At 39.7% G+C, this 249,017-nt stretch overlaps 4 protein-coding genes across 34 annotated transcripts; 3 read left to right on the top strand and 1 right to left on the bottom strand.

Annotated features, from left to right (window-relative positions):
* Positions 1-14,401: 14,401 nt before the first annotated feature.
* MGAT4A (alpha-1,3-mannosyl-glycoprotein 4-beta-N-acetylglucosaminyltransferase A) lies at positions 14,402-94,670 on the top strand. 2 transcript variants are annotated; one of them, XM_075737960.1, is made up of 17 exons: positions 14,408-14,527; positions 15,295-15,437; positions 18,625-18,939; positions 44,502-44,669; positions 47,177-47,317; positions 49,381-49,514; positions 59,863-59,909; positions 60,510-60,623; positions 61,272-61,347; positions 62,798-62,912; positions 71,469-71,599; positions 72,235-72,342; positions 72,745-72,938; positions 85,240-85,318; positions 87,526-87,592; positions 88,622-88,734; positions 88,906-94,670. In XM_075737960.1, the coding sequence occupies exons 3-17, from the start codon at positions 18,846-18,848 to the stop codon at positions 88,930-88,932; spliced, it is 1,608 nt and encodes a 535-aa protein (XP_075594075.1). In that variant the 5' UTR covers positions 14,408-14,527; positions 15,295-15,437; positions 18,625-18,845; the 3' UTR covers positions 88,933-94,670. The 2 variants fall into 2 exon arrangements, with proteins under 2 accessions (XP_075594064.1, XP_075594075.1); XM_075737949.1 differs by lacking the exon at positions 15,295-15,437 and having other exon boundaries at positions 14,402-14,527.
* UNC50 (unc-50 inner nuclear membrane RNA binding protein) lies at positions 91,808-99,196 on the bottom strand. Its single transcript, XM_075737975.1, has 6 exons — positions 99,124-99,196; positions 98,215-98,498; positions 97,193-97,313; positions 95,599-95,738; positions 95,421-95,522; positions 91,808-94,880 (listed from the first exon to the last, which is right to left on the bottom strand). Exons 2-6 carry the CDS (start codon positions 98,492-98,494, stop codon positions 94,744-94,746), a joined length of 780 nt encoding a protein of 259 aa, XP_075594090.1. The 5' UTR covers positions 98,495-98,498; positions 99,124-99,196; the 3' UTR covers positions 91,808-94,743.
* Positions 99,197-99,329: 133 nt separating this feature from the next.
* COA5 (cytochrome c oxidase assembly factor 5) lies at positions 99,330-102,842 on the top strand. The gene is made up of 3 exons (XM_075737983.1): positions 99,330-99,460; positions 99,944-100,027; positions 102,116-102,842. Exons 1-3 carry the CDS (start codon positions 99,359-99,361, stop codon positions 102,155-102,157), a joined length of 228 nt encoding a protein of 75 aa, XP_075594098.1. The 5' UTR covers positions 99,330-99,358; the 3' UTR covers positions 102,158-102,842.
* Positions 99,941-241,706, top strand: INPP4A (inositol polyphosphate-4-phosphatase type I A). Of its 30 annotated transcripts, XM_075737760.1 has the most exons (29): positions 110,435-110,548; positions 117,264-117,401; positions 162,425-162,484; positions 168,796-168,842; positions 186,813-186,875; positions 189,351-189,569; positions 190,385-190,429; positions 191,917-192,035; positions 192,149-192,265; positions 193,963-194,042; positions 196,639-196,792; positions 197,765-197,855; positions 198,507-198,654; positions 202,343-202,473; positions 202,823-202,927; positions 203,742-203,850; positions 205,502-205,519; positions 208,120-208,303; positions 210,166-210,384; positions 211,545-211,818; positions 215,135-215,167; positions 219,450-219,622; positions 221,114-221,237; positions 221,967-222,093; positions 224,414-224,554; positions 225,905-226,002; positions 228,915-229,027; positions 229,383-229,537; positions 238,671-241,706. In XM_075737760.1, the coding sequence occupies exons 6-29, from the start codon at positions 189,464-189,466 to the stop codon at positions 238,801-238,803; spliced, it is 2,997 nt and encodes a 998-aa protein (XP_075593875.1). In that variant the 5' UTR covers positions 110,435-110,548; positions 117,264-117,401; positions 162,425-162,484; positions 168,796-168,842; positions 186,813-186,875; positions 189,351-189,463; the 3' UTR covers positions 238,804-241,706. The 30 variants fall into 30 exon arrangements, with proteins under 30 accessions (XP_075593817.1, XP_075593857.1, XP_075593902.1 ...); XM_075737742.1 differs by lacking the exon at positions 117,264-117,401 and having other exon boundaries at positions 110,411-110,548; XM_075737787.1 differs by lacking the exon at positions 117,264-117,401 and having other exon boundaries at positions 110,411-110,548; positions 186,813-186,890.
* Positions 241,707-249,017: the final 7,311 nt, after the last annotated feature.

Here is a 249,017-nt window from a genome sequence, read left to right as displayed (position 1 = left end):
AGCGCGGGGCAGACATCAACCTGCACATTGCCATTGACTGTGACGTGGTCCGGGTACTGCTGCGTTAGGGTTTCCGCTGTCTCAGCTCACTTTTGGTTTTTAGCATGGTCTGGGTATGAATGAGTGCCTTGAGTGGTGGCAGCCTGCTTCATGGAACCCTACAAGCCCATGAGCAACCTTCACCTGACCTCCAAGGGAATGAGGCTGCGGCTCCGTAGGCTACTCAGGCCTCAGGTTCTTGACCGATTCTGCCATAATTATGGAGGAATCTAAGTATCACAAAATCTGCTTCAGAGGAGCAGTAACATTATGTTCTCGTTTTCTTGCAATGCATAATTACACTGGAACCGATTGCCACAGGAGGCTGTAGACGCCAAAGGTTTAGATGACTTCAAAAAGCAACTAGACCAATCAGTGGAAGACAAAATCCATCAAGTGTTCCACTCAACACTAAAGACAGGGCCTTGGCCTGGGAGATTATGAAAGGCTTTGGGAGGCAGTGTGAATGGCAGACTGGTCATCTTCATATTCTCCTACCACTGCTAATGGCCCTGGCCTTTGTGCAAGAGAAGACACTTGGCTACCTGGACCTCTGATGCGACGGCTAGGGGAATTGTTATTTTCTCACAGGGTCAGTCTGTATCCAGATTATTTCATTCTAAGTCAAAGGGTCAGGCAAGTAGGTCTTGCTACAGCTGTCTTGGCAACAAGTAGGCAGAAAATAGTTTTAGAGCACATGCATTCTTCTTTGGTCAGGTGGCTCATTTGTGGCTATGGAAAGATGCAAATACAAATGTATTTTACTTCTCTGTATGAACAGTGATTTACGTCTAATTGCGGCTTACCAGTTTCTGAAGGGAACCTACAGGAAAGATGGAGAGGGACTGTTTATGAGGGAGTGTAGTGACAGGACAAGGGGTAATGGGTTTAAGCTGAAGGAGGGTCGATTTAGATGAGATGTTAGAAAGAAATTCTTTACTGTTGGAGTGGTGAGGCACTGGCACAGGTTGCCCAGAGAAGCTGTGGATGCCCCATCCCTGGAAGTGTTCAAGGCCAGGTTGGATGGGGCTTTGGGCAACATGGTCTAGTGGAGGGTGTCCCTGCCCATGGCAGGGGGGTTGGAACTAGATGATCTTTGAGGTCCCTTCCAACCTAACCATTCTATGATTCTATGTTTCACACTCGATACCACCAGAAAAGCCTTTCAGATCTGATCAGCTTTCCTAAGGACGTCATTGTACTTTTCCAGCTGAGAAGCCGTATGACTGACTCAAGCTGATCCATTTTGCTCAGGCAGCAGCAATATGTATCGTTGGCATATAACATCTAACGGAAATAAAATGTAAAAATTCACCCTTTGTTCGTGACTCATGCACATAAACTAACAGAGTTTGAATTACAGGCAAACAACAACAACATGGACTTGAAAAATGAGAAGAGTTTGCTCTCCCAGAAGCACTGCATGAAACATCTTTCGCTTTCCGTTTATCGAGGAAGGGACAGTCTGGAAGCAGGTGTCCTTTCCAGCGGTGAAGTACCACACACAATGCAAATGAAATTGTGTACCAGGCGTCTTTCAGCGCAAAACCTCTACATTTGGTGACTTACACAATTTACTAGTTAGATTTGCCTAATTAGTTACCTCCTAATATTTAGTAATTTTAAGTAAAAATTACAAATAAATTATTTTTAATGTACAGCAATAAAATGTTAAGGCCAAAATATCCCTCTGGCCTTTACTTTGATATAGTGTTTTGCACCATGTTGCTTTTGATAGTAAAACCATTTACTAAATCTCTTGCTTTTTTTTTTTCAAGATGAAGAGGAATATAAAATCTCATTGCCGGTGAAAATATCCAGCAGCAGCATAGCAAGCAGCTTGCTGTAATTTTGCAATGCCGTTAATTCCCTCTTAGTCTCGAGGAGCATAATAAACTTGCCAAAATGTTTGCTTTGTTTCCATGATGAGCATTCTGCTGTGGGTAACAAAGGTTTAATTACAGGATTTTGTGTTTGCGGTTAGACGGTAACTTTTGTACTGTTATAGAGTCCAAAAAACCAAAAAAAAACAACAAAAAAAAGCAATTTGTGAACACTGGGCAGTGCTGCATGTCTCAGAAAGCCCCGGGGGGAGAATGTAACCCTGTGTGATCCAGTACGGAGTGGCAGCACAGGATTAACTCTTGAAGGAGAAGGCATTTCGGTTCCAAGTGGGGACAGGTCTCAGGCTCACATATTCCTGATGTTCACCAAGCCGCTCAACAAGCGACAGGAACCGTCAAGTTTTTATAGAATGGGATCTTTTATTGTCTGATTTCACAAAATAAAACACCGTGTGAAGATTTTTAATGGATTATTACTCCCAGATAGTTCCCTGCATCACGTTACACTTTGAAGCTGGAGACTGATGGGGCATGTTTTCACATAGTCCATCCGGATCTTCTTCCTTTGCAGTATCTTGCAGTGCCTTTGCTGCAGATTCTAATTCTCTATGTACACTGGCTGAATTCGCAGAAGGAAAAAAATCTCTCTAGCTCACCTAAGGCAGCTTAAATGGAGGTCATTCAGGAAAATGTTGAACTATCTCACTCTCCGGGATCCCAAATCACTCTCTTAAGAACTGTTAGGAATGCACCTAAGAGTGTGTAAGATTTTACTGAAGCAAAGTGATAGAGGACTCACACACCTTCACATTGAGTAGTTCCGTTGTTGATTGCTTTTTGCTTTGTTTATTTACTTATTAGCATATGAAATGGTATGTGTTGCAGGTTCATAATTCCACTGAAGCCTGTTCAAGGATGCTGAGCCAGGTACCGTGGTATCTGAGGGCCTCTTAACTCACTGGAGCAAGTAGTCTCCATTTTTCCCCAAATACGGTTTGATTTCTAAAGTTTAGAATTGACATGTAATTTATTACCTTGCCTTTGAAAGTCAACTCTGCCTGAGAAACTTTTTAATTTAAAAAAAAGGAAAAAGAAAGAAATCTCTGTTCACTGACTACTAGGAAAAGGACCAATGGGTCCTGCAATGTCCACGCTGTCACTTGTCACCCACATCAGCAGCTACAGGATGACAGGGCAACTGGGCCACCCGTGCTGCTCTTGGGCCAGACCATGGAAAACATGGCCCCATCAGAGAGAGCGAGGAGGCAGGGGAATCCAGCAAGGCTCTCCTATTGCCGACCAGCACCCGTGCTGCCCTCCCCAGCCAGCAGCTGGTGTCAGACCACGTCGAGGTGAGGCAATGGTATTACATACCTCTGGGCTCCAGCTCCAGTCACGGGACTGTTTGTGCGAGTGACAGCCCAAGGTGCTGTAAAGATTTCAACACCGTATCAGAAACTGGAAGTCTCTGAACTGGAGAGTCAGGTTTTCCCCACATCATGCTCTGGTGATCATGTCTCCCAAAGAAATCCTAATCCCATGTTATTTTTATCCGGAGTTTAATGAGACTATCAGCACACCCCTCCAAACTATTGGCTACATCGAAGAACCAAGGAGAACTGTCTGGAAAGAGCAGAGGAAAACATCCAGAGTTATGACAAGAGGAGAATTTAGTTACTAACCCTTCAGGAAAATAAAAGCCACCTTTCTCAGCAGAAATAACAGAGACTCCTTAATAAGCCGTTGGCTCGTCCTCGCTGCGCTCGGCACAGGAGATAATTCTGATGGGCAGGCTGCCTGCAGACAAGGCAGAAGAATAAGGCCCTGAGCCTGTCCAGGCAAAACAGACATCATCTTCCCCATCTGGCCACTCCTTTAAACAAGGGTTGACTTCTTTTAACTCCTTTGCCTCTTCCTGCAGCACTCGCCTCAAGTATGTAAATGGGATTGCTTTTTGCTTAATGAAGCCTTTTGTTTGGTTCATGCTTTCTTTTGAACCACAAAAGAAAAAGACTCCCCAAATAAGAGGGGCCATGGCGCGATTCACTCCCCCCCGCACCCCGGCCTCGTGGCATTGCAAAGCGCGCCCGTACGCTCTTTCGAACCCCCAGGCTATGTGGTGGTTCAACTGCCCAGCGAATCCAGCTCCAGTGCTGCTGGAGGACCTGCTCAGAAACGCAAGGGCCAACCGAGCCAAGGCCCTGCCGGCACGCTGCAAACCGTACACCACACGCTGCCGCGTGAACCCCGGCGGGCAGGCGTCACGCTGCACCTCATGTTATCAGACCTCCCGCGGCCAGCAGAAAGCTGGCGTAGAAGTATAAGGCGAACATAAATCCACCTCTACTAATGGGTGCGCGTTCACCGTGGACTAGATGTGCTGCATGTGCATGGGAAGTTGGCGGGCGCAGTCTGCGTGCGGTGGTGTTACAGTCTCGGAAGGAAGAAAAGCAATGCAAAAAAAGAAGTTGCAGCTAGAGGTAACGGAGGCAACCTCTCCTGCTCAGCGGGGAATTCTTACTGCCCGGTTTCTTTGCTGCTTCCTCCTCCTACCCTGTGATTTTCGGTTTGTTGTCCCGGTGCGCTGAAGCAGCCTGCGGTGGGCTGCCTGCCGCCAAAGGCTGACCGTGCTTCTTCAACAGCAGATCCAGCCGCTGAGCTCAGTCCGTCAGCGGAGAGCAGGGCACGAGGTGCCTGGGGTTGGACGGCACTTCTGATGGTGGGTCAGGCCGTCAGCTGCTCTCCAGAGAGACAATGAGCTTTTGAATTGCCTTTTCATGCCACGATCTCCCCCATTAATGTAAGGATATAATTTATCTTACCTTGTGATCATGGGCAGGAGATCAGGGGAGGCAGATTTGACTGTGACCTACTTCCCTAAAGCAGGACAGGAAGGAGGGTTTTGCTTTGGCTTAGGAAAACAGCAGCATTCCTCGTCAGAGTCTGTTTGTGTGGGCTTACATTTCATGCGGGGAAAGCAGAGGGTGGTTATTTGAACCGGTAGACTTGTGCTGGTTTTCCCATTTCTTTTACCCCGTTGCACAAACAAGCTCCTCAAATCTACCAACCAAAGTAAGCAGAACCCTCACCAGCTCCTGTTCGACATGACCCCCCCCGGCACAGTGCTGCAAAATAGTGACACTCAGATTGAGTCCGAGAAGTTACGCCAAGGATATGGGAGGAGAAGAGGTGGCTTCCTTGGCTGCTTTTATGCAATTGATGGACAAAAAGGGAGCCTCTTAACTATACGTGCGTCTCAGAAATTGGCTCGAGTAATTTGGAATCCTTGTTAGCCAGTGACAGATGAGTGTCGGAGAGGGCAGAAGGATATAAGCTTAATTTCTCGTGTAACATTATCGAAATACAACTGAAGTATAAAGTTGAATTTAAAAGGGAGAATAAAAACCTCCATCTTGCTTAAATAAAATAACCTTTGAATTTTATTCTTCTCTTATATGTAAGGTAATAAGTTCAAATTATTAAAATATTTTATTTTAAAGGCAAATCCTTGCTCCCAGGACGCAAGACATTCTTCCTCCTAATTTAGTGGGTGATTGTTCCAATTTCTGGTCCTGAACTCTGCCTTCCCTTCAAGCAACTTAGGACAATTTGGAGCTTTTGAACTTGGGAATATAAACTGTTTTGATCAAACTGGAGTCCGACGTGTGACGACGAGTGTCCGTCTCTTCCTCTGCAGCCTGTCAGTTTTACTTGCTTAAAAGAACCTCCGGGTCTTGCCTGGCGCTGGGGACATCCCCAGCACATTCAGCAACTTCAGCCCAGACTCTGACCATTCATTTTAGGGGAGTTTTTCTATTTACACACCAAAATAACTGAGTGTTGTGCTACTGGGAAGAAAATTAACTCTGTCGCAGCTGAAGCCAGGACACTGAGGTCAGGGCTAGCTCCTCTTCCCTATCAGCAAGCGATGGTGCAGAAATGCTGCAGGAGGAACCTCTTTCCTACATTGTCAAGGCAGATGCTTTTATTACGTGCCTCTGGCTACTTTTCTAGATCCTGTTTTACTTCTTTTCAGCCTTGTTAGGAATTGCATAGAGGAACCCCTTCTGCTCCCAGGTCCCACACAAAGGGTGCAAACGTGGGCCCGTCCCCTGGCGCGTGGGTCTCGCCGCCTTCCAACGGGCAGCGTGCCGGAGCAGGAGCCTGCAGACGCCTTCCCCAGGCTGTGGCACCAGGCACGGGCCTCCAGCTGACCCCAAATGTTACCTTTCGTAGACACGGGGCTCACTTCAGCTGACTCAGTATAATTGAACCGGTCTTCTCAAAATTATATATATTGATTAATGAGTGAATTAAGCTATCGAATTCTGGCTCCCTGACCCCTCCGAGGTACAGCCACTGAACTGTTATGCTTTTAATCATATTCCGCTCCGTTGCACATGGGGGTTCATGCTGGTGTTTGCCATGCTTGGGGACCCGCTTCAGAGCGGCGTATTTTGATTACTCTAGTGAGACGTAGTTACTTGCTTGTTTCTGACTAATACATTTTATGAATCTTCCCTGCTGTTAATAAACATAGTGGTGTTTAATTATTGAGACATTTCATAAAAATGTTTTTGAGAGGAAGACAAATTTTATGTTCTGGCTAAATAATTAAACATTATGCAAATGTTCACAACCCCAGCACTCTGGTTATGCAAAACAATAGTTGGATGATGGCCTTGTTTGCACACTGCATTAGTATTGTTGGGCTGTAATTAGCAGCAGATATGGTATTATTGAGATTTAAAAACCTAACCAAGTTCTGATGAAACAAGACGAGCGCCAGAGTAAGGCTAAGGACTGCAGCCACCCTCTGTAAAGGAGAAGGTGGGACCTTTTCCCCCAGGAACCACCTGCCATCCCACTTGTGCTCCCTGGGGAGCAAGACCAGCCCTGGGCTCACCCTCCTGCAGCTGGCAACTTCACCTAAATGCAGAAGGAAGAAGTTGGGCTGTGGGCTGTGACACAGCCCGTAGCATGGGAGAGACAGGGAGGAAAGCCATTGATTCCACACAAGCCCACTTCACCCGACGTGATGCTCTCCACCCTACGTGGTGCTATCCACCTTGTCCTTGCATTTTCCCCTGCGACGCTCAGGGACAAAACCCAGCCCTTGATGGTTTTAGGGTTTAATTATCCATAAACACGCTCGCCTTGAGACGAGTCGTCTCGAGGCCTGACTTTGAAGACATAAGTACACATGTGCTGTAACTCTGTAACCTAGGGTTAAGGTGTAATCACCTTAACAACCAAAGGGCTCTGCGTGTGTCAGCCTTGTAATTTGTTACAGCTCTGTTCCTCTCTGGATAGGAATAACAGTATGCATGCCTGCAGTCTGCTAGTGATAGAGCTAGGGTACTTCTCAAACTCATCATCGCTGACCTGTTACAAACTTCAGAAAGTTTATTAATTGCTCGGTGTGCTTCGGCTGTCAGCCATACCTACGGCTCCGATTGGTGTCTGCTCCTGACCCCCGTCCCATTCACTCTCATTACTTGCACGTTTGGTGGGTGGAATTAGCATTTGCCCACACAGTTGCACAGCACGTGGGATCCCACTGGGAGCTGTCATTCTGAAAAGTACTTTTGAGGAATAAAATACAATATCAACATATTGCTCTTAAACTGCTGGTTTCCCTTTCTGTGCCAGGAGAGTAATCTGCATGCGATTGAGAGGAGGCTGAACACCTAGTTTGCATGTGGAGATGGGAATCTAAAGTTTCTTTTGAATCTGTGCAGAAAAGAATGCACTGCTCCATTTAGAAATGTGTGTCCTCGGTGTCCTTCCTGGGGGATGGAGCTGTCTGATAGTCCCAAAGCTCTTTTATGTTATTACTGTCATTTTTGTTGCCTGTTGGAGCTGCAGCAGCATCTAGCTTGTTGCTATTTACACATTATTTCAGATATACGGGTAGGACTCCTGTCTGACTAGGGAAACCTGAAACCTTGGTCTAAAAAGTCCTAAGATGCAGGAAATTGCACTCGTTATTTCTAAATACCGTGAAGAATGCTCCTGTCCTATCTATGTTTTCCTTGCCATCTACCATCCTCCCACTGCTGCTTGGATAACTATAGGTTTGCTTTGTGGGGAGGAGATGGGATTCTAAATTGGCAGAAAGATAACGCTCAAATGAAAGAAACATCACTAAAGCCTTTAAGGCCGGTCAGGATGACTTACAGCCAGGATCCCTGCTGCGAAAGGGCAAAGCATGAGATCTTTTCATTACAGCAGAGCTACAGCTCTGCCAGTTTAAATGGAGAGCGGCTTTAATAATTATTTTAAGTGCTGTGGAGTTTGCATGCTCACAGGGATTGCCTTGACACTTGCCGTGCCTTGGAGGGATACAAGTTAAGGTTAATGATACGTACTATAGGTAAGTCGAGCAAGGGAGGCTAAAGATATCATTTGCTTATTCCTTTCTCCCCCCCTGCTCCAAATCAGCTGCTGACAGAATTACTTCGGCACATACCTTGGGTTCAAATGACAGCTCTCATCTTCCCTGGGCTGGATTTGAGCCCACTCGTCCGTGGCCCTGCTGTGGTGTGGAATGACATGCACAATGAATATGCTGCTCAGGGTAAAGTTTAGAAATGGCAGGTTGATGGGGAGACCAAAAACCCCTTACCAGTGATTAGGGGTACATCTAGGATTTGAACTTTTTACCCGTATCTGATGTGATGGGGCTGGACATGATTAGGAGGACACAAGTTGGAAGGTCATGCTTTTTCAAGGCACTCATGAATCCACCTCTTCTTCCCTTCATCCCAGTGTGAGCTGGTTTAACAATTTCTGGTTGTCTTTCACAATTTTAGTACATGATAATGAAGGTAAAGCAGTCAGGGAAGACAGAAGGGTGGCACAGGATCAGAGCAGGAGGTGTTGGGGTAGGGAAGGTACAGGAGCCAGGGCTATCCCTCTTTGTCTGTTGAAGCAATGCTGACTTGAGCCTTGGTAGGCCACAGCCGACGACTGCAGTTAGTGCAATTTCCCACTCAACCATCATCTCGAGCATCAGGTTCCACATCATACACAGCTTTGGCTGGGAATGAGGTCGCTAAGAATGAATGTAGAGGGTCATACAGCTAGTACTGTTCGTGGAGAGGCAGCCTGTCTGTCCTTGCAAATAACCCCATCTCTTGAGTTATTGCTACCACCCCCCCTGTTCATCTTTTGCTGGGAGAAGGAATTTTCATTTCCCGGTGCTGTCTCTACTGGCAGAAAACACACACAGAGTTCATCCTTCACCTAGTGCTCCCCCTCCATGAAGAAAGAGGTCAGGTTGGTGCAAGAAAGCACAGGAAGCTTTCCCTCCCCACTCCTCCACCTGCAGAGCTCTCGCCGTAACATGGCTCTTCACAGGCTATTGACTGCCATCAGAGACTGAGCATGAAGTGAAGGGACGGGGCGGCGATCGTTTTATTCTGGTTTGCTCTGCGTGAGGTGTCCAGATCTGCCCTTCAGTGGAAGAAAGAGACACCCACTGACCAAACATCTCCTGGGTGATGGGGCAAGGGCAGATACTTGCCCCAGAGCTGAATTTTAGCCAATGGTCTGGTGTCTGATTTTGACTCTTAACGTCTAGTCCCTAATGAAGTGGATTGAACCATGTCCCGCACCTGTGGGAAGGAGGATTGGCGATGAAGAGCCGGGCTGGAGTAGACAAAAAAAGAGGTGAGACAACGAAAATGACACAAAGACTAACGTGTGGCCAGCCCACTCTTTGGCAGGGGAGCCTGTGCCAGAAGTCTGGAGTATAAAGTTTTAGTCTGTGTTTCTTGGCAGTCAGAAATTTAGATTTACATTGTTTTTGCAGATTTTAGCTCAGGTTTTACAAACCTCCATGTCTTTGGAGAATATGCTAGAGTCTTAACTGCACATTACTCAAGTGGGTATTTGGGCATTTGTAGTGGGTGGAGCTAGAAAATCTTTATCATTTGTAACAATTCTGCACAAAATAAATGAAGAGTCCTTCAGGAGTCACCGTCTCTCTCAAAGCTTCATCTACCAATGAGACACTGAGATAATTGAGACACCCTTCCTTCTAAAATATCTTAGCTTTTGCTATGTAAGTTGACTTGGATTTTTTCCCCGTGCTGTCTGGACCTATTATTTATTTTTGCTAGAAAAGAGTACCTTCAGAAACCTACACTCGCTGAGAGCCTGACTCAGACTTCCCTTTAACTGCAGCTTCCCTGCTGCCAGTAGACCTGGTTACCCCGAGGTAAGCGAAAGGAGACGTCTTCTCAGCGCGTTTTGCTTACAATGATGGTATCTAATGCACAAAGTCTAGTTCTCAAAATTTCCCTGAAAAAATTTCTGTCTTTTAAAATTAGGAGAGAGAGTACCATGAAGCAGGCACGTGGAAAATGAGCTGGCAATCAAAATCCTTAATTCTTACAAGATTTCCTTTCGCTTGGACTATCTCTTCAACAGTAAATGTATCTGGCTGTTCTTTACCCAGGCATTGGACCTCAGCTACCGCCAGCAATATTGGCACAACATGAACTTCATGGTTTCCAGGTTTATGTTTATGTAAGAGCAGGAATGCGTCTAAAAGCCTCTGCCTTCAGAAAGAGATGAATAAATGTAAATGTTCATCACCTCTGAGCATATGGCAGAGGCACTTGCGGCTCAGACAGAACCTCCACAGCGAGTGAAATGACGGTGATGTGGGGGTGAGGGTAGAGAAACAGGAGTTTGGAGATGGAGCTCTGTACCCACCTCCCTGAGAGACTTCTTGGACAGATTAGGTGCTCCCTCCCACCTCAGTTTTTATCTTGTTAAAGTGGAACAACAATTTACCTACCGAAGGGATGGCACCATCCCACCTGACTTCTGAGCGAGACACAGCTGTGTGAGAAGTGGCATCGCAACATATAACTGAAGATTATTTCATAATGTAGTTACAGAAAAGGCAGAATAAAGTTTACCTAAATGTGGCATTTTTTGGCTAAGCATATACATCTACAATCATATTTTAACATAATTTTCTACATCTATTTGTTGAGTATTAGCACTACAATAGGTGCTACACAAGGCACACATTAATACATGAATTGTACATCTAGCAGCTTCGTGTATAAAATAAGTTTACAGTACTACGAAACAAAAACCGTCTTTTGCAAACTAGCCCAGCCACTGAAGCATTCATTTGTTTCCATTTGTGCCTATAAAGCTGTAATGAGATCTGAATTTATATGAGCATCAAACCTGTCTGTGAGACGGGAAAACCTTCAGTATTATGCACACACCAGTTTACCCAGTCATAGGGAGGGAATGGGAAAGGCTTTTGGTTGAAAAAGGCAAAACTGGGGTGAAATGGAGTTAGAAGCACTGACAGTCCCAAAGTGTTTGCTCTGTTACAAAACAAGGTTAGTGGCAGGCTGAGACTAAATCCTGTCTCTGAGACAGGATTCAATTGTCAGTCAGGAGACATATAGACAATTTTCAGACAGACGTTTTTCAGCTGAGCAACTGTTAAGACTTCCGCTGCCACTGCCAAGCACTTGTACCTTTTCTGCATCTTTCCTAGTTCCTGAGAAAGCCAGAACATGAGCATGGTGAAACACAAGAACAACAATGCTGTCATGCTTCTGAATGAATCAGGAAAAGTGCCTGGATAAAACGAGCTTCAAATCTGATGAACGGCAAGAACTGCACAGCCCTATAGAAGCCGGCAGCTCAGGTATGTCAGAAACAGTGCCGCATACGTGAAATTACGGCAGGCCTGGAGCGTCTTTTGCCACTTTGTCTTTACTCTGACATTTAGGTAATACCTTAGCAAAAATTTCCCAGCATGAAATCTTCCCTCTGTCAAAATATGATTATGCATTTCTCTCTTGTGGTTTGGGTTTTGTTTTGTTTTGTTTTGTTTTCCCTGCTAGTAGAGAATAGCAAGCTCCTTGGTCTTTTTTTTTTTTCAATAACCAAAGCTGGAACACTAAGGATTTAAACTTCCCATATTTTTAAAACAATTTCTTCCCCCAAATCTCCCCCATTACGGTTATTATAGCATTTGTACCTTAACTCTTACATTTAAGCACAAAGTGTTTGGAAGTGCTTAATCTTCTCCAATTTCAAACTGATACTCCAGTTGAACAGCAGTGGCTGTAGGATGAATGAAAAACTCGGCAGGAAGAAAGAATTCAGAAATTTGCCAGCATTAAATATTGTTCAGGCCTAAAAGGGAGCTGCCACCCTCACCAGAAGTCAGGGACATTTTAGCATGCCGGCCAAACAACCCCAACTCCTTTTCTCCGGCAGCTGCAGCATTTTCCTTCACCATGCACTTTTTCCACGCATCAAGCAGCGGAATATGCCAAGAGGCATTTGATTATTGCTGTAGTAGGTCAGTTGAGGGCAATGTTGAATTTGTTTGGGGTTTTTTTTTTCTGTCTTGAACTTTGCCTTCCTTCTCAGGAAACTAACTTCAGGGAAAGATGTCAGAGGAACTGAGAAACAACCACATTACACTTACTCTATTGTTTGGGGAAGTTAATAGTTAATTAGTTACTGTCAAGGTCCAGTTGGTAAACCTTCCTAATGCAAACGTTCAATCAGTGGAAGAACAAAAAGTAGGAAGGCTCAGACAGTCCTCATGAAACAACTGTCATTAACCTCATCTTGTAACAGTCTTTTCTTCAGCAGACTAAGCTCTCCTGACAAAAGGACTTTTATGTGAAAATGTCTCCACCCGTTGTTTTTCTTTTCTGGCACAGAAATGCAAAAATTCATATCCCTAAGCAACACTAATCTATTAGAGGCAAACAATGGTCGCTCTAATGTTTTTTAGCTTGCTGGGATCGCTACAAAAAATTTTGCCATAGATGTGTGTGTGTGTGTGTGTGCATGAGGATGTGCATGCACTAATTTTTGTTTGAAAGTTATTGTGCTGAATTTGTTTTTTAATTAAAAAATCCACTTCATTCCACTTCTTTACAAAAGGGAGGATTGAAGTGCCCATTTACATAATAAATTCTCACCACTCAATGAATAAATCACAGAACAGGCTGGATGTCAAGACCTTGCAAACTTCTCCTGAGCTTCTTTTTTGCGCTCTGCCTGAGTTGCCACCAGCCCCTCTTTCCAAACTTTGAGCAAGTCAGCAAAATCACTGAGGGCTATTGTGCTGGTACCCGAATGTGTAAAAATACTGCAATGTGTTTAAGCGTTGGTTAAAAAAAAAAAAAAAAAAAAAAGAAGAGTAATCTATGGAGACTTGTTAAATGTCACTCTTTGGACAGAATAACTAGCAAGATTTTTCCACAGTTTCTAAAGTTCTAGTGGAGAACTATCCCACTGTATCTAGCATAAAAGCCTTAACTGAGAGCAAAAATGCGTGCTATAGACTTTGACTAAATTAGGTGGAAGACAAGAGAAAAAAGGGGAAGCAACTGAGTCAATCAAAAAGGTTGAACAGTGCCAACCAGTTAGCACCACACGCTAAGAGCATGGCTCTTGTGAGGTAGATTGGATCCTACCCTGAGGGTGCTTTTTTTTTTTAATAGGAGCTTTCACATCCCAAAACACACACAAAATCCCTGGAACACATGAAACGAACCACTGAAGATAGGGGAATGCTTACAGACAGAAACACCACAACCCTAAATAATGAACCCATAGAGTAAAGCTGCCACTGACTTTCTTTCACCGGCTGCACAACGCAGCGGTAACAACCCTCTAGAGGAAAGCGAGCTCATTTTCACACCTCCAAAGCTGTGCCTGTTTCACAGCCTCTTGGGCAGCACACATGCCACTGCAAAATGAATGCCCTCCCCAGAGTCACACTGGTGAACAGTACAAAGGACAGAGGGTTCATTTAACCGGCGTGAAGCAGCAAGCCGCTCTTTAATTCAAACAGTTCTTCATACAAACTCTAGGAGATGATTAGCGTAGTAGGAACTCAATGGTAAAATTCATGACTGTGACTTCTTGTCACTTGTGAACATCATGCAGGGCACCAATACATATTAATTTTTTGGCATTGACAGGCAGTGAGAGAAATCTGCTGAGCTCAACTTCCTCTCAGGAGCACAGACGCACCCTCAGACAGCAGGCCAGGGGCTCAATCCTGAAATGACCAGAGAGAGCCAAGTACACAATGGACCTCCTGCAGCTGACCACAGGGCAACAAATAACCAAGCGCTGTGGCAGCTAAACCCTTCTCGGGACTCTTTCAGAACAATTCACCCCCAAAAACACCGTCTAAAAGGGGGAACACACTGCCGAAACAGAAAGAGCAGTGCTCCCACATGCGCCACACCGCAGCTCCCGCCGTAGCTACTGTAGAAGTCCTCGCGAGACAGAGCTATTTATAGCCGCGGCCAAAGAGAGCGACAGGCCACCCAGCCAATGAACAGCGCTCCTCGACGCGGCGTCCATTGGCTGCCAGCGAGGCCGGCGCCTGGCCAGTGGGTGGAGTTTCCGCGCCGGTGGGCGGGGCGGGGCGGAGGTCCGTGCGGTTCCATGGCGCTCGGGGTGGGGGCGGTTGTGCGATTCGGTTGCGTCGCAGACGAGGGAAGGGTGGGGGGGAGGCGGGCGGGCGACGGGAGTGAGAGCCTCGGCGCGAGCCGGCACAGTTGCTCGCCGCCGTGCCCGCCGCCCGCGTCCCGCGGCTCCCCCTGCCGGAGCGCAGCGCACAGGTGAGGATGGCAGCGGCGGTCAGCGGGTCCCGCTACCCCTGCGCACCCCGGGCCCCTGCTGCCGCCTCCGGACCCGGCTTGGAGCCGGCAGTGGGGTGGCAGCAGCAGCTACAGCCGACTCGGCTTTTTGGGAGGTTTGGGCCGGACGTCCCTCCTCTCCGCACCCTCTGGAGTGGGTGGGCAGCGGAGGCGCTTCCCCTCCCGGGGCCACGGGTCTCTGCGGTGTCGCTGGAGAGAGGGCAGGCAGGAGGCTGGGGGCCGTCCTGCTCTCCCATCTGCCTGCATGCTCCCTTCTGCGCTCACATGCACCTGCGTGGTGGTGGTGGTGGTGGTGGTGGTGGTGCGGGGAGCGCTTGCGGCTCCCTTCGCAGGACTTGCTGCCACCCCCACCCCCTTCGTCCCTGTGCTTAGGGGTGCCCGCGGGGTGTGTGGAGGGCGGCGCTGGGGTCCGGGGCAGAACGGCGCTGCTCCCCCTCCTTCTCGGGCTAGGACGCCCTGGGGACCGCTGCTACCCCTTCTCTCTCTGTCCACCCTTCGTCCTCCCTGCGTGCCGGGAGCCCGAGGGGGGTTCGGTAGAGTTTGCAGTTTCCTGTCTCTCTGCCTTCCCCCGAAATCTCGCTTCGATGCACCGGGCGCCGTGCAGCTCCCCGGACCGGCGCTCTCCCTCCCCTCCGTCGCCGTCAGCTCTCGCCCTCTGCCGCCCGGCAGAGCTGGCGGCGGCCGGTGTCGATCTCCCCGCCTGATTTTTCGTTTCCCCGACTAAATAGCCACAACCGAGGCGCAGAGACGCCGGGGAAGGTCCTGACTAACTCGGGGCGGTTTCCACGGAGGCAGCGCGTCCCCGGATCCCCCCTCACCCCGGGCTTGAGGGGAGCCGGCTGCGAAATGGCAGGGCGCCGGCGAGCCTGAGGTAACGGCAGTTAACGGCCGCCGGTGACGGCGCCTAGCCGCGCGCCGCGGGGTTCGCTGAAGCGTTTCGATGGAAATAAGGTGGAAAAGCCCCTGTCTAGCAAATCTCCTCCACCTTTTTCCTTCTTGTTGTCTTTTAATCGTGGACCGTTCTCCTATGCCTTAAAGAACAACCTTTTAAATGCAGCAGCGTGCCGCGGTAGGTGCTTTTGCACCTCCTGGCAGGATGGGGTCTGGTCTCATCCTCCCAGAAGTCTGGCACTCTTCAGGCTTTGATCCTGCACCATCAACTATGTAAAGAGCCTTTGCAGAGGGATCGAAGTGTATCTGTTTTTATGACTTGCAGTTGGAAATATGCATTGTATGTGTTTTGGGAGTGCCTGGATACATACAGAAACTTCTTGGTTTATTTAAGATGTGATTCAGTAGAGTGCTGCTCAGCACTTGAGAGGTGCTAGGTACCCTTCGGTACCCATGGCCTTCAGCATCTAGCAGGGTCATTGCTGTAAGTCTGAAGTGGGAAAGGTTCAGGTCATAACAACGCTGGAAAATTTCATAGGCTTCATCTGTCTAGTTATACCCTGTCATAATGTCTGCTCAAACTGGATTACCCCTCGGTTAAATTTGTTTAGTTTGTGTTGTAAAGTATTGAACAAACCTAAAGTGACCACCTGGGGGTTAAATAATTTATGTGGGTTTCTGCTGGTTTAACTATACGCATTTTTAAAAGCTGGAACGCTTCTGGTTCGTGCATGGCCTTGATGTATGCAGTTTGATATAGTGAAATGCTTGAATAATCGTCTAAGTACTGCTGAGCTGCTGGTGCCTATGCTAAGAGGAGTGGGTGCAACACCAGAAGAGAAGGATAAAAGCAGAACCAGCCAACACAAACCCATGGTAATTATTAATCTGACACAATTTTCTGCATACTCACTGCTAATTGAATCATGTTGGTACTTTTTTCTTTTCTGAATTCTTTCAGGCTGTATTTTTCTGTGGATTCAAATAGCACAGTGAGAAGCCCTGATCACAGCATCTTGATTTTATTGCAGCAAATATAAAAATGATGCCCACATTTTCTGACAAGGCAGGTGGTTCACTTTCCTTGCATTATCAGATGATATTTTTACTCTCCTGGCTGCTCTCTCTTGTTTGCATGTCAGACCAGCTGTCTGATGCCTCCATGGGGATAATCCGTCTAGCTTGCAACCTGGTCCTTCATGCACACCTGAGATGCTCCAGAGATCTGGCTGCTGCTAAAGTAATGGTAAAGGTAGATTACAGTTTAGGTATCCTTGCTTCAGAGCCACTTTAGCTGTGTTAAACTGCTAATGTCATTGACCTTATTGGTTTCCTAGTCACTTCTTCTGGTGGTCTGGGAATCACCTGACCTTCCTAAATTCATGTAGACAGGCCTTACAAAACCTTGGGGTTTTGGGATCTTTGCCTCCCCTTGCTGTTAAAGTTCACCCAGACTTTTATCTTCTCACCTAATTACTATTGCCTACCTTTCTGGCTTTCACGATGTCCATCTCCTATTTAAAGTGCTGGCGCTGATGATATTTCCTGGCATGCTGTGTTAGCTTTCTATAGGTCTCTCAGTTGTCTTTATCTTTCATTGTCTTGAATTCAGGTTTCTTGTATCATAAGGCCTTTCACAGTTCTTTTTATTCCTGCTCATTATTTTGTTTCTCACTGAATTTTAGCATCCAATTTGTCTGCTTCCTGTGTACTTGTATTTGTTCCCTTCCTCATCGGTACTATGTGATTTCTGAGTTAATGTTTAAAGACACAAACCTGTCTGTGCATAAAATTCCTCAAAACAAAGTATGTTTCTAGCATTATATGTGAGGTAATCATAGTCTGAAGGTAAACAATTTCTGTAACCTGGATGTTGTTACCAAGATTTGAATGCAAGAGCGTGTGGTTCTGCAACTTTGTTGTTCTCTTTTGTTCACTTGTTAACCATGCCTGTTGGTTATGTCTTGGTTTGCAAGTTCTTCAATAAAAGGTAGTGTGTGCTGCAGTAACTGCTTGGGAAGAGTAGTTCAGATTTGGCTGGAATCTCTTGGTACTGTAATAACAAAAAAGTATTTTTCCCCCTGTTGTTCTAAATGCATGGAGGCAAGAGTGTGACAGAGATTGCTTCCAAGGAAAATTCAAAGCAAGTTATTTATTACTGGGTAGCATACTTGTATCAGATGTAGTTTATGCTGGGGGAAAAACTGGCAGTGCTTTAGAAGAATGTTGAATGTTAATGTTTGAGCTACTGTAAAGGATGATTTAGTGCTTTGAAAACACTTCTGCCCCCCCCCCCCCCCCCCCAATCTTTTAAAGTTGGTTAATTTATTTCCCCATTATCTTTGTCTTGCTCAGTTAGGACAGTGTGGTTAGATGCTGGCTGTGTTTGGCCAGTTGAGGATTTTCTAATCCCAGGATATGGAACTTTCCTCTGGGATAATACTGAACTGTAGGTAATTTCTGTATTTTGTCCTTGTGTGCCTGTGTGGCAGAGATAGAGGAGTAATATGGTCATATCATGGCATTTTGTGGAGCTTTTGGGTTGTTGCCAGTTGGTATAGATTGAGCAGTCTCTGCGTGTGACTGTAGTCTGTGCTTTAGCTGCAGCTAAGCTAGGGAAAAAAAATGATTGTGGATGGATCAAATACTCTTGCACTGAGCAGAGAAAGATGAATGATGTAGGTTTGTAAATGCTGTTTAAAGCTGTGGTCTCTCTGCTTGCTTGAGGCGGTTCTGCTGCTACAGTTAGATTAGACCTCACTGATTTCAGAGGGGTTTTGTCAAAGTGAGTACTTAAGAGTGGGGCCTTGAGTTGCTGGCTTCCTGAAAACAGCTCTTCTATCAGTTCATCGCTTGCCAGAGCAACATGTGATCTTGCCTTGAGTTTATGATAGAATTGTAATGTTGGTGATGTGTATATTTGTCCTTTAATGATCAAATTCATGTGAAATACAGCTCTTCCAGATACAAGCATTCTTAACAGAAAAAGGAGAAATTAATCTAACAGATTCTATTCCCCAAGCTGAGACTGAGGCAGTGCAAGGGGGGATGCGTGTAAACCGCAGTATTGAGCGTGTAGTAGTATTTCTTTACAGTATTTTGGTACATGGGGGACTCTTGTAAATAGTTTTGGCATAATCTGTTAAAATTTTGTTTCCTTTAAACAGGACTAGAAGAATAAAGAGAAGTTTAATTTATGAGAACTGTAAGAAATCTTACAACAGTTTGGAATGGATTGATTTATCATACCTCTGATATGTGAGAGCTACATTTCGTGTCGCTGTTGGTCAGCTGCTTCTTGTGGACTTCAGCTGACTTCATTGCAGCAAGCCCAACAGATAGGTCTTCATTGCTAATAGAACATAAACAAGTGTGATGCTGAAATGAGATGAGGCTCCGAAATGGAACTGTGGCCACCGTGTTAGTTTTCATCACTACTTTCCTCAGTTTGTCCTGGTATACTGCGTGGCAAAATGGGAAAGGTAAGTAAAAGGCTCCAAAACCAAATTGACCTTCACGTGTCTGTACAGCAGAGGCATATGCACTGCTGCCCTATGTTAGCAATCTATAAATTGCTTGTTTACTAGCTCTGCTCCAGAATATATTGCCTTGGTGAGGAATACACACCTGCTAGTAGATTCAGGAGAATTAACTTAAAGTGATCCTGATGTAAAAAGAAAAAAAAATGCAGCTGAAGAAAAACAAGTGCTGCTGTTGTAGGAGGGAGTTGGTCTAGGCTGAATAGTTATGGTTTGGTTTTTTTCTTCCTGGTTTATAGTTGTTGGAAAAACATATAGTCTCTGGTTGTTTTTCTGTTGTGTGTTGGTTGCTTCCTGCCCCCCAGTGTAACATATGGCCAATGGCCCCGGCTGGAGAATGTTATTTTTGGTGCTGCTTTCTGTCTTCCCTGATGATTCAGTGATGGCAGTGGCAAACTGCCAATCAACATTGTTGAAAGACTTTTCTTGTTGTCTTTGAATGAAATGTAAAATATTTCTTGTCAGAGTATGATATAAGAACTAAAGTAATATGAGCAAATTGACCAGGTCAATTCCCAGGTAATGGGAAATGCATCTATTATAATAACATGAGCAATCTCATGAAATAATCAAGTAACTGTTGTGTTTTACATTTTTATATATCTTTGTTGATCTTATTAGACTCCATGAGAACCTTGGAAAATTCAGTTTTTCTGAGGGTCAGGATGAAAAATAGTAGACTATGTCCTTCAAAGATCAAGTAATTTTAAAGCATGTTTTCTGTCTTAAGTGAGATTGCTACATGGTTTGCTCTGACTGTTCTGCTGAGAATATTCAGTTGTGCCTCAGGTCCAGTAGGAGTTTTCCAGGAATACTATCTCTTGTAGCACAGCCAACTTGTAACCCTTATGTAAGTATAAAAGAAGCAGATGAGTGCTGTGGCATATTGAAATTTTTTTTCCCCCCATTGGGCACTTGTAGGAGAAGCAGATGCTTTGTGGTGTGATCTCTGCTGTAGCAGTTGGTTGGTAGGCTAGCCTTCTGAATGTAAGCAGGAGGAAAAATGTCGGGTTGTCAAGGTTGTGGTAATATATAGATTTTTTTAATTGGACAACAAAAGTGTAGATGTGCCAAAGACTGACAAGAAAAGGATATTTGAATAGCACTGTAAGTTGTATTTTCTTCATTTTGGCTAATACCATGTTCTCTAGTTAGATTTTTACGTTAATGATTCATTTCTTGCTGAAGAACTTCACAAGAATTTTGCTTTCACTTCAGTAAGGATATATATATGTATGAAATTCTTTCTCATTTTTTTTTCTTTCTTACTTGACATGTGATTTACAAGTCTTGTTCTCTTTTGACAAAGCATAACACAACAAAAAGTCTCCATTAAAAGACATTAACAAAAATCTGCTATTTGGAGAGTACTCGTATATATGACACTTAGTGACAACTTAAGTTTTTGTTGGTCAGACTGCTCTATATTTTTATACTTTTTTTCCCATCTGGATGCTTAAAATCAATACTTTCTTAATGTTGGTATAAAAGTTCTGCATTTATCTTCTTCCAAATTTTCCTGTTGAGCATTAAGATGGTAATTTGTTAAATAAAAATCAGTGTAACAAGACATCAGTAATGTGTTAATCATAAATCACAGTTATAAAACTACAGTCTAAATTTCTCTTAAAGCAACACCTTAAGAGCAAATTATGTAGAGAATATTGTTTTTTAAATGTTATTTTACTTTTTAACTTGTATTTAGCATTTTATTAATTTACACAGGTTGTCTAAAATCAAAATGGATTTGAGTTCATCTAGTACCATGTTTTCAATCAGAGACACTTCTGCACCAATGAAAAAACTGATGATGTATATTTAAGATTTTTTTTTTTCCTAGCTTGATATCACTTTATGTTTATTTAGTGAGCCTTGCAGGATGGTATCTTAAGTCATCGATAACATTTTTGTTACAAATTGAGTGGCTCAATTAGAAGCACATATAGTGCTTGCTGTTCCCATTCACTGAAAGGCTATGGGGTGTCACGTACTGTCATCATCATCTTTTGTTATTCGTTACATTTATGTGGCATGCACTGGATTCCTGTAGGTATTTGTCAGTCTTTGGACAGCAAAGTGAGTCTATACTTGGAAGGAAAATACTGTTTGCATTTTTAAAAGAAAAAGCAAAACTCCAAATTGCTAGCTTCTCAGTGATAAAACAAATTTTGCTTTTTAAAAGCAGAAGCATAGTGCTTTGTTTCTAACAACCCTAATCCAGTGTTCAAGTGATTAAATTTAATTGAGGAACTAAGGTCTTGGATAATTGTCACTTAAAATGCAGAACCATTTGTAGAATAGCAATAAGACTGGAATGATGTGATATTTTTGTAGATCATGTCTTCCTCTAGTAAATATACCTAGTCCCAGTCTATGCAGGATAGGATTTAGACACTTCAAAGTGATACAGACTTTAGTACTAGTTTAATGTGCAAAAAATCTCTCTCTGCAGAACAGTGATTTACAAACTTTAAGGATATGCTGAAAAGTTACCAGAAGTTGAAGTCTGTCTGAAGTGCCATCACTGGTAACAGCATGGCTTTAGCTTACTCAGTGGTCTGCTTATGTAAATAACCTTTCATGGGGCAGATACTGCTATTTGGATTAAATGGCCAGTTGCATGGTTTTGCTTTTAAAGTTAACTGTGTTTGAAGAAGGTTGACTGAAATACCTCTGTTCATTGGAGAGAGCCTTCAAAATTAGGCCAAGATCTTTGTCGCTTTCTGGACCCATGCAATGTCTAGAAGCAGTATAAGCCCTAAATACACCTTGGAAGGACCTCTCTCTGGAGATTGATGAACAAGAGTTTAAAGACTGCTTTCTAGGAGTTAAACAAGTGCTATGGTTAGCACAAATGAAGTAGAAATCATATCTTACTAAAATGCTGATTATTTTGGTGCACAGAAGGAGGGCTTTTAAAGGATCTGCAGTCACTTCACATTCACATCTGGTCAATTCAGTATAAGATGTCCTTGAATTCCTCCTAAGACTGAGCCCTTAGGCAAGTGACAACTTTCTACTTAACACCTTCTCTTTTGACTGAAACATGCTTTCTGGTACCACTGACCTGCTCAGGGTCACAGGTCTTCACCACCTCATTTGTAAGCTACTGAAATGCAGTGGAGTTTTTTTATCCTAAAGGCACTGCTTTTAGGAAGATCTAACCAGTACAAAACAGTACTGTGTACCTACTACACCAGTCACAAAAATTACATCAAAGCTATTGTGCGTTATGTAAAGAGTGTGGTCTTTATGCTTTGATCTTTAATGTGACTAGCGGTCTGAATACATAATGATCCAGGAAGACCATTATGCTCTATAATGATTGAGAACTCTTTCTTGGGTCAACAAACTTCCTGGCGCTTGTCACCAGCAGGGAAATTGGGAAGGAAGGTAAATAACATTACTGAATTAGGGCAGGTGTGGTAGGATGAAATTCCTCAGCAAACTGAACCTGCTTCCTATGTTAAAGTCCTACTCTGATCCTGCCACCTTTGATTAAAAAAAACCCAGCAGTTTTTTGTTTAAAGTATGCGTGGTTTATTCTTGGTGATAGACAGTAGTTGGCTGTGTCTTGCGTCACGTTTAGAAGGCATTTGGCAACTTGAAGTGGTGAGGGCATGTATGGAATATGTATTGTGAAAATCTGATGCAACTTAACCCTTCAGGATTGTCTAAACTGTGTAATTTTCAGAGCAATCTGAAATCAGTAGTGCATGTCATCTTTTTCTTATGTAAAACATTTCTTTAATGATGAAGAATTAGTTCAAAAAGCTTCTGGTTTTCAGCTTCTCCAAGGAGGATGTTGTAACTGTAGGATCTCCTCACTGTATGAGGATGGCTTATTTTGGTATGCTGATTTAAATTCACATGGGAAGACCTCCAAGAGGACTTTTGAGATATTTAACTAGCTTGCTAGTTTGCTGAATATTCACTTAAGTAATGATGGTTGGAGCTACTGTTTTATTTTAAGCATGACGTTTTCTCTCATTTGGAGAGAAAATGGCCTGGACTGTGTAATAAAACTGTTGTCATCTTTCTCCTCTAGCTGTTTTAATAAAATTAGAATTACCACACTGTTTTTCAGCCGCAATAATCATAAATGCTTTAAAATATCTAAACTTAACAACAAGCATAAGAAAACCTAACTGAGACTAAACTAAAAAGCCTCAGCAAATGGTGGAAAATTTTGGAGTAAGAACTGGGAATATTAATTCCTGGAGGGAGAAGAGTCCTACAGAACCATGGAGGAAACAGGGCAAGGAGGACAGGAGATATATATATATATATATATATATATATACACGCGCACACACATGTACTCTCTCTCTCTGTATATATATAATTTTTATTTGTTTTATTTGCTTTATTTGCTTTATTTTTATGTGCTTTATTTTTTCCTTTGGCAGTGGTTATGCAAATATTCTCTTTAAAAATAGATCAGAAATCTGAGAGATACATGTTAGTATTTTGCAACCATAACCTACCTTAGTTTATGCTTTGATCTGAAGAGAAGCTGTTGTTTGAGTAAATGCTGATTACAGTCTTCTGGCTGCATGTTCTGATTTTCAGAGTTGTGTGCTGATTTCCCACTGACATGAATTAAGACTGACCAACCAAAAAAGTTAAATGAACTACAAACTGGGAAGAGTGGATGCAGGGGAAAGGAAGGGACGAGATGGGATGCTAGAGTAGAAAGTGCATATAACAAATTGTTCCAGTCAGCTTGTTTGGGGGAGAAGAGAGTTTGTGTGGTTTTTTTTTTTCTTTTCTGTTAAATAGAAAGGAAGTGTTGGTTTCCTTTGGAAATTCTGTAGCAGATCTTCCAGGAGCTGAAATTAAAGGAAATACGAGTTTCCTTTTTTCTTTTTAACACCAGCACATGAACATTACTCCGGTCTTTAGCTAAAATATACTTCAAGCTTGGTTTCCAAAACTGACAAATTGGCATATAGCTTATTGAAATTCAACCCTATTTTTAATATCATTAAGGCCAATCAGGAATGTGGGATTGGAATTGTTACTGAGAGTCCTGTGCAGGTAGCGAATGCGCTGTCCTAGGTGAGTCGAGCAGAAGTAGTATATACCCCAGGTGGGCAGTGTTTAGATCTGCAGTATCTTTGTGTCCATCTTGTGGTGTTGCAGCAGAACAACTCTGACATCAGTGATTTTGGTGAGCTGCAGTGGAAAGAATCACAACCAAAGGGGCTTTTGCAGTACTGCCCTGTCCTTTTGCTTTTTTTGGTAACCTGCTAGCTAGGTTAGCCTGACTGTTTATGGGATTCTGAAACTTGGTTGCTACCAGAGCATTTAATGTGACTAGACTCAGCCAACATCTTGAGGCACTGTTCTTGATTGTGGCCCAGTCCTCAGAGTTGGGAAAAGGCAATACGTTTGCTCTGTGTGGCTTCTCTTAATACTTCTTCAGCCTGGGTCTTCTACGCTTGCGTGACTCCAAAACGCTGGTTGCTGCTCCCATGCAGAGACTATCATATGAGTGATTTTGCTAACCCAGGAAAAAGTTGCACCTGACACAGCTGCTTGTACCCTACTGTTGAGAAATGTATCTACTAAGAAACCTTTGCAATGGATTGTAAACCAGCATGCATTTATCTTGTTGCTAGTAACTGGCTTCCTAGAGTAGTCACAACAGATAGATGGTCACATTTTTAACAGTGAGTGGGAGGGGCTTCACAATGATCTGTCCTGGTTTTGGTGGTGGTTGATATTTTCCTTAGTGAATCAGGGTGATGAGAGAGAGAGATTTCTTACTAAATTTCAAACAGCACCATGCTGGGAGGAGCAGGGAAGGTTGGCAGAGCGTTTCAAGTTTAAAGTAAGTTAGGCACATCGGAGACCTGGTCAGGAAGGGGGGTGAATGGAAGGTTGAAGGCAGGTGATAGTGCCCCAGACAAAACATAGGGTGTAGTAACATGGGGTGTAGTAAAGCAGAAGAAAATCAAATGTATGCATAAAGAATGGGGAAGAAATTCGTTGTTAGGATTCTAGTTAGGAATGGCAGTTTACTGCAAATTGCATTCTAAATGCAAGTCATCACATTATTGCAGAAAACAAAAGAAACTGAACAGAAAAGGGGTGTTAAGGAAGTAAAGTATGACGTTTACTACTCCAGCAAGACACAGAACGTCTTCTTTCTGCTCTACTTGTCATTCTGTCCACTTCTGGATGGTGTATTGCAAAGAAAATACATTCTTTATATGGGGTTTAAAGGAGCAATGAGTGATCAAAGACCTAGAAAATCTAAACTGTAAGGGGAGGGACAGTGTCCTGACATTCCTTAGCTTAAAGTAAATGGTGAGAAGCGAGACAGGAAAATAATTCTCAATTTTTTTTTTTTTTAAAGAACTTTTAAAATAAGGCATAATCTGTTGTTTGTGGCTATAGTGAATAACAGGATATAAGGGAGTGAAATTGAAAGGGAGAGCAAGGTCAGGTAGTGGAAAAAGTTTTTGTAATGGTAAGTACAGTTACATACTTGAGTAGATTGTTGGGAGGGGTGAAGAATTTCCATGAACAAGTTAAACCAGTGATGGCAAGTCAGATATCAACACCATATTTGGTACCAATAGAGATTTGGGCTAGTGCAAAAAGAGTGAGTTACACTGGTTTTTAAACTCAATATGACTCTCCCAAAATAAATCTCAGGTAGGGAAGACCTACAGCTGGCAGGAGTGATTTAACTTTAAGTTAGCTATCTTGCTGAAATTAGTTTTGAGTGAGGAGTTGAACTAGATGACTCCTAGAAGTCCCTTCTAACCTAAGTTACACTAGGTATTCTTGACCTTTGCAAAGTTTCCCTCTTCTTGTGCCAAGACCGACATGCCAGTGCATTTCATTACTAAATAATATTGATATTTGCGTGAGATATGTGAGAGCTGCCCTTTATTATTGTAAAATTTGATCCCTTAAAATATATAAAATGCTTGCTTGAATTTTAGCAGATTCACTTAACCTTTTACTGTTAATCTTCACAGCCCTTTATTGCTAGGAACCGTTAAAATATTGTGTTAGAAAAATTTCAAAAAGTGACATTTTTATTTTCAAGTGAGATTGATTCCCGCCCTCACCCCACTATTTAGAGTAGTATCTTATTCAGTAACCTTATTCCTGCTGTGTAATCATGACTGTATTTGCTGCCTAGATAACAAAAAAGCTTTTTCCATTGTTGATACAATCTTTAGGATTATAATCCTATAAATTGTTTCTTTTTAGGATGAGACATTGATAAGTCTATAATATAGTTTTGTTTCTAATGCACTATGTTTTCTTTTTCTGAACATGGCAGAAAGTGAATAAAAAGTGGTTTCCTTGCTTACAATGTAAGGCTTTATTCCAGCTAGTCTCTGCCTAAAAAGCAATTACTCTAGGCAGTCTTTTAGAGCTGTTCTTCCAGCTGCTTTTCTGGTTGTCTCCTTGGCTTTTACACAACTTTCTGTCTATTCTTGTGGATGCTTCCCACAGACGTGCCACCCATCTATCTAACAGTAAAGAACAGAAACCCTATTTTTGCTTGCGGCAGTATATTATTTTACTATCTTATGCTCAAAAATAATTTAAAAGTTTCTTATGCTTATCATGAGTAAATGTTGCTATTGTAGTCCACAGACACATCCTAGTCTTACATATAAACACCTTGAATGTGTAAGTTTCTTCGGACAGTTAAGAGATGGGGCTGAACTAAATATTTATTTTTTTTCTTTTCATTACAAATCACTAGTAAAGTAGTTTTGCAAATAAAGAGCCCTCACACTTAGTTGCACAGCCCCTGGAGACAAACTGTAGACGTACTGTTGGAGAGAGTTTTGAATAAAACAAATGTGATGGGATCACATTTGACTTACAAGGTTGTTGCAAATTTGCAATGATGTGGGAGCATGGTGAAGCTTTGATCCCGAGTTGTTTGCAAGGAGGATAAGTTAGAAAGAATATGTTCTCAGAAACAGAGCTTGTTCAACACAGTTGTCAAGGCACAAAGAAACAAGGAGCATTGGCAACATAACACCCTAGCACGTGTGGAAAAAATAAACTTCTGCAATGCTTGACTTTTGTGCCCAAGCTAATAAGAACTTCTAGAAGTTTCAGCTCTTAGAACAGTGTTGTTAATTGTGAGGTGGTAGCACTCTTCTGACCAGTTTTCTTTTGATGGATGAATTTTCTTCTAATGTAGTAAAATATTAAACATTTGGCTGTGGATCCACCATTACAAGTCTCACTTTAATTTAGGAAGCTAGGTAGTTCCTGACTTGTATGTGTATGCTTCATTGGTTTCTGAGGGGAGTGAAAGGAACAGTTTAAAGCAGGAACATCTTGATTAACTTGTACAGAAACTCACAGTTATTGACAATTCTGTAGTAGAAATAAATCATGTTAAAGTTTTCAGAAGCTTTCAGGTTGTGAGAACTGAGTGGTTGCTTTTTCTTTCTGCGTCATGGTTCTACTTTCCTGTGCATGTTGTTTCCGTGCTGTGTTAGTCTGTAGCTAAGTTAATCTGTCTGAGAATATACAGCATCTTAATTCTCAAAATCAGAGCCCTGAACATTCAGCAGTGTGTGAGCATATAATATGATGATTCTTGGAGAAAGTTTGGGATACATAGACCTGGGTTTTCCTAGACATGACTTCTTTTTCTTCATGGAAATCTTGCCTGGGCAGAAATCCTTCAGATGCAGAGCCTGTTAGCCCTGGATGGGTGGATGCTGCTGCATAGGCATGCTGTTGCTGACCAGAAATCCCAATTGTGTACATAGAGATTGTTTAAGTATGCACAGTAGGTGAAACCTTTGGGAAGTTTTATGTAACTGCATATTTGTGATAAGTAGTTGCTGAGCAATTGCACAATAGTCCACATGCTTTGGGTTGTCTGAGAGGGATCAACCACTCAGTTACTGCCCAGTTGGTTTGCGCATATGCTGTGAGTCACATTCTGGAGGATGTATAGAGGTGCATGTATTGTTGAGTTTGTTTGCATGGAAGCATCAGGTTTAAACATTTTCTTTTTGCACAAATGTATCTTTTGATCAGGGAGGCTCCAGGTAGAAATAAGGCAGACCTTTCTCAAACTCCCATGTGTAGACACGTGATAGTAGAGTAACTGTTTTCTCTTCTGATGTAAATGGGACACCCGTTCATAGGTAGAGATGACCTTTTTTAGGTCAGGGCTTATTCTTCCTTGTTTCTTCTCCTCCACACTCCTTTACTGAGAAGACAGTAGTATACAATAAATGTGCAATTTTATAGTATACAGAGACACTGAAAAAGAGACTAATTTTTTCCCTATATTTGCAATATATTGCTTTAAATATAACTACCTTAGTTTGATAAAGTCTTTAACTTGGAATGAACAGAAGACTTTTCCTTCTCTTGTATTTTGGGGATCCAGAGATGAGTTGCATTGGGGTTTGTGGTATTTTAGCTATGTGTAGATTGCAGTGATCAAAGATTTGAATTGGGTGAAGTTGAGAGTTTGTCCTCATGCAGGAAAAAGAATTATGCAAAGACATTCACAATATGTTCATATATTCAGTACCAATGACTTTAAGTTGTTCTCCAGTGCAGTCATAACCATAAAGTAATGACTCAGATAATGAACGTAGAATGGCTGTGGTTAACTTTTTGAGAAAAGTTGAAATGTCACTGCACCTTCTTTTGCCTTAAGAAATGTTGCTGTATCCTCTTTTTTTTCCCCGCTGTCACTCTGTAATATTTTTTCAGTCTGTCCTCCTTGCTTGGTTCAAATTTGGTGCTGTCAGTAACGCTGTATTCCTCTAAGTTTGCAGAAAGGGCTGTTAGGACCAGGACAGAGCCTCTACTTGGCCCCATGGAGGGAAGGGCTGGAGCTGAGCAAGAGTGTTGGGCTTTGCTAGCTGGGCAGCCACTGCTCGCTTTCCCACTGACCACACAACGGGTGCAGAGCTCTGCTGCAGCACTGCTGTTCTTTTGCTGGTGGTTCACATGTGGGAGGACGTACATGGGGGACAACATGAGGAGCTGTGTGCAAAGGGCCGAACCCTGGTTCTGCTGGCTGGGGTTATAGTGGCAGAGGAATGGAGGCTCCTGGGGTGTGGATGGGAGTCTTGGGGAATAGCTGAGGCCACTGGGATAGAAGTCCCTGTGAGTGAGAAGGGGTGGAAACAGCAGTAGGAAAACAAATCTGTGAAACTTGTGTGGATGCAGTATCTATGTTCGGGTTTGGGTGTTCCCTCCCCACCCCACAATTTTGGCTCTTGCTAGGCACACAAAATTACCAGAGTGCCAGGTGAGAGCTGTTTTATTTAAAACTCAAGCAGACTTTTACACATAAATTGTATGTATTAGTTTTTGATTGTTCATGATACTGCTGGTTTAATCCTATTTCCAAGTTTAGGACAAACTGCTTGTGATTGTGTTTGCAGGTGTTATTTTTGTACTTGGTCCTCTTTTGAATTAGTGGAGAATAGCCTTCTGGCTCTGGCAAGAATCTCTGCTTAAGCTGTTCGCTTTTATCCGCATCTGGTCTTGTGGTGCCTCTTTTCTTCTGTTTGTATGTGTTTACTGTCATCATTAAATGTGCCATAGTAGAAAAAGGCATTCATGGCTACTTTGCTATGTTGTTTACTTTGCTATGGTTTTTATTGAGATGTTATAGATGCATTTTTCAAATGGAAATTAAATGTAGGACTCTGATTGTTAAGCTAAAGGGGATGTTGCCATTTGTGGTATTTCAGTGAAATGTCAAGTTGGTGGCTGACTCCACCCTTCACTCTCAAAAAAGGCTTAATAGGAGATTGATTTATATACTGCAATAATGGCATACAAGTAATAGGACACTTGTAGAAACTTCTGTGGCTGTATTGATTTGCATCGTTCAAAAGTAAAAACAGAATTTTATATACAATTTTTATAATGCAAAAAGTTTTTTAAACCAATCCTTAGCAAAACCAAAGTCTTTCCTGTCAGAGAGAATCAAAATATACTTTATTTCAATTCATTGTTATTAAGATGTGGTTTATAGCCACATGATACTTCTTGGATCTCTTCTTCTGTGGGAATAATTCCCACACTATGCTACTTCTTCCAAAAACTCTTTGCTTCCTTGTTACAGTGAGGATCGATATGAAAGTTATAATTCTACTTAGAAACCCTAATCCATTTGAAATACAAATGGAACCACATTTCCCCGTGGCATTGTTGCATCACAAACTAATGTTCAATGATATTGATAGTATAGTGGGAAAATAATTAAAATATATAATTAACACAGTGATTTGGGAAAGTTAAACCAAAATATTAATTTTCTGCACTGAGTATTTTGGAGACTCTACTTCTCACCAAAAAAATTTAAAAATTCCAGCTGCTTATAGCATGTGATATATTCCAATGGCCTTAGTCAAGTCTACCTAGAAACCAAGTATTGCCTTCTCTAACCTTGTGAAAAAAATGTTTGCTGCTTCTAGACCATTCTTCTCCTGTTTACAGATTCATTTGCCATGATTGAAATTCTGATCTGTTAAAGTATTTGTTCTAGCATTTGTGTATGACACAGACATGTCCATTCATAGTGTTCCCTCTCCTCCCCCTGAGTTTTTTTAACCTTTTACTCATTTTCTTTTTATTCCTATGAAAGTTGTCTGTGAAATTATAACAAAGCGTATATGATACGTAGAGACCATGTTAGAGTTGAGATTAAACTAGTTTCAGGTGTCTGGCTAGGGTTAAATTTTGAATTGGTGTAATGCCATCGTTATAGGTGTGAGATACACCAGTGCTCACAATTGTGTGTTGATTAGTGTGATTGTCATCTCTAAACCATACGCGATTCTGTGGGGTTTTTTCAGATGCAGACCTATCTGTGTGTCTTATAATGGTTCTCCTAACTAGAATTTAAGCCTGTCATCAATATTCTCTGAATTATGGTTATTACTTAAGACTTTTGGGTGCTTCCAGAGTGAAAAGTACTAAACCTGTGTCTTATTCTCAAATTTTAACGAAGAATATTTATTTTCTCCTTTGAATCAGGACATCCCTCAACACCAGGCATTATGGGAGGCACTAGCTGGCTTTGGTTCCAGCTACATAGTTAACGTTGTGTTATGTTAGCAACACTGTTTACTGGTGTAACAAGAGCAGAAGAAGGGAAAAAGCAAATTGATTCAAGATCAATTAGTTGGGTTTTTTTTAATTTTCTTATGTGTAGTAAACATTATGAATACAAGCAATAATGTGTGTAACATTTGACTAAAACTTTAATCTTAAACTACAGCTATAGTTGTAGTTGTTAAAGCAGGAAGTTGATGTGGGGGCATCAGATATATAAAAGATTTTTGAAAATGTAGAATACAGGTTCAGGTGATGACTGACTATTTGCAAGATGTGAATGACGGGATTAGAGGAAGCTTGAATGATGGCTAAACTGATTTGGAAAATTGGTTTACTATTTGTGCACCCTAGTTGGGTAATAAATATTTTCAATAAAAATGTTTTTACTGTGAGCTTTTGTGGAAACTTGCTTTCTCTTTCAAATCCCTTTTTCAGTTTTAACTTACTAAGTCAATAACAAACAGAATCAAAGACCATACTTTCATGAATTCTGTTAGGGCAGAGAACACTTATTTTGGTAATTTGAATTAGAAATGCAGTAGCTTATAAAAAGGTGGTATGCAGAGAAATATTTTTCATTAAATTAATAAAAAAATCCCTTCAGGAATTTGAGACCACTAGATAGCATGGATATTTTGATTTGATATCTTAATATAGGTATATGTGCTTGCTTGTAGAAAGTAGCTGACAATACTGGCTGATTGAGATCTGAGGAGAAACATGAGATCTCACAGATGACTTGCAGTCAAACTGACTGTAAGGGGTTGAATTACCTAAAGGGTAATTACATTTGTTTACACTGTCAGCAAATCTGGAAGTATTTCAGGTGAAGGGGTTGTCTCTTGTTCTCTTTTAACAGATGTGAAAGAATTGTGTTTTACCAGGGTTAGATTTTGGTATTATTTTTAATGCTGAAATTACAATACCACACAGAGATGCTGATTGTTACATTATAAAGTCACACTCTGCTAGGATCAGCATAAGCGGTTATGGATTCTTTCATATGTCTTGTTAGAAGTGAGCATAATTAGCTATTACGTAGTTTTAAGAAGATATTCTTGTTTACTGGTAGCAATAAAGTGTATTATATACACACACATAAACGAAATGATGGAAACAAACATAATAAATGGATGCAACATGTTTGCTCAATGCATGCATTTCTGCAGAAAAGTACAATAGATTGTTTTATTTTGATATGTTAACAAAAAATGCAGTGGGAATGCTTGCTTTCAGCTAACGTGCTTTAGTCCTTTGGTGTTGCCAAGAATGCAGGCTAGATATCAACCTATCCTGTATCTTAAAAGTAAAATGTGCTTCAGTGCTATGGTTGTAATGCTTATCTAAATTGGAGCTTCATGCTTGCTTGAGCAGTAGATCTTCTGCATAAGGTTTTAGTCATTGTTGTAGTGTGGCTTTTTAATTGGCGGTTAGTTTTTAAAAAATAATAATGACATAATGATCTTTGTAAAAGCTGTTACTGCAAATTGTGTTCCTGTTTTTGAGGTACAGTGATGTTATTGTTGACCATTTCCTAGTTTCTTTTACACCGTACACTTTTTGATATTTCTTGTCTTGCACAAGACTCAAAGTGGAAGGTTTTGGTAAAGGTTGTTTGAAGGTAATTTTGTCTGACACTATAAAGAGTTAATGTCCAAATTACATGAATTCCATGGATTGCATACTCAGCTGGGCTCTTTTCTTAATTTCTTAAACTGAACTCTTTGTGCTATGTACATGTACAACAGAAGTTGCAATAATTTTCTTTGTACAGCTTTGCTTTTTGGGAATAGACTCTGTGAAGCTCTTATTTATTCCCTAGTGTTTCTATTCAGGGCTAGAGATGTGTTAAATGCTGATTGCTTATTGTGGAACTGATTTAGCATATGATTTCAGTGACCTTTTTATATCACTTTCCCTTCAAAGAAGAAATGCTACCAGAGTTGACAGTGCTTCTTAGCACTGGGAATAAAATAAAAACCAAAGAGCTGGAACCTAAAAAGCCCTGAGGATTATATTCATCCATAGTGTCCTGGGCGGTGTTGTTTACTAGGCGAAGAAGTGTGAATGCTAGTTAACAGTCAGACCAGGATGAAGAAATTACAAATGTGAGATTTTTTCCATCACTGTATCTTGCCATTCTTTGTTTTTTTTAAAAAAGATCTTCAGCTTAAATGCTGCCAATAACTCTTCTCAAACAAATCGTGTTTAATTACCCTTATTGTCTGAAGCCAATGCACAGACAGAACACCATATGCTTCTGTTGACTTGACCTCCTTAGTCATGGGTGTCTGGATTTTCTGATATATTATTCTTTTTATTCCTTGTGTCCAAAGGAACATTCAGATCCTCTGTCAGCCTTCATCAGTGGAGATTTGAGAGTCATGTCAAAATAGGTTTTACAACCATATAGGAAATTTTCTAAATTGTGACCTTTCTGTATTGAACAGTTTGTATACAGAGGCAAAGGTGAGCAATTGTATCTGGAGACATTTAAAACTGTTCCTGGATGCTCTATCCAGCTATTAAAATATCCTTTAAGTAAATCATTCATCAGTTGTCACAATTCTAGTTTGGCTTCTTTGCCTTTCTGATTGCTTAGGATTGTTTTTCCTCTAGGAAAATGTTTTATTCTGTAGCTTTTTAGAAAAAAAAACCCCAAACCAACCAAACAAAACCCAAACCTGCCTGATGTACTACTTCATGTTTCCATCTTGATTGCTAAGCTGCAGCATTTTTAGTGTATTTATATTAAAGCTATAAAAAATGTGTTTGTGGGGAGGAGCAGGTTCTCAGTCTAATCTGTTTTGTACTCCCATCTTTCTGCTTTGTTTATATATGTGGAATCTGAGAAAGCAGTTTTTTACTTTTTCAAAAGAATGGTTACAAGTAAATAGATTCTGAAATTTACATTTCAAAATAGGAAGGCTTTACCAGTTGATATTACAAAGGATCATATTCAGATTGCTTTAAAAATTTTAGTGAAAACAACTTCAGCTCCTGCTGCAAAGGAATGTTTAAACAAAAGTATCTGGACTGAGATTGGATCAGGCCCTGAAAGTTTCAAAGCAGACACCTCAGACCTGTGCTAGTGCATTAGAATTGGAGAGAACAAAAAACATTATTTGTTTATACAGGTCCTTGATGTGCAAAATGGGAAAAAGTTGCAATGAAAAATTAAGTAAGTGTAATTCTTGGGTTATTTTTTAAAAAATAAAGTTAGGAAAACTTGCAGAACCTTCATTCAAAAATAAACTATTCTTTACAGTGAAAGCTACTTGAATAAGCATTTTTAAAAAAACTTGTAGTCCTGATAAATACATTTCTGTGTGGAAAACAAGGACCATAAACAGTAATTCTACTGGATTGTTTTAGTAGATTGAAATACTGGATTGCTGAAATGACCTGTCAATTTGAGTAACAAGATTAGGGATGAAAGAATGACTTATCCACTTCTTTTTCTAGATCTTGATACCTTTTTTTTGTTTTTGTTTCATGAATCAGAAAATGTTTTGTCATGATTAGTGGGATGTATTTTTGTATGCATTTTTTCATGTAAATCATCTACCTTACTTTACTGTCTTTATTCCACAGAATAATATAAACCAATCATATTAATCTCTTCAAAATAATAAAATAGCTTTATGAATAGGCATAGCTACAAACTCTGTAACTAAAAACGTCCACAGGATCAAGTGCTCAAAGAGGACTGATAAAATTTGACCTTGAGCAGTTTTCTTAAGAGCTTTTATTTATAGCATGTCTGTTGTTAGCATTTACAGTATACTGCTTTATTCTGTATTTGCATGGTTGATTACTTTTCTGCTTCAGATTTTATAACTCATTATAACTTGCTTATAAAAGGTTTTAATTTTACTTAAGAGCAAAGAAGCTAATTAGCTTATGGGGAGTAGTCATCCATGGTAATATATTGTAACATTTCAAGGACACCATATATCAGCTTTTAGGCAGTTTTGAGACACAACCAGAATCTGATTTGTAAGCACGCTTGAGATTTAAATTTGGGGGGCAGATTGTGTTAAGACCTTCTTTACTCTTCACTGTTTGACATTGCTGGTTATAAATACGATTTGTGCCTATGTACAGGTTTTGACACTTGATAATTACCTCAGCTTGTTACAAAGTTTTGTTGTTTTTATAAACCTGAATGTCACAAGCTGGAGCATCTTTAATATCTCTCTTGTGTGGACAGAGTTTTTGGCCATGCCTGTGTGATTGCTTTGACAGTTCCTGTGCTCACCTCTCCTCAGTCAGATATTTGAGAATGTGATGCCTGACTTGTGCTTCATGAATGTCTTCTGATCTCTGGAGTCACTTTCAAAGGGCAATGGAAGCAATGTTTGTATTTCCTCAGTAAATGCCACTATGTGTTTCTTGCCCGTGCATCTTTATGTGGATGCTGGATGACTGTACAGTGCAGTAAGAGCAGGATTTTGTATCACAGTATCGGGTAATTGTATTTACAGTTATGTTTTGCAAAACCCACACAAAATAGGAAATCTAGCCTTTGTAAAAAAAAAAAAAAAAGTCAGTTTTAAGATGAAATTGAAAATTATTTAAGTGCTAGTGTAGTAAGAATTTCTTTTGATTTACTGGAGGAATTCAGTATTTTTTTTTTTTTTTTACTGACCTTGGAAATCATTTAGTTTGCCCTATAGCGTAGCAGGCTTTTAATTTAAAAGAATGTCTGTTTGTGAGGGACAAAGATGACTATTTGATCAGGTAATACTGCAAATGTGATAGCTTATGGATGAAGCATGGTCTAAAAAATATGTGTCGCGTACATCTCTGTGGGAGTAAAGTGCAGGTCAGTGCAGATACTGTCATAACTTACCAGATTCTGATGTACTTGATACCATGATTTCATGGATCATATAAAGCATCTGAACTGATTTTAGGGGAAGTGCAGAACTTACTTTTTCCTGCCTTATGTAGCTGAAAACAAGAAACATTCCTGTAAAAGCTATGCTAGATTCAATTGGCTGGCAGCTTGACAAATCCTTTATTCCTTGAAGAGTAACCTGCTCTTGCTACACCCACTGACTATGTAGCACTCAGTGTGGCAGCTCTCTGCCCATTAAGACCTCTATTTTGTGTCAACCTATAAATTGATCAATAACCTTGATGCAACTGTAACAAATACATGAAGCTTGTTACTGTTTCTGACCTATGGCATGATGGTAACTACTGTGGGGCTTTTTAAATGGCAGTAAACGAGTTGTGGAATAACAAATCACAAAAGTACCTGAATTAGCACTTACTACAGTGTATTCTCACAGATTCAGACATTTATTTAATGGCATTTTAATAACTCTTCAACAGAGTATACAGAAAAATTAGACATTTGCTGTGGAACCTTTAACTTTTAGCCTGATTTGCTTTAACTGAAGCTTTTTTTTTTCTTTGTTTCGAGAAGGTGCGGGCTGTGTTGGTTTTGAGTGAGGGTCTAAGGAGAGGGAACATTGGGGTTGGAAGAAGAAAACTGAAAGGGTTGCTACTAGGGTGGGCCATAAACTTAACTATTACATTGGTGAATTTAGTACTGTTGCCAATGAGATGCTGTTGATTTGAATAATTATTTGAATATCCCCCTCTTGGATAGAAGAAGGCTTCTGCCACATCAGATATCTGTTCTTGCTCTTACCCTTTTTACTAATTGAATATTTGTGTGCAATACTTTGTTGCCAACCAGAGCCTTTTGTCTGTGTGTCAGATGGCAGCCAATTCTTCCTGTTCCTATTTAATGAACAAATGGGGCGAGAGGTTTCAACAGTTCAGTTGGGTAAGAGCAGGAAATATAAATCAGGCCTACAATGTGGTAAAACTAAGCCCTCTGTACTTGTCTTGCTGTCTTTTATGAGTGCCAAGTCTGTGTCTGGTTACCTTTTTCTCTGTGGCAGATCCATCACTTCAGGTATTTAGCTGATTTGAGGTTTGAAGGAAGACTCAGCTGCCTGCTGTTGATATGGAAAGGTCATAAAGCTTTTTCTGATCTTGTTGTCTGATGCATCTGCCTTTGGAGACAGCCAGCCATAGCACCATAGAGCTCTTGAGTAAATTATAGCCTGCTTTTTTTTTTTTTTTTTTTTTTTTAAATACAGTCAGCTTAGTTCAATATGTTCTATTTCCAGTTGTGGAAATGGCCTGTGATTTAACATATTTGTGAACCTGCTTGATTGATAAGAAAAATAACAGCTTGCAGAGCTTTCATACTGCTTTTTATGTTGTAGATGGTGCTTCTTTTAGCAGACAAAAAAAAAGACTTTTCTTGAGGAAGAATGGCAATACTAACTGAGAATTGCTGAAACATTTTTGGGATTTGTAAGGGTCTTCATGCAATTCAATTTTCTTCTACTCCCCCTGCCGCCTCCCCCCCCCCGCCCCCAACAAAAAAAAGGGGGGGGGGCATATTATACAACAGCCACAGATCTTTTTTTTTTCTTGTAGAGAGTGGCAGGGGTTTCAGTGGAGTCGCAGGGTATCATAGTATGGCTGTTGGAGGCTACATGGAGTTAGAAACTTTGCAGATTGCCAGAAATGCAAATTTCTCTTTTTAGATGGTTTCTTGCCCTTTTTCTTTGTCCACTATTTAGCCCATTTCTTGAGAGAGGAATCTCTAGAGGGCCACAGAATATCTCTGATTCTGTAGTGCCTGTACCTCTCTTCCCTGATGCAACATTACCAAAGATGGATGTGTATGCATATCATCGAAATATGTGCTCCTCTGTGTTCCTTTTCTGCTATTGCCTAGGATATGTAAATAAAATCTTCTCATTTCTTCAAATAGTCAGAGGCAGCAGAATTTTGCTGATTCTACAGATGTCTGTACTCCACTCAGTTTAAAAGTGCACCCAAAGTAGTTTCCTCACATAGTTTTCATATTAGAATAGACTACTTCAGTTGGAAGGGACCTACAACAATCTCTAGTCCAACTGTCTGACCACTTCAGGGCTGACCAAAAGTTAAAGCATGTTATTAAGGGCATTGTCCAAATGCCTCTTAAATGCTGACGAGCTTGGGGCATCAAAAAATTTCACTTTGCTAAAAAGTGACATGAACAGAAAACTAAGAGCTGTTGATGATTTTTTAAATGGCACTGAAGCTGAGTAGCCATAGAATTGCTCTGGTTGTGTTTCCAGGGTATTTTTGGCATTTTGTTGTTCAGTATGTGTTTCATTTGGAATTATGATACAGCGAGCATTCTGCCAGTGCAGGTAATTTACCTACAATTCAGACTACTACTGCTATTTTAGTTGAGCTGAGATAATCTGCAAAATGCTTTTGTAAATTCCAACTACAGCATATTTTCTTGTTCCTTTGCTTTGATCCCCCCTTTTTTTTAATCCCAAGGGAAAGCTCTTTGCTCTTAAAAATCTTGGGTTGAAGTACATAAACAGATTACTCTAGTAGTACAAAGCCCCAAACTAAAAACTAGATGCATGCAAAGATGTTCAGAAGCTCCATGTTGAGCTTAGGAAACTGGCACCTGGTCTAAAATTTTGCTTATGAGCTGTCTAAATTTGGAGCAAAAATCAAATTGTATAATCAAGACTGTGGCTAAGAGAACGGACTGAGTTTTTTAGTCTAATGGTGTCTTTTTGGAAGGATTTTTGTTTTTTTTTTTTTTAACAGTTGTTTAGTAGGAGAAACATAAATAACCCAGAGAAGGAAGAGTAGGCAGAGAGTCTGTCTCTGGTCAAACACTTGCAAACCTTAACCGTTTGATTTGAATTTTTAACTTTCAAAATACTTCATCAACTTTTGAGTGAGCTTGTCTAAATTCTAGGTTCTACATATTTAGAAGAACATCTTGCAACAAGGGAAGAAAAATTGAGAAAACAAACTTCTGAGTGAGTTGATGTAGTGTTAACTTTCCAAGAAGTGCACAGCATCAAGCCAGATAAAATATTTAGGTTTTAGCTTCTGGAGTTTTGCTGAAACTACTAAAGTTTAAGAGAAAATGCTGAAGAATTAATCCTTTCAGTTCTCAAGTAATTTCTTAACAGGATATTTTCATTTGAAGTATAAGGGCTAGTTATTTTTATTTTATCTTTTTAGCTTCCAGAGCAAAGCATGAAAAAGTATCACCTTCTCATTTCAATGTAAAACAGTATATTATTCTTAAATAAAAATATGACTGTATGCTGAAACTGTTGGAGACTAAATGTGTTTGATATTGGCTACAGCTGCTGTTAGAGGGATGTTTTCTTTGCCAGAGAACAGATATGTTTGGGGTTCTTCCATCAGCTTTATAAGGCCAATGTCTTACTGTCTGAATTCCTTCATCTGTTTTCTTAAATCACTCTAGGTTACAACATAAGAAGAAAAACCATTTATAAGATTGTAGAAACAGAGACTTTTTTTCATGATGCTGACCACTGATCTCTGTGCTTGTTTCTGTTATGGTTTTAGGCTCAGTATTTTTCTTTTTACTGTAACAGCAATGAAAAAAAGTGGTTTGATACTTTTTGACAAGAAATCAATTCACTTTCTTTAGGTTTTAGAGAAACCTTTGAACAATAAAACACTAAGTGGTCAAATGTGTTTTGAAAATATTGGCTACACTATTGAATTTTTTGTATATACAATGCTTAGGAGTCATCTTGTCATAGAATAGAATATCTCAGTTGAAAGGGACTTACAGCAATCATCTAGTCCAACTGCCTGACCACTTGAGGGCTGATCAGAAGTTAAAGCATGTTATTAAGGGCATTGTCCAAATGCCTTTTAAACACTGACAGACTTGGGGCATCGACCACCTCTCTGGGAAGCCTGTTCCAGTGTTTGACCACCCTCTCAGTGAAGAAATGCTTTCTAATGCCCAGTCTGAACCTCCCCTGGTGCAACTTTGAGCCGTTCCCACACGTCCTGTCCCTGGATCCCAGGGAGAAGAGCTCAGCACCTCCCGCTGCACTTCCCCTCCTCAGGAAGCTGTAGGGAGCGGTGAGGTTGCCCTCAGCCTCCTTCTCTCCAAACTAGACAAGCCCAAAGTCCTCAGCCGCTCCTAATAGGACAGGCCTTCCAGCCCTTTCACCAGCTTTGTTGCCCTCCTCTGGATGCATAGCTGAGATTCTGTCTCTGGTCAAATACTTGCAAACCTTCACAGTTTGATTTGAATTTTTAATTTTCAAAATACTACATCAACTTTTGAGTGAGCACACTGCTGACTCGTATTGAGGCTGCTGTTGGCCAGCACCCCCAGATCCTTTTCTGTGAGGCTGCTCTCCAGCCACTTCTCTCCCCATTTATACTTGTGCCCAGCATTACTCTGGCCTGGGTGCAGAATCCAGCATTTGTTCTTGTTAAATTTCATGCCATTGATGATTGCCCAATGCTCCAGTCTATCTAGATCTCTCTGCAGGGCCTCTTGTCCCTTGAGAGTTGACAGCACCTCCCAGTTTGGTATCGTCAGCAAACTTGCTAATGGGGCATTCAAGTCCTGCATCCAGCTTGCGGATAAAGGTATTGAACAGAACTGGCCCTGGGACTGAGCCCTGAGGAACAGTGCTGGTGACCGGTCACCAGCCAGATGTAGCCCCATTCACTACAACCTTTCAAGCTCTGCCTTTCAGCCAGTTCTTCACCCAGCACACCATGAACCTGCTCATCTCACAGTTGGACAACTTGTCCAGAAAGATGCTGTGAGGGACAGTATCAAAAACTTTACTAAAATAAAAAAAACCTCTGCACCCACTGCTTTTCTTTCACCTACTAGGCAGCTGATCTTATCATAGAAGGATATCACATTAGTTAAACAGGACTTTCCCTTTGTGAACCTGTATTGACTGTGCCTGATGATTGCATTGTTTTTTAAATGCCTTTTAAGAGTACCCAGTATGATTTTCTGATAATTTTTCCAGGAACTGAGGTTAGACTAACAAGTCTGTAGTTCCCTGGGTCTTCCTTCTTGCCTTTCTTGTAAATTGGAATAATGTGGGCTAGCTTCCAGTCAGCAGGCACCTCCCCAGACTCCAAAGACCTTTGATAGATGATCAAGAGGGGTCCTGCCATAACATCTGCTAGCTCCTTCGATACTCTGGGATGAATCCCATCAGGCCCCATGGACTTGTGAACGTTAGCTGATACAGTTGGTCCCTTACAATTTCAGTGTACACTAATGGAAAGTCACTGTTCACACACCTGTGGTCCTCTGATTCAGGGGACTGGGCAGCCCAAGGTCTATCAGTACTATTAAAGACTGAGGTTAAAAAAAAAAAAAAGCATTGAATACCTCTACTTTATCTTCATCCCTATTAGTCAAATGACGATAGTCAACGTGTATTGGTCCAATGTTTTCTTTAGACCTCCTTTTGCTATTAATGTACTGAACAAAGCCCTTCTTGTTGTTACATACAGCCATGGCCAGTTTCAACTCTAATTGAGCTTTTCATCATACATACCCATTTCATAAAGACTGCCTTAAATTTCTGGAGAAACTTCTATAGTCACTTGCAAATTTTGATTCCCTCTTCCTTGTGAGGAAAGAAGTGAAATTCAAAATTACAATGGGACTTTTGTGTAATATAGTAACATGTTCTTCTCAAAAAGTTCTAATTTTTTTATTAAAAGATTTAGCTTTCAAATTATTTCGTATGTTGGAGATGGGGGTAAAAAAAGCAAATACCGAACTTGAGCTAAGTCAAAGTTTAAATAAAAATAGATCCTTAAATTGAATCTTGTGGGGTCATTCCCAAGTACTTGGGAGTCAAGAACTCTGAAAATTCAAATTAGAGTATTTATAAACTCCTGATGCCTTAAGAGACGTTTACTTTTCTAAAGTCTGAGACAGGTGGTAACCACTTTTGGTGGTACTGTAAGAGCCTAAGAAGTATTTTCTCCTTTGCAAGTGCATTTCAGTATAAAATGAATTTTTATGTTGCTGCTGTTGTGGCTTTCTGTTTGTTTTTAAGTAATAAATATCTGAGCAGTTTATCAAAGCTTTGAAGTACTGCAAGTATGCCAAAGATATAACTGTTAGAAATTTAAATTTAATTTGGTTTGTTTCAAAGTACAAGCAGTCATAAAAGTACCAAAAGGCCAAATTGCATATTAATCTTCAAATACATGAAAAGTGCTAGCTCTGATAGGTTTAGAGATGTCAATGTTTTAAATGACTTAAGTTCTTGCAAAGAACATTTTTTATTTCATTTTGTGTAAATAAGTAGAAAGATACTCATAGAAAGTGGATGTCAAAATATGATTATATTTGTAATGTTAGCATTTGCTAGTTTTACTTGGCTGAACAATATTGTGACCTAACAAAATCGGTCATACATTTTTGAACGATGGATTTCAGGAGTTTGTGTCTTTTAGAGCAGCCTCTTTAACCCAGATATGTCTGGTTAAAGCAACTGAGAGAAGCTGACTACTCTGAACTAATCAACTAGTATTTCTTAAAGGAATTCATGCTTTTGAGATCTTAAATACCATAAAAGCGATACCAGTACTGCTCACTGGGAGCCTCAAAACTGAACTACTTTGTAATACTTCTACAGATGATGATACAAGTGATGCACAAATGTAATTGCTCACTGCATGCAAAAGGAAAATAAAACAATCTGATGCCCAGTCTGTTTCTGAGCAGTGATCCTGCGTCCCGGCAGCTTCCCCAGTTATATTCAGAGCATGATATTACATGGCAGGGAATACCCCTCTGGCCAGTCTGGGCCAGCTGTCCTGGCTGTGCTCTCCCAGCTTCTGGTGCACCTGGCAGGGGGTGAGAAGCTGAGAAGTCCTTGACTGAGTGTAGGCACTACAGCTACCTAGCAACAACTAGGTAAACATCAGTGTGTTATCAATATTGTTCTCGTACTAAATCTAAAATACAGCACTATACCAGCTGCTAGAAAGAAAAATTGACTCGATCTCAGCTGAAACCAGGACAGTATGGGATATCATTTGCGGCATTGAGTGTGGCATCTACACTAATACAATTCTATATTCATTTCACTGTTAAAATGTTTTGTAACCTTACTGTAACTAGTAGACATGGTACCAAGGAATCTTTGATTTCTTTGGGTTATCATTGGCAAGTAAGAATGTCCTTCATGCCAGAAACTCCAGAAAATTTTCCTGGCTGTGTCAATACTGCTGACTAAAGCACCAAGTCCTGTTTCAAATAGCAGTCTGGATTCAGTCGTCAGTGTGTAGTGTGCCTAGCACTCTATCGTGGGCCAGCATCTGTGTTCTGGGTTTGTTGGCACAAAAGCCATAACCATCTGGTTTTAATGGAAAAAAAATAAATAAAAAGGATAATAAAGCTGGCAAGGGAAATGTTTTTAAGAGGTAGTGAACTATGTTTTTATTTTTCTGTCTTCAAAACAGAGGGCGTTTTATCTAATTGTGTTTTCTAGACATAATCAGAACAGTACATCCCAACTACAAAAAAGAAAATAAATGTAAACTGAAAGAAGTTGAAGGAAATGCAGCATTATTAACAAGGGAAAGTTGACTGTCTTTCCTTTTTTACCTCGTGTTACTGCAATGTATCAACAGGAAGAGATTCGAATTACTTACAAAACTTCTGCTTCCTTATTACTGCAATACTAAAAGGCTAGGAATGGATAGGTAAATGACAAAAAAAGATATGCGTATGGATTACAGCTGTGTTGTTGGAATATTTATTACAAGGTATAAAATCACTTAAGATAATCCAGTCCGTATCTGTAGACAGGCTGAAGGAGAGTGATGGTGGTGAGCAGGTGATTCAGGGAAATGACCAATAGAAGAGGGAAAAATGCACAAACCAGAGATACTTTCTTTGTTGGGTGGCAAGGGCATAGGCAACATATCAGCAAATGAGTTTTGGTGTTTCCCTCTCCCTGTTGGTCTACTTTCAAAGAATACATGTGTGTATCTACATTAGCAGGATCTTGATCAAAATTTTGTTCTTGCAAGGCACTGACAATACCATTAAGTTAAAACCTGAGTTTGAAATTGTTATGTCTGAAATATTGTCAAGTTCCACTCATTCTTACAAAGTGTTCAGAGGGGGCTTTTGAAAGGCATAACCTGTGCTTTTGTAAGGCACCACTCCTATTCTGCTTCTTCAAAGAAAGGGTTTGTGGGCATCTGTTCCAAGAAAAGATTCAGAATTGCCTTATGGTGCTGAGTAATGGGAACTCAAAGGTTACGCTTGTCTGTGGCTACGGTGAGGGGCATACCCCCTCTCAATGCCTACTTTGCATCCCTGTCTGGTGCAGCTCACTCTTCCCTCTGTATGCTGCGTAAATGTTGAAGTGCCTAACTTAGGTGGGGTTGTGCTGGGCTGTACCCTTCTTGGTTGAATTGCAAGTGCTGCATAGCTGAGCAGTCCCTGACCCTTGTTGGATCTGTCTGTAGGTGCTTGTTTCCAAAAATAACCAGGATCCTCTTTTTTTTCTCTCTAGAAAAATTGATTGCATATCAACGGGAATTTCATGCTTTGAAGGAACGTCTTCGTATAGCTGAGCATCGCACTCTGCAACGCTCTTCTGAGCTGAATGCTATCTTGGAGCAGTTCAGGCGTGCAGTAGCAGAAACAAATGGGAGTAAGAATGCAATGAATAATTTTTCAGGTACATACTGTGATTGAGCTGTATTTTATAACTCTGCACTACTAATATCTCTTCTTACTACTATAGAGCAAGAAATTAATACCAAGAAAGCCGAATGAAACTGTTTAGCAGTGCGAGTAAAGAATCTGTAATACATTATATCTGGTGGGGAATTTTTTCTTTTTTCCAATTTCTATTTTTAATGATCCACCCACTCTTCATTCTTATGACTTTAGGGACTGAATACTTATTACATGCCTGCCTCCAAAAGTTTGGAACTTCTGGTTACTTATTTAGCATACTGAATATATTTTGACAATAATTTACATCACTTTTCAAATAGAGCTTGAGGGAAAAGATGAGCAAATGGTGTTTAAGAAATGGATGAACTTGAAGCAATTAAAATATGTTTAAAAGTCAGCTGGAAGATGTAAAAATGTACAGGCTATCCAAGGTATTGGTTATGATTTGTAAAATGTGCAGATAACGTCCTTTTTAATAACTGGTGATTAAATGTTGAACTGGTAAAGTCTTCCATAAGTTTTTACCCATTTCGGAGGCAGATGCTCAAGTTTACTAAGAGCTGTGTGTGGCAATATTAGAGAATGCCTTTGCACTACTCACCAGTTTTGAAGTTAACTTTAAAAATCACACTATCACTGCTTTAGTCACTCTGACTATTCTAGATGGAAAATGAATAACAATAAATATAAACTTTCTGGTGAGAGGTCTGATTTGGCAGAAATTTCACTGTATCACCCTCATAAGGAATATAAGTGCAAACATTGCGCAAATCAAAAAACTGGATCAAACTTTTTGAATCTCTTATCTACTTTCATTTGTGCTATGGGTTACTATCTTCCACAGAATTTTCTTTTTTTTGAGGGTGGTGGTGGGTGGGGGTAGGTTTATAATTATAGGCCCTTAGTGCTGATATTAAGGATGAATTGCTCTGTCTCACTAATGGACTATCCAACTTGATTGCCGTACTTCCCTGGATCTCCAGGAACAGTATGGATAAAGGTTACATTTAACATAGCCTGTGACTCTTCCTCTTCTGTATGGTATGTTTTTGCTCTTAAAGTGAACAACAGAGGAAGTCATATAAGTTTGATACTGGATTTGTGATTAAGTTATTACTGCATTTATTTCAAAAAATGAGTTAGCTTGCTTAGACAGTATAATCATAGGGAGTTATTGTCTTCTGATGCACCTGAAGTTACTGATTCAGATTTTAAATTTTCTACCATGTTTGGATCCCAACTGGGACATCGTCTTTTTTCCCATGTGAAGCCATGATAGGAAGTCAGCTGAAGTCTTTTTGTGTCAGAACTTAGTGTAAGTTTAATGTATGCATAATAATATGTAGTATTTGCTGTCTTTGAAGCAGAAAGAATTCCAGATTGTTTTATGTAAATCATTATTCATGCAAACAGCTGTCATATTTTGAGAGAATTTTTAGTCCAGCTTTTGCAGTTGAAGCTAAAGGAAATGTTAGCAGGAAAAGTAAAATTTACCTGTATTAGAATCTATCAAAATTAGCGTCTCTACTTATGACATCTATTTACAAAGCATTTTTCAAGATAAGTGTTTAGGAATTTTTTTTCATCCAGAAATAAATATTAAAAAAACCCCAAACAAACCAAACCCACAACAAAACCATTCTAGCTTTGTCAAAGCTACATTCAGAATCTGAGAGGAATGACATTTATGGCATTGCTTTTCTCACTTCTACACAATTCAGTATTTTCTCAGAAACTATGAGTACAGGTTTTTACTTAACCTGATATTGTAAAGCCCATAAGTTTTCAAAGGTCCATATGCTATCATATTTGTCATTTGAAATAAGAGTTGTTTTCACACTTGCTGTACGAAAATCAACACGCACAGCAGGGGAATTTAAAAACTGTTATTTGCAACTTTGAGAGCCACCTGGACATCCTGAGAGGCAGTTATTCTAGAAAGAGCAAGAATTATTTTAAGTACTCTAATGGACTAAATTAAATTCATGTTATCATTCATTTTATTGCAGAAATACTCAAAATCTTAAGTGTATATTTAATGCTATTTTTTTTTTGTACCTGTATGTGCAGTGTATTCCGATAGATATTTGTAGCTTTGAAAAGTTATTTGCAGTAGCATCACTACATGGTGATGAGCTCTGTAAGCATAAGTAAAACATAATCTAGGTAAATAAGTCTCCCATTTTGATTCATTGGGAAAAAAACCCACAACTAAATAAATGGAGCGTTCTTTACTCCTGTGATTAAACACTAAATCTTGTGTGATCAGGTAAGTATTGTCTATACCTGTAGCAAGGTTGCTGAGTGGAAAATAATCTTGGCTATAGTTTATTTCAAAAATTAAACAAGAAAAGACTTCTTTTGTACACAAGATATAGTGCCTTAGTAAAATGCAGTTGTTCTGTTTTTCAGTTAGGACCAAACCTGGAATTTTGTATTATTTACCACTGCATAAAACTTCATATTGTTTGTTTTGTGCATTACTGATTTAATGTGTGTTTGCAGATGAGACGTTGAAATTGTTAAAAGAGCTAACAAGCAGAAAATCTCTTCAAGTGCCAAATATCTATTACCATTTGCCTCATTTGTTGAAAAATGAAGGAAGCCTTCAACCTTCTGTGCAGGTTGGCCTTGGAAGGACAGGAGGTATGCTGATACGATGTTTGTTTTTTATTTTGTATCTGGAGGACTTTTTCATTTTGGTAATATAATTTACTGCATTACTTGGTAGATGAAGGACATCTCATTTAACTTGTGTGATATTGATATCTGTTAGAATTCGCACTGAATCCAAGATGAAGGGAGTTTGGCTTCAGCTTTGCTCTTTTCTGCATAATCTCAATCACACGCCATCCCATGTTAAGGTACACATTAAGAAGCATTTAGTTTGGATGAATTTTCTGTAACTAAGTAAAAGGGAACAAAGCTCAAGTGTGACAGATTCTGAACTGCTAATGGACATATTCCTTTGGCTTTTCAGATTTGTGGGGCAACCGGGCATGGATATAATTATTTTAGAGTTGATGTTTCTGGTGTTTGGAACAATATATTCAATGTATAACTTAGAGTTGAGAGAACTAGGATAATCAGATATAATTCCACCAATAAAATGTGGACATTCATTGGAGGGGGAAAAATTAGCATTGTGCTGCAATACTGTTGATCCTCCCTTTTTTTTTTCTTCTTTTTTTTTCTAATCCTCACAAATTCTGAACATTGATCATTAGTATAGCTCCGTAGAATCCCACTCTTGGAGCTATAGAAAATCAATAGCATAAAGCCCAGGCATGCTGATATACCTCAAAGCATATATGTGTGTGTCTGAGCTTGAAGGCCCCACCAATGAATCTTTGTTTCTCTGTGTGCCATCTGACTTCGATGGCCTGTGTTATTGTCCTCTAGACCTTTCTTTTTTTCTTTTCTCCCCCTCCTTGCTTTTGAAAGAAGCCTTAGTTACTCCTGGCCTGGTTTTTTTGGGGGTTGGGTTGGGTTTTTTTGGTAGCTGGTTTTTTTTAATTACTTCAATAAGTTTGCTCCTTCTTTTAACAGAAGGCTTGCCTGTGTGACGAATACGTAGGCTCAAGCCATAGGGTTATTTTTCTGACTATAAATGCCATTTATTTCAATGTTGTTATTCAGGAAAGAAAAGGCTCATATTCCTTTATTGTTTTAAGTGAAGCCTGTATTATATCCCACTGGGAATATATAACAGAAGTTTGAAATTACAAAATAGAAATTGGAATCAGGTTTATTTAATTAAAAAGAGGGAGGAAATTCTGAGTTAAAATTATTTTCCTATCTTCCCCTTTCCTGGTCACTGTGCTTTCTGAGTATTTGTTTTAAAAATTCAGAGCTTGTTAATGTGTAGTTGCTAGGCAAAGCAGGCTCTGTAAGGAAGGATAAACAACATTTTTAATAGTAGTTTGATTTTTATATATTTGATGTGGTAAATCATTTCACACAGATGGCTCAGAATGCTGGTGCTGACTTCATGAAGTCTGGTTTATCCTTTTACTGTGTTCCTGCTTCTATCTGCTGTGTTCCTAGTAGGTAGACAGCCTTGGGTACGAGATGGGGTGCAGAAGAAAGACTACGGGAAAGTTAAGGAACACAGGAGGCAAATGGCCAGCTGAAAGATGATGTTAATAGCATGATAGCTGGGGCCAGATTGCTTTGTATTTGAGGTGATTTTAACAGGGATAAGAGATTTCAGTGAGGAATTTCCGGGCAATCCAGATGAGCTGGACTTGTTTTTCTAGAAGAACCTAAATAAGGTGCAACGGAAGTAATAGAGTTTTTTTCAGCAGTGTAATTTTAAAAGACAACTTCTGAGAAGTTAAATACTCGAGTTGTGAAGAATGGTTATGCCAATTTGAAAATAAAACTAAGTTAGGGAGTTTAATCACTCTAAGTCTTGGTGCACCCTATCTGATTAATGCCCTGGTTGTTGATTATTACCTATGCAATAGTCTGGCATGTCTAGGATTACTTTTTTTTTTTGTTTGCTGTGTTTGCTCTGAGTGGTGGTGATTATGTTAATCATGCTCATGATGATGGGTGGTATATTTTTAAACTATTTTTAATTACTGTTATCTACATCTTTCAACTCTTTGCATTTCTTAAGCAATGCTTTATTGTGAGAGAGTATTTTTTTTTCTATCTTGTGTATGAAATCACTGAAAGTACCTGTCTGGTTTGTTTGATTTCAGTTTCCATTGTAATGGGAATACCTACAGTGAAAAGAAAAGTCAAGTCTTACCTTACAGAAACTCTCCACTCCCTTATTGATAAGCTGTCTCCTGAAGAAAAACTGGATTGTGTTATGGTTGTCTTTATAGGAGAGGTAATCACTTAAATATTTTTATACAATTTCTAACCTGCCTTTAATTACAAGTACCACTCCTTTCAGGAATTGATGAGGATCTACTTTTTCTTCAAGATGTAGACAGATGACTGACTTCTCCTTCCATGAAAAGGGGACAGTGTTAGTCCTGTGTTTCTGAGAGAAATGATCCTGAAGACGATCACAAGACTTTGCAAAAATATTTTTACGAGAGAATTATATGAAAAATTGTATTTTAAAAGGATTTTAGTATTTTCTTGCTGACTTTCTTTGAGAAATCAAATTGACAGTGTTTAAGAGTCATAGTCGTGAACTGTAATCTCTTTGTGCTAAGCACTCTCTTTTAATTCTTCTATTTTTTTTAGTAGTTCGATCTCACTCCTTTCTTGTAAATTTGACATTTTTACTAGAAAACAAGTTGAAAATTAAGGCTAATGGCCTTCTGCAAACAGCATGAACAGTGTAAACAGATGAGCTAGTGAATATAGATGCATTATGGTTGCTAAATAGAGAGATCTGCATATTCATTTACTGTATGGATATTTCTCAGTAATGTAATTATACACAGTGAATTTCCATACTGGAACTTCAAGGAATTCTAAAATATCTCAGCTGATGTGATATCTAATCACCAATTTAAATAATTACTAGAATTTCTTCACAGTAAACTGTGCAATTGTCCCAGTAACTGACATATGTCTGTGTTCTCCAATTTGTTAAAATAACTTTATTGCAGAGTAATTTGCAGGTATTCATTAGGATGACTAATAAATAGGCATGATTCATTATACCTCTATACTTAAAAATCTTTTTATTCCCCTTCACCGTGTAGCTAGTTCATAAGCTCATCAGATGACTTGAAACAAGCGATTCAAATCTCATAAACCTGCTCTGTATGAGAATTTGCTTTCAGAATAAACTGTAGGCTCTAGGTTTAAGAAACTATGAAGTCCACATTCAAATGGTTGTCTAGTATTTTTATTTAATATGTAATTAACAGGGGAAACATGCTTTTGAAGTATTTTATGTCATCATAGTGGAACAACAGACGTGTGTGTATATATATATACACACACCCCCCCCGAACATGAGAGAAATTAAAATACTTTTCTGGTATCTAAACATTTTTATTTTTTTTTTTTCCTGTGGGGAGATCTCACTTACCATGAAGAAAATGCATCTTAGACTTGTTCTAAATTTATCACAAATTATTGTCAGTCCACTTTGTTAATCAGTGACTGCGCTTAGCATGGTCTTTTGCACAAACAGTAATCAGTGTATATTGGAAAGACTATAAGCCCTTGATTTGACCAAAAATATCATAAAGACAAATCATTTCGGTAAGAATTAGAGACACTGCAGGTATGCAGAAGCATTTTGCTAATTCTGTACACTAGTGATTACATCTGACTATGCAATAACTGATCAGCCATTTGTTCTTGGAGCACTAGTCCATATGTTACACTTTCTTACATATTACTTATTTAAATCTTACTCTGTCTTTTCATGTGTATACAGTTCACTTAGGCTAGAAAAACTTGCATATCTTGAATATCTTTTACTGTTACCGTGTCATCTCTTTATGTAAACAGTGTCTGCTAAATTAAAAGATGTTAATCTTCAGTAGTGTTCTCTGTTCTCCTCCTTTGGAGAATCTTTTTTTCTTTATTATTTCTTTGGAAAAGTTTCTGTACTGGTTGGGTTAGCGTGACACGAACACCCCACAAGGTACCAACCTCTGCACTGGCATGAGCGAAGCCTTAGCAAATTAAGCAGTGAGTGCACATACTGGGTCACACCTTGCCAAACCTGTTTTGGATGTATTAACATTGGAGTGCAATGTGGAAAACTTCTCCAGCAAAATAAACAAGACTGTATTTTCACCTCTTCTTGCTCTGGGCCTGAATTATAGATCTCTTTGTCCAGCAGATCTCTTGGTAGAAAACAAAGGAGTATTTTGTCTCTCTTGCTCTCAACCCAGCTGTATTATATCATCCTAGCTACAGAGATGTTCCATGCTTTCTGCTAATTGTTGAAAACTTGAGAGCCACCCCTTCCTGGTGCTGCCCTGGAGAAGTGTATTCCTAGTCCTCAAAAGATCTAACTGCACATCTTGAGTTGGAGAAAGACGAGTAGATCTTAACATATACATACATATGAATGTATGTAATATATTTATATTAAAAAAAAATCAAAGCTAGGCAGGGCTGTTGTGCCAAATGAGGTGATTTTAAAGGCCTACACAGGTGGTAGTCTTTGTTTTGGACATCTTGCTCAAAACTGATCAGGATGAACACAGCTTCTAGATATATTGCCAATTCTTATATCTGGAAGGGTAGCTAGGTCTGCCAGTGAGAAACTGAGATATTTAAGCTGCCGTTGCAGTCCCCACTTTTTTGGTACCTAAGCTTTGGTACCCAAAGAGTATGGACTGCTGATACTGGACACCATCATAGGATTTTACGCTCCTCTTTTCATGGCAGTGACTAGCAAAGTTTTTATATGGGATTAAACCGGTGATAAAAATCTTTCTTAGATCTAAGAAAAGATCCTTGACAGGATTTGAAAACTTCCATGTACAAACACGAGACAAACTTAGTGTCTCAGCACAAAGATAAAATTCAGGATTGTGCTCTTTTCTCAAGCCCTAGATGTGAATCACTGAAGTGCTTTTCTATCTATAAGATACCTTCTGAGATGGATCTAGGCCACAGTAACTATCTGATGCTTCTGGTAAGGGAACAGTACTGGTAATAGATGGAGTTGTGTCTGATCATCTTTGGTAACCTCTAGTGTATTTGTGATATGGAAAGTACAGTATTAATCTTATTTCAGAAGCACTGTAGCAGGTGACTTCATACCTGGATGATCGACTGAATTGACACTTTGGACAACACTATCAAATTTTGCTACTGTGGTCTGCCTTGGCCTAAAGATAATGAGGACAAGTTCCTTCTATCCTCCAGATAAAAATGACATACCATAGAAGGGTACTTTTGACTGTACACAGGAGCTACCTATCTTCTTCTGGAAAACAAACCATCTTGACCTTTTCAACAATTTACAGGCTCACCCAAGGACAAGAAAAAGTTTCTCTAGATTTCAAGGCCACATATGCTGCTTCCTCTCAGACTCTACAGATCAGGCTTCATCTGTGATATGCACAAAACTAGTGGAAGGCTGTATGACATTAACATAACTTGCATATGAATATCCTGTTTTGAATTATCCCTTGATTTTTTTTTTTGTTTTGTTTTGTTCTAGCTGGTCGTCTTAAAAGCTTAACTTGTTCTCTGATGTGGTATTGTGGTTCACATGACAATCCATATGGACATATGCCCTCACCACTGAGGAGCTGACATGCAGGGTGCAAGGGTAGGGAGAAACAAGAGTGAAGTGAAACAAGAATATACTTGTATTCCTGCTGTTGCAGCCAAAGGCTTTGCATTGTGAAGCCCTGTCCTGAACTGAATTGAGTTAATCACAAAAATGACTGCGGAGAGAAAGATATTTCTTACCTGTGTGGTCCCTTTCAGTATGGGAAGGATGAAGACATTAGCTCATGTAGGACACAGAGGCTACATTTTGCTTATGTAACGTCAGGCGGCTATGTTATGACAGTATTCTGCATTCCTGTTTTTTGCTTTGCATCTTGTTCTCATGTTCACTGTATTTAACTTGAACTTCCTGCCTCAGATCTGAGAGCAGACACCATATTCCTGAAAATAATTTTTTTCAGCTGCATTTGTTGAACTCCAACAGATATTATTACCTTTTTCTACAGGCTTTATTTATATCCTTACACTATTGCAACCACTGGAAACCACTGCTGCACTTTTATTCCTTCGGGCTTTTTCTTTGCTGCATAAATATCCAAAAATAGGTCCAAATGCCACTTTAGTGGCTGCTTTTTTCGATGTGAATTTTAATGCCTTGTATATAGGTAATTGTGTACTTGCACCATTTCAAGGCAAATACAGGTTTGCTTTGCCTTTCCTGGAGGCTGTTCAATTTTGCATTGTTTGTTATTATTTAAAATATATTGGAAAATTATTCCACCTCTATTCTGCAGAGATGATGATGAAAGATCAAATAAAATTGTAGAAATTAGTAAGCAATGAAATGACCATGCTTTGCAGATTGGCAAGGTTCTTTCTCAGGGATGATTTTTTTTTTTTTTTTTGGAAGATGTTCTTGAATAAGTTAAGACTTACTTAGAGTAGATTTCATTTAAGAATTAAGATCTGGATAATCTAACAGGCTAGATAAACCACATTGTTTTGAATGTACTGTACAGTTAGTGTCTGAATTTTCCCCCTCTTTCCCTGTAGCTTCTTTTCTTGAATTTATAGTATTTTGGTATTCGCCATATTAATTTCTTTTCCTAGTGGCTTGTGAAAAAAAAAATCTGAATTTTAGTGCCATCTTTGCTTCTGTTTGCACTTCTCTTCCTAAAACGGACTCTTTTTGACAACTGAAATTGAAATTTATTCCAAACAGAGGTTTGGTCTGTTAAGGCAAGATCTGAGATTCAGAGAAGATGATGATGATCTAGAATCATCTAGTCCAACTCCCTTGCTCAAAGCAGTGTCAACTGCTGAAAACTTGTACAGAGCATTTTACAGAGCATTTCAATATGCATCTTGAAAATTATAGCTTTAAAAAAGCTAAGGTTGCAAGTCAAACTTCCAGAACAAGAAAATGCTACAATTACATTGCCTGTGAACAGTATCATGGCATTCAATCATGTTTTATTTGCTTTTTTGTGTTTTGTTTGGGTTCCCCCCCGCCCCGCCATGTGGAGAACCTAATGTGAAAATAAAGTTTTTCTCTAGCCAAGTGCCAATGTTGACTCACACAGTTTAATTTTTCATGGCAGTTGCGATTTTTTTATATTGCCAAAGTCCACCTTTCAGCACTTCTGATCACATCAAGCGGACAAGTCATAGGAATGGGAGTAAGAGTAGTGCTTAGTGGCAAACTAAGGAAAACTTAATTTGCAATTTTTCCAGTATCACTAGATAAGTTGTTGCAGGAGGGGTGAGACAGGAAATAAAAGTGGGTCAGGAATCCCATGCTTTACAATGGTTTGTAGATGCCTGAACTTCAAGGCTATTTTTGTTTCTTCTAGCTATACCATGTCTTGTTGGTACTGCTAGAGTACAAGACCATGTCTTGTATGGTCTGATGCAAAGTGTTTGTGTGCTTGCTCTGCCTGTGTGTCAGCTTGGCTCCAGCCCTGTTTGGACTCATTGTTTGGCTCATTTTAGATTTTACATATGTGGATTAGAACTGATTCTCAGTTTGATATGGTGATACAGGTGCAATCTAGGTGCCACTAAATGAAATTAAGAGGCAAAATCTAAAACAGAAGAGTATTTTTAACTTCATACATAGCTAAGTTGTGGACCTCGTTGCTACTGGTTATTGTGAGATACAGGGGATTCGGTGGGTTCCGAAATGATTCAGGCAAATTCACAAAGATCCAGGAGGAACTATTGAATATAATGGGTGCCAGTCAGGCCTAGGAATTATAAACTGTTGATTACCAAGAACTGGGAGGTATATGAAGAGAAGGAAGGTTCATTCTGTACATACCCTGTTTATTGCACTCTATACCGCACTGGTGCGGCCCCATCTCAAGTACTGTGTGCAGTTTTGGGTGCCTCAATATAAGAAGGACTTCAGACTATGAGAGTGTGTCCAGAGGAGGGCAACCAAGATGGTGAAAGGCCTTGAGGGCAAAACTTTTGAGGAGCAGCTGAGGTCACTTGGCTTGTTCAGCCTGGAGAAGAGAAGGCTTGAGGGGTGAACTCATTGCAGTCTACACCTTTCCAAGGGGGGCAGCGGAGGGGCACTGCTGATCTTCTCTCTTTGGTGACCAGCGACAGGACACAAGGAAATGGAATGAAGATGTGTCAGGGGAAGTTGAGGTTGGACATTAGGAAGAGGTTCTTCACTGAGAGGGTGGTCGGTCACTGGAACAGGCTCCCCAGGGAAGTGGTCACGGCACCAATTCTGTCAGTTCAAGGAGCGTCTGAACAATGCTTTTAGTCATATGGTTTAGTTTTAGGTAGTCCTGCAAGGAGCAGGCAGTTGGACTCGGTGATCCTTATGGGTCCCTTCCAACTGGAGATATTCTATGATTCTGTGATTGCATCTTTTTTTCTATGCATCTGCTACTGGCTAAGACAGTAGATAGACCTTTGGTCTCAAATTTTTGAGAAACAGTCCACCTTCTGTCATTCTTGAAGGTGTGAAGTAGGTAGGATTTAACAGTAAAAACAGTTGATTCTTAAAACTAAAAATCTTGGTTTTGTCTGACAGTTGGCTAGCTGTTAATTGGAACTTTCTAACCTCTTGTTTTGTCTGCTAGCTAATATATTCTACTACTTTGCTATGCCCACACTTGCTCATAAAAATCAATAAAAAAAGATTAGAAAGTTCATTGCTGCTCTGGTTCTTTGTGTGTTTGTTATGAATAACAGTGTTTGTTCAGACAAACAGAATATTCGTGTATTTGACATGCAGCCTCACCTAAACTAGAGAAGGTACTTTAGAAAATTGTAGGGCAGCATCTTATAAAAACTGAGGAAATGTAAAAATTTATTTCACTGACAGTCTGAAACTTTAGTTTGTTCCACAATGGACTCTCAGTTTTCTTTTAGAGAGATTCATCAAAGCAGTCTTTATGTGTGTGTCATCAAAATTACTGATGGAGGACTTAAGGAGTTAAACCTTAGATGTTGCCGTGTTCACAGGATTATGAAACTTCACAGATTTTGTAAGCTAAAATCTTCTTTTCTTGCTGAAAGTGTAGATAGGCTCAAGATAGGCTCTTGGAGATCAGTAATTTCATATGACTAGGAAGAAAGAACAGGCGGAAAGATTTGAACTACTGATACTGAAATAACCACCCCTACTTATGCCTTTCACTAGTTCCCAGAGATCCACGTAACAGGACAAACTTGTTTGTAAGGCTCCATGTGATTCATTGATAAGATGCATCTTTGTGGCTGGTACCGTAAACTCTTTGGTTGTGGCCTATCATAGTTTTGCATTTAATCTCTTTAAAAGGATTAGTTGTTAAAATGTTAATTTTTGCTTCTTTTTCTTGGGTTCCAAACTCCTAGGGATTATTTAATCTTCAACCTTAAGAATTTTACCAAGGAAAAATTCTAGTTTTGTTATTGCCTTCTGATTTGATAGACAAAACCATTCAAAGCTCTAGTCTCACAGGTTGTGCTGCTTTGGTTGGGTTCACCAGTGACATTTCCTTTCAGTAGCTGCAAGCAGCACTGATACCATGAAACAGAATTGAAGTCCATCTTAGCTGATCCAAAGTCAACCTGGTATCTACCAGGTGGTCTTCACTTAAAGCCTGAAAAACAGTTCTACTTTGTCTTTCATGGATGACTTCCTTTTGATTAATTTGGATTTGCCTTGTCTTGTTAAAGGACTCCTTCATGTTATATGTAGTTCAGAATTATTTTCAGCTGTCTCATGTCCTGCAGGTTGATAAAGAGGACCTTAGGTCTTATTTTGTCAAGGTAGTAAATGCTTTCTTCCTCAAAAATGTGGAACAGATTTTGGTCAAGAATAGATTTTTTTTTTCTTCTTCTGTTGCTTTTCAGTTACTAGCTGAATTTATTGATGCTGTGTGGAAGATCCTTAGGTTAGAGCAATTATCTAGCTATTCCAGATTTCCTTCCATTGCTACCCTGAAAAGTCTTCTGTATAGTTAACCCTTCCCTTGGGTATAGTTACAGCTTGATCAAATTTATTGCATATTCTCATATTTATTTCATGAGGTTGTATGAAATAACTTACAAGTGCCAGTTTCCTGGGACGTGTCCACAGCTGAAGGGTGTTGGCAAAGATCCCACTTTGTGTTAGGCTGGGTAATAAGAGAAGTTGGTTGCCTCTGGAAGTTCTGATGTGGAAAGATGGCAATTAGCCTGCTGTCCTGAGGGGAAGAGTTTGATGTTGAAATCCTGGTTCTGAATCTCAGATGCTGCTGTTAGATATAAATACAACTGCTTATTTAGAAATAATGGCAGGATAGCAAGTCTTTTGCACTTGCTCATGTGAAAATGGCATCAACTCTTTTAATCTCAATGTTCTTTTTCATTCTAAAAGTGGCATCTCCCTTTGCATTGTGCTGATGCAGTGATTGTTGATTCAGGAGGAAGGTTACCTACTAAACCAGCAGTGTTATTTGCTCTATCTTGTGATCAGTGCAGCTAGACCAGACCATCTTGACTTTGTGTGACAGCAGCACAGATTACAATATGAGATTGGAAGTCTACAGGCTACATCTCTGTAACATAAAGCTATTGTGATTGCAGCTCTGACTGGGAAACTGCCAATCTTTTGTGTGAAGGACACAAATAAATAAGGGGAAGAAGGGAAAAAACCCTCTTATTCCAGACATTTGGGTTTTTTTAATTGGGGTGTGTTTTGTATAAGTGTGTAAGGTTTTAAAAGGACTAGCAAGGCTTCATGGTGTATCTGCAAAATAGGTCAAAACTATGTTCACTTTAAGGAGACTTGCGCTAAGGCACAGGCTTGTGACCAAATATATGCTTCCAATTGGGATGTAGTTTGGCATTTATTTTAATATCTGGAAGACTGTATGGAAAGTATCTGTGTTTCTGCTCTATGTGTGTATGTATATATATTTTTATATGTAATTACAGTATGGACTGTTTAACAAGTATTTGAGTTATTAATGCTAGACTGGGTAATTGAAGTCTGGCATGACAACTGGAAATTCAAATTGTTTGTCTTTTTTCTGCTGACTAAACAACAATTTCTGTATTTTTAATATTTGAAAGGTAAAAAAAGAAAAAAGAAATGTTTCAGATAAAGATTGGTATACTAAAATTATTTTTAGGTAGTCACTAGGTCACTGATTTGCAACTGTTAAACATGGCAGAAAAAGTTGTGTCTTAAACTCCTTTCCAGTAATAAACTGAGTGAACAATCTGTATATGTACTTAAAGACATAGTGATACATCAAGGTCCATATGGATTTGTGAATCTGCTTGCGTGGAACTAACTGCAGGATGAGTTTTAAATTGTGTCACCTTATCTGCCTATTGGAACTTCTGTCCAGCACTAGGCACGGCACTTATGAAGAAAATATGTGTGAAAAATTTATGACAAATGTTTTCTACTCACATGTTCTTGTAGTATTTAGAACCTACTTTTGGAAGAAACCCACTGTTCCTTTTTGGAAAAGTGTGCGTCACTGGCATTATGTTGGATTTTGTAAAAATAAATCTTTAAAAATAGGAATGGTGATTTTTAAGATCAAAGGGTAAGCACCTTTATCAAACAAGATTAGTGGTTCTATAGAAATGCTCGGGGAGGGATTTATTCTCTGTGTGTATAATCCTTTAATGATAATCTGCATTACAAATTCACCAGAAAAAGTATGAACTGTTCCTTTGTTTCCAGCATTTTAAAGGCAACTATTTCTCCAGAATCTTCATGAGCCACCAGAATCTGGGTTGATTTATAGACTGTAAATTTTCTTTTGAAAACTGATAAATAGCATGTCAAATTATTAGATTAGTGACTATAACAAAGATTAGGATTTTCAGTCACATTTATGAGTTCACAAACTCTCTTTTCCTGAAATGCGTGTGTATGACCAAGTTAATTGGTTGAATAATGGGCCAGTTCTGGCAAGGTAGATAATCTAGACTTTTCCAGAATGTCATGATTTGTATTTTAACCCAAAAGTAATTTTTAGAATGCGCGCATCTTTAAGGTGATTTATAGGATTGATGGTCCCTCAAGTTTTATCTCTGATGCAGAAAAGCAGGAAAACAGCATATTAGTTGCTGTCTATGGTTGGGGCATCCACCTTTTAAATGTAAAGTTTAGGAGATGTATTTTTTGAAGAAAAGTGTGTGTTCAGTACTCTGTTTTCCAGAAAGCTTTCCTTGGCAATATTTTCATATACAGTATTATTATTATATAACAATGATATGAAGTTCTTCCTACGCAAACACTCAGTGATCATTTTGTCATTCAGAGCATGAGAGTTGCAAGAAAATTCCAACAGTTGGATTAGAACTGTCTGCTAAAAGCAGATATGAGGCAAATACTATTCCCCTCTGTTTACAAAATAATTGTTTCTTCTCCCATTAGACATAAGACATAGTTATGCGAGCGATGTGTTCCTACATTACTCAAATGTCTTACACGTTGAAATTGATTTTTCAAGTACAGCTACCTCCAATGTTTATTTTACTGGTTCTTTTAAACTGTTGCTCCAAAATTATTAAGCATTCTATTTGGTTTTTGTGTTTTGTTTTTTTTTTTTTTTCTTCCCCAGACTGATCTTGATTATGTTAACAGTGTTGTTGCAAGCCTGGAAAAAGAGTAAGTTGTCATTTTAATGGGGCACTTTTTAGCTTATTGGTGGGTTTGCTTTTTGTTTTTTCATAGATCAGGTTGTGATAAGTAATAAAAAGTATTCTGGAAGTATAAGATGATGCATTTTTGTTTCTTGGGTTTTGGACTTTCGAACAAAAAAATAGTTGACAAGTCAAGGGGCAGTGATTAAGTCAGTTAAATTGTAAAACAATAAATGGGATTAAACTATTTGGTGTACCAATAGTTTATATTGTAACATAAACAGATGGGATTGTTTTAACATGAATGGAAATTTGTGATGTCTGTGCTAGGGCATTATATTCCATATGTTCAAAGAGAACTATAGAAAAAATAACTAGGTTCTGGAAAAAAAAAGCAAAAGAAATGTTTAGAATCTAGTTAGAATTCTGATTACTGGGTGAGAGTCTATACTGCTCTGAAGATGATGTTGAGGAAAACAGTATTTTTTTATATACATTTATTTTACATGCCTCATTTGCATAAGTCATTTTTGTAACCAGAAATAATAACTGTACCAACAGAAAGCAAGCAGGAAGTCTACAGAACTCGGAATCTTTCATGTGATTAGGATGTTTCTGTTAACAGGTTTTCTACAGAGATCAGTTCTGGCTTGGTGGAAGTAATAGCCCCTCCTGCAACTTACTATCCTGATTTGACAAACTTGAAAGAGACATTTGGAGACTCAAAAGAGAGAGTGAGGTTAGCTTATTCCACCAGATCTTTTCCCATGTCCTCCCACACACACACTTTTCTTGTTTATGAAATGGCAAGTGGGATGTGAATTCTTGAAATGTTTTCGTACTGTATTTTTTGAAAGTGTGGGGATACTAAAAGTGTCCTGTGAATCCATCTCATTCCTATCTGCATGCTATTCTGTGCATGGTCAGAGCCTAATGCTATGCTTGGTTGAATTCATTTGGTGTTAAATTTTGAGAGGAGAACTGACACTTGATACATATTTTTTTCTATGTGTAGACTCTTTTGTTTACTGTTTTTGTTTCTGAAATGCAGTCTAAACCCCAGTAATTCCTGCTGAATTACCATTTAAAATGCACATGTGTTTTTAGTGTTTAAAATGCACATGTGTTTTTAGTGAAATGTCAGGTAGTTTGCACAAAATCAGATTCAAGTTAAATGAGTTTTATGTCTATATTAAAGCATAGGGTGAAATCTTTGGTTTTTTTTTTTTTTTCAGACAGAGGATTTCCTGAGGGAACAATGCCAAAAGCAGCTGTCCTAACATTTCACTAATATGTGTCTTTCTTCATAGTGAGATTTACTTAGCGTTACCAGTGTGCATTGAAATAACTTTTTCTCATAATACTTAAGCTTTTAATTTAATTTCAGATGGAGAACAAAACAAAACTTGGATTATTGTTTTCTTATGATGTATGCCCAGAAAAAGGGAGTTTATTACATTCAGGTAAATTTCTTTTCTTTGTTTTGAGACAATTTTGCAAATCAATCTCCAGAAATTATTCTGTTGGACGCATCAGAAGCACATACACAGAACAGAGATAACTTGAATCCATGGCTGAAAGGAGGGCATTAAGTATGGAAGTTATGGTATATGAGGAAGTAATTTGTGGAAGACACTGAAGCAGAAAGCAATTTGTCCTATGTTACTTATTTTATCTTAAGACGCTTAGTGAAAAAAGTGAAGGAATGCAGACAGCTTAACCACTGTTTTTAAATAGTCCCCCAAATAAGTTACTGTTGCGTTGCCCAGGCAAAAAACACCAGCATAGTTTTGAGTGAAAATCTAGCTAAAATCCATTTTACCTTTCTTTTGAAGCAAATGCAGCATCACTTTAATATGACTGTTGTGTATAGATAAGTGTTCAATGTGGTGCTAGACTTGTTTTCTTTTTCCTTTTTTAAAGAGATTTTCAAGAACAGAGGAAAGCAATTCTTCTTAAATTTAATTTAGCTCAGAATTGTTTCTATTGTGTCTTGCTGCTTTGAAATAGAAGGCTTACCTATAGATATTGCAGATTTAGTGAGTAACTGTGCTTATGATCTTTATTTAGATTTTGGTACTGTGTCATTTGGATATAAAGCCCCACTCATCTAGTTTCTACAAAGCTATGCTGACTACTCTCTGAGAGCTGTTGGAGGCTCAGCTCTCCTGGAGGCTGCACAGGAGGCCCAGCTCTCCTGGAGGCTTCAAAATGAGACAGTCTTTTTGAAACCAGGCAGTCACACAAATATTAGTTCCTGCACAAGGGGGGAGAGCATAAATACAATGGAGAAAGGACAGGAAAGGCAGGATCCTTAAAGCAGTGGCCTTACTTTGAATTAAAGGGATTGTAGCACCATGTGTTGGCAGTTCTGCTGCCCAGACTAGCTGATTAGTTTGGACTATGCACCTGTTCTTCTGTTGGACAGCTGGAGCCAGGTGAAATGAGTCCCACCTCTGTAGACAACCTGCTCTTAGCCTCTTGTCTCAGAGGAGAAATTCTTTCAGTGCTGTTAGGTGCATGAGTAAACTGAGTCATGTTTGTGTACAAATAATACAGGTATTCTACTTGTTCTACTGATGATGTCACTTAGTCTAACATTATTTCATGGATGATTTTTCTCTGAAGAGAGATGCTAGAAAAGCAATGTTCTGAAGTAATAAGTTGAGATACATTTGTGGATTCTTACTACAGAAGGATTCTGGATTAGTTCTCCACAAATAGACTGTGATTCCTACAATAGAATAGTTATTCTTGGCAATAGAAGCTAGGTTTTCTAGCAGCATTTGTGTTAAAAATATATGGCCGTGTGTTAGCAATATATTATAAATCAGTATTTCCTAGCAGTACATTTTCTTATTGCTTTGCTGGTGCTTTTTTATTTATGTTGATATCGCTGCTACCTTCCTCTAGCTTGAAGATGACATCGTTGTCAAGCAGAATTATTTCAGCACAATAAAAAATTTTGCACTTCAGCTCGCTTCTGAGGATTGGATGATTCTAGAATTTTCTCAGCTGGGTTTCATTGGTAAGAAAATATTCACTTCAGTGGTTTGAAAGAACACGTTCATTCTCAGACTCTGTGAATTAATAGTGATCTGACTTCAAAGCTATCTTCTTTGTATTGGAAATAGACCAAGAAGTAGAAATTCATTTGCCTTTTTTAGGAACTCTGGTTTAACTCGTGTTTGTTTATCAGTTGTTTCATATACTTTTGTATGACTGAGGCAAACTCAATCTGTTGGAAAAGAGAGCTTTTTTATAACAAAGTTAATTAATTTTTAAAAATACTAACAGTCAAACTGCAAACAATGACTTATGTTGAATTTAGCTGCCGTTAAAACAAAAGTGTCACTAAAAGACAAGTGACTGAAGTAAAAGAAAAAAGCATGAAAACTAACTCCACCTAAAACAACTTCATTGGTGTTTGTGCCAAAATTTCCAAGAATCAGCAAGCATCGGTTTGTCTTGGTTGCAAGGCCTGTTCTATCTCCACCTTTCTACTCCATCAAGGAGAAGTTATGACTGTCTGCTCCTAATTAGGTGTAGTTAGAGTCTACCTGTCATTTGCAATGAACAACAGTGAGAGAAGCTAATGCAGCATCTCGGGCTGTTATGGGTTGACTACCAGGGTGCTGCTGAAATTACTTTATGGTTATTTGGTCTTACACTAATATGTTTTTATTAAGAGGTACTAGAATTAACAGAAAAGCAATGAAAAAGAGGTTTTGAAAGGATTTTACAAATCAAAAGGTTATTTCATTACTGCAGTGATGTGTCATTATCTGTTTAAAAGCATTAAGCTGGAGATACGTGAGGAAAAGTGAAAAGCTAAGTCAGACTGTGGAGATACCTTTATGTAGTCAACACAAACGATTCCAATGCAAAGGCTGTAAATTGAGTGCAGAACAGGAGGAAAATCCTACGTGTAACAGATAAAGTGCAGTCCTGAGTTCTGTCATTCCCTCGGAAATTCTTCTTGTACTCTTGTTTTCACTTTGTATCTGCTTTCCAGAGAACGGCTTCATTTTTAGCTGTGACCCATAATGGTTGCAAATAGTGGATGTGCATCTAGAGTGCAGAACTGAGAAGGCTGGCAACTGTGTGAATGGCAAGTACGGTCCTATTTCCAGCTCAGCATCAGGTGTGCTGCGGAGGCAATAGTCCCTTGACTTTCAGGGTTTCAGAGATTCACTGAGTAGAAAGGAAAATAGTAGTTATCTCCTAACATGCTATGTTAAGGTACAAGACTTCTCTCGTCTGTTTGGGAGCCCCTTGCAACTCTCTGTGATTCAGCACTGCACAGACTGGTTGAATACCAACATCTGATTAGGCTTTGCTTCTACTTTTGAACAGTTCAACAGTTAAAATGTGGGTTTAAATGGGATTAGAGTTGTAGATCCAGTCTGAATTGCACTTTAAATGTATATTCTGTATGAAGTTCCTGAGCTATAGAAGTAACTTACATTCATTCTACGTTTGCATAGTTAAGTAGTAGAGTGTATTCACTCACAAATTTCAGTTTTGTAAGACTGACATGTCAAAATGAGCATAAAACCACCTTACAGTTTAGGACATGCACTGTCTACCCCATGAGATGTATTTCAGATCACTTATTATTTGTGTATTTCACACCCCTTTCTGTTCTCAGTGCTGCTATAGAGGGCACAGTGTTTAAGCCAGAAAGGGTAGGTGGATAGTTCTTCATACTAAGATTTGGCTTAATCACCTGCACAACTGTTTAAAATTATTTTAAAGTTGTTTTTCTATACTGTCTATATACTTTTTTTTTTGGGTGTAGCCTCTGAAAATAATTGTTAAATTTAGCTACTGCTGCTTGCATCCCTGTTCTTTGTTCCTTGTACCGTATTTGCTTGCCTCCTTTTAATTAGATGATATCAGTAGAATTTCAGATGCGTTTAGCTATGGCTACACATCTTAATGTTGATTTTCTACCTAGAAAATTAAATTAGATTTTTTTTCTCCCAATTTAACTACTTATCCTGCTTTTATGCTTTGAGAGAAAAAATAGTATACATGAAAGTGACTAGAACTTCTGGCTCTGAGACACAGTGGTGTGCTATAACCATATATTGCATAGAAATTTTATGCAAGTAATGTAGATTTGCCTCATTTCTACTATCCCTTATGGATCTTGATGCAGACCAGTACTATAGTAATTCGGTAATGTAAATAGCTATAGGAAGAGCAAAAGTAGTTGTTTGTAACTGGGGATGAGTTTTATGTGTAGATGTCTAAAAGAGAAAGTAGAGCACTGAATTGCCTAGATGCTACTGATTTAGAAATAATCTCTAAAAAACAGACATGTGGGTGATTCGCTGTAAGCTATTCATAGAACCACAGACTGGTTTGGGTTGGAAGGGACCTCAAAGACCATCTAGTTCCAACCCCCCTGCCATGGGCAGGGACACCCTCCACTAGAGGTTGCCCAAAGTCTCATCTAGCCTGGCCTTGAACACTTCCAGGGAGGGGGCAAACACTATTGGAAGCCTTGATCAGCTTGCAAGTTCTGTTAGGTAAAAATGGTTTTCGTCATAGTGTATTTCTGAACTGAAAATCTAATTTATGCAAGTACTACATGAGGAAGTGGCAAATGCAGCTATTTAGGCTGACAGCAGGATTATAGAATTCTGTCACCTATGCCACAGAGCAGAAGTTGCTTTCTTTGGATTTTTTTTGATACTGAAAGCATAGTCTTAAGTGCTGTCAAGTATCTAATAAATAATGGGTGAGATATGTGCTGTTTCCCTAAGAAGCTCTGTGGAAGGAGATGCACGTATTGCTTTTCTGGATTCTGATTTGCACTGCGGTCCCTGACACAACATAGGAAAGTCCTGTTAGCTTTTTATGAGAAATGTTGATTTGTCTTCCAACTGCCTGTGCGGTGAAGTGTTTTCCAGAGGATCTGCAATACTCTGCACTGTGGCTATAATGTCAGCTGTCACAAACTTTTAATGGAGCAGCCTCAAATCAGCCTTTTGGTTGTCTTACACAGTTCCTCTGAATCTTACCGTGCCCTGATGTTTTAAGGCCTGTTGTTCTGATCATTTTAAGTTGTTCTGATTAAAGTTTTGCTTAAGCAGTCCACATAGTTGAATTTTGGGGAAGAGTAGATCAAGTCAAATATTTGAGATTTAAATAACTTCAAAGAGGTTCTGGTTTTAATGCCAGTAATTTGCATATCATTAACAGGGAAAACATTAAAAGACTTCAACTATGGTTAGAATATGCACTTGCAGGTAGAAAATTATTGTTGGTGTAGACTGAATACATTCAACACAGTGCTTATGTGGAAGAATGCAAATTAATGATTTAGATATTTGCAGTTCAGAGAACCACAGAAAACAAAGTTTTTCATTTTGTGTGTGTCTTGTACTTCGCAACAAAATACTGAGAGGGCCAGAATAGTTCACTAAGGATAGCATTTGAATGGACTGAAAATCATATAGAAGCCTTGGCAGGGCACAATAGATAGCAGATGATGTTCCACAATATATTTTTTTTCAGTCCTGGCTCTCACTTTTATCAGTATAGATAAATAATATGGAGAAAGTCTTCCACGATTTGTAAATCTCTAGGGATTTATGGAGCAAGATTTTACCTTTTAGTATTAATTCCTTTGGACTTTGAAGTTTCTTTCCAAGGGTAGATTGCATGTGCCCAGAATCTGAAAACTCTGAAATTTTGTCAGCAGAATCTCCTTGATTTATGTGTGTTCTCATGCACTGTACCAAGTGCGTGAACATAGTGAAAGATGAGCCATTGCTTCAATTTGTTCACATTGCCTTTGGTTTGAGGCAGCGTGTGTTACTGCAGTTTTTGCTTTGGTCTCTTTGGCTTGATGATTTTTAACTGCATATTGGGGATAGCCAGTGGGCAATCTATAGGCTGGATTTGGATGGCATCTCAATGGCTCCATGGCTCACAGCATTTTCCTCACCTGCAGCTGCATGGGGGGCCACAGGAGTGCAGGACCTCAACAAATGCTGCTTCTTGTTCTTGGGCTTTGGCTATGCCCTAGGGAAGCCAGGCTGCTGCTGCTACCCTTCCTCAGGAGAGGCTTGGATAGTTAGGATTCAGAGGGGCTGGGGTGTCGGATCTGTGGAGTAGGAGTTGTACTGGGCTGTTTTCCATCATAAGGAGTAGCTGTGGACGGTCAGCGGTCCAGAGCTTTGAAGACCTGTTTTACCAGAGGCTTCACTGCAGAGGCCTGTTTTTGAGCTGATGTAGGAAGAGTGTTCTGGGGGAGAAAAGAGGGACATTGATCCACAGCAGTACTGCTGTGCTGGTGGTGTCCTGAGACAGAAATGTCATGAGGAATGCTGTGTTATACTGAAGGACAAGGAGCTGGGGGAAGGCTGTGCCAAGATGGGTGTGCAAGGTGGTGAAAGCATTTCTGCAAGCAGTGTGTGGATGTCTGTCCTTGATTACTGAAGGGAGAGGAGGGCTTGTCTCAGGAGCAGGGTGTTGCCTGGTAGTCTTTGCTCCAGACATCATGATGAATTAAAGTGAGAAGGCTTTGCCTGCACTGTTGAACCTTTCCATGGTGCTGGGCAGTGTAATGTAGGGAGGCCAGTTGGGTCTAAAGATGCTAGTTCAGGTACAGTCAGCTGATGCTTACCTAGTATATTCTGATTAGTTGCAGTCAGATGCATCAGGGACGTATCAGGGCATTTTTTTGTTTGTTTTGATTTTTTTTTTCCTATGGTGTGTCCTGCGACATCACCGTGTTAGCTGGATTATTCCCTGAGTCCGGGGTGGTTGACTGCATGGTTGACAATAGTATGCCAATCTGGGCCCAGAAGAATTTGCCGTATGGAAGTAAATAATGTTTGATGATACTCTGTTTCTATTTTAGGTAAAATTAGAATAATTTAAATTAAGGAAAACAGTAAATTCCTACTCTTACCTTCAGTCTTGTTCTCTGCTTATTTAATTGTAGGTAAGAATCCTGTACCTTAACGTTTAGGTTATAAGTGACAGGGTCTATGAGTGTCTTTTCACCATAGGTGACAACTGAAGACTGTAATCCTTGTGCTCTTCAGAAGATGAGCTAGTCAAAGGAAAAATGTACAGTATGGTTCTGTTGCTCTGTCCTTGGGTAGAGGAAGAAAAGGATTCCAGAGCAGCATGACTGCGTGCATACCTCCAGGAAGAGGATAAACTGTCTCTTCAGTCAGTCTGCTTCCATTGAGATTGGAGCAATAATGTGGGGATGTTTTTGTCTTCTGAGTTGCGTGGTATTGTGCATCTCTTTGACATCACATGGAAAGGTCCACTTCCTATGGAAGCAGGTGTGACTGACAGACTACTTCAGCAGGTGTCATCTAGAAATGATGGTTTCATTCCCATAAAGATCCCAGAGACATCTGATTAGTTCTGTTTTTCAGCTGGTATTTGATTAAGGTTTCTCATATTTTTCTCTTCTGCCCCATGCTTGAAAGCAGTAGGCAGAGATGAATCACCAGGAAAATTTGGAACCCATTAAATTGGAAGTGTGACAAGCTGAAAGAGCTGTTATTCTGCATGAATATTTTACACAACACTGTACAAGTCATATGAATGTTTCCTACTCATTTTTAAATATTTACATTCACAAATAATGTTAAACAATGACAACAATATAGTGTGTAAGTAGTAACAATATACTGATAAAAAATCATAACATCTTTCTTATGTCTTTAAAGAAGAAAGCTTTGCAGTTGTCCCTAGTTTAGTAGTAGTTGTCCCTTGTTTAGTGGGAACTTCAAATTTTAGTTAGAGTATTTTCAAGTGGAGATGCCTATTTGAGGACCTCGTTGCAACAAGCACTTACAAGCAATGTCAACGTTTTTGCTTTATAAACAGCGTAATTCCAGGTTTTTGTACAGGATAACTTTGGTATAGCAATGTCAGGTCAATTAATGTCTTACCACATGTACTTCTGCACCCCACTGTGTGAACGGTCTGCTTTATGAATCATTCCCACAGACTAAATAATTGGGACTTTTGCCAGATACTTGTTCCATATTTATTGCACTGTATCATGATGTAGCCGCACTCAGACCTATCCAAACTCATCTCAGAATTCCAAAGTAAGTAGTGTTTCGTTGGCTGTGTTCTTATCCAATTTTGTACAAGTCATAAGGAAATGAGATCCCATTAGACTTGTTTTCTGGAAAGGATGAGGCCCTTTAGGTGATCTCCTAAGTATGTATCCTCTTTTTGAGAAAATAAAGGATCTTGCAATTCAAGATACTGGCATTCTCAAAGCATATGTCCATGTATGAGTCTGATACTGACATCTAATACCTGGCAGTGTCAGAGCACACATAACAGGGCCCCTGCAACTTTGATGCTTTCCCTTAGAAATATCCTTGTTGCTAATATATGTAAGCTAATAACCTGGCATTCTGTATCTACTCTGAGATATTGTATAATATGCCAGGCTCAGTCACCTGTTTCAGTAGAGAAATTTTCCATCCCTGTTACAACAGAGATTTGAACTCCCAACTCCTCCAGTTTTTTTTTTTTTTTATGCTGCCTTGCGGTAATCTTCTATGAATTACAGACTTCAGTGAGCCTCAACAGAAAGAGAAGTAACTGAATGTCTGGCTCTGAGTGATAGTCCACATGTACATTCACAATGGAAATGTATGTTCCTAATCACTTAAGACTAGATAACTTTTTACCTTTTGTGTAGTACTGGTTCAGGGTGATATTTCAGGTATATCCTCTTTTCTGTTTATATAAATATGAACATCCTCCTTGATGACTAAATAAGGTAGAATGCTTGGCACCATCTCTTTATTTCCACTCAGCCAGCTGCTCAGGTGGAATGCTACACTGCTGATAGTTTTTAAGCTTCGTACAAAACGTTGTTCCCTATTTATTTGTCATCTAGACTAGCCTATACTGCTCCTTAGTGACCTTTCCAAAGAATTTTGTCCTCCTGTAGATGAGAACCAAATCCCATTTTCTGATGAGCATGGGAAGTGTTTTTGCTGCATCAGCCGGGAACCTGTTCTTAATGTCTACTCCAGCTGTTCTTCTTAAACATAGGAGAAAATATTAGGACATCTACCATTTGTGAAACTTGTTTAAAAAGCCTATGAAGGCCTCATAGATTACAAGTGGGGGAAAAAACCATTTCATATGCCTAAGTGCTGTGTGCTAGTGTGTTGTATGGAACTCCCAAGTGTGGACAGACAGAAGACTTGCATTGGAGAAGAGCTTCCACTGGACTGATCCATTAATGCATATGTGCCCATGAGCCCATGCCTGTTTAAGTCAGCACTGCCCACATCTCAGCACCATCTGCCGAACTGAATCACTTCAGTCAGTGTCCTCCTAAGAGATTCATTGTCATGTAATGTCTTTCTCCTTCACCTCCTCCATTGTATCCTAGCAAAGTAGAGGCAGACTTGATCTGCAAACCCGATGTTTTCTGAATCTACCCTCAAATCTGGAACTACCTTTGGGGGTTTAGTTGGCACTCAGTCGCTAGTACAAGCACTTGTGGTCAGTCTGTCTTCAGCCTTGGACTGCCCCACTCCCAGTGACGCGCTGCTTCTGGCAGCAGTGTCTTCATACAAGGTACCTTTCATAAGTGCTGCATTCAGCTTAACAAAACAGCCCAGTGTGTTGGCCACCTTTATCTTCAGACGCCTGTACTAGCAGTGAAGTGTATTCCACAATCGCATAAAAACCTGCTTTTCTTCATAATAAAAAGCCTTTCTTCATCAAGTTCCCTTCTTTTGCCAAGGCCTCCTTTAAGCCTCACAGTTCACAGGGTTCCCAAGAATCCTGTAGCACAGTGCCACCCAGAAGTCCATCTGTACTTGACGAAGCAGTATGCTGTCTTGGAAGCCCTAAAGTCGTGGCAGTACTTGGTGAAGAAGTTCTGCAGTTTTTGTTTGTGGGAGGGACTTAGACTTTCTACTGGGCAGCTGAATGCTTTGAGTGTGGCTAGTTGGAAATGTCCTCAGTATGAGTTTGCTTATGGCCTATGCATTTCAGAAAAAACTCCGGTCGCTGCTATGTGATGTCTCTGTTTTTAAGTTGCGTTGTCTCCGATTATGTTCTAGTAGCTTCCTTCTTTCCCTTTGATTTTCTACAGAGAAGGATCTGGAGTTAGTGGTATATGTTCCATCTCTGCTTTCTGTACCTGCAAAGCTGAAATTGTGTGACTGGGCAGATAACACTTGCGATAGCTACAGCTCCTTGTCTCAGATTCTTCAAGTTTACACATGGCATGGAGAATAGTGGATGCAAATCCATAACTCTTCTTTCTCTATTTTTGCAGATGGACAATTTCTATTCTTAAGGAGACTGTGTTGTAATATACATTGAATATTTTGATAGCACCAAGATATGTTACAATGAGTTCTTGTTTGAATAGTTGTTCTATTTAGTTTTGCATAGCTGAGAAGTATGGAGCTTTTAATAACATTGAGATTTCAAGTTGTTCATTGCTAACATTTCTTGTCTTGGCACAAACTTATCATCTGTTGTCTCACTGATTTCAAAAGACAATGTTATTTTTAATCTAAAATAACTCCGGTTATTCTTAATGTCATCACAGGTAAAATGTTCCAGTCTCCAGATATCACTCTTATTGTAGAGTTCATATTTATGTTTTATAAGGAGAAACCTATTGATTGGCTCCTGGACCATATCCTCTGGGTGAAAGTGTGTAACCCTGAGAAAGATGCTGTAAGTTTGTTTATATTATAAAGCTTCTAAAATGTTTTCATAATGGTGAATGAGTTGGTTTTAGTGAGCTGGAGGCTAGCAATACTATGTAGTATGGTTATTGCATGTCCTGAAAGAGTCTTTCTTCCTAGCAAGATTTTAATCTGAAAAAGATCTTTAAAGAGACAGTTCTCAGAGGCATTGTAAGTGTTACTATTTCAGATTTTGGAGATAGATGCAGTAGGATGAAAAGCAAAAGTCTAGTTAGTTTCTGTGTCTAACAGTCCTAAAATAAACTCATTCACATAACCCCCACTGAGGTTCTGCAGAATGCCACTGCTTGGATAGAAGTCATAGAGAAGGTTCCGAGTGGGGAGTAAACTTTGGATTTGGTCGTTCATTTCTCAAGTAGCAGCCTGGCTGAAAGACTGAATAAACAGGTTCTGTGCAAGAACTTTGAACAGCATTATATTTGCATAGCAGTCTTGGTAGATTTCTGCAATGAAAACAAGAACAACTGGATAAATAGGTCTGGGATCTTGTTGAGTCTTTTTGGTTCATGTAACATGACATATTTGCAGTAAAAACTCAGCAGCCTTGTGTTGGTTTTACTAATGTGAATTTTTTATTTTTTTAACACCTCCCTCCCATTTCAGAAACATTGTGATCGACAGAAATCTAACCTACGGATACGCTTCAGGCCTTCTCTTTTCCAGCATGTTGGCCTCCACTCCTCTCTAGCAGGGAAGATCCAGAAACTGACAGTTAGTAGTTAAAATTTTCCTTCCTTTCCAGAGCAGACTGATTAAATGAAAAACTTGGTAGCCTTTGAGAAAACAGGCATTTGTTGTCTGGCATTTTCAAGCATGTTGTATATTACTCCAGTTGGAATGAAATCTGATTTAAACTGCTTACTCTCAAGTATAAGAAGTGCTAATCTCAGTTTATTTTTGTGGATTTTTGCTAGAGGATATTTTTTCTATTTTTTTTCCTTTAATGGCATGTTCATCTTATTAATCAGTACAAGATCTGATACACCCAAAAATGAGTATTGCATTCATTTTCCATTTTATGCAAGTGTTTGTTTTAAGTGTAGCCACTTGGGAGAAGAACATAATAAAACAGGTTATCTGACCAGCAATGATGTTTGTCTTTCTTTCAATTAGGACAAAGACTTCCTGAAACCACTACTGCATAAAATCCACGTGAATCCACCTGCAGAGGTTTCGACATCTTTAAAAGTCTACCAAGGGCATACGCTAGAAAAAACCTACGTAGGGGAAGATTTTTTCTGGGCTGTCACACCAGTTGCTGGGGATTATGTTCTATTTAAATTTGACAAGCCAGTCAATGTAGAAAGGTTAGTAATTATTTGCCTTTGGTCTCAAGTCTAAAGCTGCTTTTTCGCTGAGAATACTTGAAGATAAAATTTGGGGCTGTCATTATAAACTAAAGTGAAATGATGTAGCATCTTTGGAGTTCAGCTGAAACTATGATCATTAGTGTCTTCCCTCTAATTCTTTTACTACTGTAAATTTTGTCTTGCCTTTTTTTTTTTTTTAATAAATTTAATCCAGACCCTTTTTGATAAATGCAATTCAAAACTAGTGCTTCTCTGGCAGTCCATGAGAGAACTTAAAAGAAGTCAATTTGATTCTATTTGTATTTGGTTGGTCTGCTTCTAATTACAGAGCAATTGTACAGCGTGGCGTGAGGTACAATATGTTGTGCCCTGCAGCCTGGGTCCCTTGATTGTCCAGATCAGAAATCTTGCTGGAGCATATCACGATGTCCCCAGACCTGAAAGCTGGGAACTCTGAAGGGTAATGTTTTTTAGATGTAGTTTTAGGGCTTGAAAAAAAGTCACTGTGCTAAGACTCCAAGTTGACCTATTTAAAATAATTAAAATTTAACACAAAAAAAAAGGAAGGAATGCCCTTGAAATACAAATATCCATGATTTGTTAGAGGACTAAAGGTGACTTCTTTTTAGCTACTAGTCAGATTAAATAAGGATAATAGAGTTTGTGCTTTAGAGTTTAGTCATCTTTTAGTTTTATTGACGCTCATTTGCTGCTTTGCTTCTTACTGTCTTGCCAACATAGTAGTTCAAGACTTTTAAATTGTTTATTTAGCATCTGTTAAAGTGTTGTTATGTTAGTGGATTCCTTTTCTCCTTTCTTCACATACCTTATGTGTTCTTTTGAGGCAGTACCTATAGTCTGTTAAAACAAAGTTTCTTTGAATCAATTTGACTGGACACTTTTCTTGTGAAGTAGCCCTTTTTGCAGTCTGAACTGAATCCAATTAGTCAACTTCTGTGCCTCAGTACATAATCAAAGGCTAAGTCTTCGCCTTGGTTTAGCGCAACAGTGAGGATCAGTAGTTTCCTTGTTACTATGTTATTCCAAACTAGTCTGACCTATGAAACTCAGGTTTGGTGTTTGCAATGTCAAATTACTCTCTCAGTTGATTGCTCTGCTTTAAAGACTTTCCTGGTTAGCTTTCCAAGATGCATGTGTTGAGGAATATGACTGCCATACCTCCTTGGATTAAAGGCAGAATCTTTTTTATCCTATGCCAATAGTTTACAAAATACATATTTTTCAGCTCAGAGGTATGAATTCACTGATTTCTAATTTTCCTTTTCAAAGTTATGAAGTAAACATTGTCCAATTTGTGTGTGTGTTTGGGTTTGTTCTTTTTAAAAAATTATATGCATCTACATTATGAGTAGGGTAACTTTAAGCAGCAAATATTGAGCTTGGGTAGATTAGGATGAATCAAATGCACAATGGCAATTTTAGAAAGCATTGCTAGCAAGTGTCATGGGTCAGCACTGTTATTTAAAAAATGGCATACACAGGTCTGAAGAAAATATTTTTTTTAATATGTGTTACCTGAATGGTGAGGGAATGGGGGGAACGAGTAAGTGCTTAATTACCTGTGCAAAAAGTGGGAAGATAGTGTTCATTATTGTTCCCTGGAAAATTGTATCTAGGCCTAAGGTAGTAACATCTACCTGCTGTGTTAAGAACAGTCCCAGCAGTAGAGGATAATATGATTTTTGTGTGTGTGTTGTTGTTGGTATTTCTATTTATTGAAGAAATGCATTTTAGTTTTAGAAGAAAGGGAACATCTTGTATTCTACTGCTTCCTCAAAGGAAGTTCACCAATTAGAATGATGCTACCTGTTCAGACTTAATTAAGTTTAACATCGTTTGAGCTATCATTGTAAGCCATTTCAAAGTTTATTATTGTTTTAGTTTCTATTGCCACAGTGTCCTCAAAAATGCAATATTTTGCCTTTCTGAAGTCAGTGGCTGATTAGGGCTACAGATGTTGCCATTTCAAATTGTTGGGGACTTGGTTTTGTTTGTCTACTTAACTTCAGCAGCAGCAAATTTTGGTAGGTGAAGGTCAAATGGAGCAATGTTGTGGAGCAATGATGTTTCCTGAGATTTCAGGGATGCTTGCTGAGGCAATCAGAAAGAAAACTGTGGCTTGCGGGCTGAAACACAGAAAAGGGAAAATGTACCAAGCATTAGGAAGACTTACCTGGTAGGGAGATATATCTGATTGTACGAATTAAGAGTAGAAAATATGCTTTGGAAAGCATCTTGTGTTTGTAAAGGGATGCAACAGATTTTTCCTTTTTTTCTTTTTTTTTTTTTTTTTAAGTGATAGAAAAGCTCTTTGTCTTTACAGAAAATTTTGTCTGCCAAGTCAGTTGAGGTGTAGCTGCTTAATAACTCCCACAATAATTTCTTGATAAACAAGTTTTTTAATGGAAATATTGACCACAACTCTGAATGAATGGCAGGTCTGTTACACGGTGACAGAGCACTAACTTGTTCCTATGGTTTATTTTTCCATGCCAAATGTTTTGCTGAACTGAATTTACATTTTCTGCTGAGTATAGCAGTTCAGTAATTAGCTTTCATTAAGTCTTTAAATATATCATTTTTGAGATCTGAGAATATTGTCAGGGATAACACTGGCAAGGATCCCTTAGTAGTTTAAAGTGAAAACTGAGCTCACTTTGCTGAGCAAAAAGTAACGTTTGTGGCTATTTTGTGTAAGACCTGCTTGGCGGATCCCTGCTGAATATTGAAGTCAAATAGACGGTGCTTGTTCTAAACCACACCTGGAGAACAGAGATGTATAAACTGAAATTGTCTAATGCTCATTTTAGTAACAACTCTTGTACTGAATCTTTTTAGGTTTTTTCCAAGCAAAAGATTTCCAGCCACAACACTGAAGTCCCTTAACAGTAAGCTAGGATCTTGTTCTTATTTTTGCAATTAGAAGATACATTCCTTTCTTTCAGTAGCATATTTTTGAGAGTGAAAGTAGATCCGCTGACTTTCCTCTTATAAACAAATTGCACAGCAGCATTGAAGGTGTGGTTTTGTTCTGGTTTGTTGGGTTTTTTTAAAAATGGACTGTTTTCTAAATGCTCAAGACAGCCTACATTATACAGATAAGAAATACTGCATTTCTGTTCCCTTAGATTGTTACATAATTATTGACATCCACTTTGCTATTTTGGTATGTAAACTGTTGTTCCAAGCACACATTTAATTATTAAAACTGACAGTTATATTTAAGAGTTTATTTTTGAAGCATACATTATTGCTACTTTAATGTTGGTACTGAGTGTAAATTCATTTTCCTTATTATAAATAACAGATTCAAGATACTTTATTAGTTACTGTTTTCTTCAGAGATATCAGTGAGGAAGGCTGTACCCGAGCAGCTCATTGTGAAGAACTTTTGACTTTAGACATTGCTTTGTTTGAGGGTTTTTTGTATGTAGGAAGCTCTGAAATATTGGTAGATGAGTAGTGAATCTTGAACAGAGGTAATAAATTTTGAATGTGATCCTGGTTTAAAAAAATAAACAGCAAAACACATCCTAGAAAGATGTTCCATTGTAGCACTTAAGTGATGCTGGTGTCTGTCGTCATCATCATAGGCATCTCTTTTTTGACTGCCCAAATTTCAGAGTCCTGCCTATAGATTTGACTGACACAAATCAGATATTGTTTTCAAAGAACACGTGCACTAATTACATCAAGGAAGCTCTTGGAATCACATAACTTATCACTGTTTTGATTAGATTATGTTTACACTTGTCAGCTTTTCTGCAATAGGAATTTAGAATGGCTATTTATAAAAATGAAGGGCTTCAGGTTTGTTTTAGTATAAATTGCTTTCAAATGCTCATCTTGATTAAAAAAGAAACTCTTCAGGAAAATACAAGGATGTATTTTATACTGTGGAAAGGAAAAAAAAAAAGCCAACCCACCAAAACCCACCCCAACCTCACCAGTATATATATCTAAATTTGCTTTATATTTTTAAAATATGAGGCTCTTCCTTTCTTGTATGCAACTGCTTGTTAGTGTTACTTTGATTATTTTCAAAAGGATAGCAGAGTTTGGTTTTGGGGTGGGTGGGTGTGTATGTGGTTTTTGATTTTGTGGGGTTTTTTTTCTCTTCCCCTGTAGCAGTGCTTTTAACTCTGTAGTTGCCCCAAAGTTGTGTTGTTCTTTTAGCAAGTTAGTCATCCTAATACGACATTGATTATTAATAATATCATTTTATAAAGTAGAACTTGCAGTCTGGAATTTCAGCTTTAAACTGAAATCTTGATACTTTGACAAGACAGCTTGTAGATTACATTTACTTCTTTGTGTTCTGATATTGGCATAGATAGTGAATGTGCAGTATTTGAGACTAATCATCAAATTTTCCATGTTGTTGACCCTGGAATCCCTAGGTCATGTGATGTTAACCTGACATATATTTCCTGTGGCATCTTCTCACAACATAGAATTCCCACTCATGCAATAAATATATATTTGACTATTTGGTCTAGAAAATCAATGTATTAAGTGTGAAGAGTATCTTGTTGGGCTCCTGGTAACTAAACATGTGCATTACTTTGTCTGCTTTGAAATTATTGTGACAGTGCGGAAAAATACCTGCATAAAAAGTGACAGTTGCTTGCCTGTTATTAGTGCCACTTCATCGTAAAGGAAGTAAACAGAGTTTTTAAAACAGGTTCTCTAGCAGTGAAAACTTAAAAGCAATTTAATTTTTTTTTTTAAAGTAGAACAAATTCACCAGAAAAAAAAAGGATCATAGCAGTTGGTCAGGTTCGTATCTAAAATGTAGTTAATTATCCATCCTATGGGATTTAAGTCATCCTATGGGTAGAGAGATACAAGATAAAATGCATTACCAAGGAAAAAAAAGACTTTCTAACAGCTTTCCAGAACTGGCAGTGAAACGGAACTTTCTCATCATTTGCTTTTGCAGCAACAACCCCTCAAAACCTAGGGAACTGCAAAATTGTTTGGGTTTTAGATTAATACAGCTGTAAGTTGACTGATGTATAAGCTGTTCTTTATTCAAAATCACTGTTCAGTGTAGAAACGCTCATTCAGTGCAATGCAATACATTCAAGTCTTCTTGGGCAATTTTAGCTGAAGTAACACGTGTGCACACACAGTGTATGATTTAGAAATAATCTTTGTTCTGATTCTAAAGACATAATACAATTTACTAAAGTTTAACATCATCTTCATTTTATTAAGCTTTAATGGTGGTGTCAGTTGATAGGAAATATTTGAAAGTCTTTTCATAGAATCACTGGAGCCTTCTTTTCTCCAGGCTGAACAACCCCAACTCTCTCAGCCTGTCCTCACAGGAGAGGTGCTCCAGCCCTCTGATCACCTTCATGTCCCTCCTCTGGACTCGCTCCAACAGCTCCATATCCTTCTTATGTTGGGGCCCCCAGAGCTGGATGCAGTACTCCAGGTGGGGTCTCACAAGAGCAGAGTAGAGGGGCAGGATCACCTCCCTTGACCTGCTGGTCACCCCTCTTTTGATGCAGCCCAGGACACGGTTGGCTTTCTGGGCTGCAAGTGCACATTGCTGGCTCATGTTGAGCTTCTCATCAACCCACACCCCCAAGTCCTTCTCCTCAGGGCTGCTCTCAATCCATTCATTTATTATTTTAAATGTTTCGGTATTTGTAAGTATATTTCAGGTGGGATAATATTTTTAGTGTATATAAAAAAGAGAACTGGAGGACTTTGGTTTCTGCGTTTACATAAGCTTCTGTACTAATGAGTAGAACATCCTCAAATGGAGGTACTACAGCAGGGATTTGGCAGGCAAGCTCCCAGCCACTGATGCTTTTGCTCTGAGCATTGAACTCTGCCTGTAACAATGAGGCAAGGACTTCATATGAAAAGGGAAAAAAAAAACCCTAAGTACGGAGCAGAGACAGAAGAAAAGAGCTGCCTGAGCCAAGGACATGCTGCTTCCTCCTTAATGGCACTAATATTCAAGATTTGTGTATTTGGCAGTGTTCCTGGGTTTACAGTTCTTAGTCAGAAATCTTAGAGGCTTAATGTTGTTGCCTGAACGTTAGATGTCTAATGCCACTTGAGATACCCTAAAATACTTCACCTGAGTTCCAGAAGGGCTTGAGTCTCTGAGATGTCATAATTGCATCTTGCCAGCCTGTGATGAGGTCTCAAACCCAAGTGCATCTCAAATGGTGGCAAGTGCCTATGTTTAAGAAAACTGGAGTTACAAACTGTGCTTCTGGAGAATTAAGCTGGGGGCGGAGGGGGAGATGTTTATGTGGGAACACACACATATAAAAACAAACAAACAAAAAATCCCAAAGCCTTTCTACATTTCACTGGATTAAAAACTCAGCAGAAGTAACCTTGCAAAAGAACGTAAGGGCCTTTTAACTAATATTGATGTGGTGGAAAAATAAGTAAATTCCTTAAAGAGAAGAAGAGATTTCAGGACAGAGAACTACCCCTTCCTTAAACAAACAACCACCACCAAAAAACCCCAAAAAAACTCAAACAAAAAACCCTCGACCACAAAACACCAATAAAACCAAACCAACTCCAAAACTAAAAATTAAAAATAGTTAAAATTAATTTAATGCCAAACCCTTTTCTATTACAGTTGATGTGTGTGTATGCTCCAGAGAGCCCAGTGCAGGTTTGGAAAGCTGATCTCACAGTCTTCACTGGGAAACAGAATGCAAGAGTAGACCTGGAAACGAGGAGATTTTCTTGGCCAGCTAAATGCCTTCTACACATATTGCTCAGCTGAAGAAAGTTAGGAAATGGTATGGGTAACCTTATCAAAAGATTCAGATTGACTTTTGAAGTGGTGTGAGAAAATTTCTCAGGGGTGTGTTAGATTAAAAAAATACTCAGACCACTTCCCCAAAATCTCCCCGTTGCCTTCAGTCAGGCTACTTTATGGTTCTTTGACAAACGTGAAAAAGTTCTCTCCTTTTGGTGTGCTGGTTCGGCACTTCTTTAAAAACGGGGAATTAATCCCTTGCAGCTCTCAAACATGCAGCCCAGTTTATATATGAACAGTTAGATTGGCTGGTTTTGGCAGGGGAAATGAAATCTTACCAGGCATTTTGCATTTCTCTTTTTTTTCTTTTTTTTTTTTTCCCCCCCAAATCAGGAACCGTAACAATAAGCTAGAAAAGCTCCCATTAGATTGCTTACCTTTTGTTGAGTACTTGGTGGGTGTATACATAGCCTTGTGGAATTAAGCTTTTTTTTGGAAGTATAGGCAACTTTTGAGAAAGAGTGGGTAAGAGGCATAAAGGATAGGAGAATGAATTGAGCTTGAGAGGAGGAAAAGAAATTATTCATCTTCCGTTTGTATTTTGCACAAGGAAATAATGCATGGTTAAAACCAGTTTCCAGTAACAGTAACAAACATTAAATAACATTTCCTATTGAGGATTCTGGGAAAATGACAGTGAGGAGGTAGATTAGATTTCTTTTACCACATTTGCATCCACTGATGAAAAATATTGGATACAATTGGGGAATAATGACTCTTGCAGTAGATGACAGCATCTGTCAAAGAGAGCCAAAAATTTGCTGACTGAATGTTGCTTTTATAGAAATTCATGTTGTGCAGAATTAGAAATTGTTGTGCTGCATGTTGCTATGGATAATTTGCTCAAACACAGAAGGAAACATTTCCTCTCTGTCTTCCTACCTCTTTTCCTTTTCTGAAAATGGGATATACTAAAATATACTAAAAAGAGACGTAAGGAGGATATGTAGAGAAAAGAATTTGATTCCCAGTGTTTACAGAGCACAAAGGCCTGTGTTCATAAATAGAGTCTTAGAATATTTGTGTTTAGCATCAAGTGAGATAAGGCTTTTCTTTCCTTCAAAACAAAACCCAAATATATTGACAGTGGATGTGACTTGCGCTTTTAAAAGAATTTTTGTACATTATTTTCTTTCATAAAGCTGCCAAAATTTGTTGTTATTGTATTCTGTTCTAATTTTTAATTGCTCAACAAAATAGAAAATGCATAGAATCACACTTTTTATATATATATAAAATCATTGACACTTCTGTTTATTTAAATATAAAATATAAAAGACAGTAAGACAGATTTTTTTTAAATGCCTAAAAGATAACATAGGTAATAGAGAGAATAACAGTTTTCTGGGCCTAAATATGCTTTGATGTGAGGGAAAGGAGAGAGATATATTCATAAGCAAAATAGGAAGAGGGTAAAGAGGTGTGTGTAGTTGGGATTTTTATGATTTTTTTAAAGGTAGAGGTGATGGAAGAGTTTAGCTATTCAAAGAAGAATATTAAAGCTAACATGCAGATTAGTAATATTTATATTAATTTATACACATCCTTTGGGAGTTTTTAAAATAGATGAGAGCCTTTCCAGGTGCTCACTACTGGGAGAGTTCTGAATCTGAGTGTAGGCTGTTAACATACCATAACAGTTAACTGCATTGGCAAGCTAATGATGTCTTTCATCAGTGTTTTAGTGATAATCATGCTTCTGCCTTCCCCGCCCTTTGTGTGTTAGGTTGTGCATGAATATTTGTTACAGCTTATTGTGGGGGGGGGTTTCCCTCCAATTGGCTTGATTTAATAGGTGTATCTAGCTCCATGACAAGAAGTCAAACCCTCAACATGGGTAAATACTCCAGTCACTGAATATGAAAACAGAAGTTTTGTTTGCAGCTTTGACTTTGCTCTGGTTTTGTTGTTGTTGTTTTGTGGTTTGTTTTGTTTTGGATTTTTTTTTTTTAAACCTTCAGTGTTCTTGAAATTTTGTGTAATTTTTTATGCACATGAGGTGTTAATGATTAGCATCCTCTGTTACTCTCATACTACATTGAGGTCATGAGCAGACTGTATGTAAGTTAGTTCAGACATTTAATAACTTCTGGCAGAGAGGAGGTTGTCTCTGTTCTTGAATATCTACAATTGCTAGTTTTTATCTTTGACCTGTGACTCCTTAACAAGACACTGCCAGAGGAAAAGGTTCTTGGAGGTTCAGATACATTAGTATTTCATTCACCAGTTGTAAGTTAGAGTTACTTTTCTCTGATGATTTCCATCAAAAATGTCCAAATGTGTCCATGTTTGTATTTTGTAATAAAAAAAGCTGTAAAGTAATATTCCATAAAGTAATAGTAGTATTTTTTTTAACTTTAGGTGAATTTGCATTTGTTTGGGATTACTATATTTAGAGGTCTATGGCTTTCAGAATTTTAATCTGAAAGAATGGTTTAGAAGGTGTTATGCTTAAGCAGCAGGTAGGCAAGAATATCTTAGTGATTCCATCCTAAGAAGAATATCAGTTAACTAGGAAGAAAAAAGCATGTTTGGACTGTCACGTGCAAATCCCAGGACAGATGTCAGAATAACTTAGCAGCCAAAAGCACAGCTACTGCCAAGTCGTTCAGTATCTGTATTGAGAAATACCTGTCATAGTCTGAAAACCTTGGAAGCTTGTGATTTATCAGTATGTCAGGAAGGCAAGTTTTACAAAAGAATAGCTAATGACACATTTTAGGAACTGTAGAATATCTGTTTGTAAATTAGAAAATTTAATTTGAAATAAAATGTAATTTGTAAATTTTATTTCTAAGCCAAAGATTCATCATAGATGTGAACTGGCTGTGTATGTGTATTCAGGCTTCTATTTTTAATCTGTGTAACTTTTTATGTCTAAGTAGGTGTTATCTGTCAAGTGTTCAAGCAAGGCTTAGATACGAAAATACCTCTTCCTTTTTAAACATAATTTTAAATAAGATGTGACGTATGCATCTGTTATATATGTGTCTGCATATGGCTAGACAGAGTTATAGAAAACATATTTAAAAAATGGGTTTGATTACATGGAAATCAGATTTTATTAATTACTTCCGTAAATTGTTTTGGCGTTGTGCCAACATTTGAATGCATTGCCCTAATGGAGTGATAACTGCTGGGAGGAGGAAACCACACTTCAGTTTCAAAAGTTGATAGCACAGTAGGAGAAATGGTTGGCTGTGGTTGTATATTTGCAGGGTTGTTTTTAAAAACAAACAAACTAAACCCAAATAAATAAAAATATACACACCCCCAACGCCTCCCCCCCCAAATAAACAAAAAAACAACCCACCACCACCACTTCCCTGCATGTCCCCCCCAAAAAACCCCCACCCCAACATCCCAACCCCATTATCGTTCATTGAGAGCACAGTGATGACAGATCATGAGGAGTTTCTTTGTGGCTTTTTAGGTGTGTCTTCTCAGAAATAAGATTTGTGAACTAGAAAGCACTAAGGAAAAGCACTGTGTCTGTGGTTTAGTTGGAGTGTTTGATGGCAGCACCTTAAATGTGTTTGATCACTTGCATTTTAAAATAGGTCTCCTTAGAATTTTCCGTGTTTTCATGAGAAAAATTCCCAGTAACGATTAGGATATCTGACAAACTAAAGGATGGCAAGTTAGATCTGCTAGGTCAGAAGACAGCAGAATATACTGACTGTTCTGGTCAGCTTTGCCAAGAATTTTGTTTTGCTTCTTACTAAAACGTACAATAAAGATGCCTTCCTAGAAAGGCTAAGTTTTTGGGGTTTTTTGGATGTCACTAATGTTTAGAAAAAGTCACAAGATTTTTCTTGGAAAAACTGCGGATTTTTTTAAGTACCCTGTGTACTTTAGAATTGACTAACCTTTACATTAAACTACTGCGGGGAAATTACGTTTCTTGAAGGTCATAACAATGCTGAAGCTTACTGATCTGGTTTTGTTCTGCCGTGCAGTTCAGCTGAAACCAGTGCAATAGAAATCTACGTAGCTTTCTTATAACCAAGTGTGGGGTTTTACTCCTGTTCTGAGCCTTGATAAAAGAAATGTTAGGTACTTGTGTGTGTCGCACAAGTCAGGGTCCGAGAGCTCTGTTTTCTTCTACTTCTTGTCTTGTAGCTATCAAGTATGGATTAATGGCAAGTACTTACCTTGCATATTGGATAAAGACAAATTTACATCTCCAATTGTGTCTTAATAAATTGCAAATTGAGCTAATGTTTGTAATTTTAATCAAGTGATAATTTCTGAACTAATTTTGTCCCTGGCTGGTGAGGTATTTAATGCCAAAGATGGTGCTTACTGTTAATTTCACTAAGATCCAATTGAAGAAAGGTTTGAAATGTGTTGATAGATTTTTACATATTCATTTAAACACATTAACAGTAAAATTGGCTTTTTAAAAGTGGCATCTGAGTAAGTGTAATATCTAGGTAGTTTTTGACAGTAATCTGAATAAACTCTGTGGTCCACTAGAAAAAAATGGTAAGAAATGAACAATTTTTCAAGCGTCGATACCACCTAGTGGTAAAAAAATATTGTTACTTGTTTACATAATACGTATTCAAATGAATATGAAGTTTGCGTTATATATAAAGAAAGGGGAATTAAACTGTGTCTTTTGTAACATTATCTACACATGCACAGTACTGCAAAAGCCGTTTGAGAGTAGGCAGCTAGAATAACACTCTCACTTCACTGACTGATATGTGTAGGGATGGTTTTGATACAGTTTTAAACACATTTACTCTGTCCCATTTAAAAAAAAAGAGACATTTCATTAAATGCACAATTGAATGAGTGTGATGGGGACTTTGTACAGGTATGAAAAAAAGGTCCTTTTCTGTGTGTGTATACACATCAAGAAATAGGGGTTTGTTTTTTAAAAAAAAATAAAAATGTGTCTTTGAAATAGAAGTTTGAATTCAGGTAACATTAAGGGTGTGGATATGAGTTGGGACTTTTGCAGTGAACCAGAGTGGAGAGCTGGTCTTGGGGCAAACTGTCCTGGCAAAACGTTGACTTGGATGAGTTCCCAGAACTGTTTCAGAATGGATCGACAGAGATCATCCTGTGGGCACAAGGAGGGGGTGGTGCGTGGTGGGGAGCCATGGGGAGAGGCCGCGGGAAGGCAGGGCTCTCGCTGCTGGAGGTGATGCCAGTGCACGCCAGGCAACAACGACTGCAGTGTTGCTCACTGTGTATAATGCAATCTGTCAAGATCAGATTATGAAAACTACCTTTCTAAGCAAAATATTGCCTGACTACTCTTTAAAAAATGCAAAACTTTAGCTGTTTCAATTATGGTAGTGCATGAAACCATCTTTTGTTTCTTATCTATGTAGTCCAGTATAAAAGTTACGTTTATCGTTGTAAATCTGTAATGTGACTATTAACATGTAAGATGGTAACTTGGCTAATTCTGACTGATGTATGTAGACTGTTTTATTTTTCCTTTTTCATTTATAGGTACTTATTTCACAGTGGCAATCCAGAGCATCCAGGAGACATACTTCTAAACACAACTGTGGAAGTTTTGCCTTTTCAGGTATGAGTTTCTTGATTTGTGTCTCCTCCATTATGGGATAAAAGCAAAACCTCCTAATTTTATTGACTTTTTTAATAGGGTGAGGGAGACATGAATGCTTCTTTTTTTAACTGTAGGATCTTGATGCTCTCATAGTTTTTTCTTTTTTAAATTGGATTTGTTAACAGAAAACTATTGTAACTATTCAGATGTTCATTCAGAGTGCAGTTTGCTACAAGTGCTGTTGGTAATTTGGAGGTAAACAAGCTCATTTTCTTCCAATTCACTGCTACTATTTAAAACAAAAGAATAATCAATCTTCCCTCTCCTGTGTTTTTTGGAAATGGGACAGCTAAGTCAATCTCCTTTTTGACTTAGTAAAAAAGTCTTGGTTCAGGAATTGACACACATCCAAACCCTACTAGATTTTGAAATATCTGGGCTCTTAACTGAATGTATTCCTTTCTCCTGATTATTGATTTTTTTTTTTCATAAATCAGTCTAAGTTTTGTCTCAGGAGGGCACTACATTATCTAAAGTATATTTTTGCTCGAATCCAGATGGTGGTGTGGGTTCTTTTTCTTCAACTAGATATTATAGCTAACGATTTATATCACAAAACTCTGTCAGAGGATTAAGATATTACTTCAGACAAGTTTATTTTATTCAGTATTAAAATAGCTAACTACTCCTATCTTCTCCCATACATCTGGTGTAGGTATCTTGAAATCTGTGCCTAAATTACTGTATGCTGAATGTCTTTTTTTATCTTTTTTTTTTTTTTTTAAAAAGTAAATTATCATGGAGGAGTTTACTTCTCCATTCTTGCAGTCTGCATTCCTGGGAGCAAGCAAAAATAGGAATTTCTGACCACCCTCACCCCTAAAAAGATGTTTGGCAGTTTGATTCTAATTATACAACACAATATGTGGGATATTGTATCATATTGTAAGATTTATGGGGTTTGTTTCTCAAGACCTTTGGAAATATATTCAACCACAAAAAACAGCAGCAGCCCTCACTTCATCTGGGCCTGAGATACCACAAGAATGCACAAGACAATGAGAAAAAAGGTGCATCAAGCATGTCTCTTTTTGGCTACACTCAGCTGTGAAATGTCCCTCAAACTGGAGCATCCCTTAAGGAAGTAATGCTACCAAGCTTCCCTTGCTAGTGACACAATTTGTGGGAAGGTAAACAGGAAATTCTGCCTCAGGTTCGTTCCTAAGCCATTGGTGTCAGCAGATGATGTCACCAATATGAGGACAGCAGCTGCAGAATGATAGGTACTGTCCTGAGGGAACGACTTCTCCACCATGGACTTCAGTAGAGCTGGAAGCCCATTCAAGTACTTTGACCCTGGTTCTCTCTAAGCAGAATTCAGAAAAACAAAAAACAACCCTTAGAAACCAAAGTGCCCCCAGACTGGATTTATCTGAGATTCATGCAAAACACTAAAAAACAACCAACCAACCAACCAAAAAACCAAAACACAAAACCCATAAAAAACCAAACCAAAAAAGCCCCCAAGCCCCACCACTTTTCCCAGCAGCCTCCCTTAAAAGTAGGAATAAAAAGAACCTGAAAAAAAACCTGATGGATTTAATCTTCTGTTTTGTCAAGCATTTTTGATGGATTCCTAGGAGATTCTTACAGTGGGTCTTTTAGTATTGGATCATGTGATTCTGGGTGTAATTTTCCAGTTGGTTTTGAAGCTCTGGTCTACAATCTCATTTTTCGGTGCTTATTGTTACCATCCTTTTAAGTACGGTGGTGATAATTGCAATGCTTCCCTTGCTGGTCTGGTGGCTTTTCATCTCACCCAAATTCTTAGATCAAAAAGTAAGCCGTAAGTTTCATTTGTCCTGAGAGAAATCTCTGGTTCAACCATAGGAAAAGAAGGCAAGATCCTGCCTTTGCTTTTCTTCTACTGTGTATGTGAATATCTGCTACGTATTCTGTTCACGTGGCAGTTAACACATGAGTTATGCGGGACACTTAAAGTACTTCTTTTTCCTGCTTTGAAGCCAAATACTGTTCAGTTCTGGAACACTGCTGCCTTTTTTTTTTTTTTGGCTTGTCTAAGGCGATGAAGAACTACTCTAGGCTGGTTCATAATTATTTAGAAAAGATGGATGCTGAATATATAATGAGGGTGCACACACATTTGTCTTTCCCTGGCAAAGTCATATGTCAAAATAAATGATCTCATTTGTGCTTTGTTCTAGAATGAAGAACTGGTATTAAGCAAAGAAACCAAAGACAAGCGCTTAGAGGATGGTTACTTCAGGATAGGTATGTCATAGTAGAAAGAAATGTGTGTTGTTACTATTGCAACAGTTAAGACATTTTTATTAAAATCAAAACAAACCTGAGTTTTGATCATTCAGTTTTGGGTACGCGACCTTGTAGGCTTTACTTAATATTGTTTCTGATATTTCATTTCTGAGACCGATGTACTAAACAAAGACTAGCGTGACTCTTAATTGTAGTGCGGCTACATCCAATTTCTCTGCCAGGATTGATTGCCTAGGTTATTGCAGAGGCATTTCCAGGTTGTATTGAGATCACCTCTTCTGTCCTGTGCTAGCTGTTGTGCTTGGCCTGGATTTGAACCCCCCCTACAGACAGTCAGCTGTCTTGTCATGGGACGAGATTGGCATTGCCACAGCCAAGTGACTCTTGGGGAAGGTGCCAGGATACCTGTTGTGTCAAGGAAGAGAAATTTTACTCATGGATTGTATTTAGCTTGCTGAACATAGGTTGGGCATCCCTGTTAGTAACAAAAGCAAGTTTTTTCATCTTAATGAATTGCAGCTGCTGTGTATATGTTTTAAGGGTAAAGTCTAACTGGGCTTTAAATTGGATTCTTATTCATCTTAATATAATTGAAGATCCTTGAAATAGAAATACATTATGCATGAATGATACCCCTTGTCCTTAATGCTCCTTGAAAACACAGAACTCAGGGGCTCCGTGTTTAGTTCCATGATATTAAATGGAAATCTGTGCCAAAATCTTCCCAGAGTTTGAGGTGCTCATACCCTTAGATGATTCCAAAGTTTTTACTGTTGCGTGTAATCCTGTTCAGATCGGTGTGCTCTGATGATATGCCATATCTTGTTTGCTACTGCAAAGCTGAATCTGATATCAAAAATCGCTGTCTGCTTTTTGTTCCAGGAACGATGCCAGTCAACCCTACAGCCACCAGCAATAGGTTTCACCTGTGAATTGTGATACTACAGACACATTTTTCTGGACACAGGTTTTGTACCTAAAGTTGAACAGGAGTTAATTAAGGATATACTTTTGCTTCTTTTGCAGGGAAATTTGAAAATGGTGTAGCTGAAGGAACAGTTGACCCCAGCCTAAACCCTATTTCAGCATTCCGGCTTTCAGTGATACAAAATTCAGCAGTTTGGGCAATTCTGAATGAGGTGAGAGGGGGTATAACCTTTTAAAAATTAAACTGGCAAATGTGAGATTTCTTCATTCTGTCAGTGGGTTGAAGCTCAAAATTTTGGCTAACGCTGAAAACAGTTACCTCTTATTACTGAGAAATGTAATACCTAAACCATGACTTCTTTTTTTCTGATTCTCTATTTCAGATTCATATTAAAAAGCTTACAAACTGATCATGGAAATCTGCTTTAGAGGAAAGAGAAAGAATCCTTGAAAACTCTTCCTATAAAATCTGACATCCTTAGCAAGTCACAAATTGAAAATACTGAGCATGCACCTTATTCCAAATTTCTTTCATTTTCACTTGAACTCTACCTCTTGTGAAATCTACTGTAGATGAGAAGATTGTATTTACCCCTTCTTATCTGATCCATCCAGAAACCGATGCACCACACTGATAACATCCATCTGAGGTCTAAGTTGTCCTCCACTTTAATGTGACTTTTACCATCTTACGGTTACAGAACCCTGCTACGCTTAACTTGTCCTATTTTGATAGTATAGTAATATAGAGAAGTTGTACATATTGTTACATTCCTTGAAGAAGAAAAAAAATATAATTATTGTTAAATATGTTTTATGAAGGGGGTACTTTCGGAGTTCCATTTATTTTCTATAACAAGAACCCTCTTTTATAGACTGTCAGGGATATATATTAAAAATGTTAGGGATATTTAATTTATTAAAATAATTTGAAAAGTACATATTTTTATGCAGTAAAATTTTAAATTGATATAGGTTTTTTTATGAATTCTCTAGTTTAAGTTATCTTTCTACATTTTTCTTTGGAGATGCAAACATAAATTAATACCATATTTCAGATATACTGCCATGTTTAAAAAAAACTGGATTAAGTTTCTAAATTATGTCTTTTTGTACACAGAATCTGAATGATGTTCAGAGGCATTAACAGAGTTCTGAAGAGCATTATTCTTTGGGGCTATGAAATTCCACTATGTACAGTTTGTAGCCACATAAAAAGCATGCTGAAATGTCTTGTTTCATATTATGTACTAAATCTGCAGTGACTTTAGATTGAATCCATTGCATTTTAGAAGAATTTTTTCAATTCCAAATGGTTCTTTCTAAAAATCTTTGTAGACATTTCCTAGCCTGGACAAATTCATTTTCTGTACTGAAAAAAAAAAAATCACTTTCTTGCTTTGCTTTGGAGTGACAGAGGTTACCTTTTATCAAAAGAATTAATAGTAATTAGGTACATTTGATCTGCAGAGGTGTCCTTTTAAAAAGTTCTGTTATTGCAGCATTTATTTTAGATACATTGCAGTGAGTAGTTCTGGTTTCTTTTTTATTTTCTTCCATTGTTCAAGAACAAGGTTTCAGTTTGACTCCTGTATTGATTGGTGTAGTAACTCGCACTAACCTTTAGTAGGAACAGAATTTGGCCTCAAGTTAGTACCCTGCCTTTTCGTTTGAAGGGAAACAACAGTGATCTTAAATCAATTGGAAACTTGGTCAGGAACAGAAAGTGGTTTGGATTAAATCCAGAGTGGAATTGTTGCAGTACTAACGCTGTCGCTGCTCTTAAGTGTCCTTCTGCTTAGGTGCTTATGTGTAACATAAGGACACAGGCATGGGAAGATTTAAGTTACCCAGTCAGAAATGGTCAGGAAGAGGAGAGGGAGAAATTCCTCTCTTTAATAGGAACGAAGTGCCTGATTGACACTGGAGGGGGGCATCTACCCTGGTTTGTGGATTCTCAGCTGTGCTGTGAACCAACCTCCTGGAACTGACAAGTCAGCCCAGTTTTCCCTGTGGAAAAAAAAAACCCCTCCATTATCCCCAACATCTTTGTGGCCAGGGCACAGATGGGCAAAACCTGTTGCGGGATCCCTGATCTAGAGTGGGGATCTTGAATTCGTATCTCCAGCATGAAAGTTCTACTAATAGATTTGCCCTCTTTTTCATGACATTTTTGTAAGGAGCACGAGCCTACACCTGACTCGCCAGCACTGCAAGCTGAAAGCCATCGCCACTGGGATATCAAGTCAACCTGTCTTGTCTTCTGCCTTGTTGGAAAATTGTGTCATAGCTTTGACAGTTCAGCAGTATTCAAGTTTAAGAGCTTTACTACAGACCGTAGTCACTTTGTTTTAGCTGTGTTGTCTGAGGACACAGGGAAGACAAGATTTGTACACAGAGATAAGACCTTCTGTTTAGACTGACTGGTGTAAGATGAAGCAAAGTAGAAAGCTACCAGGTGGGCCTTGTTTACTTCTGGTTGCATCACATGGTGTAAATAAAACATTACTTGGAAAGCTCATCTCGCCCATAGAGACTGTGGGCTTAAGCTAAGCACCGGCCGCATAAATGGAGTTTATTCTTGGATTTAGGAACGTGGGTGAATAGGCTCAGAATCCCGTGTGAATCCAGCCTGTTGTGGTGCCGCAGCCCAGTTCGTTATATGTGTGATGCCGTGTCCCCAGATTATTGCCATGCATTGGGTTTTTATCAGACGTTGGCTAGCAAAGATCTGAGAAAGTATTTAGGTTTTCTTCTCAGCTGTGCCGGTGAATGAATGATGCAAGTAATTTAAACTAGAGCTATCTATTACAATTTAGATTGCAGAAGTATGTTAGATACTGCAATTTATTAATATAAGTAGTTTTGCTGACAGTGACTTTCATCTTTTTCCATGGGTTCAAAAGTTTACTGGTACCACTTATTTAAGCAAGCTGTGTGCTTATTCTCAAAGTATTACTGTTCCTGATGTTTCACAGTAGTTAAGATGGATCATTGCTAATGTATTTAAACATCTAGAACCCTTACCACATTAAGTGCAGGACTCTGGTTAACAGTATATTTAGTTTTCAAAAATGTTGAGATGAAATTTATCAAAGACAACAAATTAACTAGTGCTTGGTAAAGTATGTGGGGTTTTTTCTAAAGATCATTGTATTTTTATTACATTCTACTAGCAGGAGTTGGAAATACTCTGGGCTGCTTTAACGCTTTAAACGTTCCTGAGCTTATATGCTCTCTAAATAAATGTGCCGCATTAATACCAATCATGTTTTGTACATTCGGGTACATTCAGACCTGGTATCATCAGACAGTGCTGCAAATTTGCTTGGAAATTTTGCTGAGACCTAGAAAAAGCAGCGAAAATATTTTCTAGCTAATTATCTCTGCAGACAGCTATTTGGGGCTTCCTACCTTTCAAATTCCAATCCCCAAGTCAGGCTAAAGTGGTGCAAGTCTCCTTCCTGGAATTATGGTGAAATAAGACTGCATCGGCTGCTTGGCTCAGTGGTCATTAGGTCAGGCACAGTTTATTACTGGGTATACTCCAGGGCTTGTGTCTTTTACACCTCTCAGCTGTAAGCTAGTTACTACCACAAGAGTTCCTCTCGGCATCTTAAACCTATTACCTGATTTTTGGGAATTTTTTTCCTACATTTGTTTAATTTCAGGTTATTTTGTTGTGGCCTTAAAAAAATCCCCTCTAGGCCACTGAATCTTATAGTAATCAAATAACAGAAAGTGTTTCAAAATAAACTGCATTATCCCATGATCCTATTAGCTCCTTCTGACACTGTTAAAGCTTCAGGAAAGAGAACTTATATGAAACCAGAGGCGTTACCAGAAACCTTCATTATCCGGGCAAATTATTGTTAACTTCTTATACTGTGTGCCAAACAGACGAGCACTGGCTTTTCTGAGCTGGTGAGGATTGCTCTGGACCAAGGAAATACAAGACTGTCAGTATAATCTTGCTTTGCTCAGTGAGTAGTCCTACTGAACACTTTGTAAATAATGTGAACAGGATGCGATCCCAAATTAGCACTTTTTGTTTTCTTAATTAAAGAGGGTTTCTAAAGCACTGTATAAGGCTTTGGGCTTTTGCAGGCATCTCAACCATTTATTTGCATTGATAGAAAATATTCATATAGATACGTGTTTTTTCTTAACTGAAAGATGGCTTAGAAAAATTCAGATACACATATGATTTGCGGACCAATAAGAGATTGGACTCTTCTGTCATGTTGCTGCTTGTCCAGCTCTTTCAAAAGCAGTTTTCAAATACCTTGAGTCGGTTTAGAGGAAAGCAATTTATACTTTGCCCATGTGTCACACCATTCCTTGAATGGGCTGGAGTACGCTGAATCTTTGGCAAAATTGAACAACTGCGTAACATTTTTCCTTCGTTGTTTTCCAAGTATATTATCATTTCAGTAATCTCTGTTGTTTGTTGGAAATGTTTGCTCCAAATGAAGTATTGTAGTAATTTGTAGTTTGCTTCCAACTTGGGAAATATTACTTTAGTTTTGTGGGGGAAAAAAAGAATTCAATCTCTTCAAACCTTGCTCCCCTGAAAGAAATGAACCATAGGTTCTATGTTTGTTCTTACTAGGGAGGATGTGTTCTGAAAAAGCTAAAGCAAGTAGCTGTAGTAGAAAGGGAAAAAAACAACCCCTGTTTTTAAATCATCTTTACAATCACCAGCATACTGCTGAAAGGCTATTAAACAACTGGTGTTTTCAGGCTAGCATTGTTTGCTGATGTAAAAAATGCCCCGCCCCCTCCCCCCCAGACCTGATGAATTAAGTCTTTGAGATGATTGTCGTTTTTCTGACCTTAGTGGTCTCTTAAGGGTTTTGCTGATTTCTGCTGTGAGCAGCTAGAACTTAAAGTAGCTTAATTTTGAGAACGGTGAAGCCCGCGTTCAAGAGGACAAACTTTGACACCTCTAAAGGGAAGGTACAGAGGCCCCGAGTCCTTTGTGGATTTCAATGGTATTGCACCGTAGGGCGCTAAATATGAAGTATTTTTACTGCTGAAGCAGGTGATCACTGGTGCTGGGATTCCTGTTAGGGAAAAGTCATATGGTTCGGCCGCAGCTGCCTGCAGGACGGGAGCTGGCGCTGCCAGCCAGGGTGGGAGCAGGTCCCAACTGGAATCCTTTGCTTTCAGTGCTTTTCTTGCGAGAGGGGAATGTTGCTCAGTGTCTGCTGGGAGGGGAACACAAGTCTCTTCAAGCCTTAAGAGTGGCTGAAACACACAGTACTGTAAGATGCACTGCCAGCATATTTGGTATTTTAAGAGAAATATAGTTTTTCCTTAGAGATCAAATTCTAGTACTGAAATATTAAGTCTTACTGTAACCAGTTTACCCTTGTGTTGTTTTGGAAACTGAATCCTAGTGCTCGTGCTTCATACTGAACACTCTACTTTAGGAGGCTGCCATCTTCATTTTCCAAAAGGTAGTGTTTGTGATGGTCTGTTTATACTCCTGCCTTGTGGACTTCACAGCTGCGGGCATTGCCAAGAGCCCACCCTTGCTAAACTTGTCCCCTCATGTTCATCAACCTGCCACTCAGAACGGTGGATGTAATAATACCCACTGGACTGCGAGAGATTGGGTTTTAAAACTTGCTGCTATATTTGGAAACCTGATATGGGTCATGTTAATTGTGCCTTTCATCACTGTTTCTTCTGTGTGCCAGAGTTGTCCATGTATATTTGAAGTAGTCATTAAAATAAATCTCAAGTTTTTTCATGAAAGGAAGGGACAGTTCTGTATCTAGGACAGTTGTTAGTTTGTAGTGTTGCACTGGTAAAGAGCCCTACTTTCACATGGTCCCAAGGCAAGGTATGCCAATATTCTTAAATAAAACTGCTTCTCAGTGTCAATTAAAACCCTCATAATGTAGAGCTTATGCCAGTACATGCAAAATATCTGCAGTAAGAGTTATGCTAAGTAGACTTGTTGCAGTTAAATTTAAGCTACAGAGACATACAAGTAACTTGTTTTTAGGAATGTACTGCAAAAGTATTTGAACAAAATTGCTAACATTTACTGTTGTAAATATTTTAATAAAAAGGACACTTCAAACTTTTTTTTACACAATTATCTACAATAAAGAGAAATTTACAACCATTTACAAAATGTTCTTAACTTCTGTTTTTCTTAGCTGTTTGACAGTAAAGAAAATAAACATTAGATACATGAAGTCCTGGTTTTATTTCACTCTGTATTTATAAAAGGAACAAAGCATCTTGGTGAAGTTCCATCCGCATGCTAATGAGATCAAATAGAGCATGATGAGAAGTGCAAACGGATACAAAAGAATAGCTGTGTTCTTCAAAAAGGGCAATGCTGAAAGAGAAGCGATGATGAAGCAAGTATAAAGTAGCGCTCTTTCAAAAAACGTGCTTCATGTAGAAGGGCCTTAGGGAGAGACCGCAAGAAAAACCCAGTACTGCTCTACCAGCCCCCTAGAAAGGCAGGTTTGTCAGCTCTACCCTTAGCACAGATTAAAGGGCACATGAGTTCTGTTTTACCTAAAACTATAGTCTTGAACTCACTCCAGAGTTGTTATCCAATGCAAACATTCTGAAGTGGATTTACAGAGGCACAAGAAAAACAAGTTGTGGTGCTACAGGTCCAATACGTTACAAGAAGGATAAGCTGGTATGGTGAAGAATAGATTGTGGTTCATTGGGTAAGATGTCTACCCAGCTGGAAACACGGAGTGGTAAATTTCTATGAAACTTCTTTTACCAGGAAGAAAGAATTAATTCAACACCCAGCTGAGCCTCTGATTTACAAATTAATAGACTAAGATCACATTAATAGACTAAAAATCATGCTCTTGGTTTCAGTCAAACCAATAGATAAGAAGCTGCCATTACTTACCACTGTATCCTAGGAATGTCACGTAGATGTAATAGCCAATTGCAATCAGCCACAATGTATTCCCAACAAAATACCCAATGACAGAATCAGATATGATGACATCTGAAAGAGACAACTGCTCTCAGATGTTTTGATAGAGCATTATTTTGAAGCAGAGAGCACAAAATATTCTACTTACAGTTGATGAAAAACAGCTGGATAAAATGCAAAATGACTAGAAGTGGATAGAAAGCATTCAGATGAACATCAAAGGCATATCCCCACTCCACATCATAGTCTCTGTTCTGCTGCTTCACCAAGTACTTATTAGAAACAAACCTACATGAAAAGACATTGGAGTGTTGTTAATGTGAATCTATAAACCTGACTGACAAAACATTGGTTTGAGATAGGAAGCCGTATCTGATTCTAACTAACTCTGTAGCCCAAAGTTTCTGTTATCTGGGAGAAAAATATGGAAGAACTATGCCGACCAGACAGTTTTTGTTAAAACAGTAATTACAGCCCTTGTATTCACCAGGCAGCTGAAATACACTGCTAGTAATACAGAACCAGAACTGTTTTGGGGTTGTGGTGTGGTTTTTTAAATAGATCGATGCTACAATGTATCGAAGCAGTTTCAAGTTCTCAGGCACTGGCCACTTCTGTTTGTACAGGCATGGGGATGGCTTCAGACAAGTGCTTGCACATTATCAGCACATCTCACACACAGATGTTTTACTTCACCTCTGCAGAAATGGCACACTGCAAGGACAGAAGGAAGGCAGGCTAGCACTCTAAATAGATGAGCCCATTCTTCTTGCTGAAAAGAAGCTCTAACAGCGTGCGCGCTGCCTGCTGTTACAGACTACCCAACAAGCCTTGAGAGTTTGTTTTCCTCTGCTGAAGTTCTGCTGACATCAGACAATTTATCCCATTTAGAAGAGGACCAAGAAGTCAACTTCCTAGTTCTGTGCGCATGTTAAGAGACCTGAGCTTTCACAGTAGCTTCAACTGACATACTCTTTGTGCCAAGGGCAAGGTCAGAAAGGCAGAGCCTGGGTGCAAGGTGAAGCAAGGCAAGAAGAGGTTTACACCCATTAGGAATGGGGGAAGCTTTTCAAAAACAGGTGAGCCTGTACTGGAAGAAGGGACTGACCCAAACTGGAGCCAGTTGAGTGGTAGTTAGGCCTGCAGGAAGCTGACTAAAGGACAGAGGAAAACCAGGAGATGCTGAAGTCTTTCTGGTTCGGGAGACTGCACCCAGAGGAACAAATTGCTGTAAGACGAGGGGGAAGCATTACTACATGCTCTTCCCCCAGCAATTTCCTGTCCCAGACAGGAAAGTAGGTCAGATGGACCTTCATCTGTCAGCTACAGTTCAGCAAGAAGCATCGGCCAATTATATATTGTCCTACTTAATCATCTTCAGGCTTACTTTATTTAAGCTGTTCAACTAAAGAAAGAAATGAAGAATTTTTTCTGGTCACCAAAGTTTTTATTTGGCATTACTGCTAAAGATTAACCAGCTCAAGAAGAAAGAAAACAAGCTGAAATGTTTATCATAATACCTACTTTCTGAACATTCACTTTTTGCAGAAGATAGTAAAAAAAAAAAAAGTTGTGTTCTTTTTTAAAGCAACATTTTGAAACAATTACCATGACAGCACAATACTTTAGTCAATACTTTATAATTTTGCCCCAAACAGAAAAAACAAGTGTCTTGCAAACAGCAGAGGACTATCGGTGTCCCAACAGCAATACTGAACTCAGTTTCTGACATCACTACTCACCACATTAGAGTTGCAATCAGGAGGCCAACACCTACGCAGTCTATGAAGACAACCCAAAGTAGCAGCTTTATTGTTTCAAAAAACCCCATGTCCAGCACAAATCCAAATCCTACAGTAGACACTGAAAGGAGAAAAAGATTATTTAAGTTAGCTATGGAAAAGAAAGCATGAGATCTTAAACTAATACGGGTTTTTTTAGTATACTGTTATTAAATCTCCAGTTTCCTTATTATTTTTCTGAGATTTTTCAGTCCAACAGCTTATTTTTTCTACCAAATGCAAAATACAGTGCAAGTTATTCATAATATAATCCCTTTCACAGATGGAAGAACACTCATCTGTACTTGGCCATAATGATATAACATCAAATTGTACTGCCCCCCCAACTATTTTTTAAAAATCCACACAATGCTACTATAGAATATTCTTTGTTTTATAAAAGCTCCTTCTTAACTCAAACCATGTGTGTGGTGATACCTACTTTTATGTCAGACTTACTTAACAGTTTTGATATTGCTCATAGTGATGTGCTACATAACAGAAGACGACTAGGATAATGCTTCTTGCTGTGTTTTCAATTCAATCTAAAAATCAAATGAGACACTTTCTTTATAGCTTAATTCCACAATATACAGAATCTCACTAGGGTCTTTAATGTAAAACCAGTATTTTATCTGTAACGTTCAGTATTTTTTAACTAAGGCATTGCTGCTGTGTGGCAGGGGGCTTTTGTTACTGTCTGTAACGTTACAGGGAACTACATAGTTTTAAATGCAATAGAAAATGAGTTGAAATAGAGATTAATTCAGGACTACATAGTACTCGTTATGCCTCCTCTGTTTTCTAATTCCCACCTTAACTTCCAAAAGGTTAGGCCATTTTCTTCTGTTCTACTTTGATTAAGAGATAATCAATATGAATAGGTCCTTTTTGTGTGTGTGTATGTGATTAGAAGGGACACAAGTGTTCATCCTTAAGCTTTCCCTCCCTCTCTTTTATGCTGTCTATTCCCCTGCACTCACCGCAGAGCCAGATACTGAGGAGCACTAAGAAAGCAGGATCATCTCTTGCCCATTGGTCCTTTGTCTGTTTTCTGTAGTGAAAGTTCCTATAAACCCTCTGTGGTGAAGTAAATAGGTAAAGCATCTGCCAAAGAGCAAACTCAAAGTCCATCTGCCGGAAATGGAAGAGCCTCCGCAGGTACTTGTAGCGTTTTGCTCCAGCTGTGTGCCTTGCAGCATCTCTAGGGCTCAGTGCACCATTGCCCTGGCTTCGAGAATTAACTGAAGTGGTTGGCAGCATTTTGCTAAAGAAGGAATTTCAAAAGACGCATTTGGTTTTGCACATAACAGGGAATAAAGTCACATGATGCAGGTCACATCTGCAATACTGAAGTTAGAAAAACCACGCACAAGTATAAGCTACGACGTTTACAGCCTAGTCTGCTCTAGCCTGATAGTCACTTTGCTGACTGCTGGGGAGGCGGCAAGTGGGAAACCAGGAGCCGGCAACTCTGCTTCCAGTACTGCCCGTCAGGTAGCCCCAAGCCTGCGGCCCCATCTCCTCAGCCCCGCGGGGCTGCGTGGCGGGGCTCTGGAAGCGGGCTCTCTCCCGGCATCACACCTTCTTCCCATCGTAAGAGCGATTCAAGGCGCTAACGACCGACGGGCTTCGCGGGAGATGAAAGGCCGAAGCGCCCAGCCAGGAGCAGGGGAAGGTTTACCGGCCCCTCCGCTCGCTGTTCAGCCCACGCCAGCCCGGCGCCGCCCGCAGCGACCCCCACGCCCGCCCCACAAACAGCCGCCACCTCAGCGGTCCGGCACCTCACGCCGGGGCAGGAAGCACCGAACCCCCTCCCTCTCGCCAACGGTCACGCCCCGCCAACGGCCCAGGCTCGTGCCCCAGCGCGTGGTGAGGGGGCGGGGCCTCACCTGCTGCCCCGGTCCTGCGGCGCGACCCCCGCCTCACTCAGCGCCGCCGCCACCAACCCAAGGGCTTCCGGCAACGTCTGCAGCGCAGGCGCCCTGATTTCCTTCCCGGAGCCGCCCCGCCCCTTCCTCCTCCCGCCGGAAGCGGCGGCAGGGCTGGGGGGGGCCAACATGGCGGCGGTCACTGGTAGTGGTGTTCCTGTAGGCCGCAGCGAGGCGTAGAGCGAGTCTGGCCGCCATGCCGAAGTACTATGAGGATAAGGAGGAGGACGGGCGGGCCTGCGGGGGGGTGAGGGAGGACTTGCGGCAGTGCCTGCTGGAGAGCCCCTGCGTCCTGCAGGTGAGCGCTGCCGCCCTCCCGGGAGAGAGCCCCGTAGCCCCCGGCCCAGTGTCGCTGCTGCTGTACTCGCCTCCGCCGGGTTAAACCCGGTCCCGGCAGGCCAGGCGCATGGCAAGCCGCTGTCTGTGGCAGAGCCGGCCGTACCCGCGGCCCTTCCTGACACAGGGCCGTCTGCTGGCGGGGGAAGGCTGTTGCCAGGGCCAGGGGGTGCACAGACCGGGCGTCTCGGGGTGCGCCCCGGGGTGGGGAGAGGCGGCCTCCCGCGGCCGTGATCCAGCCCTCGGGGAGAGAAACTTACTTCGTCCCTTTCCAGCCTCTTAACTCGTGTTTTAAGCAGGCTAAGAAATGATGACTTTAGAAGAAAGTGCAAGTCACCGTACCTTAGCAAAATCCCGAGAAAACCTTTTCTGAAGTATTTTGAGGGCTCTTTGGCAAACAGCAGAAATCCATTGAATTTTTAATCCTTTATTTTTCATCTAACAGGAAAAGAAAAGCCCTAAACAGTGCTTGAGAGAAGGACACTGTAAGAGTTTGCAAGTGACATTTTTTGCATGCAAAAGGTCGATGGTAAGTGTAGTGTATTTTCTTCTGCTAGTGGCAGAAGTGGTTGCTTTCTGTCCTTTTTCCCGCTTTCTGAAGAAAGCGGCTTTATTTCAGTAAAACTTGTGTCATTAAGCAGAACAGGTCTTGCCTTTGAATCCCATTTAAGATATGGTTGTTGTACACTCTTCTCATGAAGAAAAAGTTATAGAGTGTGAACAAGATGGAAACAAAGCATATTTAAATTGAATTAGGTTTAGCATGTGACACATAAATGAGGTAGGGTTTTGGGTTTTTTTAAAGCTTTGGTTTAAACAATATTAGTAGATCAGGTAGTTGTAGGATACTGACAAGCTAATTTTTGTCGGTGAACAAACAACATTTAAGTGAAAAGGGTGTCCTACTGAAAGAGACTTCCACTGTTTAAGCAGGCTCTTGGAATCAACAGTTTTCTTGGAGCACTTGAATTCATGGTAACAGTTTTGATTTTGTTATATAGTGAGCTATCAAGTATGGTAGTGAGAAACCAGTTGTAAAAATGTAATTAGATAAAATCTCCCCATTTTTGATAGGAGTTCCTTGTCTAGAAACTTCTTGCTTGTGTTTCCATAACACTTAAAAAATAGTTAAGATGTGGCAAAGATGGTATCAAAACTTTCTAATCGTGAGTAGCGCAGGCTTGTTTTTATTTTTAGCTGATGTGATACATAATGGAGAATATACGGCTGAAACTGTACCTAAAATTTTTCTTCCATTCTGTATTTTTGCTTAAGTCATAGCAGCTTTTTGTATTTCTCCTGTACAAACTGTATTAATCCATAAAGTGAGAAATTATTATTTCTGTGGACAGGAAAAAATGCTATGTATTCAATGCTTGAAATATCTATTTGATGCTGCAGGAGCAATATATTTATCTCCAGATGATGGACCTGTATTCTTGTCTGTAGATCGTTAAGGGAGCCTTGTGAAACTAAGTTTCACGTGGGAAGAAGCATGGCTCTTTTATGATTCTGTTTAACTGCTCCAAATTCTAAGGCTGAAGAATGGCATTTTTCTTGTCCTGTTAACTCTGTAAATTTCAATAATTGTGCTCTGCCAAATTTCTTACTTGGTAGGATAGTGAGGCTTAAAGAGTATTTAAAAAACAAGTTAGACACTAAATGCAGATATTATTTACAATATGCTAAAATTGTTAAGGATTTTTTCCTAGATGCTGTTTTCTTTGTAAGGAAGTATAATCTCTTATCAGAGGAGTAAACTTTAGTACGCTTCAGATATTAAAGTAGGAACAAGGTTTAAAGTGGAAGCTGCTTTGGTATTGGACAAGCTATGTCATCTTGCTGTTTAGCTCTTTACAAATTTTGCTGCAGTTCTGAATCCTGAAAAAGGGTTATTTAAGGGAAGTAAAAGATACGTCCTCAATCTAATATCCGAGTATGGCGGACTTGCAATCTGTAACTGCCATCTTCAAGACTGACTATCTAAATTAGAAGAATTCTCCCAAGATCAAAGTATGTTTTTCTGCTGTGCTGGGAAAGAACTTGCAATTTAGCTTCAGTAAGTGCTGCACCATAGCCATTATTTTAGCTTTACTGCCATTTTTTTGCCTTCCATTAAATGCTTTTTTTGTAACTGCCAAGAAGAAACTTGTAGATTTTACAAGTTGAACATTATTTCAGTTTTTACTGATACTTTTTTTCAGACACTTGTTGTATTTAAGTTATCCCTGTCCTCACTGACATTTGCAGTGACTCCCACTTCAACCTAATCTGAATAATCCTCCTTCGACTTGTCAGCTAAGCTTGGAAAAACAGATCTAAGCAGATTTAGACTACCTTGTTTTCATGTATTCCTTGCCATCCCACTATGCTCTTCTGTCATTTGTGTTGTTACACTGTTTATTTCAGAATGCAGAGGATGCTTATCACGTAGTTTTAATTTTGTGTGAGATTTAAGATAATACAACATCTGTTTCCTTTGAAGAATCTTGTGACTTGTTGACTATGTTACTAATTTTCTTTACAGTACCGTTACAAAATGCCAAGATAGCACAGGCACTCTAAAGTATTTCTTTTGCAAAATGTATGGTTTTAATATATTGACTTCAATTTTCAGTTGGATACCAGGGCAAGATTCAGAGGAAGGAAGGGATACTGAAGTCCTTGTGAAAAGACCCAGCCATGGGAGGAGATCAGGGTTCATCAGCACTTCAAGCAAAACGGGGACTAAAGTAGGATGATTGTATCTGCTGCGTCCTTTCATGCAGCGTTTTCATGGAAGGTGTCTACTCCTGAGTGTTCTGAAAGATTGACCTGGATGTGCATTTAAATGTTAAAAAGAAGGCAAGCATAAAACTGCAAGTTATGGCCACAATGCCTACTTGTCGTGCACTTGCAATAAGATATGTAAAATCCAGAATAAGCTGCAGAGGTTCTCATCATGTTTCGAAGTGAAGTGGTCTGTTGTGGTTTTACTAATTCTGATCATGTTTTACTATTACAAATGATACAAGATATGGAATTAGGTGTTCACTCAACTGGTATCCCAGAGGATACCTCATGATATAGAGCTGTTTTCAGAGACAATGAGTTGACCGAGGTTGTGAAATAACATGTCAAAGCTGCTTCTTCCCCAATAGGTTTGTTACTAAATAAACCTGCACTAACAGGTAGGAGTGGTGATGTTTTTGCAGTGCAGTGTATGCAAGGATGGCATCTCTTTCCTCTTGCTGCAAATTCCTTTTAATGTGATGATTGATGTACATGTTTATTACCATAGTCTCATTGGACAACTTGTTAAAATTTGATTACTCTAAATTAAAGGATATCTGCTTTATCTTTCAGTAATCTGTTTTCTCATTCTATTGACACATGTGCAAGAGAATTACAGGAGTATTCTAGTCAATGACTTGAAAGCTGTATGCCCTGACGTAGTTAATTATGTATCTTTGGGTGGGTGGGGAAGGTGTTCCTCAGGCCAACAGTTAGGGAGACCATGGCTGCTATTACTGTGTTACCAAAGTATTTACAATGATATTTAAGTTCCTCTGAGATTACCCTGAATGACCTTTCTGCAGTATTTTCCAAGCAAGTGTGTAATACTAATCCAGATATGTGTACAAGCTAGAGATGATCATCTGGACTTTATTGTCTTTATAGAAGTCGTGTTCCACAAATTTAGTTTGTGAGCATTTTTATTCTTTTTACTTTGTCACTTCTTTTGGAATTCTTTGGTTCACATTTATGGGTGTAAAATGTTGAAATTGCCATTCATATTCATTTAAATTTTAACTAGTTTCTGCTGTGTACTTAAAACTTGCTCTTCCTTTAGAATTTTCTTTGTGCTTAGTCAAGTTTTGTATAGTTTCATAAGTTACAAAATGGCTGTAGTGAAAAAAGCAAAGAAATTAATAGAGGAAAATACTGGTTTGCTTTCCTTTGATCAAGGATGACTGTGGCAGATCTGTCTGCAGTATGAGAGTTTTCTTCGAGACATAGGTAACATCTATCAGTTAGTCTATCTTGCCCCACCTTGGTAAGGAAATGGGATTTATGGGGGTAACAAGCATTAAATAGTGCTTAAACTGTGGCTGTGGTCAATACTTACTGGTTCTGTTTAAGAACTTGTTTCTGAAGAATATTTCTTCTTCCTTCCTTCAGCGTCTCTACCTCCTTCCTGCCTTTTGAAGCCTTTAAGAAATAAATAGTAGTGTAACTCTTACATATGGAAACTCAAATAACTTCAGACAAGCTGATTAGAAACAAAATTAGGAAATAGTAGGGAGAGAGTCATAGTAACTTCTTTTCTTGGCTAAAGCTTATAGCCATGTGGCTGATCTACATTTAGTCTGAACAGATGCATGCCACACTTATTGCTTGTAAAATTGATGATTTCAGTGAATGAGTTCATGTTGATTATTTAATTCTCTGTGTCTTAAGCAACTGCTCTGATCAGTCAAAATATGTTTATATTCCTTTATGTGTAGGATTTTATTTTTGCAATCATAAATAACACTGATTTCCCATTTTCATGTTCTGTTGATCATGTGAAGGCTAGTTCATTTGTTGAAGTGCTGTAAACATCCTTTGTCTTCCACAACCTAGTTACCATATTACCTCTTTATGTATACTAAAAATGATAAATTGATGTCATGTCTGTAAGAGTTTTCTTAGCTTAGCACTCTAATTTCAAAGTATTACTCTCAAGCCTTTTCCATGGGGGGAAAAAAAAATTAAAAAGGGAGTAGAAATAAATTTAAAGCTACTTGGCAGGTAATTAAATGTCTGTTAGAAGGATGGGAATGGTATGCGGTTTTGGTAGTCAAGGACTCTTCCATGGTCTGCTCTGCCACAGGGGACTATAGGCTTGATGCTTCAAGTGATCTGTTTCTTTCTCAGCCATAGTCACTAAGCCGCACCTAGTGGTGCTGCCCAACTCCTTTTGGAAAGGAGCAGGCAGATAGCAGATCATGGGCAGATAACTAGTGTCCTGGTTTCGGCTGAGATAATTTTTTTTCTAGCAGCTGGTATAGTGCTGTGTTTAGATTTAGAATGAGAATAGTGTTGATAACACACTGATGTTTTAGTTGCTGCCAAGCAGTTGAGGACTTTTCGGCTTCTCATACTGCCCTGCCAAGGAGAAGGTGGGGGTTGCACAAGAAGCTGGGAGGGGACACAGCTAGGAGAGGTGACCCAAACTGGCCACAGGGATATTCCATACCATGTGGCATCATGCTCAGTATATAACCAGGGGGTGGGCCAGGAGGCAGTTGAGCTTGAGAAATAGCTGAGTATCAGCTTGGGGTGGTGAGCAATTGTGCTGTGCATCACTTGTTTTGTATATTCTTTAATCATTATTTTTATTATTATTATAGTCTTCCTTTTCTGTCCTATTAAATTGTCTTTATCTCAACCCATGAGTTTTAACTTCTTTTTTCTCTTTTTGATTCCTCCGTCCCACTCAAGGGGATGGAGTGAGCGAACGGCTGTGTGGTTGTTTTAGCTGTTGGCCAGGTTAAACCACGACAACTTGTTAGAGTTATTTTTAGTAATTGGCTTGATCCACTGGAGATCAAGTGTTAAAATTAACTGCAGTGTTTGCTATTGGACATTTAAGGATTTAATAATTTAACAAATACTTGTATTATTTGATCCAAGAGAATCTCTTGGTGTCAAAACTTCTGAATGGTTCACTAGGCTATCTAGGACAGTATAAAAATACATATAATATGTATTTAAATACTGACTTGCCTTAGAGATTGTCATTGTTCAGTTCCAATATTGTGTAACATAATGTTCTGTCTAAAAATGACTAATTATATAATTGCCTTGGGACTTTGAGCACTGTCCTACTTGAGAGCTATTAATGTTTCGTGTGTGAAAAATAATTTGTTTCATTAATGGAAACTCCTAAGTACTATAGGTATATGATTCCGGTTTTTTTCCTAATACACAAAATCTTTTTATTTGAGTATATTGATATTTTTAAGTCTCATGCCTTGTGCTCCACCACTGGCTTTTACTAAAAAATATACATTTCTAATCTATGGTAGATTTTGCAAGATTGAACATGTAATATATTTGAACCTGTGAAATTGGACTGCTGAGGACAAGAGGTTGAAATGGCACCAAAAGGCTCTTACTGGTTTTAGAATCACAAATATATACAATGCTAATAATTTGTATTGAATAAGTACAGGATGCAGCTTGCAAAAACCTTTCACTGCTGCTCTAATTTCTCCCATTTGTTTTACATGGTGGCAGAGTCCAAGGGTGCTGAATGCTGTCAAGATTCACATCACACACTGTGGCTCCATCAGTGTTGGGACCTGTCCGTGTTGTTACTACATCTGGTTTCATCAATTAACATGTTCTCTCTGCAGTCCAATCCTGCAAGCACATTTGTATTTACACAGCTGTAAACACATATTGCAGAACTACTCACATGTTTGTTATGATAAAGAATAGCCCATAGTCGTTTACTCAGGTTTGAAAATTCTTTAGGTCATTAACTCTGGTCTTTTAAGTTAGTATGAAGTGATATGCATATTATTTAAGCAGAATCTGTTTAATGAAGGCCCATGTGTACTGATACTGAAAATTGAGAGGGGTTTGCATTTAACAAGTATGCATGCATTTATTGTTTAAGTTATGCCTCTTAAAAGGAAAGACAAAACATCTTTCAAAAAAATTCGTTCTGAAAGATTTTCTGCTTCCAGAATACATGCATTTGTATTACAAAGAGCTTCATTAATCACTGGTTGGCATAAGAAATTGGTTGTGTATTCTCTCTTCACTTTGAAGTTTCTGGGCAGTAGCGGGTTGGATGATACGCCTTTTTACAAAGCAAACTTTTAAAGTAATATTGTTATTTCAGTGGAAGCCTGGAACAAACTAGACTGACACCTTCTGCTCATAAGAGCACTAAGTGAAATCATCTTCTAAAAATGCAGCCACAGAATGTAGGTGGTAAGCAGTATCTGTTGTTTAAGCCTTTGGTTGGAAAACTTAGAAATACAGTGGTATGATGAATTTCACAAGTACTCATGCTGCCTTAGCACTTGATATGCAGTCATGCAGAATTTGTGTATTTATTCTAAATATGTGTCTCATTGTCTGAAGCTGAAGAGCATGATAGAGTTTAATTTCCACCATAAACTGTAGTTGACAGAATAATAACCAGAAACCTTAAGATCCTTTCTCCTTTTGCTTTTTCCAAATGTGCATGCTGCATTGTCTATCTCTAGCATGGTTTTGCTGCAGGTATCTTCAGAAAATTATTAACCAGTTATTTCTGTGAGTGGTACACTCTGCGATGACTTGGTTGACTCTCTGTAGGAGGAAAATTCTGTAAACATAGAGAGCATCTTGGACTGTGCTTTATTTTCAGGATTATAGTAGGTTGCTTAATAAAGTCCTTAAACATTGAAAGGAGAAGTGGCAACAAGATTAGCATTTTAATAGCTGCTTAATGATGTCAATAGCAGGTGATATGTTTCAAGTAATGTATTTTGGTAGATAAATTATTGGTAGATTTGAAATAATTTTTTATATCAAGCTGAGGTTTATTCTGATGAAAGCTTTCACGTGCCATATTCGTTCTTTGCATGTAGCCATGATGAAGTGGAAGGGAATAATTTCTTAAAGATTTTTAGTAACAGAGGAAATGATACAAGTGAATCTCTGTGACTTAGAACAAGATATCCAAAACTATTTTTGCAATACTGCTACTATTACTTTAAAAGGAACTAGGGAAAAATAGTGAATATAGAAATTGGTTTGTAATTCAAAGTTCCAATGATAAACTGTGCTACTGTAAAATTGTATTGTGTTGTCCCTCGTTATCATGAAGAATGAGGAATATAGAATTTTTCTGTTAATTTGTGGCAGGAATTTTTAGGGCTTTTTTGGTGGAGGAAGTTTTGAAGTCTTTCTGGTATGTAGGTCACAGAGATCTAATGTTTCTTAGATATTGCTTGTCTCAGGCTTTTGATTCTGTATCAGCCATACCTCTCTAATGGTTATAGCAGGATGGTGGCTGGAAATCTGGGTGCTAAGAAATCTGTTACAGGCCGTGGGATCGCTAGCATACTAAGGAAGATGGTGGTAAATAGAAAGTGTGCTGAGGGGATTGATTGTTAGTTGTCTAAAATTTTGCATTGCTCACTATAAATGTAGAGACTACAAAAAGCCCTTTATCAGCTGAGGCTGGACATCCAGTGAAGTGTCCCTTTCTTCTTTATATTAGCAGTTAAGAGAGTTTAACACCCTTCATCTAGTCTGATCTCCTGTGAAGGTTAAGTTTTTATGCTAGAGAAAGGCATTGACTCTTGAAAAAGGCATAAAATGTAATCTCTGTCTTCATTTGACAGTATGTTTATTTCAAGAGCTAGTAATCCCTCTGTTAAAAGTGAATGTCTTGTGATTAGAATTTGACTTCGGCGTCCACTTACACGAAAAGGGCTGGGGGTGGCTCTGCAACAGACGTCAGTAGTATCTTGTAAGTTCTTGCTGGGATGCATTGAAAACTAAAAAAAACCTCAGTGTTTTTTGATGAAATGCATGGATTGATGTCCTAAAACCTCGTGTTAAGCCTGTCTTCCTTAGTCCCCTCACAAATTTGTAATCTTCCTTTAAGAAAGAGAGAAACCCCTGTTACTTTTTGGTTTTTTTTCCAGTGATCTATATATGGGTAAAATCCCCTTTTCTTTGTTTGTATGCTATTGATTGTGCTTTCAAGTTGCACGTCACATTTTGTCACAGTGTTAAGTTGGGATCTCATGTTCAATTCCTTGCCCATTATGACCCTGATGCCTTTTGCAGAGTCAGTAGTTTTTCAGTCTGATGTTTTCCCAGTGTTCGAGGTACAGCTTTGTGTTCTTTTCCTGGATGTATAACCTGAGATTTGGCTATTAAAAAAAAAAAAAAGAAAGTACATTTTGAACAATATGCTTTATCAGTTGTTCCAGAACTCTTATGTGATGGCTCACTTTTTTTTTTTTTTTCACCATAATGCCAGCTTTTGTGTTGTCCACAATTATAATCATCAGTGATTTTATACATGTTTCCACATCTTTGAGGAAGATGTTGAATAGTCTTAAACCTTGTAATGGTCCCAGGGCAGCTCTCCAAGTACCTCTACTCAAATACAATTCCCCTCTGACAATTAGTTTTTGAGGTTTGCTACTTAGGTTTTCTTAATCAAACAAATCTATAATTTTACAAAAAAAAAGGTAAATGAAAAACCTGCCTCCCTATCCTTTCCTACCGTGCTTGCTTTTCATTTCTTTCTTTTTTCTGGGACTGCTCTGCTGATTAATAACATGGTGGTTCCCCATGTCCTCCTTCAATGCTGGTGCAACATGATCACCCTTCTGGTCTGTTGGGTTTTAGTGCTGTTTTGATTTACTGACGCTAAGTGAACAGCAGTAGTAAACACCATTCTTCCAGGATCCTTGGTGGGGAGTTGTCCCAGCCTGCTGTTTTTAAAAGGTTGTATTTGGGTTGATGATAATTAAAGTTGTCATCAGCTACAAATAAACTACAATGTTTTGTGCTTCTTAGCACTGTCAAGCGCTATATTAAAATTGAAGGGTGCTAGTGACAGTGTCTACTTGCTTTCTAGCCTGTTTGGGACAAGTATATTTAATATTTTTATGAGAGGATGGCTTTAAGCTTGCACTGTATGCAGAGGAACTCCTATTTTCCATCTTTGTTTTGTTTAAAAACATGGCATGGTTAATTAGCTTTGTGCTAAACTATGACTAAAGATAAATGTTAAAAATCACGTTTGACTAAGCATTGAAAATAAGCTTTTCTCTGCAAGTTCTGTCCGATTTTTTTTTAACAGAAGTGCTTGGATCAAGCCTGTCATGCAGTTAAAAATGGAATTTCACCACTGACAGGTGGAAAGAAAAATGAAAAATTCAAGCTGCGTCTCCTGGCTTCTTCATCCAAATTCAGATCATACTGAGGACTTGAGCTGGCAGCTTCCAGCACCCGGGAACTGCAACAGGCGAATTAAAATTCTTACACTAGAGTGGTGTTGGGACTGACTCAACTGGTACTTGGCAGCGGTCCTCTGCAGATCATGCACAGTTGGCTGGAGACACGCAGACAAGTGTGTCTGTGTGTGTCTCACTAATTCCCCACTTCAGTGTGTTTCTTGTGTGCAGGAGCCCCTCATGTACCTCCTGGGAGTTCCCACAGGGCAGCTTGCGAGTAACATGTCTTCTCCTTGGCATTTGTGCACTGCATAAGAAAAAAAATAGAATGAGCCAGAGATGGACTGTGACCTCTTCGTACATTCTTTCAAATTACACTTCACACTGCTTGAGCAAGTGAAATCCCGCATTGATAGCAGCGTGTTACAGAAATTGATTAAGAAATGGAGCCCAGACTCCAGCTTATAGAGCAGTTTCAACAAATGTAGCTGTTTGAGACAGCTATCAAGGAACTTCAAGTGTGGCCAATGAGTAAGGATGAATGGAGGAAAAGTGCTGGTGTTTTCATTAGAAAAGAAAAAAACCTGGATTATTATCTCGAATTGTTTGGCCCAAACTTCATAGCTGCGATGCAGGTACTTCTCACACCCATCACACTTTCTTCCTTGAAATCCCCAATTCCTGGCTGCAGAGGGTAATACAAAAGAGAATCCCAGTTTTTATATTTTTGGATCCTTTGGAGTCGGAGGTGACAAAGCACGAAAGCATTGCTCGGAGGCCGGAAGGCGAGTTTCGGGTAGCCGGAGGGAGGCATGTTGAAACAGGCTTATTTCAGCCCCGGCGGGAGGGCGATGACAGCCCGGCCGTGGCCGCGCCGTCCGTCCCCGGTACTTGCCGCCCTCGCCTTCCCCACCTGCCCGTCTCCCGCGGAGCGGCGGGGCCCACCGGCGGCCGCAGGGGGCCGGGCCCAGCGGCGGGGCGGGGCCACCGCTCCCGGTGCCGTCACGAGCAGGCGGGCGCCGGCGCGCGTCGGGCCGCCGGAGCCGGTGAGGGTGCGGGGCCGGCGGCTGCCGCGGGGCGGTGCCCGGCGAGCCGGGGCTGCGGAGGTAAGCGAGGGGCGCCTGCCGGGCTACCAGGGCAGCCGAGGAGCTGCACCGCCGCGTTCCGAGGAGAGGGCCGGAGGGAGAAGGTGCGCCTCCGCGGCGGGGGCCGGGCCCGGCGAGTCTCGTACGGCTGAGGCGGGAGGCGCGGCTGACAGCTCCGCGGAGGGGTGGGGGTGGCGGGGCGCTGCGCCGCAGGAGCGGTGGCAGCGCGGGGGGCGGCCGTTGGATCGGCCGTTGGGCGGGGGGCAGCGCTGCCGCGCCTCGTCGCCAGCCGCCGCTGAGAGCGCCCCGTCCTCCCGCCCGCCCGCCCGCCGTTCCGGGCGCGCACCGCCGAGCCCCCATCTTGGGGAGGCCCTGGCACCCGGCGTTTGCTTCGTGCCGCGTCGCGGTTTCGGTCATCGACCTTGTCATCTGCAGCGCGCTGCTCTGTTTGACGGCGTTATTGGGTTTGGTGTTTACGCGTTTATCTTTTATTAAGGTTTGTCCTGAGCGTCTGCCCGAGCGTACGTGAGCCGTGCCAGGCTGCCGTGTGTGAATAAGGGCGCATAAACAGCTGTCTCGGGAAGAGATGCAAGAGCGAGACATCCAAAAAAAAAAAAAAAAAAAGATATTATCTTGCTTTTAATTTTTTATTTAAGGGAGTGCTTGAAAGCTCCTGTGCATTCCTGTTTCCAGGTATTTTTATGAGATCCATGCTTTTCACTATTAGCCTGGACGCTTCTTTTACGGCTTTGTGCCGCGGCGTGGGTTTGTAGCACAGCGGGCTGGCAGGCCCCGCGTCCCTGAGAAATGTCTGATCTGCCACGTTTGTTGTTGCGGTGGTAGGGTGACCCCAAGGCGAGGTGGTGTGGTTAGGACCGTAAGTAACGCTACGCCCTCCACAGCTGCACGCTTTCGTGCTCAAAAAGAGTCACGGAAACACTTGTGTGTGCAGGAGGCCCCGTCGTGAGGTGGGATTGTCTCTTCAGTGTTGCAAGCAGGAGTTTGAAAAAGTGAAGACGGGACAGTCCGTTTGTGATCACTGTCTGATGACGCATGGTGCACCTGTGCTCTTCGGTGAGCTCCGCTTTTTCAGCAGCGATGCCATTGTTCAGGGACCAGGAATCGAAAAGTGGAGCTTAGCGAGCGGAGTGTGCTGTGGGAAGTGATAGGATGTTTCGAAACTTTTAACCTCCCTTAATTTATTCCAGACCAGCTTTTATGATTCCCTTCCCATGTAGAGAAGCCTTAAAAGGAAACAGATTGTGTGTTTAGATTGGTGCATATTTCAGATTTTTGTCCATTTATTAAGCTAGAATATGGTTGTGAAATAGAGTAGAAATGCCTTTGCAGTACCGATGCACCATCATTCGTTTCACATGGCTTTGACAGAGCGGTGTAAGAATGAAGTTGTAGCTCTGTCTCGGTGGCATATGTTTTCCTCTGTACAATGAGCAGAGTCACTGCATGCTGGTCAAAGCTCAGCGTGGTCTGCGTGTGCTGCATACTCGGTACAGCCACTTTTGCCTGGGCAGTTGGGCTCTGTGTTGATAGTACCTCTCCCACTGCAGGGCAATATCATTCTTTCTGTGGAAGTCTGTAATACTGAGCTTGTCTACGTTGGCAGTAGAGAGCTATCTGAGAAGGTCTTGCTGCATTACTCTTTAAGCAACAGAAGTAGAGGCTCTTATGTGTTTGCATGCCCTCAAACTCTAAAGCAAGGGAGATGAGCTAGCAGAACCCTGTTGTCCTGGAAACAAGACTATTTTTTTCCCCTTGAGGAACCACTGTTTGGTTTTTTTGTTTTTTTTTTTTCTTTCAAAAGCTCTTAATTTAAAAACTTACTCAGGTTTTTCCTGCTTCTGAAGATTTTAATTCAGTGGGCTACCTTGCTTCTAGGAACTCAGAGAGCTCTCACAGGGAATGCAATATCTTGCCAATTTTTTTTCACAAGTCTCTCTGACTCTCAGCACAAATGTTAGGCAAGAGCAAATGGGGGGGAACATGTATTTTTGGCAAGAATTTGAAATTCAGTATCCTTAAATTTAGGATATCTGGCATTTTCCAAACTTTGAGGTGGATGTGACCTCTTTTATTCACTGCTCCCTGCTGGCAGTACCAAGTTGTTAGCAAATGATTATTTCAGTGCTGTTTTCAAGTACTCGTATCTAGGCTGTATGCATTTTTCTTGATACGTGACAACTTTGCCTGCAATTTAATTTATTTTTAATGAGCTAATTTTAACTTAATCTATAGTGGATGGTAACTTGTAGGGACCCATGGAGAAAAAAAGAACCCTGCCAGCATGTGGCCAAGGAGGCACTTGGATCTTCAGAGGGTGTTGGGCTCTGTTACTGAAGGCAGTGATCACACATCTGCAGAAACTCTGTCTCGGTTGCTGTGAGCTGAGACAGAAGGCTGTACCCCTGCTAGGGTAGTGGAATTTTCGGTCTTAAGATCTCAGATGTATTGAAGGTTGGATGTCCTCAGCCATCTCTTAGACCTGGTCAAGTCTAGTCTGGTTGCACAGGTGCTGTATTAAATAGAAGTTCTCCCTGTGGAGTGAAATGACTGCTAGGAGAAACGGCTGCTCTGTTTCCTATATATTCCGGGCTCCTTAATCTCTGTATTATTGTACTGGAACTAGGAAGCAAAATAAAAAGGCCAAGGATCCCCTGTTGGTTCTTGTTTCCTTGTTAACATTTAATTCAGGCTTCTGGCGTGTGCTTTGTTACAGCAAATTTTAATTACCTAATTGCTAGTACATAAGATGCACCTTTAGAATATAAGGATATCTCTTGGATCCCCTTTGTAGATTACTTTGTTGGAAGAACTGCCCCATTTCTTGCCTGGATGTAAAGAGCAATTGCCTTGCTTGGAGATGAAGTTTGAAACATCTAGCTGTTGTCCTTGAGACAGATCAAGTAATGCAGGCAGCATAGCTCAGAGCTCTATCTTCTGTGCTCTTTGCTTCTGCTTGTCACTTCCCTTCCTGTTTCTTTTCTGACAGACTGAATTTCCTCTCTATTGTTGGATTATCTACCTAAATCTCAAACAGACATCCTTTGCAGAAACATTGTTGGAAAATGTTGTTGACCTTGGAAGAAGAAAACTTTGAGGTGTATCTCTCTCATCTACATCTGTCAGACAGCTAGGCATAGCCTCAAATGTGTTTAAATCACACCTATTGCTGCTTAACCTAGTACGATAAGCTCTTTACTGTAGACAAAGTTGATTCTTCTGGCTTTCAGCTGGAAGGAGAATTTTCCCTTTCCCGCTTCACAGCCACTTCCTGCTGCCTTTGCTCTCCTTCCTTCGCTTCCCACATTCTGTGGGAAGTGTCGCCACAGATGGGCAGTGTGCAAGGTAAAACTGAAGAACAAGCAGGCAGGTTGGGAATGAAGTGTGGGCCAAGTGAAGTAAGGAGAATAATAGGGACATTTGTCAATTAAGGATGTGACTGAGAGGAGGATGTGTGACTTGACTGCACGGGGGAGTGGTAGGGTCATAGCCAGTTTTTGTGATTTGTATGGCACACAGTAAGGGAGGTGTGCGTGAATTAATGGAAGACAAATTCCCCAGACTTCCCTGGCAGATACCATGGTATTTTCTCCATTTCAGAAACAGGTTAGTGCCGTTGCATCAGCCAGCACAGGTGGACTTTGTGCTTCTGCTTCTGCCAGCCCGTTGAGCCAGCCACTTTTCTGTCTCTCGCAGAGGAAAGGGAGGTACCAGTGCTGCAGAAATACGTTAGTGCTTTTTGAAAACAACATTTAAAAGCTGCAGTGAAGTGTATTCACTCAGCAAGAAGGCTGTCCCTGGCCGATTATACTCTCACCAAGCATGAATTTCTTGAATTTATGGTATTTTTACCAAATATGCAATAAATAGGAAATAGGGAAATTGAAGTACCATGTATGTCCTAGCTTAGCTAAAGCCATGTTGATGAAATGCAAGGGAGTAATGTAGTTTTCCTTCTAATCTCCAGGCAAGTTAAGATCTTGATCTTAGTTGAAGGAGACTTTCTATGCTGTTTGTAATACACGACTAAGGATTTCTCTGCAACCGAGGTTTGAGAATGTGTGTCTGCATTGACTAAAAGTACTCATTGCATACAGTGGTGAGGTATTGCTAAGACCTCGTATGAAATCAGCAGGATATGTTGCAGAAGACATTGACATTCTTGAGCTGTTGGGTGTAGACCTGGCCCACTCATGAGAGTGTAACCCCCTGGCTGTTCTTTTATTTCTCGTGAAGGCCTGCATCTTGTTTGTGGTCTACTGCTCTGCCACGCTAACAGAGAAGCCTGTTGTGTGAGAGATGACGCTCTCTAAATACAGCTCTGTTCTTCCAGTTTGTTGCAAGATTTTGTGGAGGAGATAGCTGAGTGAGGTGAAAGGGAGTAGCATGGGAGAAAAAGAGTGGGGATATAGAGGGGGAAAGTGAAGGGAAAAGAGCAAGGAAGATGAGGGAGTAGATGGCTCATACAGGAAAGAAGAGAGAGAGTGATAGAAAAATGCATCCAGTGTGTTTCTGATTGATGTTTCACAGCATTTACCAGTGGAGCACTTTAAAGTTGCAGTTAAATAGTATGTTTTACCACCCATCTAAACTTTTATAAGAACAATTATTCTTTCCACCATATGACTAATAGGAAACATATATGTAAAGATGTTGCAGATCTTTGGAAGCAGTGCACCTCGGTTCCTTGAGGCAGTTTATAGCTCAGGTACCCTTACTGCAACTACATAATTCTACAAATAAAACCAGTGCCTGCAAATGCCTCTGCACATGCGCAATTCCTTCTTTTTTTACAAGGCTATGCAATCCAGACTAACTGTGCTTGAACCACGTCTTTACCTGGTGGTAGCCTGCCATATCACTGAGGTTTCTGTAACTTCCTTCCAGCTGCAGAAGCATGTACAAGCAGAATGAACTTAGAAAGTGCTTAGAAAGAATTTGATGCCTGGAATTTCACCTTGTGATAAATAGGACAAGCCTCTAAGGTAGAAATTACGACTAACAGTGGAGGTGCAGAGGATGCTAGATATGCTGAGAATTTGTTCTTCCACTCATTCTCTGTTGCTAAATCTATTATGTTGGTGAAAGTGTAGCGCTGGGCTTACTGCTAGGGTTAGGCATTGGATATTTCTATGATTCTGGTTTGTGTTTCAAGCCTTAACCCTTGGCATTCTGAAGTTTGGATTCAGGCTTTAGAAGAATTTTTCAAGAATTGTCCAGTCTTTGAGAGTTATAAGACTTCAGAATTAAATTGCTTTGTATAAGGTGTCTTAAAAATACTTGCCTGCTTGGAGTCTCTGTTCTTTTTCCAGCTCTTTTTCTACATTTTCTCTGTGATGACCAGTGTTAAGGGAGTAGTTTTTATAGTTTGCTAAGCCTCTAATTTTCATAGTGCTCTTCTGAAAAACAGCTTGTGGTTTTTTTCAGTGTGCTCAGAATAAAGTAGTCATTGGTAGACTCTCTAAAGATTTTTTTTCTCTTTTTTTTTTTTTTTTTTCCCTTACCCACCTGGATTTCTCTGTACATTTTGCTGCATTTTGTCTTGCCGCTAACAGTTCTTTTGATCCTGTAGCTACTTTTTACATTCACTAGGCTGGAAATTACTGCCTCCCACAGCAGGGCAGGTGGAACGAAATGTGTGCCTGCGCTTCAGCAACTTTAGCACAAAGTTCAGTGTCTTAATTTAAACTGTTGGTTTGACATTTCTGAAGAGTGTTCACTTGATCTGGTCCATTGACTTTGCTTGGGAGGCAGTAAACTTGAACAGCAGTGTGGTAATATCTTCAGTCACCAGAGCTACTTGCCGAGCTTTGTGTACCACTTTTCTGTTATATTTTTACCATAAAGTGCTAAGTTTTAGTACATTGTTAATTCTGATAGCAGTTCTGTGAATATCATAATTTATCGAACATTACAGCATTTGCTAGAAAAAGATGCTTGTGTCTTGTCTTGTGGAAGATGCTACACATAAAATGTAAAATCTGGGGTAATTCTTCCTGTCCAGCTCCAGAAGTCTGCAGAGCATTTCTCAGGTGCTTTGTGAGCATGGGCGTTATCTGTACATGAGAGTTATATCATGGGTATTTTATCCCTTCCAGTTTTTATGGATCGCTTTTTTAAGTTCAAAATTGTACAATATAACACAGGCAGAAATAGCAACAATTAATATGAGACCAGTAGATAACGAGCAGAAAAGTCATATATGTCTAGCCATGTTTAAAAGTCGGTGTCACAGCTGGAAGCTAGGAGGTAGTGTCATATGACTCGACTCCCTGTGGACTTGTGAACTTGCTCTGCTGTCTAGTCACATACTTCTAGAAACATGGATGAACATGGTCCTTGAGGTTTTCTAGTGATCATACCATTTGCTCCCAAAGTGCGGGTGGATTGCTTGTCATCGTTTCTGGGATTAGTGGAAGTGTTTGGCACTGTTGGCTCCATGCTGAATGGAAGGCAATGCTGCCCCATACAAACAAGACAGTTACAGGGATGAAGACGCCATTTTAAACCACAAATGACCTACACTGCTTACAAACCAGTTGTCTTAAAAGAGCAATCCATGTAACCACAGTTTGGCCTCATGGATTCCAATTATGCTAAATCTTTAGTTAGATGATCTACTTTTCTGTGTTGTATTTAATGTGCAGGAGGGGCCTAATCTGGGGATGAACTGTGCAGTAAAGGACATTGGTGAGTGTAATAGCTTTATTTGTTGCAGAAACTGGAAGTTGTATAGCAGTCAAAGCAGGCGATTGAAGGAAGAGGAGACCAAGGTTGTTTTCTAATTGAGAGCTGTATCCTTCCAGAGGCCTGGGATGCAACCCTACCACTCCCCACAGTTCCTGTGTGGTGCAAGGCAAGTCTTTAAAAATTGTCCTCTTGTTGTTGATCAACACAATATTTCTCAGGTTTTGGGTGCCTGATTTAAGATCTAGTTTCAATTTTACAGAACTGCTAAGCCCTCCCAGCTATTTCTGCATGTATTATGTAAAAGACTGTGTACTTCCAAAGCTGAATCATGGATGTCTTGAGTCGGACACCCCAAGCTCGTTGCTACTTTATTCTTTCTGCCAAAGAAGGCTGGTTCTCCCTTGAAGTCTGTGTTCCAGTGTCTCTCCTGTTCCCATAGCTGGTTCCCAGCCTACTTGTGCCAGCTTAAGCTGCTCCCTCCTTGGTTTCCCTCCTTATGCTCCTTTGTCTTTGTCTCTTAGGTCTGCCCATACCTGTCTGCTCCTCAGCTCTTTATTGCAATGATTCCTCCCAGCCAAGTAATTTTTTGACCTTATTTTTAACTCCAGACCTCAGTCCTGGTCTTCTGACAGCTTCATTTTTTTAAGCCAACTTTGCCAGTATTGCTCTTCAAATCTATTACTTCTTCTCCCATTCCTTCAGTTTGGCCATTTTTCCATGCTTTTGAATTTGATATTTGTTTCTCATTCCTGAAGGCTTGTCCTAGAGATACAGGTTCTGCTGGCCCAGTCCAATGTTCAGCCAAACTCATGTTGAATGATTATTAAAAGGAACTGCTTTCCGGACCCCTGCAGCTGGAGCAGTGAGTCTGCCTGTAGGGCAGTGCATTTGCAGTTAGATCACCTGTGGAAAGCAAGAGTACTCAGTTTTTTGGCATCTTTGGAGATTTTAGTTGTGAGTGAATCTCTACTGGATGTGTGTTTACTGTGACTTTTTAAAGGATTAGGATAGAAAGGAAAGACTGCCGGTTTTCGTTGTTATTTAAATTTATGCAAAACATTTTTCCTTTAGCCCTTACTTTTGGCAGTAGATGAACTGTTTTAGCTGAAACTAATGATTATTCTTTAAAAATCAGTCTGATACAAGCACTCAGCATGAAAAATTTCTGGGCACACGCTTTGGGAAAACGTAAGCAACTGAAAACAGCAGTTTTTTAAAAAGTGGTGTTGAGCAGCCATATTTATATATAGTGATGCTACTGGTCTCATCTTCTGATTGCTCCTCTCTTGCTGAAGGATTAGAAAGTGCTTTACAAACAGTTCTCTTCATGTGAACCCATGTATCAGCTATTGTACAGTGACACAACAGCATAATGTTTGGCATGCAGCAGCACATAAGAGATTTTTAAAAAAATGCGGAACTAGGGGTGGCATGTGAATGACTTGTCCATTAGGAAATGGGGGAAATCTTGTGGAGCAAGGAACTGATTTCAATGTAAACAGAGACTTTCCTACTCTTCCTCTATTGGTAAGAATAGTGGAAATGTTGAAGCTCATCTTTGCTTTGATGTATACGAAACCTTTTTCTCTCCCCAGGCAATGTGCCCTTCCCAAACAACTGCTAGGAAGCCATTAGGAGCACTAACTCAAAATATATGGGTGCTGCTGTCTAAGTTGTCTGCATTACTTAGTTTTGGTGGGGTTTTTTTTCATCAAGTAATAGACGGACTTCATTTTACCAAGTTTATAAGACTTGAGAAAACTACGTATGTTCTGGTTGAGTGTTTTCTACAATATGTTTTTTTAGCAAGAAGAGATTACCCAAGAATAGTTATTTTTTCCTGTTAGTTTCACCCAATCGATATTTTAGTAAAATACCTTTTCCAAGAAGTATCAATAAGAATTGTATTTCTGCTAGAAGTACTAATGGCTACGGTAACAGTGCCTGAGACACAAGCTTCCAACGTGAGCTGTAGGTTTACTGCTTCACTTGAGCTAGAGATGGCTATGGAACAAGCTTTGTTAATTCTGCATCAGGTTCTCACATAGCTTTCTATCTTTGCTTGTGATTTCTGCATCATGGTGTCTGAAATGTTCTGTACTTAATATATTAATGGTAGGTTACAGTTCTGTGTTCCCAAGAGGCTTTCCAGCTGGGAGCAAGCAATCTGTTATGACCAGAAGGTTATATATTCTATAAAAAGAGAGCACAGCAAAATACAGTCAGTCGAGAAATCTATGTGAAAGCTCCTATAGTGAATGAATCTGCAATGCGAGTTCTGTATGTGTGTGTTCTATTCCATTTTGAGAACATTTTAGATTAAATATCTAATTAATATATTGCTTGAACATGCCTACATGAAATATTTAGCAGTTCTGTTGTATAGCGTAAGTAGCCCAGTTACAGTAGAGCAGTAAGTGTCCAGGTGCTGTCGATATTAGGAACTTCAGCACCCTGCAGGCTTGGATGTGAACTGAGCAATTGTATTAAAACCTCATAGGTAAAATGAACATGCTGCTGAAAATGGACTGGTGGGATGTGAATAAAACCATTAGAAGTCATCACAGGCTCACTGTTAGCTCTTTGTATGTGTCTTGTGCTGCTTTTCAGTTGGTGCATAATGCCTGTTCCTTCTCAGCAGGATAATACTGCCCTAGGAAAAGAGATGCTGATGGAGTGGAGGCTTCTGCTCTGCTGTGCAGAAGCAGCTCAGCAATAGACTAGCTGCTAAGCACAGGGAGACTTTGAGAGCTGCTCTAAAAACACTGCTCTCCAGTCCTAGCAGAAAGGAGGTACATGGGGAGACAATTAGTGAGGAACAAATTGTGAGAATCAGTGTTTTTCTAGTGAGATTTCCCTTCTCAGGAAGAGCAGTGAAAACTTCTAGTGTTTTGTTATGTAAATGTCATGTCTCACATAGATGTTTCAGGGGCTAAAGACCTGGCATAGGAATAGAGATTCTTTATTTCTGTGGTTCTCTTATGTTACCTCCTTGTTCTGTTTCCCTCCTGTCACTCTGAAGGGACAAAAGCATGTTTTCCTCCTGTTTTCCCTCACCTCAGAGTTAACTCAGGGTACTGCAGCTTGGAAAGTAACATGTTACAGTACTTACTCTTGGAATAGCAGAGTGCTGTTGTATTACCATCTTGGTGTAGCAGGCCAGGGTTGCTTTGAACATCTGCTGTCTAGCTTTGTTCTTTTAAACTGGTTGTGAGAATTCAGTGAAAGGTTCTTTCAGGAGAAGCCACGTTAGTCATGTCTCAAGTAAAGTAAGGTCTTCAGTAATTATCTCTTGAACAAAGGAGGTCATGAGGCTTAACTTTTATATGCAACAGTTGAAAAAGGCTGTCAGAAAATGTATGTGGAAGTATCAACCTTGGGCACTTGGAAGTCAAAGGAACCCTTCTAAATCACGAGGGTTGTTGAAATAATCCTTGCCATAGACTTCGTATTTTTTTCCTAGCTTTGGGAGCTTTTAGGATAGCTCCCAATCTTGATGATCCCCCTTCAATATATTGAGTAAAATAGCATGCTGTGTGTTCACCTCATATTCCTGAAAACCCTCATATCTTCACATTTTTTGGGCCTGTGAATGGTGCTGAAGAGCTAATGTGTGTCCTGCCCTCTTTTACGAGTTGACTTGTATAGCATGTTTGCAAGCTCTGTTTTGATACAGATAAAGTGAAAGGTTTTGCCTTTCCTATGTGTAATGTAAATACATGCTTCAAGGACCTGAGACTTTCAGGAAAAGGCTGAGCATTGTGAGACTTGGGTAAAATGGTCAGAAGGAAAAACAATTCCTGAGGGAGTAATTGTTGGAGGTTCTACAAAATGTCTGTGTTTCTGAGTTTCTCTGAGGCCCTTCACAGTGGTTATGAGGATTAGCAAAACCCCCTTTTATATGGACTTCTGAATATGTCTGGATTTGTGTAATTATGTATGGTTCATTGTCTTAGGGATTCAGGGTGCAAAATTATGCACGGGATGCCAGTTTGATACCAACATCAGTATCTATATGTATTGCATCTACCTGGAACTTTTAGAAAGGGAAGAATTAGTGAAATGCAAACAAATCCAGTTTGTGGTATTTCTGCAGCAGAGCGGTATCAGGAGCTACAGAGTCTCTGAACTGGAAGTTTTAAGCCCGGTGTTTCACAGGAAGCATTTCATTTCAGGCTGCTCTCGTAGCCTCCCTGTCATGACGAGTGTCTTCCCAGAAGGATTCTGAGGTTCTGAGAGCACAGCGTACCCCAGTAATTTCCATCTGGGACCTGCTACTGAGATTTATAAATTAGAGCTTGCGAACAGTTGGTCTAATTTAAACTGTGATGTTGAAGGATTGGAGGAGGCAAGAAGTGGTAAAAATCCATCTATATTCTTGCTCTTTTTCTATTTTAATTGTTTAGCAGCTAGGTTGGAGAGCCCATGAAGGCATACGCCTCTAGGGAGGGTAATGTTTGTGGCTCTGGAAGGAGGAGAGCTTCAGTTCACCTAAAAAGTGTCAAGAGTTTGGGCAATAAAAAAGAAAATATAAGTGTGAGTTCTGTAAGTAGAAGGAAATGGGGAATTTTTTTCAATGCCCCCTTTTTCCTCATGGTTGCAGTTATACTTGCAGATTAGGATTAAACTAGAATAGAGACCATTTGAAACAGTGAACCCATGAAGGTGGCAAGAGATATGTCTGAACAGAGTATTCGCAGAGCACAAGCCGAGAGGCACGGGCTGTCTGTTGAAAGTTTGACATGATAAGGAAAAGACATATGTATGAGTTCTAGGTGAACAAACTTTAAAAAACCCCTTGACATTAATTTATGGGGAAAATAGGGAAATTATCATTTATCTGTCATTATTTTTATGATGTACTTGGTGGGAAGGAGATAATGAAAGACCCTCTAGAATTATTATCGAAGATCATGAGAGCATAACTTAGGGAACTGCAAGAAACAAGACTTGAAAAAAAAAACCAAACAAAACCGCAAGAAAAAAAACAAGGAAGGGGAACTATCAACTGTGAGGGAACTTCGGTACTACTGTATTAACAGAATTAGCAGTCAGAAAGTAAAAGCACCCCAAAGTCTAAAAAATGGGAGATTTTCATTTCTCAGAAAGAAAATGAAAGAAGCAGCAGCCTTCTACACAAAAAATTTTCAAAATACTGAAATAATGCTTGAAAGGAGTACCTTCAAGTCACTGTGTGAGTTAGAAGGTCCAGTACAGAGGCTGTGTAGAATTTTTAAGTTATAAGAATTTGCTGTACTTTCAAAATCAGCCTTCTAAAGCATAACAGGAAAAAAAACCCTGAAAGTGAAACATGAGGTTCCCATGTTGACTACTACAGATACCTAAATCAAAGAACACTATTAATTGCAATTGATGTATATAGAAATAATATTTCACTTTGCATCGTTACCCTAAAATACTCTGTCTCAGATGCTTTGATTTTAGTGATGATGATTACTAATATAAAAACTTCTTTAATGGTTACCCTGTGGGTAGAAAGAAATATGCAAATGTAGTTAATTTCCAGAGAGGAAGAAAGATGACTTAAAAATAAAACCATGGTTGCCTAATTGACTATGTCTTCAACAAGCCATTGACGCCAATGAAATGGCTTGTTATCCTGTCATTGGTAATCTGCTGTCATGATCTGATCTCTCCCATTTCCATCAGCTCCAAGACACTATTTCTTCTCTGCCCAAATGAACAGCTTTTTACTTCTGATCGGACACTCGGTTATGATTTTTTTTAAGGTGAGACTCTTGTGGCTGTTGTGTGCTGAAGCTGGAACTTTGATGCGTTACTAAAGTGTTGGCTTGTAGTCCTTTCTGTCAGGTAGCTCCGAGTACCACAGCATATTGGATGTAAAGGGTTTTTTGTTTCCTACTGAACCAAAATAAGAGGGTAGCATCTCACGAGTAAGAAACAACTCGACCCTCCTCCAGACTAGGCAGCATGAGAGTTGGTTCTGGTCAGAGGAACAGCCTCTGCCTCTGAAGAGGTGCTTCCCGTCCTTCCTGAAGTGTAAGCCTTCCCAGACTGTCAAATGGAAGTCAGTCTCCTTCCCCCATGCTGTTTACTGCCTCCCTGTTTACTTTTGCACAGCTGTTGCACCTCTTTACAAGGTGTGTTGAGGAAGGGTTTGGTTAATAGTGTTTAAATGCTTTGTGCAGGGGGGTAACTGTAGGGAAAAGACTTTTTTGTGTGTTTGCTTTTTTTAGTGGAGATCCTTTGTAATGGAGGCTTGCATTTGTCTGAGGTTATTGTTTGCAGAGAGGAATGAGATGATACAATGATGCAGGATATATTTGTGCTTTCCTGTTGAGGTAGGTGTGGTTGGAAGTAATCTGGGCGTAGACCTGGTTTTCTCCTAAATGGCATGTTGCACGGGTCTGAGAGCAGGTGCTGCGAGTAAGGTAATGGGGAGGTAGCAGAAGGTTGAAAAGGAAGATAAAGCTACATGTTTCCTTGTTATGGCTGGATAGTTTTGGTTTGTTGTTTTTTGCATGGTTTTGGGCTTTCATTTGAATATTCTTAAATAACATCTAGTAAAGATTTGTGTGAGAAAAAGAGAGTGCGCCTGCATGCGTATATAGTATGTGCCCATATTTACCAGAATACCAGAATCGTTCATAACCCTTCTGTTCTTGTGGCAGCCCAACTAAAGCCATTTCCTGTGCTGCCTTTCAGACATGCGTCCTGCTCTTGTCCCTCTGATTTTTCGCTAAGAAACTTTGCTATATGCTGTATAGACCTGGTACTCTGGCTCAGATGCTCAAAAAAGTTCACATTTGAAAGTGATATTTTGGTACTGATGCATATGTATGACATGGCGTTTATCAGATAGTTAATTCCTCGGCAACATTCTGTATTTGGTGGTAGGAGGGGTGGAAATGAGGGCAGGGTTTAGACCCAAGAAGAGAAACATCCCTGGCAGCCATGGCCAGTGTGGAAATCCTTGAAATGACACATATGATGAGCAAAGTTTGCAAGATGAGTAGGAAGGGAGTGGTCTCCTTTGGAGAACAGGAGGGGCATGAAGGTGGAGTGGGAGGGATGTGATGTCCCCATGAAGATTTTTACAGGAAAACGTGTGTGTGATGATCAGAGGGACATGCAGCACATTGAAGGGCTTTGGAAATGTGATACTGTAGTTTGTTTGCACTGTCAGGCTGACTGGTCTGCTTTCCCTCTGAAAGGGATTTGCTATCGACTGTGTGGCGATTCTCCAAACCAAGGCGTAGCCCCATATAGCAGCAGTCGTCCCTACCTGTCGGAGCTGGAGTTTCTTTCTTCCATCTGCTTGAATCTGAAATCTGTTGCTGGCAGCAGTGCGACCTCTAGGCTTTAACTGAATTTCCATATTCAGAGCACTAGATGTTGGCTTTCAGATGGAGGTGGAGACAAGTTCTCTAGTAAAGTCACAGAAAATCTGCTGCTGTCTGCACCTTCACTTTGCTGATACCACAGCTTTTAAAATTGCGCTCTTAATTAACTTTATATGCTGCTTCCATTTCTTGGTGCCAGAAGAGTGCTTGAAGCAATGTGGGTTTGCTCCTTTTGTTGGAGTTAATGATTTCAGGCAAAGTTGAAAGGAAAGAGGAAGTAGGGGGAGGAACATTGTTGGAGTTTGATAACACATTTAAGTAATTATTGTTTTAAGGTGTAGTGTATCAAAATCAGTTGTCTATATTTTTAATAGAAGTCTAAGGGTTTCATTTGTTGTTAACATAAAAATATTTTGATGTTATAAAATGTGTATGCAACACGTGAGACAGCATTGTATGAAGTGTCTAGTTTTAATGCTGGAGGTTTAGCCTCTCTAGAACAGGATATTTGCTTAATAATATTCTGTTGGATCTTATCATCATCTTTTCCCGCCCATGTTTTTCACCCACAGTTCAAATGGCTGGCTGAGTATATGTTCTTTGGATGCATCAGCATGAAATTTTGCAGATGGCCACCAGTCTTAATACATGTGAAGCTGTGATCACAGTTTTCTAAACAGTGCCAGAGATGCTGAATTATGTTTGCAGTATTGCCAAATCTCTTTAATCAGTCTTGACTGAAAAATGATGGCGTAAATCCCAGATTAGTAATGGTGCTTCAGTGAGTCATTGGCAGTGGTTGTCTAGATTTGATTGTAAAACATACTTTTTACAGACACAAATGGGCCAATGCAGGGCAAAACAGGAACTGCTATGGTATGGCTTAGGTAGAGCCCTTTTTAGGTTCTTGGACACGTATGAGAAGAAACTTCTTGCCTAATTTGTTCAACGTAGTAATTTGTAGCTAGGATGCCATGGTCTCTGCTGAAAGCAGAGTTCTCAGAACCCAGTTCTGGTGCTGTTTTTCTGTTGTTGCATCAGCCGTTTGAGTTGTGGGACTAGAGCTGAGTGGAGAAATGTGACTTAGCCCAACATTCCGATGAGGTGGTAATTGCAAAACTGTAGGCTGAACAAGGGAACCTGTGTGGCAGGGAGGGAGCACATATGTTTTAGTTGTACGGGTCAGTACTGGGGACCTTTGTCTTCCCTGTCCCTCCTTTGCTGAGAATAGGAGGCAGAAGGGCAAGGGCTGTTTGCGCATTGAGGCAACGCAGGGTACGGGCTGCTCTGGGTGGAGAACCCCTCTCTGCCACTCACAGTGTGAAGAGGTACCAGGGCAGTGTTGGGCTGTAGCCAAAGTGCACAGTAGAAGCGTTGGATACTGAACCAAAATAAAAATGCTTATCCACAAGGGCTTTCAAACACTCAGTGTTAAGTCCATAATGAGTATCTTGGGGGACGTTGTTGTTGGGTTTAGGCTGGCTATTAACTGTGCAAGAGAATTGTCCATTGCAGAAGGCTTTTGTGTCAGCTCTGATGCAAACCAGGTCTCCCCTTGTGAGCCTGAAGGTGAATGTCTTCTCTTTTTTGGTTGAAGGGTTGAACTGCTGACAGGTTGTGTTTCGATAGCTCAGAGGAATTAAGGCTTAAACAAATAGTGTAAACATTTGAGCAACAGCAGCATTTTCCTTCACACTGCAGATCTTGAACTGGAAGGCCTGTTTTTAATGAAAAAAGACGCCTACAGAGAAAAAAGGCCTCTTTGTTTAGATCACCTTGGTTTCATACAAACATTAAAAAGATCATTTTCAGAGCTCCTATCCAGAAATATTTCTTAAATGTACAGACTTAACTGAGCAAAGTGATTAAACTTTTTTCCTTTATCCAGACTAAAAGCTTTGTTTGAAGAACACGAAGCACTTGTCTTCTACTTGGATTGAATGCTTCTACTTTTAAAGCAGTCTGTATCTGCTCACTAAACAAGAAACAGGAAAATGAAACGTTGTGCAGTGTTTAATCCTACTTGAAAACATTTGTGTGAAAAAAGAAATGTACATTTTTTTCTGGATATGTACTCAAGTTGTAAGAGAAAGGATATAATAAGCTTTACTTTTAGCAGCAATGATGCATTACTTATTTTTCACCTTGCATTTTGTCTGGAAACTTTGGATAGTGATTGCTTTTATATGTGCAGACATACATTTTTCTAGGATTTTTGTTTAGTGTTTCACTCTTTTGATAGTTAACAGTCTTGTTGTTAGAAATAGAATTTTACATTTCTATGCCAAAGTTTCAAGATCAATATTAATGAAATATTAATATTTCATTGAATCAAAGCTTTGATGATACCAGTTATATACCCTTTCCAATTCTTTAGCAATTGTGTGCTCCAGATTTCAGAGAAAAATGTTTTCTCAACTAAAATTACAGCAAAGCTTAAAATCTAACTGGTGACATGGGTGTTACCAATCAATGTTTTCTAACATACCTCCAATTAATGAAAGTTCAATATTATTTTGCCTGTGTTACAGCAGTAAAAATAATCTATTTAGTACAAACTCTGTAAAATGACTAGTTGATAAGGCAAAGTATAATGTCTTGGACAACAGAAATACTTAGAGATCTCAAGATGGAAAAAAATCTTTCTTTCTCCCTGGGGCTTTCTTCACAAAGCAGATGTGGGAAACTTTTTGTATTTTTTGATTTTTACTGCTCAAATTTATAATTATTAAACAAACCACAGTGAATAAGGTAGGATGCTTATTTCTATTTTGAGAAGAAAATATTTGTCTGGAGAGATTTCTTTTCATGATTTAAGTCACCATTTTCACAGATATTTTTAGAAATTTCCTGAATCTTTGTTTTTCAGATTGTGGTTTCAAATTTTCTTTGACTTTATAGTTAGTGAAAACAAAATATTCAAGAAAAACAGTAAGTTTCTGCAGTTTATATAAAAATACATTTTAGTGAGATATATCTGAGTTTGGGATGTTTTCTTGATGAAGGAAAAGCAAAGTATTTCAGAGCAAGCATGGGGCAACAGCATCTGTAAGCTAGTCAAGTTTCTTGTGGTTTTCTTCTGAGTGACTGTAGATCAAATAGAAGGGAAAAACTATATTCTCATGTCTAATTAATAGGTATCAATGTCTGTTGTGGGCAATGATGGTGTCTACATAAAGTAAACACACGCCCTGTACTCTGGCTTTGGGACAGTTCTGTATTTCTGTATGGTTTTATTTTGGTGTGCTGTAAAACTGGACTTTGTTTCAGATGCTAAATTTGTGCAGGTCATTCTCTTTTTTTCTCAGACAATTCTAAATGTAATTAAATGTATTGCACTGTATGATTTCTTTTTTTTTTTTCTTTCCTTACTTCCTTTTTAAGTAAAGAAAATAAATCCCACAAAACTCATTTAATATTTTTGAATTCCCGCATCTATTTATGGCTGCTTGCATCATGGGGAAAAAAATGCGACATGGCTCATAGGAGGGTGACATAAAAGGCTCTATGTGGCTGTTGACTGGTGAGAGTTCCAGTCCTTTTAGAACATCCCAAGAAAAAGTGTAAGCTCAAGCATCATAGTAGTTCTTCAGGTTTTGGGGTTGTTTTGTTGACTTTTTTTGGTACAAGTCACCCCCTGTATTAAAATCCGCAGACTTGTCTCCCCTTCACTACTTCTGTTTTTGTCCAAAGTGATCGCTGAGAGCAGGAGTGAGCGGTCGTGGGTAGACAGAACCCAATCTGGGACCTCCTGCAGTGCAAGAGGAGACTTGTCAGCCTCATCAAGAAAGCGCTGTGGTGTACTGGGCCGAGCATTCGGCATTTAGCATTAGTTCTGGTTCTTAACATACGCAGCACAAGCATAAGAACTTGTGCTGCATATGGACTGTGGGTTTCTTAGATTGTTATGCCGGGTGCTTTTTTCAGTTGGCTCTCTTTTTGGACAGTTGAATGAGGCTGGGGTCCTGAATTTGATAGGTATGTTTCGAACATAAGTTTGGTTTTATAGAGGGATATGAAGTGTATGGCAGTTGCTGATTGTTACACTGCAATCAGTAATGATCTTGCTTTGAAAAAAGTATGTGTTCTTTCCCATGCAATGTGAGTCTAGGCTTTAAGACAGAGAATTTTATTAATACATGAGAAATTAAAAGGAGTGCTTTCTTATTGCTCAAGGAAAATGAAGTATAAAAAAAGAGACAACTCGAGACAGTAAATGATTGTGATAATTTATTTGCTGGACATAATTGTGCTACCCATGAAATTGCCTTTTAATTTCAGTAAAACAAAAAAAATTGGTAGCTGTCTCTTGTACAGTGGTGTTATTCGGGAGCTCTCCAAAACCAATGAAAAGGTCAATCAAAATATTATGGTTTGCTTTTTTTTTTTTTTTTTTCTTTTGATCTGTTGGCTGCTTTCCTCTTCGAACTTGACCTAATAATGACAGATTTGCTTAAGATAAAGTTCTGGGAACCAACATTTATTACCTTTTGGCTATGGGCACAGAGAGAGCAAATAAATGAGACATCTGTAGATGGTTTTCTGCTCAGAAATAGGTGTTTGTATACACATCTGTGCGTGAGAAACATGTACAAATATGCAAACTTACATACGCACGTAAATTACGTTTACACACAAACTCTTAAGTTTGGCTTTGTGGTTGTACAGGGCACGTATTCAGGTAAGCTGGGACAACAAACTAAAAACTTCTGTAGGTCAAAGAAGATAGGATGAAGTGATGTAATATTTTCCAATATTTTTCTTTTTTTCCCCCCTTTTCCTTTTTTTTAAAAAGAATTTCAAGTACTGTTTTGTTGCAGGAGCATAAATAGGCCCCAGTGTGTGAATGGAGTTCACAATGATAAGTACACAGAGAACAAAGATTACACAAAACCCATCCTCGTCTTTGCTTACGATACCTGCCAAGTCTCCAGCTCAGGGAGTCTTTGTTCTTGGTTCTTGGTGTCACTAAAAGCTGGTAAAGCCAGAAACTAAATTGGTCAGAACAGACCTTTTACAGCCTGGATATTTTCCTCTCTTTATGGCCTGATTTGTCTCTTCCTCTGACATTAGTGGGTGTTGGATCAAACCTTTACTTCTGTGAAAATCTTAGAGACTGGAAATGAAACAAGCATTTGTAACTTTGTAGCAGGAGAAAATGTAAGCAATGCAGGAAGGAAGGAGTACTGTTATTTAAAACAGGCTCATAATTTTGTCTTGGTAGCAATTGTTACATTTGTTGCAAGTTCATTAACTGACTTCCTACTGTGGTTTGTACTGCTTGTGGTTACAGGCAATTAAACCTGAAAGTCTCATGATCAACACTCACAGTAGTTTTAGGTGGAGACAGATGTCAGCTGTTGTACAGGAAAAGGCCACCTTCTTGTGTTAAGTCAGTCCTGTGGCCTTACATTTCTGCCTCTAATGTAATCTAATGAAAATATACAGTGAACATCTGACCCTTGGGGTGTGCATTTAGACCTCCGTAGCTATTAATGATGAAAAGCCGTAGTACTTGTTTATACTAATTTTGCTGTTTAAGTACAGTGTTTTGTTGCAGGATTTGCATTTTACCTGAATTTCTCATCTGAATGATTTTACTGTGTAATAACTGCTCCTGCAAAGGTAGAATGTCAAAGTGAAACAAACTGAGAAGGAGGGAAATAATTTGTAATTACTCATGTGAACAGACAAAGGGCATGTCATTCACAATTATTAAAAAAAATGTGTATTTCTCTCTTACAGTGTGCATAAATGCAAAAAAAAAAAAAAAATTAGTGGACCACTGAAAGTGATTTTTAACTGAGCTGTTTTTCCCTCCTGGAATGTGAATCCCAAGAAGTTTGAAATAGGACAAGCAAACATGAGGAATGATACCAAGCAATGTACAGAAAACAGACATACTGCTAGAACTGGTAGCTCTTTGGTTTTAGATGAAAAAAGTAATTTCTTTTAAACAAAATGACATTGGGTTCTGGTTCATCAACAAAGTCTGAAAGGTTTAGCTCTGGCAGGTGAGAGTTGGGGTAGCTGCATGTTGCTTCGTTAGGGAATAGAAAAGCCCTGCTTTAGCTTCGGTGTCTCCTTTCTACTTACAGACCTTTGGAACTGACAAATGATTAATTGGAAGACAAAATACAAGGCTGGTAGTTAAGCGTAGTTTAAGCAAAGTTAAGAGGTTTTTAGGTAACTGTTGGAAACCAGCTGAAACAGGATGTGCTTGTTTGCATCAATATTACTGGTTTTGTAAAGGCTGTAAGTGCACTTTTATTTGTCTGGGCTTCAACCCAGTTGTCTGCACTCTGAGGGACACGAGCCTGCTGTTGGAAGTAGGGTGGGAGTGAAGGATTCACTCAAATCGTTTTTTCTGCAGATTTTGCTGGTGAAGCCAGCACCAATCTGACTTGAACCAACTTGCTTGGGCCTCTACAGGTAGGCATGTTAGAAAGTCTTGTAGCAAAGAGGTGAAAAATTATCTGACATATTAGTGGCGTGAGTTCTTTCTGCTGAAGGCTTATGGTGCAAGCATAACAGATGCAAGCCAGAGGCAAGTTGAGGTCTAAAGCACTGACAGATTTCAGATGGGACTTGGCAATTGCTACCTGAAGGCAACAGATGTAGTCAGAGGAACCCAAGGTCTCTGCAAAGTGACAGACTTTTTGTTTTCTTAATGCTTTTGTGTCACTAGAATATTTAAAGTGGTTTTGCTGTATTAAGGGTGAAACAAGGAAACAGTTACTAAGAAGCATTTCTTAAGTAGTCTACATTTTACAGTAGAAGTTCTCCAGTTTTGCTGTCACTTTTGCTTATACCTGTCAAAAAAAGCCAGAAAAGTGGATCACAGATGTGTTAGGCTTTGCTAATCTCTCCTTGTGATGTGCCTTGCGTCCCCACGGATTCTCTGGCTTTTTATTTATTTATTCATTCATTCATTGCTAAATGGCATATATAAGCCACAGAGAAAGTGAAGCAATTCAGAGTTATGTATAGTTATTGATTAGTGCTTCCTAGCTGTTTTCTAATGGAGACAAATTCGCACAAGACACTTGAGACGTTCATGACTGATAACACATATTGGATTTCTCTTCATTTGGCAGCTGTGCTCAGAAGCACAAAACTCTCGCCTTGGAAAACTGAATTGTTCCTGTGTCTCGCCCAATCCTACGTTTTGAAAACAGCTTGAAGTTGAGCATTGGTGATTTTCTTGTGCTGAGTAAGTTTTGCTGATATTGGTGAAGTTACTTGCAGAATAAAGAGTTATCTGTCTGGAGTCAGTGTTTTAAATAACTTCTGTTAAAGAAATTACCTGTAACCATAGGGAAAACCAGTTTGAGCATTTTTCACAAACAGATTGAAAGCAGTTACTAGAGGGAGAAGGGGAGGTGGCTTTGCTTGTGGATGTATGGCTACAGAGTCAGAGGGCAGAAGTAATTGAGAGCACCCTGTGACATAGCAATGCACAGGAGATGACTGTGTGTTTTCAGGGGGAAGTCTCATGTTGGTGCTGTCCTTCTGAGAGAAAAGCACTGTCCAAATGAAGGGAACCAGCTCACTTTTTCAATGGTTGTGGGAAAAGAAAAAGTTCATTGCTAAGAGCCAAAAAAATGTTACTAGAACTTAGGACATACAGAAAATTTAGGGTGGTGTCTGGTATAGGCTGCCTAAAATAATGTTAGAACTTAGCACAGTACTCACTCTGATTTTTATTACAGTATCGACTACTTTTTAGCATAGGAAATTTACTTAATGTAACCACTTGAGAAGCCCAAAGAATGATGAATACGTCTGCAGAACTAATAATTGGGAAAATTTCTACCTTATTTATGTAGCTGTCATCTTGGTAACTCTTTCATCCTAGTGTTAGTAGTGGATTAGTGGAAGTGAACAACAATCATAATTTTCTTAAGAAAACTTCTGAGTAGTAAGTCTTGATTTTTATCCTTGACTGCCATATCTCCTGACTTCTTTGCATGTGTTACTGTTATATTCACCACACAACAGTCTCTGGCAGGGATGGTCTGATATGTCAGAAGGTGTTCTTCCTTCATGGCTTCAGCAGCCCTCGATCTGCAGACAAATCTAGCTCGTCAGAGATGTATTTGGGCTGATTTGATCTATTCAGGTCAGTGACTTGAGGACCAGACTCCTTATCCTGGTATTGATGTTTAACAGGCCAGCATGTAGTAGTAATCTTATGCAGGCACGTTCTTAGCTCGCTGCAGATGCAAGGTTATTTATCTGTGTAGTTCACAGGGGACTGAGGTTAAGCTTAAGTGACTTTGCTTTGTGTTTGCTGTGGTTCAGCTAATGTGTTTTAACTTGTTAAACTTCAGTACTTTGATCCTGAGCTTTTATCTTTATAGCCATAAATGTAGAATATCTGATTGGGACAGGCAGGTCTGCAGAGCCAAAGAATGGTATTTCTGTCTTTTGCATCAACATTTTTCATGTGCCTAAGATTGTATTATGCTATTTTGATTCCAACCAGTATTCCTTTAAAAAAAACCCCAAACAAACTACAACAAAACAAAACAAAAAAACCCCACCTGTTTTATAAGTGTTGTTTTTATAGAATAGTATTTGTATTGGATAGAAAGTAACTAGTTGTATCTGCTCTTTGACATTTGCTATTCTTGATCAGTTCCTTAATCTTACTAGTCTTTTAAAAGGCATCACATGTTTTAGAAAGAATAAGCTGCAATTCACTGCCCATGCACAGGTTAATACTACAATGTTACTACACTCAACTAAGCCTTAGTTTTATTTGGTTGCTGGATATAAAAAAACCCCAGAGCCCATATTTCTGTGGTTAGGCCTTTGTCTGACGTACTGCAGGAGTGAGTCTTTATAGCCTGTTTCAATTATCATGTGCATTTTCATACGAAGAGCAAGCTGCAGTGTTAGGAGTTCTTCACTTTCTTGCGTCTCAAGATGCAAGCGTGTTTCAGATGTCATGGACTTGTTGAAGGGATTCACAACAGACAAGTAGAAGTTGTGGTCTTTCACTGGGCTAGCTGTTTCTTCTGGTCCCATGGCTGAAATGCTGTGGCTGCAGGTCTTCTATCAGTTCAGGAACGATAGCTAATAGCTACCTGTGGCAGCTACTCTGCATCTGCTCTTCTGCATTTCCTCTCCCATTCCTTTCGAAAGGAACAGAATACTTGGTTGTGTTTTGTGGCAACATGGATTCCCCTTTCTGCTACTGAACCTAGGCTCAATACTTCTGCAGTATTCCAGTCCAAGCAACTGGAAGCTGGTTTGGGTGCAGCTGCCTTGCTGCCAGTGGTCAAGACTCATTATTCAAGCTAGGTTTAAACATTGATGAGGTTTTAAATAATCCTAAGGTGGAGGTCCTTCTAGTTGAGTTCCATGAACTTTTGTGGTTCATGTCTTCAAACTTCCCTCTGCTAAATCATAAAAGAGCACAGATTTGCAGTGATGGTTGCTTAGTTTTAGAAATCAGACCTGAGACTTTTGCCTAGTCTTAAAATGTTAGCAGTTGGGCATTTAAGGAAAACATTGAATATCACAAAGTTTCTAATTCCTGATACGTTCTATAGCTCCACAGCTGCTTTAAAACTTATGACCCTGCACCAGCTTTGGGACAACACAATGACAGAGGGTGTATCTTGTCAATGTAATGCTTCTCCCAGTAGTTTCATCATAAGGGTTTTTCTTGCCTTAATTTTGTTTGCAAACATACCTTTCCTTGGTTTAATCTTCAGTCTCCCAGTGCAACATTAAGCCAGATGTGGATGAATGTGGACCTGTGCAGGAAGACAGGTAGGTCTGTACCTCTGCACTGTCATCTTAATGTATTCACTGTATTTGCTGAACTTAATCTAAAGGGATTCAAGTTTTGTAGTCTGTGTACCTTCATGTTCTAAGTGACATTTCTTCAGGAAATATATTAAAGGATTTCTTGTAAATACATGAGTTACTTCTTTGGCACAAATTTTACATTTCTTAAAAGAATGCCAGGACAAAACTATTCCTGTCTTTACTCTTAAAAATGATGCCTGCCTATAGGCATATTTCTTCAGGTGGGTAATTAGCTCTGAATGATTTTGTTTTAATCATGTGAAGGGTGACAAAGCAGACAGACTTGGCAAAATAGAACAACATGACTAACAAACTAGTTGATTGATTTTGTGTTTTTACCCACAAAGAAAGGTAAGCACTTGATTGTGGTGCATGTGTGCATGAATGGGACATTATCTTCTATCAGCCCTAAGCATACAAGTCTCACCCTTCTTTAGCAGCCATATGTCAGTCTGTATGCTGCAAAAATAGATTTTATTTTGTTTGTTCAATCTGGCAACATGATAAAAAAATTTCCAGGGGATTGAATACTCTTTGGATGTTTAACTGTGTAATCTCTGTCTAAAAGAAGACATCGTTTTAATTACTTATCTGAAAAATATTTTTGTCTTTTTTTTTTTTTCTTTTTTTCTTTTTCTTATTAGGGTTGTGTAGTGGTTTAACTCATCTGGCAGCTACAACCGCACAGCTGTTCTCTCACTTCCCTCTCCCACAGTGGGATGGGGGAGAGAATCAAAAAAGAAAAAAAAAAGTAAAACTTGTGGGTTGAGATAAAGACAGTTTAATAGAACAGAAAAAAAAGATGATGATAATAATGATGATAAAAGAATATACAAAACAAGTGATGCACAGCACAATTTCTCACCACCTGAAGCCAATGCTCAGCAAGTTCCTGAGCCATGATCCTGCCTCCCGGATAGCTTCCCCAGTTATATATGGAGCATGATGTCCTATGGTGTGGAATATCCCTTTGGCCAGTCTCAATCAGCTGTCCTGGCTATCCCTTCCCAACTCCTTGTGCACCCCAGGCTACTTGCTGTTGGGATGTTGTTAGAAGCAGCAAAGGCCTTGGCTCTGTGTAAGCACTGCTCAGCAATAGCTAAAGCATCCCTGTGTTATCAACGCTGTTTTCAGCCCAAATCCAAAACAGCCCCGTACTTGCTACTATGAAGAAAATTAACTCTATCGCAGCCAAAACCAGCACAGGTTGTTAGTTCTCAGGCTTGAGAAGTTAAGGGGAGAGAAAAAGGAGTAACAGTAATTTCCTGAATTGTCTCATTTTTGTGCTTGCAGATGATAGTAGGAGCACCTTGAGACTTGATAGCAGTTTAGAGATTAGCTTAGAGACATCCTGCTCTGCACCAGGTGCTCTCAGTGCTCTCCCAAATTGAATGCTAAAGATGCTATCCAGTGGCTCATGTCTTGCTGGGATTAATTTTAGGCTATTTTGAAAAACTAGGGTTGGTCTGCTTTGGTACACAAATATGGGTATGTTGAGTGTTATGTGAGCTAGAGACAGTTTTTCATTCTGTCTCGTGCTTTATTCTCCACAGTCTTGCATCTAAACCAGATTTGTCTGTACTTCAGCTGTTACTGCCTTTAGTTTTTAGAAACTAGGCTGAGTCTGGAATACCATAATGCTGTTCTCTGTCTATCTACCTTTTCCCTACCTTCCTCCACTGCTCTTTGTACTGTAAGAAAACTGACGAGCAAGAGATTTCTGAGGAAAATGGAGGATGAGCAGCCCCCAAAACTTCCAAGATGTAAAGGAGCAGTCCTGTTAGTTATCCCTTCCTCCTGTATTTGTCATCCATCTCCTCAAGACAACCCTGTAATTGGTAGCTCCTTCTTATAGTACAAAAAACAGTGTGTGGACTTAAAGAGGACAATAAAAGGCAACTGCTTCAGGCAGCTGTGTTATAAATTTCAGGGTGTTGATAATAGAGTATCATAGGAGGCTTAAACTTTGCAATACTGTTTTTCCTTTTTCTGCGGATGTGTGGCTTCTGCAGTATTAGAGGCTATACCTGCCATGGTACCTTTCCAGGCCTGCAGCCTGTGCAATAGAATATCCTGGGGAGGCTCTGCACAGCAGTTCTGCTGGAGGTACTGATATTTTTCTTCTCGTCTGCTTTTCTGTCAGTGCCACATTCTGAAAAATGATGCTAGAGCCAATCGACAATGCGATGCTTGGAGAAAGCTGTAGTGACTATAAAGGACTATTTCTGTCATGAGCCAAAAGCCCAGGAGTTTCAGGGACGGGTGGCCCAAAACAGTGTCCAAGCTCAATGTGTCATTGTCATGTGTTTTGTGTAACTGAGCTACAGCATGCTCAGGGATCATGGAGGATTTGCATAGCTCTGTATTGCAGCTCCAGTAGCCAAACCTTTCATCGTCACTTAATGGCAGACCGGGAGTTTCTGATCTGTGGTCCATGAAACGATGGAAACTTACATGGTATTGCTTTCCCGTTATTCACTATTATTGCCTTTATTGCATTAAAGAAGCTAAGCAAACCTTAAATGCTTCATGTTAAATAGCACTTATAGAATCATAGAATCATTTTGTTTGGCTTGCTTTGGTGGACGAATTTTTTGCATGATGGTAAATGGTTAGTCCACTGAACAAGGAAGGCTTGATTCAGGGAATGACTTTTGAAGCCTCTGATAAGAGAGTTGTATGGTTTAGCATCTTACTTGCATTCCTGCCAGTCAGACTTGAACTTTCAGGGAGCGATAGGTTCACATTGGAAAATGTCATCGGCCAAGGTGTGCTTAGGACCTTTGTCCAGACTGAAACCTGCAGAGTTCTGCATGGCTCTTCAGACCCCTGTGTCAGTGGAAGAGGTCTTACCTGGGAATGAGCACAGTTACGTACAGCAAAGTCTTAGCAGCCTTAAAACTCTTCTGCCTAAATTCAAAACGGGAAACAGAGCTGAAAAGTTGTTTGCTTTCTTTTTTTTCCCCAAAGATTTGACGAACATTGTTTTTTCTTGCCAAATAATAATTTAATAAAGCTTTCCTGATGATCTCTTCCTGAGTCCTTTTGCTCCTCTCTCTCTCTCTCTTTACTGTCACAGCTTCCCCAGGCATCTCATTTTCTTGTGTTTGCTTCCGAGCAGCCTGTCAGTCAGACAGCTCGCTGTTGCAGCTTACAAATGCGTGCCTTTATCTCTGCCTGAATCACTCCTCTCCTGAATCTACATCCCTGGATCTTTCTCCATCTATAGTTAACTGTGCTATTTGACTTTCCCTGCCACGCTTTCCCCTAAGATGACTTGCCGTGCAGTTTTGCCATCACTTCTCCATTTCCTGTTCTCTAAACCAGCTTGCCCCATTAGCAAGCCACCACAGTGTTATTAACTTCTCTCCTTTCAAAACCATACACTAGGAACTGCTCTCAGGTTGGTATATTAACTGGAACTTGTATCCTCTTGATGGTAACATCGATCTTTGCCTTGCTGAGAGTCTTGATTCCCCAGCTCTGACATTTCCTCTGTCTGTCATCTTCTAAAAACATCTCATACCTCACAGCCAAATTCTTCCCATCTATGTTCTATTTTAAGCTCTGCTTTTACTGGATAGCCTCCCTATTTAACTTTAGCACTCATTTAAGCTGCTGCAGTATTTCTGTATGTCTTCTGCGGATTTTCTGTATTTGTTGGTAGGCCTGATTGGGGCATATTAGCACCAGCAGACTTCATCCCCTCCGCAGTTTTAGAGAGAAGTGAATGCCTTTGGAGAGGTGATTCCTGACACCTAAGTTGGCAACTTAGCTCCTGCATAGCTTAGGTCCTCTGAAGCGGGCTCTGCCTGTCTTGTTTCTGAGAAAGTAGAGAATTCAGTGGATTTTCTGACTCTACTGGATGATCTTGTTAATGTAGTCTCTTCAGCCTCCACGTCGCGTATAAGGGGTATGCATGGATTGCAGTCATTTTCAACCTATTAAAGAGATCAGAGCCATTACAGAATTTTAAACCACAACTTTTTAATTTATGTTCTTCAAGATTCCTTGATTTCTGGTTAGCAGGCTGCATGTAGGAGGCATCAATAGATTTGATTCTTTAATGCAATTTTTTAAGTTCCTACTTTTCCTTTTTTTTTTCCTTAATGAGAGATTTTTCAATGAAAAACTTAACTCTACAGACTATGTATTTCCTCCTTTTAATACCTATTTTACAGGTTTTTAGACTATAATGATAACGGAACATTGGAGTAATAAAGCTGAAAAGACTTCTCTTAAACCAAAAGGTCACAAGTAAGATACCAAAAATATGTTGCTTTCCTGTGTGGAAAGCTTTTTATGCAGGCTAAAAAAATATTATTTCTTTCTCACTCTCTTATATAATCTATAATTGCTACCAATTTCATGCAAAGTTCGGTACTATTTGTAAAAAGGCTCAGGCAGGTCTCCATGATATCTTTTGAACCTGCGATCAATTATTTTTTGGGAGGAAGAACTGGGGGGGGGGAAGAGTGGGTAGCAGAAATGTGCACCATTTTTGTACAAAAAAAAGGCTTATGATTGCTGCTATCTAAATTATAGTCTATAAAAATAAACTTTAATCTCTTTTATATGAAGCTGACAAAGCATCAGGTCCTTTTGAAATAGTGTTTGGCCAGTATTTGTCTGGTTTGAGCCTATTATATGAATTCCTAAAAAAGGCAGGCTATTTAGAAACACTGTCTAACAGGTGCTGTTTACCCTTTTTTAGACCCACTGTAAAAAGAAAAACATCTATACTTTTGAAACTGTTTTAATGTGAGAATAGCTTTTGGTTGTCTACCTTTAATTTTAATGTGTCTGTTTCCTTTTCTATCTTAACTACGGCTGTTACACTGAATTACAACCTGTGTATTTTAAGAGTCCTTCCATAGTTATGGGTGTAGATCATACAGTTTTCATGCTCTGCTGTGCCTGGCTCAAGGCAACTGCAGCTCCGTGCTGGTATTTGGCCTCAGTCGTGATTTCCTCACTGAATCAGTACTGTGCAGTAGTTAACAGAACTGGAGATAGTTCAGTTGTTCTCGAGTAAAATGGATGCTTCTGAAGCTATAAATGGCTATTCTTGTATTAGAGAGAGAATTTCTTACTCGCATTGTGTTGAAGAACTGACACAGATAAAGGCTCTGTCTTCTTTCTCTTTACTCAGTTTGGTGACTCTGTTCAATCTTGATATGATTAGTAAAGATGTATATACTGTATTCTATTTTGGAAGGTCTTTCATGGAGGATTATTAGAATTGTTTTTCCCAAGAGAAATGAACAGAGAGTTAATGCTATTTTGGACTATAGCAATCGATAAAGTATTTTTACACTACCTGTCTGTGTGGCTCTTGCTGACTTACGCTTGTATTGGTGATCTTGTATTTATAGCCAACTCTTCTCAGTATGTCTTCTTTATCTCTAAAACTATTTCATGACTGTTTGAAATCCTTAACTTGCAAAAGTAAATGTATTTTGGAGTGCACTTTTCTAGGAATGTGACTGTAATTTATTAAATAGTTCTTTAGGCAGTTCGGCATTGATTAGAATCAACCTCACAAGGTTTGGATGGGGGATAAACGGCTACCTTCCTTCCAGAACTAATCCCAAAGTTACTTAATAATACCTTGAAAGAAAGCTTGTCCAATATTTAGTGCACTAATCGAAGCTTAAAATTCAATTCCCAAGAGTCTTTGGGTAATGTCAGGGATATAATGAATAAAATCATTACAGGCTAAGTGAGATGGGCCCTAGAAACTTGTGCCTCTGAGCCTCGGACTCTATCTGCTTCATTCTTCTATTTGAAAAAAAACCAAAACACAGCCACCCAGTCCCACGTCCCCAAAAAACCCCAAACGTGATGAGCTAGGGGAAGGGAAACGTTGCCTTCCTCTGGTTTGGGTTAAAAACTGTGAGGTGATCTGGAGAACAGGTAATGAGGATAATGTGTCCTGTTATTTCCTAGATCTCTGAGTCCAATGCTTTGTCTCTACACTGACTCTGGCTCAGGTGTAAAACACATGCCAGGAGACCTGTGCTTTTCACCAAACAAATCTCCATGTCACGGAAAGCTTGGGTCTGTGGCGCAGGTAGGGCTGGGAAGGGCAGCTGCAGCTCCCGGTGGTGCAGGGTGGCAGGACTCGGGGTCTGTGAGCACTGTAAGCCTCATCAGGCAAATGCACGAGTAGCCATCAATTCCAGAAGTACATCAGAGACAGAATTAGAAGCAGGTGGAAGTAAGGGAGGGCAGGGTAATAGAAAAACATGTTTTGCTACCTTTATAATATAAAAGGATGATGCCAGTAATCTTACAAGTTTAGGCTGGTGGAACTGAACTATAAACAAGAGGTTGTGTGTGGAGATATGCACATCACTTTTCTGCATAGCTGGCATTGTTTGGTGACAGGTGGATCTGTTCAACAACTGAATGAGTGGATGCATACACTTAATGGGAAACTGAATGGATGATCTGTAGAATCATAGGATATAGATATCAAAAAATTACCTTTAAGTAGCACAGTTACCAATGTTTTCCATGTAATCATAATTCCTTAACACTAATCATGCTTCCTTAATACAGACACACAAACATTGTTAGAGAAGGTCGATGAGACTCTAATAATGCATTAAACCTGGTAATCAAATGATGCAATGTCTTCAATTATTATCTGTCCAGTCTAATTCCCTATAAATTCAAGGACTCCAAGTCTTTTCTGAAAACACTATATGACGCAATAATCTGTAATCTCTGGTCTCCCTTTAGTCCCCAAGATATCCCATGCAATGAGACCTTTTACCATACTAGGAAGTGAAAATAATCTAGTAATATATATAGCAATACATCAATACATACTTCTGATTACACATAAACAAATGAAGCTGATTTAAAAAAAAAAAGCCAAAGCAACCACTGACAGCTCTGATATACCACTTGATCTGCCAATAGATCATGGAAAAAGATGTCATAACTGGTAGAAATAACAACAAACGGTGCACAGGGGTCTGTTTGGGGCAGTCTGTATTTGTATGTACCTGAAGAACAAGAAAATTGTTTATTTAATAAGGAGATTCTGAACCTATTCTTACTTTTTTACTTTTTGACTTCTCTTACCTTTGTAGGTTTGCTGGTTTGTAGTTGACTGTTCTTAGAATGAGACATGTAGTCTTTGACATTAAGATTTTTTGAAACTACATTAAAACATTGAGGTGCTACTTTTTGTAAGCTTTTTTCCATGGCCTAATTTTAGGAAAAATCCCAAATGATCTGAAGTCAATTAAGTTCTGAATGTCAAAATTTATATTAATCGTGAAAGAAACACTTCCCTTATCAACACATTTAATAAGCTTTCCCACTTTGGGCTCCCACTGGTCTGAATTCTGATATACAATCCAACATGTACAGTACCTTTATCTTTGATTGGTCCCATTGATATTTGGTGGCATTAATCTGGGGAATAATTTGCAGCGCACTACAAATAAAGGTTGGATTCACAAGGAGCGACTTAAAATTTGTGAGCTTGCAGATAACTCTTTCTGATTGGATTGTTACATAATTTATTTTGAAAGAAGAAATAAATTTGAGAGAGAAAGAAGAAAAATGCTTTAACCATGGCTTTTCTTTTTATTAGATCTGTTACTGGTTGACATACATTTGGAGACCCTCTTAGCTTTTTGTGAAGTGCTGTATTATGCTGTACTAACAACAGGACATTTTTTGCATGGCAAAGAATGCCAAGAATAGGAATAAGAGAATGAGGCCCTTAAACGTGTCTAGGTAGGGAGTTCCTTTTCATGACTTTACTAAGAAGTAACATATCAGATGATTTCCCTGCTAAAAAGAGGGGCTGGTTAACTTGCAAAGTTAGCAGATGAGTTGAGAAGACAAGACAAAGCATTAGAAATCTGTTGTGCAAACACAGAAATCTTGCATTACAGCTGCTCTTTCTTCACGCAGAAGAGGAGGAGTAAATTTTATAAGAAATGTTCCACAATAGTCATGAAAATTGTCCAGCTTTACTTTCAGTTTCACAATTTTTTGATTTAGTTTACCCAGTGCAGCAGATGGTACTGAGAAAACAATGTCTTTGCATTGACTTTCTCCAGCATTGACAATCACTGTTTCTGAGGCATTTGAAGAACCTACCCATCATAGGTCACGAACACCAGCATGAGATCTACAAGTCCTGCATTGTGAATACAACAGGAAAAACTTCACTCAGAAAATTTATGGAGTGTATTGAATAAATAAAATGAGTGGATGTGGACAATTCCCACCAGAGTGTAGCATTTTGGTAGACAATGCAGGGAACCATGATGTTTAAGTCATACAGTAATATACACTTGCCTCAGAACAACCATTGGGTGTCTCTTTTGTTGGGACTTACAGATCAATGTTCACTTGCAATTATTGTATGAGTGCAGAAAATGGATCACGCTGGTTTGAAACAGAGAGGCAGTTGTGCATTGTAGAGAAAAAGGTTGTTTGGAATCAGAAATTTGGATGTATGTTGATAGAACAAATTTCAATATTCTTGGAAGCCTTGGAGAGACTAGGTGTTTTCTGACTTGCTTTCTCTGTTACCCAAAGTGGTCTCTACAGCATATATGTAAGATTTGAGATTACAGATGCTTCTGCACTTGCACTGTATAGGTTTTTTTTAAGGAAAAAGCAGAGCTCTGAATGTAAGGGGAGTGAGATTGGGCACGTGGTAATTGCAAATGGTCCATCACTTGATTATCAGGTTGAATGTATCATTAGGGTGTTGCTGACCTTTTCTGTCAATGCAAAACATGGGCAGATGTTGGCATTAAAGAGAAAAAGAGAACAGAAGTGGATAGATATGAGCAGGCCAGCTGCCAAAAGATCAGCTGACACTATGCTGACATCAAGTGCAATCTGGGGAGTCCTTATCCAAGCAAGCCGTCGCCTGCAGCAAACATATGGACGTTTGTATAGGCAGGAGCCACAGCAGTGTTGTAAACTATAGTCTCTCATCTGGTCAGTACATCTTTGTTGCTACGAGATATATTTTTCTTGTCTTGTTTTGACTGATTTCTCTGATCTTAGTCTCTCAGAGTCTCATTTCATCTGCAGAGAACAGACCATAAAGAGGAAAAGGGCATTTAGGTCATCTTGTGCATTTTCACTAGATGTGCAGAAGTACTTCCTCTGAGATCTGCGTGCAGTAAGTTACAGGCAGCTTGTAACTTTTTAGTCTCTTTCCAGTGCAGGATATGTAGCTTTGGATTGTTACAAGATAAATACAAAGTATATTTTACTTTGGTCGTAGCTGTAGCAGTAACTTGAGGAGGTGATCTCAGTGAAGAGCTGTAGTTGTGTGGTGTGGTGAAAACGGTTTTCCATAACCTCTTGTGGGTTGCTTTGCTAACTGCTTTTGTAGAAGTGAGTTTAAGAGGCTACTGAGACATTGGTGGGTGATGTAGTGATGGTAAAAAGATCAACTACTATAGTGTGTCCTGTTATATAAATATAGACGCCGAATGGGTATGAATAAGGGCTTCCTCTTCCCTCCTCCCATCCTCAATCAGTAAAGCTCTGCTTTCATGTGTGGCTTCCTCTATTTGTCACCAAAATTCGGGAATAAAAGAAAACTCCTTAACACCAATTTAGCATGAAGAAGCAGGCATTTCCTTTTATTGCAGCGTTGGGTGTCAGGAGGATAGTTCCTCTAATCAGGCACACCTAATGCTGGTTCTCTTGTCATATTTATACACAAATGTTACAAAGATTACAAAGTGGTACATTCCCCATTACAATAATTGGTTCATATTTCTTCGCCTAGTATGCAAACTAGAATGCAAGCTCAGTTCCTTTCTCTGCCTCTATCTTTTGAGTAGGTGGTATAATTTGGGTAGGGGGCTTATAGGTCAGTGGTCGTGGGGACCCTGACCCAAATTACCTTTCCCCTAGTTTCTCAATACTTCAGTTGTGGTAGTTGTTCACTATATGCCTCAGGGAGATAAGGATGCTCCTGGAGGCAATTAGTGTCCTCCCTTTCTGAAAAGTATGTATATAAGGACCTTGAAGTGTCTTGTAGCTCCTCCTTTTTATCATGATGTGTGGCAGGTGCTCATTCTAAAAATCGTTAGCCTTCTACCTAAAGTAACAATGAATAGTTTCTTATCACATGTAAGTAGCCCTTCATTACAGGCCTATATTTTTGGCTACATATTCATTGTCTGCACAGGATAAAGATTCTGGTGCTGATGCTTTTCCCACAGGAGTTTTCATTTTCCTGGGAAGCAAACAGTGCTGTTGTCATAGCATATCAAAACTACCCACAAAAGGTAATTAGGTGGAAGAAATGAACTGCTACTGAGATGCACCGAAAGGGAAGTCTGATGGCCTAGTGAGCAAGACACTGAAATCTAGTTTCTGCATTTGGCTTTGCTGTGGACATGTGGAGCAACCTTGGTCAAGTCAGTTAGTTGTGCTTTGTAAGATGATGCAAAAATATTTCCTTTTTTGACTTTTTGCCTAGATGTCTTATCAAAATACATGCTCCTTCTGCAGTAGGTCTCTTCTACTGTGTGTGTGCACAGTGCTCACCTTCTTGTGTGGCTGCTTACTGGTGAGGACCTTTGGAAAGTACTGTAAATGCCCATAGCAACGATAAAGGGAGTATGAACCTGAAAAGAAAATGTGCTCTCCTTTTCGTCTTGAAAACATGCGACAGTGCTGTTAGTATCTCTGAACTCCCACCTTTCCACAGGGCTCAGAAAAACAAGGCTACAAAACATTAGGATGCAGCAGAGTATGCAGCTGATGGAAAGATGACTGAAAGGCTACAAGGGGTAGGAGCGAAGGAGGAGGGGAAGCGTCACTGTGGGTACTGATAGTGGTCCTCAATCTGCTTCTGTTACTCTATTGCATTGGGAGCCAGCTCTGTCCTTGAAGAAAATGAATGTTTCTGGTTTGTTTGGGGTTTTTCTTGTTTGTTTTTGGTTTTGTTTTTGTTTTTCCCTCTCCCCTGGGACAGTATAGCTAAGAAGGAAAAAAAAAAAAAAAGGACAGCAGTAGAGGTTGGTGTTCTCAGTAAGGACAATCTGACTGTAGACTAAGCGTTCATGAGAAAACAGGTTAATATGGAATCTGACAACCTGGAAGAGGCTGTGGGAAACTATTTCCACCATTGTTGGCATAATGATGACTTTTAAAAAAAAATCCCAAGCAAACAAATTCCCAGAGACAGGGAGATGATGAGGAACAGGATTCTTTAGCCTAGCATGTTCTGGGGTACCATGTTGAATAGGTACTATAGAAAAGCCTTTACTTGCTTGTTTTGTAAAGGAGAAAAGAAAAAACTGTTATCTCTAGTCCTTAAAGAGTGTATAATAGTCTACACTGCCGTTTAATGCAAAATCTCTTGCAGCAGTGTTTAGTTTAGCAGGCTGTACTAAATTCCTATTCAAGATTTCATCCACATCAGTGTAAGTTTTTGGAGTTTTACCTCTGCTGGGGTAAGAAGCATCAGGTTTTCCGGATCCTGGACCCAGGATCTGAACCCTTTCTATTGCAGAAGGTCCAGCTAAGGAGACTGATAAATTAAGCAACATGGAACTGCTGCCTGCAACAGCTAGATCACTTCTGATTAGTAGATGAGGCCATTTGCAGCTGGGGCAAGTATGTGCACTTTACAAAACGCATGCTCGCTCTTGGTGTGTTTTATCTCTTTGAGGCCTTTAACAGCTCTTTTCTGAGTCATCTTGGTCCAAATGCATGCTTTTAGGTGGACAGCAGCACAAAATTGAATGTAGAGATACAATGGCATGCCATACACTTAAAACCAGACAAACAAAAACCACCACCACCACTCCGCCCAGAAAAACCCAAAACCCCCAGACATTTGAAGTACCTTCCAGTTTTGTCTTCCTCTCTGCCTGTGTCAGAGATGCCATTTGGACCGTGGCCTTGCTGCTAGTTTTTGTGTTTCAATCTCAAGAGTCTTGGTTTGTTGAGGGGGGTTTGTTGCTGTTCTTCTCTTTTTTCTTTTTTTTTTCTTTTTTTTTTCTTTTTTTTTTCCCAGGCATGCTGTGGGTTTTAGCATTCTTTTTAGACACAAAAATAAAGCCTTGAAAGCTTGACTTGAACAAAGATTCACTGTCATTAGTAAATTGGGGGAAAGGATGGGACTGAACAGATTTTCCAAGTAATAGAATACTAGTGGTTTTAGGGGAAAGAGTTTAGTTCAGTGCATCTTCAGAGACGCCAGCTATTCTTTATCCCCCTTGTTTATGTTACCTCCATGACCATGCTTCAAGGATTGTTTTGCTCAGCTTGATTCCTTCTCATCTCTTGATCCCTGCCAAGCCAGTGTTCTTAGCTGCTTTGAGACACATGGAGAGAATAAACATTTGCCATCAATAGTACGAAGTTTGTTCAGCAGCTTTAATAACAACCAGGTACAATACTGAACAGTGCTGTGCACATGCTTGGTTTGGATGGGTGAATGTACCTTTCATTGGTTGGGCTTTGCAAAAGAAGGAATTCTTTAAAAAGAAACAAACAAACAAACAACCGCAGAACCATGAAAGTCATGCTTTGATATTAGCTTTTCCATGAGAAATCTCAACACAAATCTGTTTATCTGGGCTTTAGCCAGCTGGACATTTGCTAAGTATGAAGAAAGATGTTCCGCTGTAAATGCTTTGACATAAGCCAAGTGCCTTTTCCCCAAACTATCTGGGATGTTTACATGAATGGCTGCTAAGCAGGTCTACTCATTTTAATGACATTGTTCCTTGGGCCAGCAGTTTCTTTTGACAATGCTGTCTTGATTCCTCCCACTATAATTTGTTTCCATGTGGTTGACCTGCTGGCTTAGTAGTAGAGGGCTTCATCTGCCTCTTTTGAAGGCTGGATTTGCTCAACAATGCAACCTCTTAGTATAATGTGTCTTTCCGAAATAAAGTGTAACCAGTACAGCAGTGCATATGAACACTGTCTAGCAGTAAGTGCCTAACTTTGGCTTCATGATGCTTGCTCTCAGTTGTATTCAGTGGGGAGTCTGGCAGGCTTGGGAAATAAACTGGTGATCAAATTGCTTCTTTGACTGTGGCCATCGGTGCCTAGTGAGATGGATAGCTGTGAGGGGCGCTGCCAGAATTCAACCCTAAACCTTAATGCGCTTTCCCTGTCTATAATGCAGCTCTGCTCTTTTCCTGTAAGCACTTCTCCCTGCTGAACTGGTGTCAGGCACGTAGGATTTCTGCTCATGTGCATCCCATAGTCCTTCCTACAGTTCTTTTATCTCAGTGCATTAGAGACCAAATTTGTCTTCCCCAGAGCACTTAATAAAATCAGAGGCACTTTGCTATGAACTTGTGATGAATAAATGCATATTGCCCTAACTCAATACTTCTGTTTTAGAATCTTTCCTGGGGTATTTGAATTCTTCTCCTAGTCTGGATGAGCGGTGTGAGCCCACAGATACACTGTAGTAGCACACCACCTGGCATACCACAGTATTGACCTGGCTTGCAGAGCAAGCTTTTGCATTCAAGATAAATATATTTACAGTGAGGAAAGAACCAGAATTGCCATCTTGGAAAAGAAAATGACAAAACAACAAACAAACAAGATTATGTAGAGGATGAAATCAAACTTGCTGCTGAAAGAAAAAGCTGGGTCAATCTGCTGGCATACACAGACACATGGGCAGCAAGTGCGTGCGTGCCTGTACAACAGAGAGTGGGAAGGAGCGGGCAAGAGGAAGCCCTGAAACTGAAACTCCTCCTGCAGCTCTGCATCTGCTCTGAGTCACTGGTATGACTCACACTGACAGCGTTCACGTTAGCCAGCCTTCAGATGGAGCAGCTCTGGCAACAGAAGAAGCAGGTTATGTTATTGATTACCTGCTGCAGCAGACAGTTGCGCCAAGATTTTTTTTTACGAGCACAGATGAAACAGAGGAGGCTCTACTGAGCATTTTTATTATTGTTTTCTTAAGGTAAGAATGCCTATTATTTACTAGAGAAAGATACAAAAGGGAATTTAAAGCTTGTGAAGGCTGAGTTTTTGCTGCTGCTTCGTCTCAGAGGATGCTGATCTTTGGAGCTGCGTTACTGCAAAGCTTTGTCTCGACTGTTTGCAGTGCCATATGGAGAATCATATGGCTAATGGGCAGCGCACGTCCTAGGAAACAAAATAACTATATTCTCATTCATTGATGTTATGTAAGGCATGGCAGCCATGTTAAGGACAGAAGACCTCTTTCGAAGAAACGGTGGTGCTAGACGGTAGGGCAAGGAAAACAGCTAGTTTTTGAGCAGCCCTCCGTTCTTCGGAGAGTGCTGCAGTTCAGTCGTTGTTGCTTAAAACTGAATTTACTGACTTCTGAATTTCTGTGTTAATAGAATAAAAAAATAGTGGCACTAGAAATAGCAGAATAATTGTTTACCTTTAGAATCACAGTGTTGTTTTGCCTTCAGCATTCAGACTGGGAGTGTGCGCATGCTGTGATGTGTGCAGTGCCTGGATGTAAACAATTTCTTCAAATACTTTAAATAATACTTCCAGTTATTGGGATGGTTTTCATTTTGCACCACTAAAAGCCCATATATACATATATCCTGTCTGATAATTAGTTATATTGAAAAAATGGGACATATACTAGTTAGTGTTGACATGTGCAGAGTGGGTAAAACATTTTTTTGTCATGACTTTGCTGTTATTTTATTCACTCTGGTGCTATAATTTTAATGTAGTCTAGACTGGTATTGCTATCTCATCTTATAGTGAAATTGGCAGCTACTCTTAATAACAAGGGAGTCCAGTCACTTCTTTGTATTATTTTCAGAATGAGAGAATGAGAATATTTTTGAAAATGGATCATTTCCTAATTTACTTTCACCTTCTTGAAACTACCACTCGTTTCCATGTAGAATTTGCACAAAAATGACTGTCATCTTCACCTCACAAAGATATATAGTGCTGTAGTAAGATCATTTAAATATCATAGCATACTTTAGGTTCTTCTCTTTGCTAATTTATGGCATTCACTGATGCACAGTGTTTTCATTGCTATGAATTAACTAGATTTCGTGTTATTTCCCCTTTTAAAAAATATTAGATTTCTTAATAAAACAGAGAGTAAGGTTTGTTAGCACATTTGTAGTATCTTTACATTTCTTGTGGCATTCAACTTAGAAAACTATAGTGTGAGAGAAACTTTTACAACAATGTCACTCATGGATGCCCATCTCCCAGAACAAAATTGTGGTGACTGATTTTAATGATTTATGTTTCTGATATATTTCTGATTTTACAGCATTATAAACGCAAGCTAGTTTAAACAATATTAGCGTTGGTTTTAGCACCGCTCACTAACAGAGTTCTCTCACACATGGCAGTCTTTCCTTCCTTTCCCAGTTCAAAACAAGTTTAAAACACTGTTGACAGTCTTAATTTTTCCACTGATTTGTATCTGAATTATTGTTTTCTGAGATTGCATGTCAGAATTGTGTTTGCCTTCATGATTGCCTTTAGCTATGAATGCATTTAGAGTGTGAATTCTGTATTATGTCAAACCAGAACAAATAATCATCTTCAATTGAGTTTACCTAATTTCTTTATTAATACATTGTGGGCGCAGTTAAATAATTTACAGCTAACATTTTGAAAAGAAATTGCAAGAACATGCTTAACATCTAAAAAACAGGATAACAGCTCCTGAGTTGACACAACCCTGAAGACAGCCTCTCTATCCTACTTGTCCATTAGCTCTTTGTACAAGTGCTGACCACCAGAGAGAACTCCCTCTGATTCATCTTGTTTTTATGCTGCCTGCTGTGTCCCTCTGTCTGCCGCTGAAATGCTGTTAAGTGAAAAAGAGCGTCCACTGAAAAAAGAACAAACGGGCCAGCCTCGCAAGATACCTAGGCAGTTTGTTTTATGTGAGTTGGAAAGCTTCTGGGAAGAACTACAGCAGTTTTAGTGGTGATTTGTTGTGATACTGTCTTGATAATTACACACCTTCTTTTGGATATATTAACAAGTCACAACTAAAACATAAATATCCAAGGTAGGAGAGATTTGTGCAGGGAAGTAATCTTAACTTTGCGTTAAGTGCAAAGGAAGCAGCTGCGTTTGATCCTTCTATGCAGGGATTTCTAATAAGTGTTATAGGGTTTGTCAAAGTCTGCCCTCTAGGCACCCTGAAAGTTAGTTTTGGGTGCTTTAAGTCGGCTTTGCCTCAGACCATAAAGGCAACAATTGGCAGAAGCTGTTGAAACCGTTTGACCTGTACTTTTGGCAGGACTTAAAGTGTGAGAGTTCACAATCTCTGTGGCCTTTCTTTTCTGTAGTAAAGGTTTGTTATCTCCAGAGAACCCAATCAGAAGATACCAGCTCACTGTTCTCCCCTCCTGTTCCTGACCTATGGGACATCACAGGTGCTTGCATGGTTGGTTTTCTCATCTCTGCATTACTCCAGAGCCATGTTTTGCTGAACATCTCTGCCCTTGCTGAAGCTTTTGCAGACTTTCTGCTGAAATTTAAGCCCCTTTTTTCCATTCTCACTTCAGATGCTCTACTCTAGCCTATTTAATGATTCTCTCTCCTCGGTAGGTTTTCCACCTAGGCAAGCCTTAAATGATGCAAAGCTGTGCAAAGGTCATGTAATTCAGCTCTTCCCTTTTGCTCCTGTGCTGCTTGTGTTGTGAATGACAGGTGGGGCGTTCAGCTGTCCTTCCTTTTGTTTCTTCCTTTGTAAAACCTGCTGCTTTTTTCTGTAGCTTCCTTTGTGGCCATGCCCTAACTGCATTATTCTGAGCTCTTCGTCTGCCTTCCTGGCATGTGGGAAGCAATGCTGCTGGATTAGCTCTGATCTCTTACATGTTCTGCTTCCTCAGTCCTTGAGCAGAAGTTTCGAAATGGCAGTGGCATCGTCCTTGTGCATGCTGTTCTACCTTTCCTTGCAGTGGCAGGGGGAAATGACTCTGCAGGAAACACAGCTGTTGCTGTGGGTAGTAAGTGGAGAAATGAGGGGCATGGAGAAAATAAAGCATTTCTCCAAAATTCTTGAAGATTTGAGACCTTCAGTGGGAGGAAGCACCTACTCTCTTATTTTACACAAATGCTACGTCAGCAATGATTTATAGCCAGCCTTGCTAAATGGCTGGTGAAGAACTTAGGGGAAATCCAGTCTTATTATCAAATCAAATTTACATGAATCATCTTTAATGTGGGTGATTTTTGGAGTGTATTACAGTTTTACCTAACGATCGATCCAAATTGGAGCACTGCTGTATCAGATGCTGAGTTTTACACAGAGTAGAAGATGGTCCATGCACTAAATAATGATTCTTTTCTCAAAAAATGGTTGCCATATTTTCTATGGTGATTTGCTATTCAACGTTAGACTTTCTGAAAGAGGACTCTGCAGTATATGAAAAAGCAGCAGTATATTGGTATTTATGTAGTACATCCTTGTGTCACAGAACAGCACAGGTTTTCTGTTTTCAACTCTAAATTTGAAAAGGAGGGAGGGAGGAAGTTTGAGTTTGGGGTTTTTTTATAAATTTTTGTTCCTTTTTTTTGCATGTTAGAAATAAGCCCCTGGAAACTGGAGTTATATTGGAACAAAATCCTTACATGTGAGCAGTATGCATAGCACTGTTTGAATACCGAACCATCTTGTTTGTTGGAAATTACAATTTTTACATCAGTTGTTTTGAGGGTCTTTTATTTGTGTATGTGTATCCACCTAGAAGGCATCTGCTTTATCCCTTTTCCTGTTTTCTGAGTAAGTCATCTTGTTTGGATTAGATTTGTTGCCTGGTTTTAAAGAGGAGGGGGAAAGAACTGTTAAATCTTTGTTTATACTGTGTCCTGAAAAGCTCTTCACTTAATCCTGGAGCAGTTCAAGCAGGGGGACACCGAGGGAGCCGGTGAACACTTGCTTGCCCTGGAAGGCTCAAACTTTTAGACGGGCTCCCACCTCATTGCACTGCGTGAGGTTTCGTAGCACACAGAAAAAGTCACGGGCTCCGTTTTCATCTGTTGAAACCTTTGTGTATTCTCGAGCGTGTGCTGGTTTAAACAGAATGGAGGGTGCAGCCTATACTGTGAATATAGCAATGATGGTCCTTTCAGTTGCCTTCAGGGTCTGAGTTTCCACTATAGTCCTTCATGACTATAGTTCCCCTGCCCTGCTCTGGAGTCGGAGCCAGTGTAAGGATGGGTATAGTTCATTTTGCTCTGGTTAAATGAGATTATGGCCTGGATTATGGTGACGTGTTATTTCTGTGCTGAATTCTCCTTGTATTTTATAGGGATGCAGAAATACGGGATTAGCTCAGTTTTCATTTCAGTTTGGTGCTTCATCTTTTAAAGCAGCAGAGTACCTCTGAGTTTGCTCTGCAGGCTTAAATAAATGGTAGTGAATTGATAGGTTTGATGTCTCACATGACTGTGAATTGAGTTTCTGTGTTCAGGTGAAACATAGTTTAAAAGGAATGGTTCATGATCCTTAATTCAGATTTACTTTTTAGGTAAATACTTGCTAATGCCAGATGGCAGAGCTGCTACAGGCAGAGGTGAATAACAGAGCATGTCCATTTCTGCAGGTTATTTGGGCAGCAAATCTGATTAAAGGAAAAAAGAAAAAGAAAAAAAAAAGATGATGATGACACTGCAATATTCTAGATTGCACTAAAAAGCCAGTAACTTCATCAGGTTTCTTGAGTGATAGGTAAGTGTATTTTAAGCCCCAGATTCCTGAAATACAAGCTGCTATAAAAGATTTCTTCTGTCTCATTTCAGAAATACACACCAGTGGTCTGACTTTAAAGCAAAAGATTTATTTTTTTCCCTGGCATTGATGTTATTTTTGTTGGGCAACTGGGAGGGCTTCTCCTGAGGACATATGGAGCCGCATTGTAAAATGTTGATTCTTTTAATGCACATGAAAGGTGTGAAAAAAAATAATACCATGCTGACAGTGTCCTCTGTTTCAGAAAATCTTGCAAGAAGAACTCTTCTGAGCTCTATACGTTTGTGTGGAGGATTTGTATGAAGAGGATTGCATCCTGAGTATTACTACCACTAAATATTAGTTTTGTGACTGTGAATACATGACATAAAAATGCATGCAGATGAGCTGGCCAGAATGAGGTCTTTCTGTTATAAACTCTCTCTCAAATGTGGGTGCCTGGGAAAAGGTCATTAAATTATTCTCTGTTCATGAGATAAGTGGATGACTTTCAATTGTATTTTGGTGAACAGGAGGTAGTGAGTAATAGGAAGAATGTGGCCTTTGTGGTTTTGCCTACATAAGAAAGATTTCTAATTATTATCCCCTAGCTTCGTAAACTCATTGGTGAGAACATGATATTAAAACCACTGGTACTTCTACAGGACAGTGATTTTACAGAGAAAAGTTGTGTGGAAAAGTGATGACCATTTTGCCTGGTACATATGCAGTGAGGCAGACTAGACCAAACTAGATCAGAAATGGACTTTGGGAAAAAAGACTAATGGAGAATTAGAGAGGATTCTTTTTGGGTACCCTCCTATGAAGTCTGCAGTTCAGCTGGGCAATAGAAGAGAACCGGGACAAGTTTGGTCTCAAATTTATGAATTTCACAGAAATTGCTTGTGGTCCTATCTCAGAAAGTAAGTTGAGAGTGCTAATGTTTGCAGACTGGCCATTTTAAAGAATTAACTTGGTGTAAGTAAACATTCATACTGTCATTTAATTTGCTTTTTTCTATCACTAGGTATTGCTTGTTACTGGGCAGAAGCAAATTAAACGAAGTTTTAGTCCTAAGTTTGTCTTGAAGCGATGCGGTGTCTAATAGAGGATCCTATGAGAGACCCTACAGGGCTTTGCCATCTTTACTGAATGTTCACTAGCAGTTTGTACAATCAGTTTATCTATAGCACTTTCAATAAAATACATGGTGAATAGAAGTAGCCACTTAAGGGTGTGGGTAAAGTAAGAAATGAGAGTTGAACTGAAGGGAATTGTGTTTGACAGTGTGTCCACGCTTCAAAGACCCAGACCTGTGGTTTCTGGAGGAAAGCCACAACCACCATTGCTGGAGATGCTCAAGAGCCTTGATTTATTGAGCTCCCCAGAGCCATGACTGGAGGGATCGGAGTGAAATACATTCAGAATCTTCTTCCCCTGACATGACCTTAATTTTTTGGAGGGGATGCAAGTATTTCCTAATAGCTCAAGAACAACTGAGCGTTCTTTTCTGTGCTCGTTAGTGGGATTTATATTTCAGATATGTAAACATCCCCACAACCTTTAATTTCATGGAAAATCAAAAGATGTCATAAGGGCCCACCGGTAAGATTTTATTGAGGGCTAGAAACAATTTGGCACACGTAACAATTGTCTCTTTAAAAACTGGGGTGTCTTTAAATACCAATTTGACATAAAATTTAGCCGAAAGACAAATGGAGGGCAGAACACTTATCAGTGTGAAGATATGCTTAGCTGCTGTTATATTTGTGATAAATAGCAGACAAGAACTCACTAGTAATTTGACTGTTTATGCAAAGATTTGATACCCCTTCCTGTCATGAGCCAGACATCCAGGATAAATAGGAAGAATAGTTCTTTCTTAGCACAGACCTTAGTTGTCACTAATAACATTGCAAACCTCTAAAAGGCTTCTCAGAGAAAGAATGGAGGTAGCAATTAGGCATTTGGGAGGATGGAGAGTGTAATACTTTGCAGCTTTTTTTTTTTTTTTTTAAAGTATGACATCTTACCCAACTTCCCTACAACTTGCACTTTTTTTCCCCATTCCTCTGTGGTTCATTTTTCTGGGACCCAAGAAAACAATGTCTTCACAGTAAACATGACTATTTATATGCAAACATTAATAATGCAACTTATATTTCCCCATATGGTACAGCACATTTCATGGCTTGACTGGTCAATGTTCCAATTTGCATCAGCTCTCAAGTTGCATTTGGGGGTCCATAAAACACGTCTACATGACAAGGTCAGTGCAATGGATTACCCTAGAAGGAAAACCCATCTTAATGTTGACATCTCAGGGATTTGTGTAAAACTGATCACTCTCAGAAAATATCATTTGGTTACACTGCATGAAGATAATTTCCAGCCATTAGTGCTTGGATGTTTAGTTTTACAATGGAATATTATTTAGCCTGAAAGCATAACCTTCTGTGATTAAAAAAAAAACAAACAGACAGGCACATGGGCATTTGGTAGCTAAGAAAAATGTGTTTTACTGTGACACTAATACAATAAATGAGAGAAGGGAGCAACAATTTTAGGTACCAGACACTATTCATTTATTGTCAACAATATTACAAAACTGTCCTGGATGTTCTTCCTATACTTCATCTCTTCTTCATAAGCACGTAGTAAATGATTGGATTGATCATGCTTTTAAGAGCAAACCAGGGCTTCTCCTTAGTGTTTAAAATAGAATGTGAAATACAGGATCCACTTGTGCAAAACACTTTGACCTTGAGACTGTATTTTTGTAATCTTTAACTCACTTCCCATTTTGCAGGACAGCATTCTTTAGCTAGACTGACTTGTGCAGGTGTGTATGTGACGATGTCTAGGAACAAACCTCATGTCAGGGCTTGCTCTGACAGGTGGGTTTCCTCCATGTTTGTTCAACCTGGTGAGGTATTGGCATGTACTATGATTTCCTTTCTGTGAAAATCAGGTGCAGAGCAAGGTAGATTGTGACTATGTTTGTGCCCAACGAGGAGTTGTGACTCATTCAGGAACACAGCCTAGCATTAGGAATGCTAGAGCACTGCTGCAACCAGTGATATAGATACAGTCACAGATGAGTGTTTTATTTCTTCCCAACCAGGAGCTGAAAATAGCTGAAATTTTAATGTTGTGAAAGTACAGGTTGCACACATAATGCAAGTAAATCTGAAATAATTCTGGGGAAGTCAGATCAAGAGAAGACAAGTTTCCTCTTTTTCTGTAAGGCATATTTTGATATGATGGTGACAGCATCTTGTGTAAGTTAGTGCTGCAAAAAGAGTTGCTACTTTGGTCACGATAATAATTTGCTCAGAATGAAGAGAACTGATGTTCTTTAAGATCCTGAAGACTGGTATTTCAAAATGTGGAATATGAGGAAAGACATCAGGAAATCATACACAGTTTATAAAAGAGTTTAAAGAGCGCTGCATTTTATTTGCCACAAGGCAAAGGAGGAGATCAGACAGAGCACAGCAGGACACACAGTATATTCTACCTTCTGTCTGCGTGAGGTTTGTAGCAAGGATCATAACTATCTTGACCTAGAAAAAGAACGTGCTGCTTGGGTTTGTAGGCTGATTATTGGAAACCTGAGCCTTTAAAATATGTTTACAGGAAATGTCTTCTGAGCTGCATTGGGTCTGACGGCTTGCTTTGAATGAGCATTTGTTTGCAGCTCTACTGTCATGTGGTTCGTCCTCAGCTGCTTGTCTGCTGCAGAGGTTCCTGCTCCTCAAATTTGCCAGCATAGACAGCAGGGACAGTTGTTCCCCAACTTGATTCTGTTAAAGTGCTTTGGTTTAAATTGTACCTTTTGCAAACTGTTCTGCTTTGCTCTTTTTTTTCTGTCCAAGTATTCTTTAAAAAAAAAGAAAATTAAGTTGCACCAATGTGCGGTTTTGCTGAAGAAGGAGGGGAAAAGTGAGTATGAGCAACAGGAGCTTAGATTGGTTCAACTCCCATCGGAATAGCATGTCTGTTGGACTGTGCCAGGATAAAAGCTATCAAAGCCAACCTCTGGGCAATGTAGCTCTGTTTTTCTCTGTGTAACTAATGGACAAAATCACACCTGGTGTCATGGGTTGTAGGTACCCTTCAGAGATGTTGACACCACATTTAACTGCAAAGGAAAAGGGTATGTTTTGTTCCTCGCTGGAGTGATTTAGCTGCTGTCCAGTGAGTGAGAAACAGGGAAGAAGGGAGAGAAGAGGAGAAAGTGAGGTATTTTCAATAGGAGCACTTACGCTCCCTATCGGGTTTGTGTTTGTTTTGTATCACACTTTTAGGTTTCTCCACTGGGAGTGATGTCATGTGCTTCACTTTCTGCAGTATTTAGGAATAATGGTGTGGCAGAATTAATTGAGAACTGGTATTCTCCTCAGTTTGTGTGGTAACCCTGGTTGCAAGTATGAGCAATTGGGGAGGAAAAAAAATCTCACTCTATATCATTTCCTTCCAGTGAAGGATCTGAATGGCTTTTAAAACCTGGCAGCAAGCACTAAGGCTTGAACTGCTGTCATCAGTCGATTGCAAAACAATTCCTATATGGTTCTAATTAAGCAAAAACATGCTGCAGTCTTTGAAGAATCTTTTTTTTCCATCATCATCATTTCTTAATGCAGAAGGCTGGAAGCAGAACATACCAAGAAGCTGGTGCTTTGGCTTTGTCTGCAGTAGTACGTTACCACACTCTGCTGTGGTTTTACTGCTATTACAGGGCAATGTGATTTAAAACCTGTAAAACATAGGGTGAAAAAGAGGGGCTTGAGTTGGTGCCCAGTTAGATTCTTTCATATGCAATTGACATTGGGACTCTCCAGGCTTACTACCTGGGCATATACTACTGATGTTCGATTTAGTTTTTATGGCTAAAGCTAGTGCTTTAGTGGTTCTTAATCAGGAACCAAAGCACAACAGAATTGGGGTGCATTTAGAAGATGTGATTATGTCAAAGAGGAGAAATTACAGGCATACTCTAAAAATGTAGTTGAAGAACAAAAGTTGCTTTTTGAATGGGATGCAGAGCAAAAGGCACCTGCAGGAGATCAGAACTTGCTGGGAGATCAGCAGGTAGGACTTACCTTCTCTGCAGAAGCTGCAATATTTTTCTAAAAATCTCACTGACAGACTGATTTTAAAACATGTCACTCTAGAATGTGTGATTTCCAATGTTGCTCTGCAAAATGGGTGTGACTTCCTGATGGTAATGAGCGAGGTACCAATATAACTTGTCAGCAGAGAAACTCGATGTAGTTACTAGGTCACATTGTCTCTATTTTACAGATATGTGAGATAAGCCGCAGAGATGAAAGGGACTTGCCTGTGGCCACAAAACTAGTCATTTTTGTCGTAGCATTGTAAATAGGATTTTTAGATTCCTTTATCATCTCTGCCATTTTCATTTCTTAATTCGAAATGAAATGAATAATAACTTACCAGGTTTAAGTATTTATATGAAATGTCCTGAAGGTGAATGGTGGTACAGTATATTACAGGGTTATAATGTAGCAGGTCCATTGTATCAGCCCTTGATCTTGTGACTGTGCCTGGCTCTGACTTACTTTGTGAGTAGCTTTCATGGTGCCTGGGAGCTTTCACAGTACGTGCCCGGCTTTTAGAATGGAAAAAGAAAAAATAACTGTACTAAACACAGTTGGAGTTATAAAGGATACCAAATTAGAACTTTGTGTGCCTGCACTGAATTTACCAAAATAAACATGATTTAAAGTAGTAAATGACTTTGTCAAAACCTATTGCGTATTACATTTAACCCTGAAAAGAGCTCCACGTAATGTCGGATGTCTCTGTCCTTGTTAAGGAACTCTCCAAAAGCCAAGGATAAGTAAAATGCTTTGTAACTTCACATCTGAACTGACAGTCATAGAAGGAAACCTCAAGTTTGTTCTGCCTTGGACAATGAAAAGAGAGGAAAACTTGAGCTGCTTTATAGGCTACTTCTGTGAAGAGGTATAATTTTGTAAGAAATTTCAGATGCTTTGCTGATGAGTGCATAGAAACATAGGGCTGGATGGAGTTTCCCAAGTTCTTGAGTCTAGTCTTAACGGTGGCATAATGCTCCTTTTATATGGAAACCAAGTTTTTCCTTGGCTAAACTAGCTTTCTTGGTCGCTGTTATTCCAGTTAGGTTAGTTATTTTGTTAACATCCTATTTATTTTAACATTTTTTTCACTTCTCTGGTGTTTAGCCCTTGTTATTTTTGGAGAGCGAATTGTAAGTCATCTCAGCCTCCACTTTGCTGAGCTTAACCATTTTTTGGGATGCTGACTCTCTGTTGTCCTCTCTACACACATTACAGACTGAAGTGGGCAGTGTTTAAGTTGTCGTAGCCAGTGTTCCTGACTCACTCTCATTACTGCTTTTTGGAGTGATAAGAGCACGTTGCCTGGTACACCCTAACACAGTATCTGCCCTTTTTGTGGCTGCATTGTCTGACACTGAGGTCTTCCTTCTTGGTTATTCTCAACTGATAACCTTCCAATTTGTGACAGAAGTTCTTGTTAGTCTGTAGTGTGTTGTTTTGTCTTAGTGCTTTTCGACTTCATCTTATTTCTTTTACTTTGGTCCTGGCTCTTCTTTGATAGTTTTGATTTTCCTAATATTTACCATACAGCACTGTAAACTGATAAATTGCATCTTAATTACTGCATCTACAAATCTGAACACTGTTTGCTTTATGTATGAATCTGCCCTGAATTTAATGTTTTAAGCAGTAAAACTGATTAAACTGATCAGTTTAAATTAAAGTTTTAGCTTTCTTAATCCTACTGTATATATTTTAATATTTGCCTCATCTATATATTTTACTAGAGAAGTATCTTCTCCGCATAGGAACCTGTTGCCTTGCCACAGTTTTGTGGTATCACGGTCACAGATTTCTAACATGCACTGTTGTAGCAAAATGGCAGATATTTCAGGTTAAAAATCATACTTGTTCTTGTCCTGGAGACCGTACTAGTTGAAGAGCTTTTGTTTTGGCCTTAAGATAAAAAATTTGATCCATAGACATAGAGTTATTTGCTAACTCCCAGATACACAGTTAATGTCTTTGTTCTATAATTCTGAGTGTAAATAGACAGGTGAAGGTGTGAAACTGAAAGATTGATTTGTGTGGTGTATATCAGTTGCGCAGTGAGCAATTGTTTATAAATGGTTGTTTTCCTTCTGTAATGCTTTTGGAAACATGAAATAACTGTACTACTAGTTCCAGTAGCACCTGTAATAATAGGTAGTCCAGCAGTGGAACAGTTTGCCAAGAGAGGTTGAACAGTTTCCGTCCTTGGAGGTTTTTAAGACCCAACTGGATAAAGCCCTAAACAACCTTGTCTGAGCTGAGAGGTAACCCTGCTTGGGGCAGAAAGTTGCACTATCCTTTCCAGCCTGAATTATTCTGTAAAGTCAGATTCCACTACCTCTTGCTGAGGAACGGGTTCCCTCTTGGAAAGAGATGTGCAGTGGAGTAATCATGCAGCAGGGTATGCTGAACACACTAGGGCTGCTTTGCTGGGTTTGGCTTCTCCTCTTCTGTAATGTCTCAGCCTGTAAGATGCTGTGATGCTGCAAAGGGGCAATCATGCACCAGGCCTGCATGGATTCACATAAATTCTCTTCCATTCTGACAGGATTTTCATGTCATTAGAAACAAGAAAAAAAAAAAAGGATATATCTGGGGTAGTCATGTCTGGGCTATAGCAGGAGATAGTAACTTCAGTAGGACCACATTAGAAGAAGCCTGTCTCTTGCCTTCAGGGTGAGCTAGAGTATTCAACTGGCTGCTCTCCTGGACTGTCCTGTAGCCAAACCCATTTCCCATTGGATTAATTCACATTTCGCTCCAATTTGCTCCCTCATCCTGATCACCCTCTTTTTTATACTGCATGTTACTTCTGGGTTTGCTTCTGGAGTGAGTTGGTGGAGATGATTCACTCCATGGGCTGCTCCCCATATGGACAGCACTGTGCCAGGTTTGTCTATGTACCTCACCTCGCTCTCCGTCCTGGCAGGTTTTGCGCTATCCAACACCCCAGCTGCCCCCATGCCAGGATGCTCCTAGTTTACCACTACAAAGCACCATTCTGTTGGGTTGTGACACAGCTCTCGCATCATTTCAGAAACTGTAGACCTGAAAATTCAGAAAGTACCCTCAGAAAATAATGATTGTGTCTTAGGATCACCATGGTGGCTGAGAAGAGACCATGGGTGAAATGTTAAGATACAGAAGCAGTCCTAGGCAGTGTGATGGGGAGCCTCGCCTGCACCTCAAGGCCTCACTCAGCGACTAACCCCAATAGCTGGTGGATTAAGCAGTGTAGATGTTGGATTCAGCTGGATACAGAAGGAGCCTAGGACAGCTGTGGCTTTCTTAGTTTAAAGTTAACCTTCATGTCTAGCTGCCTTACTTTCGTGACATGTGGCTTGTGTATCTATTTGACAATGAACCTGGATAAGGATTCTGGACTGATTGATTTATGGGATAAAATGTCCTAGGAAATGTCTTGATTATACTTCTTGAAGGGAAGAAAAACCCCACAATATTAAGATGCCTATTGCTTAGGTGTGGTGAGTGATATTGGTATGGCCACTTACAGTATGTTCCTTGTCACAATGGAAGAGCTGTGGGTGTTGACAGCAAGAAATGAAACTCTTGAATCTCTCTGCCAGTGGCATCTGAATTCAGTCTGCGCCTGCGGGAAGTAAAAATTGCCTGGGGGGGGCTGGGTTCAGTTGTTAGCATTTCTGTTTCATGGAGCATCCTCTTGAGGAAGGGAAGTAGTTGCAGGGGCATGTGGTGACCCCAACACTGACTACAGCTGGAACGAGCAGATGGGACAAGTAGCCGAGTTGAGAAGCTCTGCTGGGTTGTTGCTGGTGACATGAAGTAGCTACTTTATTGAGCTTCTTATACCATAACTGCATTGAGTCTTTTACAGACTTAATAGAAAAGTCATTTTAGTTAAATGCATTGTATTTTCATTAATATAGTAGAAGGGGGATATACATCGCATTCCCTAAGTGTAAAATGTTACAGTAACAGTACCTAATTCTGAAATTTCTTTCAGCTTTATTCTTATGTTCTCTTTCCTCCGAACTGACCCACAGTCCAGATTCTGTTTTAAATGGTAAAGGAGCTATGTTATAAAATGTTAACACACTGCATTTTTTACAAGTTTTTAGTGATTTTTTTTTTACAAAAATTGTTCCTATATTTATTGCTTTTCCCAAAAAATGTTCTCCTACATGACTAGCCTGTTTATCTGGATCCATTCAGTCAGAAACAGTTTGTCCTTTTTTGTGTCTTTCAGACTTTTTTAATAAAGAACTGGATGCACATGCTGAATTTCATCTGTGAAAGATGGAGTAAGGTAATATAATTTCAGTGATTGCTACTATAATGTGTGATAATCTGTGGACACTGAACGCAAAGGTTCAAAGATTAAATAAATCAGAGGCAGACAAAGCAAAAGGAACTTCAGCCTCAGAAATAATGAACTGCTGACAAGATCCTACGTTCTGATATCAGTGGCATGCTTGCCCTGTGTTTTGTACTGTGGGTAATTCATAATGTTGGCCAGAGGTTTTCTGGTATCATTGGGTATGTTGTCCACAGAAGCTTGGGTAGGTCATTAGCTAGCAACAGTAGGATTTGTTCATCTTTGAACAAATGATGTGTTCCTGGAAATTTGTGAGATTTAAAGTACAGCCTATACTGAAAGGCCAATATTTGTCACCTGTTTCCACCATAAGAACAAACCAGTGGTTCTTTAATTTTCTTCCTTGAATATCTTGGGTCAACAGAGGTGGAAGAAGGCAGATCTGCCTTTGTTGTCATTGAATATTGCTGTACCATAGAGCAATATCCTTCAGAAAGGGAACTGAATCCTGTTTGGCACTTCACAAACATTTGTCAAGTATTTACTTCACAGTGAAAGACCTATTTTATGTCCTGTGATGTGGCAGGGGGCAGAGGCTGATGGTCACATTACTGGGTCCTGAGAGGTGAATGTGTGTCCTGGTGGGGTTCCTGTTAGCAGAACACTCTTGCTCATTCGTTTCCAAGCAAAGTTCAGTCATAGGCCTCCTCTCACTTTCCGCAGGCAGGAGCAGCTGTTGGTGGGCTATCTGTCGGGCTGACCAGCTGCACCTGGCTTCTGGGATTTGAGACAATAAGATGATTTGTGGCATACATGCTGGTGATGTATGGGATATGGCCACAAAGCAGTATGAAGCAGATGCCAATCAAATGAGTCTTCTGGTAGAGGCAGGAGGTTTTTCTGGTCTGGGAATAGGAGGCAGTGAGAGGTGAAACATGATGCTCCTGGTCACATGTGACACTCACAGTCACATCAGTAATCGTGTGCAGAAATTGAGGAGGAGCCCTCAGTCTCCTCATCTCTGATGTGGTGCCCTCAGTGCCCTTTTACAGAGTTCAGCAAAGAGTGAATGTTGGAGTAGAATCAGTGGTGAACAGCAGTTACTTCTCAGAGATGTTTTTCCCCAACTCCTGCAAAGGGAGAACAAGCTCATTTGTAAGATCAAGCAAGCGGAGTCAGCAAATGCACTTTTCTCATGCAGCTTTGCTTTTCTTCTATCATCAGATGTGTGTCTTAATGCAGACTGAGGATCAGTTACTGAAAAGTGTAGAGAGGTATGTTACCATGACTGCGCCTATATCTGGAATTAAAGCAGGCAGTCCATACCGTGGACTGGGTTATTTAACTGGGGCAGAATGGAATGCAGTGCACAATGGGGTGCTCCAGGGACTTACGTGTAATTTTTTCTTTTCACCGTCTTGAACCGTTCAGTGAAGAATAACTTGGGATCAAGCACGCACTTACAGATCTTTCTCAAACGCAGGAAGGCAGGGATGAAGTGTTGCCAGACCCTGTAGCTAACTTTACTGTGACTTAAAAGGAATTGCAGTAATAGTAATCGTTCATATCATCTTTCTCTTTCTCTTTCTCTTTCTCTTTCTCTCTCTTTTTCTCTTTCCTCTTTCTCTTTCCTCTTTCTCTCTCCTCTTTCTCTTTCCTCTTTCTCTCTCTTTCTCTGCCTGGGGCAATCCTGAATCTCCATCCAGTTCAGTGCTGCTTCTTACTGAGGAAATTAAAAAAGAATTGTCATTCTTCCCCAAGACAGCTAAGTCTTCTCCCCCGTGGGGTCTGTCTCCACACTTTCAAAGAAATTCATAACAATAGAGGAAAAAAACCGGCATTTGGGGCTTCCCTACAGGGACACCATATCATCCTAATTAAGTGTTTCTCAAATATGGCCCTGGCTGTGCAATCAATTCCATATAGACAGATCCCACTACTCATTTGAAGCTTTGTGTTAGATTAGGTCTGGAAAGAAAACAGGAAGGAAAGAAAAGAGAATGCCACCCACTTCTGTTTGCCTGCTTGCTTGGTATTTTGGTGGATATTCTCTTTCAACTGATTTCGATTTAGTGGCTTCTTCATTAAGAGTCAAGCTCATTGTTGCATACGTAAATCTCCATGTAGCTTTTTTGATTGAGGCTCCTTAATGTGTATGTTTAAAACAGAGTTTATCTCCAGTGGCACTCTTTTTTAAGTAGCAGTCCCTGCTTTCTCTTCATTCAGTTCTCTGGGTCACATCTCCAGAAAATGTACCCTGCTAAAACACATACTGGTATAGGTGACAAATGGACAAACTGCATGACTGACTGACGAAGGAGAGATAATGCTTATTAGCACAGCAAGCTGCTTTATGATTGTTGTTCTTAGCTTTTACAGGAAGTTTACTATCTGTTTTTCCAGTTTATTTTTTAACAAAAACTAACATCCACTAGTTTGTTCCTTCCCCTCTTACTTTTCCCTTCTTGCCAGTTTGTAAAGTATATTAAAATGCAGAGCAGGCCACGTGTGAATGCATGGCTGTGTTAAATATGCAGTGATCCCATTTCTTAGACCATGATGTTCATCATCCTCTTGTTAGTGCTAGATCAATTGCATGAACCATGCCGGATTGGTACGTATAATTGCTGTAACTACATGTGCAGTTATTGCATAATGGGAGGCACTTGGCCTTTCAATAATGCTCTATATTACATTAGGTGTTCTGGCTTTGTTGATTCCAGTCTGCAGAGTTAACCATGACTTTAGCAGTGAAGACAGAGATGAAGGACTGAGTTCAAATAATATCTTAAATGAAGGCATAATCAGATCAAGTGGAGCCTGAATGACGGGAGAGGGACAGAAAGAAGGATAAGAGGACATGATGATACATAGCTAATGAGAACGGCTGTAGAGGACGCAGAGTCAGGGAGAAGAAGGCAGCAGAATTTCAGATGGTTTAAGTGTATGGAGACTACAATGATCCGTGGGTTAGTACTTTTGCTTCTTTACTATGATGACTTCTGTCTCTTTTTACGAGTATTTACCCTACATTATGTTCTACGCAAGCACAAAAAGAAATTAAGGGTTTTCTGGAATTAAATGCTACTCTTACATCAAGGCATTTAAAGTGTTTGAAACATGATCCTGTTCAAGCTTACATTCAGTAACATATTCATTTTACGCCTGTGTTTGCATTTTAATTATAAAGCTGTTACAGTTTTTAATTTACAAAATTATCTAGTACCTAATTGTTAATAATCTCAGCATTATCCTTGGGAGATATAGATGAACTACCACAGAATCATTAGGAAGTTCAGGAATAATTATTTCACTAAAACAGACTGAGAGGATTAACACTTAATCCAAACCATCTAAACCAATTTTCAAAGTCAGCTGCCTACCATACTACTTTCATTTTTGGAAACTTGGCATATGGATCATTTCGTACTTCCAGCAGTATTTTCCATATAGATAGGAAAATAAGATAGGAAGTGACCATGTGGGTCCTCAAGTCCAGACCTCCATACATCAACAGGAGGTACAAAACATACATCAAGTACAAAACACTTGCCAGCTCTCTGTTTGGCTTCTAAGGCTAGGTGGAATACAATAGCTTGAAGCACTGTAATGAAAGACAAAAATCTGCAGTAGTAGTGTGGTGGGTTGACCCTGGCTGGGGGCCAGGTGCCCACCAGAGCCGCTCTATCACTCCCCTCTTCAGCAAGGCAGGGAGGGGAGAAAGGAAGATGGAAAAAACAACCCCAAACTCATGGGTCGAGATAAAGGCAGTTTAATGTAGCTAAAGCAAAAAGCTGTGCGCAGAAGCAAAGCAAAAAGCAAAGATTATTCTCTACTTCCCATCAGCAGGCGATGTCCGGCCACTTCCTGGCAAGTAGGGCTTCAGCAAGCGTGCCCCTTACTCCGGAAGACAAACATTGTAAAAAAAAAAAAAAAAACCAACTAATGCCCCCGCCCTGTTCCTCCCCCTATTCTCAGTTTCTTATTGCTGAGCAGACACCATATGGTATGGAATATCCCTTTGGTCAGTTTGGGTCAGCTGTCCTAGCTGTGTCCCCTCCCAAGATCTTGCCCACCCCCAGCCTGCTGCTGGGGAAAAAGAAATGTTGGAAAGACAGCCTTGATGTGTGCTGGCACTGCTCAGCAGTAGCCAAAACACTGATGTGTTATCAACAGTTTGCTAGCTACCAGTACACAGCACAGCACCATGAGGGCTGCTGTGGGGAGAATTAACTCCATCTCAGCCAGACCCAATACAAGTAGTATGCCTCAGACTGGGGCATTGCTAGCGTATTAGTCTCTGCAGAATAAATAGAAAAAAAGGCTCCTAGTTATTTTTAGCTTTACTGCATGATTTTTCATAACTTTTGGGAGGGCAGGGTGGGTGGGCTTTAAATACCTGAGGTCAAATTTTCAAATATGTATCTTTAGTCTGAACTCAGCTCGATAAAAGTCCTTTGTAGACACTGAGCACCTGCAGTCCTTGGTGAAGTCAGGAGCAGTTGTCTGTGATCTGAGGTCTCCCAGGAACTTGGGTCAGTCTTGATGTCTGCATCAGGAGAAATCTTAATTTTTCTGCTCATTTCAGTGGGACGACTGAAGCTTGTAGTTAGGCATGTGCTCTTGTGCTGTCCCTAAGCTGAGTTGCCTTACTGAACCAGAGTTTATTGAGGTGCCGCATAAGTGTTAATTTAGGCAAAGCACAAGTAGAAGTTTTTAGCCATGTAATTCAGAAGGAATCTTAACTGGCTGCCTGTTGCAAATTTTTTGAATGTGTATGGCAAACAGATAGAGATAAAAAAGTCCTAAAGCAATAAGAAAAGGAAAAAAAGAAGAAAGGTTCTTGCATCCTATTGAACAGTTTTCTTGAACTGGATAACACATTTATCTTTTTAAAAAGCCTTTAAATTTTATCAAGAAAATCATGGCTCAGCACAAAAACATTTCCAGATGTAGCATGCTTGAGTGACCCAGCGAATTGGAAAGTCTACATGAACATATTCAACCATTTGTGAATATAAGAAATTGTACTGAATGGTGGGAATTTAAGGTACTGTGCAACTCTTAAAAAGCCTTGTGTAACATAGAGCCCAGAAGCATCTCAGTTTCACACTGGGATTTCCCATATCAAGTTAAACAAGGGGCCTAGCTGTATCTTGCTGTATATCTTCTGATTTTTGGGTCTCAGGAGCTTTCAGGAAGTCTGTCTTAGGTATTTTACTCGTCATTTCACGTAGCTTTTTGTAATCTCAGAAGAAGCATCCAGTTTTTGCATCTCTCATTTTAAAAGCAGTCAGAGTTGCTGGCTGTCAGAGCGACTTTTTAAATTGCTGTATAGGTAATTCCCAAATTGGGAATTTCTTAAAGGTACCTTTTTTTAATGTGTAATTAAAATATAGATCCATTTCTAAATTTTTTTTAAAGGATTTTTATTACTTTATACTATTGGATGTTATATGTATCTCTAAGTAAATGGAAAACGTGGTCTCGGCAACTTCAGGCTTGTTAATTTGACCTTAATAACCTTTGAAATTTTTTTAAGGAATGAATAATTAAAGACACGGGAGTTGAGTAGGAGGAGGATGAAACAGGATCTATTTTGCTAAGATAGGTCATGTCAGACTGACCTAGTATCTTTTTTTAATGAGTAAGTAGGTTTTCTAGAAAAAGAAAAAATGTGCTAGATCTGGTCTCTCTGGATTCTACTGAACCATTTAACACGGTGCTGCATCAAAATTCCTGTGTAAGGTGGAGGAAGAGTAAGTTAGTCTAAGAACTGTAAACTCAGGCAAAGAACTGGCACAAGGGGAGACAACAGAAGGTAGATATATGAGAAGAATTATTCTTTGGGAGTTGACCTGTTTAGTTTTCTTGAGGCTTTTTTGTGGTTTTGGTTGAGTTGATTTTGTTGTCATGTTGTACTGCAAGCAGGCTGTTGAAACTTACTAATGGGAGGAGGACATTAATTTCCAGTGCACAGTTTTAGATGGAATGACTATACAATTAATTGTACAATTAGGTAATAGTAAAGGGGTGGAATTCAACACAGCAAAGTGTCAGGCCACACACTGGCAGGAATTCATTTACTGAGTTTAGCCTTGGTGTCAAAATTAGCAGTCTAAGCTCTTATATAATCAGTGGAAAGGGGCAGATTTTTAATTAGGCACCCAACTCCTGCCTTTCTCTCTTGACTGTTAACAGAGCCTAGGCACCTGACTCTGGCATCTGTGCTGAATGCCTTAAATTGGATGGTGCTACAGCCTCAGCTTAGGAAGTAATGCAACAACTTTTCCTATGAACAGGGGAGTTCAACAATGGAAGACTTCGAAGGAGAAAAGCCTATGTGAGGGTAAGTGGGTTCAAATTTGTCTCTTTGGCAAGTCTCTCAATTTGATACCATCATGAAAATGATGGACAGGATCCAGGGAAGTGTTGGGAGAGGTATTTCCAGTTGAGGGAAGGCACCTCTGCTGGGTGCGTCGGGGCTGGGACCTGATCTGGAATAAGTGTACAACGCTTCTTGCAATATCCAAGAAACTTCAGCTCTTATGTACCAGATGCAGAGAAAAGCCGCAGGGATGATCAAAGGAGTGATGTTACAAGAGGAGTCTGAAACAGCTGTGTTGGATATGTCAGGAAGACTAGCAAAATGGGAAATGTAGTTGCTGCAGCTATGCTGCTGGAGTCATGGGGAGCTTTGGAATGTGGCTGCTATCAGCTGGGTGGTAGCTAACAACCAGGATGTCCGTAGTCCATCAGAGGACTAATGTAAGTCTATGTGTAACAGTACAATATTGTTGGAAGAAACAGAAGTGTGCAGACATATGATTTAGAAGTGACATGAACTGAATATATGGCACTGCTTAGTGATTGGAGTTTGTGTGCGTACGTAGCATATGGAAAAAATATTTAACCAACATAGAAATGCATAGTGTTAATCCCATTATATATGACAGTAGTCAGAAGGAGAACGCTTCATGCACATTTAAGGAAGAGCTTAAAGATTTATGAAGGGCAACGATTGCTTGGATTCTTTGGACTTAGGCTGTTTGGCAGCTTGTGCTTTTTGATCACTCCTGTACAGTGTGATACTTGCCATCTACTGTATTGCCCTGCAGTTTTCCTGCACTGCACAGGGAAAGCTGTGTGACAAATCAGGCGTCAAGTCAATTTGTAGGGCTGGACAAAGTAGTGTTAAGTTTAGCCTGTGACAAAGATAGCTTTAGAAGCAGACTGCTGGGCAGCAAACTCATGACCAGCGAGAGAAAAGCTTGTTCTAAAGTGAAAATTATGGTTGAAGATCCCTGGTGTGCCTGCAGTGACTAATGGCAGGTGCAGTACTTACAGTCAGTGGCAGCCCGTGCCCCAGATATGTCCTTAGTTTGACAAATGCTTAAACTTGTAAGTGTATGTTGGTGAAGAACTGCCCTTTGCCTAGATGCTGGTTGGTTTCGAACACAAGGTTCGAAAAGGAGCTGAATTCTTTGAGCAAGGGTGAGTAACGTGCTTTCCGCTCTCTTGCAAATCCTGAGTTGCTCTAAGTGGCTTTATCAGTTATTAAGACACTGATCTGGTCATTCTTTAGCAGAATTATCTGTAAAGTAACAGAAGGAAAATGCCACAGCAAGCAACCTTTTTAATGTACTTCTGGCAATGCTATGTTTAGTTCTCTAGTTATTTGTTTATTATGAGTGCTTAGCCTGTGTTTCTGAGAGTTCTAAGTGCCTAGAAGAATATCAGGAGAGAATAGTACGCCTTTTTTTTTTTTTTCTCCTGCTTCCTAATTAATTATTACATAGTGGTACTAAGTCGTTATTGTTCTGTGGTAAAAACAATTGTGTGGTGATCTTACAGTCCTTACTTGGAAAATTGCCACAGTAAAGAAAAAAAACACTGTTTATGGACTGAATTGTCAATAGTTTGGAAGGGGGTGTTCTGTTGGAAACACAGTGCTTTGAATGACAGTCCGAGAGGAGGAATGGCAGGGAGGGAGGACTGAAAAGGATAAGAGTGAAAATGTGTGAGTGCTTTTTCAGGTTTATTCTTTATTAGAGTCATAGTCAACTCCTTTAGATTTAGAATCTGTCCTAGTTTAGGTTTGGCCTTTTTTCTATATTCTCGGGGTTTTTTAGCACCAAGTCATGGTTTTCTGGCTAGTAAACTGAGGTTTTAATTTGAAAATCTGTCTAAGCCTCTTCCTGAGAGACAGCAGTTGGAGCATCTCAGGCCTGCATGGCTGTCACTTATAATGATGCCCAGAAGAAATGGGAGAACATCACAAAGAGGTTTGTGGAGGAGAAAAGATGATCAGGTCTGAGAGACTTCACCTCTGGGTTTCAGGGAAAAAGGCATTTCACACTCCTGTTGAGGAAGAAAAAAGAAATAGAGGAATTTCTAGCACACCTTTCCTTCCCATCACAATTCTTTTTTTGGGGGGGGCAATGGATGAAATAAGTGCAAATAAAGAGACAAACAAGAGTAGTCTAAGGTTTGGAATACTTCCCTTGTCAGCCCAAGAACTGTCATTATTAAACATGAGATGTTGAAATGTAAATTTAATGCCATTTCATAGTCTCTTAAGATAACTGTTTAAAAGTCAGAAAGATTTATCTTTTGAAGGTTCCTATCCCTCTCTACTCAGTTCTAACTAGTTGCCTGTTTTGCTTAACTTCAGTACAGTTCAGTGAAGTGAGTCCCATCCAAAGAGTACACACCTTGCTTAACCTTTTCATAGCATGGTGTTTAGTCAAGGCAACCATGTCCTCATGGTTTGTTCACACAGATTCTTAACCAGTAATAAAAAATGAAATATTTTTGTACAATTAAATAGGATCTATGTGAACTGTATCTCTGCTGAACTCTATGCAGTACAAGAGAGAAGGTTGTTCCAACTTATTTTGATCTTTCTGTCATGTTACTTTTAATAGTATATTTTCTGCTTGGATAGATTCTATGCTATAAAAAAACTAAAAATAAAATGTGCTAAGGCATTTTGGGGGTTTGTAGGCAAGCATGACAGAGAGAGTATTAATTTCTTCTTCAAATACGTTTATGCTAATTTTGCTTTGAAACAAAAATATATCCATTTAGGAGTATTTACGTTCTAGATTGTTCTGTAATTTCCATATTAAAAAAAAACAAACCCAACTTAGTGCAATTCCTGCTAGACTTTAACCCCAGAGGTGCTTAGAACACAAAGATGAGATAGTCTAAAAGACTTAGACCCTTGTGAGATCTTACTTTCCTTGAAAGCATTTAAAAAACGGGCTGTCTGAAATTATACTTTATTGTTGACTTTTTGCGCATGTTAACATGAGCAAACAAAGAAAAAGAATAAAAGAAGTGCTGCTCAGCTGTTAGCATTGAGCTATTTTTAGTGGGACATTTGAACATTGATCTGGTGTTTCTGAAAGGAGGCATTTTCCCTGGTTGTGGTTGTGCACGTTCACATGGGTGACTCTCCTTTAGGCTAATCTGCTGTGATTTGGAGTAAGATGATTGTTGGAGCTGTCCCAGGCAGCTGCCAAATATCCTCAAACTTTCAAAGTGGAGATGTAGAGAAAAACGGTTGTGTGGACTAAACTCCAACTGTGTAAACCTACAGGTTTGGTATAGTGTCCTGGAAACATCTTGGGTAGTGGGGTTTCCACCACTCGGCTGGGAGCTTCATTCCATAAACTTGGACATCTTTACCTTGACATATTGGTTGTTGTGTTGGGGGTTTTTTTTTGTTATTCAGCTGGAACTCTCATCTTTGTTAATTCTATCCCATGAGGGAGCCAGGCTCCATTTAATAAACATGCCTTTTAATATTGGCAGGTAATTTTGAGATGAACAAGGCCTGACTTTAGAAGCTAAACCTGTTTGAACGAAGGCACCAACTGTGATTTTTATGGGTGGTGGGAGGGAAAGCAGCCACCATGAGCTATCTTTTGTTGATTTTCCTTTTTTAAAGGTCGTCATTGTGCTTTAAGGTGTGGGGTCAAGGTCTTGTCTTCAGTCTAGAGAGAGGAAAAACTTCTTCTCTAGCTAAACTGCCACAAAAACTTAAGGAAAACACTCCTGAAATATTTTCAACACCGTTATTCCTGAAATAACTGGGATTCTCTGTATTCTGCTTCTTTTAATACGTAAGTCCAGTTTAATACAGGAAGTCTATGATTTTACTATGAAGAAAATTAATAACCTTTAGGAAAGGAAAAAAAAATAACACCTTCCTTACAGAAATAAAGTAACAGCCTTAGGAAACAAAACTGGCAAAAACAAAGTCGAAAGCATGTCAAATTCATGATTGGAATATCATGGTAATAATCTGTTGGTAATGGGAATAGAGAAAAGATTATAAATAATCAGACTCCATTCTGTTACCATACTCTGCAGAAGACCATATTCTACAGCAAAAGCAAACTTTTAATGTAATCCTCCTTCTATCCACTGTTACTGGGAGAGGAATTTCTTGCTTTCTAATTATGTGTGTATATATATGTGTGTGTGTGTGTGTACATATATACATAAATAGTTTAGTTTGGTTCTTTCGAATTTTTTTGTTATGCTTTTTGAACATTTTAGCAGAAGAGCTGTGAGTATTTTCACATGCCAGTCTACGAAGGTTTAAGCTTGGCATAGAATTGCAGTTATTTATCAATATAAGTGATTCTCATGCTTTCATTGCCAGTGAAAAAAATGTTATTGTCACTTTTGTGTGTTATTGTCTTATTCTTCATAGGGTATATAAAATAAGAACTAAGTAAAAAGAGAAATTAGAGGTTTAGGGGATTTTTAATTTCTTGAACAATAAGGTAGAAAATAATACAAAATATTCTAGGTTAACTGATACACTCTCAGACAAGTTCTTTGCTAGTTCAAGGCTGAGTTCTTTACAGTATACTTAAATAGCTGTTGAAGAGAAATTCTGAAGAAAAATATCTTTTGCAAACACTTCAGACATATGTAGCACTTAGTAATAGCTTGAAAGGTAGCTTTTGTTTCTGAATTACAAACTTTAATCTTTTCTGGTTATTTCCCAGATATTTCTCTATGAATCAGCTTTGAAATCCATATACTATAACAGGAAGAAGAGCCTTTTCTATTTTGGATTCATAAGGATTGACAAATCAGCTTTGTTTTATATGGTGCCTGTTGGTGCCTTTTATCCTCAGACAAACAATGGGTTATATGTGTTAACCCATTTGCTTTTATGGGTTAAGTAATAGTTATAAGTCAAATAACACTGCCACACAGTCTTTTATTTCTTTGAGAAGGAAAGTTGGAAGAGCAATGCTTTCAGATAGTGTTTGATGTAGAAGGAGAAAAAATGGAAAGAAAAGTTCTTGAGGACTGATTTTTCAAGAAGATACAGCTGGGAGCAAAAGTGACTCAGGGAGCAGCAGTTTTGGATCCCCATGGACAAAATAGATGCCCAGAGCATTGAGTATGAGTCATCTGGAGCTGCTCCTCTGGGTCTTGTTTAAAAATTGTCCTTTTCCCCCTTCCCCAGGAGCACCAATAAGTACTTGGTGTCTGTTACAAAACATCTTTCGTTAGACTACAGAAAATCAGTATGCTAAATAGGAGCCTCACAGAATAGGAAAGATCCCTTCTATGTCCAGCTGCATCCACCACTACAAAGACAGCACTGGCATATTATAACTTAATGTTTTGGCTTTGAAATCATATAGCACAAAAAGAGTAAGATATTGTCTATCCTGAGGTCAGTTTCCATATTAGTGATCAAAAAGGAAAATCTGAACATGAGAGCTGAAAAGATTGCCGTGTCTGTTTTTCAGGCACCTTTACAAGCACAATTACCACATGGCCACAGCTTTCCCAGAACTGAGAAGAAATTCATAGTATATTTTTCACTGTTAACTCCTGCAATCTGATTTGTAATCTTGGCAGATTAAAGAGTCCTTTTATAATATGACAGATCACGTTAGGAAAATCCATTCAGGTAAGTGTTTGCAAACTCTGTTCTCACTTATGCAGGAGTGACCTGGGGGTGTCACTGGGGAGGAAAACAGAGTATGTTTTAATACTAGTTGTTTGGATGCCACCGTTGTCCACTTCCAGGCAATGTAATTTTATCTACATTTGTTGTCTAGTACTTGGATAGTTTCATAGCCAAGATAAGGATGCCATTTGGTAGCTTGTTGCGTATGGAGTTCTTAAAATCTGGGTCTGTATTACCACAGAGCCATCCCTCAGATACTTAGCCACAGAGCTGTTCAGAATGGAAGAGTTAACAAAGTGCTTGTTGAATGCACACTAATACCACTGTTTCTGCATCATCCTTCAGTAGCCTGAATATTCACACAGATTTGACACTCTTGTTGCTTTAGTATTAAAAGATCTGCAGGGCTTGGGTTGAGTGCTAGTCTCCTGCATTTCAACCAGTGGTCCCTGGCTTCATTCTTCATAGGTAATGCCATACTCTGATTTTTCTTTAACTCACTTTTACTGGGGTTAGCAAATTGCCTGTTTGGTATTTTTGTAAGTGTATACCTCGTAAAGAACTATTTGCAGTGTAAGGTTTCAGTAAGAGTTTGTTTTTATTTTCTTTGTTGAAAAAGATTACTTTTTTTTTTTTTCTTAATTGGATAAAGAAGTTATTATTAGACTTTCCCTTTTCAGAACTGGAAAATGCCCAGAAAGGCTTTAGCTCACACTTTCCAAATACAAATTTACTTCCAAATTGAGACCAAACATGGAAAAATTTAGGATGTTAGGTGAATAGTTTATGTAGTTCTGAGCAAATGGAAACAATGTAAAATGAAAAAAAAAGAAATTAGTCTTGAGAATCGTAGCTGCTTGGTTCTTATAATGCTGAAGTCAGTGGTTTTAAATTATCCATGATCTATGCAAATAAGTTAGTTGGAAGTGACTGAGGAAGCAAGCCTACAATCAGTGGCTTTAAATTAGCTTGTAGCAAAGGGTTCTTCCACTGGAAAATTTTCAGGGAGTTTTCAAATCAGAAAGATTGCAAGCTATTGATTTAAGAGTTTAATAATATCCCATTTAATTTTGTCATAGTTCTAGCTTGTTTCACTTCATACAGTTAAAAAGTTTAATTTTATGACATTTACTGTTTTAAAATAATGATTTGACAAAGAGGCATTACACTGATGTCTGTGATTCACAGTGATATCACTGTGGGCAGACGATCATTTTATGTTTTCAGTGGAAGCAAATAGATTGTACTTGGAGCATAGATGTTATCCCAGTGATCACAAACTGTCCTGACAATATTACATCTAGCTCCCATTCTTGCATCTTTAATCTAGAAAAACTCCCTAAATGAAGCTGTAGAGATTAGATCTGCATGACCTTAAAAAACTGGAAACAGTAAAATCGGTGCTCCCAACTGTTCAAAAATTTCTCTCCTAAAACGCTAGATAACAATGGCATCTTCTAGTACAAGTAAACAGTGTGGCACCAGATTCCTCATCTGTGCCATTACACTCAAAATCTTTTTATGTGCAAAGATGAAACACACCTTATATCTAAAGGCTAGAAGTAGTTATTGTTGTAATTCATGTTGCTGGTTTCTTCTTCTTCACTCTAGGATCCACTTCGGGTCATTTTTATGTTTACTAACAAGCTTTTAAACTTGGCTCTTTCTTCATTGGTCTGCAGCTTCATGTTACATCCAAATTTACTATATGTGATACCTTACATACATGTTAGATACTATTTCTGTGTTCTGTTTATTACCCCTAAAACCAGTTTTGTCCAGCCTCAAGTCTTCAGTTCTTTAAGTGACCATGTGTGAATCACAGTGTCTCCAAGTGTCAGCTCTGTACCCTATTTCTTTTTATCCCATGCTTATACTCCTCTCCATCCAATGTCTCCACTTCTCAAGGCCTCTGCTATACCGGACCTATATTTTTCTACACTACGTCATTGTGTTAGAGCTGTAAAGTGATGATGGTATCATGCAAAGATAAACAAAAGTAAAAACAAATTAGCCACAGACATCTGGGCAGTTGGAAAAATTGTTGTTACAACTAACCCAAGTTTACTTGCAGGCTAAAACAAAGTTGCAGGCCGGTCAAGAAAAGTTCAGACCAAACAAGCCTGAAAAACCGAAGTCCTCAGGGTTTGCAAGCCCACCTACAAGGCATATGGCTGGTCACTGCTGATGGCAATATGGTATTACAGAGCTACAGGGTAACAGTGCTGCAAGGGCCAACGATGAACTCTGGTAACACATTAGCTGTCATGTTACCACCAACGGTTAAATACAGAGGTCTGGGTGTGATGCCCAGCTCAGAAAGTTCCTAGGGTGCTTGTCAGCTGAATCTGGGAGTGCAAACCTGGAGATGCCTCACATGACACCAGTACTGCTCATGATACTGCTTTTCTCTGTCTCTAGCACTGCCTATTCTCAGAGAGGACCCCAGGCTTGATTAACCTTTTGCTCTGACCCAGTCTTTATAGTCAGCTTTTGGTCCCACCCTTTTGGCAGAAGGTACGGTGGATGTTGGAACACGTGCCCACATTGAGATGCAGTTCAGTGTCTTAGTTTAACCTGTTGTTGAAAGTAGCTTTGATGAGATGGTGGACTATAAACTTGTGTGGCTGAAATGCAGGTACCTGTTCTCATCTGGGCCAGAAGAGCAAGACAGGTAGCTGTGGGCAGAAACATTGTCTCTGCTGCCTTGCCTTGGTGGTTTGACTACTGAGGTAGGCAACACGCTCATGAATTTCTGAGAAGGTGTGGTGGGTGTCACCAGGAGTTAGCACAAGCCAGCGTCACTATTGCTTGCCTGCAGCATGCAAAAATTGAGAGTCAAATATATCAGTTGTGAGAGTGAGTTAGTCATGAACTTTAAGAAAGGAAAGTAATTTGGGATGCATCCTTCACATTTTCAGGCTTTTCTGTATCCACGTGAAATTTCCTTTAAAAAAAAAGCGAGATTCAGATAAACTTGGCTTGTAGTAGCACACCAGTTTTATAAGGCGTGTCAGTGCTTGGAGAATTGACAAAACTCTGACATTTAAGCTCATATTTTTGAGCACTGAGTGCTGCAAGGAACTCAGCACTAATATATGCCCTTTGTCCTTGCATAGCGTTTATATCTTTTTGTGGTCGTTGCTTCCATCCCTGCTGCAGTTGTTATTTTTTAAAATAAACTTTTGAAGCCCACTAAACTACGTCACTTCTAAAGATTGATCAGTACTAGTTGCTGAAAACAAACCAGTAGATTGTGGTTACAATTATTTGAAAATTGTTTTTAAAGGCCCTGGACTCCAGAAATCCATGGTTGTACCCTATAGGAGTCTTAATTTTTCTCTGAATTTTGGACTGAAATGTTTATTACATTTGGTCTGCTAGTAGATGAGTGTGAAAGAAAAGAATGTTGTTATAGCACAATAAAGTGTTGCACAATGCATACTGCAGCTACACAAGTACTTGCTACCTTCTGTCTGAACAGACCACTTTAATTTGTAGTATGTGGCATGACATGAAACTTCTAAGTACGTACCTGCAACATTTTTATTTGTCCATGGGTGTTCGTATGTTTGTTCCTTTTACACATTAAACCAGACTAGTAGAAATACCTTTAATTACTCTTTCCAAACTTTATCTTTCTCTTTCCTGTCTTAGAGCTAGCATCATAATATCCACTACAAGATATTTATTTTCTATTATATCTCCTTTGTTCAATCACAACTCAACAAAGAATATAGTATTTCAGTAAGTATTTCAGATAGTCAAAGCTGGGAAACCTCAGGGGATTTTTCACAACTACAGGATAATTGTTGAATAATTGCACCCTTGCAAGTTTGCCAACGACACCACTCTGAGTGGTATAGTCGGCAGCGCTGGAGGGAAGGGATGCCATCCGGAGGGACCTTGACAGGCTTGAGGGGTGGGCCCATGCAAACCACATGAAGTCAACAAGGCCAAGTGCAAGGTCCTGCATGTGGGTCGGGGCAATCCCAAGCACAACTTCAGGCTGGGTGGAAAATGGATTGAGAGCAGCCCTGAGGAGAAGGACTTGGGGGTGTTGGTGGATGAGAAGCTCATCATGAGCCAGCAATGTGCGCTTGCAGCCCAGAAAGCCAACTGTGTCCTGGGCTGCATCAAAAGAGGTGTGACCAGCAGGTCAAGGGAGGTGATTCTGCCCCTCTACTCTGCTCTCGTGAGACCCTCACCTGCAGTATTGCGTCCAGCTCTGGGATCCCCAACATAAGGAGGACAGGGACATGTTGGAGCGAGTCCAGAGGAGGGCCACGAAAATGATCAGAGGGCTGGAGCACCTCTCCTATGAGGACAGGCTGAGAGAGCTGGGGCTGTTCAGCCTGGAGAAAAGAAGGCTCCAGGGAGACCTTATAGCAGCCTTCCAGTACCTGAAGGGGGGCTGCAGGAAAGCTGGAGAGGCACTGTTTACAAAGGCACGTAGTGACAGGATGAGGGCTAACAATTTTAAACTGAAGGAGGGTCGATTTAGATTAGATATAAGAAAAAATTATTCACTGTGAGCGTGGTGAGGCACTGGCACAGGTTGCCCAGAGAAGCTGTGGATGTCCCCTCCCTGGAAGTGTTCAAGGCGAGGTTGGATGGGGCTTTGGGCAACCTGGTCTAGTGGAGGGTGTCCCTGCCCATGGCAGGGGAGTTGGAACTAGATGATCTTTGAAGGTTTCTTCCAATCCAAACCATTCTATGATGCTATGAAATGTGATATTCTAATAGAAGGCTGCTGATCTTGTGTCAGAGAATGAGTTGAAATCATATTCGTAGAAATATTTCAGTGATACTTAATCTGATTTCCTCCTATGAGGTCACTTCAAAGACATGCAAACCACTTATGATCTATTTTTTTTAGGTTGCATACTTTATTTATTCCAGTTCTGTGTTACTCATTTAGGACTTTTAAATTCAGCAATCAAATATGGCAAGTTTAAATATATTCCAAATATTTTTTCCAGTATGTTTTAAAATGACCCATGTCTGTCAGTACATAGCAGCTTTCCCACATGGTTGTGTTTCAGTAGCTCTGCTACAAGTTAAGAATCCATTTAAGAAATTATCTTGTCAGGTCCTATTAACAAGAGTTCAGTTTATACTTGGCGTGGACTTTGCTTTTTGCAAATGTGGTGAAACGTACCTTCTCTTAAAATCCAGGCGCAGTTTATTCTAACATAAGTAAATGTGGTGATCAGCAGAGTTAGTTATGTTCCTGGTACAATTACAGCTTTCTATAAACTATTTTATTGGGCCTTGCTTACATTTTCCTTTCTTTTTTCTTACCTGAAATCGAGATGTATTGTCTACTGCTGATAATTCTCATCAGCACAGTCACTAAAATGAAAATATTATTGTTGATATTGAAGTGTAGAAATGTTGGTTTCTCTGAAGTTACTGTCTTAACCTGTCTTTTCTGAAGGGTGTCAGTAGTGTCCTTACTTGTGACCTGCACTGGGCAGATGGTGACATTCTGAGACCTCTGAAAAATTACTTTTTAATATTTTCTGGCTTTGTTGGGAAATGAAATTGTGGCTTCCTTTTCTGAAAGGACTGTCTGCAGCAGTTCCTTGCCTGTAGCAGAAAAGCTTGAACAAATTAGTGTATCTCAGACCCTGTCACTGCATTTCCCACTTCCCCTTCTTGTTGGCCTTGATCAGAATATAGCTGCTGTAACCACAGTGTGAAGGGCAGGGAGGATGTGTATGTGTTTGTGTGTGCATGTGGGAGGGAGGTATGGGGTGCGGGGAGGAACTGGGATAGCACACCTGCATCCACTGACCCAGAGCGCGTGTGCTGCATTGCGCAATGCAAACACAGGATAACATGGTCCCTTTAGTCATCCCTGAATCTCCTCTTGCTCCTTCCCAGTGTTTGTGCACCTGAATAATTATTTGAATGTATAAACATTTTTGAGTCTATAAAGGCTGCATCTTGCTCAAGGCCCGCTCAGAAATAGGTTTATTTCTTTCAGTATCTGTCTTGAGGCATAGCTTAGGGGTGACAGGTGATGAGCAATATCTTTTGCTCCGTTTAGTCCGGAGTCCTACCACTTCTTGAGAATCAGCTCAGCAATCCATCCTTTCTCAAAGCTACCAGCCCTACTCCCTTTTGTCTGTCATCTCAGCTCACATCTGCCTTTATCTGGCTGGTGGAGAACCCTGTGCGAAACTCTAGTTTCTCCTCACAACTTGTGCAAGAAAGCAAACCAAATGTTGGGGGTCTTTGGCCCAGATCCTAGGAATCTGGACAGGATTTTCTGGATGAGTTTGATGTGTTTGACAGGGCCAGCAAAGAGGGGTCTGCATGCTGTCTAAATAGATTGTCAAGGAAAATATTTTCAGAACCAGGCAAGACACCGAAGCAGCACACCCCCCCACCCCCCCACCCCCATTATATCTCACAGGGTGATCTTACTGTTAACCCACAGGGTAGGATTGGCATGAAAAAGGATTCCTTTCACTGGGACAGCTGTCCCACCGGGGTGTTGAAATGGGAACAGTGGTGGGAAGCGTAGACTATTGTTGGCCTGTATGGAGTTGGATGCCTGTGCTTCCAAACTGCCAGCATCCCACCACTTATTTACATGACTCCAGAAAGGAATCCAGGAGAGAGCCTTGCAGTTAGCATCTTGGCCCACAACAACCCTCTCTCCCATTGATTTAGAAAGATCAGGGTAAACAAACAAATAATTTTATTTTCCAGGAAGAAGAAATGAAAGCAGAACAAAGGATATCATCAGATATCCTGAACCAAAAAATAATTACTTAATTTGAAAAGACATCCAGTATTGCAGCCATTAGGCATAGTCTAGGCATGCACTATGTAAGAAGAAAAGATATATGAATCATAAATACATGCACAAAACATAGTTCAGGAGTACAAAACAAATGTTGATGGAGAAATATGCATAAGCAGATTTGTATTAGTAGCATAAGACTCCAGTTTTGCTGTGCTGCCTAAATCCTGGTGATAACCTTTGTGGAATATTACTCCCACATCAACATTTATTTGAAATTTTCTAAATACTTGACAGTGTTTCATTTCCTGAGTCAATTAGTTATGTCTTGCTGAAAACACATATGTTAGAGAAAGAATTCACACATTTCTGGTTTGTGCTCTGATGCTGCTATGTATTTTTCCTTTATATGAACGTTTTAAACAGTAAGCATAGGAATCACAGCAAGTCAGAGCGATGCCATGTAAAAATGAAGAATGCTTGGGAGATTTTTCTGGTATGCCTGTGACCTAATGGAGCTTTCCTCCCATTTGGGAAATTGTGGTGTAAGAAAAGTAAATGAATGATTAGTCTGTGACCCTGGGGTGAAGTCCCGTTACACAGGTGAAGCTCATAGTAACCGACTGGTTTCAGACCAGAATGAGAGATCCCATCCAACACAGAGGACAGTGTAACTTGTGGTTGTTTTGACCAGAATACACTGGCTTTAACTAGTGCTACATAAGGCTGTGAAGTGGATGAGTATTGTAGGCAGATAGATCAGATAGTTGCCTAGACTTTTTGCTGCAGTCCAAGCTTGACCAAAACTTTTGATTAGAGATGTAGTTTCAGAGCTTTTATCCCTCTGTGTCTTCTGTGGTCCCTCTCTCTGATTGCCTGTGTGTTGGAGGATATTTTACTGCCATCCATCTGTAACCAACAGCAATAGGAAATTTTTAGCAAATGTTGAAATGTGTCTAGTTCATCTCCATTTCAGGTCATAAATTGTTGGTTTATGTGGGGGTTTTTTTGTTGGTTGGGGTTTTTTTGTTTTGTTTTTGTTTTTTTTGTTTTGTTTTGTTTTGTTTCCTGCCTTTGTTCCCCTATCCCACCCTTTCCTGCAGCAGGAGGAGCTCAGCAGGGGGGGTAAACTCTTTGTTTTTTCTAGTTAGAGCAATGCTGTTTCTGCATCATGGTTATGATGAAAGAAGGCTTTAGAAAAGGCAGCCTGTAGGAGGGTACCCAAAGGACCAACTCATTCAGAAATGTGTTTCCAGTCCAAACTCCTCAACAGAAAATATGTCCCCTGTTCTCATGGGCTTGTCCATGTCTGTATGGGTAGTGGGAGAACCCCAGGTCATAAAAAGTCATCCCATGCACAGGAAACTTCACCACTACATAACCAGCATGTTTCTTGTGAAGAAGATAAAGACTAATTTAGAGTAAAAACCATTTGTAAGCTGTTTCAGTTTCTGTTGGTAAAACAACGGAGGCGGCTGAGAGGGTTGGACTTCAAACTGCTCTGTAGCAAGACTCATTATTTTCCATGGCATTATGCTGTGCTCAACTTGATAAAAGCTGTTCTGCAAAGTGAAACAGAGCTGTGCTTTTTCTTTTTTAGTTTGCAAACGTGTGTTACAAATACTCACTTCCACCTGTGCGTGTGCATCTTTTTGTGCTCATAGGAGTACTGAAGAAATAGAAATTAAAACATTATCTCATTACATTAAGAAGAATATTAATTCTATTTCAGTTGTGAATATAGACAAATAGTCTTAATTTGCACAAAGAATTAAGTGGCCTAAATTGCAATTTTCTATTAAAAGTACTCAAATATGTTAAAGAGATAAAATTGGGGTTTTAGATTAATTGAGTTTGCTGAAGTTCATAGTGGGGGAAGGATCAAGAGGAAAGTTTGTGACTTACAGATTTGTCTGCAAGTGGGAGAGGGCAGACAAGAAAGCAAAGATAAAGAAAGCTACTTTCTGCTGCTGAAATGGTCTTTTATCTAAACATCACTGAAAGGTTGCATTTGGGGATTTCCATGCTGCACAAATACATTCATTGTATCTTGCAGTAGTTTATTTCATTTTCTTGTGGAAGACTTTTCCCTGTTCTTGCTGAGGTCATCCATTTGCTCAGAATCCTGAAGAGGGCTTCAGAGAGCAACAAGACGACTCTTCAGGGCAAACATTTTTTTGTCCTTGGTAATCAAGATTCTGGTCAGTGGGAGAGAGGGACATTGGACCAGCTTGAGAGGGAAGCCTAGACTGAACGGGCAGACTGAGAGGGGGAAATACAGCCTCCTTGTGGAGCTGATGGACTCGCACCCGCCAAGCATGTTCTTGGTGGGGAAGTAATTTCAGTTGGAGGCAAAGGTCCGTAATGGATGCTGGCACCACTTCTTTACTTTTGCCTTCCAAAGTGGTATGGTAAGCAGTATGTCCTTGATCATGGGATAACTAAAGGGGAGTGAAGCTCTATTGTCAGCCACTGGATCTGCAGTAGACATAGTCTGTGTTGCCACACGGAGTTTGGCCGGAAGGAAGAATCTGACTCAAAGTGTCAAGCTCATGGCTCTGAGTTTTTGTGTTGTTGTGATCTGTATGAGATTCAGGACATTCATTAAATAAGACAGAAGAGTGAAATGCTTGTGAGACTAAAAAAATAGCTCTTAATTGGTGTTGGTCTTAGCAGGCTACTGCTGGGAGCTGCTGTCCTTTGAGCTGATGTTCTGCTCTTGGACTGCCTCTGCAGCCTCAAGTGATAGGGTTGATCCAAACCTTCACCTCAGACCCTGAAGCGTGGTCAATAAAGTTCCTTGCATCTTCTTTGAAACAGCTGTTGGGGATGGGATGCTGAAATTGCTGGAAGATTGGTCTTGAGCCAGCATGGCAAATCTTGTTTCACTACCAAGGTTTTCAATGGTTGGAGGTAAAAACCAAACAAAACAAAACCCCTGTGTGCTAGTTATACTAGAGATGGTGCTCTTCCATGGAAGGCAACGTAGTCATAACTTAGCATAGTCTGGCATTTCATCCTTTCCATTATTTTGTCCATAATGTTACAGTTAATAGGATGTTAGCTGGAAACCTGGCCATGTTGCAGATCTGGGCAGTATTCATTTCCACTTTTTTGTGTATTACTAAAGCATTTTCAACCAGAGAAACTTTTTACTAAGAAGTTATCTGAAGAATGTAGTTGGCTGAAGAAGCCCTCTTGATGTTTCAAAATGGATTGTTCAGGAACAGGACCCTAATTCATAAGGTTCAGAGAGTGGACCTTACAGTCCAGAGGTGGCAAAAATAATTGCAGTTCAGTAGGTACCCCACAACTACTTTTTCACGTCCTCTTGGAGATAATGCTAAACTTGTAGTAGAATTGCATCCCCGTTTTTTTAAAACCATTAAAGAAGCTGTCACACTTTTCCTTTCTCTATTTTTCTCTTCATGTAGATGTATCAGTAACATTTAGCCTTCCACTGCTGTTGCATTTTCTGCTTTGGCATGCCTCTTTACCCCATCAAATGCCATAAGCCCAGAGCACTATGAAAAGTACTATGTAGAAAAGTAAGGTCTCAAAGTAGATTTTGATTTAGTCTGTAATTGGAGTTGCCTCTTTCTCTTGCTTATTGATGTGTGAATCGGAAAAATCCTGTTTCTTACAGTTGTGTAATGAGTGTCAGAAAAGTAGGTGTTAGGGTTAAAGAAGGTTTGATCTCACCTGACACGTTTGTTTCAAGGTGTAGTTTGGTAGGAGATTTTTTTTTTTTTCCCCAGGAAGGGAACAGACCAAGCACTTTGCCAAAACAATTGTAGAGATAAGGAGAATATTAATACTTGCACAAGCTAATCATCAAGGGATGATTTTGGGGCCCACAGATGATCATTGCTTTTGCTTGACATTTTTGCAAGCAGTCAGAGTGAATTCAAATATCTGAAGGTTTCAAGCCAACAGCATGTGGAGCCATGCAGCTGAGCAGAGTGGCATTTGCTTCAGCTAAGACTGAAGGTAGCAGGCTGGAAGTGGCATCTAATGAAGATCTTTTCTTCTGGTCATGTGCTTTTGTGCTAATAGAGCACCAAATAAATAGTCACATAACAGAAGGGAGGCTTGTTCAGAAGCCTTTTTTGCACAGTGGAAATGAACATTACTGGTATTGGGGATCAAGAACAGCTTTTCACACTTCTTTTGAAGCCACAGTTGAAAACTGGGTTTGCAGCAAAACTTCATTAAGTGCAAAGCTGCAGGTATTGTCAGCATCCACAGTGTGTAGGATTAGTAAGGGCAAAGCCAAAGGGTATGCATAGGTGTGTCATGCCCTCTTCAAGATGGGGTTTGCCTGGACATGAATTACATCAGCCTTTGTGATTGCCGGCTCCAGGAGTGGTACCAGTCTTTGGTACCATCTAAGGAAACTATCTGCTGTGTTAATACTACCTTTAATTTGGTAGGAATCATACCTCCATTGATCAGAAACATCAAAACATGATCCTAAAGTTGAAACAGTTGTAATTCAAGAGAGTGATCAGAGCACCTGCCGTTTGGGTCTATCAGGCTGTGCAGTGAGTAGAGGGAAGTCATCCCTACCTGAGCTAGCACAACGGGGAAGGATCCAGTTTGCCCAGCTGCAGCATCAGTCCTAAGCTACTCATCTAAATTCTTTCTATAATTAGAGAAAGAGAGGTACCTTCATGGGGTGATTCATCTCACCTACCTTGGAAAATGGTGACTCATTCTCTGGAAGCTCCCGTGTCTCACCATTGACTATATAGAGAACCTGGGCAGTGAGTTGAGATCAGATACCTGCCTCCTATGCAGTTTAGGTGAGATAATACACTTTCCATAAGTGATAAGAGCTCATACGTATGTTCTTGAGCAGTCTCGGGTAATTGGTAGGGCTGATGATTAAATCAAAAAGCTCAGACTGGATTTCCCCATCTCTGGCATACGTGGGAGGTCTTAAAAGGCACATCCTATTAATGCAAATGTACTTGAATGAGGTGGTACCACTGGCAAATACAGACCTTCAGTTAACCTGTAGTAGATTTAAAAAGAATTCATTTTTCCTGTATGCTTATTGCTGGCTGTTCATAGAAGCCTACCTCACATAGTGATTTCACCCAATGGAGAAAGAGCCCTGCATCCTGATCTTTTGAACTTCTGTGTTTTGATGCAAGATCTTTTCTCCTGACACTGGCAGGTTATAATGCATCCAAACAGCAGAATTTTGGCTATGGAAGAGCAAGCGTAGTAACAAATGCTGTCTCATACTCAACGTATCATATGCATTCTTTTTTCTTAATAGCATCAAGCCTTTCCGTAAACATGTTAACATATGTTTCTTACAACCATTCCACCCACTCACCAAATGCTGACCTGAAGTCAGTCCTTTTCAGCATAAGTTTATTTCTTTGTGCTCCTGCTCTGACTGACCATTGCTATGACTAGTGCAGAGTAAGGTCTGGCAGAGGATCACACTCTTTTTCTATTTTCAGTAAACTTTGATGTGAGAGCTAGTAATCAGAAGTTAAATTTACAGTTAATCTGAGAATGGTACCTGCCTGTTGGTTGTGATTTGCGCTGTATAAAAAGACTGATTATTTATGTTGATTATTTTGTTAATTTTTTAGATGTGGACTTAACTGATATTATGATATGCAAAATCCCTCCACACATGGGGAACAGAGCCCTCTGTAAGTATGATCAATGTAAGTAAATTTAAAATGTGTCATTATGTGAGACATTAATATTGCAATTTAAATGAATAGTTGAGAACTTAAAGAGCATTGGAAAATTACTACACTCAGTATTTTAAGTAGAAATAGTTTCAAAACAAAGAAAATACCTGACCCTTTTTTAACTTGTCAAGGCTTGACCCTTTTAAGAATGTCAGTAACTACAGAGATTTTAGCTGAAAAACAACTGGAATCTTTAACCTATCTGACCTGTAACTATATGAACATATTAGTTATTCTCTGATAAGGTATTTGTAGGATGTGGGGGAAGGGGCTAGGGCATCCTGTCTAAATCTCTGCAAGCACATTTTGTAGGTTTTCTGTTTCATTAGGCAGTCAGGTTTAATGGAGTTACAAACCATTAAACATCACATTACATAAAGAAGAAACCAAGGAAAACCTGTTGCTTGAAGAAGGGGAAAAGATTAGGAAAGTGGAAAGACTTGGAAACTGGCAAAGAATTTTGATGGAAGTTTTATTTGACCAAATCTTAGGACATTCAGTACTATTTGAGAAAGATTGGTGGTTCACTAGCCACTTAACCCCTTAAAGATTTTTTTTAAAAAAAAAAAAAAAGGAAGGGGAAAAAAAATGCTTTTTACTGTGAGTGATCAAACTTTGGAACAACCAGGTTAGCCAGAGAGGTTATGGCCAGAGAGGTCCATTCTTGTCCAAAACCAACTCGACACAGTGCTGAGCAACTTGTTCTAGGTGACTCTGCTTTTGAGCAGGGGGGTTGGATTAGATGAATTCCAGAGATCTCCTCCAACCTCAACTATTATGTGATTCTGTATGAACTGGAAAACTGCCTGTTTTAATTTTTGGCTGTCATAAATTATATCTATAAGCAGAGTGTTGTTTTGAATGCTGTCACTGAGTTTCAAAGCTTTTGGGAATGGGATGTTCAGAGCTCTCAATTTCTGCTGCTTCTACTCAGGAATTCTCTTTTTTACTATTTGCAATTGGCTTATGACATTGTATTGTATAAACCTGGGTTGAATCACTGAGGCAAATTATTAGTTCTGAGTGGCAGCAGATTGACCCATCTGGTGGACATGGTCCAAATTCCTTCCTCCCTAGAATGAGCTCCTCATTTCAAACCTCATTCCTAAGCTTGTGCAGATGGCCAGGGTTGTGTTCAATTCAGTTGTCTTAGATGCTTAACTTGCATCTGAATTTTAGATGTTCAGTGAACCAGTGCTAGTTAAGAAGATGCTCAAGTTCCCTGTGGAGAGAGGGAGATTCTTTTGAAATCCTCCAGAGGGAGATGCTGACTAGTTAAATTTAGAGACTTAAGTTAGGCAGGTGGAATATTCCTTTGAAGGCCTTCAGACAGTTTTAAAATGCCTATTTAAAACCCAGGTAAAAGCTAGGTGCTTTATTAACTTAGAATGCATCTTGCCCATCGTTAGGTCCGTCAACCTAAAAGGAAAAAAATTGTGCTCCCATTATACAGCATGGTTCAAATGTTTTGTAAAATGAATGAGGGGCTGCTGTGAAGGTATTAGTCACTGTATTACGTACTACCTTTCAGGCTTATCAGATTTTACTCCTAATCTCACTTCCTAAATGAATGAAGTTTGTCATAATAGTATGAAACAAACACAAAAGTTCCATAACTGCAGTGCTAATGTGGCTAATGGAAAGAACATATGAGTTTATCAGCCAAGCCAAAAGCACCACATTTAACAACATAACCAAATTTTCTTTAGGCTGTGTGTTTCTTTTCTACTGTAACATTTCATTTTATATGCATTGTGAGGGAAGGAACAACTGTCATGGATATCTGTGGACCAATACAGTGTAGTGCGAAGGAAAAGCACAGATGCTGCCCTGCGCCACATCAGCAAGAATCCCCTTTTGCTTTTTCTTTCCATCACCATTCCAGAATTTCAGCCTCGCTCTGTCCCAGTAGGTTTTATTTATAGTTTTCAATATCCCTTTCTCATGGCAGTAGAGCCTGGAATGACACAGTGTGCTGACACTAACAACATTTCCTGCCCTTTTGTTCTGTGTTCTGCCGACCCATTGTCCCTTTGTCCTTATCCCTTGTCCTACCTCTGCAGACAGAGGCCCCATCTGACGAATTTACTTGTGCTCCCCAGGGATTATGAAAACCAGGAAACTTCATTAAGGATGGTTTAATAACTTAGACAAAGGAGAAGAGCAGCTGGTCTGTTAACGAGTCTCAACCCCCATTCTCTGACAGAAGAACCTTTCTTGCCTGTGGTACAGTCTTCAACAATTTGCAGTAAAATGCTACAGATGTACAGTTCATGCAAATTGAGTTACTGTGCATTGGATCTGCCTTGAGCATTTTATCTGAATGACCTGAGGCGATTTTATGAGAGTAGGTTTGCTGCTGTTAAAAAGAACGGTAGATGATAGTGGCCTAAAATTTTGGTGTATATTTTTGCTCTCTTTATTGCTTAGTGTGGTAATGCTAGAGGAATAGCAATTGGAGACAACCTGCTGCACTCTGCTGCTCTGCAAGACAAACATCGGTAAAGCCAAGCAGCAAGAAAAGAAAGGTTCTTCATGACAAAATGACAGCAAGAGAACACAGTCCCCGCCACGGTGCGAAATCCCGCACCGTGCAACGGGCCTCCACCATTGATGTCACCTCTGACATGCTAGGCCTTTCTCTAGCAGGTATGTACCTTCGTATGGGCTGTTACTCCTTTCAGACTCTGCCTTGTGCTAGCATTGTTTTTGTCTTTTAATTGCTAGAAGATTCAGATGTGTCTGGTTATCTAGAGGGAATGAGATAAAGGAATGCTACTAAAAAGCTAAAAACCTTTAAAGTTACCATTTTTAAAATAGACAAAACATTAAAATTGGAGAGGGAAGAAAACAAAAGAAATTAAACTAGATTTTGTGCAGTTATGTTTATCGGTCAAAAATAAGCAATGGGGAGAAAACAATAAAACAATGTCAAGGTCTAAGAAGAGTCTTGGCAACCTCCTTGTTTGACATTGTATAAAATTTCCAAGAGAGTTCAGGGAGCTGAGAATTATCTCCCTCATATTTTATGGTGAGTAAATTAGGACTGTAATCCCCAGAGGCTTTTTTTGATTAGTGGGAGAGACAGGTACTTTCACAGTTCTCCCTATTCACTGATCACAGAGGAGAGGTATCTGATTTAATAATTTGGAGTTAATAGTGGCTCAGACACTAAGTGGTTTTATTCCTGTTGTTTTCTACTGAGATTGGGCATTTTATATTCCCGGATTCCATGTAATCTTGCATAGTTTTACATGGTTTAACATGTTTTATAAAATGAGATCATCTCACATTTTTCAAATCATTTTAGATACCAGAGAATAGCTAATATTTTAAATACCAGTCATGGCTCATTGAATTAAAAATGGTTTTTTTCCTATAAAATTTAATACCTGCAACTTCAGGAAAAGATTCACATGACAGCAATGTTTGGCTAATCTTGTATTTATTTTTCTGATTTACAGGAAACATTCAGGATCCAGATGAGCCGATTTTAGAGTTCAGTTTAGGTAGGCTTAGTGATTTTTGTACTAATTTTGGTCATACATGCTATTGAGTATGTGTGCGTTAATAGTTGATTTTGAAGTGCCTTTCACGTAGTAAGGATTGAAACTTTGCTTTGATTTTTATGGAAATGTGGTATGGTTTTCTTGCTGCCTGTACAATATCTTTTGATAAGCAGCCAGCAGTTTGATTTTTGTGATGTTTTTACAAGTCTGCAATTAAAGTATCTGTCCTATAAAATTTTAAATGTTTACTATGTGAATGTTATTTTTAAATGTTCATTTTGTTTATGTGAAGATACAGTGAAGTATCTGAAGACAGAATACAGTCTCAGTATTAATATCAGATCAGGTCTTCAAGCAAACTGAAGATTTGCTGGAAACACCATTTTAGGACAGAATATTTTCTAAGAGTTACCAACTATTACACATACCTTCTTTCCTATGGTCTTTGCTGTCAAGTGATAATGTGAAATGGAAGTGACCTAATTTCTGGGATGGTTAAATTTGGACAAGAAGCTTGTGACCTCACTTGAATAAGCAAAAAATATTTTCTTCATGAAAATTTAGTCCACATTTTCAACAGCAGCATGGTTTTCTTGGCTTAGTAGTGGATTAATGTTTGGAGGGTTATGCTCTTAACAGTATGTTTGAAATGAAAAATGAGAAAAATTTCTCAGATGGATGTAATTGTGTTATGAATAATGATCTTAGGAATTCCTTAGCGCTGAATAAGATACTTTGAAAATATTTTCAGATAAATCAAAAATATCTAGAACTGCAAAGCTCTTTAGTGTACATTTGAACATTTTGCTTGTCCAGATGGATTTCAGAATAAACTTTCTGCATCTAGCTGAAGCAGAGGCGGACCACACTGTAGTTACCTTTGGCTAGCTAGAATTTTGCTCTGAAGTTTAGTGTAATTGTGTAGAGTCACTCACTGAAATTTTTGGTAATTGTTTCCTACTCACCACAGTCCCTTCCCAGCAGTTAAACTCACAATAACATTTCAGAGGAAATAAATTACTGTCCTTTAACAATTACAAGCTAGTTCTCCTCATAGTATTGCTGCTAGATCAACGTTCAAGCACTTCTATTAGTTCTCCATGGCAAAATGCTGTTTGCTAATGGGCTTAATGGAGCGTGACTTCAAATCAAATGCAGCCATGCTCATGAGATTCCCAGAGGAAAACCTATGCATGTACACTGTTCTAATGAGCTGTGCCAGGGGGGTGGATAGGCAGGTGTTAGAAGAGAATGAGTTTAAATTATAGCTCTGCAGCTTGGAGCCATACTGATCTGATTGCATGTGTACTGTTTGCATGCACAAAGGTAAGTGATGTCTGCCTTTATAGTATGGCGGTAGAATGTATATTAGGCCCTTCATGGCTTTATTGCTCAGGGTATATAATATGCTTTTATAAAAATGTAGTCTTACAGCAATATGAAAAAGATCCTGACTCTAAATTTATTTATCTATTGCATACCTAAAGCTTGCAGTGAGCTACTAACTCCGTCGCTAGATCGAAAACCAAATAGTTTTGTAGCAGTGAGCGTAACTACACCTCCTCAGGCGTTCTGGACGAAGCATGCACAGACAGAAATTATTGAGGTAAGTAGTGAGGTACTCCTGGATTAGATTTAAAATTGAAGCTAACACAAGAAGCATTTCTTCCTAACAAATATTACCTTGCATTCATTTTTGCATTTTTTGTTTGATTACAGGGAACAAGTAATCCTATCTTTCTAAGCAGCATTGCCTTTTTCCAAGACTCTCTTATCAATCAAATGACACAAATCAAACTCTCCGTGTACGACGTCAAAGATAGATCTCAGGGAACAGTAAGTTTTCTTTATTCTGTTGCCTCCCCAGTCAGTGTGGAGCTAGGAAACGAGAGGCAAGGAGATAAAACTAGTAGCTTTTGTGGAAGAAAGCAAAGGGGTAGCAGCATCTATCCTAGAGAATGCAACATTAGTAGGGGAAGGAGGGACAAAAGCTGTGAGATGGACTTGACAGAGTGGGGGACCGCTGCCAGTTTTCTCAAATAAGGCTTGTTGGCAGCAAGTTTGGGAACACTGATGTAAATTAAGAGGTTCTGTCACTTCTTCTCTTCTGTTGTGGACCGCTTTACTGAACTAGATAACAAGTGGGATCCAGTACCTCTAACTGAGGCCTCTAGCCTGTGCCAAAATGTTGGGCCCATAATGAAAGTCCCTTATAAACAGAGCTGCTAAATTCCACATGTAGGCAGTCTGGTGGAAGTTTTCCACAGGGAGCAGTCATGTCTGTCTAAATTTAGGAACTTTAGAAGTCTGTTTCAGGACCTAAGAAGTCTAATTCTCTCACTGCTTAAAATTTAGATGCAAGCTGGTGACAAAGTTAGACAGATTAGATTTTACCAGAGGTTGCTACCGGCCTCTAATATTGTGTGAAATGGAAGGAAGAGAAAACAAAAGTCCCTGGAGTCCTGAGGGCTTCTGTAGTATTTTTGCAGAGGATCACAAATTGTAAGATAGAGCTTGCCATTAAATTATTTTAATCCAAAATAATGGAAAAATCATAATTTCAGTGTCCAAAACTTAATTTAGTAAAAAATGGGCCCACACTAAAGCCACCTTTTTCTCAGCAGGGAACATGAATTCAAATTCAAGGTGAAAAACATCAGAGGAAATGAAACTATTTTGGAGTACTTTCTAATTCATTATGAAAAATGGTTATTTGTTGTCTCAAAGACACTTATTTCTGCCAGTGTCTAGAATTCCACAATACCAAAACTTTGTGAATGTTTTTACAAAACAGGAGATTGTTTCTGAATTGCTTTCAGGAGAGCATCTATACACTTGACTTCCTGACACACAGATTCTCTGGGCTGTTTTGCCCAGATAATTTTTTTGCATCACTCTCGGAAATCTCCCTGTCCTGGTCCCTTAGTGATTTTGTTCAGGTATAAGATTTATTCCATTACTGAAAAAACAGTCTTAAGTGCCAGCTCTCCCAGGTAGCTACTTGAATCTGTGGGCAACTCTGTACTGTTGCCCAGATTTCTTTCAGGTCCCACATGGCTGCTTTCCCATGACTTCCTCAGGGACAGCAGGGCATCTCTGTAGAGTGCATCATGGGGAGGCTTTGGGGAAAAAGGAATACATCCTGAGGAGGTGCGTTCTTCAAGAGGAACCAAGTTTCGGTCAGGGAGAGACTATGAAGTGTCAACCTAGTCAGTCTGAGTCCCATTCAGTCATTGCTTTCAGTGTTCCTGTATTGCTGGGCCTAAGCTTGTACATATTGAGGTGCCTCCCCTTAAATCCTAGAGAAAGAAAAGGGTTTATTGTCCTCTGGTAGAAAAAGGATTTTTGATAAATTACCAAATTTATTAAATTTTAAAGGGGTTTAATTAGTTATGCATGGGCATATATAATTATATTTTTGTTCTCAGACTATTATGCATAATAATTGTATTTTGGGCTTTGGTGCTGTGTACAAAAGCCTTTGTTCATTGTAAAGGTAAATAATTACAATTTCAGTACTCATCTTCTTCCAGATGTATTTGTTGGGTTCTGGGATGTTCACTGTAAAAGAACTTCTTCAGGAGAAGAATCACAGGTTGCACTTAACACTAAGGTTTGTAATGTTCTCTTCCATTTGGGAGTTAACAGTCTCAGTTTTTGAAAGCATGCTTAAGATGTGATAAAAGCTGTCCAAGAGATGTGATGAAAACCTTTTGTTTGTTTGTCTGTTTGCTTTTTAAGTTCCAGGCCACTATTAAGGAAAAATATTTTATATTGCGTGATAATTAAAACGTGTAGAACAAGACTGTGGTGAATAATGTTGGACATTGGTTCTAGTTCTACAAGTCAAGAAAGTATTGTCAAGACCGATTTCATTTTTGTGCATTTTATCATTTCATCCTGTGACCTCAGCGTATGTGTCTGTGAAGAGTGGCAAAATGGAGTATTTTTAACTGTGTTGATGTATGGGGAGAATGAAACATCACTGAGCCTGTGATGGGGAGAATGAAACCCATCAAACTAGAGGCTTATCTTAGCTGTTTGAAATACCTTGGCTTAGATAAATCTACGCTCTATTTACTGTTTCAACACCTGCCTGTTGCTAAATTGTGTATTTGTTGCTAAGTAATCTATTTATCAATATAATGCACTAGAAATAGGAGGAGTGACATTACAGCAACGTTGGTTGATGTAATTTTCTAGTTTAACTAATATTGGAAACTTTCATGGAAGGAATGTGACTCAGGAGGGAATGAAAAAGAGGGTGTGAGTTTAACATCAATCCTTAAGGTAGTAGTTCTAATTGTAGGAATCAAACCACACTCGTGAAAGCCGTTGTGGGACGAATGAAAAAAACAGAGTGAGGGTAAGAAAAGAGAGCTCCGATGTGTAAATGCACATTGTAGTAGTGTGCGTTGAAAGTAGGACAGGCATGCCTGTCACAGAAGGGAAGGGGAAGTCAGCTGAAGGGGGGAGCATAATCAGAGAGACTGAGGGTAATGGTGTTGGTAGTATCAGCGTAATCAGCACTAGGAGAAGTGACTGTGATAAACTTGTAGAAATTTCTTAGCCCAGGCACAACTAACAAAACATGGGCAAAGCTTTTCATGCTAAGAGTAGAGATGGGTGAAGTTTTTTGCTTTTCCACTATGAATTGTAAAGAAAAAATTTACATGATGTAACAAGGGGAGCAGATGAGGGAAATGAGTCAGAAAAGACACCAAAAGTATGACAGTGATGGTGGGTAAAATAGTCTAATTTATCACAGGTGTGAAGATAAGGATGTTTTGAGGGAGATGAAAATGAGGAGGAATGTAGTGGCAGGAGTTTGATCGTTGTGTTAGGCATGATTATTCTGTTAGGTTTATTCTTTCATGACTAAGTTGAAAATGGACTTTATTAAACTCTCTTGTTTTGATATCAAGTGTATTCTGATTATCAGAGCAAAGCATGTGAATACATGCATGTCTTCTCATTGTCACGTTACCCCTCAGATTTATAAGCTAGGTGCTGAGCAATATCTATAAACATGCTGCATGACTTGGATACTTAAACCTTTTCTTGTCATCATCTTGTGTCCTTATTTCTTTGCCTCCCCAGTATTGTCTGTTCCAGAGACTATATTTTTTGTCTTAGTTGTCCCAGCATATTTTTACATGTAAAAAAAATCTTAAAATACCATTTAGAATGTATCTTAAAATAATAACATAAAGTCTCTGCCAAAATTACTATGTGTCATGGGTGAGACAGAATAAATGATAGCTGTGGTAGATCTGGGTTACTGGTGTGTATTTTAAAACCAGCAAGATTAGAGCTTTTACCCCACTTGATTCTCTGCCTCTCCCTCCCTCCCTCCCTCGTCATGTATTCATATGGTCTCAGCTTCCCTCCCCGGCAGGGAGATGGCTGCTGGTCGGGGAAGGTGGCACAGAAAGTTGTGTCAGTTTGTGCTGTGCATCTCCTCAGCTGTTAGTGACCTGTCTCAGCTGTCAGTGGCCAGGTCCCCGGGGATCTCTGGCATTTGTTTCCACGCACCTCCCTGATCTCCAAGATCTTCCTCCACCTCCAGGATCTTTCCTCCATTGAGGATCTTCACCTTCTTATTCCCTAGACCACTTCTTTTCAGGATCCTGCTTTTTAGCATCAGCTTTTCTTTCTGGAACGTCAGGCCCCAGTTTTCCGAATCTAAATAGTATATCTGCAGAAGCACAAGATCAGCCTCCTAACTGGTGGCCTTGACTGACTTCTCTATTAAGTGGAAGAGTTGGGACATGCTACTTCTGTTTAGTCCATGTATTATTAAAATTTACAAGTTGCAACTGTACCAGTTGCAGCTAGCGAGTAGCAGGCTTCTGATTGAGACTCAGAAAGTTCGGTTTCAGACATTCACACGCATGGGCACACACACAATTATCTGCTCCCTGTTAATGTTCCCAGTTGAAGCTGTTTTTTTCCTACAACAGGCTAATTGTAAAATCTGAACTGAACTGTTTCTGGTTTTACGGAAGTATTGAAACACATGCATGGTTTTAGTTTGCCTTCAATTAGGAGGTCTGCACAGCATCCCTGCAGAATGAGGGGAGTGTTTTCCTGTTGGAATAATGTATTATAAAAATATGTAAAATGAAGTTGAAAAACTTCCTATTTAAAATGTTCACTAAGTTTGAAGATTAATAGCCTTTTATAAGTGTTCCCTTGTTGATAAACAGGTCCACCTCCAAAAAAATCTCAACGCAGAGTGTTTGTTGCAGGTCGGCTGAAAGTGACCGTGTAGGTAACATTACAGTTATTGGATGGCAAATGGAGGAAAAAACTGACCAAAGGCCTCCAGTGACAAGGTCACCCGATACAATTAATGGAAGGGTGAGTATAAGCATCGTATCAAATTCGGAAAAACACAGATTTATTACCAGCATTGAAATAAGCTAGGTTGACATCTGCTGTAAACTTCCGTGTCCATCTTGATATTTAGTAATGCTTTACAATTTCAAAATACTGTAAAGAACAGCCTAATGGTGATGGAGCAGGTTTGTATTTTGCACAGCTCTTGGTGCTCATGTTTGGGGTTAAAAGTCTTGGGGAAAAATTTAGTTTACAGTGATTAAGCTTTAGCTTCAAGTGCTCATGCTCTTCAACAGAATAGACTTGCGGTACTCTATGTTGGTGCACTTGGCGCATTGATAACCAGTTTCACAAAGATGTGGTATTCCAGTTCACATTGTGAATTGGAAGGTGGCATTAACCAAAGCTGTAATGGGGATGCTCAGGGAATTTCCAGGATTTTCACAGGCAATTTAAAAGATTTTAATAAAACTGAACAGATTACTTAAATACTGGATTTTTTTTTTTTTCTGATCCCCAAATATTTGTCTGAGAGCAGAAATTTATAATGCTTTCTCAGCCTAGACATATGTTTAATTCTGAAAACCTTGTGTTCTGAATATCCTGGTGACAATTGCACTCATATCTGTGTATCACAGTCACAGTGATACAGTGTGCATTAGTGTCACTTTGTTTCCAGCCAGACCTGTAGCTGCCACATATTGGTGCTGTGCCTTCAAGGACTCTGGAGCTGTGCTAACATAAAGTAGTTGAAGGGCTGGATGAAAAATTTTACAGGAATTTGAACTGTGCGGTAGAAGTATATAGGAATGTTTAGATTTATTTTTTAAGCCTGCAGTATTTTTTGTCTGCGGTAAACATATTTGAAATATCTATTTTAACCATGTGTTGTGTAGAATATTCCTTTCAAGTCTGTGTAATAGGATCATCAATGCATATTGCCCTGGCACTGAGGTTTTATTCTTCACTACTTGTGGTTTTAATTTTTTTTAGACTGTGTTGCCAGTTGATGAAAGTTTAACAGAATCTTTAGGAATCAGATCCAAATATGCTTCATTACGGAAAGATGCACTACTGAAATCGGGTAAGCTGTTGTGGGCTGTAAAACGTAAACTTCAGGCATCAGTAAAAACTAATCTCTTGCTGTCAGCCTGTGGCCCCAGGGCGTTTAAGCAGATGTTTCATTTGAATAGGAACAGGCTGCTGATGGAGCAACCCTTTGAAGGTCATACAAGAAGAGATTATTTTATCATCTGCACTATTTTGTATAGTGCAAACAGCAGAAGCAAACTTTTGTCATTAAGTTGACTGTAATATAAAATTTTCCATGCAATTTGCTAATCTATTCCTAAGCAATCGTTGGGGGTGAGGGGGGGGACAGAGGAAAATAGTTGCTTAAAAAAAAGAAGAAAGGTTAGTTTTCCATCAAATCATTGCACGAGAGGAAAATGCACAGTACGTAAAACAAAAAAGTATTTCAAAGGTTGAATATCTATTTCATTTCCTTACCAGTGTTTTAAATAATTTGGAGCCTTTTCCTGCAAACACTGGAAGAATGGTCATTGCGGAATGACCACACTTAGAAAAGCTAGACTGATGCCTGTTTAAACCAGATCTTTACAGCAGTGTGTTACAGCACGTTAGTGAATCAAAGCCAGTTACTTCAAAAAAGGAGAGACTTTGTACATTTTTAACTCAAAGGCTGTGCTTAAATAACATGATTTTAATTCTCTAGTGTTTGGTGGCGCCATTTGTCGAATGTATCGCTTCCCAACCACTGATGGAAACCACTTGAGAATCTTGGAGCAGATGGCTGAGAGCATCCTGTCACTGCACATCCCTAGGCAGTTTGTGAAGCTTCTTCTAGAAGAAGATGCAGCAAGGTGAGTTTGGGTCGATTGCCATGTGCAGTAATACATACGGCTGTTACTGAGTTACCAAGGAATAAATCTGTGTTAATGCACAGAGGCACTGAAGAAAAATTAGTAAAAGCAGCAAGTTGCTGACTGTACCGTTACAGTGAATAAGATTTCGTGTCAGAGTATAGAGTTTGGGCTTGAGTGTGTGGTTACGTGAACACACAGTGGTGCTGATGGGAGTGAATTGTTGGCATAGTGAACACTTCGGATCATACTGAAGTTAGCTGCACTTAGGGGTTATCTGTTCCTCTCACAAAAGTATTGATAAAGCCACAGAATATATTATTCCATAGTTGTGTGACTGTATTAGGACCAGCACATTAGAATGTTACCTTTTTATATATATAGTCATTTATATATGTCAATACACTTTGGTTTTTAAACATAGTTTATTTGTAATATAAAGAGAAAATGAAGTTGAATTAAAAATAAAACATAACTCAATGTTTCATAGGTGAGGGGAAGTCTGGATAGATGAGACAGCATAGATGAAAGACTTCAGCTGCTGAGAATTTTGAGAAAGGAACAGGGACAACACAGAAACCAGCTGAGTAGAATGGTAGAGTAGCAGACAGAGAAGAAATATCTGAATCACTTTGAAGGTGAACTTTGAAGAAGTCAGTTGACTTCTGTGCTATGAAAGCAAAGCAAAGATAGATGACAGGAACACTGACTCAACTCAGTGAGTTAAGAGATGGCTTTGAGAATCAGAAGAGTGATTTTGAATGGAAAACAAACAGAATAAAAGCAAGTAAAATGAGACACTGTAGGACAGTAATGACATTTTTCTCATTTTAGGAGGTGGGAGAGAGAAGGAATTCTGTTAAGCGTTTTGTAGGTTTATTCTGAATTTGCTCCTTTTTGAAGCAGTTAGCGTTCTTCCAGGCGACATATTCATTGATGAGTTTCGCTTCCCTACATTTCTAGTCTGTGGTTTGCAAACATAATGGTTTGTGTATTCTTTATAAAAGCCAAGATTGGGATGGTAAAAGAATTTTAGCTGTATTTTTGAGTATTGAGGTTTTATTTTGGCTGTGTCTGAATCCACTCCTAGAGACCTAACCAAGCCCAACCTTAATTTAAAGTAAAACTATCTCATGCTCTCATTATCCTATATTAATACTTTTCAATTCCTTTGGCATATTGTGAAAGAAAAGCACGTGTTAATCCATATGAGCAGGCAGAAGTAGTGTACAGTGCTTTCAGATATTTTCATGTTTTGCAAAAAACGATAAATTCTCGCAGGAAGATGGTAGTGACTTTTTGTAATGTATGGGAAAACTAATGCATGAGGTGACTCTGAGTTTCCAAAGTTCGTGCTTTTTTTTTTTTTTTTTTTTTGCTGCTGTTGAGTTTTGGTTTTTAGTGACATGCACTTAGTAAGAATAGTCAGATCTTAGATTCTAGAGAGTGAATGCTGTATCTTGCCTAGCTGTCCTGCTACAAGCTTGATGGAGGGGGCTTGGGATATGCCATTATGCATTTAGACATGAGTTATTCATTATTTTATATCTTTGTTTCTCTACACCTTTCCTCAAAGTACATTTAAAAGCACTTATTCATTATGAGCTACAGCCATAATAATGCAAAGAGTTGGCAAGCTTACCCATAAGGTGCCATCTGTGATGTAGTTTAAGGACTTGAAGATAATAAGAGGAGAATTTAGGGTGAATAGGGAAAAAAGATGTGGCTTTCTGTAAGACAGGACAGTGAAGTTTCCTAAGGTGTTAGCCATGAAATGTGACTGTTCAGAGACTCTTGTTAAAATCATACAGAGACTGACGGATACATGATGCGTAGATGTGGCGCTTAGGGACGTAGTTTAGTGGTTGGACTTGGCAGTGCTAGGTAAATGGTTGGATTTGATGATCTTAAAAGTCTTTTCCAACCAAAATGATTCTATGATTCTATGCTGTATACAGTTACGAGTTAATAACAACCCACGTGATAGCTAATACAACTCTGTACGCTCTGAATTGCAGGGCTCAAAGGTAAATACGACTTTTGTGTAATTAGTGAGAAAGACTCCCCTCTCTCTGTTCATTTGAGAGTTCAGTGATCCTCAGTGGCATGCACAATCACACTTTGTGTTCATGAGACCTTTATGATTTGGCCAAGTGCTCTTTTTTCCATTGTCTATGCTGCAGCCCAGAGGAATGCTGGACAGGTACGCAAGCTCAGCTGCTTCTGTCTTAACATCCTGGTGGCTTTTAAAATGTCCTTGGATAATCACAACTGCTGTCTCTTACATAAAGCTCTTCTGGGCCAGAGCGCTTTGAAAGGAAACATCTAAGTGGCAGGGGATATTTTGACCACCTAATTATTTATGGCATGCACATCCCCTGCTGTTTTAGCCCTGTGGGACAAACAAGTAAACTTGAAGTGTCAAGCTGTGAATTTACTTCAGGAAGACCTGGGCTCAGATGCATAGCTAGTTTTGAGCAGGGAGTTTGACAAGGTAGCCATAATAGCATCTTATGGAGAAGCTGTTTACAAGATGAAACTGAAAGTGTCTTTTTCCAAATCACTGATAAATATAGTTTACGCTGTTGCCTATTGGCAAATCAATCTGATGTTTTTCTTGGAAATTTGCTTCCTTTTGATAATATCCTAAATACTGTGGAGTGGGAATTGTTCTGTGAAATGCTGTCTTAAATTATATACAGACAATTGATTAAAACTATGGATTAGGGATATTGAGAGAACGGCAAAAAGAACTGCTGAATCCTTTTGACAGATGATTGTTCTACTTTTTCTGGGGGGTAATGTGCTGTTGAGTTGTGTCTGATGTTGACTTGTTTACTTTTCCTCTTCTTCCTTTATTCCAAATAATATCTTAATCCAAGAAGACAGTAATACAAGCATGACATGAAATACACTGAGTATTTTCTCAGCAGCGCTGTTGGGGAACAATATGTAACACAGCATTGCCATGTGTGACTAAAAACGTAGCAGTCAGGGTGCAATGGGAAAGCCAGGGGTTTTCCTATTCATATCTAGGGATATCCAGTTGTCCTTTGTGCCACCTACAGTGAAACCTGAGTGCCTAAAATCCTGAATCTCAGATGAAGGTTTTGTTGGCTTATCTTTTGTCTCTTCAAACCCTTATTAATGCTTATGCTTCTTAGGGCTTCCCTGCCTGGCCTTGAAAACTGTTGTGTAGATACCTGGCCAGTGCAGATACTCTTTGTACCTGATGTCAGATGGGTGCTAATCTCCCACTTCACCACTCTCACAGTTCTGATTTAATTTGAGAGCCACCAAAGTTCAGTGGAGTGGCCTAAAAAGGTCCTCATTGTCCCAGATCACCTGACATGATGACAGTGGCCATCATTTGCAAATCATCATATAGTTTGAGAGCTCCTGCAGAAAGGTGGGAAGCTTTTGTTTTGACCAACACCTGAGGCTTCTGGGGCAAATGCAGTGTATTCTGCCTGTGAGGAACCCGTGTACCTTCGGGTAGAGCTCAACAGCCGTGCTTTGGGATGTATGTTTGGAAGCATTCCCAGCCTGGTGACTAGGTTAGACCAGAGTGAACTGAGAATGTGTCAGCTAAGGATGGTGCTACATTGATACATGTGACACGTGTCAAGTGGACAATTTTGCTAAACATCTCTCTTTCTTTCCTGCCCCCCACCCCACCCCTCCCTAGGGTTTGTGAACTAGAAGAATTGGGAGAACTGTCTCCTTGCTGGGAAAGCCTTCGTCGACAAATAGTTACACAGTACCAAACAATTATTTTAACTTATCAGGAAAATCTAACTGACCTGCACCAGTATAAAGGTGATTTCTTTTATGGAATAACGTGATGCTTCTTAACTGTGATTATTAGTGCTTCTCTGAGATTGGGAACCCAGAATGTTTTAGTTTGATGAGTAAAAAAATTACTATTTTTAGATTTCTTTATTAACATTTATTCTGAATTTACTAATGATCTGGGAATAATTGTATGCTTTATTTATTCTCTTATTTTACCCTTAGAGAACAATTATGAACAGTACAGAAAGATATCTTATTTTTTTTCTCTGCTTTACTTTCAGCATGTAGCAAATGATGACTGAAGCTTCTTGAATATTTTAGCATAAGCAGAAGCAGAGCGGTTTTATGCTAACTTTTCTCCTGTATTTCTCAGGTCCTTCATTTAAAGCCAGTAGCTTGAAAGCTGATAAAAAATTGGAATTTGTTCCTACGAATTTACATATACAGAGAATGAGAGTCCAGGATGATGGAGGATCAGGTATTTGGTTCTTTTTGTCTTTCTTCACCTAATTCTGTTACTTTTTTCTCCATTTTTTGATTTCTGTCCTTAACCATAAAGCCAAGTTTCTACAAACTACTGCTCTGCAGTACTAGTGCTACTTGGGATTTTGTAACACCTTCTATCCTCGGGTTCCAAATCTCTTAGCAAAAGAAGAGGTGTAAGTATAATTATTGCTATTCTACTGGTGGCAAACTAGGTTCTGGAGTTAACTTTACCCTAGGTGACACAAGTCAGCCTTAGTACTAGGGAATATATTGAATTAAGCTGCTGTGTCCCTTCCAGTCATTTTGGATTGTAGCAGAATAGCAAAGGTTCTGACTGTTTTTTGTTGTTAAGCTTGTGCACTTTTTCTCTGGAACCATCATGTACAGTTATGCAAAATTACAGCAGTTTGTTCATATCAAGCTTGTTTCTTCATAAATAGCCTAGGTTTACCCTTCTTTTAACAGTAATTTCCACTAACCATGGACACACGCTTGTCCCATGTATCCATATGAGGCATCCCAGTAATGGCAGGTTTTGCGTAAAGACCAATGTTCAAAGCTTCCTTTTCACTGTTAGTCTTCTAGATTAAGAAGCAGACGACCTGCATTCAAGTATGGTTCTTTCTACTTCAAAAGTACTTCATGGATTTCTAGGGCCTCTGAAACAATTGTTTTCCGTGTCCTTCAAAACACTGGCACAAAGTTTTACAAAAATTACTTTCAGTGTAGTTTTTCAATTTCCACAATTTGTTGTCCACAGTAAAGTTGACAAGCTTTCATTTGTAAGTCCTTTTTGTCCATCCCAGATCAGAACTACGACATAGTCACCATAGGAGCACCAGCAGCTCATTGTCAAGGCTTTAAATCAGGTGGCTTGCGGAAAAAGCTCCATAAATTTGAAGAGGCAAAGAAACAGTAAGTAGAAATGTTATTCTGTCAGCTGTTATCATGTCTTTTCCTCCTGGTCCATGCTCATGATTTGGAAAATCATTCCATTCTATGTTTTTGTTGCACTTCATTCAATAGTTCTACTATACAATGTGAAGATTGTTCCCTGTTTTTTTTCCAAAGGAGAGGGAAAACAGTTTCCTCTTTGCATTACCATCTGTGTTTGTTTACTGATGGGCCCTTTCTAATAGTCTGTTTAGTGAAATCTTTATTTTTCCCGCATACTTGTTGCTTCATTTAGTTTAGCTATTTTGAGTGTTGGGTTTGGGTTCTGCCTAATTGTGGATTAGAAAACTTGTCTGTAGAACCTCCTCAGTGGCGCTACATCATGTTTTCATATATTCGGGACACTTTCACCCCTCTCATAGCTTCAAGGTCCTGTTGCTGAACTCTCTTTAGTACAGAACAGCTGTGCCTGACAGGCAAATTCCTTGTTGACAATTTGGGTTTAGTTCTGAGACTATTACTGAAGGCTCAAGGTTTATGCACAGTTGAGGCTTCTCAATCTGGCCTCTACTCTACGCTACTGGCAGGATACTTGACTTTCACAGTCCTGTCTTCAGGGACTGCCTGGTGACCTCTCTGAAAATGCAACCATATATAAGAGTGAGGGGCAGAAATTGAGAAGGTCATGTACGCTAAAGGGGGAGACCTGCATGGCACCCACTCCAGCTCCCAAGGAAGAGATAATGCTGTCTGAGTCTGTGTTGCTTTTGCTAAAGTATGGAGAATTTAAGGAACAAATGAGAGCAGCAGGACAAGGAGTCATTGTAACCAGGGAAAAGGAGACCTTGATAATGCCGTTCCAAAGAAAAGATTTCTAGGATTTGGAGCTAATGGGAGGAGGGATTGATGTGGGAATCAGGCTCTTCCAACTGCAGAATTAGTTTTGGCGTTGGAGAAGAGAATAACAGCATTCTGTGAACATCAGTCAGATATGTACTGATAAAAAGATTGGTGCAAAAATTATGTGTAATTATTCCTGATTTACAGAGTGCGCTAGGATAGGACTAGAAGGAACTGTAAACCTGGAAACATTGGTATGCTAGGTTCACCCTTCTTGTTCTTTTGATGCCATTTATTGCTTTCTGAAATAACCTTCTGTCAGCTTAGTTGCTGAAGTGGGCCTCACTCCTGCAATATCTAAGCTCCTGTCTTCTCCCTGCACCCCCCCCCAGTAATTAAGCTGATTGGAGAGCTTAATTTCTGTCCCATACTTTTCCTCTAAGCTTTACGGAACTGTTCTTTCTGGATCCATAAAAACTGCAGGTTCAACATTGGAAGAATAACTTTCCTTTTAAATAACTTTTATCATGAAAACCAGTATAGTAGAACTGAGATCCATCTCCTCAGTTTCACTGTTACATAGATATTGTTCAGTTCTTTCTCCTTTCATTGGTAAAACTGTGCTTGCTGCACCCACAACATTTCCCCAGAACAACACATGGGCATCTGGCAATCTGTGGTTTTTTTTGCTTACAAGTTTAATTGTTACGTACTTGCCGTGTTGAAAAGATGACTCAAATAAGTTATTTCCCCAAACATCTTTTGTTTTGTTTTCTGCTTTTGGTATTTGCTAACAATCTGCTAATTTTATTTTGGTTTTTTGTTTTTTTAGCAGTTATGAGGAGTGTTGGTGAGTTTTCTGTTTCTGAGAGTTCTGTAGAGAGGGTTTCTGTTCTTTGGGTTGTTTTATTTTTCTTTTCTTTCTTTTCTTTGGCAAAGATCTGGTGTGTGTTACAGTGTGCAGGGCTTTTTAATGTCGTGCATCATGGTATCCCTAATTGTGCTCTAAGTAATTGTAGCTGCTTTGTAGAACATAATGTGTGAATGAATTTCATTTCATCTGCAATGTTTGTTTGTAATGAACAGCTAGCTTCCTGGCTCTCTCTGATCATAAGCAGTTAGAAAGCTGAAGATCAGAACACGATTTTATATCTTTTCCTCTGTTATTTCCAGTGAAAACTGCCTGGAGAGAGAAACGTTCTGCCAAAGGTGGAAGATAATTACGATAACTCTACGTATTTTTAAATCTTTATGTTGCTAGATTGGGCATGGTTTATATTTTTGTAACCCATGTCTTCATTTAAACATTTTCACTTAACTTTTGTTTCTGTTAGTTCATGTTGGGGTGTTCAATGCTATGAAAAGGGAACATTACTTTGATGGTTCAACAGCACAGAAGTTCTCCTCTAAATTACTTATATTAAAGGTTGAATCCCTAATTCACTGAGAGTTTGAGGCTGTGTTAAGTTTGCTGATACAGTAAAATGAGAGCTGTTCATTTGAAAAAGCAATTGCAGGTTGGAAAGTAAATATACATAAACTTCACACTATAAATTTTTCTCCCTGATCATCCCAGCCAATGTTTGTGATTAAGAATGTAATAATTCTAAATCAGATCTCAATATGCTGCATGGCCTTTCCCGCCAAATATGTCTTTATGCATGTTAACCACACTGTCGTGGAAAGAAATTGCTCAGAGGAATTGTCACTAAGATCACCAGTCAATGGAGAGCACAAATCACGTACAGGGAAAGTCCTAAAAGCTGAGATTAATTTGCTGTATGGCATAGCAGTACTGGGGAGTGTTTGTTCTCTGCTCCACTCAGGTGGGTGACCAGAGGGACACAAGTAAGGAAACTCTTTCAAGAATCACTTCTGCATTATATCCTTTGAAAACAAATCCCCCATTTTTTCTTGTAATGGAGCCCAGCCAGATACTGGGCTTAAGCTGCCCTCTTGCCTTAATATTAATTAAGGGACAACTGCGTTTTGTGGGAATGATTTTGAAGCATGCCGCATGCAAGCCTCCTGTCTTACCTCACAGACACACTGCAGCAATTAACATCATTGCTTTAGGGGTAGCAGAGGAATTCACACTCCTTGGAGGTCATGATCTGAGGTAACTGTGCCTGGAAAAGAAACTCCTCTCTGTGTAGTCTCTCAGCGTAGCTGTGTCCATTGAACAGCGCTGACATCGGTGCGAACAGTAGGTTCTTCTGTGCTGTTAGTACGCTGAAGCCATTCATGACTGGAAAAAATGAATAAAATTAAAGTAACATACAATTGGTGTCACCTCATGCTTGATGCCATGTCGTGAACGGGCAGCACACTTGTCACAGCTGGAGCTGGTGTAAAGGCCTGATCTTTGTATAGCTTTCCTACTGGGAGGAAAAAAACCCAGTATATTCCCTTGCAAAGGGAGTAGTGGTGGGTTGGTTCCAAACAGTTAAATAAGAGCACAACTTCAGCTTAAAGTAATTTTCTAAGCTAAAAGGCAGCTTTTGTGAATGGCTCTTCTCAGGTAGGATTAAATCACTCTTTAGAAGTGCTGTTCTCTCTGCCACAGTTACAATCCGAGTCCAAGCATGTGTCTTGAACTGGATAAGCAACTTCTGTAGACATCTAAACTTAGAGGACATGAACTATTCTCCTCCACTGCCAAGTAAGCGATCTTAGTGGAGCTGCAGCATCCCAGTATAAAGATATGTATTCTTGGTATAGTTTATTTCCCTTACTATTTGGAAAAGTATAAAATTTGGTCCTGCTTTATATTGTTATGGCTGAGTTTATAACAGGGAGATTTGTACCATGTCCTAGTTTAGCATAGTAAGTGTGTGCTAACAGAAACTAAACCAAGGAGAGAGTCCTTAGACTAGCCTGGAGATATACTTTACATATCGTAAGATTGCTTTTGCTGGTGTAACTTGAATCAGGCCTGCAACAGAGGGAAGGATATACTAGCAGAAGGAATTTTTGTTAATATCGTCGTGTTTGCACTACAGATCTTCTGCATTAGAAGGAGTGCAGATTTTCTTTTCATGGTGCTAGTAGCAATGTGATAATGCAAGTTTGTAAACCAAGCCTCAGGGAAGTGTCTGTGTGGTAAGGAGAGGGAGAGTGGGGCAAGCTGTCTCTGCAAACAGTGGTTCTGTCTCTGATAGCAAAATCTATCACCCACATTCTCCTCAGCAAAATTGTCCCCCCTGGTATCCTAGCTCTGCCCACAGTCCCTTGGCATAAGGGATTAGTAAATTTGCATCTGAATGCTTTCAGTAAAGGCAGAGAAGGCTCTAGGATCATGTTCCTGCTGTGCAATTGCCCACTGGTCTTTCACTGTTGATTGCTAGCTTAGGTAAATTTTTGTTGTCTGCCGTTAATTCCCCAGCATGCCACTGTAATGTGTGTTCCTCTAGATCAATTTTCCCCCTAAAATTAGTCTTTCTTTTTCAGCACATCAACAAGTTCCCAGTCTATAATATACATCCCACAGGACATTGTTAGAGCAAAGGAAATTATTGCACAAATCAACACCCTGAAAACGCAAGTCAGTTACTATGCAGAAAGACTCTCAAGAGCTGCCAAGGATAGATCAGCTAATGGCCTTGAAAGAACACTTGCCATCCTAGCAGACAAGGTAGGAGAATAGTACATTTCCACACTGAAGTACAGTGTATTTTTTTTCCTCTGTCTCTACTAGGTTTTCTTGAAAGATCTGTTTTACCTTGTTCAGTAGTGTATTGTAACAGGTACAGTCCTAAAGAAAAAGCAAAATCAGACCAGCCTTTAAAATTTGCTGCTTTTTATTTACTCTCCTACTTTTCATAGTCTTGCCTTCACCTCCTCTTGAGAGGGCAGTGGAGAGCAATGTCCTCTGGTTCCCTCTATTCATTCATCATATTCCAGAAATGTGCATTCTTCATTTTCTTTGTTTTCTCCATAACCACCTGCTTTTTTAAAATGTTCCTCTTGAGTCATCTGTCAAGCAGCAGCAACTAGGCAAAACTTAAGTAAATGAAACAATTCTATATTTTTCCACTGGTGAAATAAGGGATAATGTTGACACAGCCTTTGCTTGAATTATAGTGATGTGAATAAGTTATTTCTTGATGGGTGCTAACAGAAACCAGACTGGACTCACAGCCGAACACAAGCTTATTTACAGGAACAAAAACCCAAATACAGTTTTGCTGACCTCTTCCGTCCCTGAAGCAGATCTGAAGGTTGTAAATGGCAGTAATGGCCAATCAACTTGCCATAAATTGTCCCAGTGGAGAGGATATGTGTACAACTTTGTAAAGTGCAAAAAATAATGTGACCCTATGTAAACGTATTATTTATTATAGGATTCACTCTAAATGAGTACAGTGTGTTTAACTGATCTGTGGGATTTTCTGCAGCTGGACAATGTATGTATATAACATAGTAAGGGCTTGTTTGAATTGGGTTTTTTTATAGACATACAGGCCAGATACTTTTCATATTCACATAACTTATAGAAATCCTTTGATACGACACCACTAAATAAGAGTCAGTGTTGTAGTTTAATTCCAGCTGGTAACCAAACACCATGCAGCCGCTCGCTCCCCCCCTTCCCCCAAGGGGATGGGGAGGAGAAGGGAAAAAACCCAAACTCATGAGTTGAGATAAAGACAGTTTAATAGGATAACAAAGGAAGATAGTAGTAGTACTACTACTGGCAGTAATAATAATGATATCTAAAACAAGTGATGCACAAATGCAATTGCTCACCACATGTGGAAGGGTAAAAAACTAACCCGATGCCCAGCCTGTTTCTAAGCAGCGATCCCGCCTCCTGGCAACTTCCCCAGTTCTATCCAGAGCATGACATTACATGGTCAGGAATATCCCTTTAGCCAGTCTGGGCCAGCTGTCCTGGCTGTGCTCTCCTGGCTCCTTGTGCACCTGGCAGGGTGTGAGAAGCTGAAAAGTCCTTGACTTAGTGTGAGCACTACAACTACCTAGCAACAACTAAAAACATCAGTGTGTTATCAACATTATTCTTGTACTAAATCCAAAACACAGCACTATACTGGCTACTAGAAAGAAAATTAACTCTCTCTCAGCTGAAACCAGGACAGTGGGTTATATCTTAAGCCTTCCTCTTAAGTCTTGTTATGATTTCAGACAGGATGGTGGAGGTTAGCATGGTGTCTCTGGTGTGGCAACTATTGTGTGGGGTGCAAAAATGTCTGCATTTCATCAAATGGAAAGTGAAGTGCAAATAAAGGTGAATTGCACATTTATTAGTGAAATTTTGAACAATTGCAAGGCTAATATAGTAGTACAAACTTCGGAAATGTACCATTTGTGTTTTGGTGCCCTGTATTGCTTTTTAAGGACATTCTGTAAAATGATTTTAAAGGCACCCAGTTAGTTTCTTTTAAAGAATACTAGTTCTTTTTTCTTTCTGAGAAAGAATATAGAATACAGAATAATGAAAAAATGTTAAAATGTGGGGGGGTTATTTCTTTGTAGACCCGGCAACTTGTCACAGTCTGCGACTGCAAGCTGTTGGCAAATTCAATACACGGACTGAATGCTGCAAGGCCAGACTATATAGCTTCAAAAGCATCTCCAACCTCTGGAGAAGGGGAGCAAGTGATGCTGAGGAATGATCAAGATACACTTGTGGCCAGATGGACAGGAAGAAATAGCCGATCTTCTCTGCAGGTGGATTGGCATGAAGAGGAATGGGTACGTTTGCTTAGTGAAAAGATTAATATTTTCTTCTTTTTAGTTTTTGTTTGCAGTGTTCTTTTGTTTATAAGCTCTGTAACTGCTCACCAGATGTACATAGGATGACTATTTTGGAGGTATTAGTCAACTAGCAAAGACGGTTCTTCCATCCTATGCTCAGTCAGTCCTTGGGCATGGGGATACAAACAGGCCTGAATATATATTTCTGGATCTCCTAAACAGCGGAGATTGTTACAGTAGGCACATGGCTTTTCTCAAGTTGGTTCCAAGGGAAAGTAAATGTCTTTTAAAGTAAAAAAACTAACCATACTACGAATGGCTCTTACAGTTCTCCAAGATAAAGTATATTTTGCATGTGTTAGCTGTACAACTCAGCCTCCCTGGCTTTTATTCTCATATAAATATTTAGAACTTGCAGTCCATCTCTGTTTTGATTATGAATAGCATTTTAAAATTGTTTGCACAAAGAATTTAAATGGTCTTCCTTACCACACTGCCAGTTGAAATGAGAATTGGGCTGTGTAAATTCTGTCATTGTGTAATATAAACAGAAGTGAATTAACTCTCAAAAATAGTCAAGATTAATTAAAACCATTATTAATGTTGCAAAATACCAACTTGGAAATGAGATCCAATTCATTTTGGAAATGGATCCTTGCTAGTTTTAATTGTTTTGGCATACTTTGACTTACAGTCAAAGTCACAGTAATGAGATATGAATAAAGGCAATTCAGTTATTTAGACAGTAATACAATACAGTAATTTTATCTGTTATTCACTGAGTTACATGGGGAAAAAAGATGTGTGATTGTATACAGTTATTAAGTCAAACATGAGATTCAAGAATAAACAGTAGTGCCAACTGGAAATTGGAATAATAGCGCAGGAAAAAGCACTTAAAATTGTTCAGCAAATTTACTTAGAAAAACAGGTTTGCAATTTACCACGCAAGTCATGTCGCTACATATTGTTGACATGGTGGTATGCATTATTTAAATATCCAGAGTTTGTGTGTGCACAAATGTAAACATCATAGCCCATAGGAAACTTTGCAAAGGAATTGTGACTAGAATGACAGGAGGAAATATATTGCCAAGGGATTTGTTACCCAATGTCTCTTTTCTTTTTAAATTGAGAAAGAAATGTTTTCTTTTAAGGAGAAAGTTTGGTTGAATGTTGACAAAAGTCTGGAGTGTATTATACAGAGAGTGGACAAACTTCTCCAGAAGGAGCGCTTGCAAAGTGACAGCTGTGAAGATGTTTTCCAGTGCGACATCAGCTGTACTAGTAAGAAAGGTAATCGGGACACTCGCGCCTACTGGATAAATCCAGAAGATGTAAATGAGACCTCATCATCCTCACCACCTTCATCATCCTCACCACCACCTTCATCCATACCATCCTGTGCATGCCATTCTCTCAGAAAGACAAGTGCGTATGCCAGACACTGCTTCTCACTGCTGCTCTCTTGCTGTGCGCTGGCATCATTCCCAAGCCTCCGTTACATCCTTCCATGTGTTTTTAGTTCAGTGGTGGTGCTAAGCACTGATGTCAGACAGAAAGGGCTGGTGGAGTACTGGGAGCTGCTAAGCCCATGACCTGTTTTGAAATCCTGATCCCACTGAAATCGTTGCCAAATCCATTGATGACAGTGGCATTTGGTTTTCATGCTGGGTGTTTTAAGCTGGTAAAACAGATGTTTGGGTTAGCATATGTCAAACACCACCTCTGGTAGCTTTCCTGTTGGCTTCAGCTTCTTTGCAGCAATCAAAGTTTATTACAGTGAACCTCTCTATAAGAGATAAATAAAACATGAGAGAAGTGCAAGCACTACTGCAACACTAACGGTCCCAACTGGGCTGCCAAAGCATAGGAGGGGAGCCAAGGAGTCCCATTAGACTGAGCAGAACTTGGATGAACCTGCTGGAGTTTAAAGCAAATTTTAACCCAAATTGTCAAAAGCTGTGCTACTGAGGTACTCAATTGGTTAGACTTCTTGTAGCTGGAAGGTAGGAATTGGCAGTGCAAGCTCCAAGTGGAATAATCCTATCAAAATTTGAGGTAAAATGGATGCTGGATTGAATCCAGCATAATGCCATGAGCATGTGAATGAAAGATATTCTTATCAGTTTAGGTTGACAGTTTTGCAGCCGTGCATTAAATTTCAGAATTATTTCATTTACATATTTAACTTATTCTCACATTCTTTACATGTGGTCACTATGATTTGGCCCCTTAATAGAGCAAGTGTGCTAAGTTAATCTCTAGAAAGACTGATTTGTGTTTTCATTTCCTTTTTTCTGTTTTGTCTTATCGTTTGATGGCCCTTTGTCCCTTACCTGTGTCTGTGACTTCATGTCCATCCCATTGTTAATGTTGCAATGGAAGGCAGTACCGTAAGAAAAAGAAATCAAGAAGGAAGTTAAAATAAACGTTAATATATTTTTGTATAGCTTTGTACATGTTACATGTGATTTGCTTAGTATCTTAAATGACCATGTTTTTCTAAATTAGACTGACATTTTTGTGTATTATAAAGGAATAGGAGAGTTGGTTATTGTTTCAGAATGTGTTCTCTATTAATCGTTGACTAAATTTCTCCTACCAGTTTGATACCTTGAAATGTTTTTATTTGATAGCTAGTTTACATGAAGCTTTATATGTATTTACATGAAAGTTTTATCAGTAAACTTCAGTGCACCTTCATATCAATGAATAAAAGTTGTGGATTTTTAATATTAAAAAGCATAGGAAAAATCTGTGGTGGGTGATATCAGAAGCTGTCCCCAAAACAATTTGATGCTGAAAGCATCTTAAAACAATCATTTGCTTTCATTTTCAGTTGATCTTTTAAATCTGCTATACATCTTGACACTTATGCCATATAAAAGTGGAATTAGCTGCACTTGCCTACCAAAGGTTTTGTTTGTGCCAAGAATTTCTGTAACATTTCCCTGCTGTTCCTCCAAAATAGTAAAAAAAAAATCTTTCCATGTAATTCAACCTGGGATAGAAACATTAAATCAAGAAGTGTAGCAAGCTTTAAAGCTAAGGGGCTTGCTGCCATTTCCCAGTGCTATCGTAAGTGTAAAGACTAGATCTGAAGTCTGACTGTCAACCAATGTTGGGTGAATTTAACTTAAAAATCCTAGAGAGGGAATCCTATTTCTTAGGTATCTAGTGCAAACATTGTTTGTAAGTCTTAATAAGCAATTTGAATTGCACTTGGGAAGTTTATTGTAAGCCAGGGCAAGCCGAATACTTGATTACGTTCTCATCAGATGTAGTTCCTAATTAATGGTCAGGATTTTTAACAGAGGAACATGTTCAATACTATGAAAAAACTGGTCTTACTGAAGTGAATGAGAATTTTCCCATTGGGTTACTTTCCTTGACTCCACATTAAACCTGGCTTGTTAAATGGTTTTAAACTAAAAGAGATAGATCTAGACTAGATATAAAGAAGAGATTTTTTTATAATGAGGGTGGTGAAACAGTAGAACAGGTCGCCCAGAGAATAATTAAGGGACAAAGAAGATCCTTTCTTTAAGTTCAGAATCACAACATTTTTAAAGTTTTTCCTTGTCATATATTCAAAGAACTAATACTTTTTCTGTTTGTTAGTAATTCTGAGTTTTGAATAAATCACGCTGAGCAGGGAGCAGCCAGATTTTTTTTAAAGAAAGGTAAAAACCAGCAAACCAAGATAGTTCCAGAAGTGGTAAGAGACAGTAGAATGTTACTGAAGGACTTTAGAGGATCTCTCTAGAAACAAATGTTTGTGAAAAAAAAAATACTGCCTGAAATAGTAGAAGGGAAATTTATTAAATTCTTTTCAAATTTATTTTTGTTATAGGGTTAGGTATTCATTACTAAAATTGCATGGGGGCATATAGCTTCTTTAAAGAACACGATGAGTTTTAATGTACTGAGAGGTTTTTATCTCAGGATGTCTTGCTCAGCTGATTGTCCTAATGGATAAAATTGAATTTGATATTTTCTGTTATTTTCAAATTCACAATTCATTGACTAGTCAATCTAGATTTAAACAACAGAAGTTTAAATCCTATTAATTTAATAAACTACTTTTCATTAATGCAAGACTTGCTCTAACAGGATGTATGTTACTTTTTTACTGTTTGCATTGCACTGTAGTGTATAGTCATCTGACAGCTTTTTCCTCCCACTGAAGTGAGTGTGGAACACTCACAGGCTTCACTGGTGAGGTTTCAGCCCTTAATATATAACCTAATGCTTGCGTTAATGATCTCAGAAAATGTGTAACAGAAATTTGTCTAAGATAGCAAAGTGCTATTTCTTTATTACTCTTGAGTTGTGGGTGCCTTAATGTCATTTTCTGTTAAGTGCATTGAACTTACTGCTAGTCTTTTGCTATTCTGTTTAGCAGCCTTGCTGCCGGCTTATTCTGTAATTGCACTAAACCAGTGGTTCTCAAATTGTGCCCTGTGGATCACTGGGGATTGCTGGTAATCCACAGAGAGCCCCTGAGCTAGCGGGTACTGGCTTTCCTCCAAGTCCCCATCCAGGTGTTCCTCTGATCAGAAACAGTGGAGTGGAGGAGACAGCCCATGCCCTCGGTGCCCACAGGCAAAGGACTCTCTCTGCTGAGTTCCTCTTCACTCGGTGAAAGTGTTTGAGAACCCTGGCATTGAGCATTTGAGTTGCTTATGTTTAGACTGTGTTGCTGCTCCTTAATCATGCATGTTGCCCCTCCATTTCTGTGCAGATTGCAGCCCCACTCCGGAAGAATCTGGCCCAGGTATGTGCATTCATGGCTTCTGCTTCTTCTGAAAATTGCAGGGGTTTGTTCATAATTAACAACTGAACAAGTGCCTTGCTGTTAAGATTGAGCATTTTGAAATGGCAATGCTCTGCAATATCACGTGAGTTACCTAAGCATATTGAGAAGTTATTATTTCCTAAATAATAGTGCAAGGGGGTATCTGGTAACTTCTCATGCCCACGTATGGGAGAGCACTTGTTCACAGTCTCTGGTTTCTCCAGTTGATGTGTTTTAGCAAACTGTTGTAGGTGACAATGATTCGAGGCCTGTTCCAAATGTCATTGAAGTTTGTGGGAGTCTGACATTTCAGACATGCCCTTTCATATGTGCTGTTGAGCTGGCCTTTCTGATTGAGAACTCGAGCAGAACATGGAGCAGTCAACAAGGCTGATGGAAAATCTCTGTTATGGGTACAAACCAATCAATGTTTGGCACGGCAAATCTAATGTTTCAGAATACAGAATTTAGGAGATTTTCCATCCCATCGTTAGCCTTATTTTCTCTGTCCTTGTACTTCCACACACTCATGTTACATTTAAAAGGTCTGAATAATATGCCTGTGTAATACCACTTTCTCCCAGCTAGATGGCTGTAATTTCTCCCATTTAAGAGTAGTTTAGTCTGAGTTCAGTGAAGGTTCAGTCTTTGAACTGTTACAGCATGAACTCCTGGGTTTAGTGAAACCAATGGGAAATAAAGCCCCAGTGCAGATATGATTTTCATCTTCACAAACTATATTAATGTTCTTCTCAGCTTTCCACGCTGTTTCCTTCTATCACTGAGAAAATGTTTTTAATCAGTAAAAGACTCCACAATTTTTTAATTCTTGGAACATCCCTTTAGTTTTTTGCAAAATATGATTGTGGTGCATCAATAAATGCTAATTATATATTTTTAAGATAGGAGTAATTAAAAGCATTCCGGTTACTGCAACTGGGTACCCAGATATACCCAAAACTGCATCTTGAACTTAAGCAGCTGAAGTTGCAGTGTGGTGAAGCAATCAATGCTTGCCTCTCTTGAAGCCAAATGTGATGTGACTGTGTGCTTAAGTGGGTTGCTAATTGTACTTCACTGGACCAGGGCTAAGCAACTACCGTTTTTTAAATAATATTTTTTTAGACATCGTGAGTCCTTGCAAACCTGACCTAAACCAAGGGCAACTGCAGGTGCCCAGAACTTTGATTTATGGCTGCTAGGGTTTTTTTAATATGAAAAAACTAAAAATATCTTTTCAAGGCTCTGGAGGACAGTTATTTTAATAATATTTTTATTGTTCTGAAGAAGAGAGTCTCTTAGGGGGAAAAAGCAAAAATGTTTCCCACCTGGCATTACATCCTTGATTTATACAGGCTTTATGTATTAGGTTCTCTTAACAAGACATTATTTTTTTATAAAATAGTCGGTAGCGTATAGTCAGAGAAGGTCCACTATGTGAACTCATAGGCCTTCCCAGCATCCCTCCCTTGCTACCTCCTCACCCCTCCCCTTTTGAAAATCCCACATTTCAAAGCGTACATTAAGGTGTGACTCTGGCCAGCAGCAGTCATAAATAGCAAAGACTTACGGGGCCAAGTCTGGCCCTTATTTACCGGCCAGAATTCAGTTGTAGCTGTCTGAGTGGAGACTGCAGGGTTTGTCTCTCGCAGTACAATATAAAGCACCTAAAGCAAATGACAGGCATCCTGCTGGTTTGTACAATGCCACTTAAATGGAGTAACTTTTAACATGAACTGTAAACCTCTGATTTAAAAGCAGGATTTGTGTCCCGAACCTATCAACAGCTAGCTTGGATTAGGTCTCTGGCTGTTGTAAATCTGTCACAACTTGTTACATCTCCATTGTTTCAGGTCCTACGCCAAATCATTCTACCTATGGATCTGCCCACTGGAGTTTAGAATAGTTTTAAAAACTTCTGGTCATCTCATAGAACATAACAGCAGAGGTCAGAGTAGATTTCACATTAGACTTGGTGCCTCAGGGTGTTTGAAGGTGCCATTCATTGACTTGATAGAAAATATACTTCCAGTAATAAAGTTCTTAATGAGGGGAGGACAGAAGGACAGGAAAATCCAGGTGAAAGTTGAACACTTAGGGTCCGTTCACATTTATTTAAACACTGCCAGTGAAATGTTCCAACCTGATTGGAGCTGGGAGTGCAATTCCTTTTATTCCTGTTTACTGTTAATAGCAACCACCATTGACTAAAAAATTAAAAGACAACAGGTAACACCTCTATGAAGTAGGTAGCAAAAAAGCATTTAGAATTTTGCAGACTGACAAGGATTTGTTTTTCATGGCCAAAATTTTAATCCAAGAGAATACACAGCACAGAGGATTTTTGCTCATTACCCCAGATGAGCCACTGCATTGCATGTGAGTGTTGGGAGAAAAGAAACATCTAACAATTGCTTTATCTTCAGGCAGGCTGGTATACCACCAGTGTACTTTGTGATTACCACAGATAAACATATCTTTCAAATGAAGTGCTGCCAGACACACAGCAAATTTAAATCACCGCTGAGTTAATAACTATATACATGTATGTATATCCAGGCAATGAGATGATGATGATGTGCTGGAAGATCATTTCAGTTCTTTTTGTCGTTCTCATTTGTTTATAGAAAAGCTCTTAAAAGCATTAAGAGAAACACTGTTTAGTATCATCTGTGTTTTGCTTTTTAAGTGTTCGCGAGGCCATGTTATGGCATCTGATTTATTTTGACATAAAATACTTAATAGAATATAAAAGACAAGCTGTAATTCCTTGCCTATTCTTTTGATGTTTCCTGCTTTTTTTATGGCAACGGAACAGAGCCAAACAACTTCCCCTTTGTGTAGTTTATTAGGTTATCTATCTATCTACCACACAGAACAAAAGCAAAAAGGATAGTTCTGTTAATCTTACCAGTTATGTTTCCGTTAGCAGACTTCCAAAGTTCCCCTCTTTGGCTGGTTATCAAAGAAACGCTTATTATTACTAGGTCTTAGTCCTGCCTTTAAGTCACAATCCCAACTGACTTCCTTTCAGAGGCTTGAAGTGCCCCATTCATGCAGGTTCTGGTCTGTACATTGCCTCCTTCCTACAGCCAGCCGGGCTGGGGGTCGTGTGTGTTCTGTTTGTGAGCTCCCGTGCTTTTTAGAAATAAACCACATTGTCCTTCCCTTTACAAAGAGAATGGTTCTTCTGTTTCAACCTTACATTAAGGAGGGCAAAACCAAAGCACTGTTCTGTTTTCTTTTTATATTGCAGAGCAAATGGATTTTGGTATAGCATCTGCATTTTTTTTGTACAGTCATGGAATTGGGTTTTTTAATTGGTGGTTGATTAAGACAAAAGATGAAAGAAGGAAAGAAAAGAAGCTGAGCTTGTGGGGCATTTTAAGGCAGAGCAGTCTTTTAGGGAGAAAGAAGGCACAATGTTTGGGGTACTAAAATAGGACTTTGGCAACCCAGTTTCATTTCTGTGCTCCCTGTGTAGGACCTTGAACAGAGTCCCTCTGGGACATATCTCATGTATTTCAGTAGAAGTCAAGCTCTGAACTACTTCCCAGGATCTGGCTAACTCTCATCTAAATCACTATACTTAGTGTTTCTTGCTAGCTAGCTCTAAGCCTTCAAAGCCACTCAGCAGACAGAGGACACTTAAAAGAGTACCTACATGAATTTTTCACCTCTCTGCCTTATTACTCCTATGCTGCAAATGGGAGATAAGCATCATCTTACCTCACTGAGATGCAACAAGGATCAATAAGATGGTGAGGCAGTTGAATGGTACACTTACAAGTCCACAAAAGATTCAAAGGCAAGATATTTGGGAGCAATCTCATTGGCAGAAATGGCTAAGCAGACATTCACTGTTTCTCTTATACAATGGACTCCATACTGTCTGTCCAAGTATGCACTGTGAAAGGGTGTGTTTGAACATGCACACACAGCGATATACACTTGTGTGTAAAGATACTCATCTTTCTGTTATACTTTCCAAATCAGCTATTGTATAGCCTGTTCTGTGGGCACGAATCTGGGAGCTATTACATGGTCAGGAAAGTCATAACAACCTTACAGAGTGAAATTCTCCATATTTTCCTCTCACTCTGTAAGATTACTTAATTAAAAACAAGCAGGGAGTAACCAGCCAGCCAAAATAAAACAAGGCCTAAATGTGAATTATCAACAACTTTGATTTGCAACAGCATGTTTCTTCTTAATTCATGTTTGTTTGTTTCAAATAAAGTAATTTTTTTCTTTTAACCAGGCGAATGGAGCGAAGCTCTTTATCCCTTGCTGACGACACTCACAGACTGTGTAGCCATGATGAGTGACAAGGCAAAGAAAGCCATGGTCTTTTTATTAATGCAGGACAGCGCCCCGACAATAGGGCTCTGCCTGAGCCTTCAGTATCGCAGGGACGTTGTCTTCTGCCAAACTGTAAGCAAGCAAATATGCATGTTTGATTGCACTTTGATGTGTGGTGGGGTTTATATGAAATGTGAAAGATGACCGTTTTCAGAATTTTCAGATCTGTTCTACTCTTGGGTTTAACACTCTGATCTCCTCTCACAGGCTGTGCTATCCTGTCTTTACTGGTCACACATTTGACAATATATAACTTAATAGTCCTCTTGCATATACATTCCCTATATAAAAAAAAATAATTCCAGAACTCGTGAAAATACACTGCTGCTTACAGAAACAACCTTGGCCTTCCAATGCCACTAAACTAAAACCAGAAATAAAATGTGAAAAGAGGGTGGGGGGGAACCCATGAGCAGTAAGTATACTCCTTTGGCTACCTTTTGTTGTTTTCTGCACGAAGAAAACCAACAGGACCTGTGGTACCTAAGGGGAGAAATCCAGCTACAGGGAGCGAAATGAGTGCTGTTTTTTGTTTTGTGTTTGTTTGTGTTTGTTTGTTTTTTCCTAGAAGTTGTTTCTGAGCCTGCTGGGGTCTCTTGTGTAAGCCACTGATTAACAGGTGTCTGCATTAAAAAACCTTCCACATTTCTTCTGCCCACTACACTTCTGTAGTGTGTCTACTTCCCCATGAAATCAGTATCTCATTCATTTATTTCAAACAGTTTATCTCTTGGACATTCTTTGGTAGGGCTGTTGTCCCAAAATGTAATATCTCATAGAGATAAATGAAGGGAATTTTTCTATACAAAACCCACTTCATATTGCAGATAATTTTGAAACTCAATGCTTTGAATATCTTTACCCATCATAAACAGAATTTTATTCCCTTCTGTTTAATTCTGTAACAAGGTCATACACTTGTCATACATAACATACACAAAGTCCTACATAGCATATGGCAATCACCTGGGAAATTCCTTTGTTGACGGAGTGAATTCAGACTAGTACTAGTCTTAGATCCTAGTACTGATCTTAGTACTAGGTCTTCAGGACCTTGTCCTGAATATCTCATAACACTAGGGTTTGAATCTTTGCATGATGCAAACAGGTATTGCATTTTTAAGCTTTCTTAAAATGTCATTTTTTAAAAAAAAATCACTTATTCATACTATCAAAATTCACGGCCTGGAACTAGCTGTGTTGCTTTTCCATGTGAGCAATTCTCCAAGGAGACTCTTTTGTGATTTCTAAGTTGTAGATCCTAATACAAGTGATTGTGTCCAGAAAACAAATAGATGCGAGATCAACAGCAGTCTCATTTTTGGGAGAGCTTGCGAGATGAAGGCAGTGTGCCCTAAATCTGATTTTATGAATGTTTGGGGGTTTTTGTTGGTTGGTGGTTGTCTCTTTTCAGCTGCAAGGAAAAGAGTGACATTTAAAGGAAAAGAGCATCAGTCTGACAGATTTTGTGGCACCTCTTACATGCGATATTGTTTCCGTTTGGGGTTGAAGAGCCTTTTTTGTCTTGAATTGTTTCAGCCTTGTCTGTTGTCTCTCCCGCAGCTGACAGCTCTCATTTGTGGTTTCATTATCAAGCTGAGGAACTGCCTGCACGATGATGGATTTTTAAGGCAACTCTACACCATTGGCTTGCTGGCGCAGTTTGAGAGCCTGTTGAGCACTTACGGTAAAGGCACAGGGCAAGTGGGTAGTATTAGCTGTTGAGTCAGCAAATTCTGCTTTAAACTGGCTGCAGCAGAACATGAGTGTTTGGGACAATCTGCAGCTCAGCTACAAAATGATTTTGAAAACTGAAATGCAAAACTAGATTATAGCTGGAGTACTTAATTAGCTAACAACTCTGAATGTCTTTGCATTTAATTGAATTACTTCTAAAAGATAAAGTGTACTTGCCTTATAATGTCAAAGGTTTAAAAAAGTATCATATTGATCATTTTTTTCAGAAAAGAAATGGATTAGAATTCTGGTAAACTGGGAGAAACTATGCCCAAAATATGCTTTTTTAATTTTCTTGACTTCTTGTAATCCTACAGTACAAAGTGAGCAAGTACAGAATACATTGTAACTTTTCCAACCTAAAGGATATCATGGCTGTGACAATGCTGAGAAGTACTTACTGGCATCATCTAAATTGGAAGATCAGCATATAATCTACCAGAAGAACAGTAGACTGGACTGTGCTAGATAACTGGTGTTTTCTAAACTTGCTGAACTCATAAGTCAGTCATGACATTGTCTGCAGTCTGTAGGTCAAGGTGAAGGCCTGGGCTCCAGGGCCTCTTCGTCCATAGAACTTCTTTATGAGAGTGATGACCTACAATCATCATCAAATTGATAAAGGGAAGCTGTATGTAACAAGTAAGGATTATGATTCACTTTTTCCTCCTTGATTTAGGTGAGGAGCTGGCAATGCTGGAGGACATGAGTTTGGGAATCATGGACTTGAGGAATGTAACCTTTAAAGTAACTCAGGCCACATCAAATACATCTACTGACATGCTGCCGGTCATCACTGGAAATCGGTAAAAAAAAAAAAAAAATGGAGGGGGGAGCGGGAAGTGGGGTGGGACGGCAGATGGGAGAAGCAGCAATACTGCACTTGAAGTGAATTACGTGCTTTTGTACTGTCCTGTTTTTCTCCTCAGAACTTCAAGGATGTTTTGAAGTGGTCTTACTAATTTTTACTGATGTTTCATTTTACAGGGAGTTAAGCTGAAAAGGGATATATGGCAAGGCTCAAATCCTGGCAGTATTGTTTTATGAAAAAATAATCAACCTGAACTAGCCTTCCATAATTATAAGCTAGAAATATTCGGTCTTTTCATAAGCACTTGTGCTGTTTTTAAATTTCAGACTGACTTTTGAGGCTGATCTCATTGTCTGAAATTCACTGTTGTTGATCAGTTGGTCAGTGCTTTACTGTATGGCACTGAGCAATGGGCCACCATTAGCACAACGGGACATGGAATGTGTATCAGGCAGTTGATGAGCTGCTGCTGAGGTGAGGCCTAATTAGGATCAATTTCCAAAGTATCAGGACCAAGCTGGCTTTAACTTACGGATGCTTGTGAAACATCAGACTGTTGCTCATTTTGGCCACTTGTCTGAAAAGAGATATTTTCAAGTTTGAGCTTAAAAGCAATTTTTGTTTTAAAAGTCTGAAGTGACAAACATTCACATCCTCACGTAAAGTGGAGTGGGAGTGATCTATTACAGCTTTATCATGATGACAACAAACAGATTCACACTTCAATATGCATGCCTCAGCTTGCTTATCAGTTGGCCTTGCACTAGTTTCTGACGTGTGGCTGATGGGCCCCTGCAGTAGAGTTCTTGCCCAGAGGGAGCCGGTTCACAAATGGGGATGAAGCTGTGAAAGGACAGAGGCCTCACAGAAGTCAGTGTTTTAATGTTTCTGTATTTCAGAGTCTTCAGAATATTTTAGTTTCTGATCTGATTTCTGGAGGAAATAAGGCTTATTTGATTACAGTGTGCTGTACCAAGCTCCGCTAGAGCTTTGCCCAGCTTCATCCACATCTGAAAAAAGAGCTAGAATTCTGAAAGATCAAAACATTTAGAGGAACTTTGTTAAGATTTGCATGCAATGAAAAGTGCCGTGACTGAAGGAGGTCTGTAATACAGTCATGTTACGGAAATTGCTGAGACCTGTGGAAATAGCTGATAGCTGACAGAAAATACCTTTCAAAGAAAATCTTTAGTTGAAACTTGCCATCAGCTATAGGACGCTAATCAGCAGGAAACCAGTCTTCTTTAGTTTCAGATCTGATAGTGTTGCGTATTATTTTGCTGTCTGTATTTTACTCAAGAAAGAGAAGAAAGAAACCATGGGTATTTATTTAGGTGCAAACTATTGGAAGCTTTACATTTAGAGGTGAAAATAAGCTTTTTGCTTTCACACATGGAATAGGATTTGTGTTTACATCCAATGTAAATGTGGGACAGGCCAATTTTTATTACCTTATTATATGCTTCTCAGAGCTCTTCTGTTATACTTTATACCTGAGAGGATATGCTGTACTTCAGAGTTCTGCACTGTAAAGACTTGTATGTAACACCAAGGTATTGCTGCTGATAGGGTAACGCATAGCACACAAAACACAATAATTTGTTTCTTTTGAGTTCCAACATAGGGTAATATGACATACCTTAGTCTGCGCTGATGTTATGGGGTAAGATGAGCTGCGTTACCTCATGTTTGCCGTGAGATAAAGCATATGCAGTGCTCTTTGCTGTAGCTCAGCTGACCCAAGGTAATCTGTTGTGCTGCAGGAACAGTAGGGCTGAGTCACAAGTTCTGTATCAGTGCTTTTGTAAGCTCCTCCTTCAATTTATGCTTGAGTCGCTACTATCATTGCCTCTATCCTTCTGCTCAGAAATGTCAGTAGTACTTTACTGTATCAAAAAATGTATCCTTTTATGCATGTGCATCATCACTAGTCTTTACCACTTTAAAATCAAATATACTTTACTCTTGATGAGACGAAGACATGCCAAAATTTCGCTTTTTCTACCCAAGTTGTACAAGAACTGCAGTATTAACAAGCAGAGCAAAATCAGCTTTCGTCAGGAAATTGGCAGATCTAACTGAAATGTTCATGAGGATGTAAAATCAACATTACAGGTTGCTGCAGGTTTGAACTAGAATAGCTTTTCTGATTAGGAGCAAGCTGTGGCAGTTCCTTAAAGTCCTCAGTTTTGACTGACACTTATTTTTTAATAGTCATATTATTTCCTAGATGTTATCCATCATTACATAAATAACATGTTCTCAGAACGTAGCTTTTTGCTTTTTATGTCTAATAGCTGTTTATTTATTTGCAGTGATGGATTTAATGTGAGGATCCCTTTGCCAAGCGCCTTGTTTGATTTGTTGCCGCGAGAGATTCAAAGTGGCATGTTACTGAGGGTTCAGCCTGTTCTTTTCAATGTGGGAATCAACGAGCAGCAAACCCTAGCAGAGAAGTACGTATTCAGTCATCCAAGCTCAACCTTAATGGCAGTTCAGCAATCTCCTCTTGTGATGGAAGTTTGTCTCTATGGAGTTGCGCTGTTGCATTACTAACAGTGATTCAGTTTCTCCAGCACACGAACAAGGGAATATTAAATGATGCTGTCAAATGCAAAACAAACAACAGGAGGTCATTCTTCACGTGGCAGATAGCTGTGGAGCTCCTTACCTCAAGGCTTTGAGTCTAGTGCAGGTTTATGTGGTTCAGAAGTGAATTTACAGAAGAGGGAATCTATCACGTGCTATTTAACACAGAGGTGCAGGTTGTGTCTTGAGACCTCTGTGACTGACAGATCACTAGAGGCCTAGAGGTCATTCTGACTGTCACTGTGCATTTGCCCTCTTGGATTTTGTGCTCTCCCCTAGACTCCCTCTTCTGGCCACTGTCAAAACCCAGGATAATGGGCTTTGTTTTAACCTTTTTAACATATTGTTGCAGTACTTACGCAATGTAACATTCTTCTTGTAAAGCCGAAAAATATAGTTATGTAATTATATTTGCTAGGGAAACTGCTCAGTTTCGGAAGAGTCACCAGAGCTTCCCTCTGTCATGGCCATGTCCCGTAACAAATACACTGACAGAGCACTGCTCTAATGGAGAACTCCAGTGAAGTCAGGCACGTGTTTGTGACAGCAGCCTTGGTACCCAGGCAGAATGTGCAGTACGATGGTGGACAATTAGAAAAAGTCTAACAAAGGCCTTCCAGCAGTTGCTCTTGTCCTCTGTTGCCTGTAAAGGGAGCCCAAGGTGACTAGCAGAGTTACAGATGTCAACACTCTGTGTGTTTATATATGTATGTAGATATAGTTAGATGAGGTGAATCATGCCATTGTTGACATTATTTATTACATTCATGGTTTATTACTCCGAGATACATATTTCTTGTTTCCGTATCTGAAGTCAAAGTTCTCAATCCTATCTGCTAATCTTGTGGTTATTATTAGCGTATGAGCCAAACCAGTAAATCCATTATTAAAAGTTTGAATTTTGGCAAAATGATTTACCAGATGGGTATTCAGTATTAAGAGACACAAAAGCCGAAGAATTTTAAGTACTATTTTCTAGAAGATTTTTCTTTTACCTTCCTTCCCACTTCTCCCCTCACACTCATATATTTTCTGTTTCTGTAGTGAATCACTACAACACTTCTGTGTTACACTTTACTCTGCATTTGAATGGTTGGGCATTTCATGGGATGAATCTTTATGCTGTTTTCTGGTAATCATATTGCAAAGTACGGTTGTTTTGAAGACGAGAAACCTTTTACTTTGCGCGTAACTGTTCCTTTCTTCACCTTTTAAAGGTTTGGAGACACCTCACTGCAAGAAGTAATTAACATGGAAAGCTTAGTGCGGTTGAATTCGTATTTTGAGCAATTCAAGGAAGTTTTGCCTGATGATTGTAAGTATTGGGTAATTAATGGCAATTTTGGTTGAATGGCACAATTCAGGCTGATTTTTAAATTTGTTTGCTTCATAGAAGTTGTTTAAATGTTGATATGCCAGCATTAGTAACTTCCAAGAAATCATGCGACTCTATTTTAATACATTAATACTAAGTAGAGCAGATTTATAGGGGTTTAAAGGTCAGTCTGATTAACTTTCCTTTTTTAATTTACTTTGCCACTCTTTCCAAGTGGCATTATGTACTATGTAAACATGCAGCTAGGCAGTTAGATTGGCGTGAGGTGAAGGCATAAAAGTGACAGGTCATAGCAGCCGCACTTTTATGTGCAGGTTTTGGTCACATTCTCTGTACGTAGGATAACCTGCACAGAGAGCAACTGCCAGTTTTTAGAAACTTAATCACTTTCTCTCTGCTTATCTTTTGGCACTTTCCTATAATTGTTGCATCTGAAGCCAGCAACAGAGAAGTCTAGCACCTGGAAGACAGACAACAGCTACAAGCTTGAATTTTACTGGTTATATAGGAAAATTCCTTGCTTGTTACTGGTTTTTTTGGGAGATGGTGGCATAAATGTTATTTACGTGTGATGACAAAAATGGTGAAAATTCATTGATTCATTATTATTATTATTATTATCAAACTTTTTGTAAGTTAATTTCATGGGTCCCACAATTGCACTTTTATTGCAGAAATATAAATGCAGCAACATGCAACAGGATAGTAAGAATTTTGTCTATTATACAATATTGTACTTTCAGTTACCTTGGATTTTTTTTTTAATGAAGCTGAGAGCAGTAGCTGTTTCCCTCTTTCCAGGCATTCATAATCTTCCATAATTAAGTCTCTGAAATTTTAGCTGCAAAAATTTATTTTTTTTATTATATAGTAGTCTAGCATCAAACTTTCTTGTAAAGTTCAAAAGTTAAAAAATTTAAAGTTGTTTTTGTTCTGCTTTTCTCCCTGTTACTTCATATCTCTCTCTGTAGTCTTCCATAATAATAATTCCCATTCAGCTCCTTCCTCTACTTTTAGATTTTGCTCACTTTTTTTTACTTCAGTCTCTTCCCTCATCTCCAAACCTCTTACTGATCCCTGCCACACAAAATGAATACCGCAAAGGGGGAAAATCTGCCCTCTGCCAAAACTTCCTTCTGCTTCACTGTTTGTCCTGGGTAAATGCAACATATTGTACCTGGTTTTGGAGTCCAGCTTGGACAAATGGTTTGTGGTTATATAACATTAAGGAAAAGTTTTGATTAGAAGTGTGAAAAAATTATTGCAGGTGTCCCAGCAGGTGTGTAGAGATGTTCTGTGAAAAGCTGAGACCATATGGACAAACCTGGGACTGTGCTTCTCATAAGCAAGGTCTGAGGGTGTGTTTTGTACCTCCTCTGTGGTGATATTTAGGACGTAGAAAGTGAAACATACTTTTCCATGAACCCTCGTCAAGAGAGGATAACATTTTACATTTAACTGTAAAACAGGTGGTTATTATGGCTAGCCAGTGGTGTAGTCTGTGGTAAGTACAGGCAAAAGGAAAACCAAACAGATCATTCTAGGGGACAAGAGGGCCAGTGAAGTATCTGCTGGCAGCTTGTAGGAAATGTTCCCTTCAAGAACAATACACAAGGAAAGTTGATTCCTGATCCACCTTCCTTGTCCCTGTGCTCTTAATTCTAAGCACAGCAGAATTTCTAAGTGAATTACTGTCTGAGGTTCATTAGCTCTTTGACCTTTTTCCATTAGCTCTCCTTGTCTTTAGAAATGCTTGGGGTGATGGTCTGTGCCATCTTTTTCTTTACAGGTGTTACTTTCTAGATGTAGAGTTCAAGCAGAGCAGACCAGGATAGGCACAACATTGCTAATCACAGAATAGCATCTTTAAATCATTTAGGTTGGAAAAGTCCTTTAAAGTCATTGAGTCAAAGGCTTTACTAAAATCAATGTAAAAAACATCCACAGCCTTTCCCTCATCCACTAAGTGGGTCACCTTGTCATAGAAGGAGATCAGGTTAGTCTAACATACTATTTGCTGTGAGAAGATACGTGGTCCAAAAGTAAAACCTCATATATCACCCATGTGGGTCATATAGTCATTTTTAGCAGTGTGTACCTCCTTATTTATCCAGTCACACTTTAGTTGGTGGCCTCTGTAGTTACCCCTTTAAAAAAAAAAAAACCCAAACAACCTATTTAATACTCGTCATTGATTGTCTTGAGTATCTTGCTACATATGTAAGAGATGATGTATAACATTTTGAACATATAAGATGACTGCTGAAAGCACTCTGAAGTATTGAAAAATGTCAACTGATTTATTTGCACTTAGTGAAATATTAATAACCAGATTGTGGCAGTGTGGTGTCCTGCTGGAGAGAGTGTTTCTTGTAACTGAAAAGTGGCCAGCTTGCAAATTTGAAATTGAAAATGTGAGCAGAATATAAAATATCTTCAGAGTTTCTGTGGAGGCATGCATGACATCCTATCACCTCTGAGGGATGATAATACAGACAGTTACGTGTTTATATACAGTTCTGAACAGTGTGTCAAAGCAAGTACATCTGTGACACACAAACCAAGGTACTATACCGATCTTGCTCCCTTTGTTCACTCTGTTATTATATTGCTATCAGACTCTGAGCCCCTGAAGTTTTAAATAACCTGAATGTATATTTCCAGTTGAGTTTAATGAAACTTGATGAAAATGAAGTTGTTTTGAAAATGAACGTGTTTTGTTGGTAGTACTAAGTAATTAAGAATTGGATTAATTGTTGTAAGCTTTGATAGTTTCAAGAAAACATGGTTGTGTTTGCAACAGGCATATAGGAACACTTTTCACGTAACTTATCTTTGTAAGTGTGTTGAATACAGATATGTAAGTGGAGTTCATTTTGTTTGTTTTATAGGTCTACCTCGATCTCGTAGTCAGACGTGCCTGCCTGAACTGTTAAGATTTCTGGGACAAAATGTACATGCAAGGAAAAATAAGAATGTTGATATCCTTTGGCAAGCTGCTGAGGTATTTATTAATCTAAGCATCTCTGCATAGTTCTGTTGATTTTCTGTATGCATATGTATTTTTCCCTTTTTTATTACCGATATGTTCGAATTTCTTCATTTGCTTGCATGTAGCTTGGAAATGCTACCAGGTTAAACCTCCTCTAGAATGACACATGGGGAGACAAAATGTATTTTCCACATCAGTATTTTCCCTACAACTCATACAACGAAGTTCTGCTGTCCCAAAGATGACAACGTTTGACATCAAAGCCCTACACAACATTTGTAACTCTTTAAGGAGGAGGAGTACACGTGTGTACAGAGGGAAGGTTATGCATGAGGAAGGAATGATGAATTGTATGTCCTGTTCCTAGATATGCCGCAGACTAAATGGTGTTCGATTTACAAGCTGTAAAAGTGCCAAGGATAGGACTGCCATGTCGGTCACCCTAGAGCAGTGTTTGATCCTACAGCATGAACATGGAATGGCTCCACAGGTCTTCACCCAGGCTCTGGAGTGTATGAGGAGGTAAGAGTTTGATGTGCCACTTATTCCTAAATGAGGAATCATGCAAACTGCAGAGGAGCAGTGGTCTCTGTTTCTATTAAAAGGAAAAAAAAAAGTAAAATAAAGCCAGAAAACTGCAAAACTGGCTGCTAGAATTCATCCCTCCCTTGCATGTATTAGTGAGTTGCATATGCTAAAGCTGGTTGTTACCAGACTTGCATCAGATGGGCTTTAGTTTTCAGTAATGAATCGGGAATTTTCAGAGAAGCATGTAAAAACCTGTTCTCAATTCATGCTGAGCTTGCAGAACAGGAAACTGGTGTGCTTTGAAAGTTGTTTAATGATGAGGTTACCTTAACTGTCATAGCACTGGGTTTCTTAGTTCTAGATCAGGCAGATTTCTCAGGGATGACCTGTCTTTTGTTCTTGGAAACAGAGACACCTGCAGTTTGCAATGGTTTGCCACGTGTATTCTTTAGCAGTGAAACACTTTGCTCACTGGGCGAAATGTCAGTATGAGTGTTTCACAATACACCAACCAAATTTCATCACAACGTGTCAGTGTGCTGTTGTTGTATCAATATAATGATGTTCTGTATTCTGAAGCAGCAGAGATGTTTGTAGAATTAAATACTGTACTAAAAAAAAAAAAAAAAAAGAAAAATCCGTTTACTGTTGTTCAATGCCTTGTTTCAAGCACTGCTGGAAAACTCTGCAACTCACATACCAAAAGAAAGGATAAGAAATCTAGCCTTAGTCTTTATCAATGTAGTTCAACAATGCTGTTCAGTCCTGTTTTTCAACATTCACTCTTACTGAATGTACTGTACTGTGTGTCTTCTCACCAAATTCTCTAGAGTGTTCAATTCTCTTATCCTTTCTGTATGTTTTTGCTGTTTGACCCTTTCTTACTCTTTAGTTACCTAGGAGGTCTTATATAATAACACTTGCAGCCTCTTACACTAATAATTTGGGTTTTATCTCTACATCTAATTGGAAGTCACTGGACTTTTTTATTTTCACTTTTCTGCTGCACTTTTTGCTGTATTGTTACAGAGTTAGTACAATACATGAAAACTGCATTCAGAGACTAATTAAACCTTCATATTAGAAACAAAACTCGAAACAGCTTTGTGAGGGAGAATTTATTAACTTAAAATGGAGCTAAATGACTCTCAGATACCTTTATTTAAATTATGCAACTTGTCAACTTAGACATCTGAAAGAAAAAAGCTTTGTTGCGCAGTTTATTTAGTAAGAATAAAATAATACTAGGAATCTTGTTACTTTTTAAAAAATTAGTTACTGAGTTTATTTTTTTTTTAAATGCAGTTGTTGACACGGTAGAGACAGAGGTTGATAATAGCAACATTGTTTTGGACCTTCAGACTATTGATTTAATGTAACACACGATCGCATAAAATATTGATCTACACAGGGATTTTGAAAGAGGGCAAATTTAATCAAAACCTGTGCCTTGTGCATTCTAGCAACATCAGGGACTTGCTTTGACAGGTGAAAGACATGACTTTCTCCTGTTAAATCTCTGACTAAGAGAGACTGTGCAGAACAAATACTGATTCATCCTGAAGGAATACTAAGATTAGACTATTCTTCAAGCCCATCACTCTTTCTTCCTCACATCTCATTGCTCTCTGGGGTAAGTGGTTGTGCTTTTAAGATTATTTGCCAGTTCTGCTCAGGAACAATGGCACAGAATTAACAAAGCTTAATCAGAGAGATAGGATTATGGAACAAATATGGAGGAGTCCAATTCCACCCAAGCCCATTTCAGCCTGGACAGGATGGCCTGACCTAGATGACAGACACAGGAAGTGAAAGGGTAGCAAATTACTTCCAGGGCATTCAGAAAACTTGCTTTGTCTTTTAAGTTGGATCTTTTATTTGTGTAACTGAACTGGAAAAGCAAGGCTTACTTCAGTCTTGAAGACTTCTGAAGTTTCTGAGGCAGTTGAAAGGGCAGGGAAGAAGTACTATTAGGTTGTGGGACTCAAAGAAAGTATTTAATCTCTTCTCTACTGGTAACTTTCCAGAGAAGAAAAACATTCTTGCTTAGACTGTTCTTGAAAAATTAAGAAAGTACCCTCTTCTTCCCTGTGATGTTGGTTTTCAGAGGTGTTAGCTCCCACTTACTCATCATCATGGACTTCCTTTCCTTCCTAGTCTTGTGATAATTTTGTATCTGTGATAGTTACGGTCAGTGAACGTGGACATCAGGAAGAGAACAATGAGTGCTTGTTTTAGATTCTTGTAGAAGTTCACAGACGCAAGTTTGCAGCTTTCACCTTAGAAACAAATATCCTGTTAGAATAAACTCACTTTTCTGTAAATAAGTCACAGGTTTTCCAGTCCGAAATCAAATATATGGTAAGTCACAGCTTACAAAGAGTACAATCATCATGATATGTCTGGAATCCAGTCCAAGCTACAGAGGAAATGACTACCTGGCCAGTAAAGGCAGCTTAAGAGTCAAAGTCCAACTGGATCACATAGCCTCTTCCATCCACAGTAGTGCCAACGCTCCCCACTAGACCTATGACTCCTTGCCCTCCCTCCCCCTACCAGATTAATGTCCTGTCAGATACACCAGTGGAGCTATTTGTGTGAATATGCTCTAATCCAGTTTCAGTGGAAATTAAGGTACCCCGGCTCATTTTCACTAAACCAATTAGGAAGTTGTGATACAAGCAGTTCAGCCAGCAGAGAGGAGCTGTGTCTCACAGGGGCTCTTGAAAAGCAGGTGGAAATGGAGTGAGGGAAATAATGTCTTCTAGCTGCCATGGTGCGGACTAAAAAGACTACATAATAAAGCCCTGACAGTCATGTTTGGATATGACCACTCACTGCAATAAAACAGCCATGATAAAAAGCTTGGTTGGATTTCTTCACTGGTTGACCTGCTTTAAGAATAAAATTTTGGTGCGTTGACCTTAGTCACCTACCAGATGCCCACCCAGCCACTCTCTCACTCCCCGTCCTCAACAGGACAGGGGGAGAAAATATGATGAAAAAGCTCATGGGTTGAGGTAAAGGCAGGGAGATCCCTTGGCAGTTACAGTTACAGGCAAAACAGACTCAACTTAGAGAAAATTAATTTATTGCAAATAGATTTGGATGGTAAGAAACAAAGACAAAAATTAAAACACCTTCCCTCCACAACCTGTTTTTCCCAGGCCCAAGTACTTCACTCTTTGATTCCCAACTCCTCTACCTGTTCTCCACAGTGCATAGAAGACGAGGAATGGAGTTTTGCAGTCAGTCCGTAACAGCTCCTCTCTGCTGCTCCTTCCTCCTTGCACTCTTCCCCCACTCCAGTGTGGGTCCTTCCCATGGGCTGCAGACCTTCAGGAAATACTCATCTGCTCCACTGTGGTCTTCTCCACAGCTGCAGGGGAATCCTTGCTTCAGTGCCTGGGGCACCTCCTCCCTCCTTCTCTGACTTTGGTGCTCGCGGGGCTGTTTCTCACGTCTCTTCCCATCACTTCTCGCTGCCATGCAGTGTTTTGCCTTTTCTTACAGATGCTTTCTCCGAGGTACCACCATTGTGGCTGAGGGGCTCAGCTGCGCCCTGCGGTGGGTCTGGTGGGACTGGCTGTGTTCGGCGCAGGGTAGCCCCGGCCTCTCCTCACAGAGAGGATTCCCATACGCAGGCTGGATTAGCCAGGAATCTGCTTTATCTCTTTACCCTGCTCCTCTCCTAGAGGCAGTCTGCTGATGAATACTTTGTACAATTTGTTATATCTGGTATATTCCAAAAGGTGACTTTGCACCCTCCGGGTGGAAGCATCTGCATGGGCCAACAGTGACAAGGAAAGCACTTTCCAGCTCTTGCCTCCATTCACACTGTACATGTCTGTGCGTATGTCTTTGTGTAAAATTGAGTAGCTTGATAATAATTTTCAATGGTAGAGATGTGGCATGTGATGTTCATAATGTTAGCTTGTAATTTTGAGCCTTTCTTCCTTCTTTCCCTCCCCCGTTGTTTTACTTCTTTATCTATATCCTAAAACACTTTTCTTCCTCCAGACTATTCTGTTGAGCCTTTACCCACCACTTTCCAGTCAGCATTAGCTTTCCACTTACTGATTCTCCTGATCAACTTTCCCCCCTCTCACTACAAAGATAATTGGGATTTGTGGGCATCACAGACTCAATCTGTCCTTATACAGTGTAGGCACCAGGAGTGAAAACGTATTTTGATCACCAATTTGGATGTGGCAATCCAGATCAGAAATACAGTGGTTTAGTTCCCTGCCCACCTAATTCCATTTGACTTGAAGTGTTGCCAGCATCTGAAGGCTATTTTTCACTTTCACTATCTCCAGACTATCTCTGATGTCTTCCAAGACATTGTCTGTTGGTTACCTAACCTTGCTACACAACCACCAAGGCTATGTATCACCTTTTATGGATGGAGTGAGTGCACTTGTTCTAACAGGATCAGGCTCACAGGTTGCATTTAGCTGTTTCTTTGTGAACTAAAAATGGATTTGGACTGCACAGGGTGTAAGTGATCCAAAATGAAACACGACACTGCAAAGCCTCAGGTTACCTGAGGAGGTGTTCACTGCTATAGGCCTTTGGTGCTCAAAGCAATGTAGGAAGCAGGGGCGTAATGAGATGGGCTGTGTAGCATGTCTTGCCTTCACATGCATACATTGAGGCACTTCAGAAACATGCATTTTGGAAAGCATATTGATACACACTTGAATTCATGCTGAAGTGGGTGGTTTGGGGTTTTTTGTTTATAGCAGGTAGTTAAGATGTTAAATTCTTTCACTGCAGCCTATATGGAAAGATGTTTGAAAGGGTCAAATACTACAATGGTTATTCATGTTCAGCTTGCTTTTCAGAGCTCCACTTCTTTGCAGCATGCGGAAGCATGGCAGAGCAGCATGGGATATTATTGCTTGGTAATCTGAAAGAATGAACATGGAAAACCATTTATATTCAACCTACATGTGTTTATTTTCAGTAGACTACAGTACTTCTTTCTTATTTTTCTCTTTTATTCTCTTTCCCTCTCCTTATTTCTGTAATTGTGCTGATACATATTTTTGAGATGTTTTTCTGCTTTTTCTTTACTTCATATTCTGGTTCTGTTGTGCTTTCTTCCATGTTTTTTCATTTTCTTGACCACCTTGTGTTGCCATCTCTTTTTATACATTCATTTGCATGTCCGTCTTCCTTTCTGTTTTATTTTCCCTCCTCCCAACCTTCTTCCTTTTCACAGCATTGGAACACGGGAGGTAGTCACCCAGAAGAACTTGAGTGGCTTGGTGCCCATCCGAGATTTCAGACTAGATCCCAGCCTCCTCTACTCTATTCCTTTACTAGCTCTCAGCCCCAATTTACTGATTGTGTGGCTGTTTCTGAGCATAGCATACCTGGTGGCCAGATTACGTTGCAAGTGAAGATAAAGTTAAAAAAACAAACAAAAAAAACCCAACAAAAAAGTGCTTGAATGTGTATTGCCACTTGGTACCTGCTGGACAAAGGAACGTGTCATAGCATTGTCTGCCAAGAATTATATTTATGCCTTACAATTTTACGTTTCTATTGTACTAAACTGTAAATATACATCAAATTATTTTATCAAAAAGAATTGTATTGAAACTTTAAATTATTGTTCTGCTTTCAGTGCTTGTAACATAGTCTGACATTGGCCTGTTACCTCGTTACTTTAGCCGGCCTGAAGATCTCTTACCAAATATAGTTTTGTGTTACTTGTTTCATGTATTCCAGAGAAAGGAACTCTGTCTGAAAAGAATTTGTATCTTTTTGTATATTTAAGGTGTATGCTAATCTTGCCTTTCATTTTTACGAGGTATGAAGAGAAAAATAAAAACAGGGGTGGGGTTTATAAGAAATTATAAGAAATTTATTTAAAGAAATAAACAAATTTCTACCTTCATTTCAAAGCATAATATCCAAATTACATTACTGAACAGTTTGTAGAACCATAGTCTTGTTCCTTTCTCATGGTTAAGTACGTTCCAATAGACTAGTGTACCCACTCAAAAAACAACTTGCGGTGCGCTGCATGCAGAATTACTTCATTCTATTTGTAGATCTGCATTTTGTAATGTATTAAAAGACATAAAGAGAATGACTTGTGATCAGGAAGAGGATGTAATTGGCATTAGCCTGCTAATGATCCATTATCTGTTTCAGGTGCTCTGTTATAGAACTTACTCTGAAATAGGGTCATTATCATCCTAGAAGTTAAAGATACTGGTCTTTAATCTTTCAGGCAAGAAGAGGGTGGTATCAGTTAGTTCCTTTAGTAGATGGGTTTGCAGTTTTCTACTGGGCTTTGGTTTAATTACACTAGACTAAATATTACTGTTATTTCCATTTTTAAGTGTTGGACAGCTTTAATAAATTATGATGTTGATAGTGATTTAGAGAAAAACATGATGGTAGGTTAACATTTATTTAAGTGGTAAAACTAAAGCGACTTACCTAGTTTAATCACGCAGAATAATTGCTGATGAAATTTGATCTTCACTTATATGTAACACCTAACTATGAGAGGCCTATTTAATCTGAAAGATTTTGTTGATGCCGTGGTCTGGCAGAGCTTGTCAATAGCAATACCCGATCGAAAAAACCTAACCTCGTTTAATGTAGTTTGCTAAATTCGTAGAGGGATTTATTTTGCTTGGTGCCTGAGATGACAGAACATTGGGCTTCTGAGGAGAGCTCTTCTAGTACTGTGATTTCTATTTTCTACTATTATTAACTGGCTCAAAAAACATAGGTAGCTATAGCTTTTATTATCAGTTTTAATGGTATTTGAAAGCTTTGGAGAGAAAGCTTAAAAGAAAAAAAGAGCACAGAATAAAAATTAGAAGAAAATCCTAAATTTGGTGAATATTCTAACTAAAAAAAAAAAAAAAGTATGTGATTATATTTGTGTCTTCACAAACTCAGACTGTACAGTACACTATCTCCTGGTATTTGTCCTCACTATTCTTCCAATTTTGTTCTTCAAAGAAAAAAAGCCCAGAAAGACACACACACACGCATGTATCCTATTTATTTTTAGTTGCACTGAATTTAGGTAAAGCCTTCTTGCTGATAAGATTTAAAATCATGGTATGATGGTATTGGACCGTATCCATGTCCTGTGCGGATACCTGCTACCACTGTGTCTCCATACAAATCATCTCTCCTTTCTGATTAACACTGCTTCATTTCCTATCGGTACCAAAATCTACTTTTTTTACAAAGTGAAGGAGCGTCAGGTTGGACTGTGGCCTTGTTCTTGTGGCGTGAGGAGTGTCCTGGGTTCGGTCTAACAAGATGTGAAAGTAACTTTAGGAGGAGTATCTCCACTGAACTCCCCGAGATAATTAATCTGTTTAAATAAAGGCTCATGACTATCATTAGGGTTGCAGTAAGACCACCCTGAAATTCATCTAGAATGGAAGCCTAGGCTTTTTGAAAACAATGTTGGTTTTTCCTTAAATATTGGTGGGGACAAGTTTTTTTTGTTTTGTTTTGTGGGTTTTTTTTAAGCTTGGTCTGTGCATTCGTTCAGGCATTTGGATTTAAAATGCTGTAGTGCATCCTGCTTACGTGCCTCCAGCAGAAGAAACATGGCACACGAAATAGTGTGTGAAACACATCTCGTCACCATCTCTGCGCCATAGACATATGCAATAACCAGATGCAGTGCAATGAATTATGAGCAGAATAATTCACTTCGGAGTGAAAAAGCTCATCTGGCACCCCATGTTTGCTAGTTAAACTTACTGGGTTTATTAGTACTCTGAACTATAATTTGTTCAAATTTTTGATTAATCTGACTGCAACAGCCTTTGGGGGGGTTCTGTAAAACACAAAACAATTCCATAAAAATCATGTCATAATGTACGATCCATTCCGTAAAAGGCAGGCACAGAATGTGCTCCGGAAGCAAATTTCAAACTTACTTAATCTGTTTCTTAAAGCAAAAAGTTACAATGTTTTATGAAGTCAAACTATGTGGTACATACAGAAAAGAGTTACAGTCAGTTTAATCAACAAAATTAGAAGAACAGTGAGGTCAGTAAGAGCAAGACAGCTTTCAAACTGAACCAGAATCCAAATGCTCCTTTTGAATCAGATGACCACAGTTTACCTGGTAGATGCTGCAGCCGTTTCCAAGACGGGAGTAACATGACATTTCCACCGTAAGATGGTGTACTGTACGCTGTGCTGTGAAGTTCTCGTATTCATTGTTTAGGTTTCAGTTCTCTATCAGGGAAAGACATTCTCCTGCAAGCCTAAATTGATTTATAATGTATATTTAAAAGACAGTGCTTCCTCTCTGTATGTCTGTTTTTAGATATAATCAAAGGAACTCTGAAGTAGATTTACAAGTGTAAAGAAGCCTTATAACCGGAGTAGTTTTTTATCATAGCGCAGAACCTCTTGGTAATGTGGGGCAGTTGCACCAGAACATTGGGTAAAAATTAAATTCCGCACAGCTTTGATTCATTGGGGTGGTGACTGCCAACACAGCCAATCTTTTTTGCACCCACACAAAGCTGCTATTTCATGATTAAGATTTTTTTTTTTTTTAGAGTATATTGGTTTTCAAGTCAATTTATGCATGCAGAGATAACTGGAAAGTCATTATTTTTGTATCAGCTCTAGTCTTTAAGTAAGTACTGATAATACTGACATACAGGGAACAATAAAATTACTTTAAAGCTCTTATTGAGAGATCAGCAGTTTTTCTTTTTCAGCTTAATATACTAATACATTAGCAGAACTCTTTTAAGCAATCTCTTGGGATCCCTTGTGCGATGAAGCGGCATGTGAACTCCACAAGAGTGTACCTTGAAATACATGAAACCGTCATGAAAGAACTTTTCCAGTAGATGCGCTGCTGCTTTTTAGAAATGCAAAACTAGCGATCAGACATAGCATGTGTCCATTCTGTGTGCTTCTTACTAGCATTGTATGATGAGTCATCATTTTTAATATTTGCAGTGGCAAATTAATTAAACGCTCATTAAATATAACCAACTTTTTGTTAATGCTATAAAATAACCAGTTCATTTCATCTTAGTTTAAGTCTTTTTCTTTTTTTTTTTCCTTTTTACTGCTGTCATTTTTTGTGCTTGTTTTTTTTCCCCAGTGAGGGTTGTCGGCGAGAAAATACAATGAAGAATGTTGGATGTCGCAAGTATGCATTTAATTCCCTGCAGCTGAAGGCTTTCCCAAAGTATTACAGGCCTCCAGAAGGAACTTATGGAAAAGTTGAAACATAAGCATACTATGTCCTTTAATCGCTGTTCCATTAAAACATGTGGATACACTCTAGATTAATACATGATTTTGTCATCCAGAAGAGATAAATAACCTTTTTGTACTTTTCGCTAGGTTATACAGAGCATGTTACTTACAGAATTGGAATCTATAGTAACAATTATTCTGACACCTTAGCTTGAGAATAGTGTGATGACTCTCTGCCTGTTTAAATAGCCTTCAGTGTATGTAAGATGAGCAGATATTGTGCTACTTAATAATTCCCTATATGCAAATAGCTAAGTACCTCCTGGATGGGCAAGGACTCTAGGAACGGCATTTAGGCAGCTGTTTCACAAAACATCTTTTTATACTGAGTTGACTTGAGATTGAGCTTTTCATAAACTTTTTAAAACTCAGAGTAAAACTCAAAAGTTGTAAATAAAAAGGGATTGGATCCTAGACAGTCTAATAACTGTAGAATGCATTGTTACAATCAAGAAACAGAAGTTTAACTTTTAAAAAAAAATCAGCACAATAAAAGCCAGGAGTATAAATTGTTTTACTGTATATAGGATGCCATTTTCATATCTGAAATTAACAATACATAAAAGGCCAGGCATATGAGGTCTAGTTTCTAGTTCTGTCCAAATAAAACAAATTCCTGTTGACTTTGGCAGATGAGGACTTGGGCACACATCTTAACTGATTTTAAAAAAAGTGTTCCAGAAACATAACGATGCTTAACCATTAATGCCAGCAACAGTTCCCCCTGCCCTTCCCCACTGTAAGGCAAGTGCAACAAGCAAGTTACTTAAATGTTGCACGTGACGTGTTCAGTACGTTCCATGGTATTGTATATTAATTAACATATTTTTACCCAGGGCTTTTTATATCACTTCTGGATTGTAAGCATTAGTATCTTGGGTGGTTGCATTTTTTGGATTGGTGTTTGGTTTTTTTTTCCATATCAATTTTGAATGTCGATACAAAAATGCTCAAATTGCCCAACGCATCCCCATTACTCCATAACCAAAACTGGTTTCTGTTTACCTTTGCATTTTACCTGGGTAGATAGATGTTCAGAATCCGGGGCGGGGGCCGGGGGGGGAATAAAACTGTTTTCAGAGTATTTCTGAGGAAGGTAGCGAGTGAGGAACTGCTCACGTGCTACTGCTAACACGTGAGAACTGCAGATGTGTTCTGGCTTATGACTAAGGTGACCAGTTTGATAGCATTTGATAAAAAATGTTAAATTGGGAAATAATCTCCCAAAAAATGCCTCTGAAGCTAAGATACCTTTTTAAAAAGCAGCTAAACATTAATTTCCCAATGTTAACAGGATTAAGTCATCTCTAGCTAGCTTCATTCAGCACACTGTGCCCTTTCCTCCTTGGTTTCTAAGGATAGAAGTTTTAGAATAGAAAAATCTGCCCCTTTATTCCTGTGAGAGTAGCAACAGCCAGGTAAGTATATGGCTGTTTTCTGATTTCTTTCTCCCTCTCACTGATGTTTGTCTGTGCTGTCACTGCTCTATCAATCAGTCATGTTCATTCTGCTCCCATGTAGGTTTGGGGGTTCCAGGTCTAGCAGTTTTTGCATTTTGCTTTTTGCAGTTTAACACTGAGCAGCATGTCACAAAGCCAGGTCAGAGAGTTCTGCTGAACGAGGTTGTTACCATTCTTTCAGTCTCTCTAGGACAACAAAACACTGCAAAGAACCTGAATTCCGTGCAAAATCAATGTATTGTACCTATCCTAGGTCCGAACAACTCATCTACAGTAGAACAGTCCCTTGGAAACTTTACAAACCCTGTTCACCAATTAATAAATTAGTGTTTATTTTGTTGCTAATATGTAAACAACTGCGTGGTGAAAAGCTTTTCAATGGGATCTCTTTAGACATGTTACTCCATTTGTTCTGCTCAACCTTCAGTCCCTGGCCCATTATTAAATGCTACATTTATTTTTGTATAAACTATACTCTTTATATCCCTTAGTTTTTATGAGTTGATAATTTTATTTTGTATATTTCAAACATAGTTAATTATATTTTAAGTCCTATATTGTTACACTAAAAATCTTCCAATGTTCAGTTTCAGAAGAAAATAACGAGGTCTATTGTAACAATTAGCAGAGCCACTCTCTTCGACTGTGGCCAACAATCATTAGATCTCCTCTAGAGCTTAACGATCCTTTATTTATTTTCTATACCAATGTAATCAGAAAAAAGTTCCTGAATTTGTATGTGCATGGATTTTGCTCACCTTTTTAAAGTGGTGGAATATCGGTCTCAAGTACTGCGTTATTTTGTTTAAAATACTCTGATTTCAGTATGCTTACATGTAAAACATCGATGTCCAGCTAATGTTTTACATATACGCCATTGTCAGTACATGCACATCGACGGGCTTGTTTAAAGGGCGTAATGAACAGTAAGATCTCGAGCAGTTCATCAAAAAGAAAAACTGTGAAACTTGAAATCCACATAGGACGCTTCACAAGGGTGGAGTAAGCTTTTCTGTTGCACAGGAGAGGAAAATTTAAGGATTACTGTAAAATGAAGTTCTGTCTAATGTTCTTTTTTGAGTACATTTTCTAAATTATAAAACATACAAAGGTTAAAAAAAAACTGTTGCCAAGTATGTTCTGTGTATGTTCTGTGAAAGTACCTACAGCACAGTTGCCTTTTGTTTCATTTATACATGTAAAATTATTGTATAATACAACACTGTTTTGTCCCAACACAATTGTATTTGCCAAGCTTTGTGCATTGAAATATTTTTATTTATTTGGTTTTGGGCAGTATTAATATATCATAAACATATGGCTACTGTTTTATATATTCTAGTTCATCCAATCATGTATGCTGTAAATGTGCTAGTCTTTAGGATGAAAACCAATAAAGAACTGACAAGAATAACAAATGGTGGCTTGGTTTTAGTGTGTTTGTGGTAAATTAAAATAAACGCTTTCAGGTTCCTTGATATGCTTTATCTGTTGGAGAATCTATTAAGCTAAGTTGTGTACCAAGACACACAAAAAATTTCTTCACTGAAAGGGTTGTCAGGCATTGGAACAGGCTGCCCAGGGAAGTGGTTGAGTCACCATCCCTGGAGGTATTTAAAAGACACATAGATGTGGTGCTTAGGGACATGGTTTAGTGGTTGGACTTGGCAGCGTTAGGTTAACGGTTGGACTTAAAGGTCTTTTCCAACCAAACCGATTCTATGGTTATATCTCTTTGCCATGACTTTTGCTGGACGACAGCCTTCAGGCAGGACCTGAAGCTGCGGTACAGCCTTCCGTGTGTGGGCACTAACTGCACTTCAGAAAGGCTTACCTGATGTCGCAAATGTAACATCTTAAATTTTGAAAGGTGTACTCTGACAAAAGAAAGGAAATTTTAATAAATGCAACAAAAAATGCATGAGATAATAGAAAACCAAGAATAATACAACAAAAAAATAGCAAAACACTTGTTTAAACCAGAAAAAAAGAGTCCTCATCAGAAGAAATTGTAGGTAATTTTGGTGACTTTGGTAAGCTTTTTCAGTTTGTGAATTCCTAAGCATTTCTGAGACCCACCTCGAAAATTTCCTATCTCTATTGTTGCCAACTGCACATGGGGATTTTTTTGAAGTAGCTCTAAAGAATGTAAAGCGCTGCGAATCTGGATTTTACAGATTTTACAGCATAAGGAACATACTCTACATCCCCTAATGTAATTTATTGTAAAGTTTGGTCCTTGCAGTCAAAATACTTGAGATAACGTGCTGTTTATTACTTATGCGCATCATTTTGTACCTAACCCCAAATCACTATGGTTGGTGACTGTTCCTGAGAGAGCAGGGTGGAGGAGCCTTCTCGGTGGCTCCAACAGTAACAGCAGCTGTAACCCCTGACTAGATCACTCGGCCTCATTGAACGTTTAATTATTCATAAAGTTGAAAAGTTAAAAGAAGAGAGATTACCCTGGCCAATGGGAAAGGAATCATCTGCAACACGAGCGAATTACACTATGGCTGAAATTGGTGACCTGGGGTGGGAATGGTCTTATTCGCTTAGTGCTCCCATCAGGGTCCTTAGAAACCTTTCCTGCTGAAACTACCCAGGGATTCCTGGCAAAAAATCTTTGGGAGCGAGTTTGGACATACGTCCCCATTGGGTGGTTGGGGGAAAAGGGGATAAGTTTTAGCAAATTCTCAATCTAATTTAAAATTAAAGTTTGAATGATAAGGAATATAGAACTGGAATATAAAGCAGTTACTTATCCACAGGACTTCCAGATCAGCCCTGATTCTGGAAACCATGGTGTGTGCTTAATTGCTTCAGTCTGCTACTTCACACAAGCTCATAAAGCTTTTTCAATATGCACAGCAAAGCATCAATAAAAATCTTACTGCTGTCTAGGCTCTGTGCGAGTTGTGCTTACGTACCGGTATGATGCAGAGGAAAACTGCCCAACTTGTTTGATTAAAATCAAGTCAGTATGGATGCAGTTTAGCCATTTATTCATGACGTAATTAGCCAGCGATTGGTGCATAACAAGAATAAGTAACAAGAACAGGAGTGATTAACAAGAACAAAATTATTAACTGGGAGCAAAGACTTGTAAAACCATACCTTGGCACTTTCTGCAGCAGGGAGGCCTTTCCATATTATGTAACTCCCCAAAACTAGGAATGGATCAGAATCACAGACTGGTTTGGGTTGGAAGGGACCTCAAAGGTCACCTAGTTCCAACCCCCCTGCCATGGGCAGAGACACCCTCCACTAGACCAGGTTGCCCAAAGCCCCATCCAACCTGGCCTTGAACACTTCCAGGGATGGGGCCTCCACAGCTTCTCTGGGAAACCTGTGCCAGTGCCTCACCGCCCTCACTGTAAAGAATATCTTCCTGATATCTAATCTAAATCAATCCTCCTTCAAATTACGGCCATTACCCCTTGTCCTATCACTACACTCCCTGATAAACAGTCCCTCCCCATCTTTCCTGTAGGCCCCTTCAGGCACTGGAAGGCTGCTGTAAGGTCTCCCTGGAGCCTTCTCTTCTCCAGGCCGAACAACCCCAACTCTCTCAGCCTGTCCTCATAGGAGAGGTGCTCCAGCCCTCTGATCACCTTCATGTCCCTCCTCTGGACTCTCTCCAACAGTTCCATGTCCTTCTTATGTTGGGGCCCCCAGAGCTGGATGCAGTACTCCAGGTGGGGTCTCACAAGAGCGGAGTAGAGGGGCAGGATCACCTCCCTCGACTCACTGGTCACCCCTCTTTTGATGCAGCCCAGGACACAGTTGGCTTTCTGGGCTGCAAGCGCACACTGCCAGCTCATGTTGAGGTTCTCATCCACCAACACCCCCAAGTCCTTCTCCTCAGGGCTGCTCTCAATCCATTCTCTGCCCAGCCTGTGTTTGTGTTTGAGATTGCCCCGACCCACGTGCAGGACCTTGCACTTGGCCTTGTTGAACTTCATGCGGTTCGCAATGGCCCACCTCTCATGGGACCATAACGCTGTTAGCCACAGAAGACTCATGGGCCCACGTGTGTGCGTGCGAGCAGGCATATGTGGGAGGTTTGGGAGCACCGCGGCACTCAACATGTGAGGCCAAGAGAGCCGTTACCCTGCCAGGGGCCTTCTAACGCCCCCTGCTCAGCCCGCTCTGCCCACCGCCACCCGTTTCCAGGTACACCAAGCCCGGCCAGGCTCGCACCCCACAGGGACACCCCGAGAGCAGCCGCGCCCCTCTTGCCCAACGGCCACCCTCCTGCCGTGCAGCGGGCGGTTAAAACGGGGCAGGAGGGGCGCACGTCATCCCCCTGCCCCAACGGCTGCCTCGCGCACCAGCAAGCCCTGGGGGAGGTGGCCTCATGGGAACCTCACGGGAACGCTCTCCTGACATCCGCGGGGCAGACACCAGTACTGGGGGCCGCTCGTATGCCCCTGCCCGAGGAGGCCGAAGCCAGTTGGGGGAAGAAGTTGCCTCAGGCGGGGTTCGCGGCGGGAGCGACCCAACTGGCAGGCCGAAGGAGCCGAGCTGATCCCTGGCGGATGGTAGAGCCAGTGAAGGGACCTGCAGCTGTGGCTGGCACCTTCCTTTCGGGGAGGGCACCAGTGAGGGAGGCTGCTGTGAAAGGTGCAGCCTGGCTGATCCCTTCGGTCGGGTGTTGTACAGCCCCCTCCCTTCCCTCGTCTTCCAAATTATCGTTCCTCGTAAGAAATGACTGCTCCTCAGTGTGGACTAGACCCTCTGCCCAGTCTGCAGCATCTCTTTTAGAAACATGTTACTGATGTAAGATTGAGAACCCTGTTGTAGTATTTTTTTAGATCTCGTGCTCAGATGAAACTTCCTAAAATTCATAGCCAGGTAACTGCCTATCTTTTAGATTTCTGTTGACTTGGCATATTGGTAACACTTGCAATTTCCATTTTGAAATAGAGGCAAGTTGATCTTTAGAGTTCATAAAATATTGCAGCTATAAAACATGTTTATATGAAGGAAAAATAGCTAAGTGCTTTTAATAATTGACTACAAATTGCTTAAATTGTAGCTATGTCTTGAAATACTGTTCACAAATAGTGCAGATTTGAGAAGAACTGAAAAGCAAGATTGAAATACTTTACTCTTTTGTAAGGTATTTCAAGACGTTTATTAAATTGTCACTGATTGATGTTGGTATTGGGCAGATGATGGCTCTGGTATCTAACATTGAAATCCTGGAGATCACCTGCTGTTACAGAAATGCTCTGTTTGAAAATGTCTGTAAAAAAGCCCTTTATGTTCCAGGTTTGTAACAAACGGGAGGTGATCTAGCCTAGATGTGTGAGAGACATCTGTCAGGTCTTGAATAGAATTTGTTAGCTATAATAGGGTACAGTCATTCTGATTTTTTTTCCTATAAATTCTTTCTGACCTCAGAACTTCCTAATTCAGGGTTATTCCTGCTCCGTTTTGTTCTTCTAACTGCGAGATTTTTTTGCATGTTCATGTTGCGTTTTGACCAAATTTCCCATAAACCTGACAGGACTTTCAGTTACGGTACATCAAGTTACATTTTCAATCAACTTTAGTTTAAGTTGTATGAGAGAGTGGATATTCCTTGAAATGCTGTGGCAGTATCCACAACTTCACAGTCTGTAGGCAAATGGCTGAAGATGAGTATCATCTCTGACTTTTCTCTGTTCTTTGTCAGATTTAGAATACTTTAATGAAACTCCTAGATCTTCCAAAAAAGTGAACTTTCTGTATGAAAAATAAGGATTTAAAATACCTATGTGGGAGTAATCTCTGGAAGTAGGTAACTGCAACACCACTGTGAGACATGGCTCATGGCAGGAGCTAGAATAAAGCTTACTGAGAAATATCAGCCAGTAGAAGTGCTTAATTATTGAGTTGAAATATGGCAGTGCTACTAAAAATTCATCATATCTGGCTTGTTTTCTTCAGTCCCAGCCCCTTTCCTCTAAGAAGGTTCATCAGCTCAGCAGTAATTCAGAAAATGCAGGCATACTCCCTGTGGTGGGCTGACCCAGGCTGGAGGCCAGGTGCCCACCAAAGCCGCTCTGTCACTCCCCTCCTCAGCTGGACAGGGGAGAGAAAATAAAATGAAAGGCTCATAGGTCGAGATAAGGACAGGGAGAGATCACTCACCAATTACTGTCATGGGCAAAACAGACTCAGCTTGCTTAGAAAAAAAAGAATCAGCTAATTTATTACCAAGCAAAACAGAGTAGACCAATGAGAAATAAACCCAAATCTTAAAACACCTCCCCCCACCCCTCCCTTCTTCCCAGCCTCAACTTCACTCCCGATTTCTCTCCCTCCTCCTGCCTGCAGCACAGGGGGACGGGGAATGGGGGTTGTGGTCAGTTCATCACATGTTGTCTCTGCCGCTCCTTCCTCCTCAGGGGGAGGACTCCGCACGCTCTTCCCCTGCTCCAGCGTGGGGTCCCTCTCATGGGAGACAGTCCTTCATGAACTTCTCCAGCGTGAGTCTCTCCCATGGGGTGCAGACCTTCAGGAGCAGACTGCTCCAGCGTGGGTCCCCCACGGGGTCACAAGTCCTGTCAGCAAACCTGCTCTGGCGGGGGCTCCTCTCTCCACAGGGCCACAGGTCCTGCCAGGAGCTTGCTCCAGCACAGGCTTCCCACAGAGCCGCCTTCAGGTGCCTCCACTTGCTCCAGCATGAGTTCCTCCATGGGCTGCAGGGGAATCTCTGCTCCGCCATCATCCTCCATGGGCTGCAGGGGGACAGCCTGCTTCACAATGGTCTTCTCCATGGGCTGCAGATGAATGTCTGCTCTGGTGCCTGGAGCACCTCTTCCCCCTCCTTCTTCACTCACCTTGGTGTCTGCAGAGTTTTTCACATGGTCTCACTCCTCTCTCTGGCTGCAAAAGCTACAGCTCCTTTTTTTTTTTTTTTTTTCCCCCTCCCCTTCTTAAATATGTTATCACAGAGGCACTGATTGGCTTGGCCTTGGCCAGCGGTGGGTCCATCTTGGAGCCGGCTGGCATTGGCTCCGTCTGACCTAGGGGAAGCTTCTAGCAACTTCTCACAGAAGCCACTCCTGTAGCCCCCCTCCGCTACCAAAACCTTACCACGCAAACCCAAAACACTCACTCATCTGCCAGGGCGGGGCGGGGGGGGGGGGGGCAATGGGCACTGCAGCACTTGTGGGGGGTCACCGTGCCTGTGGTGTGGTGCGAAGCAGCGCGGTGCAGCCAACCAGCCACCGCTTCTCAAGGCACTGGTTGAATTTCCCAAGTCACTGTGAAAAGTGGCATTCCTTTAGTGGTCTTTTTCCATGGCAGCAGTGTCAGGGGCTGCCTACAGAGCTGATGATTGGAACTTTGGAACTTTTGCCCCCAGGAGCTGATGCAAAGAGAAAAGATAGGGGATTTGTTTTCTCCCTGTGTCAGGCTAGTGTGACTTCGCTCCAGGTGTTTGTACCTCTGAACTTGAGAACATATTTCTTAAGATGCTCTGCACAGCGCAGGGAAATGAGAACTTATGAAGGGGTAAAGGAAGACATGTCAAAGGAGAATGAAAGATTTATTTGTTCTGCCTTCTTCCCTCATGAGCAAAAAAAGGAAAATGGCCAATGTTTGTTTTTACTATGTGTGTCTAAATTGGTTCTGTACCATAACGTGGTCTGACTCAGCATGCAAAATCCACATTTCATCCTCAGCTGTGTGTGTTGGTTTTGTGGTGATTTACACATTACAGATTCTGGCTCTGCTGCTGCTTGAAAGCTTTGCAAGAGCCACTCTGACTAAATCTACAAAGGATGCTCACCACCCATAGCTTGTCTAACTTGTACGTATCTTCGCTGCCTAAGGTGGTGTTGAGCTTCCTGAGGCTTTCTACTTTGGGAATTGCTAACGAGGAAGTTTTTATCCTCGAGACTCAACTCAGCCTGGGCTTCTTTTTCCCACCCCGGGGCTGTGAGAAGAGACAGAGCTTTGTACCTCTAATCTCACGGGCACAGCCTCACCCCAGCTGCATTTGGCACATCCAGTTAAGTAACACAGCTTGTGGACAAGGTCCTCTTTTGCTGCACACACCCTCTGCTCTCCATTGCTTTGCAGCCCCAAGGAACCCAGTCACTACTGTGCAATGCTTTTCCCTTCCAAGATACTTGCTGCAGCTCCACTGCATGAGCTGGTTGCACGGGATGCTGGAAATGGAGCTCTTCTTCTCTTCTGTGCCTCTCTCTTTCCCCCAGTTGTCCTCGGAAGAAAATTCCAAAAGCACCAGGTGGCTTTTTTGGTGCATGAGTTGTTATCCATCATGGTGGATAAGGTGGTGAAGTGCTGCTGGTTTAGGCTATGGGAACTCAGTGAGGATTTTACTGCGTGGAGAGATGGGAGAGTGATTTCTCATCCCTCCGGAAGAGATTGTCAGTAAGGCAGGCAGGTGGCATGCCATGGGGCATTTCCAGGTGCAAACTGTTTCCTGGAGTGAACTTAACCTGTTAGCTACCTGTTTTTCACAGTTTGGGGTGAATGTAGAAACAGCCTCTTGTTTGTAATTCCACAGCCCAAATGTTCCCTGGGTACAGAGTTCTCGCAGTTAGGCTTACATTTTGTGAGCAGTGCCGTTCTGCTGGTGGGTTTTTTTGTCTACTCTGCGAACACTCTTACTGGTGGGGCTCCCCAGGGGCCAGAGAAACGCTCATTTTCTGGGTCCTGCTTGGGCAGACACAGAAGTAGTTCTAGGTGTCCTGAGAATTAATTAA

Source organism: Balearica regulorum, chromosome 1, assembly GCF_011004875.1.
Source record: "Balearica regulorum gibbericeps isolate bBalReg1 chromosome 1, bBalReg1.pri, whole genome shotgun sequence".
Classification (NCBI taxonomy): Eukaryota; Metazoa; Chordata; class Aves; order Gruiformes; family Gruidae; genus Balearica; species Balearica regulorum.
The sequence above is the reverse complement of the archived record's forward strand: the minus strand, read 5'-3'. Positions and strand labels throughout refer to the sequence as shown.

Excerpts from the sequence above, each read along its gene's own strand:
- MGAT4A (XM_075737949.1), top strand. The coding sequence starts at position 18,846 with ATGAGGCTCCGAAATGGAACTGTGGCCACCGTGTTAGTTTTCATCACT. Across the intron at positions 61,348-62,797 it reads AGGGAGTTTATTACATTCAG|CTTGAAGATGACATCGTTGT; the intron begins GTAAATTTCTTT and ends ACCTTCCTCTAG. Across the intron at positions 72,343-72,744 it reads GGAAGATCCAGAAACTGACA|GACAAAGACTTCCTGAAACC; the intron begins GTTAGTAGTTAA and ends TCTTTCAATTAG.
- UNC50 (XM_075737975.1), bottom strand. The coding sequence starts at position 98,494 with ATGCTGCCAACCACTTCAGTTAATTCTCGAAGCCAGGGCAATGGTGCA. Across the intron at positions 97,314-98,214 it reads CCTCAGTATCTGGCTCTGCG|TGTCTACTGTAGGATTTGGA; the intron begins GTGAGTGCAGGG and ends TTCTCCTTTCAG. Across the intron at positions 94,881-95,420 it reads GACATTCCTAGGATACAGTG|CATTGCCCTTTTTGAAGAAC; the intron begins GTAAGTAATGGC and ends CTTCTCTTTCAG.
- COA5 (XM_075737983.1), top strand. The coding sequence starts at position 99,359 with ATGCCGAAGTACTATGAGGATAAGGAGGAGGACGGGCGGGCCTGCGGG. Across the intron at positions 99,461-99,943 it reads AGAGCCCCTGCGTCCTGCAG|GAAAAGAAAAGCCCTAAACA; the intron begins GTGAGCGCTGCC and ends TTCATCTAACAG. Across the intron at positions 100,028-102,115 it reads TTGCATGCAAAAGGTCGATG|TTGGATACCAGGGCAAGATT; the intron begins GTAAGTGTAGTG and ends TTCAATTTTCAG.
- INPP4A (XM_075737702.1), top strand. The coding sequence starts at position 189,464 with ATGACAGCAAGAGAACACAGTCCCCGCCACGGTGCGAAATCCCGCACC. Across the intron at positions 202,474-202,822 it reads TGACCTGCACCAGTATAAAG|GTCCTTCATTTAAAGCCAGT; the intron begins GTGATTTCTTTT and ends TGTATTTCTCAG. Across the intron at positions 221,238-221,966 it reads GAGCCTGTTGAGCACTTACG|GTGAGGAGCTGGCAATGCTG; the intron begins GTAAAGGCACAG and ends TCCTTGATTTAG.